The sequence below is a fragment of the Poecile atricapillus genome, chromosome 1 (genome assembly GCF_030490865.1).
Source record: "Poecile atricapillus isolate bPoeAtr1 chromosome 1, bPoeAtr1.hap1, whole genome shotgun sequence".
NCBI lineage: Eukaryota > Metazoa > Chordata > Aves > Passeriformes > Paridae > Poecile > Poecile atricapillus.
This window is the reverse complement of record NC_081249.1, coordinates 88,046,912-88,288,644: the sequence shown is the minus strand read 5'-3', so window position 1 is coordinate 88,288,644 and position 241,733 is coordinate 88,046,912. Positions and strand designations below refer to the sequence as shown.

The following is a 241,733-nucleotide window of genomic DNA, read 5'->3' as shown; positions in this document are numbered from 1 at the left end:
AGCTGCCATGTCCACATTCCAAGGCATCCTTACCATTTCCTCAGCTGTATGCCCCACCCCTTGCCACCAGCAAGACAAGCCCTGACGTATTTGGCTGTTCTGTGGCAAATATTACTGCTTGTCAGAACTGTCAAAGAAACATATCTGTGTCAGGCTGTTAATTAAAGAGTTCCTGTGTGTGCTGCGAGCCTCTTTCCACCCAAGTATCACGCTGCCATGGCAGAAGTCTCCTTTCTTCACTTATGTAGAGCTGTGAGCATGGCACAAACAAGCCATGCTCCTTCCTACAAACGTGTTTAATCAGATGTAGGTACTTCTGGGTGTTGCATCCTGGTGGATTTAGACAAAAAGTCCCAGGAATAATTCTAGTGTGTGTCTGCATCAGGGGGAGGGTGCTGTTTCCTGGGAAAAGGGTTCTTCTCCCCCATCCTCCCTATGACAAAGCTGCAACACAAAAGCAAGCTCCCATGTTCTCATCCTGAGCCTCCTCCTGTGTGGTACAGGACAAGTTCTGTTGTGGTTTCCCAGGGAAGCATCTGTTGCTGCTGCTTGGTACGGGAGGGAGAGAGATGCCGAGCTACAGACCCAGTAATATTAACCAGGGACAGGATCCTGGTCACTCCAGTAGCCACATGGCACGTGCCTGTCCCAGTGCTACTGCTTTCTTGCATAAGAACTGAGGTAGCCAGGTAAGCAGGGACAGGAGACTGTTAACTCTGTGTTTCATAGTGTGCCTACAAAGACGTGCCATGCGTATGCCAGGGCATGCTGGACTTGTGGATTGTTAGGAATACACAGAGGCAGATTGCTCTTGTGAGGAAGAATGAAGCCTGCTATATAGTCCATGCCTGCATTATCTACAGGGTGTGGATCCTGCAGCAAGCCAGCCTCTCATAAAACCGAGTAATTATTTAACTCCATTCTGGAGTCCTGGCAAAACCTAGTATGTACACAGTGTAGATGATCACAGAACCAAGGCCCTGGAGCAAAGCAACAGACCAACCAAACAGACAATACAGGCATATGGTCCCACAGTCTGCTTGCAAAAAAGAAAGAAAAAAAAAGGCCAAGGCCAAATGTTATCCATGAGCTGCACAGTAAAACACCATATGAGTACAGCTTTAAGAGGTGCAGTCCCTCAAGCCCTTGCCTGCCAGTCATCCAAAAGCAAAAGGTGTGAGGCTATGTGAAGTTTCCTGCAGCTCCCAGGTTTAGTGCATGTGGCTACAAGTACCTTTGCCAGTTAATTTACTGATGGTATAAATAAAAGGATGACCAGAGAAAAATCTCTGACTGTTTCATGGTGTTTTCAGGAAAACTAGCAGAGCCTTGCAGTGGAGCTACCATCCTTCCAGGGGCAGCTAGGAGTCTGTGACAAGTGACAACTTAAGGGAGAGAGCTGGTCTTCAAGCAGAATATGGTTTTCAGTAGGTTGAAAATATAAGGTGTAAGAGGCTTTACTACAGATCTGTGCCAAGTTCCTTCCATATCCAGCAGCGTGATCGAGCACTGTGTGAAAGCCACTGCCTGGAGGATAGGGTAGTAGTGGTTACAGGCCACCATTGCCAGTGCTTTGTATCTAATCCAAGTGATATTGAGAGATCAGCAGCCACAGCTATCACTCAAAAGGCAGGAGAGATCCTCAAAAAGCATTCCATCTTGTATTACTGAGTCACTGACTATCTGCACATTTGTGGAGGTGCATTTCCTTCAATGAAGGCATTCTTCAGTTGCCTTGATGAAGGTCAGTATGATGACCACGGTACTTGGCAAACCTGACCCTTTGCTTTCGTGGCTCATGAAAAAAGTTGTTTGGAACCTATAACCATACCCAAAACACTGCAGTTCCCCTATGGACCACTTTAAATATGCATTTGGCCAGATGCAATCAACATGAAGGTCATCTGTGTTTAGGTTTCATCTGCAAATATACTTCTTCCCTGGGATTCTTGAGTGCCAGGTAATGTCTGACACTGCTGGCTAAAGGTTGGGAGCAACAAGTAGTGAAAGATGCCTGGAAACTAAGCCAGCAGAATCTCACCAAGTTGCTAATGAAAAGAGGCTCAGGTTATCAGGAGAGTCCTATCAAACCATTTTCTGCAGAGTGACTGATGGTTTCAGAGACAGTGTTAGACTTGCTGCTGCCAAAGGAAATGAATGGGATGTTTACAAAGCTATTTCAGTGTTGCTTGTTGCTTTTCTTGGGCGTCCACCAGCAGCTTTCTCTCCAACACCTTGGTACATAGTGTTCAATGCCATGAGAAGGATTACTGAGTCCTACCAGCACTAATCCTTTTGCTTCCTGTTTATTTAGCCTTTGTGGCCATGCTTTCCAAAACCTCTGTCCTCCCAAGATGGTAATCAAGCCTCTATTTTTAAGAATACAAAAAAAATAAAAAAAAAGAGACAGATCTGGTGAAAAGAAGGGCTATATTTGGTTTTGAAGTAAACGAGAAAATATTGTGGATTTGTGTAAGAGTGTGTCAAATTTGAAACAGTGCAAGAGCCACATATTACATCCAGTCAATGTACAGACAAGCACAGATATAACACCCTGAAAGGGAAGGAGCTTAGTTCCACTTGTCACTTGCTTTGGACACATTGGACAGCCTGCATTTCTCCAATGCAGTAAAACAGCTCCTATTTTCTCCTGATTCAAGAAAGAGGAAATCTGCAGAGAGGTCCAAATTTAAACGCACATATGGGATACTGTCTGTATCCACTCCCTCTGAAGTTTCAGAAGGAGGCATTCCACAGGGGCTAGACTACACACTGCCAGTGAGCCTTCTTGAGGAAGGAGACTGGGAAAAGTTCATAATTGAAGAATATGATGAGGATCTGGTTGATACTGTTCATTGCCTCTAACTTCTTAGATGATATCACTGCAGACAGATATCAGCCCTTTGGTGCCAAAAGCCTAAATTCAACTTAATGACCTTAGCTTGCAGTCAAGATTAGAGGGACACTAAATTGTAGACATTTTTGCTCTTTAATGTTTCATATTCTCAGGCCCCTGGCTTGGTTTTGAGGCTGGAATGACTCTTTCATTACACTCAGAATTCATTTTGTCTTTCAGTCTACACTGATGAGAAGCCTACAATATGCTCCATCCTGCTTTGCTGTCTTAGCAGATTATACCAGAGTCCCAGAGTCTCCACTTGTGTTTGCTTTTGACTCAGAAATTGTTGTTCTCCAAATCCCTGCACCTCCAAGCAAGGAATGGAATTTCAAGTTACATAGTTGGTGCCTGAAGAATTCCACTCTCCTAAACAAAGCAATTATTTATGGGACTCCAGGGACCATGAGAACAGAACTCTCCTCATCTACAATCATTTCAACTCTTTCTCCCAGCTGACAGTAAACTGAGGCAGAAGCGGTAAATATGAAAATATGATGTTATCTTACCTGTTGTGGATTAAAACAAATTTTGGGGTGATAGAAAGGAAATGCAGCCTTCTGTGAGAGCAGCTGAAAGCTGAGGCTTTGCCTTAGCCCAGTATTGATACACAGCACCTGCACAGACCATGTGGTGCAACAATAAACATTATTATTCCAATATTTTCTAGTAGCCATCTCTTCAATTGGATTGGTGGATTTCTTTCAAGATTCAGCTATGATCCCAACAAATCTGACGATGGGGTGCTCCTTCCTGAGCTGCTTCTGATAGGTGATGCCTCCTAGGCAGAAGTGCCATCAGGATGTCAAGTGTTGCAAGACAGTAAGAAGAAAAAGCAGTGAGGCAGCCTCTTCTGAGACCCTCCTCCTCAAATTTCAGTGGAGAACACAGAATGCAGCAAGGTCCAAATGTGCTTATCAAGGTGGTTGCCAGCAGGTAAAAACATTAGACCTCAGAAGACTTGTAAACAGATGGGAATGGAAAGGTCACCTCCAAATAAGCACAGAGGGAAGCATCCTGGATCCCACCATATTCCTTATGGACTGCAGCAGAGCAGAGCAGAGCAGGTAGATGCATTCACATCTTCCAGAAACAGCAGCAGGCCTGACTTGTTTCCAAAAATAGTTTGAGTCAATGTTGATTTGCCAGAGCCTACTCACAACAGCTGTGTGCTCTATGCTAGAGAGTAATTTCTGGAGATTTTTTTAAAATAGGAGGGCCATTCTGTCAGTGCATGAGTGAACAGTTTAAGTCGATATTTTGCTTCAGGATACATAATACTGTCATTATTCCAGATATTAAAATTCGGTAGCGAGGACAGAATCGGTAGCTTTTAAAATAAGAAGTACTTTTCTTTGTTCAGGCTTGCTTTTAAGGTTTGGGTTATTTTGGTATGTTTTTATTAAGATCTGTAAAACTACAAAACCACATTGCAGAAAAAGCCTCACCACCTTATTTTTAAAACAGTTAGTATCCACAGTTTCTCTGAGTTTGTAGGCCCCCATCTCCAATATATCAAAGGGAGAGAGTGAGGAGATGACAACTGATACTTTGTAAGGCTAAAAATATTGTGCCTTTTTACATAACACTGGGAATTTAAAAAGCACATTAACTGCTTGCAGATTATTTTTAAAAATGCAGTTTGAGCAACACCACTAGTATACATTCAACTGACATTTAGGAGAAGGAGTATGCTGTGTGCTTCACTGCTGGGAAATGAGACATTCAGTAGAGGATGAAGTAAATGTTTAAAAAAAGGCAAAGTAAGACTCAGACTGCACCAAAGATATTTTCACCCTAATATACATTTCACAGTTATGTCACTGGGGGTGTCTTTTTTTTGAATGCATATCAAGTAGCCTTTTTGACCTTCCACAGCAACCTCCTCAGACCTCCCCTCCTGTCACTACCTACCTGATGATGAGGAACCTTCACGTTCTCAGTGTCATTGCCAGAGGTTCAACAAATTCTTTTTTTACTCCAGGAAGTTCCTTTCTTTTTTCCTCCCCACTCATTGGCATCTGCTGAGCCCTTCCCAGCAGGGAGGGAGTGGGAAAGAGTCCCTTATCTGAACTCACTGATCTTCCCATTTCACTTGCTGCTGGAAAAGCCCCAGGCCATGGCAGAAGAAACTGGAATTTCAGAGCATGGCCCAGCCTACCTCCAGTCTCACTCTGTGTGAACAGGCATTTAGCTGTCTCAGACACAAGCAAGGACATATGAGGATGCAGAATGGATTTATGAAAGATGCATTTCAGGAGGGTGTCGCTGAGTGGGTGAAGTTTGTGACAGATGAGGCAGCCTAGACTTGCTAATTCTTTGGTGCTAAGCTGCAGTTCCAGAGAGTGCCGGGTCTCCTGCTCGAGTGGCAGGTGATGCCTGGTCACATGCTCTAGGTCACTGTGCTACAAAGGCATGGGGGAGATGCTACCAGAGCATCACCACAGCTCCAGATGGCAAATTCCTTTCCTGTGTCTTCTAAAAAGTCCTGAAATGGGAACTATAAAAAAACGAGATCTTATTATGTCTGGAACTCAGCATGACACTTCTGCATGACTCTGGATAAAAATCAAACACGGATGAAGATGCTGAGAGAATATTACAACCTATATTAGAACCTGCAAACCAGTATTGTTCTGAAAAACCAGGAAGCTACAAATTCTTAAGAAAAACTAATGGAAGGCATATATCAAGGTAAGGTGAGAAAAGAATGGTGAACACTGAGTATTGAACATTTATTTCTGTACCAATACTTCAAACCCAGGTGTTATACAGAAAGCTGATTGCATTTTAATAAAATACTGCCAAATTAAGCAAGGTCACACAACAGGGATCTTGCAGCAAAGCATGCATGTGAGGCCTGTCTGTTGTTAAGTTACAGGTGGCCCACTCCTTGCCAAGGCTTTGTGTTGGGAAGACATGCCTCCCCACTGTACAAATTCTAATTTGTTTCAGAAAAATTTTCTAAATTTCATCTTGCATTGAAATAAGTGTGGTTTTAAGGCATCTGGCAAACATCAAAGTATTTAATTCCTCTGAGTAAGATTGTCCTTAATTTGGGACACTGTCAAATGTTCAGTTTCCAGTAGATGATGCCAGCATGTCCCAAGCATGTCTTTCTACTCTAGCAGCAAAGGCCACTTTGAGAATTCATCACGAAGAGGAGAAAATATTTCGGTGCTCACCATTATGTTTCTTCAGCAATATGGGACAAAATACCCAGGAGGCTGTGGATTGATTAATTCTATCTCAGCACTGAACCAATATGCTGCCTTGAAGTTTTTTATGGTCTCTGGGTGCAGGAAGAACAAGATCAAGTTTGCTGGAGTGTGAGTGGAGGTAAGCATGAGCTTATATCACAGCATATAATGCAAACATATCCTACCTCTCCCCACCTGTTGTCTCTTCGGTTGATTCACACAGTCTCAAATATTTTTCCAGCTTGAAAGGACCCATTTCTGTGAGATGAGTTGCACCACTTTCAGGATCTGAACTACATTGGCACTGCTTTTTTTCATTCTTTAAAACCTCATAAAAAAACCTTTCTGTTTGTCTTCTGCAGCAAAGGAGCTCTGAAGAAAGAAGAACTGCATGAGTCATTTTGCTATCTCATTTCCTTTTCGGTCCACACGAAAATCCTATCAGTAGCTAATACAGCTTGATGTAGAATTAACTCTTATGGCATCTAGTACATTACTTCTATGAAGCAATTACTGAGATTTCTGCCAGAAGTAGCTTTTACTGGGGAATCCAAACTGCCAGTGGCAGGAGGCCAGCAGTGAAGCATATTGGAGCGACCGTCCCTGGAGGACGATTCCTGCCTCTAGAGATCTGATAGAGATACTATTTTTGTAAACATCTCCTACTCATGAACTTCATAGGCCTTTGCATATTTTCCACAGAAGACACATCTTGCAAGAAGCATGTAGGAAGTTTCTCCATGTCTTCTGTGATAGTAGCTGGTCACAAGATATTACATAACGATTTTAAAAAGGATCGCAGAAGGTGGACATTCATTTTCCAGAGTACATGGGACAATTGACATGGTTGCCAATGACACCTCTGAGGACAGAACAGACAAAAGCAAGACATTTTGCATTATTTGGTGCTTGGTGATGTTTACTTGAAAGTGGGACATTAGTTGGCAAGATTTATATTGTTTTTTCTTTTTGTTTTAGCTGGTTCTAGTGGTAGCTTCGGAAGATGACAGGGGCACATTACCTACTGTGATATAATCTGCATCCGTGATAATTAATTGATGAAAAGAATAAATTTACTCAGCAGGTAAGACAGTGACAATAGCTTTGTGTTTTATAAGCAGTGTTTCTTTGGAAGATGCTGTTCCAGTATGTATAAATCATAAGATCTTTATATTTATATAGAGATACAGGGAACATCTGGTAAAATAGATTTAATAGATTCATCAGTGGCTTATAGAAAAGATGAGCACTGTTGAACAGCTGTCTCTTAAAACACAAATAGTTAACAATTTACAGCATAAGCTGGTCTACAGGGTTATGATGCAAGCCTCAGGGAAGGTTGCTAAGAACTAGACTAGTTCTAAAACTGCTTTGCTCTGTGCTGTTATCAACCCCTCTATCACGGGAGTGACTATCAGTCACAAGGTGACTGTCTTTAGATTTGCTGGAATTATGTTTTACTCCCCACCCATCCCTGCCAAGACTTCCAGTGACTGCTCTGTGTGCAGGCCATGGTGGGGAAGAGACCATTGGAGGCATGGATCCTTGTCGGTTCCCGTTTCACCTTGGCATACAACCGCAGAAATAGGTGGTCCTCACCTAGGAGCTTACTGATTATGGTATTTCAATTCCTCTGTTGCATTCATGGCAAAACTGAAGGAATGAAGGAAGAGGAAAGTCAGGGGATCTTTATGCTGCACCTCCTCCAGCAGCATCCTTGACCTAGTTTGGGCAGCACTGAAGCTCTGTTTTGCAAACAGAAGTTGCTAATGGCAGTGACCTACAGAACACAACAGGTCGAACATTCCTTCCCTTCTGCCAGCACGCCCCTCACAACAGGGGCTGTGGAAAGGGAGGTTTTCAGATCTGCAGTAAACAGAGGGGCACATAATTTCACCCATCAAACAAATAAATTAGGAGGTTTCAAGGGGCTATTTCCTACTGCTCCTTCCCTCTGAGACACCCAGCTATGTAAAAGATCTATCCGTGTTTCTCTCTAGATATTTAAATACCTCCCTCTCCCAAACCTGTTCGCAAACTTACATTTACAAAGATCTTTCAGACCAGCATGTAAATCAGCATTTACCAAACAAATTTTGTACACAATTTCCTACATGAAATTGTAGCCTCATTGTTTAAGAACGAACCCACAATGCTCAGAGAAAATATCCAGAGCCTGTCAGAAAGTGTATTTCAAAGAAAACAAAACCCTTTATGTTCTGTCATTTAACTCCAGTTCCTTGCAGCAGAAGTGGGAATACTGTTGCTCAGGAACTGCAAGGACAAAAACGGTGGGGGACAGTCAGATTTATGCTCTGTTTCAGTCCCTTGTTCAGAGATTCAGTCCTGTCACCTCCCTCCTACGAGAAAATTCTTATGAAATCATATTCTTATTAAACCATGTATTTCTTCAAAATGTAAAATATCTACTTTTCTTATGGTACTACATGATAACATTTTAACTGAGTTTAGAAAGTATGTTATTGGCTTGATGAAAACTAGAAACTGCTCACTGATGATGAATTGCATAAAACCTACTGTATAGAAGAGCTGAGCAACTGGGTGAAAGCTCAGCTCTTAACAAAATCTTCTCAACTTCTAATGAGAACGAAATTAACTTTAAATATGGAGATTTATGTAAATATAAATAACACATAATATTATGTAAACATAATAAATAAAGGTGTGATTAAGAACCAAAAGATGGGGAAGAGTCTATCCTTTCATTAAACTGGCTATATTAGAAATGAGAGATGAAGCACGGCTGTAGGTGCCAAGACAGGTATTGCTTCCAGCAGCTAAGTGATATTGATTTCAAATTAAAAAAATGAGGGAGCTGGTGGCATCAGGACATGCGAGACAGCCACAAGACAGACCAATAGTTCTGTGGAGTGAATGAATGGACACTTGGGTATAATCCTTCTTTCCAGTTCTTTTTTTCTGCTGTGCTTGTCTGGCAGCAGCATGGGTGCTTGCCAGATCCTGTGTAAACTACTACCTCACTAAAGCAGCAGCAGACAAACCCATGAAGACCTGGAAAGCAGCTTTTCAGGCAAGGTAAGTGCTAGGACTTGCTCACCTGCCTGTGGAATCACACCCTGAGGCAGAAGTCAGAGCAGGTTGATGTAGATGATATTGTATCTTGATGAAAGGAAAGACAAATGTGCGTTTGCTAGGATTTGGGATGTGACTTTGAGGTTGAGGTAAAGTGATGGACAAGCTCAGGGGGAATAAAGAAAGAAAAGTCAGTGACTTGTTTGAAATCTTCACTGAAAAGGAAACCACAGCAGAGTTCACTCAGTGCAGAAAAAAGGTTCACAGAGGAACAGATTTAGATTTGGTGGGTGGGTGAGAGGGAGAAGGGGATTAAAATGAAACCAGACTCTCTGAACAGAGGAAAAGAAATTGCCCACAGCTGTGTCAGTAATACATCTTCTCAAGCCAGGGTGAGGTGCAAATGCTGTTTGGTGGGGTTTGGTGAAACTGCTGAGGACAGCTGCCCTGATCGATCAGTCCACAGGAGACTGTGGGTGACAACAGTTGTCTGGGCTGCCACCAACTTACAAAACATTTACCCAGAACAGGACTTGTGTCTTAATATACCACTCTTCCCATTGTAATCTGCTTTTGTTTCCCTTTTCCTCACATTTTCAGCCCTAGAGATCTGCTTTTTAGAGATGGCGAAACACCTCTGGTTAACATACTACCAGACCTATTCTTTCCCAGTATTTTTACAACCTAGGTTAGAAGGGTGTAGACATGTCAGGAAAAGTATCTCTAGTAAGTCATTCAGAAAAACGAGATGAAAACTGATAGGTTTGGAAATATATGGGGGAGGTGGAAGGACTGAAATAGGGAAAGAATTCTAACTGTGGAAAAACTTCATCCTCAGCAGAGATCTAATGCATTGTACCCAGTGATAAGCATTGTAGCACCAGAGCCGACTGGCCTCGGGCACTAGAGACGAGGGGACTGTGATCTCTTACACTTCAGCAGCGTCATGTTCACCATACATAGTAATACCTCCAATGTCATGAAGAAGGAAAAAGATAAAATAGCTGCATATATTCAGACAGTGTTTTGGGGATTTTTTTCTGCCTTTGTCTTTCCTACGTAGATTTTATTTTGTAAATTGACTTTATCTGAGTAGACTTCCTGCTTGTTGTTTCAGAGGGTCAAACAAAATAAGTTCTGCCTGAAGTATTTTTTTTTCTCCTTATTTTTTTCCTTCTCTAGGCTGACTGTAAGTTGTGAATGGAAAAATGAATTAACTTACCTATTCTTTGGTACTGCTGTTAATGAAGACTGATCAGCTGTCTTGAGTGACTTCTCAGCAATGCTGACAAAAACTGAATTTTCCAAGCACGAGGATGAGACCAAAATGGCTCATATGGGATGAGCAAAATTCAACTTGCCGTTACTAGAGATGGGTGGAAGGATGCTGATGAGATCAGAGAGGCTTTTTTTGGGCAAAGGAGGCAGAAAGGGCCAGGGAGAAATTGTGAGCATTTCAGAGAGTGGAGGTGGAAGAAGCAGACCGGGGAGAGTCCGTGGTGCTGGGGAAGCAGGCCAGGAGGACACATGCCACAAATGCCACAACTGCCTGTTGCTGGTACCATCAGGTGAGAAGAATTTGGGCTGTGAAAGGAGCTGACCTAACCACACCTTCTCCATCTGCAGAGATTCCTCCTCACTGCCACGTTAGCGGGGAGGACGTGGGAAAGGCCTCAGCGATCATCCTTAATGCTGGGTTTGTTTCCTTCCCCGTTATGCGGTGCCAGGGGCAGAGGCCGGGCTGCGCCGCTCGCCTGATCCCCGCGGCCCGGAGCCCCGGGGGCGGATCGGACCGCGGGGAACCTCCGTTCTCCCGCCGGATCGCTGCCGGGGCCGCTCCGCGGGCCGCCTGCCCCTCGGCAGCTCCCGCAGTCGCTGCGGGCATGGCTGCGACTGCACCGGCACCGCGCCGGAATCGGCACCAGCACCGGCACCAGCACCGCGCCGGAATCGGCACCGGCACCGCGCCGGGCCGGCTCAGCCGCGCGGGAGCGCGCCCCGGGGAGGCGCGGCGCGGCCGCTGGGGGGCTGCCGGTAACTGAGTCGGGTCCGCAAGTGTAGTTACCGGGAAACCGCGCCCGCCCCGCCTCCATCCATCCATCCATCCTTCCATCCATCCATCTATTTATCCATCCGTTCGTCCATCCATACATACATCTGTCATCAGCCTCTCGATGTTACTGCTTCTTCTTACGGAGACGCACCCGCCGCTCACCCACCTCCCCCCCTGCCCACCTGCTTTACTCTTACGGGGACGCGCCCGCTGCCCACCCGCCTCCCCCTCCGCTCCCGGCCTGCGGCACCGCCCGCCGCTCACCTGTGCCCGCCCCGCCCCGCTCCCCCGGCGGGCGGGAGGGGCTTCGGGCCGCCCCCCGCTCCGAGCGCATCCCGCGCTGTCCCGTCCTGCCCGCCCGCCCGCCGGGGCCCCTCGCCGCCGCCCCGCCGCCGGCCCGTCCCGCGCTCCCCGCGGGCAGAGGGGCGGCCCGGCCCGCCCGGCGCTGCCTCCCCTCCCCGGGCCGCGGAGGGCGGCAGCCAATCGGCGCGGCGCTGCCGGCCGAGCTGTTTACCCAATCTCAGCCCGCCCCCCGTCGGGGAGCCGGCAGCGGGGGGCGGGCGGGCAGCGGGGGCTCGGCGGCGGCACCGGCGGGGCCGCGGCAGCGCACGGGGAGCCGCGCGGGGCGCGGAACAAAGCGCGGAGGCGCGGCGGGGGCAGATGACAGCCTGGCCCGCGGGCTCCCCGCCTCGCCCCGGCGGGGGCACCCCGCGCTCCTACCTGACCATGACCCCGCGCCGCTCCCCGCTGGGCCACCCCGGCGTTTCCCACTGAAGGGACCGGCTCCTTTCCGACCTCCGCCGCTGCCTGCCTTCTCCGCCTACTCGCTGCTGAGGCTGCCGCCTCTCCCCGGAGCCCCGCCGGAGTGATGGGCTGCATCGGATCCCGCACCGTGGGTAAGGCGTTGGCGGGGACGGCGCCAGAGGATGCTCGGGCAGCCGCGGCCCCCGCCCGGGTAGCGGCACGGCAGCCCCCGGCAGGGCGGGCGGCGGGTCGCCCCTCGCAGCCCCCTCCCGGCTGCCCGTGCAGCGCCATTAGCTGCGTGCGACCCTTCCCCACCTCGCTCTCCCGTGGCGTGACGGGGCTCTGTGGCGGAGCCGCTGGCCTAGGTGCTGGAAGCGGGGCGGCGGGACGTGCCCGGGGCCGGGGGTCGTCTGCCCGTGTCACCCGTGACGAAAGGTCGCCGAACATGTGGGTCAGTGCGGCGCCTCCGGAGAAGGGGGTGGGTGCGGGGCGTGCCGTGCCGTGCCTCCCGAAGCGGGATCAGGCGGCCGGCGCTGCCTCCTTTGCTCGGTAAGGGTTTATTGTTATCCGAGGATACATAACGCTGCATGATCTGCACGTCTTCTTGTCTCCCCCTTCCCCCTGCGTAGACTTCAATGGAGAAGAGCAAACAAAACTGAATCCCTTCCCTCTCGCAGAGCTATTGCGAGGGGACACGGGGAGGGATCGCATCCTTCCACTGGGCCATGCCATGCACATTTTTAACCAAAAGATCCCGAGCCTTCAGGCTATGTAACCCAGCTCTCCTCTCCTACACGCATGCAGATACCGAGAGGTCTCTTGATCTTTAAGCACAGGTATCTACAGGTAAACACAGCATCCTGGGCACACTTTCTTCCCTTCAGGAATTTTCTTTTTCTGTGCAAACCACAGGTACAGCTCCATCAGTTACAGGGGGATATAAAATTCAATATGCCAAAAGAATCTCTAAGAGCAAAACAGACTTCATTTGGCAGTACATCGCTCTCCCAAGCCGCTCCACTCTGTCTCTCCCAAGAGTACGCAGGCATCTGTGGGAAAAGGAGATCTCTGAGGACATCAGAATTGCACCACTGCTCCAGATGGAGGGACTGTGTCACCCCAGAGTAAATCTGAGGGACTATGTCAAAGCCTGGTGCTGTGACACTTCTTGTCTCAGTGGGAAAGCCCTTTGTGAGCACTTGCAGGGAACCATCTACTCCTGCAGCAGCAAACTTTAAACTACAGAATCCAGTTTCTACTTTGGGAATTAATTCCTGTATCTAGCCAGTCTCTTAGCGGTCTCAAATGTCCTTATGACCTAGAGAAATCTCTTACGTGTCCACATGGCAAAGATCATTGCAATATTTCCCTTGAGATTCTTCAAGCTCACCTGGACCACTGTCTCTGTAGCGTATCAGGACACGTATTGCCTCCATCTCCTGCCTTACCCTTATCCTGCACACACCCACACTGCCAAGGACATTATTGTCCTGTTAGCCGGGTAATTATTGATACACCTTTTATCGATGTGTGTCTGAACTGACAGCGTTAATTCTTGGTCTCTCTTCCCACAATGCTGTTGAAATAAAGAGCAAACATGCATTTAGTAGCATCCACTCTCCACTCCAAAATGTGGTTAGGATGTAGTACAAACTACAGGTGTTTGTTCCTATGCATGGCAGCGTTTTTATGATCTGTGACTTGGAATCTGTGTTACAAAGAAACCGCTGGTATAACTGAGCTGTTGCAAGTGTCATTCTCATATGAGATTATATGTATGTTTATATATATATTTATAAATGTCATACAGTTGTGTGGGCATAGATGAAATCAGAAAATAGCATCTATGCTGTGTCGATGGGATAATGACAGCTGAAAATTCACTTTGCAAATTGCAGTCCTTCAAGACAGACCTTAACGGTACAGATGTTTGAATTCTCATACAATAGAGATTTTTGGTTGGTGTGATACACGTTCATTCTTGATGGTGATAGCTCAGTGGACTTTAGGGACCTGTTTATACAGTTAACTGAGGAGTTTTTCTTGCCCTGGTGTTATGAAGGTGTGGGCTAAGGGGGAATTGCACAACTAAGATTATGGTCTCTGTGGGAGTCAGATATGAATGTAGTAATACTGCCTGATGCCTGAAACTTTCACACTGCTTTGCTTTAGAAGGGGCTTATTCTCTTGTCAGTCCTAGAGGCTGGATTTAGTGAAGGTGGGATCCTTGGGTTTTATTTGGACTACTCCACCTAAGGAATTTTGTTCAGAACAATTCTTACTTGGCAACCTAGATTTTTGGCTCCAGCCTTCCTGGAGTTATCGAGAGGATTCTTCAGACGTATTTTGGGAAATCAGTGCTTTGAAGTACTAGGTCTGAGCAGTAGGATGTGGTTGGAAACTAACATCCTAGCGTGAGCAGAGCTTTGTGTTCTCCCAAGTGTATCTGGTTAGATTTGTGCAGAATTAGTTCAGTATACAGGCTCTGTATTGCCTTGCCAAGACCAGGTAGGTCCTAGAGAAAGGAATGCTATGCTTGTATTGGTTTTACCTTGGAATTTGCATGGAGCAGATTTTGAACTCAGAATTCAAGAGGTTTTAATTAGTGATAGAAAGCTCATAATCAGTCACATTTAGTTTATTCACCACACAAGGGCTAGTGCAGGATTGTGCCCTGAGCTTGCTCCAGGCCTTTTTCCATTCCAATTTTAAGCAAGCCACATGATTTCTTCATCTCCCGCAGGGATGTTTTACTATGATCTAGTTAGATGTCATAGTTTGCACATGTTTAGTGATGTGCAACTTTACATTTTCTTTCCTAAATATGAGTTTTCTGGTCATTTCTCCCTGGGGAAAAGTAATTGAGAGGGTCATAACAGAGCAGCTCCATATGTGATAATTGGAAGTAGAGTCATAGACAATCTTTAAATTTTATAGAGGACAACAGAATGGCAATGATCACATTATGATTTCCTAAGGTATGAAAAAAGCTGAAAAGTGATCTTAAAAGGCTAACCTGATATCCAATCACCTTCAAGTCACTTCTCAATGTCATACATGTGCTTTGTGTAACATGGCATAACAGCAATTACTCAGTGAGAGCTGGAGGTGGCTTCTTCCTCTGGTAATGGCTACAAGTCACGTCTGTGTGTTATCCCATTATGGTTCCTAGAGAGCTGCCTAGAAACTCTCATCACAGCTGAGTCTCAGTTTCAGGGAATGTACAGAAGAATTTCCACTGAGGTTGCTGGACAGTTAAGGCTGTAAAATCCAGCTGGGAACTTTGTAGACACTTGAGTGCCAACCAACTAAATGCCAAAGATCAGCTTGATTGTTGTCAGTAACTGAGTTAACCAAGTTTAGGGTTTCAGGTCTGCATAGGTGTCTGAATGCAAGTGTACCTTTGACTACAGCTTAGACATCTCCTCACACTGGCTGTTCTGATTAGTGTGACAAGGTTTCTCTTAATTCCTTGAATGGATTTAAATTAAGAGAAAGCTTAAGCCTGTTAAGCTCAAGATTGCTGTCTCTTTTTTCCCAGTGGTTTCTCTGATTTCTCTCATGTCTTTGCACAGAAGCCTGTAGCAAACATGTTTTGTGAATGTGATGTAAAATGGTGAGAGAATATTCCAAGACATTACAAACTAATAGTACTTTCGGGGTGTGAGAGAAGAGAAACTAGAGTTTCTCACACTAAGTGTCAGGAAAAACTTTGTAACTGTGAGAACTGTCAAGCACTGTAAGGGGATTCCCAGGGAGGCTGTTCAGTATCCATTCTTTGAGGTTTTCAAGACCAGACTGGATAAAGCCCTGAGTAATCTGATCTAACCTTATGGCTGACTCTGCTTTGAACTGGAATTTGCACCTCAGGAGGTACCTTCCATTCCAATTATCCTGCGATCCAATGCTTAGGAACTAAACCCTGGAGTGGTTGCCTCTCTGAGTCAGGTTGGACCCACTGCTTTAGTCTTGCTCTGCCAGAGGACCCCAAGTCTATTACATGTCATTAATACACTCCTACATGTTGTCCCCATCACCACTTTCCTTTACTGAGAGTGCCTTGTGTCACAGAATTGCTCACCATGATAACCCCAGCTGCCAGCTGAAGTCCTCTCCGTGTGTTTTTGGTCTGGCAGTTTTGCAAGAACCAGCCCAAGTGACAGCTAGGCTTGTGCACCGAGCATCAGTCACTGCAGACTCTTAACTGTTCAGGCTCTGTCTCAGATGTGACCTGCCAAAGCCAGGTGCCTGGCTTGCTGGGCTCCCCTTCACAAGGAATGGTCAGTGTCCTGCCAGAGGCAGGACTACGTACATCGTATGTTGCTTTCCCACTGGATGGTCTATGCTAAGTGTAAATGAGTGGCCCAGAGCACCCACGGCAGGAGAGATGGAGCAAAAGACTACCCACTCCTAATCCAGCCACTTTAGATTCAGCAGAGTGGGAGCAGGGGTAGGAGGCTGACAGCAGAGGGGTAAAGCAGCTGGAGCAAGCAGTGCACATCCCCTGCATTTTTCTCCTTAGTCATCCCCCCCACTGATCTGTAGGTGTGTGAGGTGAGATCTGTGTTCTACACACTTGGAGCATGAAAAAGTGAGACATCCACTCTGCATACATACCTCACACATATCAAGTATGTATCGAGGTGTCCGATTCCTTCCTCCTTCGCCTTCAACATCTCAGTGAGTCGGTGAAAAGGAATAGAGGGAGGGAGAAGCCTCAGAAAGGAGATGGTAATGCAGAAGGAAACTGAGTCATGAAAGTAGGGATATTTTCATTTAGTTGCATGCACACAGGTGGAAGGGGAAGGAGCACAGAGCTCTCTGTAGAAACTGTAGGTAATGTGAGTAAAAGAGTGGGAATACATAAAAAGGGGTATCTGGGTTCCTCTTGTTCCTCTCTTACTTGGGATAGAGACAAACAAACAGAGGGACAAAGGGACACCTTCCAGATCAGATTGCTTAGAGGTTGGTTTCACTTCACTGCTTGTATTTCTTCTCAGTCTGGCTTTTCCTCTTTTGAGCAATTCTCAATCTGATCACTTTTAGAAACTCAAGTAAAGAGCTCAGGGATGAGCGTGTTTCTGCCAGTAAGATTCTGAGCAGAGACCATCTCCCAGACCTAGCAGCCAGTTGTCCTGAAGGGACAAACACCTGTACACCTGTACAAACGGGTGATCTCTGAGACCTCCCTCTCTCGTCAGGGTTTCTGAAATACAAGTGAGTGGTTTCAAAGTTGTAGTGGGGAGAGGCTAGCAAAGAAGAATGATTGATTGCATAAGCCTGGCTTTATAAGGAAACAGTCCTAAAAACAGTGTGCAAGGTATGTATGTGTCAGAAACAGTCATTGATAACAGAAAACAGTCTTTGGCATGTTGCTGATTGGAGTAAGACTTAAGTGTGTGTACAGTGCAGGAGATGTGATTTGAGGAACAGAACTGAGGAAGAGCATACTAACTTTGTGAACTCCTATGGACAGTAATATTGAAGGAATTATGAAAGAAATGACAAAGGAGCTGATGAAAAAATGGAAGTAATGAATTCATTGGCATGATACAGCTGGGAGTGTTAATTCTATAGACTGCTGTGTATTGAAGCAGAAGTGAACTAATCAATAAATGCTTTAGGCCTGCTTTCTTGGGGGAAAGTAGAAAAAATAGTTTCCAGCTTATTTAATAGGGTTATGCTCTCCATCAGCAAACAACTGTAATTTTAGACTGATACTTAAAACAACCAATTGAAGGTAATTCACAATCATGAGTTTTTAAGCGCCTGGATAAAAAGTCAAAGCTTTATTTTACAAGGTCTTGAAATAGTGAAGAAAGTCTCAAGTGAAAAGCTGGGGCGTTAGCACAACTTTAAAGGTTTTGTGAGATGACATATGTATTTAATTTTATCAATTCATTAAGATTTCCAATAAAATATTAGGACAATATATCAGTGAGAATGGGCTTATACAAAACAGAGCCTGTCAAGCTAATTTAATTTCATTACTTTATGACACTCCTTGCAGCCAAGTACTTCTCTGCTAGAAGTACCTTTACCTACAATCGTGGTAACGGAGGTAAAATATGAGATTGGTAAAAGGTATAACCTTTAATAAGCTAGCAATCAGCTTAGCACCACAAGATTCTTAATTAATATATGAGTACAATACATTTTAAATGCATTTAAATTCAATAGATAGCAAAATAGTAACAAGGAAAGAATCACTGTTGAAAAACTGTGGCTCTAATTTTGCCAAGTACTGTTTGATTTTAACATACTGCTCAAAATCCTGAGGGAGATCTAAAATACTGATAAACTTGATAGGATCTGGAGTGACTGGAAGAACTGCTAAAAATGAAAGTAACAAATGAAAGGGATAAATCACTGATACAGAACAGTTTGATTCATTTTAAGTACTGACAGACTGTGTGTGTGTGTGTGTTTCATTCTAACCAAATATGAGTTCATATATCTAATGGCAGACTGTAGATAGTATTTATGGGACCAGAACTCTAGGTTATAAAGCACTAAACACTAAATAAACTTATAGATACTGGAACTGGTAATCAGTAAATCAACAGCTACTACTGAGATGCTGCAGCCAAGGAAGCTGATGTGGTTCTTTGATCTTGAATATTGAACAGGAGGAGAGAAAAGCATATTTTCCTCTGCATTTGGCACTTGTGAAAAAACTTATTTTTCATCTGCTTTGTCTAATTCTATTATTATCCTTTTGAGAAATACTGAAAAACTGAAGTATGACAAGAAAATAAACACAGAACCGTGAATAAAAACTTACAGAAGTGAATTGATTACAGTCTTTAAGTGTTTGACTGAAGAAAAAAAGCCACCTCAAAGTCATCTGACTCTTCAACCTAGTAGAAAACTGTTAAAATGTGATAGGAGGATGGCAGATACATTCAGATTGGAAATGAGGCAAAAATCAAAAAGTAAAAATACTGAACTATAGGGATAATTTACTGAGAGTTGTACTGAGCCCTCTTTCACATGAACACAATAAAATCAAGATTTTGAAAAATGCTCTAGTTCAAGCACAGCAACTGAAATTAACAAGGGAAGACATTTAGCCTCTATTATTTTAAGGAGGTTAGATTAGATGATCAGGATGTTTCTCTGTGAGTGTGACATGTTCTTGAGTCCAGGAGTATACCAGACTTTTAAATGAAACATATTTTTTATATCCCAGAATGAATGTGGTTGTATTTGCAGATGCTGATCAGACATGGCTCATGGGGAAAGTTTCAGTTCCAAATTTCTAAAGTGTGCTGGAGAAAACAGTTTGGTGACCCAAATGGTGAGCATATGGATTGACATTCCACATGGGAAAAGGAGTTTTAGGGTTTGTACTACTGGCCATTTATGTTTGCTGGCCAGGATGGTGACAGAAAGCTGTGGCAGCCAGAGGAAGATCAAAGAGGCTGTGAAGGCAGGAAGCTCGGCAGGCTGCAGATTAAATGTTTACTTCAGCAGCTATTCAAAGAGCCTGTAAAAGGCAAATAACTTGCCTTTTGCAATGGCTAGGAGGACTTAGTGCATGGTGTTACTACTAAAGAGGCTTCAGCTGACTCAGATTAAGACCGTAGCAGAACATCACAGCCCTCCGCCCCCAGCCTCAAAAGCCCAACAATTTTTTATCGGTTCATTGTGGAAGAAGTTGTGGAATTTTATCCTATGGAACTTTTCCTTGTTGGAGATGCATCACATCAGTTTCAAATCAAAGCCTCAGTGAGGCTCTCAGTGAGAGCAGGTAGACAAAAGAGTGGTCAGATGAGGTTCATTGAAGACTTCTGGAGAAGTTTGAGGCTGAAAGAGCTGAACTGCAGATTGTTATCTGTAATGCCTTCCAGTTGTTTTGGTACAAGAAGATTGGAAGGTAGATGGTGTGATGCCAGTTTTTTAAATGATTTTGAGATCTGGAAAACTACAAGCTAGTAAACAAGATATGTCTAGGTGGCAAGCTGATAAACTTTACTCTGAAAAACAGAATTGGTGCATGCATGGACACACAGGATGTACTGAGAAAGAGTTAACCCTGCTGTTGTTAGTGGATATCACAATTTATAAGTCTGAGAAGAGGTCAACAGGCAATATTAACAGAGGAGGTCCAGTGGCAATAGTCCACTTGGATTTGCAAAACACATTTGTAAAGGTCACTCACCCCAGGCTGTAAAAAGACATGAATCTGCTGTTGAATCAGAGAAGTTGCTTAAGTAGCTGGGTAAAGACAGGAAACAAGGATTAGCATGAAATGTCAGCTTTTCACAGGGATATTTTTTCAAGATTTGTGCATATCCATAAACGATATGAAAAAGGGGGAGGGATACATAATGAGGTAACAAAGTACGACAATAAAGTAATCATTTGGGGCAGAAGGCAGAAAACTGCATGGAGTGATTTGAAAAAGGATTTCACAATATCGAATTATTAGGTCATTTGGTTTCACAGTATCGAATGACATAAATTATGGGTGAAATTTGATGTGGATAAATGTAAGAGGATGCACACAGGCAAAGCAATTCTAGAGTTACATTTGCAATGATGGAGGTTCTGAGTTTACTATTACCATGCAGGAACGAGATCTTGTGGTTATAATGTGCGGCTTAATGCTTAGTACCACTAAAAATGCCAATCAAATGTTAGCAATTAGGAGAAGATTAGGAGAAAAAAATGAGAAACAGCATTATACTATGCATCTATCCATATGGTTCCATCATTTTGATATTTTATAATGCGTTGACCCTAATGGTCTATTCCCATTTCAAGAAGGCCATAATCAAACTAGAAAAGATTCAGAAAAGGGCAGGAAAGACAATCAAAGGTATAGTGTGGATAATATGAAAGGAGCCATTTAAATAAGGATTTCTTAAGTATGGAAATGAGATGGTTAAGGATATGACAGATATCTATAAAATCATTAATTTTCTCTGGGATAGGAACAGCATGGAGAAAATGGTGAGGGAAGACTATTTCAGTATCAATTTTAAAACAGAGTCTAAACATCAAATGAAACTAGCAAGTGGCAAGTTTAAAGCAAATAAAAGTCAGCACTTCCTCATGTAACAGAGAATTCAATTGTGGAAGTACTTGACATAGGATGCTAGGGGTACTAAAAGTCTTTTTTTATCTTAGAAGTGAACAGATGAATCCTTTAAAGATGACTAAATACAGAGGCAATGTCTGTCTTGGGACCTGCTTGAGGTGTAAATTGTGACAGATCAGGACAAATATTCTGGGGAAATATCGCTGCTGTTTCCCCTTTTTGAATTGTTTCCTGTCTTTCTTACACATCCACTTCCACTTTAAGGACAAACTTATAGCCATCCCAAACTAATACTAAATTCCTCCTTTCCCACCAGTTGTCAAAAGAAGAAGAGAATGAAGAAAAGAAACCAGAGAGGAAAAAAAAGCCCAATCACTGAGGAGTCAGGGGTGGGAAAAAGAAAACAATAAGAAAAAAGAGCAAACTTACAGGCTAAAATCTGGAAAAAGGGGAACAGAGAGCAGAGAGCACCTCTGTATTTACAGGATATCCAGGAACTGGTAGATACTGCCTAGTGATGCTCTGCCCAGAGCACAGGAATAGAAATAGCACTGTTAGTTGCTGTGGTCTTGAGATTTCCTCCTCCTGGAGCTGGGCATATCCAGCTTGGTGAGGAACAGGATAGTTGGTAAAGAGGACCCAGAATTTTGTGGAAACTGTGCAAGTTAAGATGTGAGAAGTGCAGCCAGAATAAAAATTGTAAGTTCTGGAGGAGACAGAGGATTGGTGTGTGTAGTGTGCCAGTCTCCCTCTGACTTCAGAAAACACATGGCTTGGGGAGTCCTCTGAAGAAACTTGTACCTTTTGCTTGATGAAGGATTTTTCCAGCTGATACTCCAAGTAGTCCATTGAATTAGCTGGAAGTAGAAACTGGCACTGGGGTTCTCCATTCTCTTCTGACAAAGAGTGGTCCTACAACCATGTGTCAGGGGTCTAAGGGGTTGTTAACCCCATGTTTGGGTTTAAGGGAGAGGTTGAACAAATGATACCTATATAGCTGGCAGAGAGTGGTGACTGTTCCCTTGATGTGGCATAGCCCTTGGAGATCAGAGGGGCCTCTTGAGCAGTAAGTACCCCCTGTGTGGGTGTGGATGCCCTCAGGGACAGCAGGGAAAATCATGGGGTGGGTTAGGGGTTGGTGTGATGGTGTTTGTGATGGTGAGGTGTGGCCTCACCTGAGCAGGTGCAGGGCTGGGCATTCAGTGCCTGCAGCTCTGCCTGGTGAGCTCAGCCCCTGCAGTCCCAGTGCCAGCAGCTTTTTGTCATTTTCCCCAGTGGCTTAGGGAGCTGTGGAACTCTGACTGGTGAGGACACCTGAAGCCCTGGTGGTGGCTTTCTAGGATTGGGAATTTTCTCTTACTAGATGTCTGCTGGAAATACAATACAGCAGAGAGGAAACAGACTAGGAGTTTTCTGGAGTGTGTGTAAGAATTTTCAGACATAGCTGGTGAATGTGCCAGCTAGGGAAGGCACCCACTGGACCTGTTGTTTGTGAACAGAGAAGGACTTGTGGGTGATGTGGTATTTGGAGGCTGTCTTGGGCATAGCCATCACAAAATGAGAGAGCTTTTGATTCTCAGAGCAGTAAGGAGCAGGGTCAGCAGAACTGCCACCTTGGACTTACGGAGGTCAGACTTAAACTTGTTTAGGAGACTTTCCCTTAAGAGGCAGTCCTGAAGGGCAGAGGAGCCCAGGAAGGCTGGACATTCTTCAAGAGGATATCCTAAAGGTGCAGAAGCAGGCTATCCCTGTGTGCTGAAAGATGAGCTGGTGGGGAAAAAGACCAGCCTGGCTGGACAGAGAGCTTAGTGTGAAACTCAGGAAATAAAGAGTGTTTTACCTTTGGAAGAAGGGCAGGTCATTCAGGAAGATTACAAGGATGTTGTGAGGTAGTGCAGAGAGAAAATTAGAAAGACCAAAGACCAACCAGAATTTAGTCTGACCACTGCCATAAAAGACAATAAAAATGTTTCTCTAAATGCATAATCTGCCAAAGGAGGGCTGATAAGAATCTTCATCCTTTATTGGATGTGGAGAAAAACACAGGGACAAAAGATGAGGAAAGGGCTGAGGTATAGACTTTGTTTTTTGGGGGAGAGTGGTGACAAGGAGCCAGCAGCCTCAGTGCTTCCTGTCTGGCTCTGACCACTGCTGCTGCCCCAAAACCAGATGCTACTTTGTGAGGCCTGTGACCAAGTGTGTGATGGCTGTGGTGGAGAAAGGTGTAGCCACCTGGTTGTAAACTCTGGGGCTGCCAGGGTGATACCCCACAGGCAGGTAAGGAGGTGAGGCAGGGCAGGTGAGTGGAGGTGGAAACCTACAGGCTGCCACTGCCCCCGTGTGCTGGTGTTTGGAGCAGGCGCTTGTTTTGTCCATTGCACAAAGAGGGACCAGGAGCATCCCTGAGGTGAGAAAGGTTCATTGTGTTCTGCTGGTTGAGGACAACTGGGGTGGTTCTTCTTCCCCACTGTTAAGGATGAAACTACAGCATGAAGATGACATGTCTAATAGTATTCCTGTGCTCCAGGACAGTGCCCACGTGACATGCTGGCTACAGAGGGATTAAAATTTAAACACCTATGGAGAGCAACGTATGAAACTGCCTGCTGCATATTACTTCTGTAACACTGGCCACAGGCCAGCCAGAGAGGGCTGCTACCTTGCTTCATATTGACATTTTCATACTTACTGTGCTGAGTGAGGCCCCTGGGGACACATTCTCTGCACTTCAGAGAAGCAGTGAAGAATGAGGATAAACCCGTCGCTGCTGTTCATGCTGGCTGATACTTGTTCTGCAAATGAGACGGTGCTCTGAGGTTTGGGGTTTTTTTGAGTTTGTGTTAATTGGATGTGTTTCATTTCGCAGTACCTGCTTAGCCCAAATGACATGATGGCTTCTCAGAGCAGAGCTGCTTGTGTCTGGCATTGGGCTCTCTGCTCATTGCCTTTTGCTTGAAAATGTGCAGTAGCCTTTAGTATTGGTTTGACAGTGTTTCCAGTCAAGAAGAAAAATGTAGGTGCTGTAGCTTTGTTCATTAATTCCATCTCCTAAACAGCTCTGGAAAGGGACCTACATGCAGGGAGAGGTTACTCAAATTATCCAAATTCAAAGCAAAGATCCTGAGAACTGCCCATCTGATTCCTAACCTTACAGACATGTCAGAGCTATAGGTGCTTCCATTTTCTATCAGAAATTTGAAAGATACCTTGTTTGTGGAGACCAAGACATTTCTGTGCCTTGATGAGCACCAAACTGTTCAACTCTGTCTCCTCCACAAAAATAGGGTTTTTTTCTGTTTTTCTTCCACAATTGACCCTGTTGGTAGGTGCCAGCAGCAGAGAACTAGTTATGCTTCCTTATGCAGTATGAGCTAGAATTATTACAGAGTTAGGTGAATAACTTGGGTTGATGGATTTCTCAGCTTTACCTGAGAGAATTTGAATGCTTCTTTCAGAGGTTCACCTCAGGGCCAGCTCCAGTGACAAGAGGTTTATTCCTTTCCTTGATGACCTTTTAGATAGCTTTGATGGGCTCTGTGTAAAGCAGGCAGGGAGCGAGAAGATTTCTATGGTTATTCTAGCCACCCATCTGTCAGTCCTTCCCAGTAGCTTCAATTGCTTTAATTTCAACCACATTTGACAAGACATGATGATGCTGTGTTTGACAAAGATACACACTCCCACGAGTATTGTGAAAATTGGTATCAGAGAAAGAACAATTTAAAGACTGATCATAATTACTGCAATTACATTTGTTGTTTTCTTAGTTGTTCGGGGGGAAAAAAAAAGGGAATGGAAAAGAATAATTGAACCATTTGATCTAAATATTCATCTTTACCAACATTAGCGTTGGTTACCAATATCAAATGACAAGGTTTCTACTCTCTGCTGGAAAGTAGCATTTGAGAAACAGAAGAAAGTGTGCTAACGGGGGATAATAGCAGTGCTGGAAAGTCATTGCTTAATTAAAATGTTTCTTGTGTTAATTGGCATGACACATCAGAAAGCAAATAACGCAAATACTTATTTGGTATGTGGTGTAGGTCTTCACCAGCAGGATGTTTGGAAGGGAGAAGCAAAATGTAAGACTCTCAAACTCTATTCATCTATTTGGTGTGGCACAAAATAGAGAAGACAAAGTGGAGATGATGTTTAACATCCAGCACAGAAGTTACAACACAATAGATTATTAATGGCTGTAGATGCAGATTAAAGTCATAGATGCAGAAGCCTGATTCAAGTATGGACCTTGGTAAATGAACAAAGTGCAGGCACAGGTACCAAATATAGAATCAATTAATGCACAGTGGAAATGGCAATCGAGAAAATGTCAGGAGGAGACCCAAGGAGACTGGGCTTGTTTAGATTAAGTTTTGAGTAATTCAAAACAAGGTGAATTTCTTAAGATCATGGAAATGCAAGGAAAATGAAAATACGTCCAAACAGGAAACTCGGTGTCTCCATGGTAAATTAAGGTATGTGGCAAAATGAGCTACAGAAATAGTAAAAAAGTAGTAATAATAGATCAGCAAGGTGAGGTGAAGTCATCCAGGTGTTTTTTGTTGTTTTTTTTTTCCAGTGCATTCATCAAAATGATCACTTTACTTGGGAATGCTTACTACACACATTCCCTAATTCCTGAGAGTCCAAAGTTATTATGCTCAAAAAACCCAAAATAAAGCAAGAAGTGGGGAAAAGGATATTTTCTTTCCCCCACGTTTTTCCATTTTAAGTGTTTTTCATCTTTATTATTTAGAAACTTGACTTAAAAATAAATCTTGTGTTTTACCTTAACAATACTGTGAGACAAAAAGGGATGATATTTTCTCCCAAAGGCTTAAATTACTTGAGTTGCAATGTTGCTTCAATTGTAATGGAGACATATTTTTCTTTTGAGTGTTTTTGCAGACTTTGTTTTTATCTAATTTGTGTTAAAAAATACAAAGCAGCCATGATCTGAAATAATGTGGCTTAATGTATTTTGACAGCTTTCATTTTCCCTCTCTGCTTCACGTAATCAGCTTACTACTTTTTCTTCAGCCATCTACTGAATTTTCCAAAACAAGTATGAAATCTATGATGTTAAGAAAGCTCAAACCAAAAAATAAATTTTTAAATGAAATGAAGACATCTTTTAAAAGTTCAATGAAAATCAATACCCTCTATATTCTTTCTATACACACCATACAGAAACAATGTCAAATCAGAAACCAGTTATCTTTCAACTTTCATCACCTCATTTCAGAACATCTAAATGAGAAATTTGATAGCATGTTTGTAAAAATTCCGCTTTAAAATTAGTTTTATGACCCACTCATTTTAAAATTCTTATCAGCTCTATATGAAGAAGAGCAAATACTATTCTGTAAGAGGCGATTGATCATAGAATTACAAATGCAATAATCATGATGATTATCAGAAGCTGGAATGGAAGCTGGATGAGAGAAATTATATTGGAGAAGAAACATACCATTACAAAAGAAAAAAACTCTGTACTAATTGCAGGGAGAAAGAGGTTGACAAGAGACCGGGTAAAAAGAATACTAATTTACAAAGTACTGCTTTCAGTTTCTGTTTCCACACTTCACTCTCCATATTTTTTTCTGATTTTCCATGTTTCCTTCCATCTGTCAGGGCAGAACTTGTTTTTTCATGTCTGGTCTAACATGGGTTAATGTTGCTCTTGCTATTTCTAGCAGGAGAGAAAAAAACCCCACTAACCTTTATCCAGCTTTCAATAAGAGAAAGTAATGTTGCCCCAACATCACTTAGAACACAGACATTTTCTTTTCAACCAGTGTGTGATGCTGTAACTTTTCAGCAGAAATGACTGCATTTAAAACAATTTAACAGATGTTAAAGAGTTATTTTCTCTCAATATATTTCTCTCTTAGTACCTGTGAAACTGTTTGGACCAAGAATTTATTTTCAAAAATTATTCAGTCCTTACAGAGCATGCAAAATCACATATTACTCATTCTTTTTCCCTGAGCTAGATAGATGAGCTGTTTCAACTGGAAAGAAACATTAGTAAATAAATTCTGTAGTTCTTTAGTTTTGCTATTACAGAATAGGTGTGGACTTTGAGACAAATAATTGTTTGATGTTCTTCATTTGATGCTGCCAGAATAGTATTAATATTCAGTCTGGACAAGAGAAAACTCCTGGGAGACCTTTTAGCACCTTCCAGTACATAAAGGGGGCCTGAAACTGGGGAGGGACAATTTACATGGGGATGATAGCACCAGGGGAGGTGGCTTCAGAATGGAAGAGGGTTGGTTTAAATTCGACAATAAGAAAAAATTCTCTCCTGTGAGGATGGTGAGGCACTGGCACAGGTTGCCCAGAGAAGCTGTGGGTGCTCCATCCCTGGGAGTGTTCAAGGCCAGGTTGGACAGGGCTCTGAGTACCCTGGTCTAGAGAAAGGTGTCCTTGTCCGTGGCAGGGGGGTGAAACTGGATGTTATTTAAGGTCCCTTCCAACCCAAACCATCCTGTGGTTCTATGACTGTTTTCCACATTCTAACACTTGGAGAAAACAATCAGTGGGCTTGCAGCATTGAGAACAAAGACTGAGTGTCATTTGCTGAACTTGGGGGCTGTGGAGTCACCTGTGCTAAGCAAGAAGCTCCTCTTTCTTTGGCTGGGGTGGAGGTGTCTTTGCAGGGCGTGCCCAGGATGGTGCTGCAGCCTTCTTGCAGTGTGTGCCTTCCTTGTAGTGCTCCCTCCTCCTTCCCTTTACCCCTTCCCTGTCCAGGGGGGCTGAGTACAAGTGTGTTCCATTCTAAGCCACAGCCACACCCTACAGCTGATGCACCTGGGACTGTCAGCTGGGCTTTCACTGCTCTGCCTGGAACTTGCCTTTGCCACAGAGGCTTCTAGCCCTGGAAGCTTCACTTGGATGCCTATAATATAAGATAGAAGAGGTTTCCAGCCATGGTGGTATCAGGCAACTCACAAGTGGCCTATAAAGCCTTGCTGCTCTTGCTTGAGTACAGAAATCCCCAGATGTGCCTCTGTTGCTTTGCTGGACTCCAGGTTGCCAGTCCAGTCGGTGGCAGTGCAGCTTGCAAGAGCTCAGTGGGGCCCAAAACATGCATGTGCTTGTCAGGAAAACCAGCTAAGAGGATCACAGCCCTCAAAGGTAGTGTTTGTCATGCTTGTCATAGCCATGTCCTGCCTTCTCCTGAGGTCTGGCTGTGTATGACCTCAGTGCTTTGTAGCATGCAGGAATTCTTTTTCTTTTGAGTTCCTTGAGTTTTGCAAGGAGCTGCAACTCAGAGAACAGCAGCTTTACTCAGCCTAATTAGAAACATATGGGGGATGCTATTAAAGCACTTGGTTCTAATGATCCTGATTTGGATGTGAAGGAAAAAATATCCCTTAGTTCTCTCAGAAATGGATCTTCCTGCACAGCAGAAATTTGAGATGTGAAGCTGTGGTGGACACCCCAATATGCAAATAGCATTGTCTTTCTGATGTTTTTCATATTGCCATGTTTAGCCTTTTTAGGGGACAAAATCAGGTTTCTTGCATTTTGAATTCTAGCTGATGAATGCCTTAAGTGCCTCCTTGGCTCCTGCAGACCTGTGTGGGGTGGAGTGCAGCATCTCTCACCTGTCAGAAGATTTGTGCTGGGGAAGTGCAGTGATGAGCACTCCGTAAATGTGCCAGGGCTGCTAGAATGAGCAAGGAGCTTTGCATATGTGGAGGAGAAATTTGCTATAAAGAGTAAAAAATAAGTTAGAAGACCATGAAAGTAGAACCATTCATATTCAATCGAAACAGACTAGACCTTGCTGAATTGATCCCAGGAAGAGATGATTATTTTGACAGCTACATTTCTTGACAGATTCTAGGAGGCTCAGGTTTAAGGACAGTACAATTGTTCGTTCTTGACATGGGAGCAAGTAACTTTAACCAGAGTTTGAGGATGGCACACAGGCTGAAGACACAGTAAATTGCTGACTGCACAGAGCAGTCCTGGTTACCTGTCTGACTACTAACATGTGCTTTTCAGCATTTAGTTTCACTTTCTAAATTTAATAATTATTTAATAATTATTTCTAAATTTAATAATTATTTAATATTTATTTTTTAAATCTTAATAAAATTTTGTTAATTATATTTTATATTATTGTTATTTAAAATTTGAAATGTAATGGCAGGTATGAAAAAGGTCTTTTATCTTGCTGAGGATGACAAAGCAAAGGCTCCAGCAGCTCTAAGCTGATGTCCAACCATAATGGTGAAACGCCTTTTTAAGGGATGATGGTTTAATATGAAAGGGAATATTAAAGAAATTGTTTTTTTCCCAGTCACACATCATTACTGGATGAATATGTACTTTAGCCAAGCATACATCATGCTTGAGAGAAACACAAGTGACTAGTTTTCATATGGAGATAGAAATATAGTAGTTGGTGATCAGGTACATGTGGTCTGATTAAAAGTGGAATATCTGATTTAAGTCTGTTCTGGCCATAAACTCAATGATTCTCCTGCTTGCTTAGTTGAGTTGGCTTAAGACTGATAGAACAAATTGTAGTGGCATTCAGAAGCCTGACCAGATGTGTTCCCACAGGAAACGAGGTGATTGCAGTAGACTGGAAGGGACTGAAAGATGTGGACCAAATCAATATGGACAGCACGAGTTCTCTGCATGGCAGCAGCTTCCATCGACCTTCCACTGAGGTGAGTGCCTGGCCCAGAGCTATTTAGCCAAGGGGATGAGGGAGTTTGAATTCTGAGTTCAGAAGTGGGTGTTGTGGATCACCGAGACAGCATCTGTGAGAGGACCGGAATGCCAGTGAGCTCCTGGGGATCATACCTGGGTAGTTTGGCTTGCCCTGAATAGAACTGAGTCACTCCCTTCACAAGATCCATAGTGAGTAAGAATCTGCAAATGAAAGTGCTTTTTAACCAGTCATGATGGGAGTGGAGCACAACACGAAAACAACAGTGACAGTTCTGACAAGCCTGTAGGTCTGCATTCCTTGAATAAGGGGTTCACATTGGAATGTCCAGCACTGTGTCTGTCCCAGCTTCTGCAGCACAGACATGAAATCTTTTGAAGAAACACATTTGTCTGTGTTTTGAATTATAGAGGTGCATTTACTAGCAACTCACCAACAGCTGACTTATCATGCCGTATTTTAAGGGCTGGCTCACTGAATTATTGCAGCTTCTGCATTCCTAGATGCCTGAATTTTCAGCTTTGTAAGGTTCAGAGTATGCAATAATGATTAATAGAAAGATAAAATCTATTTTAAGTGCATAATATTTGAAGAATCATAAATAATGTACACAAATAAGCTTAACAAATAACATACGGTTTGCAAAACCTAAAAAAATGTTAATAGGTGTGTGTATATATATATATATATTTATTTATATTTATATTTATATTTGTTTTGTTGGGTTTTTTTTGTGTACCTTGTTGGCTTGGAAAGTAACTTCAAGACATTTAGTTTCATGGAGTCCTGGCAGAAATTGTTGGGCCCAATCTTGTATGGAGAATTCAGTCAAATCAAAGCAGATCTAAAAGTCAATGAGCATAAACCACACCTCAGTGAACATTTTGATTTATATGAATGGATACCATAGGTGTAACATGAGTCATCTAAATTTTCCTGAATGTCTCCATCCCCAAACCCAAGTTGCTGAGGTATGAGTCCTCCCAGCTGGAGGGAACACACTCTGGTACTGTGATGGCTGATGTGGGAAATGTTTCTGGTTGGCAAGGGTTGAGTGAGTCAGGGTGGACAAACTGAAACACTGCAGGAGAAAATAATTCCAGCAGAATTGAGTTGCTTGCCGTAGGACTCTCAAAATACCAAGGTGGTGTAGCTCCTCCTTGTGTTAACCTCAAAGTGGTGCATCCCACACTTAGGAGGGGAGCCTTGTAAAAAGGTGCTTTTCTCTTTCCTACTCCGTCACCCTGTTCACTATTTCACCTTCAAACACCGTGACACTTACAGGCACCATAATCACCAGCAGGGAATGAAACCATCTTGAAAGGCACAAGTTTTTTATAACACACCAGATAAAGCAGTGCCTGTTGATTTTGGCAAATTATTGGAGTTGCATGGTTGCTTGCAAGTTGTTTGTTACACTGACGTGGTGCCATTCTTTGCTTTCTTTAGCAAACACGGACAGATTTCTCCTGGGATGGTATCAATGTGAGTATGCACTGTGTCACTGTTCAAATTTCTAGTCATAGGAGGACCAGGATTTGTCTGACATTGGATACAGTGGAGGCCAGAATGGGAGCATGACTAAAAGTCCTTAGTGCTGCTGAAATTCTGGGAGTTGTCTACGATTCAGAGGATGGTGATAGATTTTTGTTTGCTTCTGAGTCTTTTGCTGTCTGGCAGGTATTTCTATTTGTAGGTGGCTATTGAATTGCTTTCATCCTTTTGGGGACAAATGTGTGCCATTTCTTATGTTCTGTTTTTGAGGTTTCTGGGCACTGCTACATAGGAAAAGTGTCTGTCCAGCATATTTTAAAAAATAGTAGTCCTTGATTAGAGCATCATTTGATCTTCTCTAGGAGTTTGGGAGAAATGTTTCTCTCATTTTCAGTTGCACACAGTTTTTTATGTCTCCTAGGGTGGATGGTAAGTACCAGTTAACTTCAGTTAAAAAGCAGATGAGAAACAAGCAAACATTATAGTTACACATGTTCCTTTCGCTCTTAATACCTGTGCCATGAAAAAAAATTTTTTTTCTTTTTCATTAATGCAGAAAAAGCATCCTGAAAAAGGAATAAAGCATATTTGTTCTACTGAACTTTTTTAAGGGGTACTTATAAAATATTTTCGCATAAGTTAACTTCATAGTTTTGCACACATGGAAGGCCAGGACTAGCAGCTCCATTTTGAGTAGTATAAGTATTTTCAAATTCCAGATTCTTTCAAAACTTTCAAAATACCTGCAGCTTTCTTCTTTACTGTGATTTGAAAACACTTGGAGCACTGAATATAATTTTTAACTATTTCTCACAGTGCTGATGCCTCTTTCATTATGGCACTTATGGCTTGGGATCTTTTGCCTAGGGTCGCTTACAGTAACAAATAGTGCTGGAAAATAATGATGCATGCAGCAACTGTCTAGAAGACATTTGTCATTTTTTTTTTCCTCACTGCACTTATGTGTAGCTGAAAGCAAAGTACACAAGGTTGTGTTTCCTTAAAGAAAGTAGAAGACAGTTTCCTTACTTGCAGTTTCCCATTTTCTGACCCATACAGAATCCATGGAGCTCTTCCATGAGGTAGCTCTTACCCAGTGTAATTCCATAGATCTTCTTCGGTACTGAAGCTGGATCGTGAATTTCCTTCCCTTCCCATTCATTCCTGCCTTCATGTCACAGCTCTTCAACCTTGCAGTCGTAGGAGCCCTCTGCAGTTTACTTTCTTTTTTTGATGGGTTCCATGAGGCAGCTCACAGCTCAGCCCCCAGGCTGTCTTGGAACAAGTGGGAGGAGAGTTGGAACTGAGCAGGAGCACCCAGGCAGGAATGACCAGTGGAGGCATAGATGGACTTTCTCCAACAAGCTTCTTCACCAAAGGAAAGGCATCATGGAACAAGGACTGGGCTCTCACTTTTTACTGTTCTTCCTCTGCTTTCTGATTGCTTCAGCTCACATTACACATGGCATGTTCCTGGCTCCACAGTTACAGGATGTCTTAGTTGCTGCATTTACACTCAGTTTCCAGAAAAACTCACCTCTCATATTTTGGCGACTGACTGGAATTATACACAGTACGAGATCTTTACAATGCCTTCCTTTGCCTCCAATTATTTCACTGCCCAGTTATTGCTCCACTCACTTTTTGTGAGGTCTGTGCCTATGACCAAGTGCTTGTTTTGTGTCAGAATTTAAAATTTCCAGTGTCATAGTCACTTTTGAATATCCTTGTGTTTGAAACATTCTGGCCTTGATTTTCAGAGAGGTTGAAATGAAGAGCAGAAGCAATGTTTATTTAGCCCTTGTGAAAGTTAAGCTTCATATGCAATACCTGGCATCTCTGAAGAAGCCTGATGAATTCATCTTGAGAGATTATTTTTGTGATGATGTTTGTGACGGCTGCCTGTCCCAATAGTGCCCTGTCCTTGTTGTTCAGGGACTGAGGATAAACATAGAAAAGAAAATTAAGTCAATAAAATTAAGCAGAGTGTAGACTGAATTTCTTTAGAGATGTAGGCGCTTGAAACAGGACCCATCACTGATATAGCCGTGATTATTTAATTAAGACCATATAAGAAGAAATAAAAACCCCAAAGTGACATTAAAAAATCGGTAGTATGATGCATGTATGATACATTAGTGTGGCTTGCCTATTGCACTGACACCTCCCCACTGCAAGATCCCTGAATTGTCCCATCAGTCATGTCTTGCATCTCTAACAGAGTTGGGAATGGTGCAGCATGTCTGTAGAGGACTGGCAGCTGCCAACGGGGGGCTTCTCACAGCCTCTTTCTGCCTCTCCTTCTGGCCTTGCCTCAGTCAGTCCCAGTACTGTGCAATATCCAGTCCTGGTTAAATAGCCTCTAATTTTCCTTTCCTTCTTTTGTTCTTACTGCTTGCTTCTGCTCCTCATCTTCCAACTACCTACTGTTTTCTCACTTCAGTTCACTTCCTTTTCTCCTTCCTGTATATCATTTCTTCATATTCTCTCTCTTTTCAGCTCTCCATGGAAGATACGACCTCCATCCTCCCCAAGCTGAAACGCAACTCCAATGCTTATGGGATTGGGGCTTTGGCTAAATCATCTTTCTCTGGTGAGGTCCTCAAAATTTGTCTTTAGCCTTGGCAGCTTCTCTCCACAGGCCTTTGTGCCTCTTCCCATATTTCTCTGTCGCTCTCACAACTGCTCCTTTCTGGCTTTCACCTTTTTATGGCCTTAGAGGAGTCTCCATCACCGTGGTTCTAAATACAGAAGTCTCACAGTTGTTGCCCTTTTAAAGAACAGATTTGTCTTACTCCTGTTGGCTTCTCACCGTGCACCCCTGCTCAGACATCTTCAATTGCTTTCCCTCAGTCTTGGGTTTAACCCCATTTTCTGTTTCTTAGTTTGTTCACTTCCAGGCTTCATCCTTCATGCCCAACTCTATCCTAAATGGATTCTAGGCAAGGAAGGAAATGGTCTTTCATATTTGAGGTTCCCCTTTTTCCCCCCTTCTGAGAGTTTGTCCAAGGAAAGATGGAGAAACTCTCCTGAAGAGTGATGCAGTGAGAGGTGGGAGATACCCAGTCCTAGTGGGAGACACCCAGTCCTGCATCCTGTCAGGAGAGGAGGGGAGAAGCTCCACTCCTAAGAGCGGTAAAAAGCACGGCCGAAAACGCTGGAGCTGTGTAATAGCCCTCCCTTGTTTTCCAATGTCTGGCCCCTTAGGGATATCTCGCAGCATGAAGGACCACGTCACGAAGCCGACGGCGATGGGCCAGGGCCGCGTGGCTCACATGATCGAGTGGCAGGGCTGGGGCAAAGCCCACAGCCAGCAGCAGCAGCACACGCACGAGAGCGCGCGCAAGGATGCCGACGCCTACTCGGACCTCAGCGACGGCGAGAAGGAGGCCCGGTTCCTTGCAGGTAGCGATGCCTTTTCTTCTGGCACGGGGGTTGGATTGGGTGGGGTGCCCCAGAGCAGAATCCCCGAGAGACCAAAACAGAGAAAAACACTTGGGAGAGGCTGCGGGTGGTTCAGGTAGCTGAAGTAGAGAGAGACTTTGATGGCTGGGATATTGCCAGTGGGATGCAAGGTGGAGAGGGTGAGGGCCAGTTGTGGGTGGTGGGTGTTGCTGAGATAGGATCAGAGTGAGACAGTGTGACCAAAAGATGGGGTAAAGGATGATGGTGAGAAGTGGAGATGCACATTTGCTTCCCTTCCCTGTCTCCTTTGGCACAGGAGTGATGGAGCAATTTGCTATTTCTGAAGCGACTCTCATGGCCTGGTCCTCCATGGATGGTGAGGATGTGAGTGTAAACTCAAACCAGGACAACCCAGCAGGCAACTACTCTGAGAACTATCAGGAGCTGATGGAGAGCCAAGGTGAGCTCCAGTCGTTCATGCTAATGTAAGACACCCCCTTCCAGCTCTGGTTGTCATGTTGCTCTCTTTTGCTCTATTTTATTCTGTAGCCCCAGTCAGATCTGCTAGAGTCATCCTTGTTCATGGAGCTGTCCAAGGAATCTAATCTTAACAGGGAGTTTCCAAAAGCCCAGTTCCTTTTGCCTTTTTAGAGCACAGCTGTGGAAAGCAACCAGCTCTTACTGACAGCTGTGGGTATAATCAAGGCCACCTGCCAACTGCCCAGAACTGTTTTCTCTTTGCCCTCCTTCCTCTGAAGGGTTCATCCGCCCTGTGCAGTACAGTGCACGGGCACACAGGCTACCTGGATGAGCCAGCTTGGCCTAGGGAGAGTGTCTAACTGTGTGTTGTTTGCCTCCTTTGCTTGCAGAGCATATGGCCCAGACGCAGTATGATAGCTGGCCTCATTCCTACGTCTCGCAGGGCATGTATTGCTTAGGTTCATCCGACGCCTGGGAGGCCAGTGACCAGTCCCTCATCGCCTCCCCAGCAACTGGCTCCTACCTAGGCCAGAATTTTGATGAGTCCCAGACAAACCTTCAGGAAAGCATTTTGCTTCAGAGCAGCTTTCTCCAGCAGCAGCAGCTGCAGCAACAGCGGCAGGAGCAGAACTTCATCCAGAGCACGGGGCTGGTCCACGTGTGGCCCCTGCAGACTGCTCAGAGTGGGGGTGGAGCTGAGTCCAGCACGTACATGGAGGACCACATTGAGGATGAAGGGAACCCACGGCTGGAGAAGGCTCCTCTCCTAAACAAGAAGCCCTCTCCAGAGGAGGATGATGCAGTGTGCCGGGACCTGGAATCTTTGTCTCCTCGAGAGGAGATGGAACATGCTGCACTGAGCCGCAAAGTCTCAGATGTCACCTCCTCTGGGGTGCAGTCCTTTGATGAGGAAGAGGGAGAAACAAACAACTGATGCTTTCTGTGAAGTTCTCATCATTGCTGAAAAAAAAGAGAGGGATGGCAAGGAATGCAATTACAGGGATTCTTCTCTCCAGCTCCCCATATTTCCAAGCAGACATACCTTCCATTCCTGACATTTAATTATTTTTTTAAACAAGGAAAGTCTCAAAGTGATTGACACATAAAAACCTTTTCTTCCCCTCCCCCATGGACATATATTTTGGATTTTCATTGCTCTGGGCAACATGTGATGTGCTTGGAGAGATCTGGATTGGTAAATAATTTCTAAATCTTTTTAATACAAAGTCTTGGCTGTGGATACAAACTCTTCTGGTACTGGGGATGTAGCTGATGAGACAGGCTTGGTGTAGGGAGCAGCTTTGTGGCTAGAATTCATCTTAGCAGAATGGATGTTGCTCTGTGGACACGGCCCCCTTTGATAGAATATATGAATATAAACTGGTTGAAAATGAAGATGTGGCTTTGCAGATCTAGATTGCGCTAGCGTTGCCGTTGTGGCTGATGCAGAGGATCAGGCCGTGTTCGATACAGACACCAGAGAGATGAAAGATGTGCTGTGTAACCAGATCCTCAGTAGCACCTTGATACAAAGCTGTAGGTTTGATGGATACAAACGGCGCTCCCTGGGCCCGGGCTGTGCTGCCAGTGTGCTCTGTGGGCATGGCTCTGCTGTGGCGTGGAAGAATGGATGCAGATACGAATCTAACCCTGCTCTCAGATATTCATGCTTTGGTCTCTTTCATTTGTTTCTCTCTTTGACATTTCTGCCTTCCCAGGAGCTGGCAAGAGTGGTGTGTCCTTTTGGCAGTGGGCACTGGAAGCCAGTGGAAAGAACATTTTCAGCTACGGAGACAGTCATAAAAAGCTGACTCTTGCAGTGGGCTTGAGGACATGTCCATCTTGGTGCTGCTGCTGTGTCCTTCTGTCTTTTCCTTGCCAGCAGAATGGGGAGACCCAGAGAGTAGGCAGCAGGTCCAGGAACAGCGTGTACAGCTATGAGATCACAGATACCTAGTTTACATTAGAGTTTTCAGTTTTTGCGCTTTTTTTTTACCTTTTTATATGCTGGATAAGTGTTCATAACAAAGCAGTTAGTAATGGGAAAAGCCTGTACTCCAGTCATGACTTAACAGAAATACTGCACCTTTCCCATTTCTGCCACTCCTGCAGTGCCAAATATAGCTGGAGGAAAAGGGGTGAGAGGAAGCTTTTTCTGCCTATTTGTCTTCTTTTTCTTCCTGCCTATGTTTTCTTCTTTTGTTTTCCTACCCCCAAGCAGTGTAAATAATGCTCAGCACTTGGTCTGTTTGTTTTTCCCTCCCATCTCTTTTTTAGGTGTGGAGAAAGCTGATTTCAGGAGTTTTCCCTATTTGTACGGGTTATATATTTTTTGTTTAAAAAGACATGATTCTCTGATTAGGGGGAATTTGGTCTCTTGCAATTCTTTGACATTTTTTTACAGACCTCCTTTTGGGAGGGAGAGGTTTTGAAAGGAAATTGTTTCTTTTCAGCTCTCACCCGAAAATTAACAGAGACAAAAGCAAAAATTGTATAAGATTATTGATTTTGCTGGAGGACTGAACAGAACCAGCAGAGATTACCCAAGTGCTGGGTTTTAATTGCAAGACCTCTTGCAAGGAGGCATCGGCAGAGCATGGGTGTAGACCAGATGCTGGATCTGATGAGCTAGAGAAAGGAATTTGCCTGGACACTGCCATACTGTTCCAGGAGCAACTCTTTCTCACTCTGACTCATATTTGCTCTGTTTAATTCATGATACATTTGTCTCTTCTTTGCCTCCTCTTCAGGCTTGGGGTGTTTTTTTGGATGACAGGAGAGTGATACATGCTTCTTTCCTGCTTCAGGTTTAGCTCCTGCATATTTTCAGGGAAGAATGTCTAAGGCGAATAAAATGTGACTGAAGGAGTATCATCAAGTCTCAGAGTTTAGACAGCTCCTGGCAAGCAAAGCAAATGAAGTCCAGGAATTGTGAAAACTAGGAACGGGACTCTCAGGAAGAACTTTACCCCACTCAGCTTTTTCCCACTGACACAGGCAGCTGCAAAAAGAGGGACTCCTTTTTCAATACCCAGGACTTTCCCGCCAAGTCCACTTCAAGCAGATCTGTCCTCCCTCTCCATTGCACCTATAAATGAAAGACCTCTGGGGTGTTTAAGTAAGACTGGTAATTTGGTGTAGGTAAGAGAGAAAAGTTTTGATGACCCGTCTTTTTTTATGTATTTGCTTGGTCTTGCTTCCATCTTTCTAAGGAGGTCGCTCTTCTCCTGAAGGATGACCTTTCAATATCTCTTCAAAGATGTTTACACATACAGGTACTAACCACCCCTGGGCAGCAAGGCTTGATAAAAATGGTCTGCTATAGTTCTTGCAGGGCCAGTGGTAGCTCATTATCTTGAGCTGGCTTGGGTCCAGCTGTGGAGCAGGGCCTGGGAAATCCACACTAGGCAGAAGAGGGAGCTGGCAAGTGCCAAGAGCACCTCAGCAGATGAGTAAATGAGTAAGTTTAAAGCTGTTTTTATTTATTTTTTAAAAGGTCTTCAGGGAAACAGAAATGGTTGGGTGTGTACCTTTGTGGGAGATTTGGGTGGCTTGTTCCTTTCTCCAAACCATTTTGTTCCCATGTGCCTCTCCAGGACCAATCTGGATGTTTACAGTAACTTTCAGAGTAGCTTCTAAATATCCCTCTATGTTGTTTACAGGACTGGGACAAGTGGGTCAACTTGTCCAGGGCTTCTTTTCTCTTTTTTTTTGATATGGACATGTGGTACATTTACGAAGATGTCTGATTGATGTCTAAAAGATACACCTTATCTCCATGGAAGGCAGTGAGAGGGAGTTATCTACATAGGGAAAAGTATGAAAAAAATTGAACTTAAAGAAAACTCTGTGGAGTCCAATAGGAGGAGAAAATCTGTAGATTCTTCTAGCCTCTGTGGAGTTGGGGTAGAGAATTATACCCTGCTGTATAGTTCCATAACCTGCTGTCTAGAAACCTGTAGATAGCCTTATTCTCTGTGAATGCAGACTGGTTTCAACACCACTCTTTGTAAAAGTTTTCCAGCTTACTAAATTCTGTAATTTTTTTTCATAAATGTCTTAACATTCTGTGAATAATAAACTTTCAGCCTTTTCTTGAAAGAAAGAAAAAGGCTATTTTCCATACCTCTCCACAATCCAAAAGAGCTAATTGCTAGGAGTTTGACTACAGAACGCAGATCTTCCTGTCCACACTTGCCACCCAAGTGAGAAGCCTGAGCTGGACTGGAAAGGCAGTTTGAATCTCTTTGAAAGTGGAAAATTGTTTGTATAATCCGACCTTTTCTTATGTAACAGGCCCACTGCCTGTGTGTATCCAATATCAGAGAGAGAGAGACCTGGAACCTACTGTACATTTCCCAGAAAAGCTGTTATTATATAGATACACCTATTCAAGCATATGGGAGGCACAGGTGCTCTGTGAGCGAAATTTGGCCTGCAGTCCCTTTATCCTGGTGAGGAGGGATGAGTTGGAGAGAGTCCAGCCACATAGTCAGAGCCCAAATTGTGTTTGTGAGGCTGTAAATAAGAGGGGAAGGTAAGCTCAGTATCCCTAATCTGCAGTTACTAAGAAACTGAGCTCTGCTGTTTGTTTCCACAAGCCCATTATAAGGCAAAGCTGCACTACAGAAAATTTTTGGATATTCTTGAAGTAGTGGAGGTAGAAGATTCCCATCTTTCTGCCAAGCCTTTGTCTTCAGTAGGAACTTGTTGAAATTACTATGCTAAACATGAAAGAAGGCTTAAACAGAAGTGACCCTAATTTAAAATCTTCTACTGCAAGAAAATTCTCTCTTGTTCCTTCTCCTATGATTGCTCATATCTGATTAGTTATACTATTTCATAAGTTTTTCTTTTATATAAATCTGAAGCTTTCTTTACAAGCCATTCAGTTCTTCAATTCCATTAGCTCAGGGTCTGGGACAGACAAGTTAATCTGCTTCTTTCAGTTTCTGTGCCTCTAAATCACCATCTTCTTTTGGAAAGCTGCTGGCAAGTCATCCATTTGCTTTCCCCCTTAAAAACATTAACATCACCTTTCAGGACAGGCTTGCTGCAGGGAACAGAGTTTAAGATCAGCTTCTAAGCTGATCCAGTGGTGAGCTGCTTTGAAGGAGGAGGAACTCTGCTCTGGCCATGCTCACCTCCCACAACCCTTGGGTAGGTGCTGATGCACAGCTGGCCCACACCAAGCTGGGGACTTTTATCCTGCTTTAAAAGTGAAGATGGAAGAGCTGTGAGCAGAGGGAGAGAGGGTTCTGTTCTCAGCAGCTGGCCTTCCTTTATTTCAGGTTAGAGAAACTGGGAAAGTGCACTTTGAAATGGCATCTTCGTGATGAGCGTAAGCTGCTCAAAGGAGCTGTCCTGCCTCCTCTCTTCCACCACCACCAGCTCTGTACTTCTACTGCCTAAAAAGCACCAGCACTAACACTCATTTGGTTGCTCAGGAACTGGCCCCATTGAAAACCAGCCCAGTCCCCTACCCAAATAAAGGTTCCAGTGGGATGAACACTTCATATTGCTTCTCTTGGTGAGGCAGGGATTACTGAGGGCTGGTGATACGTGTAGATGGTCATGTGGAAGACTGGTTGCAGATGCAACTTAAATTGGCTTAAGCTGATTGTGATATGTCAAAAGAATAAGCCCCACGGGGGTACCAGGAAAAACATTATTCCCCATTTTCTTCCTTAGTGTTTTCCTTGGAATTTTTAGTATGCTCTTGTTCGATTTGGTCTTTGTTATTTATGCTCTGTTGTTTCCCTCACTGTTCTCTCCCTCAGGCCACTTTGAGGTAAAACCTGGAAATTGGGCAGGAGGACATGACTAACTTGATATATGCATGAAATTAATAAAATTAACATGCACAAATCGTGTATGCACTCAGTGATTACACTCCATGGCAGCTAAAGACACTGATAAGTCTTACCCTGTAATTGCAAGAGGGGAGACTTGTTTAAGAGTGAAGCATAGCTGTTGGAAAGGGTATTTATCCCTATGTCCAGTCTAGTGTGAGATCTGGAAGAGGAGTACTTCACTCCTAGGCAGAGCCTGCGTGTGCTGTACCGTGTACAGCAGCAATGAAAAATGTTAGTTGTAGCCTCGGAGAAGAGAACTGGAGAAGGAAAGTCATCTCTTCGTTTGACACAGGAAGGAGGTACTGTGGTGAGGCAAGGTGGTGTGCAACAGTACAGGCTTGTGCACCGCTGTGTGTGTGTGGCAGAGGGGGAAACACATGGAGAGAAAAGCTTGGAAAAAAGTCAAGAAAAGCTTGATGTCTTTCGTTTACACTACACGGGTAAGAAGCTTCATGGCAGACTCCTGGCAGGGTGGACTGAGGTATAGAATTGCTATACAAGCTGTGGGTCCAGGATTGTTGCAGCTTATGGTGCTCCTTAGTCCAAGCCACGCTTTTTTAAGACGGTGATAGGAAAGAGACCTCCCTGAATTTGGGTGCCTGCTAGCTTCTTTTTCATTTTCTTCATAAAACAGTTCACAGTGCCCTTGGTTCTTCAGGGAAATCGCATGAGAAATACACCAAATAAGAACTTACTCCTTGCCCAAATGAAGTTAGTGTGAGTTCTGATCTCACTGGGAACTCGAAATACCTAAATTCAGCTTAGTTTGCCTTAACTTTTATATTGATAATTGCCTAGAAGGAGAGGCAAACTCAGATAATCTGCCTCTAAATGCTATAAAAAGCAGAGCAACATTGGCAAAGTCTAAGCTCTTCTTTCTAATTACTTCCAGGTGGATTTTCCAGTGTTCCTTGTTCAGACAACTCTGGCATATCTTTTTAACTAACTGTTTGACTTTTTCTGAAAGAAAAAAAAAGAAAAGAAAGGAAAGAAAAAAAAATTAATTCCAATACAGAGATTATCAGCAGTTTACAACTAGAAACATGTAAATAAGTAATGCTTTCACCTTTGATTTTCCTCCCCTGTAGCAATCTGACAGGGAAAGATTTCTATGCCATGGCTCAGGGAAAGGAAAAATAAACAGGGAAAATGTGAGTAAAATGGTGCCTATTAGAACTAAATGTATGTGTAGGACAGCCTACAGTCATTAAAGCACAGTCTCAAATATGATTGCAAGCTGTAAAGTCAATGTCAGGTGCCTCTTTTGTGCCATAGGCTTTTCCCAGGCTAAGCAGTGGTGAACCTGTGCAGAAGAGCTGGACTTCTGTGCCAGATCCGTGTCTCTCTCTGTCTCAGAATATGTCATGGAGCCTGAGGACATTGTGCTCCCTCAGCAGCACAACCAGCTCCATGGATTGACTGGGCTAAGGCATGAGGGTTATTATGTTAACAAATGGACATGGAAGATCTGCACCTGGAACATCAGGGTCTATTTACATCCTTGCACTGACATTTTTCCCCAGCACAGGCAGATCAAAGTGTTATTTTTTTCCTTGGAAATGAAGAGAAGCTCTATGATTGTCAGTGTTGGTCTGCACAAAAGAAAAGAAGTATGTGATGTATTTTTCCAGTGCAGATACACATTGTTGGAACAGGAAAAATTTAGTCAGGCTGTGATTCTGAGAAGGAGCATGTTTACTAAAACTGTAAAGACTTGTTCAAGAATGTTCTTAGTGCAGATACCACAGAATTACACAATGATTGGAAGGGACCTTAAAGATCATCAAGTCCAACCCCGCTGCCATGGGCAGGACTTACCTACTGATGTGTAGTAGCTGCTGTCTTCTGGGAAGAGAGGGGTTGCAGTGTTCTGTGGAAAGAATGCTCCTGCTAGGGTCTTCCTCATCTCCTAAAGCTGGGGACATTTTAAATGCCCTCTGAAAACTAGTCTTGTTTTTGCTTTCCCATAAGGGATCAAATGTCCATGCTTGCAAGACAAAAACATCTAAAAGGCTTTTCTCCATTACGGAAACAAGATTGTGCATCAAGATTTGCTTCTGATAAGATAAAGGCATGCAGTCCAGATTCATTGGCCTTTTGGATTCATTTTCATTTGGCATGGAAATCCAGTCATGATTGGATTGGAGGCCACAAGGTTAAGAACCTTCTTCCAGAGCTCTGCCATGTTCCCATGAGGCAAGTGTAGGCACACTTCCCTTCTTTTCAGATAACTGCATGCTTGAGCAACGTAGCAAGCCAAAAGCTCTTTTGCAGATAAATATTCTTGTTTGGCTTTAACTTTTCTTTTCTGATTTGTGGATGTTGTGCATGATTGGAGGTCTCTGGGAATCCTTACACCATAAAATTGGAACTCAAACGTAATTTTACAGGGAGCAAGATTTCTCTTGTTTCAGCTCTTTTCAGATGTGGGTGGGTACAGGCAGAAGATTTGGGAGGTACAAGGGTGGTGGATGGGAGTCTCAGGGGTGGCATGCGGGGTGGATTCCTGAAGCATGTGTAAAAATAACTGAAGGCTTAGGTCTTCACATGTTGTATTCTCAGTATCTGAAACTACTTTAGCATAAGCGTGTGGGACCATGGAGGTTGCTGCAAAGCACTTTTCAAGGGCTTCCCTGAGCCTGCACGTGTTTTCTGTAGCGGGGAGGCTGCATGGTGGTTGTATATATCCTTTTAAGCTAGTGTTTACAGAGGTGCATCGATGTCTGGGGAGAAAGTACTGAATGGAAGTAAAACCAAAAGGGAAAGGGACCCACTACTGAAAACTTTCGTCCTTACATTGTCCCACACTAGCCCTTAAAAACTAAAACGAGTCTGATTTGCCTTTGGTCTTCCAGCTCCAAAACATGTTTGCCTGAAAACTTTTGTTGGATATACTTCGCATGTTTTGATAATGTGACTTACGAGATAAACACTTCTACAAAGCTATATATAAATACATCCATGTGCAACCACCTGCATACATGTGCACACATCACATATAGACTTAGAGAACTGTATGGCACTACACACCTCCATGCCTGTACGTGGCAGCAACCACAGTAAAGGAGGGGAGGTAGCTCAAAATAGCATGTACAGTCCTTTATGGAGTTGTTATTAAACAGAATGTGGTCTTGCCCTCCTGGCTGGTGGAAGTGTTTTATTTCTGTGGGATTGGCTCCAGGGGAGTTGCGTCTGAGGAAGGAGGATCCTAGGAAGAGGGGGTGGGTTTCAAGGAGATAGTCTGATGGAGCACATTGAAAAGGATCCATGGTGGCTTGGAGAAGGACCCCAGAGTAGGAAATACCTGATTTCTCATTAAGAAAGAACATCACGTGTTTGACTGTACAGGGCTAAAATCTGATGTATGTCTGTGACTACCAGGCCATGAATCTGAGGACAGAAAGCATCACATCAACAAAATCCTCTAATTTAGCACAGAGTGAGTTTTCCTGTTCTACTGAATAAACATTTTCCAGGTGATACATACAAGTTTTGTCATAGTACTGGTGAGATGCAGACACATCTGACTCAGAGTTGGACAGAAATTTCACAACAGCCCATTAGGACAGGACACAGGAAGACTTCTGATGCTTAGGTTGTAATAGGCACTGACATTGGGTAGCATGACTCTGGGTTCACATTTCAGTTTTAAATGCTTCTCAGCCTGCTGTCCTCATAGCAGATTGGGGAATTGGTCAACTTAGGTTGTAATAGGCACTGACATTGGGTAGCATGACTCTGGGTTCACATTTCAGTTTTAAATGCTTCTCAGCCTGCTGTCCTCATAGCAGATTGGGGAATTGGTCAACCCAGAGGGAAAGAAAACATCTCTGCACTTCCAGCATTGTTGTGTCATCTGCTTCTGATGCAAGACATTAGGCAGATCCAGTAGCTGTTCGTTTGCCATATGAGACTTTTAAATTCTACCCATAAAAGGTATTATTTCCTTTCCAAGTCAAGATACTTGTGCTTTTCAAACTCTGGTTCTTCCAGGAGCTAAGAAGTGTCTCTTGCCCTGTTTAAGGCACAGAGTATTTTACAGCCAGGGCTACTGGACTGATCTCTGCTTTCTGTGTTCTAATTTAATTTGCTTCTTTCCAGTTTACCTGCTTTTGCTACTGAATAGGTTGCTATCCACCACTTGATATGTATGTCTACGTAGCTATGTTCATAGAATTGAATGTGACTTGCCTAAGACACAGTTAACTGCATTAGGTTTTTGTTCATTGTTTTTTGAAGTTTTTTTTTTTTTAAATTTTATTTTTGTCAGTCCTTGGTTGTCTGATGGTTTTTGTTTGTTTGGGCTTTTTTGGTGTGTGGGGTTTTTTTTTGTTTTGGGTTTTTGGGGTTTATTTGGCTGGTTGGTTTTTTGTTTGGTTTTATTGTTTGTTTTTGTTTTTTGTTGTTGATGTGTTTGTTTTTTTTCCAAATGGCCTCTAAACTACTTTCTTTTTGAAATGAAGTGTGTCAAATTAAATCAGTTATTCCACATATGTTTAAGACTTGAGTGCCTGGGAAAACAAAATGTCTCTGATCCTAGAAGTCATACACAGGAAAAATGTCTTTTTTTCTTCATTTCAAATTATGCTGCAAAGATGGTGTCCAGCTGCTGAATGCTTCACCTGAAAGAACTCTTTTGTCATCAAACTAAGTTAGACTTACCCCTCAGTTAAGTTCATCTTCTCTGGATTTAGCTGCTTAGCCCCAGCATGACCCTCATTCTATGGTATCTACCTGAGGCTCTCATCTCCCCTTTCTGCTTATTTCTCTGTTTAGACTAGATGGCAAACCTGCCATATGTTTCTCTCATGTTGCTGTTTTACAATACTTCATATGTTACTTCTAAGTGATTAATGAAAACTAAAAAGGTAACTAAAAAGGGCCTAAGAGCATTTTTGCTGCACACCTCACTGGATCTGCACTTTGCCAACTGCAAGGGTGCTTTCTACACAGTTTCTCAGACAGATCCTATCTTCTGTGCCAGAGAAATTGTGAATTTGAGTTAAGCATAGGATTCTGTGACATGTTTCGTCACAATTCAGCCATCTCAGCTCTCATTTCTTTTCTCAGCCTGTTTAAGTGTGCTATAGAAGTTTGAGGGGGGAGAGAAAAGCAGATTTTTTTTTTTCTTTCAAATGTTCATAAACCTTCCATTATTGTCTTTTGCATTTGTTTCTGTGTGGGAAAAAAAAAATTGAAAAGCTTCTAACTTGACTTTATGTGACTTTAATTCTGAATATATCTCAGTATGCCTTGTAGCTTTACCTTCTGTTCTTCAAACTGAGTAGCCATTCAGTAAACAGTCAGATACTAGTAGTACTTAGGTGGTTGTTCCTCTAAAGCAGGCAATTCACCTTTTCATTTCTCTGCATTCTGTTTCCTTTATGAATTTGCTACTGGACTTTTCCTCAGTTGGACATTGTCCTCTGTATCAGGTGCAATTCTTCAGATTGGCTAGATATGTTTCTGTAACTGGTTTTACTACACAGCACAAGACGTTTACATTAGCAGCACACTAAAAAGGCTGGGATGGGAGCAAATGCTTCTTTGAAAGTCCAGTGCTTGAACTACTAATAGGTTTGGGTGAGACTCTACCTCATTTGGCCATCACACTGATCCCAGCAGTGTCCACAGCAGTGTCTTGTTTGTCTTACGATGAGGCTGCACTGGGACTTGGTGACATCCAGCAAGCTGAGGGAAGGAGAGATGTGGCTTAAGGCACAGGAAGCTGATTTGGAGAGTTTTCTGCTCCTGCACAGCCATGATTTGACAGAGGTGAAGTTTGTGTGTGTGCCTGAGTGCACATGCACAGGGTTGTCTGTCCAGTGGCAGGGGGGGGACACAAAAGAACAGCCTGTGGCTCACTGTCAGGAGCAATTTAAGCTTGTCTCCCACAAACACAGCATTAAAAAGTTTTGCATCATGTCTTAAGACCCTAACCCTAATGCTCAGGCACAGCTTTAATGTGTAAATTTTAATTATTGGTTTCCAGTGTTGATTAAATTTTTATGAGCGCTGTGCCCGGATATCTGCTTATGTGGCCATGAACAACTTAGTGCTTGCTGCGGCTGTATTTTTAATAGTGTGTTTTTAATTACACCCTTCCTGGGTTTGGACTAAATTGGCAAAGAGGGAATCTTCACTTGCTCAGCTGGTTATTGCTGGTCTTATACTCTTTGGCTACAAAACAGACACTTCTATACAGTATTTGCAACACTGGGCAGAAGGGGGATGTTATTTTTATAGATGCTATCTGTCTCCCTGTTTCTGCCTGTACTAATTGTTTTTGTCCATAGGCTTAGAAAATGAGAATTTTTTTAGTCTCAAATAATTTTGCAACCAAAAATGTTACTTTGTTGAGGCAAATCTTTCTTGATGTTCAGCAGTTAATCTCCATGTGTTTTCTCCTTTATTCAGCTCATTGCCAAGTCTCTTAGCCTTGTCATACCTACCTAAAGTCTCCCTTGTCAACCTTAAGTCTTCCCTATTTTTTCAGTTCTTTATATTGATGCATTTAAAAACAAGACTCTGCTTTCACCTTTAAGTGCCATGTGAAAGGAAGAGTTCATTTTTTTGCTAGATGTGAATTTCTATCTGGATGGGAAGGCCTCACAGCTGATAAAAATTCTGGGGATATTTTGGGTTGAGAAAAAACTGTTTTTCCCACATCTCATTAAGCCTGTGCTATCTGGATAGGATGGGAGATGCAGGTTTTAGAGTGACAGATTAGTGTGACTTTGCTGGACAAAGGTTTCAAGTTTAAACTTTGAGGGGGTGTAATGGGATAGCCTGAGAGGGTACGACGTTAAAGTTCCCTTGACAAAGGTAGGTTTAGTATTATTTTCCTGCACATTTTAAACCTATTAATGTACTTGGTGTCAGCTCAGTGAAGATTTTATTGATAAGATGGAAGTGGAAACAACTTCGACCTTTGCAAACCATATTTGCAGAGTGTTTTTTGTCCCATCCTGGCTCCTTATGCTTTTCCACGTATGAATAAAGGTGAGAAAATGGTGCAGATGAATGCTGCTTCTGTTCCATAGCTGGAGACAATACCTGGAATGGATCTTTAGTAGTGTCTACAAAGAGCAGCAGTTAACATCCACCTTTCAGCTGCCCCCCAGAGAGCAATCTCACTGCTCACAGTAACCCAGGGACAGCTAAAGGCAACAGGAATGGAGAGGTGCCTGTGTGTCCATGTGTGTTCTCTTGCAATCTCAAGTGATGAGCCCCAAGAAGCTTTCCAGGTTAGCCAGTGCTTCACTCCGAGCTCCCCAGACCTCTCTCCATGTGCATCATTTTTGTTCCAGCTTCATCTCCCCCAGCTCACAATCTGTCTGTCATGACTCACACACTCACTGGCTTTGATTTAGACTCCCATCTGCTTTCTCAGCCAGTCACATCCCAGTTCTTCTGTAACACACTGTAGGAGAAGTGTGGGACTGGAGCAGAGCATATATCTGTATTCAGGAGAGAGGAGGGGAAGGTGTACTGACTCCAGCCTCAAAGTTTCTCCTTGTCTCATCTGTCTCAGTGGAAGCATGTGGTTAAGCTGTAAAATACAAGTCTGCACAGTAAGGCCGGGGATGACTTGGAGAAACTCATCCTTCTTTGGGTGTGCTCGGACCCTCAGACCAGATTTAGCCTCAGTGCTGTCACTCACTGAATATTTATGTTTTTGCAAAAGGAATGTCCTTTCTCCTCTGCTTATATAAGGAACTACCACAATTCCCTGAGGGAAAAAAAAAAAAAAAAAAGAAGCAGTTATTTTGCCTTTTCCCTGCAGGCAGCAGAAGGTGACACAAAGGTAGTGGGGAGGCTGTGCTGATGCCTGGCAGACACAAAATTTCCCCTCTGGTGGAGGCAAGCAGCTGTTGTGGGCAAGAGACTTGCCCTCAGATCACCACTGTCTCCTCACAAGGACTGGATGGCTCCTGGAGGACAGACAATCATTAAGGCAGGGAAAGGCTGTCCCCAGTTAGCTTATAAATGGTGATCTGGTGCCAGAACCAGAACAGACCTGGTGGGTTCTGAAGTCCAGACAGCAAAAATAAATTTCTCTCTGTTTGAGAGACTAACAGGGCAGATTTCCTCCTACTGTAAGCTTGTCACAGACTCTCCCACCTATAAGCATCATCAGAGAGGAATTGGTGCAAGGTCAATACTTGGAATTAAAGCCAGAAGGGAATTTTCCTTTGGTGACTGGGTTAGAGGTAATTATTTTTTTGACTTGCTCCTGAGACAGCTTATGGAAAATCACATGTTAAAGTAGGAGTGGTGACTCTTAAGTTAGATAATGTTTTCAGGAAGGGATAATGCTATCAGGAAGGGGAATGAGAATACCCTCAAGAACGTATTTTCAGAGCCTGGATTTCTTCTCTGTTTCTGATCAGTGGAAACACATCTAATAGGCTGCTTGGGACTGCATCTAAGTGCTATGAGACACCAAAAATACGGTAGAAAGAGATGTAGACTGTTAGAAGAAGCTGCAGAATACACAGAATTTGGTTTTGCCTGTTTACTGCGAAAACCTCACAAGAGCGGTGAAGCAGCATCTTATCTTTGGATGCCAAGGTTTTGCATGCATGACACGAACTGACAAGACATCTTTTTGCAAGATGCAGATCTGCTCCAGATTTAGAACTGGAATAGAGGGATGCTGCAGACAAGGGTTGAGGTCTTTGCTGTTAGCCACAACAGAGACAAGCTGGCAAAAGTGAGAGCTGGAATTCTCGCATCTGAGGTATGCAGAAATATGTGGAAAGTAGGCAGGGTAGAATTACCAAGAACGAGAGCAGGAGTTTTCAGAAAGAAACCTGTTTTCAAAGTGTAGAAAATGTGTCTTCCCTCTGCTGTATTTCTTGGCAGCCTGCTAACACTCCGTAATTATTTTTTTTTTCTTGAGTTCTTACATTTTAAGACTATAACTGTGGAAAATTGTGAACAGTGATTCAGAGAGACAAACACATCTATTTGAAATACAGGTACATATATGCTATTTTACTCCCCTTCCCCCAGCACTGAGGATGCCCTCAACGAAGATTTTCCCATTCTGTTTTAAAATTCCAGAGATGATGGGAAAACAAAGAAGCTTTTCTCTCTTCCAGTGTTTTCTAAAGCCTTGGCTGAATTCAAGACACGAGGCATATAGCAAATATTTTCCTCCTATCTGTTTTTAGGGCATGGCATGGCTCAGCTATAGGATAGAGGAGAAGCTCCTAACTGCATCCCCATCCAGGAAAATCCCAGAGTAAAAATTGAGAAAGAATAAAAACGTTCTGTGTGGGAATGTTTGGGGGAGGGGTGCAAGATAAGAGCCAGTAAAAAGGAGCTGCAGCAACATGGACAGGGTGGCAGTCAGAAGCAGCAGTGTGCTTCTAGGCTGGAGGTTTGGCTGCGTTACTCTGCTGCATGCAGGTCTGGGGCCACTGGAAGGATGGCACTGGTGGTGAGTGAGAACTGATCCTCCTGCACTTTCCACATGGCAGATTGACCCCGAGCACCCTGACTGTGTCCAGCAGTATCCAGGTCCTGTTACAGTGTGCTCTGCCATGGCAGGAGCCTGGGCATTGTAAGCCTGCACTCAGGCACCTCGCGGTCCACATCCAACACCTGCACGCGCCCAAATAGTCCAGCAGCCTAACAGTCTGCACAGAGGGAAAGCGTCAGGAGAGAGGGTCAGCCCGATGTCCCTCCTCCCAGCTGAATCACCCCTCTGTGGGGATTGCAAGGAACATCCAAAAGCTTCTCTTTGAGGAGCAAACGCAAGAAGACTGGCTCACTGAAGAGTGTGATGGACTGCTTCCCTCACACCAGCTATATGGCAACATCCTCATCCTCGTCTTCATCTTCATCCAGGTCAGTGGTGCGTAGGTTTATGTCCTTGAGGATATCTGAGATGTTTTCAGCAACTGGCCCTGTCAGCTCCATCTCTTCCAGCTCAGTATCCGTGGCATAAGCGGAGCTGGGGACTTCCCCCTCTTCCTGTGAGTGTGAGGGCTGGGGGGAGTGCGAGCAGGGAGGCAGAGGGCTCTCAGTGCCCAGGTTTGCTGCTTGCTGTGCTGCCATCGTGCCGTTGTCTTCCCGGCTCCACGCCTGAGCGCCCTGCCCGACCTTAGTGTTGGTGGAAGTCCGGTTGATGTCACGGAAACTGGCAAGGGGTGGTCGGAGACGAACCCCAGAGCGGGTGGAACCCTCTATTGCCTTCTGGAGCTGAAAAAAAGAGAAAAATTTCAGGATGAGGCTGGCCCAGCCCTACCCGGCAGAAGTTCATCTACTCCCCAGGGTAAGGGGATCACAAATAGAGTCACAGCTCTACCTCTGGGGCCTGTGGAGATCTTTTACACTGGTGGTGTAGTGAAAAATTCCATGGTAAACAACAAATTCCACACCTCTTTCAGAAACAGTAATAGCCACTCAGTTAAGAGTGGCTATTAAGCCTCAGTGAAAAGCCCTACACTTCTGAAAAAGATGAACCTTCTAACATCCCTGGAAAGAGCACCTGCTGCCTCCACCGAAATGCAGTCATCCATTCCCTTACACGGATTCCAAAGAGCTGACTCAGAATTCAACACTGGGTTGAAAATGTAGCACTTGCAGTTATATATATTCCCAGCTGGAACTTGCAGCACCTGTGAGTTACTGCAGTGATCCACAGGACACTTGCAGTTATTTAAGAGGATGGCAGAGGATCTGTACTCACCTCTTCCAAAGCCAACACTCCCCTCAGCTTCCCCATGCTGGTTACGTAGGCGTGGCTGAGGCCCAGCAGGGAGAACAAGGTGTGCGTCTAGGAGCAAAACCGCAAGAAGACCATTTCAGGGATTTAGGAAATGGGTAGCACAGAACTTGGTGCTAGGGCTGGGACTCAGGATTTAGAAATGGAAGTCACAAAGAGACAAAATTGTGCAGTTATCCCAGAAATGATGTCTTCCCTTCTTCCCCTTTTGTATCTGCCAAATACTACTCCCTGCTCCTTCTGCTGTGCAGCTGTAGTTGGGACTGCGCTGATGACAGAGAGCACATTCTCAAGGTTATTCTCATCCTGCATCTGGTGGAGATTCACATACAACACCCTGTGTTGTGCATTTAGAGACCTATGCAGATCCTGTTTCATTTTGGTGCTGGAAGATGTACTACCGTATATGTAGAGTCAAAAACTGCTTAGGTTATTTATTCCAGTGCTTTCCTTAACAATAGAGGATTTATTTTTTTCCAGTCCCAGAATGTTTTCTGTGAAAACTTAAGCTTGTTGCTTATCCAGTGCAGTGAGAACACTGAGAACAAGTTATTTCCTTTTTCTTACAAAGTCTCCTTGAAAGGACAGATATCACACTGCTATCAGTCTTCTTTTCTTCAGCCTAAATATACCCCATTATTTTACTATTATTCACAGATCTTTCTGGCTTTCTAAAACTTTCCACATTCTCAGTGCTCATCTCTGGTATATTTCCAGCCTCCAGGTTCTTGAAGCTGAGCTCTAGCTGGACTTTACCTATGGTCTTACATTAAATCATTCTGTCACAGCTAGTGTTTTACTGTTGGCTTTTTTTTTTAGCATCATATGAGATACTGAATGTCATGTTCTAGTCAAAACTAGGAAAAATCTGATTTCTCAAGAAAAAGACATTTTACTCTGATGTAAAAGAAAACCACACTGGTTAAATATAGTTTGATCACGATAAACTGTGATATTATTTTCTTTGTCAGTAGTCTCACATTTAGCTCTAACTGTGGATACTTCATATAGTTTGATTATTTATTCCTGTTTGGTTTTTGTTGTTTTGTTGGGGTTTTTTTGTTCATCCAAGTTAAGTTGATTTGTCTGTTATTTTAGAGTTTCTCACTTGCTCTTTTGATTAACACTTTCCCCATAATTTTTTGTGAGCCTATATTCTCAAAGATAAATGCTAGTAGTTTTCAGATGACTTCACCCAGCCCTTCATAAAACTCATCTGAACTACATGCTAGCATATTCTTGTTTTTCTCAAGGCTGACATCTTAACAGTAATTGATTAATTTAGTACAAGGTTTATGCTGACCATTCACATTAAATGAGTATTGATAAAAGCATGCACTGTGCACTTTTGCTTCAGTAGACTGCTTTCCCTTTCCACTGAGTAAAAGCCCCATCTTGTCTTCCTCCTGGCATACAATGACTGCTTTAATCCCCAGTTATCCTATGCTGACTCTAGGTGTTGCATGATCCAGCTTCCTCTTTCCTTGTGCTTCAGTTCAATGAAGGGCCTATGACACCACAGGCAGACTTTACACCCTGACAGAAACACCCTGAGAAATCCAGGAGTGCTCATTCCAGTGCTGCACACTGACAGGGCAGAGTCTAAATCTCAGTGCAATGCCCCTGCAGCAAGGCACACAATGCTACTGTTCATGTAGCAGATTTTTGTTTGTTTGGTTTTTTTTTTTTGTCCAAAAGCTTTTTTAATAAATGGACTCAGACTTCTTATCACAAAGCCTTTCATTTTGCAGGAGATTGGAGGTGTACACAGAAGATTACAGGAACAAGCTCGATGTTGCTCGATGTGAAAGTGGCTGGTGATAGTAGTTGTAGGTGAAGACAGGGGGAATAAATAAGTGATAGACTGGACCTGGAGTGAGTGGAGAAAAATGATGTATGCCTCAAGAAGACATCTGCACTCACCTTGTGCAGGGAAGTTCTCTCCACCAGTTGGAAAGGGGAGGGATCTACGCGGCAGCTGTCAAAGCACACATTCTTGTTCAGCTCCTCCTGTTCCCAAGCATCTATCTGACACAGGAAAGAAGAGGAGTCACTCTTACAGCTACCTGCAGCATTGCTGTCTTGTGTACCCAAGCTAGCCTCCTCCTCCTGTTAATGCTTCTTCCTTCCTACATACATCATTCATCTTGTCCATTGTATCTCATCCCTCAGGCTTCCCACCCCTTTCTTGCCAGATGTCAAGTCCCTGTGGAAACAGGGCAATTCAGAGATTTTCTGAGAAGATGGGGTTTTGTTTTTTCCTTCTTAAGGAGGGAGTGAACATCTTTAGCTTTTCTTTCTGAGTGCATCTTCCCCTTGTTGTTGCAAGATAATCAATCCACTATGTAAGAAATGATGGAACAACATGGGGCCACAGAAAGATTTAGATGAGGGGACACCCGTGGAGGCCTCTAGTCCAAAACCCTGCTGCAGCAGGGCTGACTTCAAAGCTAGATCAGATTAGTCAGAGATTTACCGACACATCTAGCCAATCTCTTCTCCTATGGGTGAGACTTGCCCACTGTGCCACTCCAACAAGAAAGTGACTTTGGCTATGGCTTTATGTGGCAATCACTGAGGTTCCTGGAGCATTGCAAGTGATAGGAAATGGGTAAAAGAAGCACTCACATGACCTCACTCTGTTTTTGCATCTGGTCTTACCTCTTCTGGTGTCATTGTCTCAATGACTTCCACTGGCTCCTGTAGGAGAAAACACTGTTCAGGACAGCCAAAGAACCCACAGTTTCACAGAGTACAGAAAGGGAAAATCTGCACAGCCTCCTCACCCCATGTGGTCCCCTTTTTGTTCCAAATAGTGTCTTTCCAAGTGCTCAGATTTTCTTTATACTCATCCATTATACAGTGTACTCTGCCCTTGCTGTGCTTCCCTTGCCAATGACAATTCGCCATGGAGTTCTGGTGGAGCAATTCAGGTGCCTAAACATGGCCATCTAATACTGATTTAGATGCTCTCAGGACATCCCACATGGGGTCCAACCACTGCCCTGCAGTGGATGGGTGTCCCATAAGCTCTGTTATCCCCAAGTCCTGTGCAGATGTGTCAAATAACCAAGGGCGTTTAACATGGCAAGAGCCAAATGCATTTTTTTCATTTTTCTCCATCTGTCCAGAACTGTTTGCCAAATGGAATAGAACTGCTCTTTATGGCAGGTTAGCCAAAATATCATTAATTTTTTTTTTCACTGAGAAAAGATGCCCAAACTCAATCACGATGGTAGCCTGACACCTGAGCACAGGTGACTCTTTAGGAAGATGCACACTCCTTTACAGTAATCACACCCTTTCTCATTGGAGGGAGTTCCCCATTGATGCTGTCAGAGTTCAAGACCATAATTGTGTCTATGCTCTAGCCAAATGCTGAATATCTCAAGTAGTAGTCTCTAGTTCCATTGCATTTCCTTCCTTCATCTGGGTACTACCAGGCTCTCTGTAGCCCTAACCTGGATGGTGCTCTCTGTTTCATGTGGACGGCTGCAGTGGCACAAGAGCTGCTGGATCAGTTGCCTCAGACTCCTGAAACTGCCTGAAGGATGAGAACAAACATGTGGATAAGAGAGAAGAACAAGTGAGAGACAAAAATACAAAGCCCCACACCTATCACATCCTCTTAGCCAAGGTAGGCTGGGAAATAACTACAAGGGACGTGATAGAGCTGAGCCAGTCACAATCTGGCATTCAGTTTCTAAGATGGTGTCTGGGACATTCCAGAATGAATATTCCCATGCAACAAAATGTATCATCAAACTGGATGTGACAGGTGCCAAGGGGTGAGGAGTCCATGGGTTCTGCCAGCAGTGGAATGATGGGAATAGAAAAGACCAGAATTATACTCCCAAGCAGAGGAGTTAGCAAAGAGGAGGAGATGGGGCCTGGTGCTGTTCTGAACAAGGCTGTGGAGGAAGTTTGGTCAGAAGCAAAGATACCAGTGAGCCAAACTAAAAAAAGAAAAAGAAGGTCTTATTAATTCACTCCTGTTCCACTTCCTCTTGTCATTCCTGGATCACTCAGTTCTAGCTTCACATAAAATGTTTCACACACTGTCCTTGTTTTATATGTGATTCTTTTTCTGCTTGGGTAAGATAGGTGGATGGTTGTCCCACCACTCCACTGCTCTGGAAACATAAAGTGGATTTTTCTATGTCTTAAAGTTTTAGCCATACATGAGGGGTGTTAATGAACCAGAATGTGCTATATGCTCTATTACATGTAACCTTTGGGTACCTAAAAGCACGAGCTCAAGTCTTGTCCTCTGTACTCATTCTCAAGACTGGGATACATCGCTGTGCTTACTCACTCCCTGCATATTTCAGGATGCATAAAGGATAAAAAAAACAACCCACCATCCTGCATCAAATATACATGATAAATGAATCAGAAATGAGATATGAGTACAGTCTTGAAAGCACAGCTAATACAGGCTGGGGTGTGACACAAAAGAACACAATACATCAGTGTTGTCCATGTTAATGCAGCTGAATCAAAGAGATGCGTGTCCAAGGGAGGAGTCTTTCAATTTTGGAGATGGCTGAGCAACAGCCTAAGCTACTCAAAAACTTTGTGCAGATGTTCAGCTCTCAGGCTGCTTTCCCCAGGGAGATTCATTCACATGGTGAAGGAGCCAAGAGATGGGGACCCTTCCATCTAGACTCTACAGAAAACGTCCAAAGAATTGTTATTGCAAAGAATGGAGTGGGGAGACCAAGAGAGTCCATCCTCAGTGGGACTACCTATGCCATGCTCTCTGAGGGGTCATAACAGAAGGTATTTCCAGGTACATTACACTGATGTTGAGATGCACTAACAAAGTGGCTTTGATTCAGGAGCAGCAGAGAAAGCTCCTTCTGTCAGTCTCTGGAAAACCAGCACCTCACACAGGCAGGTACACACAGTTAGCATGAAAGCTTCCCCAGGCTTGTGGGGGATTGTTTCAGGATGTGGTTGAGCCATGAAAGAAGTTACCATACCTGAGTGTTGCTGGGGCTCCAAGGTTTCAGGCATTTGTTTAAGAGCACTTGTTGGGCCATTTGGCTCCTCTGGGTAGCTGGGAGTGGGACTTGGAGGCCGAGGCAGCTGTTATGGAAAGGAGAGAAAATAAAGTCCACCTTGTGCCATTTATTCCTCAGCCTCCTCAAATGCCTGACTGCTTCTAAGCAGTCTGTATGCTGCAGTCTGTCCACTTCTCTCCCTCACCTCTCCCTTCTCATCTGTATCCTCATCCTCATCGACATAAGCAAAAGATTCATGCTTCAGCTTTGGCAGGTTTGCCCAGGGTCCATCATAGGGTGCCTCATTCAGCTTCTGCTGCATTTCTCTGTTGAGGAGCCGCCGCCGCTCTGGGCTGAGCTGTGTCTGGAGGAGAGCCTGCAGTTCTGATCGCTCCACAGACCCCAGGAGGATCATGGACTCTGCACAGCACAGAGCAGGGAAGCCATTAAGCCACCTCAAGGTTTTGAAGGTCCCCTTCCACATATCACCCCTTTCTCCTACCAGCCTCTTCCAGGTGCTCAGGCTCATACTATCTAGAGCTGTGCAGGAGTCATTGACCAGCCCTGTGGCAGCTCCTAGGCTGTGGGGCAGGACCTCCCTGTCCTGAGCTGTGCCACCCCATCCATGCTCTTGGCTCATGCAGGATCCCAGGAAGGCCCTGTTGTCACAGTTCAGTCTACAGACGTCCCACACACCTCCCTTAGGTGCTGGATCTGCTTTACTGCCCACACTCCAGCTTACCTGTCTGCCATACATCATCCACAGTGGGAGATTTTTCAGGATTTATTTTTCTGTGTGGTAGGTCACACTGCCTGCTTCACACCCTGTAATTTGAAAGCTATTTTCTCCAAGCTGAGACAGTCTTCAGGAAGGACCAGTTTCTCCACATTGCTTACCTGGCGAGTCCACCAAAGGCAAAGATTTCACTGTGGTGCTTTGGAGTACTGCTTGCAAGTCTCTGTATTTACAGTTGGAGGAAACAAATTTCACATCTTGGACCATAATGTCCTCAACAAAGATATTGTATTTGCTGTGAATTTATGGATGATAAGAGGAAGAATTAGCATATCAAAAATGTCAAGTACATAAATTCTCTAAAGAAATACCTAAATGACCACTTTTTAAAATGTGCTCAAAATGCAGCTGCCAAATGATTGTCTGTGACTGTAACCAGAGGATTTTCCAAGAGGATAAGCACAGATTAACTGGATTTCCATTACAGTTGTATTCCACTGTGTTACCCCTCACCATAAAATACACACATGTATACATATATGTTTAGATGGTTTTTATATACATACATATGTGTATGATGCATACTAGAGAGAGGAAGACATTTATAGGAATAACTGAGTTTTGCTTCAAGTAAAATATCCAAATAAAGCATTTCAAACATTTTCTGGGGAAAAAATATCCAAGCCCCACTGAATTTAGATAAATGAGACTCCTGGTTTTTAAATTGTTAAGCTGAAGCAATTTGGAAATATTAATACACATTCAGTAACATTGCAGATCATTCAAACTTGTTCTTTCAGTGAAAAGAAGAAGAGGACTTTTCTCCATTTTTGTGTATGGAACCTAATTCTTCAACTTCAACACTTGTTTTTTCTTACTGCGGACCTATTCTGCCTTCTTAATTCCTTTGTAGAACTGAACCCTTTTCATAACTTTTTATTCCCCTGTGGTCTTAACCCTCTCCTGCTTTATTTCTTTGCCACTCCATGTTTCCACCTGTTTTGCTACTATACCTTATGTGATTCCAGCCCAGGTCTGGCAGGTAGGGCAACTTCTTCACCTGGATGATGCTGTCATAGAGGCTGGGCTGCAAACTCTGGGCCACCATGTTGGCAAGAATGACAGCCACCATCATGGGCAGGATGTGAGAGATCTGACCTGTCAGCTCGAAGCAGATGACAGCGGTGGAGACGGTGTGGCTCACCGCTCCTGTCAATGCTGCTGCACCTTTCCCAGGTAGGAGAAGAAATAGGGAGAGGAGAAGCGTGTCACAGAGAAAGAGCATGTCATGTCAACCAGGAAAATTACAGCAGTGGGAGCAGGTGAGGGAAAAGGAAGACGTGGAGGCTCACCAATGACAGCATACCCTCCAGGTAAGATTTGATAAAGAATGTCATCAAAGAGGATCCCGTTGGGAAAAAGTGATGCCATGATTTCCCCAATGAGACGTCCAAATGCAGCACCTGAAAAATATCACTGACAGTTATGTAATTAACATATAAGGAACATCCAATCTGTGCTGTGCTGCTTTGCTGGGTAATCTCTTGGATATTTTCTAACAGAAATGAAGCAAAAAATGACATTGAAATGACACTGGTAACTAAAGAGTAGTTCTAAGTTACAAAATACAGAAGTTAGACTCCAAGAGGAAAAAAGGGCACTAAGATGGGTAAATACAGTTGATCCCTCATTCATTCATTTGGGCACACCAGGCACAACAGTAGCTGTGATTCCCAGGCTGGGGGACATATTTTCAGACTGAGTAAAATCTCAATCCAGATCAGACTTGAGGCCCTTTAGACACTCATTCTGTGGATGTCTGAATACTGGAATCACAGCTTACAGAAAAGTTTTTGTGGGAAGAGACTTCTGGAGGTCTTGTTCTCACCCCTGCTCAGAAAAGGGCCAATTTCAAAGTGAGGTGGAGTCACCCATGTCTTGTTCAGACAGGTTTTACAAGTCTGCAAGGATCTCTTGGATTGGTAGACACAAAATGGCACAATGTTCCAGAATTGTATCCAAAATGCTGAATGCATAAAAACACACAATTTCTTGCATTTCTGTCTAAGTCTTTTCCTAATACAGCCTTGATGTTGGTTAGCCTTCATCACTGCAAGGGCATGGTACTGCCTCATGTTCAGCTGCTGCCTGTGAGAACTCAGAGATCCTTAGAGCACCCTATTTCATTTGAGAGTTGTGGGTACTTAATGCTGTACATCATGAGCTTGTACAGTTCAGTCTAACACAGCCTCTTTCTTAACATTAGCATCATATTCTTTTAATTTTTTTTATTGGAATTAAAACCAGTTAAAAGCCAATAAACTTTTTATGTTACCACATTTCAGTCAGAAGAAAGGAGTAAGTGGTAGATCATGTTGTGGGTACTAGTTTGGAGGTTACCTCTTCTGTCTGGCTTTCAGGGGTGAAAGGAACAACTACTATTAATTGTAGGATGGAAGTTACTCTGTAAGTGAAGAGGCACAGAGATTAGAAGGCCATGGCTCAGCATGTTTCCCCAGGTGTGGCTTTCCTTATGTAAAAGGGAATTACCTACTTGGAATTTAGTTTCGGGGGGTTGAGGAAAAGTCAAAAGCAGAGACCCAGAGGCTGGTCTATGGGCTTCTAATCAGGTTGTCACAGACATCAAGTGATGACTGCTCTTATACCAGATGCACCCTGCTGGGTGTGTAGGCAGTGCCTCTCCTATTCTCTCCACCTGTCAGATGAATATGCTGCAAAACAAAATTGAAACTCACCTAATACGAAAACAGGCATGAAACCTCCACAGGGGATTGGCATCGTGGTGGCAATAACAGCCATGCAGAACTAGAACAGAGGCAGAGGGTGCAGCTGTTACGGGGCAGCAGTAGCATTTCCTGCTGCCCCACTCTGTGCCCAGCCTGTCTACAGAGACCAGAAAGCTGCTGAGGTGTCGTACTGCTAACTGAGCTCTGTCTTTGCAGTACCAAATCTGACCAAATAAAGCTGAAATCTGACTATACTGCAATGGAGAATCAGGCCAGGCCTTTGCCCAGATTCAAAATAGCAGTTTCTTGTTAATGTGGTCTATCCCAAGGCTGAAAACATCCAGAAGAAAATCAAGAGCAGTTATCTAGTGAATAGAGAAAGCCTTTAGTTAGTAGGACAGTGCCAATGAATCCAGTGTCTGAGGGTACAGCTCTTCCAAAGGCAAGCAGATAGACTCAGGACAGACACACCCTGTAGTCCACTCCTCCTTTCCTCAAGTAAACAAGACCTTTTCTGCTTGGTACACTGTAGTAAGAATTATCACAGAAGGAGAACCCTTAACTACTTGTCAGAAATTTGATAGAGTGTTTTACTTTAGGTGGAAACAGTTGTATCGATCAGTCATTGGTAGCTGTTCTTGATCTACTGAAATTTTCAACTGACATTGCAAGGTGGCCTCAGCTCTTCTGTCCCTTTGGAATAAGTAAATACTAAAAGAATTAGCACTTATTCTGTAATATTTTTATCCTTTCATATATATATATATATTTCATCTTAGGAAAACCTCCTTATTGCTACTTTTATTTTGAACATTGGAATATGATGTTTTCTTCTTTCAAATGTGTTTGATTTTTTTGTTGTTTTTTTTTTTCTCTGTCCTATGTCAAGCTGATCCTTTCAGAGGCTGAACAGTTGCAACTTCCACAGACCATATCAGAATTTTTAATCTGCTGTTGCTTTTGGGGAAGTGATCAAAACTGTTTCTAGCTGCATTTCTCCATCAAGTTTTGATGGACTGCTAACAAATCCTTGAGCCTCACACAGCCATAGATTGTGCTTGCATATTCCTATTTGTCTCCTATCTGAAGTCAGGAATATCAAATAGGCTGTATCAGACTTCATTTAGATCAAACATAAATTATCTGAGAACTTTTTAGGCAAATATTTATTTTTGTGGAACTTGAGAAATCTTTCCTGGTTTAGTCCTCCAGCTACCAGCTACTATACAGTGGATACCGAAGGTCATTCAGCAGGATGCATGAGGAGGATGACCTGGGGAGCAGAAAAGGCCACAAAATTACTAAAACTATTCCCTAATAATTTTGGTCATTCAAGGTGGACAAACATCGCATCAGAAGATGTAGGAATCCACTGCAGCTGTAGTGCTTCATTCAGTACCCAGCAGCTCCTCACTGGCACTTCACAAACTGCTTTACAAAAGGGAAGAACATTCAGTCTGAGTGGAGAAGGGTTATGATGAGCTGGGCTTCCTACCTTAACGAGGAAGAAGAGCAGGATGATGACAAAGACACTGACTTTTGGATGGATCCAGGCAGCAGATTTCCCTAGGATCTGGGTGTCTCCAGAGTGCTTGATCCAGGTATAGTTATCAAAAAGAGTGCTGATGGCTTCCCGTGGCATCAACTAAACAGCAAAAAAACCAGGTATGAGTCATGAGATTATATGGAGTAAATGTTCTATATCTGTTACAAAGAAGCGGAGGAGATTTTTACTGTGGTAATTCATGACTATGAGACTTAATTCACAGTTTTAATCTTCAGGAAGAGAGACAGAACTTTACTCAAACAGGTGAAAAGATAACTACTTTTACACATGGGGTAACATCTTCCTTATTATTTGCTTAGAAGAGTGGACCTTTTTCAAGTTTTCTATGAAGGAGATAGCAGAGATCATATAGTGCCTCCTCAGTCAAAACGTCTCCCCTATCATTCTTCCCTTTTCCCTGACACAAGGTTATTGGGGCAGAGGACAAGGAGGTAACATACCAAAGAACTGCACAGAACTGGTAATATACTTTCCAGTCTCACCTCTCCTGCCATGAACTGCCCAAATCCATGAGGAAATGTCACAGACGCTATACAGAAGGTTATAACCGTGGGGTATATCAGTCGGCTGTAAAGAAAGAAACTTATTACAACATGGCCTCACATTCTGTTCCTGTAGCACCATCACTTCAGGACTAGGAATCCCTTTTCTGTGAAGCCTCTCTGTATTTGTATGCATTGCTTTGGAGTGCTGTTACTGGCAGTTTAATGCCCGGCTCCACTGATCATCATAACTCATGGAGTTTACCTGTTAGCAAAACCCTTTTTCCCCATCAGAATTAGTGTAATAGGAAGGATGGAAGAAGAGAGGGGTGTACAACATGCACAAACTTGAACATGTAGGAGGAATGAGTGTTTGCAGTGATGTGTTGACGTATTGTCAAAAGCCATTACTTTTCTCATTTGTCCTGATGATGACAGCCTTGCTTCTTCACCCCCCCCCACACAATGTATCCTGTCCTAGTGGATTTAAATGTAGGGGGTTTTCAAACATTTCTGCAGGCACCTCTGCATAAGTTTTCTTATGGGGAAAACTGCTTCTCTTTCCACTGAATTGCTGACTGTCACAGTTTTGTGGAAGGTGTCCTTGGCAGCCAGTGGGTCTAGCAGTGCCAGGCCAGTGGGACACAGTGGGACAGAGGCTGAAGCCATCTGTGTTTTCCTGCTGCTGTGTCCAGAACCAGGGTGGGTATCTGGGTAAAACTGTGACACTTGACAAGCACTGAGACAGAATGAACCCAAACTGCTTCCACATGCTGGACTAATCCTGTCATGTGGCCCATGGCAAGTTACTGTTTTCTACAGGAAGTGTTGGCTGAGATTTAGGAAGACAAAATATAACCTTTAATTTGTTTCGGTCTAAGGACCTAAAAAATTCTGGGAAATCAGTGAAAAGTGAATTCCCACTTTTCAGGCTTTGCTCTACTCCTCTATTAACTTGACTTGGTAGCCCTGCTGCTGCTTATGGGTAAGGTTACACGATGAAGAAAGACAATTTTTCTTCCACATAAGAAAGTAAGTAAATTTGAGCTTCTGTTTATCTAATGATTTTCTTCTGGCCAGGCCTGCAACTTGATAAGAAATAAAGTCCTCCGTGCCTTTCAACTTCAAAAATTCTCATAATATCAGATCTTTTTCTGTAAAGAGGCTGAAGACATTTACAGCTAGCCAGCATTTCTTGTTCAAGTTATAAACTTTGGAGGCTAGAACTTTATTAGAGAGGGTAAAACAGTATCTTCAAGTGTCCTGTAAAACCTCTGTTGTCAAGACTTTTATTTTGCATTTCTCTTCCATGCTGCATTTCACACCATTTGGTTACTATCAGTTTCAGCTTTTGGTTCATAAGAATGGAGCACATTCCTCACATTTTTGCCAATACTATGATTAAAAACCAAATATATATTTTAAAAACATAGTTAGATTTCAGCTGCATTTAATTTTCCTGAAATATAAATAATGTTGAATTTTTCACAGATCCTAAAAAACCCAAACAAACCAGAAACAGCCTGATTTTAAGAAGCATGATAATTGACTTTCTAATTAAAAATATTTTCTGTCCAATGAATAGTTTGCCTTATCCTCTTAACAAATATTGCAGAGTCTCCCTTTCAAATCAAGAAGCTATTTGAAATTATGGAGGCTGACCAAAAAGAAAATCCAGTGCAGGAAAAATTCTCTTGATGGTTGCAGAGATCTTACTCTCATATAGGAGCAGTTTCTCACATTTTTATTATTTTACACATGAAATAGGTCTACTGTCTTCCAGAAAGCAATTGTTGTTATCCAATACCAGTAGGGTGTAAGAGTCTGGTCCCTAAAGAGAATATCTTGACAAGCACTCACTATTTGGTGAGAAACTGGCTCAGAGCTTTATGACGTCGGATGCCCAGGACCACTTGGCGGTTGAGATAAACAAAAAAGGCTCCAAGGAATCCAGAACATATGCTAAAATGGAGAAAAATAAATAAAATCATGCCAAACAATAGATAATACACAAAGCATCAAACAAGGAAATGAGTTTAAGTGGCTTAATCTTGAGCTGCTTGTGAAGTCTTTGGAATGTCACCAAGAGGGTTACTCCTATAGTAGCTCATTTGAAGATATTGACTCCCTGATGAAAGGGGAGAAATTATCTTGGACCTCTGTCATTCACACTACCATTTACCAATTTTCTCTTGATGAGATGGAAAAATCTATAAAATAATCTATAAAAATCTATAAAAAGAGGCTGACAGTTCTCAGCGAGGGCTCATGAAGAGCAACCAAAGACCAGTATTGTCAGATACCAGTATTGTAAAAATGAAGGGAGTTTTAAGTCTGATCCAGTAAAATTATGTGCCTACAAGAATTACCAATAGTAATAGGAACTCTTGTGCCTAAAGCAAAGTATATCATCTCTATGATCCTAATCACTTAGGCTTATGCTCCTGATCTTAATAAAGTAAGAAAAAAAGTGGAGTTGTCTAAGAATTTGTGTGATCCTTAGGCTCTGTAGCTTAATGAGACTTGGATAAATAGAGCCTAATACTTGAACATGAAAAAAAAAAAGGAAGAGTGGAAAAAGACTGCATTTAGAATTGGTAAGGGGAAGCCTTATTTTATGTGGCAAGTAATTAACCTACATAATACTGAGGAGAAACACTTAATATTTTCATCCTATTCATTTCTAAAATTAATGGACTTTTGCTTTGCTATATGTTATGCATGCTTTTGCCAAATCTCATTCAATGATTAATTTAATTTAATTTAATTATACTTAAAGTATACTAAATATACTTAATATAAAGTATAAAGTATGTACATTAAAAGTAATACTGCTTCATCATTTAAAAATTGCAGAAACACGTTTAAACTGAGTATAAAGCTTTTCACAGACAATCATGTTCAATGAATTACTCTTAAATATTTTAAGCCAGCACTGATTAGAACAGTGTTTAGAATAGACTAGTTCCTTAGGCAAGATAAGCCTAAAGACTGCACAGTCAACTGAATTGCTCTATAATGCTTTATTTTAAAATATAGATCTCTCAATTCATGTCTATCAATTTATCAATAAACTGGAAATGCTCCTTTTGTATAGATTATGCAAACTAACATTTGCTGACACAGAAAAGCAAGATCTACCCATTGATACTGCTTGTCCTACATGAAAGTGAAGAAATATATTGGGTAGAAAGAAAGTTCAACTTTGAGACTTAATGTTAAGAGAATTTGGAGCATTCCAAGTTGGCATCAGGACTTTATCCAAGACTATCCAAGTCTTTGGGATTGTTTTTTTATTTTAAAGACCACGTTGGACACCCAGGCATTTGAAAGCACTTTGCAGTTGTCATATATTTCTTTCCTAGCCTACGTGCAATGCTGAAAAAAGCCAGCTCTGTCAACTCTGTCCAAAACATAGTGACAAGAAGTTTTGCATTCTAACAGCTAGCTGTAGAATCACAAGGATTACATTTTTCTTGCCAATCTAAACCAATAGATTCCTCCAAGTTCATTAGGCAAGTTTGTTTAAGGGGAGGAACAAAGTGAATACTTGTTACTAGCAAAAAGTTCCTGTGTATTCACAGATTTTTCAATATATCTGATGTCTTAAAAAGCCCCACTTGATTTCATATTCAAGTAAATTAGTAGGAAGGCAGCCAACTGAAATAGGCTGGAAACCCTCAAATATATTTCTGGTCTTGGATGGAGATCTTGCAACAGAGTATGTTCACAACACCAGCACTGGTTTTCCTACAGTGTATTCCTTTTGTTACTGCTCTGCAGTGATTTCCCTGGAGCCTCCCTCAAGCTCTAACCACAGTAACCACTGTGTTTCCCCACAGTAATTCCAAACTCATCTTTTCTCTAGTATTTCCCAATTTTCATTTTTCTCAAGTTAATTCTTTCATTTCCTCCAAGTTAACCATTATTGTCACTGAATCCAATTACAGTTGGTTACCCTTCTCACCATGTTGAGTGCACCAACCTCTCTCAAAAAAGGATAATCATTCTGAGTTTTGAAAAGGAAAGTTCAGGTTAAACCTTTTGTTCCATCTTTGTCATGTGAAAAGGCCACACTTGCTAGATCAGTTGATCTGGGGACAATGTCAAAACAGTTAAAGGGCCATTCAGTACATCTGTTCCCAGAACTTTGGCCAAGTTAGATTTACTTTTTTTTTTTTTTTTTTGACTCCAAGCTTAATTTCTGAAAAAGATATATGGGAAGCAAGTAACAAACACCTTAATAATACCCATATTTCTTTCCTTAGCCATTGTGATACGCGGGCACCATTTCTGAAGGAAGAATTCCAACAAATAGAAGCTTTATTTGCAACAACCAAAGTGACTGAAAGTGATGTATGTAACTTTTTGGCAGAAGAATTCCTAACACAGATCATGTTATAACCTTTGTAGAGCAAGGTATCGGTGTCCTGGGAACTTACCCTATTATAGCAAATGCTGGCAGCTCTTGCAGATCAAAGGGGAAATCCATACGGAAGTTTGTTCTGAACAGGGCTGTGATGGTAACTGTGAGGTAGAGGAGGAAAGAAAATAATGAGGTGAGAAATTAGATGCAATAAAAGCTAGGGGTAGGGACAAAGAAACTGGTTTATACATGTTCCTGTGTAGTTTGACATTTATATATTTATTTTTATTATATATATTATTACAGATTGGCAGACAGCTCTGATTTAGTAGGTTCTATTTTTGAGCACTTGCAACCCTAGCAATCTAGATGGTCTAGGTTTGCTTTCAGAGAATGTATGCATTATTTTTAGCTACAATTCCTGATTTTTTAAAGGCTTTTCTTTTTCTTTTCTTTTTTTTTCTTTGCTTTGCTTTGCTTTGCTTCTACAACCCATTAATTATAAAAAAAGCTCTTCCTGGTATTCTTACTGGCCGAGAGGTCTGTTTGCTGAGGCAGGCAGTGCCTGCATATCTGAAGAAGCTGTGTCACTTCTGGATTGCCTTCCAGAAACAAAACTCGGATCCTCACTGATGTTACAGCTTCAAAATTTTTGACGGGTACCAAAGCAATGAAAGGCTTTGTAATCAGAGATGGAAAAGATCAGATAATCCCCATTTTCTCCAGCTCACCCCTCCTGGTAGTGCTGCTCTGCTACAATGAAATGTTGAAACTTGAGCTGCTTTTGTCTGGAGGTGTGTTACTGTGTGGAAACAGTAAACATCTGTATGCCAACAGGTGAAGGATAAATTAGCAATTTAATACAGAGTGGAAATGTAACTGAATGAGGATGGATATAAATCCCAATTTGCCCTGGATGAAGGGATTATTTGTTCAATGAGGAGATAAAAGAAGCAGTGAAAATCTAGCATATGATAATAGCAGGAAGAATTAAGTACTTGTTATTTGGTCAGACAGAACTAGGTTTAGGGTAATAATTTAATGAGGTCTCAGTGGGTCACATTACCTAAGATAGCTAAGCTTAAAACTGCATTCTGCTATCCAAATTGAGAAGATCTTCCTCCCTGTCTCTTCCCCCTGTTCCCTCCCTCCCAGCTGCACTATTGTTCTCCTCTCCTGTCAGGCCCACTCTGACACATCACAGCCTCCTCTGAGTTCCTTTGCCTCATTAGAACCTGCCAGAAAACCTATCTGCTCTTTCCCCGGATCACTCCTCTGCTGGGGAGGTGAGTTGAATTGAGGGGAACAGCAAACACAGAGATGGCACCAGGGAGGATTAGAAGAGCAGTCAGGGATGGAAGATGGTGAAAAGCAGGGTGTCCTCTTTTTCGTTAGATCAGCCCAAAAAAGGGATCATTGCAATTCAGTTTTAGGAAATGGATACTCCGAGACGCTAAATGGCAGAACATTAAAAACTACATTTGAAAACTATCATTTTCAAAGAGTTTTGATACAGGGTGGCAAAGATGACCAGAGGAAAGGGAAACAGTCGCAGCATTTAGTCTGGGTCTCTCTTGGTTCTGCCTCTACTCCCACAGGACAGAAAGAGATTTCCACAAAGAGACTCATCCCACCTGTCTACATCCTCTTTCCTGAGCGACTAAGTCATCCTGAAACTGAATGTCTAAGCCCTTTTCTCTGCATTGGCTACAAACTGTACTAGTTTCAAATATTTGCCCAGTTCTTACAAAGTTAGAAGTAAAAAGGAATGGGAAAGTAGCTAATGTGAAAGTCTGCTTAAAAATAGATTTGAACTTTAGGGTAACACTGAGCCATGTGCAGAAGGAACCAGAAGGAGCAGGAGGAAAGCAAGGCACAAAATCCTATGGCAAAGAAGAGGAAAAGTCTGGGACGTGGTAAAACAGAAATCCTGCAAATTGCAGAATTCCAGCCTTCCTTGACTGGCAAAGAGGGGCTCAAGCTGCAGCAGCCTACCAGCGTGGTTGGCAAATAACCAGATGTTAATTGGAAAGTACAGATAACAGTGTAAACTCAGCCAACAAAGCTATGAGTATCAAGAAGCCAGCAAAGATTCTGTGGGTCTAAGAAATAAAAAAAAATTGGTGAAATGCTACACAACTTATTTGCATCTGTCATTCTGATGTGATCACTTCCCTACCTGCTTCTTCCTGGTAGCAGGCATAATAGAAAAATCTTGCATGAACAGAGACTGAAAAGACTGGGTATGTAACTTTTGAAAGGAAATAAATGAGCAAGAAAAGACATGAAAGACAAGTTAGAGCAGACATGATAAGAGATCACAAAATAATGAATGACTTTAGCTAGAGAGAAGTTCCTAGTTCCTTAATACAAGGACAAGGAGACTGACAACACAAAGAAAATACAGCACTGTGAAAATGAATGATTTTTCTTAGCCAGTTGAATCATGGAACTTTTTAACCTAGACAGCCAATGAAGAAGAACTTAAGGAGCCATTAATATGAGTATTAAAGCTGTCTGGATGATTTTCAAGAAGGGATAGGAGTCAAGACGTTTCAGGATTAAGCTAATTTCTAGTGATTTCTAGTGATTTGAGAGACCAGCATACGAGACAGAAAAGACAAAGTGAAGGACAGGAAATTTTCTCCTGTTATCTGTCTTTGAGTTTCTTATATTTTTTTTCTGGAAAGAACAGAAAGGTATGGGCTTTGGGGTTTTTTGTGACAGACCCAATGATTAAATACTCCTCACTTTTAGGCAGTGCTACACAAAGGAAGATTGAGTCACTTTCTACATTCAAGCAGAAAGTGTAGTCATTTTCTATATTCCAGAGAATATTCAACCCACCCAAAAAAATCCAGCCCTCTGAAGTCAAGAGAGACATGTTATATGAGTTTTAAGTAAGTAAACTGCCAACATGGAGCTCAGTAAAATAGATGTAATTGTAAGAATAAAAGACAAAGGTATTATAAGGAAGAAGTTTACATAGAAATGGCAGCCTTCTGTTCCAAAACTCTATTCCTGCAGTGGCTGAGATGCTCTCCTGAACAAGCCTGACTTATGCAATTTCTGTCTGCAACAAATGTCACTCTCATGCTTTTCAGTTACTTGAGACACTTTATTTTTTCAGGACCTTCAGTCAGATCCTACCAATCCTGTACTCTCCTAATCATTTAGTCATCTCAATTTTCTCGCCTATCTGTTTTTAGTCAAGAGATGACCAAAGTAGGCCATGAGTTTTCCAGAAAGGATTACATACATCCTCTGTGATGGGATATCTCTGTGATTGCAGCCTGGATGCTGTTCTGAGTAGAGGCAAAAGAATCCCACCTCAGGGGGCACTTTTGCTTGCTGAGGATTCATATTCTGTCATTTATCAGTTAGATACACCCCGGCTCTCCTAGGAATAGGTTGGGCTAGATAACTGACAGGACGACAAGACACTTCCTTTTTCCTTCCCTCCGTGCTGCTGGAAGCTGCGTGTTGTGGCAGAACTCCCAAACGTCATAAAAACCTCACAGTTTTGAGAAAGATGGAAAATAATGCATTAACAGAGCAACTTTGGTACAAAGAGAGTAGGAGTGGCTCTTAGCTTACCTGCATCCTTGTTCCAGACGGCAAGGACTCGGAAGACGAAGGCGCTAAAGGTAGCTGCAAAGAAGCCTCTCCAATAATTGCGCACAGCAAAGTAAGTGGAGGTGACCTCAATGCTGAAAAGAACCCCTAGAAAGAGTTGGAAAGGGAGCAAAGTTAAAGTAACAAGTGTCATGTTGGAAACATGAGAGAGGATTCTAAATAGCTTTCTAGAGCAGTGGTCTCCACACTTTTTCGATCATGCACTCCAACCAATAAAAGGTTTCTGAGCATGTACCCTGCCCCCATTTGTGTATTTACTTAAAAATAATATGCATGTACTACTGTACTAAAACATTGTGTACACTATCCAACATGCGAAAAAAAAATGGATATTAAACAAGGATGAGATAAAGATGAAATAAACATACTTTAAAAATAATCTGTTTTATTTATTAATGGAACAAAAAAAAATTGTTCTCACTAAAATAGTAATATTCTTTACTTTTTAAAATCTGTGTTTTATGCTTTGTGACACAGGGATTCAAAGGACTGGTTCTATGTCCATTTATTTTGATACTTGGTCTGAGAAAAATATCTCACAAAGACACATAGATCCAAATGCAAGAAATGTATCATTGGCTGTGCTGGCTAAATCATGATACTAATTTTTCAATCCCACGCACCACCTATACAAAGATTTTTGTTAAAATTTGGATAGTAAATGTTCATCCTCCCTGATGTCAATCAGTTGTTCTTGCAAAATAATCAGAAGTTGAATTTTTATATTTTTAACAAAATATAAAAACAAAACCCACTGAAAATCATAATTTTGAAGATATTTTTAAAAGGTATGTATTTATTTTTCCAAGTTTTTTGAGTACATAATGAGAGTTTTTGTAGCTAAGACACATTGTATTTGGCAACAGATTCACAAAACCTCCACAGTTTCTTTTGAAAAGCAGTTTCTCACCCACTGTTAGAACATCACTTTCACCTTGAAGTACATCAAATATGTTTACTTTTACAAAAATAACTGCTAGGTAGCAATCTACTGACAGACACTTGTCATCACAGAAAAGATCACCAAATTCAGAACACTTGTCTTTTTGTAAAAGAAAAAGGAGCAACTGGACTTTAAATTCTATTCTTCTTTAAAGTAGCTGTCAGATAATCAGCAAATGCCTGTAGGATTTTTGTGCTCATGTCCCATCTCGTTATGAAGTATTGTAAAGATTCTACTCTTTCAGGGTCTTGTTTTTATGAAATGAACCACATCAACAACATCCTGTAGCACTTTGTGCATGTCTGGCTCCCATTTCTTTGCTGCAATAGCTCATCTGTGAACACTGCAGTGCATGAATTCCAGGTGTAATGGTGTCTAGGTAACCTTACCCCCCAGTTCTTCTCTTACTCTGCTCCAACAGTTGTTCATGCTTGCAGAACTCTTCCATAAAACATTTTTTATTAAGGAAGTAATTTACTGTTGAGAATACAGCTTCTGTGTTCCTTTCAGTGTCTCACAGAAAGAGGTCCTGCATTTCACTATTGAAACAGAATCTGGAAAATACCATCATCTGAGGCATTTTAGAAACATCTGCACTCTAATCCAGCTGCACAGGAAACCTCTCCCACTGTGTAATTTGTAGACTCTTGCTTCTTCAAACCCTAAGCAATATCTGCTATGCATCTCCCAGCAGTGTTTACTGATGAAGAAACATATTCTACTTTGCTGCTCTATTGTTTTCTGTGTATTATCACAGTCATTTCTACCTTTTATGGCAGCAAGAACAAGTGTTTCCCCTGTGGTATGTGGTATTTTCTCTTTTTGCTGTGAAGCAAGAAACCTCAAAGGAGGCTTCTCTACACATTTGTCTTTAGGTTCAGTGAAATTTTGTCAAGTATTGGATTGAATGTCACAAGGCTTGAAACATCACTGAAACAATTGTAGAGGTTTGTCTTCATGTTCTGGATGCTTAGATTTTAAGTGTCTTGCTAATTCTGATGGCTTCATACCCTCATTAGTTAACTTCTCAAAGCACAATACACATGTAGGGTAAGCTTCATTGTTAACAATAGCAGATGTAAATTCATATTTAAAATAACCTTTGATCATTTTAATCTTTTTTTTGTCCGACTTCCTCTCAGATCTGATTAGCTGGCCATTGTTTGTACCTCATAATGGGACTGAGTAAGGGCCTGTACTGGAAGTGTCAGTTCTGCCACTTTTCTGTCATTTCTCTATGCTCACATTATTAGTATTATCTTCAATCCATTTGCAGGAACCCTTTAAAGCCACTTTTCCAATTTGTGAGGATTAGTTTGGTGAACACAAGATAATATAATCCATAAATCCACTTAATCCAGTGTGGGCACACATCGATTGCAATTCATTGCAATATGCTGAAAGAGAGTAAATGATTGAGGGCACCACAGTCAACCCTCCGTGCTGGGAGCAACTCTACACCTCATGCACTGTATCAGACAAGTGGCCATCTGACATATTAGGGCACCAAATATCAGTGAAGTTTAATCTATTTACTTTTTTATATTAAAAAAAGGAAATTCTGCTATTTGCTTCCCACACCAAACAGATCACCTTGTGCATCCCCTGGGGTACACACACCCCAATCTGGAGACCACTGCTCTAGACAGCCTTCTCCTCCTGCCTCCAGGAAGTGGACAACATGTGGAAAAAAGACTGTCAGCGATGCTGGGGAGGTTGAAAACGCTAAAGATAAGTGTCTTTGTCCAGAGAAAATGTCACATCAAAAATGTGGTGCAGGAGAGGGGAGAGGATTTAGGTACCTGAAGAAAAGGAAACAGAACAGCCACTTGCCTCCAAGTGGTGTCCCAAAGCAGCAGCCAACACCCACAGCACACCCCACAGTCAGGACATCTGTGTAATAATAGGGCTGCTACTGGTGAAAGAGACAAAGAGAGACAGACAAACAGAAGAAAGAAGGAAAGAAAACAGAGAGTGAGTAACAAAATTGGCAGGTATGACTGCATGGTGTCACCCAGCTCTGTTGCCAGTCTCAGAGTTATAGCTATGTTTGTCTTACTTCTCCCTTCTGGACAGCTTCAAAATAATGAAAGGGCAACACCTGGCACAGGACAGGCATGTACCTGGAATCACACATTCAAGAAACGTGAAGAAGGCAGCATCTTGTTTCCTTTGAAACATACACATTTCTCTCACTGTGGAAGAAATGTCTCATGGAAAATCCTGCAGAGGGTGGAAGGAGCATAAGTAGGTTTTGCTCCATCTCTTTTACTTTGGCAGGGAATCTCAAGATGCACATGTCTCACAGAATGCCTCAAAAAGCATACCCTGTGACTCAATGTGCACAAGGCACATGCATGTCCAGAGCAGGATGTGGACTGATGCTGAAGGTTCTTCCATGCTGGATGGGTGAGTGTGTGACAGATCACCCTGAAAAGCATGGTGCTGTCTGGTGAAAATGCCCATAATAATAAAAAATGTAACTGGAAGGTATAAAAGGGAGAGTCTGTCTAAGAGACTGGATACCATTTGCTTGTCAAGGGCTAAACTGGCTTTTCAAATCCATCCTCCTTAATATGCAGGGAGGTATTTACCTGCAACAACACCGAGAAGTTACACACCAGGGCAATATGAAGTGAAACTGCAAGTTATATCCTGGACCAAGGTCAGCTGAAGATGACATGACTCCCAGGTAATGGAAATCACATTAGGCAATTTGGCATAAGTCCAAAAGAGGAACTAGGGCTACAGAAACTATGACAACTTTCTGTTTGTTCCCACACTGGAGTGTTATCAGAGACTCACAGCAAGTTTTAGTCCTGTGTTTCTGAATGCCTCTCTGTCTCTGTTCAGAGCTGGGCTAACTGCAAGGTTAGATCAAAGGTAATAGGATCAGGTGCTCAGGATCAGGCTGCTAGGGCAGCTCTGAACACCTTCAAGGGCACCAATTCCCCAGCATCTCTTGACACCTGTGCCACCCTGAACCACCTTTGGGACCAGGGAGAAATTATTTTCATGCATAGATGGAATTTCCCTTGTTGCAAGTTGTGCCTGTAGGCTCTTTGTCCTTTCACTGTCCTCTGCGAAGATTTTGGATATTTTTTCTGACATCTCCTTTAGCTACCAAAGGCAGCAGTTAGATCAGTCCCTCTTTAGCCTTGTTTCTTCTCTAGCATCTCCCAGTCATCTATGTATGATGCATCCTGGAGTCTCCAAGACTATGTTAATTCCAGGTATAGGGAAAGAAACAAGAGTAGACTTCTACAGAGAATTTTTTTGTTTGGTTAAGTTTTTTTGCTTTATTTTTTTACCATTAGCACAGATATTCTTCTGTATACTTCCAATGATTCCACCTGTGGTCTGATCCTTGGTTCTGAAACTGCTTTCTCTCAAGGCTTTTGGCAGGCTGACAAATTTTGCCTTGAAGCCCCAGGCTTCAGCTCAGGCTGTCTGCATCTTGCTAGACTGCCCACATATGCACAGTTCTCAGCCTCTCTCTTGCTTAGCCTGATTTTCTTTCTGGCATCTTTTCTCAAGTTATCAACTGAACAACCTCTAATCTGTAGCTGACAAACTATGTTCCTTCCCTGATTTTTTTTTTTTGATAGCTAACTAGAGTAAAGATCAATATTACTGTTGATACAAGACCATGTTGCATTTGTCAGCTAACTCATCCATTTGAAGACTTAAACTAAAGTAGTACATGGAAGAACTAAAGCCAACTTAGAAAAATCCCAAGCATTTAAAAACTCCTTACACTTCTGGGCACTTCTGGTCCTGCAAAGAGGTTCAGAGAAGCACATGGGGAGAGTGGGAAGTGAAAGGAAAGACAAGTTATTTATGAGTATATTTCCAATGCTTTAGGAAGAAGTTATCACATGCCTCTGTTTAAAGAAATTCAATAAATCAGAAGACTACTACAAATGCATGGGGGAGACATAAATTTCCAAATTTCTCCTCCAAGTGGGATCATGGAAAGTTGTGAAGGGACCACTGGAGTTGTTTCCCTGCTCAGAGCGCTGTTAGTTCTGTAAATTCCAATGTTAGATCAGCTTCTTGCCCAGGTGAGTCTTGCACATTTCCAAGGGTGGGAATTCCCTGGACACTCTGAGCACCTATGCCAGTGCTGGACCACCCTTGGGAGAGAAGAACATAATTTCCTTCAGCAGAGTCAAAATTTCCCTCGTTGCCCATTTGCCTCTCGCAAGGTATTTTTTTGCTTCTGTTGTCTATTTGATCTTTATTGAGTTTCTGGACAGCCCTTGGTACTGTGTTCATGGCTGGCAGGGACTGAACAAGCTGCATCATTAGAAATCAGGACTTAAACTTTTCCCTTCCTTTCGCTGCCACCAGCTACACATGAAAAGAAATAACTCGTGTTGCTGAAGTGGAGAGGGATCTGTGGAGAAACTTTCATGAGAGCAGGAAGTCTGACAGCAAGAGGAACTGTACATTAAATGTCATGTATAGGAAGACACTTGCCTCCAAGAGGAGCCTTGAAGCAACATCCGACTCCAACTGAGCAAGCCAGCACCAGGAGGTCGAGCTGCCGATGCGCATTCTGGAACAGGGAGTGCAGCCAGAGACGGGCATGCTGGGGTTAGAGGGAGCAAAGCCACGGGGTTAGGACCCAGAACAGTGAAAATAAGCAACAGCCAGCAGCACAGTCAGCCATTGCTATTACAAATGGCAGGCTCTACACACTTTAGTGCAGTCTTCAGTACTGGCAGCTGGTCTCCAGCAGAGACATCTGGTCCTTGTGCACAGACAGGATCTACTCAAGTCAAACAGCACCTCCAGTTGTATTGCAGACTCGTGTTCTGCTAAGAGCCTGCACATAAAGGAGCTCCTACATTTATCTACTTGTGCAGTTAACAGATTTTTTTATACAACCAGTCAATACGGTGATCAGCCCGCAGAGGCTGTTCTGCGATAGCAAAAGCATAGAGACGGTGTCAGTGTCTATAATTAGCAATGCTGTATAAATTTGGCTTAAAGACAAATTGAGCTTTGTCTGCAGCTACTTTTTTATACAGTCAATGATCACAGTGCAAAGGCATCAATCACAAGATTGAAAACTTGTCAAACACATACTCCTAACCAGTCTGTGTGTAATTTCTGGGTAACACTGGTGGTCCTGCACAGTTATTTGGACTGTATATCTGGCCTTGCAATACTTTTGTTCAGCTTGTGTTTTACTGCTCTACAGCAGTACACTAAACATCAATCTCTGTGTTTCCTCTGTGTTCCCTGGCCTACCCATACTATCCTGGGAGCTCAGCCAGTGGAAGAACTGTGTGCAGAGATATGTGCCTTACCTCATACACCCCACAGAAGATCGACATGAACTTGCTGAGTACCACAGCACAGATACTGGCAATATGCACAAAAGGACCCTGCAAGAGAAGAGGGGGAGAAAATCAGTGAGGGTTGCCCTCTGCTCACTGATAACCATTCAGCTACTGCAGGCCTCATAACTTCTCTTTGGCCATCTCTGCCGGTAATAGAGCCATTAAGGTTGGAAAAGACCTCTGAGGTCATTGAGCCAAACCTTTTATGCAGCATCACTCTGTTCACCACTAAACCATGTCTCCGGGTGCCATAACCACCTTTTGAACCCTTAACACCGTTTGAACCCTTCCAGGGATACTGATTCCACCACTTGCCTGTTTCAATGCCTGACCACCATCTCATTGAAGACATTTTTCCTAATATCCAATCTAAACCTTGCCTGGTGCAACTTGAAACCATTTCCTCTTGTCTTGGCACTGTTTACCTGGGAGAACTGACTGATTCCCACCTGGCTACAACCTCCTGTTAGGGAGTTGTAGAGAGTGAGAAGGTCTCCCCTGAGCCTCTTTTTCTCCAGACAAAGCAACCCCATTTCCCTCAGCCACTCCTCAAAAGATTTGTGCTCTACACCCTCCAATCTTCCTCTGTTCTCCCATCTCCATTTAATTTTTTTCCCTGTCAAAGACTGCCTGACTTGAGTTCTTTGATGCTTCCTATATCACGTCTCTGAAAGTAGAATGAAAATGGCCAGTGAAAGATAGGTGTTGCTGGAAAGAGCAGAGCTTTGAGAAGAGGAAATGGTGGTGAAAGAAAACATTTAAGTTCTTCTTTCACAGACATCTCCCACCTTCCAGACCCTGGTCACTACTGCACACAGAATCAGCAATATTTACCTCTTTCCCCACAGGCATGCCACTTCCAAGCCCAGCTGTGAGGGCCACAACTTTGGCCACAAAAGCTTTGAGAGTGAGATACTCCTTGAGGACCACTCCCCTCATAATGGTCTTGAGCTCTGGGATCCCAGACCCTGAAAACAGCAGCAGAGCCGAGGATGAACAAAACCCACGGGCAAATGGAACAAGAAAAACAAGACAGACAGAAACAGATCCTTCCATGCCTTCTGCCCTCACCAACAGCCTGTGGAGAGACGAAGTGGCAGAAACTGGCCGCAAACAGAATAAGGCCAAGTGGGAACGCAACCCACACCGCGTACTGCAGAGGGACATTCGGGTGCAGCGCTCTGTATGTCCACTTGTAGGCTGTAGACACACAAACAGAGAGCTTGTCAGTAACCACAGCTGCTCCAAACAAGCTGGAGGACATCAGAGAATCACACACTAGCTACATGTGCCCATGCTAAATCTCCTTCAGAAATGGTACCCTAATGCTCCTTTTCTAAGACAAGCCTCATTATGAGTGTGAGTTTCTCAATAAAGAAGGCATTCTGCAGGAATGGATAGAGGACACTGTTAGTTCCTGTGTAAAACTGTAGCATAAAAAGGTGTATTACATGCAGGTGTGAAGACAAATCACTGTGCAGTGTCTTCATTTGGCAGTGTGAGGGTCTTGTGTAGGTTCTGAAGGACAATAAAGTGGTCCACCAATCATTCCTTCATAAAAGATTAGTTTAAGAGCTCTGATTGTGATTTCCCTTCTAGAGCAGCAGAATGGAAGCTGTGCCAGCAGCTATTAAAACAGCAGTAGTACTCAGCCAGGTACAACAGCATGAGCTGTTGAGAATCCAAACTGGACTGCAGCTCCTCTGCAACTCCATCTTCCCTGCCTGGGCTGGCTCCCCACACAGCCTCAGCAGAGGCTGAGACTTGGCAAGGGAAAAGGAAAAAGAACCCCAAGCTGCAGGGAGTATAAAGGACAGGAACCCCCAGTCACCTGGTAAATGGGGAAGCTCTGGAGGGAGGAACACTGTGCTGGAAAGAATGTTGGGAACTTTGAGGAATTGCAGCAGCCCAGAGGAAAAGGCTGGTGTCTGTGTGTGCCAGTCAGGGTTGGGACACAGAGGATAAGGGCCAAGGAACAGTGCAGTTAGCAGGATGTGGCAGTGGGCAGTGTGTGTGTGTCCACACTGAGATGGGGGCTGAAAGATCTTGTGACTTTGTAGCTGGCAAAGGGAGGCAGACCACAGGAAAAATACAGGGAAGGGATATAAGGGGAGATCTTTGTGAAAATGGCAAAAGGAGAGGGCACTATAGGCCCAGATGGTAGAAAAATTCAGGGCACTGTGTAAGTAAAAAATGGAAAGAACAGAAATGAGGCAAAAAGCAGAAACAGTGTCAGGAGGGCATCTAAGAGCCCCTTCCCTCCCACTGCCCATGTTCTTAATGTTCCTGTGAAGAAAGGGAAGCAGTATAACAGGAAAGGCCACAGCAACACTTCCCTGTGCTCCTGCATATTCAAGGCAGCAGAAAGAAAAGGGATTCAAAATAATTGTCTTTGACTCATCATAAACATATTCCTTGTTTCTGCCCACTGACTTCCAAATTTCCCCCTGCCATCCATTTAAAGAACCTCTCCCTAGCTAACCTTTACTATGTTTCCAGAACTTCAGACTTCCCAAGCAGCAAGGGTTGAGGATGGGACTGTGATGTTAAAGGAGGAGCAACACTGGTCACTGGGTTTTGTAAAACATTCCTATCATTTACTGTCTGCTTTTTGCAACACCTGAATGGGACCCACCCTGTACGGTCTTTGCACTGGCATAATCCACTCCCCAGCTCACCAACGCCATGACCAGACCCAAGAGAACCAAGAAAATCCAGTCCTCTCCGAGCTTCTTGGTAACATATTTCTGGATGCGTTTAGCACAGTCTGTGGAGGGAAGAGTGAACCAGAAAAACTGAGTGAACATAGATGAAGCTGTGTCTGTCTCTCCTGTGCTGAGAGCTTACTAAAACAAGGATTTATTTGGAGGAATCATGGGCTTTGTGTTGAAGGACTGATACCCATCCCTCTCTCTCACAGTTCTGCAAAATCTTATGTAGTTTAAAAGACATTTAAAAAAGGGGGTGGGGGTGTACAGGATGGAATTTACCATCTTGTACACTAGCAGCTAAAGTCTGATACAAGGAGGTCCTTTTCCTCCCATTACAGAACTCTGTTGTGGAAAAAAAAAATTTACTTGGGACTGTTTTTTTATTCCAAACATATCTTTCTCTTTCTAGGATGAAAGCTCATATAGAAAAGGTTTTTCAGCCAAATGAAGTTTGATTCCTTTTCCTTCCCTCTCTGCTTCTCCCCAGTCACAACTGCTTAAATCCCATCTCTCTTGCTGGCCTACCCCACTGGTAGTAAGTACCCACTTACTGGTAGTAAGGTAATGTAACGTGAATTGTCCCTACCTTGACATTTGGAATAGTGCTCTTCTTTGATCTGTACTTGACTGTCACGTTTCAGGGGTCTTCCATGGTTCCTTTGGGCCTGTTTCTTCAGGAGTTTTGCTGCTTCCTTGTCTGAAATGTTATCTGTTATCTGGTCTGTGTATCGGCCATAAAGCTAGAGGAGCAGAAAACAAGAGGGATCACAAGGAAAGGTAAGGCAAATGCTCCTGCACAAGCAGCATTAAGGATGACAAGGCAGATCTACCAACAGATCCAAAGGTACCAAGCAGGGAGATGGAGACACAGAAACTCTCAGACAGATGCAGCTCATTTATTATTTGGTTTTTTTTTCTTTCTAGTTTTCTCTTTCCAATCTCTCCAAAACCTTTTCACCTCCTTTTTGGGAGTACAAGGCATGATAACAGAATATTCATTATTTTCTAATGTCCTGGGGAAAAAAATGACTGAGGGATTGAACATTAAGAGACAGCATTTGAACATTAAGAAACATCTTTCTGGAGGTACAAAAGAAGGTCAAAGTAGTTCACATGAGGCCGCCATCCTCAGGGCTGTCTCATAGATTTCAGCAGCACTGTAAAACATCTCTGAAGATTTTGAGAGGCATTACACTCTCAAACAGGCTGCAGGAATGTCCTGCATCTGTTCCTCCTGCTGCCAAGGAATGCTTAACAGGGCACACAGCCACCGATAGTGCTCGTGGAGGAAAAGAAGCAGCATCATCTCAAAAATATCACAGGCTGCTCCAATCATTATTTACCCAAACCAGCATTTTAAGTCCTCCTGTATCTCCAATCCCTCTGAAATTCCTAATTGCTTAATCTAGTCTTTTTCTTCAGATACTAATCTTGAAGTGCAGTTGGTTATATGCAATTCACAAGCAGCTACACATGCTTACCAAGGACATTTCTTACAGGGGTCTACAGTAAACTGGGAAGTTGTGCTGTCTCCTCAACATCTTAAGAGGGTTGGAAGAACCCTGACTGTGCCCTGTGTTTGTTTACCAGATTCCCTGAAGAGCAGCTATCCCACCTCACTCCTTCAGAGCATAGGTGGGGAAGGTGTGCATTTGAGAAGCAGAGAATAAGCCTCTTCTCCTTGCATGTCCTTCACTGAACCAGGTTTGACTTTACTGCAGACCAGGTTACCACCTGATGCGCTTCCCACCTGCGACAAGGTGACTCCTTTACTCCCTCCCCAGCACAACATCTGCTTCTCTGAGATTTTCTGAGTGGCAGGAGGAGAATGAGCCATGTTTTCATCAGCAAAATCAGACACTTAAGCAGGAGAATGACAGGATTATGGCAGAGATAAAGCACTACCACACACTTAGGAGACATTTCTATTTGACAGTTCCTGCCTCCCCCTTTCAAAGTAACAAAAGAGATGTTCCTGTTCCCTTGAGATAGAATAGATACAGAGACTCACAGAAAGATTTACACTGGAAGGCACCTCTGGAGATTTCTAGTCCAAGCCTCTGCCCACAACCTGCAAACTCCAAAGCCAGGTAAGCCAGGGTAGGCTGCTCAAGACCTTATCCAGGCAACTCCTAAACATCTCCGGGAGCAGGAATTACCCAGCTTCTCTGAGCACCTGTTTCACTGCTCTACCAATTAGTATTTCAACATAACAAATAGGACTAAAGGTCCTAAGTATTTTATTTGTTTGCACATATTCCTCAAGAGACACTTGAACCATGTACCATAGCTCCCTCTGGAAATCCTAGTGGATTTTTTTTTTCTTCACAGAACCCATATCTATACTTTTTTAGATCATCCTGTTCTAAAGATGGCTCACCTTCATCTGAAAAGCTGAAAGTACTCTTCCATTCATCACCGTATTGGAAGCTACACAAATTTAATGCAATTATTACCCACATGATTACCAACACATTCTAAGCAGATTAAGCAGACTCTTTGCAGAGAATAATGGCCATGCTCTGACCCCCTTAAAACAGACAAGACAGTGAAACATCAGGCTGAAGTATTTGATCTACAATGCAGTCCTACCTAGCAAACTGCTCCTTTTTTCTTTTACTGTGTCTTTCACTCAGAAATGGCACATACTAGCAGATTTTAGACAAATGCATCTTCACATCACCTCAGCCAGTGTTTCATTGCTGTTAAATGGTCATGAGAGATGGCTTTATGTCAAATGCAACTTAAACCCATGTCAAGTATGAGATTCAAATTAGAATCTTCCATCTGCCAGATAGAACAGCGTGACAGTATAATAGTATGAATGTTGAAAGTCCTCATATGGTATCCTAGTTCACTGCTTCTGCCTGGCTGTAAAATGGTGCACTCAGGGTATGGGAAAAAAAAGCAGTTAGTCCACAGACATAAAAAAGAAGTTGCTGTCCTGGCAAACCAGGTAGTCTCAATACATTTAAAGAATGCTTCACACATGTGCTTTGCTTCTCCAGGATTCTGGAAGTAGCTAAAATGGGAGAAGACTGTAGGACAGAGAAAGAATCCAGAAATCAGAGGATGACCTTACAGCAAAATTGGGTTAGGCAAGAAATATCCACTCCACTAGAAGATGTAGAACTAAAAATATAACACAGTACGACTCTGACTGTTCCTTCTTCTGTTGCTCTCTCTCTAACACAAGGAACACAGGGCTTCTGAGCACAGAAAAAATGAAGACAATTTTGTAAGTTCTCAGTTACCACCTAAGTGTTGAACTAGCAATGGTATTACCATGCCTACTTGGCTAAATGCTGAGAGAGACTACTAAAATGGTGCAAAAACAGCTGAAGGTATAAAATACCAGTCAGGATAGATAGGAGGAATGTAAACCACCCTTCTCCCCCCCAAAAAAAGCCCCCAAACCCCCCCCAAAAAAACGCAAACCAAAAAAAGAAAACAAAAAAAACCCAACCAAACCATCCAGGGAGAAAGCACAACCAGGTAAAGTTTATTTTCAGAGATGAAGTATTTATCTATGCAAATAATCTTTTGTCTTTCCAAGAACTGGGGAAATTTCATTGTTTGAGTAACAGAGGAAAAGCTGCACAGAATCTCAGGGGAAGAAATACGTCACAGTCTCAAGACTTTTTCTGGGAGCTGTTCTCTGAGGGGTCAGCAGCTGTATGAAGCTGCCCTCCTCCCACAGTGCAAAGCCCTTTGGCTGTTTCTCATGCCATTCAGACTGAACAATACATTCCCCACACAATACTCCAGTGCTGAAATCCCTTTCCCCAGCTCTGCCAGTGCATCCTGTTTATGATCTGCTGCTCCCAGCCACTGAGGCAGCCTTAGCCTGTACTTCCTTTCCCTCTCACTCCTTGTAGCCATCCTGCTATTCCTAAAATTATCTTCCTCAGGTGATTTTTTTTCCTGATGCATCACCAAAGAGAAGCCATACCTGACCTCAAAGGTGAAACCTCCCCAAATGCACCGCATACGTTAATTTAAATGTCAGTAAAATATCTCAGTCCACTATTTAGACATAGAGCCAATGAGGCACATGTAAGGGACAGGGGACAGGAACAAAATAATAGTTGTTCCTGAAGAAAAGGTGGCAAAGGGGAAATCTAATAGCAATGCCACTACCTAAAGGGAGAGAGGGGTTGGAGGGAAACATCAGAGCAAGATATCTCAGAGGGGCACAGTGATGGACAAAAGGGAAAAAGCACAACTTGAAGGAAAGGAAAGCCCATGCAAAGGAACACGTGTCCCCATCCAGCCCCTCTTGAGGGTAGTTCAGCACAGGAGCAGGTGCCCAGTGGGGCTGGGGAATCTTCAGTCTTGCAGATGTTCAGAACTTGCCTGGAAAAGGCTCTGGAAAGTGTGAGCTACCTTTGGAGTCAGCCCTGCTGTGAGTAGGGGCTTGGGCTGGAGAGCTCCAGAGGCCCTCCCACATACCTCTCTCTGTGAGCCTGTTATTCTGTATTACTGCATTGCCTGATTTCTTATTGCACATCCCTCCCACTACAGCCATCTGTGTATTGCTGAGTGAGCTCCCTGCCAGGAGCACCCTTTCTATAGTCACAAATAGCACAGCTTTTAAATACTTCACCGGCTCTAACTGCTTTCTCATGCAGAAATAAAACAATACAAAACCCTAGAGTGTAGGATAATGTATATTTTTATCAAGGTATATTACATCATCTGTCATATATCTACTATCTGTTATATTAATTGTAAAAATGAATAATAATAATAATAATAATAATTATTATTATTATTATTATTATTATTATTATTATTATGTTATTATCTATTAACCATTACATATTTTTTGATTATCAATTATCTGAAGGTCCAAGGCAAAAGATCAAGATTTCACTATTCTGGGGCCTGTGTAAACCAAACCAAATCACAGAAGGCAACAGCTAGCAAAAAAAGAGCACAACAGAATCAAAATCTCTGTCAAATATTTTTTCACATGACAGTGGGAAAAGAAATCTTACTGATTACTTTGTGTGGAAATGGATGAAAATGTGTGCAACTGGTTGTTTTTCATGCTAATTACATGATAATAATTGTGCATGCTTGTACAAAGTACACATGCATATTTATAATTTATCTGCATGTGCAGGAACCACCAGGAAGATATACACATCCACAGAAAGCCTGGCTTAGCCAGAATATGTTTGCCTGCAAAATCCCACAATGAATGTACATGCACACGTGTACATGACTGCTTATATAAAATATTTCTAGAACATATTTTTCAGAAAGCTATAAAAACAACTGTCTGGTTTTCAGATTGCAAATTGCCTTCACAAATGCATGCTTGCTTGGGGATGTTTCTGCCTGAAGATATGCATGGGAATGGGTTTGATGGCCTTGTTGTTTGTACATGAGATCATCTATCTACACGCACTGACCATCACGCCTCTGGAACTGCGCACAGAGACATGCTGGTGTCAGGGAGCAAGAGCACAGAGCTGGTGGTGTTGCCTCATCTGTGCCTACTGAGAGTGGTTTTAGGTGTGTGGGACTGGCAAATCTGCTGGATATCTGTGAACTGGGATGTTTCTGTGCATGGACGTGCTTTACTGGAGAAAGGGTTTGCACCTCACAGCTCCCCACACCCCAATAATGGACTCACTATTGGTCCATGACACACTCACAAATGTGTGTTTCCTTCACCCAGCGCAGCTCCCCAGCCCTATTTGCAGCCCATGGTGCAGGCATGACCCTGTGGAACTCAGCTCCAGGTGGGCACATGCATTTCTCCTCCCCATCCCACCCCCCGTGCTCACCCTTTCAGCGTGGCTGCTGCAGCCAAAGCACTGCCTTGCCTTAGTGCAGATAAAGCCTAAACTGCTCCTGACAGACCTCTGTCCATCTGGGATGCTGCTCTCAAATAAACCAGTGGTGTGGTTTTGGAAGACTTTAGTGCAGGACACATGCAAACTCTCAGATGCTGTAGGCAGTTCCAGAAGAGAAATCCCTGAATATGGCCTTGGAACTGATTCTCTGATCTTTGGCAATGTGACATATAACTATGCTCATTGGGATGCTTATCTACTGGAAGAGATTTTCTTGGTTGCAAATATGCCTGTTTTCCTATCACTAAATCATGTAAGTCTTTAGAAGATAATTAATGCAATCTCCAATCATTCACCATCATGTAAGAGGATTTGTATTCATTTAAGGAGAAACATCCACTTTACGAATGTCACATTCACACGCTCTCTTCCTCATAATTTGACTGGATCCTTCATTACACTGAAGCTCTCTTAGATCAGCTTAATCAGAACAGAGTGGTAGGAAATAAGACACCAGGACTCTGCTGTAAACCCTCCCCTTTGCAGGAGGCTGTTCCAAAAGTAGAGGTAAGGGAGATACAGAGCATAATGGAACAAAAAGCCATAACCAGAGTACACCTATGTCCAGGCATTCTTCTGAACCAGTGCTTGTACAAACCAGAGCAAGAGTCAGGTCAAGATTAAGGGTTAGAAAATCCCTCAACAGCTCCACTGAGAGTTATCAAAAATACCAATATACATGTATGGGTCTATGACCATGGAGGGCTTTATAAGAAAAGTCACAAGAGAGCTTTACTTCTTCTACACAGCTCTGCAGACAGATACCCATCTATATACACCACTGTTCTCTTTGGTTTCACTCACTCTCATGCTTTACTTAATATCACTATGCAGCTGAAGGCAGCTGCAGTTTCTCTTTGCAGTTACAAACACATTAATACTCTGGTTAATTTTCCCCATCCCAGCTTGCCCATCCCAAGTCTCGTTGCACCCATGGCAGGTGACAATGACCTCTGACTTGAATTACTGGTAGGATCCTTGGTGTAAGCACAGCCATGAATGTCAAAGCCTGACCTGGAGTCAGCAAGCGAAGGGGAAAGCTGGTGGGAGTGGGGATGGACAGGGATGTTTGCTCTGCCAGCGCTGTTCTGAGAGCCCCAGAGCCGGCGTGGTCCCAGGGAGACCTGTGCTGCCACAAACCTCCTGTTGTCCAGCCCTACCTGTGGGTAGCTGAGGGAGTTCTCCGGGGAGCGCAGGTCGTCCCCTGTCGCCCCGGCCTCGTGTCCTGCCTCCACAGGTATCCCGTAAGGGGTGCATTTCTCAAAGCAGACATAGTCGTACTGCGGTGTGCCCCCCCACAAAGCTGGCTTCGAGCTGGGCTCCTGCGTCCTGCGCTCCGAGCTCTCCATACCGCTCCTCACACTCATCCCTAACTGAGTTGCTGCTCTGGGCCTTACCTAGAACCACCTGGTGTTCTGGCAGAGAGCATGGCCTCCGCATTCTCTGCTGATCCTTCCTTTCTCTCTCTCCTCAGACCACTCCAACTTGTCCTGCTCCTGCACTCTCTTTCTCTCTGCCCCTCCTCCTCCTCCTCCTTGTGCCTCTCTCACTTTCTTCCCTTCCTGCCCAAAGGGTTCAACTATATTTATAGCAACCTTCCTCTGCCATGTGATTCCCCAGTGCCGTGTCTGATCTCAGCAAAAGGCAATAACTCTGCTGGGATTGAATATCAGGTGTGAGCAAGAGGGGAACTCCTGAAGGAGAGGGAGGGGGTGGGAGGTGGTGTGACAGACAAACCTACAAAGTACAGAGACTGAAAGCAGACAGGAGGAAGCAGAAATTATCCAGGATATCTCTTCTTTCACAGCTCCCCATCCCATGCACTCCCTGTTTGGAATGAGAACAAAGGTCAGTGGGTTTCCTCATTTTCTCCCCACATACCAGGTGTCCTAAAGACTGGGCAACGATCATAAGGATGCCAGCAACTCTGGTGGAATGGAATGAGATGGGTGTTCACTCGGTGTCCCAAGACAATTTTTCTAAGTCCGCAGTTCACAGCAGCAAGCGCTAACGGAGAAGTCAGGCATCCCTGTAAACTGCTGAACATTACAGCCTAATCTCAGCCTTCCCAGGTGTTCTTATGGGGAATACTTTGCACTTCAAAGCACGTCACCAAACTGCTCTGTGAGTACTCAATTATAGGTTTATGCAGAAATTTAATTCTTCTTGATGCTCACTTTTTCAGAGACTAGAGCATTCAACAGCTTCTCCTCTTCGCTCTGCCACTTGTTTCTCAGCCAGGGAGAGAAGCAATGAGCTCAGCCAACAGCAGTGAGCTACCAGCCAGCAACAGGAATGAGAAGCATGTTACAGCAACTTGGCCTTGAGACACCTCCCAGTACTGTCAGAGTGCTGCCTGTAACCATATTTCTTCTGAGGGCTAATAATTAAGGAGGAGCAGAGAGTTCAAGATCCCAGAAACTGTATACAAGAAAAAAAGACCTCACATGCCAAGCTACTCACAGTAAGAGATTTGCAAGCACAATGGGGTGAAGGGAAGGCTAAAACTCCCTTTTTGGGTCCAGAACAGTGGTCTCATTATTTAATTTTGAAGACTCCTGTGAAACATTTCTTTTGCTTTTTTTCAGTCTGAATTGTCCTTGAGAGTAAGGTGGAAAGAAAGCCTCCGAGAGGAAGACACTCTTAATTTCTTGTACAAATCACCTTCGCCATGTTCCTGCTAAGAAATGGATATCCATTAGCTGTAATATCTCTGTGGATAAGGTTAGTGTGTACAATCTACAGCTGGTATCAGGCTGAATATTTACAAAAACAGCATCAGTGCTGCCCCAAAATTTACAGGCTCACCTGTTTAATTCTCACCAGCACTCACTGTACTGCAAACAAGCACTATTTTCTGGAGGAAGACTGAGCCCCATAGGTAGGATAAAACTCGAAATTAATCATCTTAAAGAAGAGTTTCTAAGTGACTGTATCTGAGAAATCAGAGAAAATAATTTGATTACCCTCACAGGTTACCATCAGAAAGGCATTAATTGCTCCCAGCCTATTGAGATGCTTTTGGAAGACCATTGTCATTATGGCTTATATAAAAATGAGGCATAGAGTATACTATATCATGTATAAAATATAAAAAACCTGTCTAAAATATAAGGTACATCATGTATAGGAAGCCTAAAAACTGAACACACAACGTCCCAGCAAACATCAAAGCTGTAATACAGCACTGGATCTTCAGTCACTATTATATGTACTGGGGAAGAGCACTCATCAGAGCCACTGCAGAAAACTAATGAGAACCTTTAGCTGAAAAGTGCACTCTTCTAGCTCTTGTTTTTCAAGAGGCACAAGAATGGCACATTAGAAATTGCTGCAGTATAAAAATGAACCCTCTACTGCCAGCTTATCAAACTCTGCTGTCTGTCTTGCATGATACCGTTCCACAAAATTTCCACAGGAAATAACGATATAATAATAGCCTAAAACAAGACGATTCTACCCTGAAAGGTGTTTTCCAAAAACTGTTCCTCTCAGCTTCCAAACTGGCCCCAGCCTCACTCACCTTACCAATAAAAGCATGAAGAACCCCAAAGCCAACCAAGTGACTCCAGATGCTACTTGAACAGGAAACCTTTACTATCCTCATTACAAGACATCCTGCAAACCCCCTGAGCCCTCACCTGTGCTTCCCACAGCACAATCCTCAGCCAGTGCATGGCAGTGCTGCAACGATGCAGCTGATCCTGAACAATCCCTGTATGCATGGAAATCACCTGTGCAATAGGAAGGACCTAGCTCATCTGTAGCTAAGGACCTCATATTCAACTAATTCCCACTTCTCATCAAACAGTATCTCTGCCTCTAATCTCTGTACCGAGATATTGTCTAACAAGGAAACAACTGAGAACTGAAATGCATCATTTCAGTGCATCACAAAATATATGCAATCTGTAGAGATACTGGATTTATGTCACAATATTTCCTGTGTCCTGAACACTAATCTTACCATGCTACTGAGCTTATAAATCAACCGTCTCCCTCTTTCCCCTAGGAGGTGAAAGTGCTTTGTCAGCTCTCTGGAAATTATTAACAATCCTTGCTATTTCACAAGGTACCAGCAATCTCTGTCACAGCCTCCAGCCTCACGAATGCTACCCTAGTTAAATTCAAAGCAGCTACTCTCAACTTGTATTTGCTCTGAGGTCTGCGGCTTCTATTTCACACTCTCAGAAGAACTTGCAGACCCAACAGCTTGTCCATTTTTTCCAGCTGGCACAGCTGACCTAATGAAAAGTAAATTTCCGGCTTTACTCATCATCTTTTCTGTGTTTTCAGATCTACAGATATAAACATAAACACAGAATACAGAGAACACCCCGAAAAAGAATCTGCCTTTCTGCAAACTGCTGCTGTCCAGCAACTGCTGTCAAATCTCCCCATCACTCTTCCTGTAATCTCCTGCCACGGCTCTTCTTTCTATATTTTCTTTATTGCCTCTCTGTCTTGCTTTCTATTTCCCAGGCCTTGCTCTGCATTTCCACCAGGACTCACTAACTCAATTGCTGTTCTTCAGAGGTTACCAGCAGACACAGGAGATTAGCACATAGCTGGAGCAAGACATAAAAATAAGAGGAAGGTATCAAAACCATCTTCCACTAGCCACAAACACAGATGACCCATACACATGGTTTGACTCCTCAGGTACACCAAAGCCTCTTGAAAAGGCTCATAAAAGTTTCTAGACTTCCCCATGGCATGCAGGAGGAAAATGACACAACCTGCTCATATACCTTTTTTTCCCTCCCCTTTGCATATTACAGGCCCTAGTGGGACTCCAAAGTGTGATTCAAGAAGGACAGGTTTGTGATAGATGAAAATACAGCTGCACTCCAAATTAGGGTATTAAGTGACAATAAAGGAAAGAACAGAAGTTGGAAGAACTGTCAACCAAGATGGATCTTTTGTATAGTCAGGCTTCTATTTTTCTCCCTCCTCAGTTTTCTCTCAGGTCTCCCTTTCTCTGTGTTTATTTATTTCCCCTGAATGCTTTTCAGGATGCAGAAATACAATTCCAAGCCTTCCCATACTACTGCCTGGATAGAGAAAGCTATGAGAACCTGGTGGGGAGGGGGGTAAGGATGACTGAAGACACATTTCCCCCATGGTCTGGTCCCAGGAGATTTATATCCTGAAATAATCCAAGTGCTATTTATCAACAGTATCAATCCTAATGTTCCCTGTGCCCTGCCCACACAATTATCAGACATCATAGTGATTTCTGAGACTTCTGCTTATGCTAGAGTTGTTTGGGCTTTTGTTTTGGTTTTGTTCTGCAGCAGGTTCATCCTGAAAGATTTAGACCACTTCATGACCTCACTGTACACAAGCCTTACGGCCCACCAGCAGATTGCAGCCTCCTCTGGAGCAAAACACCATGTCTATTTTTCAGCTGCCAACAACACTGCATACACAGACATTATAGCAGATGGTGATGCAGAGCCCTCTGCCACCCCAGACTGACAGGACTGGAATTTGCTGAGGCAGAGTTATTGTTACTTAGAACCCTGCATGCAGAATAGAGAAACAGTCATTTAAGAACAAAGCAAAAATAATACTCTGTGCTTGAGAAAACCCAGCCCAAGAGGTCCACAAGTCTGTAAAGAAGGTAATATAAAGGATAGTCCACAGGACAAAAGAAACTGTAAAGGTGAAAAGTGGAATTTTAAAGGAGGCAGAGGAGAAAGGTGACAAAAGGATGACTACTTAACACTAACACAGTCTCTAAGAGAGAAACATGGAGGCAATCAGAGACAAAGCACCGAAGGGCATGAGGGAATGAGAATCTGGACAGGAAGAAGATACAGCAAGCATATTTTGCTTCAAGCAATACCTTTAGATGGAGCAAAAAAGAATGAAAAGGCAGGAAAAATACTTCAGTAGATGTCAGATAAGGCAACAGCTTCTAGATGAGAACAAAGCTCTTGACTGGGACATTTTATTAGACAAGATACCCATGGAGGCTTCAAAGAACTACAGGAGGCAATTAGAGCTTTGGGAGAGAAAGAATGCTGTGATAAGGGCTAGGACGAGGGAGGGAGACTGGAAGAAAAGACAGCTTTTATAGTAAAAGAAAGAAATAGATCATGGACCAAGGCTTGAACATCAGCAAAAGACAGAAATTTAAGCTGTGCAGGGGCACATAGTAAGCCAGGCTGAATATGGAGAGACAATAACAGAGAACTCTCAGAGGACACTTGAAAGAAGGGTAGAGTTCACAGCAAAAAGTAAAAAGACCAGAAAATTTAAGGGCTTTCATCATGGAGGAATAACAAGATAATATGATGATATTCAAGTGGACATGTACTGACTAATACTAGACTGAGTAGAGCAGAATTGACAGAAACAGGGCAGATTTTGAGAATCATCAGCTTTTGATAACTCAAGAAGAAAGAGGCAGAATGGGGGGAAAAAATCTCAAAACTGGCGTCAGATAAATAATTACAGGAACACAAGGACATGAAGGAGCCATTGAAGTAGATGTTGTAATAGAAGATTTTGGAAGGAGACTTGAACAGATCAGGATAGGGCAGGATGGCAGTGCAGTATGACATGATATGACAGTACGATATGCCATGACTTGGCAAAAATCAAATGAGCTTTAAAGGGGCAGGGTTATGTCCCAGTTCCAGAAACAACCCAACTGTGACTGACAGTCTGCACAGAGCATCATGTCCATGTCAATGATGCCATCTAAGATAAATTATTTGTTAACTCGAGGTTGTCTTGCCCTACATCACAATATGGTCACAGGTTGGAACTGAGAGCATAACAAGCAGAGATACTTAAACAAACCCAGCAACAAGAGCAAGAAACAGAAAATCAGATGAAAGAGAAGACAGCAGAATTAGCTTCTATAAATGGATCCGAACTCATTCAGAACTTTAAAGTGAATTTGACTGTCCTGGTGAACTCTCAGGTAAAGACCATAAGGCTTCAAAACTCAAAACAGAACAGCCTTTAGTAGAATAAAAATTATTTAATTGTTTTAAATAGAAAACTTCAAGCATGGAAGTCAGGAAGCGTGGAAATAAATATATAGTCTATACACAACCGTCCCTCACCCACTGTGACCTTGGTTGCAATTAAGTTGATGACCTTCTGAGCTGCTAAAATTTTATGCTTACACTCTATTGCCTAGGAGATTGTTTCCATATCTCCACAGCTTGGATGCCTCCTCCCTTACAGCTGCCCCCTTCTTAAATTGCAGGCCTCAATTCCCTTGGTGATTCTCTACCCTACAGCACCCCGTAGCTTCTATTAAATAATTTCTTCTTTTCATCTGCCAAAAGGCTTTCCAAATGAAGAGGTGTATTACTGGGGGCGTAGAAAAGTGAATGTCTTGTCTTAGGATAAACCAAGAACAAATCAAATAGGCACAGTGTGTACATAAGTACCACAAGAAGAAAAAAAGTAATAACGAAAAAGTAATATTAGGCTGCTGAAAAGGAGAAAACTTTCTAACTGGAGTGTGCATCCAAAAGCAGCTAAAGTCAGTGAGAACTAGCAAACACTCAATTAACTGACTGAAGAAGATTCAGTGGATTTCTTATTTTCTAGGAGAGCAATTTTTCACCACAAACATTCTCTGATGTAGTCAGCTTGAAGACATTTTTTAGCAGAAAGGACCAAGGAACATCTAGAAAACACAGACTTGTCTTCAATGATCAAAACTTATTAAGGATACCTCTAAGCTAGTGAATTTGTTATTATTCCAGCACAGAGAATCTGCAGCTTGTGTCTTTCTTCCCCTTCTCCCTGTAGATTTCTTGTTGCACAGGTGAAATGAATAATTGCCCATTAGATCTGCCAATCATGCCATGACACACAGCCTGACTGACACCACGAGGGTGGAAAGAAAGTGCAGTGATGAGCTGTGCAGAGCTGGCCTGCCACAGGCTCCTGGGTTTGAAATGGATTTGCCTAATTTCAAGGGGAGAACAATGATTCTTATGTAAAATGTGGCCAGCTATGAAGGTCGTAGTTGAAAGGTTTAGGAGCAGGAACTGGCTTGTGAACGGAAAAATTTGGGAAAGTTTCAAGGACATGTTTGTGGTGTGCATGAGCTGGGGTTGGTCCAGAAGGAACCATGAATATGAACAGAGTATCTCCAGGAGGCCAAGGCTAGGACTAGAGGTATGCAAGAAAGATTGTTTCATTTTTCTGATATATGTTCCACTCTCAAATACGTGAAAATTTTGCTGAAGCTCTATGATCTATAGATCTCTATAAGAGTGATCACACTGCCTAATTGAGGGCACTTGAGGAGAAGATTGGTTGAAGAGGACAGTCCTAATTTTTTTCGTGTACTGGACCTAGTGATGAAAAAGCTTGGTGCAAGGAAAAAATTGATTTTCAGCCAACTCAGCTCTCCATTTCTGCAGATAATGTGAATGTCAGTAAAGAAGGGACCAGGAACACCTAGAAATGAGGAAAGGGTCTGTCTTTTCTGATTGCAACAGAGCCGTAATCCACCATAAAAATTTTCTCAGTAACGCTTGGCTCTTGCTTATATTTCAGACTCTTGACATGGTTAGAGCAAATGCTATGAACTACTTGCATGAACCATGGTTGCTAAGTACTAGTTGTTGGCAGCACTGATTGTCCTGTCCCATCTCAGATAACTGAGATACAGGATGTCAACAGAAGGGTTGTAGCACAGATGTGTTATCACTACCACTGAAGATTTTTTTTATATACCTTATTTACTAGGACAGTTGTAAATCCTGCAAAATTTTGACAAAGCTTCCTGTTTTCCTTCTCTTTTTCCCATCTAAATTCAGATACCCATACAAAAACACCTAACCCTCCAGCATACAGGGGTCATGCCTGTTTTCCATAAAACAATCCCTGGTGGTAATATGAGATAAAGACTAAGGTAAACAGAGGGAAGATAGTATTTCTCTTGGCAGCCCGAATAATAAATCCATCACAAATGAGGGCAAAGAAATTCCCCTGAAGCAATAACCTTTGCTGTTATCACTGTCTGCTGATACAGGGATGACAGTGAGAGTCAGCATGACATTCACTGGACTCTCTCCCTCTTCTGTCAGACCCTTGCTTTGACTTGTAGGAAGGTGCTGGGGGAAGGCAACAAGAACTGCATCATGCACGTGCATCCATGTTGAAGAACTGGGGCACTCTTCAGCATGAAGGCTGCAAAAAGTCTTTTCTCAGAAAAGTCAAGCTTTTTAAATGAGAGCTGCTGCACACTTATTAGCAAGAGCCAATTTAGGTTGTCACAAGGGGAGAAACAGTGCAAGAAGTACACCAGGGCCAAGAGGGGGTACAATCTCCAGATGTCAATGAGACAGGTAGCTTAGTATATTAAGCCCAGGACAAGATAAATCAGCAGAAGAATTTGCAGCAAGTTCCTCATAAATGGCATTGTGTCCTGGGGCTGGTGCTTAGTGTCCATGCCATCCAATAAAAATATTAAACCTGGAACAGGAGTCCAGGAAGAGGCTGTAGGCTGGCACTGGAAACTATCGACCAAGGTCAGGAATGGTGGAGACATAATGGGCCAATGAAGAAGAAGGTGCTGAGAATATTGGAACATTGGAAACTATTCTGAGTTTCACTTATGTTGGGAGCTGAAATTAGTTCTGTGAGCTGCTAAACTCAGACTGTTTATGAGAAATTACAGATATTTGGATGTTCAGATGTTGTGTTTGTTCAAGACCATTGCTCACAATCCGGCTCTTGCATTATTAGGTGTTCAGAGTCAGCAACAATGCCTAAGAGTATGTGTGGTATCTTGTTCAAGCACTGCCCTTGTTCTCAACTCTTTTCTGTCTAATCAGAGCCAGATTCTATTCCACAGTATGTCTATAGCATATCTTTAAAGAAATTAGTCAGTAAGCAAAAAACAAAAAGTAGAGATGAACTTTGTGAAATGTTTCAAATCCCACTTGCTCTGTTGGGTTTGCTTGCATTAGGAAGAGAGTTGTTGCTCTCTGTCAGGTGCACTGGCAGGGCTGGGGACATTTACTTAGGAGGAGAAGGACAGAAATGCCCCAGACCACTGGGTTTTGGGCACCATGAGGACCACGAGCTCACACAAGTCTGCAGGCTCCTCAGACCCATCATGTTGGCAGACAAGCTATGCCACTTGCTGAAGATGCATTGCTCTGGGAAGAGCTGATCCTTGCCATGGCAGCTTTCAACCTCATCTTCATCAAAGAGGGAAGGGATGCAGAGGGTATTGCTGTGGTGCTTCCCTGTACCACAGGGACCACAGTTCTGGCCACAGAACTTGCTGATAAAGAGCACAGCTGGTACCAGTGGCACCACCACTGCCAGCCAAGAGCTTCCTTACCCCCTTCCTTCTCCCTCCAAATAAAACTGCTCCAAATGCCATCATTAAGTCCCATGGGATGGAGGTGAGGTCTCTGTAGGGGCAGGGTATTCTCCTTGCTTTGGGCAGGAGGGTTGTCTATCGTCTTTCTGCAGGAGATCTTCACCAATCTAACTGTGGTAGGACCGCTTGAACAGACAAGTCTGTCTATACAATTCCATATTGAGTTTTGGCACACTGATCATTACAGTCCTGTCCTCTCTTGACCTATAGTCTTGTACGCTGGGGAACATGATCATTGCCCTGAATCAGCTGCTGAGCATTCAGATCTGCTCAGGAATGCATTAACGTCTTCGATATCTGTGTTCTGATACCAGCTCTGAAATGTCATTTTTATCAAGATGCCTTCCTCTGCAGTCCACAGTCCATCCATAGGAGGGTCTGGACCCAGCTTTTTCTTACAGAGCTGCATTGGAAATTAGAGGCAGATATCACTGAGAAGGCAGGAGGTCAGCACTCACTTAAGGATTCCTAGTACACCCTCCAACCAAACAATAAGCATATCACCTGCATCCTGGAAGGGGACAGCACTCATGTCAAGGATCTGAAGCAGACTAAGGAAGGACTGAGACCTTTTTGTGTGGACCTGTTCTCTTTAGATTCCAATCTGGTGTCCTTCAGTAACCTTCATGTCTTCTGGAAATGTTTCACTTTTTTGAGCACTTCTCTTAAAGATTAAAAAGCTTCTTTGTTTTTATGTGGTTTTCCATTTGATCCATAATGTTTTGACCCTTGTGGTTTCCACAGGGTTATTGACTCCAAGTGCATTGTGGTCACCATGAAGTAGTGGTTTCAGCTCAGAAGCTGAATTGTTTAGTGTGGCATATCAGGTTCAGCCGAAATACTGTTATGGAATCAGTTGTGTCAGTCCTCCATATTCAGTAGCAAAACATCATCAGCTGATGACTGTTCATTCTCTTTAGAGAAGATCCATGTACTACAGAACCAAACACATTGATCTGGAAAAGTGGAAAGAAGAGAGAAGCCTACACATAAAAAAAGTGTTGGGTTGGAAGCGGAAACTACTAGAGGTTCTGAGAGTGAAAAATCTTTGCAAAGGGATTTGGAAAGGGTGTTCCAGAGTATTTTAGCATATTCTGTTAATCCACCAGACTATTATTACACTGCTTATTTGCTACATAACATTCAAGTGGTTTCCCCCAGTGATGGAACAGTGAAAGATAATAAAAAAGAATAAAGGCAGCATAAAGAATATGGCAGGGCTAGAACTAATGGGGAGTGAGAAGTGCCATGGGGAAGGACTACTTCTTGTAGATATTCTGACTCTTTCTGAGGGCTTGCATTGAGTGGCTACTAGTCAGGGTGCTGTACCTGAGCTCTGCACAGAAAAGGCTGCCTGTCACACTGTGCACCTGTCTAATCAAAAGCCAGTGATGCATCAGGCCCTGACCTTCTTAGTCTCCCTTGTTCCACATTTCCAGACAAAGTGTCAAGTCTAGTCTTTTATCTTTTGGTATGAGGCAGTTATAAGGAAAAAAAAAAAAAGAACTTTTCTGGGGTCACGGCATAAGAGTAGTTGGTACTGCTTTTGAAATATAGCTGGGTTAAAGAAGAGAGAGCACACAGAAAGTTAAGATTTTTCAGCATTGGCCTGAACCGTTACAAAATAGTTCCAAAATAGTGAGTGGCATAAAGAAAGGATGGTCATATTCCCTTCCTTGTACCAGCTCTGGTATGTCTGCCTGAGCATTGTGAAAGGTAAACTGAAAGGAAAACACTCATGTCTTCATGCAGTTAATTTCTCAGAGTCATGCTCTGGGTGAGTTCACCGCAGGTCAGGGAAGCAGCATTTAAGAACAAAGCTGTTCTTGTGGCCATCAATAGATCATGTCAGCCACCATCTACATGCTCACATGCAGCACTGAAACGCATGTGTAGGCAACAGAACTTTACTTAGCCCTTGCTTCATCTTCCCACAAGTAAAATTTCCATGATTTCCATGTCTGGAATAAAGAGCCTACACCATCCTGTTTGTTCTGTCACTACCCTGTTGCATAGCTGCCATGCATTTAATCCTGCTTTTGCCTTTACCATTCCTGGAAAGCTTAGGTGAACCTGCAGCTCTTTTGCCCTTTGAGCCTGGAGCACTATGGACTTCAAACGAATTGAAATGAGGTTTCCAACATGCCCTGTTTCTATATGGAATTGGAACTAAAAGCAGCCTGCCCTCAGTACCATGTCCCCTACAGTTGATAACAAACTTGATGCCAAGCAGAATTAATATCAAATACCTCTCTGGTCTGGATAAGGGCTCAGAGGCTGCTAGTAAGTTATTCAGAGGAATAAAAACTGTCTGACTGAAGAATTGTACAGGATTTAACAGGATGATTGAGCAATAAAATTACAGATGAAAAGTCACAATAAATCTGAAGTGATTAAGGAGAAACAGACATTCTAGCTTTGCATACACAGGAACTGTTCAACTGTGTAAGCTCTTCATATGTAAGAATGAGATCTTGGGGTTACACAGAATGATCATAATGACCTCTTTAGCATTTGTTTAGAACTATGGTTAAGAAGAAGGAAATTAATACCTAATTAAATACAGTGTGCAAGTACGTCTGAGTGATGTTTGTTTTCTGTTTCCCCTAGTCTCAAAAAGAATATAGTAGAACTGGGAGAGGTTTCCGAGGATGGTCAAATTATGGAATAGCTGCCATATGAGGAACACTTAAGTGGACTGGAACCTCCCAGTCTGGAAAGGACAATGAGGTCTGGAAAATATTGAGCGGTATGAAGAAAATTAACTGAGAAAGTTAATTTGGCTGTATCTCAGGAGGTAGGGTCTTGTTCTATTGAAGTCACAACTCCTTGGAATTTAGATGCAGGCAAACAGTTTTAATTTGCTTTTCCATAATAGAAGGAAATGACAGGTTTGTGTGAGTCATTTAAAAACAAGGGTAGATAAGAGAGTTCATTACAGACAAGGAATTAAAAATACATTCTGTGCCATATTTAGAAGACAATAATCTTGTAGACTAGTAGGTAATTTGCACTGCTGTTCCTCTGAGTACTTTAGTTAATTACTGAATTAGAGAATATTTGAGCTTTGGATAGGACACCTGCTGTCTTGTCCAATACCATGTTCAAGCAGTGTCAGCAGGAGAAAGTTGCCTTGGGCTGTGTCCGGACAGCTTTTGGATGTCTCCAAGGATGCAACAATCGCTCCAGGTAAACCTGTGGCAGTGCTCAGTCATGCAAAATCCTCTTTCTTTATGTTCAGACAGAAATTCCTGTGTTTCAATTTGTGCCCATTCCATCTTGTCCTGTGACCGGGCTCTACTGAGAAGAGAATGACTTCACCATCTTCAGTTGTCCATCAGATAATAAGACCTCCCCTGAGCCTTTGCTGAACAATCCCAGTTATTTCAGCCGTTCCTCAGATGTGAGATGCTCCTGTCCTTTCATCATCTTTGTGGCCTTTTGCAGAACCCTCTCCAGTAGCTTCACAGGTTTTATGAGCTGGGGAGCCCAGTCCTGGACACAAGTCCAGGTTTAGCCTCATCACAGCTAAACAGAAGGACGTGCTGCTGATCATAACCTTTGGAGCCCTGTAGTTCAGCCAGTTTTCAATTCACCCCGAGGTCCACTTGTCCAGCCTGTACTTAATCAGCTTGCTGTGAGGATATGGTGGGAGACAAAAGCATTGCTAAAGTAAAGATAAACATAATCCACTGCTCTTCCCTCATCTGTTCTCTGAGCTGTCTCATCTGATCACTGAACTGTGTTGGTTAAGTGTGATTTTCCCTTCACAGTTCCATACTGGCCACTCCCAATCATCTTTCTGTCCTTCATGGGTCTGGAAATGGTCCCCAAAATGAGTTGTTCTACCACCTTTATGGGGATTGAGCTGAAGTGGGTCAGCATGTGGTTTGCTGGACTTCTTACTCCTTTTGAAGATAGGAGTGGCATTTGTTTTCTTCCTGTCCTCAGTTACCACTCTGAATCCCTGTGACCTTTGAAAGATTAAATAGAAAGTGGCCTTGCAAGGAGATTGACCAACTCCCTCACGCTGGTGAGTGCATCCCATCAGGCTCCATGGATTTGTGCATGCCCAGTTTGTTTAAATGTTCTCTGACCTCATCCTCCTCCAATGAGGGTCCTTGCTCTTCATTATTTTCTTTAGAATCAATTTGCCTTGATTCTCTAGAAGAGGGCCCATGTTTTCCATTGCCTTAATTTTGCTGCTGATACACCTGTAGAAGCCTTTCTTGTTGTCCTTCATGTCCCTCACCAGATTCAACTCCAGATGAGTTTCAGTTTTCTTAACCTCATCCTTTAAAACGTGGCTGGTGTCCCTAGATTCCCACCAGGTCACCTGTCAGAGTTTAGTCAGGACCTCCTTCCTAATTCATGCAGGCCTCCTGCTGCCTTTGCTTGATTTCCTGCTCATAAGGATGGATCATTCCTGAGCTTGGAGGAGATGATTCCTGTACAAAAACCAGCTCTCTTGGACCCCTCTTCCCTGCAGGGCCGTTCCCCATGTGATTCTTCCAAGAAGATCACTGAAGTGTCAAAGACTTCTCTCCTGAACTCAAGGATTGAGACCTTATTTTGAGCCCTTCTCCCTCCTCAAATCCAGAAGCTGTCCTGGATATTCACATCCCTAACCCATCCTTCCTTTTCTGGTCCAGCAGAACACCTCCTCTTGCTGTCTCTTTTATTATCTTGTTATGAACTTGTTGGCAATGCGCTGCAGAAACCTCCTGGATTGCTTGTGCCCTGCTCTTGCTGCTGCAGCAGGTTGCTTCCAGGGACTATGAACATGACCTCTTCCAATGGTCTGAAGAAAGCATCATCTAATTCTGAAATCTGCTTGCAGGACTGTGGTCAGTCCTGGGCTGACCACATACTCAAAAATAGATAGTTATTTTTCTATACCTGCTAAAAGGAATGTGTTCCTCCTCACAGTTAAATAATTTGTCAACCTCTGTGACTGGTCTTCAGGCAAATTCTCTTCTCTTCAGTGTCCCAGTAGAGATACGGTAACGCCAAGTCTCAGGATATGGACATCCATAGTCACTATAGTAGTTTACACGTAATCAAAGGATGAGTATGCTAGACTATGTACAGGTAAGACTAGATGGACAAACTTACATCTGAAACAAACTTGGGGGGCACAAAGTAATGTTTCCTCACAGCACCAAAACAGAAAACTACATACTGCATGTATTTTGTCAGTTTTTAAAGCTACAGGTATTTGACTTCCTTTGAAAAACTGTACGTGGCACACTTGCAATAGCACTGTGCAATAGATGAATGTGCTTTTTGTTTTTATGTGCTTCTGGAATCCACTTTCAGTGCTGATAGATGATAGGCAAACATTCCTGATCCATGACCTTTTACAAATATGTTGTGGAAATGGATGACTGTCAATCCCAACAGCCACTTAGCTCCCTTAAGAACAAGTAAGAATCAATTCCTTTACCAAGAGGCAGGAATTTGTTGTAGAGATAAATGGCTGAGTTTTAAAAACACGAGCAAATCCTTTAACCCTGACTATGTCCTTACCAAGGTCCAAAGACCGAAGTGTTTGTTGTAGTCACAACATGTGGAGGATCTCTCTGCTGCCTCTTTGTTCAGTGCTGAGAATTGTATGATTAACGAATACAAGAACATTATATGTCTTCCCATGCAAAGAAACAGCAATGAAATCTGGTTCTGCCAAGAAGTTCTGTGTCACTTCATAGTAAATATGATAATTTAAAATAAGCAGGTTCCAATGAGGTAGTGTCCAGCTTTATTAAATTTTTGTCTGTCCTGCCTCTGCACAAACAAGTTAACAGTGATCATTGTATCATACAGGTACGTGGAAGCTGTTCCACCAATACTGACAACAGCAACATCCTCCTACTTTTCCAAAGTAAACATTAACAAAATAACTTATTTTTATGTTGTGTTTACTGCCAGCTTCTCTTCTGCATGCCCAGATTCTCTGCTGTGTTTTTGTGGAGATTCACAACTGAAGATAGTTGACTTTACCCTGAAGACTTTTATTCACCATAGATTTCTGAACTATTGATGAATTATTTCTCATCTACCATACTTTGTATGCCACCTGCTGTACAGCTGGGGCAGTAATCTCTGTATTCCAGTTGCACCTCTACTGCCATTGTTGAGAATTATACTAGCAACAAGTTGTCTTTTTCTAATGTCAGGAATTCTAGTACATGGTTCTTCTACACATATACCCCCTACCCCAAACTTGCCTGAAATAATTTAATTTGCTGTATTGCCAAAGTAGCACACACCAGATGTCAAAGCAATAATGTATTTTCTATGTCCATATACAAAAAAGCTTATAGCATGCAGCTACCCTATTAGGTTTCATACAATTGTGGGATACCCCCATATGCCATTTACACATGAGCAAATTTTTGTACCTTTTACAGCACAAGGTCAGAGGCAACATTTAGACTGACTGGCATGCTGCCAGCCCTTGGAATTTATTTCTTTGGGCAGGAGGCCTGTACAATTCATGGAAATGTAATTATGGACACCTTCACAACAGGGCCCAATAGCTGAATGATGTGGGGAATGGATCAAAAAAAATACTTTTCTGCAAGTAGCAGATGATGGGATGATGGTATCCAGGGTATGGTGTCTGCAGGCAACCTGCTCTTGTGGGGTTGTAACTGCTCCCATAGTTCAGTACAAGGACAACGTGGGCAGCAGCCAGGCAAGGCAAAGCCTTTGGTGTCATTTCTGTTGCACGTGCTGCTGTAAAACCAGACTTTCTCCATGGGAAAGGTCTTTAAGTCAGGAATATACAGCACAGGTGTGCAGCTGTGGGTGTCACCTCAGGAAGTCCTGCCTGGATGGTTGACTGGAGAAGCTGAAGGAGCAGGGATTATTCATCCCAGAGAAGAGACTAATTTGCCAACAGCAAATGCAAATACACCCAGAGGGAGGGTATAGACAAGACAGCACCAGGCTCTCCTCAGAGAGGCACGAGGAAGATGCAAGAGGCAGCAGCCATGACTTGGAACAAGGGAAATTTATAACCAAGCAGGGGGCTGGATACTGCCAATGTTCTCTTCCATTCTAGATCCTTCTGTAATTCTTGGTTTTTTGCTTTGATGGTGACAAAACCAAAATACTGGCAGGCAAACGTCAATTATTAGTAGAACGATGGAGACCAGGCATGCTAGCAATACAGACTGGAAATGATAAAATTTCCTCAAGAAGCTGCTAGCTCTAATAGCAGAGCTTAAGATCACAGCAAAATATAGCAAAAATTCCTATCCCCATCTCTTAAACACATAGGGTAGCCGTGAACATCTCTCCCATGCAGAGATGGACTGAAGAAATAATTCCTTTTTATTTTTTCCATTGTCACTGTCAGAAGCCTACATTTTGCCATGAACAACTTGGCCCCATGTTCATCTGCATCTTTTGTCCTCTCCAGCTTTGGAACTGGCAATACAAATCTGCACAAGTGATCTTTCTCATGACCTCAGTTTCCCAGGTCTCTTCTGCCTTCTAACATTCCTTTCTGTATGATTGACAACACTTTCAAAAATAAAAAGAGGAGAGGGGAGCTGGGGAGAATCCCCTCTCTGCCTTGGGACAGCACAGGGAAAGGGTCACATGGGATATTTTTAGAACAGAATCCAATGGCAGTGATGTGAGGAAGGCACAGAGAAAAACACAGCTGTGAAACCTAACACTTGGCCTCGTATACTGAGAGCAAGAGCAGCAGAGAAACAAATCGAGGAGACGCAGCAGAACACAAGAGTGAGGAGAAGGTATGTGAGGGTAGCAAAGGAATGGTAAAAGGGCAAGTGACAAACAGGCAATGAACACCTGGGAAACAAATAGCTAAAAGAGATTATTGGAAATGGCAAAAAAGAAAAAAAAAAGAAAGAAAAAGAGAAGAGCCAGGAGCAGAAAAAATTAATAAAGTGGCCACAGTATATAAACACACACAGATACTTCAGTCATAGAAGGGACTTAAGGACAAGAAATGGCCAGTTGACACATCAGCAGTCTCATGTAGATGGTTTGTGACCTTGAAGGCTAACCAGCAGCTTTTCATCTCAAGATACAGAGACTTCTTAAGTGACTTCGCCCATGGATTGTGACACTGCAATAGATTTTCTGAATCAGAGGAAAATAGCAGCCATTCCTACAGTCTTTGGAACCAAGCAACGACCTACTGTATGTCTTTTACGACCAACCAGCATGCTTTATGTGGTAGCTTTATGTCTGAAAACTGATGTGTGCAGCATTAGTTGAGAAGTGCTCTCTGCTTCTGTTCGCTCACTAAACAAGAACGAACTAACATGATTGGGTACATGGAGTGAACAGATGTAATGCTGACACTTGAGAGGAGCCTGCTCCTAAAGATAGCATTTTAAGGTGTAAATTGCTAAGATTCTCAAGTCCTGAGAGCGTCTGGCAACAACACTTGAGGCAACAACATCCAGAATTACAGTCCTCTTTTCACTTGCTGCATTATTCTTATAAATGTTCTTAATTTGCTTGTTTTGAGAAATAATTCATATTCAGTTGAAATTAGTGATTCGGTGCCTTCTTAGCACTAATTCCTGGATTAGAGCCAGCAAATACCTGCTCCAGTAACTAGCTGCTACTCTGCCTGTGATCCCTAAGGACTCGAGTATATATGGTCATTGTCAAAGAATTCCTAACTTTAGAGTCATCTCTAATGAAATGGGTCATAGCATGGCTGCCACCTTATCATAATGCTTATCAGGGATGGGGATGACTTGAATTCAACAAAGAACTAGTCATTTGGGGTTTACCTATGCAGGTACTCAAGGAATCAAACAGATACAATTTATTACACAATCCTCTTCTGCCCAGAAGCCTAGAAGAACTCTCAGTGGCAAATATTTAGGTTAAATTTATGAATAAATTAATATAATGCAATACATTGTATTTCTTTCTCTCACAAATAGCTATTTAGTAATGGACAAATATTTTGTCAAAGATTTGCCTTAGCTCAGGTTATACAAATCATGCTCTTTGAACTCAAGAAATCTGGTGCTTAGCTGTGCCTTCCCACAAGTATTCAAGAAAACTCTTATTAGTCTATTTTCTCTGACTAGTCTAGTTCTACACTAAGAACCTAAAACTGAAAATTGTAGCAATCCATGTGTTTGTTATAGCTGAAGAAGAAATATAGCCATTTTATCCAAGTAGCATACTCACTACTGCATCTTGTTCTGGTTCATGCTTTCTTACCACTGCTTTTATTTGGGTTTGTAGTATTTCCTTACAGTTCAGTACCTCATGCAATCACTACTTGTTTGTTTATAGTTCAAACAGGTCATGACAATCCATTTATGTCCTATAGGCTCAGTCTCGATGCTTTACTGTTGATGCTACTCAATTCTGACACTAAGGATGCCTCTTTTTTATATTTGAATGCAGAAAGTCAGGCCAAGAAATGAAATTCATCCTAATCCTTCCACTGTACTGATTGGCTCCTTTGGCAACGTTAATACTTCATATGTGATAAATAGCATTTTTAATAAACCACTGTTGAGAGTGTGTGCTTGTGATGTGCCTGCGTAGATCACTAAGAAATTTATATTCATTCTGTAAGTCTGGGTTTGAAATGAAGATTTTAGTCATAAAGGTCTATATGGTCACACTGAAGATCACAGTGTCTTCATTCATCTGTAAAGTGCTCTGTCATATGCATGAGCAGTGCTCAGCAGCAGAATATTTTTGACTGAAAGCCACTCTCCAGTTCTTCACCTCAGCCTCCTGCTCCCAAAGACAACCATACCTTCTCCTTCCTAAACCAGGGGCTCTAGAAACAGAAACCAGAAAGTACAGTAGCAGCCTGTATCCAAAGACCTATAAAACAAAGCAGTGCCAAGACCCTACTCAGATGTGCTCAATAGAGGCCAGGGAGCAACATGTAAAAAAGTGCCCATCTTTCTTTGCAGTAGCTCTAAGAAAATGAGTTTCATTTTTTCCTCAGCCCCAACAGAGTCTTACTTCTTTCTAAACACTGCTACCAGAACTTTGCATGCTCAGGTACAAACAGGCCACTATTCATTTTTAAAGGCCAGGATTTCATTCATGCTGTTCCTTAGGCAATCTGGATTGTATGAGGATAATTCACACTTCAGGGACCAAAGCAAGAGGCTTTTTAGGCACAGGACAAACTGCTACCTCCACTTGTCCAGTAAAGTGTGAGGACTCACAGACATGCAATGAATCTCATTTCTGCTAGTTGGCAGGAACTCCTTAAAGTAGCTAAAGCAGAAGGAGGCTCAAGAGTCTGCATCCAAATACCTATAAAACAAAGCAATGCAAGATCCCACTGGGATGTTCCCAAAGGATGCCATAGAGCAACATATTCCATGTTCTCACAACACCTGTAGGCACCACTATGGCAGAATCCTAACCACTTCCTGTGGGAGCTGTAACAAAGGGCAGGGAATGGTTTCAGTGCCTTATCCGTTGTTGTCTTGGAAAGAGAAACCCATTCACAGCCTGCAGTTGCATTTCTGTGTAGCTCTGCAGACTCAGCTCTGACTCATGCCAGCATTTTTTAACCTGCCTGGTGATGTAAATTTTTCACCCATGGGGATTAGGAATTCAAGGAGAACATGGCCATGTTCTCTTATGAAGGAAGCCACTATTGGAACACGTGCTCAGGCAGAGGTCTCACGGAGTTTGTCTAATGCAAACAGGGAAGGATATTGTAGGCAAAGAAAGCATTCAGCCCCTTAAGCAGAGGAGGGAAGCCAGCTCTCATGTAGGAAACATTCTGTACTGCTGCAGGTATCCTACTCACCAGAGTTTCTTGGTATCGGAACGCTTTCGTTGGAGAGGCATCCCCAGTCATATCCCCAGAGACAATGTCCTGTGGAGCAGGGGTTGTTCAGGGCAATGTCTTCCTGTCTGCCCTCCCGAGCAAAATCATGGAGTGAAACAGGCACAAGGCTTCAGCTAAAATCCCTCAGAGCACCCTGAGAGAGAAGGTTGCCGGTGAGGGAAAGACACAGAGGGAGAGTGTAACCAGAGACTCCCTGCCCCCTCCTGTTCTGTCTGCTTCCCTGCTTTAATCTCTCTCTGCTGGGCTGGCAATGGGACAGCTCAGAAAATTAACAGGAGGTAACGTTTCCTCCTCCTCTCTCAGGCAGGGTCACTCTTCGCTCCATTTGGAAAGGGCGGGGAACCACAGAAAGAATGGGTACTGATGGCAGAGAGAAACTAAGGAAGAAAAGGATGGAAATGACAAATTACCAGAATTAGAGACAAGGGAACCATCCTGTAGCTTGAAGAATATTATTCCCACAGCCTGTTTCATGGACAATTTTGTGAAGCATCAGCATCTGAGAGGGGAAGTTCTCTAGCAGGCCTTGGAAGACTATTCCTCATATGAATTACTATTATGCTTGCTGTCCTCACATTTAACAATTTTTCTTCAAGCATACCCATTGTTGCACTCACCACAAATGAACAGCTGTCCTTGCATTCTTCATACCTTTGTGAACCTTCATCCCCTGGCATAACTAACACTCAGTATCTTTTATACCCAGAATCACAGAATGGCTGCTGTTGGAAGGGAGCTCTGGAAGACATCTGGCCCAATTTCCCAGCTCAGCCAGGGCCTTCTAGAGCCAGCTGCTCAGGACTATATTCGGATGGCTTTTGAGTACCTCCAAGTGTGGAGACTGCAGCCTCTGGGCAACTTCCTCCAGTTCTCAGGCACCCTCATGGTATGAAAGTGTTTCCTGATGTTCAGACAGAGCCTCCTGGGTTTCCGTTCAAATTTCAAATTCAGTTTCAAATTCAAATATCAGTTTCAAATTTCTTATACATAAAACCAATTAAAGCAGCTCAACAGCATAGTCAGGAAAGGTTTGTGGGCTGTTGAAGATCCTGGAACATCTTAGGGGTGCCAAGTAGAGAGGACCTGCCCTTTGTCCTTCTGTGTGTCCTGGGCCTTTGCCACAAGAAAAGCAAGGAGGAGATAATAGTGTAGAAAGGACAAAATCAGGTTGCTGCTGTGAGTTACTGCCTTGAGAAACAGAGCACTGAGCAGCTGTGGCAACAGCTACGTCCTCAGCTGAGTCACAGCTACTGTCTGCTGTACCCTGAGGCGGCAGCAAGCACAGAAGTTTGTGGGGAATGGAGCAGATAATATAGGCCACAGTTCTTTTCATAGAAATCTGCTTTATTTATTTTTTTTTTAATTTTTTTTTTCCTATCATCTGCTATTTGTAAAGCTTTTCATTGAAGGAGAAAGAAAAATGAGCAACATCATCACTTTCTAAGCTGTTTCTCCCACAAAATAAATATGAGTTATGTAAGAGCACGTGAAAGGTGAAAGTGTCGCCTTTATTAAAGTTATCCAGTCAAGGAGCTTTTCAATGCAGAAGATGGGAAGCCAGAAATAAAAATACCCAGAACCCAGAAACAATGAGGAGCAGAGATCATGCAAAGGACCAAATGTCTAGAGTCCCTATTTGACAGGCCATTAAGAAGGTACATTCACAGCTTTGGAAAGGACCAGCTTAGAGTTTGTAACTATTGCAAAGGAGGAAATGAGGAACATAAGGGTTTGAACTAGGACTGTGAAGGAAGATGGCAGGGGAGGAAAAATGAGGGGAATAGATGGAAAAGGACAGCTTTCATGAAAAGCAAGGCTGGTCAGTGTCTATCTTCATATTAAATGCATTCTTAACTAGCTTTCCTTGAAATCTCATTATCCCACGTACATGAGTGCTGTGAGTTTGAGGTGCCAGCAGCTGGTGAGAGTGGCATGAGAGAATTTGGCCAAATTACTGCAGTCAGATTGGGGTGCTGGGGACAAGAGCTGAAGCAAGTGTGGTCTCAGCAACAGTAGCTGGAGCAGCCATAGCTCTCTGGACCAACTCAATGAGCTCAGACCTGTGTGAGGGGACTTGGTGCTAGGAACTGGTCACACCATGGGGGTTGGCATCCTGGTCTTAAAAACAGGAGTGGAGGAGTGTCTGCTCCTGCCCAGCCTCTAGGATTGGACTAGCATCTGTCCTGGGTACAGCTGCTAAGGCATGGAGCCCAGGGTTTCCGGGCTGGGCAGGAGGAATAACCAAGCCAGACTTGCAAGAGTAAGTGGCAGTTTATAGAATTCCTTAAGTGTTTATTTTTGTGTGAATCCATTTAGAAAATTTAAGCCTATGCTCAGTGTGTCCTTTTCCTTTCAACCTTTGCAAGTGACTGAATACCAACAGCCATTAAGTTTGTGTTCTTCTTTACCACCTGTACCTAACAAATCCAAATCCAAGTATTTTATCAATACAATGTGAACTTTACCTTTGTCGAAGCATGGTTTCTATGGCAGGCATTACTGTTGCTTCTATTTTTTGCAGCTGCAAATAAAAACTTTTAGGAGAGCCAAAAGGAAAATTAAAATTAAAAAAAAAAAACAGACTAAACCACAGCAGTTCCATCTACTTTTCTAAGTCAGAGAAATATGAGTGCAACTCTGAGCTCTTTGAAAGATGTAGTAAATTACACAGATGTCATCTTCAGAATTTGTGCATGCAGGCAAAACAGTTTGTGCAAAAATATGGTCTGAAGACCAAGTTATACATAGCAGTTCCCATACACAAATATCAAATGCAGATGAATGGAAACAAAAGAATATCAAACTTCAACAGAAAAGATTTCAATGAGAAGTGGCAAAGTCAGCAGCAGCAGGCCAAATGGCACTGAGTAGGACATAGCATTCATTCCTAGTGCAAAAGACTCACCAAGGCTGATGATCCTGTGACAAGTTGATTGTAACTTCTCTGGAGATTTCCATTTCATTCCCTTCCTTTTAAAGAAACTGTTCTCTGTATGCATATGCCGATGACATAACCTATTACATAACAGTATCTTCTTGCATTTCCTTCTCCTAACTTAATCATTTACTGTTGTGATATAGTGAAGAATTCTCATACCCTGAGGGGTAAGAACAAATTATACAACAGTATAACAGGTACAGTGCATGTTAGAAGTCTCAGCTTGGCATAAATTTTGTAAGATGTTTTATAGATGTTTAGCCAAACCTTTTAATGTTTTGGAAGCATATGCTCTCTTTTAATACCATTCTGTACCTCCTAATTTTTAAGGGGACCAGCAACTACTTTTACAAAATGAAATCCTTTGGCTATCTATTAGTAATCACAAATAGGGAGACAAAATCAGTTTAGAATTAAAATTGTATTTATTTACTGAATTGTTCTGTTAATAAATGTTATTCTCATGCAACTCAAGATTTTTCAAATACATTGTTCTACACTGGGTTCACTGTTTTCACTCCCCATCTCAAATAAAATCCTTGACCTTATTCTTCTGGTTTCCAGACAAAATGTGAACCTGTTAACATTGCCCTGCTATCCCAGCTATTAAAAGTAATTCCCTAAATTATGCTAGTATCTCAGAACTTACCTAATACAAACATCTTGTTTACTTCATCTTCTGGCCTACTAGAATCACTTTCTGCATAGGTAGATGTTGGTAATTTCAGTGCTAAAATCAGTACTAGATTTCCCATATCAGAATTCGGTATTTTTAATAAACCAATGTACTTTTTCACTAAAAAGAGATCATGGAACACAGGAAAAAACTCTTCAAGGTGTCATGGATGAAACAGGGTAAATTGCAACCTCTAGTGGATGTGGAGGCTGTGGATTATTTTTAGAGCTTACAAGAACAGAGCTTCTACCTTATTTCACACTTATTGAGTTTCTCCCAGGTGCATTCCTTTGATCTCAGCTTCCCTGCCCAGCAGTAAGATCATGGCTCACTTGTGAAGGTGGAACAGAAAGTTCTGTGTTGTACAGCTGCTCCCAGTTACAAGTCTTGGGCTTTATGCATCAAGCCTCTACGCATTCCCTGGCATCCCTTCCCATGCAGCTCTCTGATCCCCTGGACCTTCCTCCACTTCCAGAATCACTCTGACAGATGGTATCTTCACTTTCTTTTCAGTCTCTTCCCCCCTCCAAGACTTTTTTTTTTTTTCCCCAGGAACCCTTCATTTTGACACCAACTTTTCCTTCAAAAACATCAAGCTCAAAATTTTCCCAAGGTCAGTATTTTGTGTGCTGAAGCACAATATCAGCTCCTACTTGGTGGTTCTGCCTCATATCTCTTTATTAATGTATCAGTCTTTGTTTGGCCCAGGTGTTACCAAAATTTACAAGCAGCTCAGAGTGTTTGCAGCTGTAAGTAGCAGGCTTCAAAACCCCCTCTGGGATGTGCTATTTCAAGAAATCACACAAGACTCTCTTTACGTAGAACCTCCATTTCTGCAGAGGTGTAATTCTCCTAATGGAAGACACTGCACAGATTAATCAAACAAAAATTCTTTATTTTGACACCTCAAGGCAGTAAAATACAATTATACAAAAAGATATACAAAAGTGGCAGTGATTATGCAACTTGATGCAATCCTACAGAAATTTAATCCATCAGAATGGACTGCTTCATCAATAAACCTATCTGTAAAATATTGCACCATTTCATAAAGGGAGCGCTCAGGAAGAGTGTTTATACTCCAGGGAGGTACAGGAGCCCCTAAACTGGTATATTAGACTTCAGAGTAAGGCACCAATTGGCAAGTATGATTCTTGTTCTGTTCATCACATTGTGTGTAGGATAAATGCAGGATACATGTTAATGCTGCACCTCTGCCAGCTGGAGGAAACACAGCCTTCATTTCCTAGGCAGAATAATAGAAAGAGCACATGCCTAGTTTTCCAGCCTCCCTCCATATATCTTTGTGCTTCCTATTCATAATTCTATCCTGAAAAATATACTTTAAAAACTATATACTTTAAAAACTATACTTACATTTAAAAAAAGCCAGGAACTCTGCCAACTTAGTGCTACAAAATGGACTGAAGTGAGCTACCTGTAGTCCGTATGTAATCCAGTATCTCAGGATTTAGGGTCTACCACAAAAAGAGAACAATGCTCATCTCCCACATCCTATGGAGTGGGAGAAACTGCAGTTGGACACAGCAGGACACAAATTACAACACGATAAGACTGTGGCAGGAATTTCCAAAAGAAGTGACAGATTACGCTCTTAAATGATCATGGATTAAGAAAAAAAACTCACAGAACTGGATAATCATGTAAAACTCTTCCCTCTCATTTAAAAGGGAAGAAAACTGCAGTGATAAATACTCCAAGCAACACGCTTAGACTGTGAAGAGCTGCCTTGAATATTTTTGTTAATTAAAAAGAAAAAAGATCCTCTTGTACAAGACTGTAGTTTCAGGGCTTCAGTTGTACAGTGCAATTTATAGACTCCTGAGAAGTTGGTGGACTGAATGTCTATTGTGACACGCAAGTACTATGGCAAACAAATTCCTCAAAAGGAATAGTCCATGCAGTTTCTCACTCTTGGGACCAAGGGGAGTTAATCTAGAATTTCTAAATTCAAAACTATTTCTGGAGTCTCTTATGCAGGCACATTTGTTTAAGTGTCTTTATGTGTCTGGTCACTTATATGCCAGGCATATATGCCTGGGTTTTGCTGATAATCTGGGATATCTTGTAGTTTTCTTGATGATTTGGCTATGGAAGACATGTAGAAAAATAGACTTTTAAGTGATCAAAATGTAAAGTGTTACTTACTGAGAACAATAACTTTCCATTTTAGAGAGGGGGAGGATTCTCCTTCATAAGGAGCCCTTTTCTAATGTGCACAGGTGTCGACTGTCCTGTATGAAGAATCATGCAGAAAGTATTTAAAATCGTTAGAGTTCAAGCATAATAGCATCTTTTGACTGATTTTCCTTTCAGAAAGGCTTAACTTAAAAACTGTACTAGTAGTCCATTTCCATTTTCACATTCACTTTGTTTACAAATGTCCTTACATCTCCTTCCAAAGGATGTTCCCACTTCTTTCCAGTTCCAATGCTGATCTTCTTTCCATCACTTTCTATACATACAGAGCCAATTGGGATATTAGAATTTTAAACCCTAAACTGAGTCAGATTACAAGGAGAGTTGCCAGTTGATTTTTGAAAAAGACAAAGAATTATACTGGCACTGCTTGCTTGCACATCTTATGTCACAGCTTGTAAGAGTGAAAACAGATATCCATGGTCAAAGTTCAGCTTTGGCAGTGTCTCTTTTCAAACAGAGCTGGCAAGGTTATTTTCCTGGTAGATAGCCAGGAAACAGGTAAAGGTCCCGACAGAGTGTGCTACAATATTCTGACATTTCCTTGCAGCGGTGAAATTCAGTGCCTGGTGCATAACCTTCTCGTTGCTTGATTTGCCTATTCACCTAGGTGTGAGATTAAAAAAAAATAAATTTAAGTAACTGGAAGGATTAAAAAGACGGAAGAAAAATGTCATTTCTTTCTGTACTCACAGATAATTATGTTTAATGTATTAAGTAGCCCCTTAACTATAAGAAGGATAAAGAACTAGGGTGCAGTTCCACAGCAGCTCAAGTTGCTGTGGTCACACTGCTTTTTTCACTACTCCTTCCTCCACTTCTCAGTCTTTACCTTATATGAGTACTGGTGCTTTTGCAGCTATGTTGTCTACATGTTCAGGGAATTAATTCACCTGAAAACAAAAGCTATTTCTATAGAAGAAAAGGAATTCTTGGCAAGCAATATGAACTCTACTTGCAAGTTCACTATGCAACCACACAAATGAAACAGAAGGAGTCAAGGAAACAGCATCTTTACTTGGGTTAAACTGCTGTGGAACTGTATATAAATAAATAAATAAGAACGAAGAAAGCATTCTAATTTTGCTACAAACCAGGCAAGAATAAGTGCTTTAATAGCACTAGATTAATCCTAGCATTTTGAAGCAATGGAAAGCCCTTCAAAAACCAGGTAGGAGTGGGAGAGTAAATGCCCTTGTGCTTTACCTTCACCAGCATGTCAGCCACATGAGTGTGTTGGGAGTCCTCTGCAAACACTGAGGTGAGAGCCTCGACGTACCAGGACCCACGCTTGGTGTTTCGCATGGCTGCAGTGCCTGGTGAGAAAGTGTCCACCATGAAGACTTTTGGGGAACACAGACACATGAAACCTCCTTATGCCCAACACTTAGAGGCCAAGTACCTTTCAGGCAAGCGTATCCACAGATCATATCTGAGCATGTCGGCAGCCGCAGCTTCAGACTTTCTTCCTTGTTCGCATCACTTTCCTCACAGCCTGGAGAATCTGACCATCCTTTGCCATCTCGTTGATCCACTCCCCGGTCTACCTCATCTGTGGTGCCAATAAACAAGGAGAAGGACAAGGGGAGAAGAAATTATCCTGAATTACGGGATGTAGCTTTCCTGGAGCTCCTTAGTTTTGTGGTCAGCAACACCACAACTACTGTCAAGCAGAAAGTTTTTGCATTAGCCCTAGGCTTTCTCATCTGTTTTAAACTCATCTGAAAGTTCTTCTGCACAAACTAATGCAGATACCAACAATCGCTTCATCTGCTTAACCTAACCTGACTTGATCTGCAGGCTGATTTCTGCTCCCACCTCTTTCTGTGCAGATCATGGGATAACCATGAAAGCAGGGATGTACCTGGCAGTTCTTCACCATTAATGGAAGGATTTGATGCCTAGTCACAAAGATTTTTTTTTCCACTCATACCTGCCTCAGAAATATCCAAACATGTCTAGTGCACTTTGCAATGCTAACTATCTATTTACTGCAGAATTCAAACAAGAGCTGTGATTTTGGTTGCTAAGATCTACACCCAGGACATGCAGAAAACCTGGACCAAGTATCTCACCTAGTTCTAAAACCTGATTACAATACTGCTTGTTTCAACTAAAAGCATAAATTGTGCAGCAGAAAAATGCAAAATAATCTGACCCCAAACATGAGAGAGAACGCCAGTCCATGGAGATTAGTTCAAAACCTGGAGAGCATTTAATGTCCTTTCCAGGATTCATTAGTATGTATTATGCAAGTGTAGATATTCTCAGTTGGTCTTCTACATGATGCAGAGTTTCCATTACAATCTCAACTAATTGCTTAGTGGTGGTAACTTTGATAGTCCAGCTGTGTTGCAAGAAAATTAAAATTACATTTTACGTTTTTTCCACATAATTTTGCCTTTTTGTTTTCTTTTGTTCTAAGATGAGAATCTATTATTGTTACTTCATAACAGCAGAATCAGAGTCTAGTGTTACAAGGTTTAAGTGTCCACTTCAGAGGCCTTCCTCCTAAGATGTTTCTCAATTTTTATTGTTAGCTCATGCTTAAATAATACTTTTATACTTCTAACCCTTTAACAGGCAGTGGCACAGGTGCCATCCCAATTTTGCACAGAAAGTGGTCAGTTCCTAAGTCAGCAACATTGTTCTTTTCCTCTAAAAAAAAAAAACGTGGGAGGGGTGTGATTGTCTGAAACAGCCTAGAATTAAAGCATCCATAGCTCAGAATTTCATAATGGCTTCAATTAAGTTCCTTTCCTCATCTCTTCAGGGTAGCAATGCAAATTTTTTTTCATTTTTAACCACACTTTTTTCATGTCTTTTATCACATTTCTCCAAATTCTTCCAGTTATCTGTCTTTTTAAAAATTTAGTGTACTGTTCACTGTGCATTTTATTTCAGAAGACTCAGGTAATTTTACAGTCAAACTCTATTATTCACACTGTCATCACCCCATTATGTATAAAATCAAAACTTTTTTTTGATTAAAGCTTCAAAATTACACTTCAGAATTACACATTTTCCTCATGCATGTCTTCAAACACCACTCAGTCAACTTAACTAAAATGTGTAAAAGCACTAACCTCTAACTCACAGAGCCACTGCCAGAGATTCATCTAGTCTGTTTAAATTGTATTGAAGCTCTCAGATAGCTGTTCTGCCAACTAATTTAAATAACTGCTAACTACCCAGTTATTTGAATAATTGTTCACTCTTTAGAATCTACTGCATCAAACACAGATACAAAGCAACTTCAAAGTTTCATTTTACACCACATTGAAACTCTTCCCATTGTTTTCTGTTGCCACTGGCTTTTAATCCATGACTGTAGGTGGACTACTTAACTTTAGTACACTCCTGCCAAAAGCTCTTTGGGAATTAGGACTGTACCATCAGTTCTTTATCTACCTTCTAAAAATGCATCATTAACAGAAGATAGAGCAGGCCTACAAAGTAAGGTCAGAGAAGAAGAATAAGTTATGCACTTCTCATCTTTTTTCAACTAGCTCCAGCTAACTTGTATGGCACAAATAGATAGATTACTATTTGAAATTTGACAATACTATTCACACAGTCCTTTGAATGCTGTCTAAAGGATACACATCTTTTGTCGGCAATTCAATTACTTTCTAACTGGCTTTCCCCTTCAACTATTAATCAAGGTTTAAAAGAGGTTAGACAAGGCAGGGATTTGCCTTCTTTGCTGGTTTTTTATTAAACTGAGTTTTTCCTTCCAGATTTTCAAGTATCTTAATCCTTTGTCTATTGCAACATCCTAGTTCTAAAGCATCCTAAATAGCAAGATTTACCACTTTTCCTTAACTGCAACTTTTTTTGGAATACAAAGGCCAAGCTTGATTTTTTAGTCTTAACAGGTAACATTACAGTCAAATAAACATAATTACCTAATGAGGCCAGCTGAAAATTCTGGCTTATTACACTTACTTCCACTCTGCACATTCACATTTGTTCAAGAGTATCTAAACTTTCAATCCCATATGGAAAGCAATCAGATTCAATTCATATTGCAAACATGCATGTTACAATATTCCCAAATGCTTAAAAGGATGAAATATTTCTGATCACCAAAACACTTCATGTAGACTTTGGGCTTTTCCCTGCATTGGGATTAAACAAGAGTAGAGACTAGAGGACAAACCATAAAGCTTGCTAAAAATGAGAAAGAAGGGAGACAACTGTGAGGAACAAGGGAAAAGCAGGGGGAAAAGCATACACACCAGGAAAACTCCTCTATCACAATGGAAAAAAAGAAACTGTTAAGACAGAGCTTCACTTTGGAATACCTGCAATTTCAGAGTCCAAAAATACTTGAGGGAAAAAATTTGGTTATTAGCAGATATGAAAAATAGTTACAGAGGTGCTTGTTTAGTTAGAAAAGGAAGGAAAAGGAATAGCAGAATTAAAAAAAAAGGTACACAAAGCACAGAAAAGAAGTCTGTAAGAATCATGAAAAGAGTTCTGTACAACAGCACGTAAGAATTCAACAGCAGTATGTGGACAAGGGGCAAAGGAAGGTCATTTGAGGCTGAGAACAGGCTAAGGTAAAGAAAAAAGACAACCCCAAAAATAATTGGAAGGATCGGACAGCTCAAGAGACAGCCACAAGAGACACAACACATGGAAGACCAAGAGAAAGACAGGACCTCAGCAAGGCTCCAGTGCTAGTGTACTGCTCCATGCTGTGCTGCTATTCGTGCATCATGTGCCCCACTCCCCCTACTGCAGGCACAGCATGAGGAAGCCTCAAGGGATGAGTGGGATATGGCAGAGCTTTATGTCACTAAAGTGCTCTGGGGTCTGCAAGTCAATGCACACACCTCATGCAGAGCTAAAGACACTTACAGAGCAACAGATGCAGTGGCAGCAGCAGGGCAGAGGGAGGTGAATATGGGTCCCACTTACACCTGAGAGAAGCAAAGAGGAAAGTTGACAGCAAGTTGAATGTGAGGGTGTGCATGTGTGCAAAATGAGCCTTTAATGGCATGCCAAGTACATGGCTTTTAGTGTTTGGGCACTCACCTCCCCGGCAGGCCTGAATAAAGAACATTTTGGGCTTATTCTGGAGATTTGGGCAGTTTGCATTATCAAAGAGCCGGAAAACCTCCTGCAACTGAGAGAAGAAAGAGGAAATTTCTTCACTGTAGTCTTCTGTTGCCAACCCAGTCTCATCTTGCTTCCCTGTATTTTATTACCTCATCAGTCTTGGTATCTTCTCCTTTATCTGCAAACTCAGTGTGTGACAAACACATCCCTTCTCCACCCTCTCCCCAGATCCATACTTGCTTGGGTTCATGCACTCTACCTAGCATTTATACAGAGAGATGATTTCTCCTACTTGCCATTTTTCATTTTCTCACAGACCTCCCACAGACAGCCCCCTGCCCTTTCCTTCCCTCCAGCCCTTATTTTTTCCTGTTTTAAGAAACGTGAATCCTCAGTCTTGCATAATTTCTTGGTTTTTTTTAACATTGTAAATTTCCTAGAGATAACCTACAACACAAGATCAGGACTCAGCAATATACCTCTAGCAGTTTGCCATCACTGCCATAAACCCCACCCTCCACACCATGGGAAGCCAGAGCTATAATGCAGGAATCCACATCTCGATGTTCTCGTAGCTTGGAGAATCTCTCCAATGAATTCTGCATCTCCTAGAACAGGGAAATAAAAGAAAAGTTCAATGCTTTCCAGACTTCCACAGGGAAAGTGAATCAATTTTCTGGGAAGAACACAAATGGCCCTCCTCTTACAAAGAAAACCCTTACACACATCAAATATACATGAAAAAGACATATTCTATTTAAAAAAAAAGGCAAAATATTCTTGTTCTTTTATGCAATATTCAGTCCTAAGTGTAACAGTGTGAAGCAGGAATCACTTAGGCCAACAGAGGAAACCAATTTTGCAGAGGTTTTACTCTGACACTGGAATCTGGCCTGGATATTGGAGCAACTTAACAGATACATACTCTGGGACTTCAGACCTTAGTTTTCAATTCAAAATTTAAACTGGAAGACTTTGGGAACTCTGACAACACGGCAGGTGCGAATATCTTATATCAATGTTGGAAAAGCTCTGTTCTTGAATAAAACACTCTTTAACAGGTCCTGTATCACTTGAATTCATAGGGATTTAAAAGGACTAAGATCAAATGATACTGGAGAGGACAGCAACTGCATTCCTAAGGAGAATGGCTTGATTATGTTAGTCATGGAACACAACCAATTTACCTAAGTGAAGCACATACACATTTTTAGCGAAGACTGGAAGAGCTGAACTGAACTACATGGATATTGGAAAACTGATAAATAGGATCCTAGCTGACATCATCAGTGACAAGAAAACATCACAATAGCAAAGACTACATTAAATATTTGCAAAGTTTAACTTTTAGGAGAGTAGGACACTGGAAAAGTCTATCTAAAGTAAACTGAAGACTTTATTTATTTGTGCTTTTAACACACATGCCAGGTGTGGTCTCAAAATTCCTGCCCTTTGCACTAGGATCAGACAAGAGTAATACCTCTTGTAGTCCTTTGTGATACTACTATGCACTGGAAGAGAGAGCTAAGCCTTCCAAGCTTTCTCATGTTGATCAGTATGAGAGCAGACATCATCATGTTTAGCCTTATTTTCTGTCCTTAAGTGATAATTCGTATCGTCAAAGCTTAGCTAGGAACCAAAGGGAACCTCTTGAGACAATTATGAAACAAACTCTCAGCCACACCAGTTGTGAAGTACTGGGATCAGCCCCTTACCTGTGCAGTTTGATCACAAAAAACAGTGACTTGATACCCGAGATGCTTGAAAAGCATCTCCAGGGAAGCACAGTCCACGTCTCCCCCTGTGCGATATTCCAGGTCGCTCTCGCTGCTGAAACGGACATTGCTGAGGATCAGTGCTAAGCCTCGGGGCTCTGATGTCAGCTTGTATGCCTGAAAGGAAGATTAAAAATGGGTAAATTTAGACTACACAAGGAAATAATGGTGTGTTAGAATAGAACAGCTATCATTCCACACCAACTTGATATGCCTGTGCTTGCCAGCCTCCACAACTGACAATGCTACAATACTACTATTAATAAGTTAGACTGGCTTGCCTTATTTCTCATTTTAAAAGAAACATAGCTTACCCATTTCAAATTGTGAATTAGATATTGCTAACTTTTTCCCCTTTCCTCACCCCAACAGGGCCCCATATAATTGTGTCACCCCCATCAAAGGACAACACAATGTAAAATCTAGCTAACATTTTTAACTGCTGTTGGGAGCAGTGAGAGATGTAAAACAGCAATGAGTGTAATTGTAACAGAAAGGGACCATCAGCCACTGATCTTTAAAGTTATGCAACTGGCAAAAGAGGTTAACAGGAAAAGAACTAATTTAAGAGGGGTGCCTTCAGATTAAGCTCTCTCTCTGTCCCTACCACTCTAACAAACCAACAGTAATTCACTTACTAACACTCCCGTAAACTGGAAGTAAAATTTAATAGCAAAGGACAATATCAAATAAGCACAGATGTAAAAGGAGCTCAGTCAAGTTCACACTGGCACTGCTTATTAATCACGTCACGCCCACAGGCAGTTCCAAAAAAACCAACAATAACAGCCCCCAAAAAACCAAACCCAACCCAAACAAAAAACAACACACAAACAAAAACTGTTTTGTTATATACAGAGCCTCTGACATTGCATAACCTTAATGAAATATTTATCCCACAACATAAAGTAATTTTTCCTTAAGGCCACCCCACCACAATCTATGCTTTACAGACAGAATCAACAAAAAGTAATTAGAGTACACGTATAACTTCAAACACTGCAGCAGAAAGATTAGAAATTTAGATTGTTCTACCCACATGTAGAATTCTAGCACAGAATCCTGATCTGGTTATTAAGCCTAAGAACTCTACTGGGTACAGTTGGCAATTAAAACAGCCAACTTACTAGTTTAAAGCAGTTCTACTATCTTAAAGTAATTTACAGGGTTTGTCATCTTACAGAAGATGAGGACATAGACAAATAAGCTTAGACAATAATACTGACAGCTCACAGAGAGCAATAGTAGAGAAGTCATTTCACCAGGCTCTTCACAATCAAAAAAAGAGGCAAAGATTTGTTAAGAGTTACAGAACTTCGCAGTATTTCGTGACACTTGTAAATGAGAACCACATCAAATGGAGCATGACTGGTAACACCTTTCAGTAACACAAATAGCACAACCCTGATCTGCATCCCAGTGAAGCATTTCAACTCAATTTTAAGTGGTACATGTTCAACTGATAGATCCAAACATCTCATATGTCTCACATCTTAAGACTTCCTCTGCCAACAACTTACCAAGTGCTGATGATTGTGATAAAATTCAGGAGTGCAATACTTCACTGGAGGAACTGAGGGACCATCTCCATTATCCAAGGAATGTTCTATTGGTTCTGTGCAAAACCAAATATATCAATAAAAACAAAAAAATTCAGACACAAAGCTTCTGCATTAAGGTGGTAACTTGCAAATTCTGAGCTATATTCATTTATGCATATTTCATACCTCCAAAAATTTTGTTTGATCAGGGACTACTGACACAAAATGAAACACAGAAGAGAAAAAAAAAGTATTATAATGGTATACTTATTTTATTTAACTGACAGCTTTTATTTTTGCTTGTATATGGGTTAGCCTTATCTAAGGCCTAGTCTAGAGTATGAAAACAGAATTCTCATCTAATTTAAGATCCTTGTGCTTTTTGCTGTTTTGCACAGTATGTTCTTACTTTCAGAGTTTGGCTGAAGAAATGTTGAAGAAATTTCAAACAGAATAGTTCTTTCCTTTCATAAAAGGCCTCCCATCCTGAACACATGCATAAGTGATCAAACGAGACAATTTTAACTTTCATGAAGTGCAAAGCCCTTTTCTTTTTTTCTCTGCCTCTGAACACCTTGCTCTGGATAACAGCAGATGAGGGGAATGATAATCAACTATCTGCCATTTGCAGACAAACACTCACTCCTCTGTACCGAAGAAACTGAGCTAATGGCATTCACGATCTCTTCTGACATCCTCTTTCAGCCTTTTGAGGCATGGCTTTCCTGGTTGGAGGAACATATGCTCTAAAAAAATCAAAACAACCCAACCTAAAACCCTTGCACATAAATAAAAAAGTTTCCAAAAAGTAGGCACTTTTTCTTTAACACCTAGGAGCAAGAGCTCCTAGGAACCAGCATAAAGGTAAACCTGCAGTTAGGGAAAAAGTACTCCAGGCATTACCAGAGGCAACATAAAAACTAGCAAGAAGATTAATTCCAACAGTTCTTTATTAGACCAGTCCCCTGGTCTAAGTTGCAAATGCATGTTAATGAAAAGCTGATTTGCTGCACTTGACAGAAGATACAGAAAAGCAAACTGGACCCACATAACACATATAAGGCCTTAAACTAAATTTTTAAGAAGGAACTCTTGGTTAAGGAATACTGCCTGAAGTCAGTATATTATCAGAGCGCTAGCTCAATGAAATTATATTAAAAAATCTTCATGAAAACCTTTGCAAAATCTATAATTTTACTGACGTACTGTTTTATGCAACTAAGTGTCCCATAAGAATAAATTAAGCTAACAAGAAATATGTATTGGCTGTCTCTTCCCAAATGCTATAAAGCACCCTCCTTGATCATAATACAGTCAGTTTACTGTCAAGTTTGTATTCCTGGGATGAGCCAAGTGGTGGCAAGCTTATTTCTAGAATTGAATTAAGACAGTCTTAAGAAATTGGCAAGAGCCAACCAGGTAGCAAATCATGCACAACTCACCAAGCCAACGGGCTCTCTTTGAATTACAGGACTCTCTGGCAGGGTATGGGAGATCTGACTCATGACAGTGTTCAAGCTAAAAGACATCAATAAATCCATGAAAAAAAGTAGCATAAAATAGCTATTTTTTTTCTCTATAGTACAAAGCTGAAGATATCATGGAAGAAAAGATACATGCATTTATATACACATAAAAATGACTGAAATATAGTATTATGGTCCACTTCCAAAAGAAACATCATGACAAGACAGCAGCAGCACTTTCTCTCAATGCAGGACTCCTCTCCTTTGATCATCTCCACTTCTACCCAAATCCTCAGTTTAGAATCTATCAGCTGGGGTCATCTTAGCTTCCTTGGTTTTAACAAAAAATTGATTTGTCTGGTGATTCCTCTATTTTTGCTGGCAAGATTTCATTGTTTGTATAGTAAAGTAAAATTGAAACCAAAAAGTTAAAAGGGTAGTCTGATAAATTTTACATTTTAGTAAGGGAATATTTGTTTAGAAGTATTTACTCTCCCTTCCTTTGGATAAAATATGTTAACTGAGAGTTTCCAACCTTGCCAATGCACAAAGAACATGGAATCTTTGCAAAATTCTTCCTTTAGTACAACACTAACTACACATAGTGAAAAGGAAAAAAAAATTATAAAATATTAAAATAAAAGTATTTGTTTCCTTAAGAGCTTACTCAGACAATCACTGAACATTAAACTGAAAAAAGTTCAGAGAAAAAATTACTTTTCTTCCAATTTTTGGATCACTGATTACACATCCATTAAGAACTTGCTGGATGTAAAAATGCTGCAGGAACCTTGTACAGTTCAACAAAAAGAAGTGCAGAATCCTGTGCCTGGGACAGATCACTCCCATCACCAATACATCTGGGGGGGAAAACCAGCTGGGAAGGACTTGGTGTTGCCAAATCAAACAGGAGCTACCAGTGTACCCTGGGCTGCACTGGAAGGAGTGATGCCAGCAGAAGAGATGAAGGGAGGTGATCCCTCATCCCTCAAGGCGAGCTCATCAATGTGTATGAATACCTGCAAGGAGGGCACAAGGAGGACAGAGCCAGGCTCTTTTCATTGGTGCCCAGTGACAGACCCAGAGGCACAAACTGACACACAGGAGACTCCCTTTTAAACATCAGGAAATGCTTGTTTATTGTGAGGTGCCTGAGCACTGGAGGAGGCTGCCCAGAGAGGCTGCAGTCTCCATCCCTGCAGATATTCAGAAACTGCCTGGATGTGATCCGGGAAGCCTACTGAAGGTAATACTTGCGCAGGGAAGTTGGAAGAGATGACTTCCAGAAGCCCTTTACAACCTCTACCACCTTGTGATTCTTTATAAAAATTCTCTTCTTCCCAAATTTCTTCCTCTCTGCTTTTACTAAAGCTAATACAAGTTTCAACTTGCAACAAAACCATTCTATCCTTTGTAAACAATTGAGTTTTTCCCATTTGATAAAGCTGCTTTTGTGCCCAAATCCATCTTATTTTTTTAAAACTGTTGTACCCTTGCAATCTCATGGCTCAGGTTGGACATTGTCTTCAGGATCACTGCCTCCAGATGCTGTTGTTGGGTTTCTCGCAGAGCTTCACAGAAGGCTGAGAAGGCTTTGGGGCCTCTCTTGGGCAGCAAATTGAGGAATTCCACATTTCGGTCAAAGCTCCCAGACTTGGCCTGAACCCAGAGGAAAAAAAAAATTAAATCCATATTCAAGTAACACCTGACATAATTAACTTTAAATGAATCATCAGAACAACTTTTTCCTTTTTTTTTTAATTTCAGAAAAACATTCCACCACTGTGCTTAGCTGTGCTAGATCCACCATACTCTTCCTAGCTGACTTCATTCACACTCCTCTGCTCCTATTTGCACAAGAGTGGGAGTACATGACAACAAGCCAACAATTCATACATGACCACACACAGTAATAAACCATATTCTCTCTAAAATTTTACTTCCAGTTTCCATTGGAATAGTATCTACTTCTCTGAATACACAAAATTGAAAATAATGCTTCTACTACTATTCAGTAGTTTATGTTGTCATGCAGATAGTCAAATCCTCCAGAAAACATTAAGTAAAATACATACTGTATGCTGTCAATTCTAGAATGGTATTTCCTATGTAGAGATGAACACTTGTTCATGGTTTACCAATGAAGCAGTATATATTAGTACATGTGGAAAATTAACCATCAAAAAGCGAAACAGTGCCAAGAAGTTCTAATTGTTAGAATATGAACAGATATTTGCCAACAAAATGTATAATTTACACAATTATACCGTTCCCTGTCAAATCTAAACCACACCAAGAATCACATAACAAAATACTGAGTATCAGAAATAAATTTTATTTATTTGGAATTCATCCTATTTTTTAAATTTTCACTTAGATCCAAGATCTCTCCTTTTGGTGGACGATTGGGAATAGCTGATAAGTTGCACAGAATTAAGGCCTAATAACACAGCAATCACAGAAAAATCAGAAAACAAAAGAGCCTTGGGGTGCATGTGTAGGTCTTCTGCTACAGAAGATATCACAGCATCTGGTTTCATTCATAATTATCAAGCTCAATGTCAAAAATAGTTTGGTTTTGGCCCCGATGCATTGTTTGGGAGGATATTGCAAAATTGAGTTGATCCAGTGTTTATGAACCTATTTATAATTTTAGATCTATATTCATTCATGACTGACTAAGAGCATTTATTTTTATCAACAGTGCTCCTTGACTTCAGTGTTCTGTCCTTTCCCTTATTTATCAAACTTCTTTCTATAAATTTGTCTTGATTTGCTACAGGAAATAAGTTACTTTCTTTCATAAATGGCCTCTTAACACTGTAAGTACCTTTTCCTATTCCCACAGGATCCTGAATTTTCTGAGTACTATTGACTAGAAGTACTGATAATAATGTCTTACTTGTGTCTTCCCAGAAATATGAAAGTACCTTTCTCCTGGTAACACTGCTTCATTAGTCCATTGAAAATAACCAGCTCCATGTATTTGTATCTTGCTGTAAACTCATTGAATTTTATTGTAACTAATAAAGTAAATTGAGACTTGATTTCTAAAGTATCTTTTTCTTTCTTTCTAGTAGACCTGCAGCTGTTTTGGAACAAGCTAAAGGTAATTCATCTTTTTCACAGTCTATGACTCTAAGCCATAAATGATAGTTAAGAATACAAGCTGACCTCAAGGACCAGAATATTAGTTTTATTGAAAAATTTAAGCAATTTCCATAATGTTCATATTCTGCACTGCACAGCAGTCAGCTTTTGGCAGACTTCTTCCTTAATGCTTCCTTAAACACTCAAAGGGCTGTGCCTCCTGATATGACTTCATCTTCAACATCACATTTAGGTTATTCTAAATAATGTTCAGCAAGCATTCAGAATAAGATGCTTCTTTCATTTTATTTCCCAATACATCCTTAATTTATTTCTTTACCCTCACAGATGGGTTTGATAATCTGCATAACAGAAACTAGTTGTAAATAAATTCTGAATTAGTCCTATTACACACCTGCAGAATCCATAGAAAAAGCATATATAATTGACAAACATCCTAATCAAATTTACATCACTTGTCAAAAACCAGTGATCCCTTCATTACAGTCTAGTGACCAACAGAGTATTATTTATACAATCTCAGTCTTTGATTACAGTACAGAGTACTCGTTTAAAAAGCAAGAAAGCTCCTGCTACCATATCTGCAATTTTAGAAGTCCATCCCAGAGCTCTGGAAGAACATCTGAGGCTCCAACAAGAAGGCAAGTAGATGTTTGAGCTTGCCTTAAAAACAGCTGTTTCCACTGTCCCACTTCATTTCCACCATAATTTTTCCCTTGTGTTTGAAATCCCCCTCTTCTGGGTTTTCACCTAGATAATTATAGCATCATTTTCACTACAAAGTAAACACAATTTTTTTCTTTACTCTTTATTGAAAGTGTATACAGTAGAAAAACTCCCATGGTTTAGTATCTTTCTGAATGACCCAATTTAAATTCAATACTGTCAGATCCTACTATCTCCCCACATTTCAGACATTAAAGGAAGCAGATTCTATTTACTGATTCTTCTCCAGTGTTGCACACCTATAGACCCTCTACTTTTCATATTCCTTGTGAGCTCTTCATCCAGTTCAACTACCTTTGTCTTCAGTGGCTCTTTGTGCAACACACTCCCTCTTCCATCTTTTTCTTACTTGTGGTAAAGTTTCAGTACTGGTTTGACACCTCACACTTGGAAAAAATGTCATGCTTCATCTCCCTGAGCTCCTTGATTTATTTCACTTCTCTTAGATTACAGAAATTTATTTAAGTTCTCTATTTCCAGAACCATTTTCTTCTTTTGTTTAGCTTAAATCAAGCCATCAGGACCAGTGTAACTGTTGTGTTTTTAAGAAAAGATGATTGAGAACATAACTATTTATCCAGATCTTGATTTCCTGACTTATTGGGGGTGCAGGAAGATATATATAGAACCAGTCAGTTATAATATCCAGGACAATCTATTCTCTTTCATCAGAAAATGGCATTTAGCTCCTCCTGTTTCCATTAAGGTACTGATGATCAGCATCACAATCCATTTTCAATAACAGGCTACTTAACAGCACTTCTAAGACCTGTGCTCACATTTGCCAGAGACAGGAAGAATATTAAAAATTCACAGACCTACTACAAGAAAATGAAAGACAAAGTGTTTTCCACTTGAACAATTTTTTTTTAAAATGCACTTTATTTTTTCTCCAGAGCACTCCTACCCCTAGGACTATCCAGTAAATGTTCCCTTCATTTCTATCCTTCTAGTACAATGCATATTTTGCAGTTGCAGCTTTCCCTTTACCTCTGCCATATTTTAATTTTTGTTGCAATTTCCGGATCAATACCCTGCAACAGTAGTTCAAGTCATTCTTGTTCTGTTGCTCAGGCTGCTACTTCTATTTATACATATTTAAGCTCTTAGTTAGGTGTGTTTATTGTATTAGGCATAGTTTTCCCACTAAGCTATTACTCTTTACCTGACTTATCCATCATAACACCTTTCTCCTTACTGATAATCCATTACTAAGTATTGTTGCATTTCCTTTTACTCACATCTGAAGCGGAAAGTTCCTTTAGGCTTCTTCCCTTCTGTCTCAGTTTAATACTTTTTAACTATAACAGCACCTTGCCAAAAAGAGTACTTCCCCTGTCATTACCTTACATTTGAGAGGATTTTGTTTTTCCTTTTCTTCCCTTATCCCTGCTCCCCCTTTGGTGACAAACTGCAAGCCACCAAAAGCCCAGCCCAACTCACCATCCACACTTCAGCGATGCTGTTGCTTAACGCCTGTGGGCTGCTAAGCATCAGATGCTCAGTTACTTCCTCCCCAAGTGGAACAGTGGGGAGAATCCAAAGAATTAAAGTGAGAAAAGTAGAGACAAAGATGGTTTAAGAGGTAAAGTAAAAGCCACCCACACAAAGCAAAACAAAGAATTCATCCACTACTTCCTGTTGGCAGGCAGTGTTCAGCCATTCCACAGATACCCAAGGACAGCAGGGCTCCATCACTCACAGTGGTGACTTAGAATCACAGAATATTCTGAGTGGGAAGGGGGCCACAAGGATCATTGAGTCAAACATTTAAGTGAATGGCCAATACAGGGATCACACACAAGACATTGGCATCATTAGCACCATGGTCTGCCACTCAGTTTCCCCTTCCTTCCTTCTTCTTCCCCTACCTTTACATGCTGACCATGACACCAAATGGAGTGGAACATCCCTTGGGACATTTGGGGTCAGCTGTCTCAGATATGTGTCACCCCCCACTTTCCCCAATTTCTTGTGCGCCTCCAGCATTGCTGGTGGGGTGGGGTGAGAAGAAAAGGCCTTGGCTCTGGGTCAGCACCGCTCACAATAACTAAAATACCTCTACATTAACAACACTGTTTCCTGCACAAATCCAAAACACAGCCCCATACCAGCTACCATGAAGAAATCAACTACTTCAGCCCAAACCTGGAGAAGTCCTTGATTCATTCTCTGGCTTGCACTATTTCACGGTATCTTTGTTCTCTTCCACTAGGGATTGGAGCTATTTCAGGTGAGACTGCCTGGAGCACCCACAATTCAGCACTAATATCCTTGACAGGCCCCATGAGGCATCCAATATTATCTTTGCATCACAGTAAGCAAAGTGATTCACATTATCTTTGACAGTGACTCAAAATTAATCAGGAAGTTATTTCTTTGCTGCTATCAAAACCTTAGCAGTAAGACCTGACATGCACCTGACGTGCAGCTTCAACCACTTCGTTTCCAGTCTGCTTTCTTTGGAAATCCTGCATGTACATCCTGCACAGTGTTCTGTGCATTACCACCTCTCTGGGAAAAATCCCAAGCTATTTCCAATAACTTTTCTCCATGCTTCTTTCCCACTGCACAGAGAAAGTAAACACGAGCCTACAAACAAAGAGCATTTGCTATTTGACAGTGAACCATGAACCTTGCAATGTGCTCCACGCCATTTACAAAAACATAATGAAGCACAAATTACTTATAAGGAGGATGCCACTAACTGGTATATAACTGGTATATAACTGGTATATAACATACTCATTCGCTTATTTTTACAGTATCGTTTGGAAACACATATTATTCCTGCTTCTTCATGTGAAAGAAAAAAGATAAGGGCAAAATTACAATAAAGGACTGGAAGCCACCATCCGATCCAGAGAGCGCAGCCTGCTGCAGCTGCACACCAGAACACAAGGAATCTTAGAGGAAATGCGCTTTTTCTTCCTAAAAAAGCACCTTGCAGCTCTCCTGCACGCTGCAACCAAAGCCCTGCAGGTCCTCTGAGCGCAATCGCACTGAAACCTGCAGGTAACAGGTGAGTTTCTTCCACGCTGCCTCTGCAAGGAAAGACACCGAGCTCAGCCGGAAATAACGCTCAACGCGCGATAATACCTGTATCATTTCCACCATCTCCGCGGTGATGATGTCCTTCTCCACCATGTGCTGCACCAGCACATTCAACACCAGCTGCTTGGCCAGCATCACCCGATTCTTCTTCAGCGCTTCTTGGTGGCACCGCTGCATGCCGCACGCCGCCAGCATCCTGGGAGGAGCGGGGACACCAGGGGCGAGCGCCGCGGCAAGGAGCCACCCGCGTCCCCGTTGCGGCTTTCGGCTCGGGGGGAAGCGGCGGGACCCCGCGGGCCGCGGCCGCCGCCTGACGACGGGCGGGCGGGCGGGCGGAAAGAATGGCCGTCCCTCCCGCCTTTTCCCGGCGGCCCCCGCGATTCAAACGGCGGGACGCCCTTCCCGCCGTCACGTGACGGCCGCGCGCGGGCCGCGCTTTCCCGCCTCTTCCTGGCCCGCGCTGGGGAGCGGCCCCTCAGGGGGTGCGGAGCCGGGGCAGGGGCTGGGCCTGCCGGGAGGAGTAGCGGGGGTGCGGCTTTCCTGAGAAGCCTTCTTCTTTTCGTGTTTTTTGTTTTTGTGGGGTTTTTTTTGTTTGTTTTTTTTTGGTTTTTTTTTGTTTTTTTTAACCAATTTTAGTTTCTTTGCTTTTTTACTATTTTAGTTTTAGTTTCTTTTGCCTCTGCTGAGATGGGTTTCTGCGGAAATCAGCTGCAGTCAGAAATGATAACGTGCTTGTAATTAAGAGGGAGGGAGTAATGGAGCACAGGGGATGTGTAGAGAAATAGGAGGGGAAAATCAAGTGAGCATCCTAGCGAAAGCAAATTCACGGTTCTCATTACAGAATCAGTTGGAAAGGACCTCTGAGATCACCGACCTTTGATCAAACACCACCATGACAAGTAGACCACAGTGCTGAGTGCCATGTCCAGTCTTTCCTTAAACACCTCCAGGGATGGTGACTCCATCACCTCTTGTGCAGCCCCAATGTTCGACAACCCTCCTGAGATGAAATTCCTCCTGATGTCCAGCCTGAACCTCCCCTGGCACAGCTTGAGGCCGAGACCTCTGGCCGTGCCTCTGGTTGCCTGGGAGAAGAGACCAAACCCCACCTGGCTGCAGCCTCCTTTCAGGGAGCTGTAGAGAGCGATAAAGTCTCCCCTGAGCCTTCTCCAGGCTAAACAATCCCAGCTCCCACAGCTGCTCCTCATACAACTTACAAAAAAAAGTCACTTAAAGCTTCAGATGGCTTCTGCACATTCTTTAGCTCATAGATTTCCTGTGTCCTGGCACACAGGAATTCTATCTGCTAAAGATTAACACAAGTGCAAAGACTTGACAACCTTTACAAATGTTGAAGACAAAACTGTACTGATTGTAACTGGTGACATTTTTGGTCTTTGTTTTGGCTAGTGTTTAGTCTGTTCTGGTCACCTGAATTTCTTCCTGACTCCTGGCAATTTGGTGCACTCAGGAATGTCCTGAGTTGCCCAGTTTAAGACTCAAAGTTTCTGCACCTGTGTCACATACCTGTGACACCCTTTGGTGAGGTTTTTTTCTTTTCTGTTAACAGATACAGGAGGGAAATGCAAGTAGTGATTGAATTAAAGAAACCACATTGCCTTGATCAGCAAATTTGTCTCTCCTAATACTTCCATGATAGAGGTATCATAATTGCTTCATCAATGATGATAATAAAGTGTTTCAGCTGTCGATTCAGAAATGGAACTCCTCTCTTTTTTCTTAGCCAAGATTATCAAACAAGCAGAATGCAAGCAAAAGCATGGCTTTGTGGAGTGTTTCTTTTGGGTGGAAAAATTAATGATGCTACCAGGAATCTTAAATGCAGTCCTGTTTATTTATAAACAACATAAAAGATCTTTTTTTTTTTTTCCCTTTGGACTATAAAGAATCAAACAATAAGAAATAATTTATTTGCTTCTAGCCTATGGTTCCTCATATGAATTAAAGATGCAGTCATGAGCAAGGCTGTGATTGCTGCTCTCCTTCACAGGAGAATCAGACCACCATTTTTATTTTTTAATTTGGACATTCACCAGACGCAAATGCATCTCTTTGCAGACTGCAGATCACTTTGACTCTGCAGAGCCGATCAGTTTAACTCACCCATTTAAGAAGGCACAGCATCACTGATCAGTGAGAGCTAGAACCTAGGCCTACAGCCTAGAACCATCATGATGAAGGCCAAATGTATCCTGGGACTTTTGTCCTCAGGTGCTCCGCTGCCTTGGTAGGCAGACTGGACGTTTCCAGAGCCCACAGAGAGCTGGAGGAGCTTTGGCCTTTCTGTGCATGAGAACAATAAAGTGTCTCAGGCCATCTGTTAGAGTCCATCTGTAATACAGCAGACGTACACCCTGTTGTAGAGCCACTAAGTCCAAGCAGAGGATGCTTACATGTGCATGTATCCCATCACTGCCCTCTCTTGCAGTGGGTCTCTTGTCCACCACTGGCTGTGTGAGATGAGAAGTTTGTGAGCAACAGAAGTCATTTGATGCATACTATCAGCTTTTCAACCCTATGTGACAGGTGTCAGGTGGTACCACCTTCCACATGCAGTCAGACACTCTCCCCTCAGTCACACTCCCATGTAGCCCAGCTGAGGATGTGGAGCAGGTGTGGCAGCGGGACAGTAAAAAACAGACCAAAAATTTATATTGCTGCAAAACATTAACATGGGGAGCGCATGCTTGTTCTCTCTGTAGGGACTTCAGGGTGGCTGATGACCCCACAGCACTCAGCAATATTCCTGTTTGCAGTGCACAGGCAGAATGTGCTTAGTGTTGTTTCTATTCCTCCCCTTTCTCAGGCAGATTCTTCTGGCTGCATCCTACAGTCCTTCTTCAGTCCTTCTTTTGGCAAGTTCTCTTGTCTCCTCTCAGGATTTACTTCTCCTCTTCCATAAAGGTGTATCTCCAGTTTGAGAATGTTGCCATACATAACACAGCTTTCCTCATAGTGGTTTTATGCCAAGACAAAGCAGTGTGGTATTGCATTGATTTCTGTTTTGTGCAAAAAGATTATAGTAACATCAGAAGCTGTGTCTGTAGTTCAATTCTGGTTCAAAGAATGTTGAGACAAACGTTTAGGCAAAACATTATCAGCCATTTTACCATCCCTCTAGGAGCATCCTGTATTGGGGTGAGGGTTTGGTTCTGTATTCATGGAAGGTGAGATCAGTCCTAACCCGGAGGGCTGGTGAGCATCTTCAAAGACCTCATCACTGATGGCAGTCTCGTAAGCAGGTGGTGGAGTGAGTGGCTCCAGTGGTTCAAACCTTTCTTCAACATCTTTCTCCTCATGGATGTCCGAAACAAACCGCTGCAGTCTTGGGGGCAGCACCAGCTGCAGGTGCGTCCTGGAGCCCGTGTCTGTCTCAGAGGTGTGCATTGTGTCTGCTGGCACTGGGCCCTGGAGAGTCTCCACCATCATCTCTTGCTGGGCAGAGGATTCAATAACGACGTTGTACGGGGGAGGCTCGCTCAGCGGCGAGGGCACAGAGCCTGGGTTGGATGTAATTGTCCATATTGCTGGAGCTGACATGGTCATCACCTCCTCATAGGTGGGCGCTTCGTAGGCAGCATTCACCCTGTGCCAGGAGCAATGCAAGATACTCTCATTATTTTACTGCATAGTTTATAGTACAGATCATGGAGTATAGGGACCATGCCACAATCAACAAATGGGACTGAGACAGTGTATCTCACATGGAATTGCTGTGTAGGATATTCTGGATCAGCTCACCTCTCCAGCCAACTGAATGTCTTTCTTACTGGTAAAGAAAACAGCTCATCTGGCCATTTTCCCACACTCCCCAGCGTTAGTGAAGCTACCCACACCGCTCAGTTCAGTGTTCTAGGCTTAACCTAGTGTTCTACAGTTAAAATTTATCACTAAGGATTGATAACTACTAGTTATCTCATGGAATAAAACAGGACCTATTTTTTTTAATATATTAGCTCAATGTCCATCCATTTTTTAAGAAGAGAAAATTAGGTACTTTTATTTAGTTTAAACAAGGGCTAATTATTCTGTGTTTAAAAGAACTATCTGCAAAGAAAAAATGTTACTTTGGAGACATTTTCTTTTTCAGGTCGTATTTTTAAATAAAAGGATACTAGTTTTCTTCAAGTATGCCTCCAAATTAGCAGGGCCAAATTTAGACTTCTTTTTTTATATAGTCTTTCTGAAAATACACACTGTATTTAGGAACATCAAGTCTTTTATGCACGTGGATAATGATCATTTGGATTATACAAGGAGGCAAGGCTACAAATAAAGTTAACGTCTTCAGTGACAGTAGGAAAACTGGGGTTAAATTAGATGAAGCTGAGAACCTGCAAATGAACCTGAAGCCAAAAAGAGGTGGTAGTGCTCAGTCTCTAAAAATCAGGGGGTTTTATTAGTGTCAAGTAGGAATTTTAAGAGCGAAACACACCCAGTTACAGGTTTCTCTTAAAGTTTGCCAAGAAACAGTTGCTCTAGAGATAAGGTTTATAGAGCTAAACCCAAATAACATTTGGTATTGCTTCAACATTTTTTCTTTTTCCTTGTCTGACTCATTGTTTGGCAAGCCTCGATTACTCAAAGAAAAATAAAATGGGCCTGGATCGGTTTAACATTGGCAAGTTTTAGTGGATCAGTTCCCAGGGAGAAGAAAATTCATATTATAAAAGGTACAGGACATGCGTGGCATTGACATTTGCGACCTCCACGTCAATAATGAGGGAAAAAGATCTGAAAATAACTTTTGTCCTTAGGAATGGAGTCTGCATTTGCTGCCTCAGGGGAAGGGCAGCAGAAGAGTGTTTAGAATGGCCATGAGTGAAGTGAGAGAGTTAAAGAGGAGTAACCAGGTTGCTGCTTACCCTGCTTGGCTTTGCCTGTTTGGAGGTATTTCATTTGTGTCATGCCGGTGTTGATTCCTCAGGTAACACTCAACAAACACACTCAGCAAATAGCCGACCAGGCACACTCCCCCTACCCCGAGGAAGAAGTAGCCTACTGGGTTGATGTTAGAGGAGATGGCCAGCATGGTGACCCCGATGAGAAGAGCAGCGGTGAACAGGAGCAGCAAGGTTTGGCGGATGTTCTTCCAGCGTGTCTCTAACCACATGGCAGAAGGGATGGCGGTAGCAGGCACTTGAGAACGGATGGGCACTTAAAGGGACAGACATCTGTGGAAGATGGAACAGTTTTTTCAACATGAAACATGAGAATATGAACACATTCCTAAATATTGTGACCGAAGTAGAACCATACACACTCGAGTACATGCATGTACATCATAAGCCTGGGAAATCTGTGCACACCAATGTAAACATATTAGAATTTCCTGTCAGCATGCATATTGAATAGTTGGAATACTTGGACGCAGTTGCAAAACATAAAATGCATAAATAGACCATCAACACTTATTACCAGACATATCTAAAAAGGTCTGGCTTAACAGGGAGGCAGATTGGGGCTACTGCGAAAGCAAGACACGGAATAACCATAAGGATTAATTCTAGGACATTTGTGCCTTGCATAATCAACATTTAAATACTAATTCAAATCCCAAAAGAAAAGCAGCACTATTTAATAGGCCTGTCTGCCGTGGTCAATCAAGCATCTTACTTCAGTGTAGTACTAGAGCAGTAATTTAACTTTAGGTTCTGGGTGTAGCTAGGGTATGTGTGTTTTTGTAAAATGTAGGCATTTATTTCAGTATTTGCCTGTGTTCTCAGTTCTTTCTCTGTTGATATGCCTGGTTTTTTGCTCTGTCTCAGACACAAGAGCCCCTCCTGTCCCCCATTCCAAACCCCATTTCTGTGAAAGGACAGCAGTTGTCACTGTGCGCAGTCAATATGAAATGAATAGCAGGGATCTGTAGCATTCAAGAATACCATAATTAAGGAGCTGTCTTGCACTTGTGTTATACTAACCTACATCTATCCCACTGTTTTGGTGAAGACCTCTTTGAAGGAAAAAAGCATGAAACAATGGGCATACTTTTTATGAATATACATCTCCAAACAAATAAACAGTTTCATATAGCTCCATGTTACATTGTGTGCTTTCCCCTTATTACAGCAAAAATAATTAAATGCATATAAGCAAAAGAAACACTTTTTTTTTTAGCATGTACTTACCAGAAAGAGGTTTTGGAAGGTACGAGCAGTCATGTTTTAACTTCTCTCTTCATCACAAGGAAAAATGTGAGCTGCTGCTTCCCGTTCTGACCCGAGGATAAAACACAAGTTAAAACTCTCCCTTCCTCCTTTCGAGTTTTTTGGTAGGGAAACTATTCAAAAATAAAAGTCGGAAACTAGTGAATATGGCAAGATAGCAACTGATGGGAAGATCCCATTGTACGAGTTTTGCATGGGAAAGTAGAATCTCTGTTTTCCAGGTTCTGAATCCACAGCAGTTTCTAGACGATCACACACTTTCGACTCCTGTGCAGCTCTTCTCGGTCTGTCCCACAAAAGCAGGAAACTCATTAGGAAAGAGGGCGGAGTGAGCAGTGGGGGAGTGCTTACCTGTGTCGTATCTCTTTGGTCTGCTTCACTTCAGTGAGAAAGTTCCCTGAAAATTCTGGGGTTTTCCCCACATAGCAAAGGAATCTTGATCTCTGCCTCACAAAGCAGGAACAACTGCCTGCCCAGCCCACATCACGTGGGGAACACATCACACATAAATCTGTTTATGACTTCTGTAAAATGCAAATTCATACATTTGTCCTGATCCAGTCCTGTTTGTCAAATGTTGTTTTATGCCCTCTTTGATAAAAAACAAAAGGAGGAAAAAGGGGGCAAGAGGTTATTATTTCACAGAGGGCTGAGTAAAAAAAAAAATTTTACTCCCTGTTGTATCTGGGAATGCAATGAGAGGCAATGATAAGCAACAGAACTGAATTAGGTACTTAATTACTTCTGGTATCTGAACCTTTGGTGTGTGTCTGCAAACTGGAGTGGAAGGGAAGGGAAGGGAAGGGAAGGGAAGGGAAGGGAAGGGAAGGGAAGGGAAGGGAAGGGAAGGGAAGGGAAGGGAAGGGAAGGGAAGGGAAGGGAAGGGAAGGGAAGGGAAGGGAAGGGAAGGGAAGGGAAGGGAAGGGAAGGGAATGGAATGGAATAGAATAGAATAGAATAGAATAGAATAGAATAGAATAGAATAGAATAGAATAGAATAGAATAGAATAGAATAGAATAGAATAGAATAGAATAGAATAGAATAGAATAGAATAGAATAGAATAGAATAGAATAATTTCAGTTGGAAGGAATCTACACTCCAACTCCCCACCTGCTTCAGGGCTGACTAGAAGTTGAAGCATGTTATTAAGGACTTTGTCCAAATGTCTCTTACACACTGACAGGCTTGGGGTATTGACCACCTCTCTATGAAGCCTGTTCCAGTGTCTGACCACCTTCTGGGTAAAGAAATGCTTCCTGATGTCCCATGACACAGCTTTGAACCATCTCCACGGGATCCCCAGGAAGAAGGATCAAAACCTCTATCTCCCCTTCCCCTCCTCAGCAAGCTGCAGAAAGCAAGGGGGTCACTCCTCCGCCTCTCTTTTTTCCAGGCTGGATAAACCCAGAGCCCTCAACTGCTCCTCCCAGGACACACCTTCCAGCCCCTTCACCAGCTTTGTTGCCCTCCTCTGCCCACATTCAAAGACTTTCCCACCCCTCTGAAATGGTGGGGCCCAGAAGTGCTGCCAGCACTCTGGGTGAGGCAGCACCAACACTCTCACGAGGCCTTCTCTCTTCACAAATAGCAAGTCTAGGAGGGCACCTTTCTTAGCTGTCTCACTGAGTATCTGTGACAAGAAGTTATTGCCTACAAACTCCAGGAATTTCCTAGATGTGTTCATCTAAGCAATTTGTTATTCCCAGGTGATACCTGGGAAACTGGAATCTTCCATAAGGGTAAGGGCTGCTGATTCAGAGATTTCTCTTAAATGCCTATAGAAGAACTCATCAGTGCTTACATCATTGCAAGTTCTTGAGTACTATAGGATGAATTATCTCCAGGAGCAGGGTGCAGTTCATGGTGGTCTGTAACAAGAAGATGCCCTTGTGCTAAATATTTATTAATAGCACTTAGTTTGGAAGTTTGGGCCAACAAGAATTGCATGAGGTTCAACAAAGATAAAAGTGAAGTCTTGCAGGGATTCAATAATCCCAAACAGCAGGGATTGGACTATTTTATTCTATTATTATTATTATTATTATTATTATTATTATTATTATTATTATTATTATTATCCCAACCCGCAGGGATTATTGGAATAATCCCCAGCACAGTCTGGGGCCAGACTGACTGGGATGCAGCTCTGCTGAAATAAACTCGTTGGACATGATGAAAGGGAAACTCAACAGGAGTCAGCAGTGTTCCCTTGAAGCACTGAAGGCAAGCTGTGTCCTGGGCTGCATCTGTAAGAGGGTAGTGATCAGATCAAGGGGTGGGATTATTCTGAGCAGCATTTGTTAGGACACACATGAAATACTGTGTATTTGTCCCCCCAGTTTGGATGTGGTCTGAAAAATTTGGCATGGTCTGGGGAATGACTTGAGGGTTGAAGAACTTTGACAGCTTAAGAGGCTGGATTTGTACAGCTGAGAGGAGAGAAGGCTTGGGCAGGTGATAAGTGTCTACTCACAGTTTTCCAATAGTAGTAGGTAGTTACAGAGAAGAGGGAGGGTGTTTTCATGAGGGTACATGGTGACAGGATAAGAGGCAACAGGAAAAAGGTTAAGTCCCTCTATATATAAGAAAAACAGCCTTTAATGTGAAAACAGCAAAATGCTATTTCTAGCCCAGAGAAATGGAAGAATCCTCTTGGCTGGAAATATTCAAGACACAGCTGAGTTCAGGGCTCAGCTTTCAGTAAGAGGTTGGACCAGATCATCTGCCCTTCCAGTCTGGACTTGTCAATGTTTCTGTGTTTTGAATATTTTCTCCTTATAATTCCCTTTCTGGCTGCTGACAGATAAAGAAACTTCAGCTTTGATTGTTATCCGTTCTTTGCTTTCATCTTTTGAAGATGTCAGACTTAACACCCACATAAAGGGGAGAAAGTCAGGATTCTGGCGTGCAGCATGCCATTTTGCAAGGCTATTATTTAGATGAAAAATATGATTTTCATTTTGGGGCTGCCTGGTGTTGAGAACACCTTAACTGCTAAGGAAGATTTGAGAAAACTGTTTTGACAGCCTCTTTACACAGGCATCATCTTGACTGACCCATGGTGGAATCTGCACGTGTCAGTACAAACAGCAACTACTTTCTAACCAGTGTAGCTGGTGGTTGTTAGAATAATTCCTCAGAGATAAAAGATTTATATCCTACTGATTTGAGGAGGTAATTAAAATTATCTCCCTGCCTGTTCTCCATTTTTTCCTGTCTTCCTTGCAGTGACTCAGTGTTCAGGTGATCTCTTGCTGAACCAGCCCAGCCATCTCAGTGGGAAAGTATTTATATTTTTCCTGAGTGAATTTGGTGGGCTTAATCTAGTCCCTAACATATCATCTAACCACTAGCTCCCCACTAAAGTGAAGAAATAGGAATGCATAGCCAGAGTGGTGGAGGAGAAGGGAGGAAGAGTGGGAATAATTTCCAGGGCTGTAGTGGCTGTCATTTGATTGACTGGGCCCAAACCATTGGAGCAGAAGGAAATTCTTCCTTCTTTGATGGAGTAAGCCTCATAGAAAGGTGTAGAAAGAATCTAAGACCCATTTTTAACTCAGCAAAGCCTGTTAGATATATCATGGATTACCAGCTCAGCCTGATGACTTTAGCCAACTCCCAGCTCTGGTATGCACACTGTCTACTGTCCAATGACCTCAACAATTTGACCATTGTTGAATCCCCCTTGTGGGTTCCTACAGAAGGTACTTCAGCTGTGTGGAGGGAGCTGATGCATTTTGCTTATCTGCACATTCTCCTGTGGGGAGCAGGCACTCTCCTAGTGGATAGTAGAAAGTCAGAAATGTGAAAAAATCCTTCATTATTTTCTGGAGAGCTACTTTTGTGATTGGAAATGCTGTATTTGATTTGTGGATAGATAGAAAGATGTTGGTTTTGCTGAAAATCTGTATTGTAGTTTTGATTGGTGCACCATTTTGAAAAATAGTCTTGGACACAGTTATGAAATATTGGGATGAAAAAGGCTAAAAATGGTAGGTCTGTATTGAATTGGTTGTTGATTGCATTGATTGTATAAGTTTATTTCTGTTAAAGTTCAGAGTTCAGTAACTCCTGTGGATTTTACCCGTGCAATTCATGGATGACAGTGCTGAATCTTTAGGAATTATTTTTATTCATTTACAAGCACGCATAAAACAACAATACTTTATGATGCAGCTTTGAGTGCATTAGTTGAACATGTTTATGAATGTGATACATACTGCTTTGTGAGTCTAAGGCTACGAAGCAGGATGAATTTCTATGAACTAACCTCTGCAGTATGTTTTCTAGCAGAAAAGTGCTTCTACATGAGGCCTTTCAGCATTTCTGAAGGACTTCTGAAATTTTTGTCTGTTTGTTGTTTTGGTTCTTTCCACAGTCTGGTTAAGACTGTCACTGGGATCCATAACAAAGAATAATTGATCACACAGCTACATCAAGAAGATTTTGGTGATTAAGAGAAACAGAAAATGCAGTGGGGCTTGGGTAAAGCCTGAGAGATATTTCTCTGCAAGGTTTGTTAAACAAGGTGTTGAAGCCTGGGAGAGTAAACAAGGATATTTATCCTGCTGTGCAAAACTGTCTCACTTTCATGTGCAGTAGAGATTTTTTTATTTTCTACAGAAAGCTTTCTGTTCTCTGTTGTTCAGTCATACTGTGGGAACCTTCATTTAACAGCATATTTCTTTAGTCAGGACTGCGAATTTCCTTTTTTTTTTAATTCTTTCTTTGTTTTTCCCCATATCTTGTTGTCAGCCTCAAAGAAGCATTTCACCTTTCCCCTGTTTCATCTCACTATCTACTCAACCTTCTGCCCCGACTGCTACTAATTAACTTAGTACCTACAGTAAGCTCAGTTATCAGCTCGGTATGCAGAGAAGCTTGCTTTATTCCCAAGGGCTTGTGACGTGCACACCATGGCACGATTAATCTGACCGTAATCGCTATGTCTATTCTTCCCCATAACCTCATCCTGAAGCAATTTCTGAGAACCTGAGCAGGTATTGGGGACAAAGTGTTATTGAATCACCTTTTCCAGTCTTGTCTGCCTCTCCTTTTGTCCCCTGGGTTTTGCATAGTCACTTTTGTGACTAAGCAAATTGCATCACTGCATTTTATCTAGAGATCATGGGGCAGTCATGAGCTCTGGTTGATGTTTCTGGTCAGTATAATGTTTTAGGCAGAAAAAAGCAAAACTACAAGGAAAGCAGAATGCCTGTGGTTGGATATTCAAAATATGTGTGTAACTTTGGGAAAAATATTCGCGTTTGACCTGCCAGAGCTTAATGGTCATGCATTTCTTGAGAACTGGAAATCTCTGTTTCCTTCCAGCTTACTCCAGTTCTTACAGGACAATGGTGACGTGTAGTCACTGTGTGCTGGATTTTTTTGGCATGGCTGTCTTCTACCTGCAGTGGCTTTTCTCTGTAGATCAGGGCTGAAATGCGGTCACAGAAGGACTGATATTACACAAAAAGCTTCTACTAATACTCTTAATTCCTCAGCTGTCCGCAGGATGCTTGAAAAGCATAAATGTACAGAGATTGAGTCAGAGACACTTGTTAAGTTGTGCAGAACTAAAGGATCTCTCTTTTCTGAAAGTGGAGAGTCACATTCAAGATGTGTTTTCAGGGCTGTCTGCACACCTAATGTTCATAAGTATTTAAAATTAACAAAGCATCACCTCCTTTTCCTGCCAGGAGAGGAACAGAAAAATAGCAAGCATTTACCAAGATCATATGAGGGGTTTTATATCCTCTTACAGACTTTTAAATTCACATATATAATATTTTACATTTTGTCAGGGAAAAAAAAAAAGAAAAAAAAAAGTGAAGGCTAGAAGCTTCCTCACTTTTTAATTCTGAGTTGCCCTTAGGGCAAGAACTTTAAATTTGTTAAGTTTCATTAGTACTGGTGAAAGTTTCTGTAGCTGATTTAGTTTAATGATAGAGTCCAGCTTGGTCTAAATTATTTACTTTTTGCTGGAAGACTTTCTTCACTTGTGTAGAATCTCTGCATACTGCAGTACTTTTACTGAGATGTTACTGTATGTGTGATGTAAATTAGCAGTATGCACTTCTCTGAAGTAACCCACCCTGGTGACTGAAATGCTACTAAATGAGACACTACAGTGACCCCTCCTCTTTTGCTAATTTAGAGCTCTTAATGTGGATTAGACAGAGGAGGAGATGGCCGTGACTAAATGTGAAGAAGGAGGGCAGTTAAGATCCTACTGCCAGAATATGGTGAAAGAATCACATGGAATACTGTGGAAATTTCCACAGTGTGGAAAGAGCAAATGAGCAGAAGGAAATAGTTGTAAAATGAAACTAAGGACTTAACTGAGAATATTAAAAGAACACAGGAAGATAATTTGCTGTCATTCTAGACTGTACTAGGTGTCTCTGGAAAGAAGAGAAAATCAGACCTGTGTATGCTGAGCAGTTTTACTACGGAACATTCCTTTTCTCCAGACATAATTTCACCATTCTAAAATAGAAAACTTTTCAGCCAAAGGACATGAGATGCAGTGAGAAAAGTTAATGTGTAATTGCCACAGTTTCTGTTCCTTATCTTCCTCCCTGGTCCTAGCGACATATTCTTGCTGCTTATGTTGCCAAACCTGTTATGTACTGGAGCCCTCCCTGACATGTTCTGAATGGCTAGCAGGGCATAAACAAGTAAAAAGGAAAAAAAAAGTGCTATTTTCTCTCATGTTAATACACTAACAGTCACAGAAACATGCAGGAAATGCCAGTATGGCCATGGGAGAGGAGAAAGAACGTCATAGCCTATTTCAGTGTTGAAGAAAGGGGGATGCCCTTTTCTTTTCCACAGCACTAGATGGTTTTTCTAGGGAACCACACCTGAAATATTTGGGAATTACCACCCAACAGTAAAAATACCCAACAGGCTACTTGGGTTGGAATTTAGCAACTGTGCAACTTGCTGTGGGCTAAAATGTAATAAATGTGAGAAAATGAGAGAGGTTGAAGTGCCTGTTCCATCATGTAGATTCCTGAGCAGAAATCTGGCATTGTTTCCTGTCACTGGTGGGACATACAGTGACTCTCCATGAGATGCTCCTACATTCCTATTGAATAACATTGCACTTTCTTCAAATTCTTTCAGTGAACAGTGGGGTGGGAGAATGGGGAAAGTGTTGCCAGACAGAGAAATCCTAACTTAAGTATTTTATTAATGAGTTTTAGTAACTATTTTATTTACGAGTTTTTCCCTGGAGAAGAAGAGGACACTGCTGTTACTGGTACTGGTTCCTCTCTGAGTGCTGTGCTTTGTAGCCAGTCAAGCACAGAAAACCACATGTTCCTTGATGCCTCTTCTTAGCCTAAGGTGCTCATAGTCTAAAGCAAATGTGACAAAGCCACAGAGTATTTTAGTTATAGGAGACCAGAGATAGATAACTTAGTATGAAAAGAAATTCTGAGAAATAAAAGAAAAATTAGTAAAATCTATCTTAGTAAAGATAGGTTTTGCCTGAAAACTAGATCTGTAACTGGGATCCTTTTTTTCCCTCATTAGATATTCTCCACTCAAAGGCAACACTTTCAGCCTAGTTTTACTACTAGTTTTCACTGCACTTTGCTCCAGCCGCCTGCCATAAAGGCAGCGCGCCTCAGAAGGAGGAAACTCAGTCTGGTTCCTTTTTCTGCCTCAGGAAAAATGGGTATTATATTTCAGTTACATCCCTGCAAACAGGCATTCACAGGGGTCAGTGAAAGAGCAAATATGTTATTTTATGAACGCATATAGTCACATGAGCTGAAAAGAACGTAGTTTTTATCTTGGCATGGTTCCTCAGCCTGAGCTGTCAGTCTATTTAGTGATACAGACAGACTTTGGCCAGCTCTGGCATGGATTTGCATTCCTACTGGACCCTGCCAAATTAACAAGAGCACATCATAATGCATTTCTGGTATGTGCCGTTCTCATGCCTTGTAGTGTTGCAGTTTGTACGGCATCTGCATTGTCATTCTGGTACATTCTAGAATGTCATTCTGACGATGTTTCGGATGTTTGCTCCTGTGGGGACAAACGACTGTTTCCAAGGTCAGCCATCAGCTGCAGGGACAGTCTGATTAAAGTACCACACCACATCACTGCCAGTCCAGCCTGCTCCTTGTAAATGAGCACTGTGAGAGCAATACACCACCTTTTGCTTTCTCCTGAGGCGGCAGCAGTAGTGATACGGCAACTCCTATTGTTTGTGAAGGGGAACTCTGCGTTATCAGGGCTTCTGTTGCTGAGAGATAGCTTTCTTGTTCACTGTAGGCAACAAAAAACCAGGACACTCAATATGTGGAATTAACTGTATATCTGGTTGAACTGATGGCTTTGAGAATTTATTAATGGTGATGACTGTGCAAGTTTGCTTCTTCCACATTGTACCTGTTTCATGAGAAAGTGTTGACTGGTTGTAAAGAGTCTTTCTGTGAAAATGAGAAGAATGAGTGCCATTGAAGGGAGAATTTCAGGGTTGAGTGGTCATAGTTTGTGGACATTTGTGTTGAAGTGAAGACGTATTTGATGCAAAAGATGATCCTTGTGATAGTGCATCTGTTTCTTGAGAAGAGTTAAGCTTACTGGCTATTGGCAACCTCTGTTTCATAGAACTGTTCTGTGAAATCCCTTGCAGATGATGGAAGATGTCAGAGTGATTCATGAGAAGGTGTTAACTATTTGACAAGCTCTTGTTAACACTTGAGGCATGGGAGATCATAGTCTTCGCTGAAGAGATTTCTTTGACTATATTGGAAGCACTCATGATGTATATATTATTGTCCACTGCCTCCTCCGTTCCTCCCTGCTTCCTCCAAATATTGCCTTGCTTGATTAAAAAAGGAGAAAATAGTCTTTTATCAGAATCACCATTATATGACCCTTTACTTCTCACACCTGAGTGTGTGGCAGTATACGACACCCAGAGCTCTCACAAGTTTCCAGTCGACACCTGTGTAAGATCCACTGATATTGACAAAATTCCTGGGTCCCATTAATATTGATGAAGTTTCCAAATCTCTGATATATGGTGGTGCTCCTTTAACCAAATTCTCCTGCCCATGAAGCTACTCAGCAGCAACTTTGACCATCACCAAGACTTCCTAAATTTGTACTTCAGGTACTGTTATGGCATGAATATTTGGCCATCTGAAGAAAAGATAAAGGGCTTCCACGATGGAGCTGACTGCTCTGCTTCCTTGGCAATATTATGTTCACCTGAGGTTTTTAAATGAAATTTGCAGAGTAGGGCTCAGGGCAGAATGTGGATTGTATGGAGATGAATTTATTTTCAACTTCCTATGAGCACTGTAAAGGCCAGATGATTTTTACATATGCAAAATCCCAATTGTTTGCTTGTATTGAGGACTACAGCTTTCTGCATGTCTTGCTTCTGCTTGCTGCTTTCCTCTTGCAATCCTACCCTGAAGTGTCATTCCATGGCAGCCCAGCTATGGTGAGCTTTGCCTGTCTCGCAATTTCTGAAATTCTGAACCTCAAGTACACAAAACTGGCACTACAGTATCTACCATGTCAGTACACTTCATTACGGAGTTGGAGAAGGCAGAGATATGTTCATTTCCATGCAAAGGCTTGTTTCAGAGATTATTTTTATGCTCCTATTTTATATTTTATTAATTTGGAGGCTGAATATTTTTTCTTACAAGTTGTGTTGAAACTGATAGGTCAAATAAGCAATGTGGAATTTGGCTGTAAACATACCTCCAAACAAAAAAATAGACTAAATCAAGGCTTCTTGTGAATTGTGGCTCTTTAAATGGAAGTTTTGGATAGAAATTGCCACAGTATGAGGTTTTTGTGGTAGGTCAGTAAGAGATAATGAATGTGATACAGCTTGAAGAACATACACAAAATGGTGAAAAAAACCAAACCTGACATTCTCCAGCTTAATACTGAATGTATGCTCTTGAATGAGTCAAAGGGAAAAGAAATTACAATTTTGGGATCATAGATGAGATACTGGTATTATAAATAACAAGGCTGTGGTTAGGTGATTCTCCACATTTTACATGCTTTGCAAAACTCTTCAGGATGAGAGAGTTGTTGTTGCTGATCCTAAACTCTTTGCTTTAACTGTTGACCCTTCCGAGTTATCTCCATAGCATTCACACCAAGCCAGCTGGGCTGGTTATTTGAGCACTAACAAAGAGTAAATATTTACTACTTAACAAATCTAACTTTTCTCGTTTTGGTAGAGTCCCATGATTGATTATAGCTCTGCCTTTCATTCCACAAATATATTTACAGCAGTTATATAAATACATTTATCAATTCTTAATATTCCTTGAGAAGGAAGTAAACATCTTGCCCTCCTTTCATTACATTTTATTTTATGCAGCTCTACTTGCTGTTAAAAGATTGCTAGATTTTCCCTGTTCCCAGTTTTATGTCACCAAAGCAGTGCTGGCATTCTTTATTTCAGGTCTACAGTTTATTTAAGACTGCTTGCTTCCTGAGAATGCCTGGGTGCTTTTTATCCCATGCCATGCTGGTTTTGGCTGTGGTAGAGTTAATTTTCTTCAAAGTAACCATGACACATGATGGAGCCCTGCTGTCCTGGGAATGGCTGAACACCTGCTTGCCCATGGAAAGTGGTGAATGATTCCTTGTTTTGCTTTGCTTGCATATGCAGACTCTTCTTTACATATTAACTGTCTTTATCTCAACCCATGTGTTTTCTCACTCTAACCCTTTTGATTCTTCCCCCCACCCTACCACAGGGAAGTAAGTGTGCCAATTTCACTGCAATTGAATAGAAGTTTTTATTTTACTGTAGCAGTTCAGCTCCCTGCAGTCTGGGAATTATACTGGATTCTTACTTACCAAGGTGCTCTATGCAAGCTGATTTTCCAGTGGTGCTTGTCCTCTTAGTGGTGTCCAGGCCATTGAGGTTAACAAACTGGCCAGAGAATAATTTTATTTTTTTTTTTAAGTTTGAAGTGGAAACACTATTTTGTGAGACATATTGTTTGATAGTACTCAAAAACATTTAGGGGGCACTTCTCTGTAACAAGTAAACTTGAAGCCATTCCATTTTTACTGCATGTCTGATACACAGAATATATGTATTCGATAAATGTATGGGTACCTATAATGCACAGCCCACACATGCCACGTAAAACTGTATGTAGTATATAATGTGCAAACACATCAGGACACATATTTAACCATTCACAGAAGCAAATGTTCCCCACATTCTTCATGAATGGATTTTCTAGATATTTAGGATTAGTTTATGGTTCTTAAGTGGTAGACACCTTCTTACTGAATGTCATGAAGTGATTCTTTTAAAGTTTTTATATATGCCAAGTATTTGTCAAAGCAAGTATCAGCTGTTCTCTGCTGTTGTACATGCTTCCATTACTGAACCCTCCTTATTCTCTATGTGTCCTTATTGATTAATAAATAAATGATCCATTATTTTGTCTCCTAATGCTCTGCATAAACCACCCTTACTGTTTTCCAGATGGCCTGTTGATGTGGAATAATTGCTAGGTTCTTTCCAGTGAAATTCTATTGAGTAATTAATTGTGAACAGTCTGCACGTTGTTTGTTTACTGTCCTGATTCCTTAAGAAACAACGCCTTTCTCTTGCCCTGACTGAAGAAAGGTGCTGTATCGCAGGTGGGAAGGAAGAGGGAAACAAGGAGAGTGTTCCTGTAATTAGCACTGACTTCTGATTCGGGTAATCTCAGATCAAATTCCAGTTACAGCCTTCAGCTCTGACTTTAACCAAGTCCTTTCGTTCACTGCATGTCTCTCAGAGAATGTACTCTTTTAGAATGGGGTCCGACTCTTATTTCGTGCCTTGGAAACAGGGCCGAGATTTTCCTGAGCTAGCTCGCATCCTCCTTCAATGAAAATTAAAAAAAAAAAAAAAAAAATAGAAATGTTTCACTGAAGTACAAATGTTTCACTAAAACAGATAATTTCACGGTATTTCAGGTGTTTATCATGCCTAAGAAATTGTCAGCACGACCTCCCGCCTGTGTGGATTCGCCGGGGGCGTAAGCCCCGTTGAGCATCCCTAAGATGCTCCGGGCACAGCAGCCTGTGGGTGGGCTGCCCGCTCCCTGCTCCCGCTCCCTTCTCCTTTCTCCCTGCTCCCGCTCCCTTCTCCTTTCTCCCTGCTCCCGCTCCCTTCTCCTTTCTCCCTTCTCCCGCTCCCTTCCCTTTTCTCCCTTCTCCCGCTCCCAGCTCCCGCTCCGCAGTGGATCGTGCCGTCCACACTAATCAGCACCGGCTCCCGTTATTAAAGGGGCCGCCGCACCGTTCTCATTTCCCAGAGGAGGGGGCCCGGGTGTTCCGTCCCCGGGAATTCCGCAGCCCGACGTGGTCTGACAGAAGCCGCTCCCGCCACCCTTTGTGCTGCGGGCTGCTTTAACCCCTTCTGCGCCCTTCAGAGTTGCAGGAGATGTTTGTGGGGAATAATCCCTGCTGGTCCAGATTATCTGGACAGAAGGAAATTGAGAGCACCTTTACCCCTAATTCTGCAAAAGAAATTTACTTCTCCGATTGCCTTTTCATTCACACATTCCTCTGTTGTCCTCATCTGCACCGCATCCAGTTCTGACCTCTCTTCCTTCTCATCCTATGTCTATTTCTGGCAGCCATTGCCACAAAAAAATCTTTGCCTGTACTTCCTGTCTTTTTGTTTAGATTAAGCAGCTATTATTCCCCTTGTCTGAATACCACTTCATTACTGCAAATTGTTAAACTTGTTGATCCAACCTAGGCAAGGCCCATATCTTCACCCTTGTGCTTTTCAGCCTTTCCTCAGTCTTATGACTTCCCTCTCTGTTGTCCATCTGTTTTAACATGACCCTGGCAATCCTTTCACTTCTTTGCCTTGATTTCACTTGTAATTCACAGATGTGAACTGGCTATATTCATATATCAGTGCTTTTAAAGGACTAGGCTTACTGAGAGTTTTCCTTTGTTAAAATTATTAGTTAAAGCCAATTATGAAGTTAATGGTGCTGTAAAGCCTAGAACCTAAATCCTTTCTCTTAAGCATGATTATTATATAGATAATGCAGTACTGTTTGCAAAATATGGTCTTTAATTAGAGGGCCTTCCTCTGCTAGAGCTGTCCTCACATCTCGTGTTTTCCATCGTCCTGAGTCATCCTCTCCCTGAGCCCCTGTGATATATGTCCAGGGCAAGACTTCCTGGATGATACAAACTCTGATTATCTAAGTTCCTTCACATATGGCAAGAAATTTTTTATCTGCTGAATGATTAGAGAATTTGATTTCTGTGTGGAAACTATTGGTGAAGAATTTTGACTTGGTTATGATCTGATACACTGCACAACTTGAAACTCTTACATATTATGCTGAAATGATGAACTTTGAGTTTTTGAACATTTCATGCCATGGATTTTCTAGCATGCAGGAATAAAACCATAGAATAAGTCAGTATGAAAAAGTCTCATTTAAGTCAACTACTGTGCACTAAATGGTCAACTTCAAAGCTAGAAGGGCTTTGTATATACATTTTTTGTAGATCTCCGATATTACTCAGTCTCTCTTGGCAATTCCCAGTACTGAATCACCCTCATAGGAAGAACAAATTCTTCCTTGAACATAGATGAAATTTTCCTTGGTGCAACCTGAATGTTGTCACTTGTCCTTTTGCTGTGCCTATAGTGATGAACCTAGATGTCATTTCTGTGGAGGAGCTGCTTCATCTTTTCTGAATCATGGCCATTCCAGTCATCTCTGAAATTAGCAGGCAATCCCATAATTTCCTTCCTAATGAATTTTCCCTGTTGACAAATATCCAAAGTTATACTGTCAAAATCCCCCCAATTCATACAGTACTGACAGACAGATAAATTGATAAATATTTCTCATATAATTAAGTTTTGCTAGCAGGCAACTTTGCTCAAAGCTTGAAAATCAACTGAATTGTTATCTAAGGGCTCTGCTGAGAGATGCTGCACTGTCATTGGCCCGTTTAAAATTCAGCTGCTTGCAAAGGAGTTCTGCCATATCCCTTTTCCATCACTGGCCACTTATTCCAGCCCCCTTCATTGTACCAGCATTGGCATTAAGGATGTCACCTGGACCCACTGGCTGATCCGACACTGGCTGTGTCAGCATGGCATGGAGGCATCTGAAGCTGTTTATACAACTGTGCTGATGGACTCTGAGCTCTGTTTCCTTTTTCTGGCCCTGCGTGATAGTGAGGGTTAGTATCTCTGTGCCAGTTTATCCTTATGTGGAGCAGTGGTTGTAACAGGAACCAATATCAGTAATGCACTGTGAGATATGCAAATAAAGGTGGCAAGGAAATGGGAAGTATTTGTATTTATATGTAAACAATTTCTTCCACAGTCTTTACAGACATACGGGAAGACCCAGTCAGTTTATAATCTAAGGATTATTTAGACTTAAGGATTTAAAGACTTGTATAAATGGCAGGATGTTATAACTGCATTGATCAGGTTATGAATAATAATAATTTTTAGTATATAATACTAACTTGTATACGGTATATAAATTGTATATATAGTATATATGAATAATACTAAATCGTAAGATACCAAAATAGTCATACAACTAGTCCAGTATGAGTCTAATGTTCAGAAAAAAAAGCATAAATCTATGCTCCTATATCTGTAGTATCTGTAGGTAGATATCAAGTACTGATATTTGCTGCTTACTGAAAAACCAAAAATGACTGCTTCTCTAATTACAATGTTGATTTTCTTACTTTTATTGAGTTTTACCATGTTTTGTTCTCAGTCTACTTTTCTGGAAATAAAACTTACTTTAGACACTCTGTGCTTGTATACCATTATCCCTTTGTAACTTTCAGAATAGTTATCTTCTACCAAAATTAGGGTATCAACATCTCAAAGATAATTTGTTGATTTGGTAATTTTCTTAAAAATATGTTCTGATAACTTGATAATTATCCCTTTGATAATTATCTCAAAGAGATTTTTTTTTGTGTTATCTCAGAGAAAAGGTTCCTGTAAATTTAATTAAAATGGTCAACTGGGAAAAAAGATCCAAAGGAGGGAAAGGTTTCAAAGTGAACCTCATCAAAGATCCAGCACAAGAAAAGGGTCTTGTAAGTGCTCCAGCAGACTCAATTATCTTGGACCTGGAACAACTGCACAAAACAAATCTTTGGGAAATTTGTTGTTGTTCCATCTATAAAACTTGGTGGTTCCAATGCTCACATGAAAACAAAAAGGTGATGACTTTTTCTTTATTTAAAATACAACATTTCCAGCCTGCAGAATTGTGGAGAAATGCTTGACAAAACTTGATCTGTAAAGTTTTGAAAACAAGAAGATACTTAAAAACAATCACAGTTCCCTCTTAAAAAAGAGTTGCTGGTTTTCAGGAGTTTTACTCATAATTGTAGTTGCAATACCAAGGTTTTCTATTAGGCATTTTATTTTTAATGTAATTTCAGGAAACTCTTCACTACTTCTGGTAAAATTCCTGCAGGCACTTTTTTCAAAAGATGGGAAAAGTTAACTAGGGCAGAAAAGCCATGATAACCTACTGTTTGAGCGTTTTTGTACGGTGGGGTTTTTTATTTGTCTCTGTGGTGACTCTGCCACAGCTATGGTCATGGGAAGAATTAACAGAACAAATTACTGTGATAACACAGCAGGAGGGTCCCCAGCAAACTGATGGGACTGGAATGATTCAGGGTGAGTTACTCCAGTGCAAAATGGAGCAGTTAATTTGTCCTGGGATTTCAACCTAATTTTGCTGTGAGGCAGATCTAGAACACTCACTTGTGGGTAGTAGCCCTCTATAAAGGCAAAGTGTTTTGAACGCCTTGATCTAGGTCTGCCAGAACTCATTTTACCTTTGCCTATGACTGGTACCACGTAAAAATCTTTTAATTATCTACAAAAATTGCAACTGAAGAATCATTCCAACCCACAGGTCAGTCTCCTGCCTCATGATTACCAAAAATCATTTACAGAAAGTACCACGTCATCCTGTCCCCTTAAATTATCCTCTCCCAGTGCCTTTGCTATGGGACTAAATCAGTACTACGTAATCATGTTTCAGATTTTTCCAGTCTTATACTTTCCCTTCCTACTCTGACCTGTACACATGAATTCGCATGACCCACTTCACTGTCACCAAATAACTGTCATTATACTTGAGAGAACTAGAAAAATGTGCTTTTATGTGGAAAAAAAACAAAACCAAAACCAAAAACCAACCAAACAACCCTGTTTCATTTTTAAAGGTCATCCCTGCAGTTCTGGGATTAGAAGCGCAGGGAGCAGGATGTGGATGTACAGAGCTGCCTGTCTTCCACCTCTGGAGCTGCCAGTCTGTCCCCTTCTGCCAGGGCAAATCTCTGCTTAAGAGCACAGCTGCTCCACGGGCTGGCTGTTCAATCGGCAATGATCTCTAGTTTCAAGTGTGACAGCACCGACCTGCTCCATCTCCATTCAGCTGCAGGTGGGGGCAGCGGAAGAGAAAGGGAGGGAGGGAGAGGGAGGACACTGCAACCTACGTGAATAATTGATAGTGCAAGGAAAGGAGAGCAGCTGGGTTCCCTGTCTCCATCTGCTCACCAGCTGGGGATGAGAGATCCTTGCTCAGGTAGGGGATGAACAGCTTAGCTGCTTTTATTCTCGTCTTGCTTGCAATGCCAATTAAAAATACTTTGCATCTAGAAGGAATGGGAGCAAAGATAGGTGGGGGAGGGTTGATCCGGATCTTCTCTGCTGCTTGCATGGCGTTGTGTAATGGATAGAGTTTGGGGCAGTTTTAGCCTCATCAGGGAAAGTGTGTGTGCTTTTTAAAAGACATTGTGCTATTCTGCATTGTGTAGAGAAGCAGTTGCAGAGAGAGAAAGGGAGAGTGGAGGTGGGGAGAGCAGATGTCTGTGTAGGAAATGAAGCAAACTGAAGGGATGGAGGGGCATGAGAGAGGGTCTGCCCACACTCAAAGGAATCCCACCCTGATTATGTCAGTCCTGGACAGAAAATGAGGAGTCCAAGTGCGCTGCGGGAGGTGCTGTCTGTGCACACCCGGTGCTATATTTAGAAGCTGTGTGCATAGATCTTATGGAAACAGCTGATGTGAAAACATGTATGTTTCTGTCTGTGGATGCAGCTATGAGTTTGTGTAATATTGTGGTAAAACTTAAAAAAATACAGGTTTTGCCCTGAAGAGTTTACCCTTGAAGGATATACTGCTGTGTTTATGTGGTACTGCGCAGCTTCCGTGGAGCTGCTGATGTTCCTACAATGACTCAATTAACAGAATTGCAGGGACCAGTTTCTGTGTTACAGCTAATACAGAATGTTCCTATGTGAGCAAGATAAAATGCTGATGAATTTAAACACATGGGAAAAATCTGCTAACAAAAACTGGGAAAATATATAGCAAAAGGTATAGACACCAATTACTACATATATTAACGTGCCTACAAAGATGCCTAAAAGAACAAAAACTTGTATGCCAGTCCCTAAACCACGCAATAACTATAAAATGCATAATGATCCATGCAAGTAAGGACACGTATAGGGATTAAAATCTGAGACTGTAAGTGCACTCAATTAGTCATATAAGAATGCAAGTATCATTAGGAGCTGAATCTACTTACTACAACTGAAGGACTATAATAGGTAATATTTTTTCATCAGCACGGTAAATAGTAACAATTGTTAGCTTGATTGTAAGTTGAGGAGCAGAAAGTGGTCCTGTGATTTGCTTACATGTGATTTATTCATATTGCTATTGCTAAAGGAGGCTAATTAGAACAGTAATTAGGGTATTTAATAATTGTTTGCTGTTTTGCTTATGCATGTTGAGGGCTTTGTACACAACTGGAGTGGCACAGAAGTTTAGGTAAAGCTGTGAGGCAGTTAAATGAAAGCTGAGCTCAGTGTGATTTTGTATGTGAATAAAGTTGGTTCTTGTCTGTAGTGGCAAGGTGCTGAAGAACAAGAATGGCAGAAGGACCTGAGCCTCTCTGTAAGCTTTGCTTTCACCATGGCCAGGCTTGATAGCGCTGCTGATAATGACCCTGAGATGGGGGAGGGCAGTAGTTACTGCTGGCAGCTCTCTCTAACAGCAAAAAATAATGTCTCTTCCTCCTTCCTAGATGCAGCAGAAATGGCAAGCTTGGCTCTTTGCCTTGGTCCAGTCACATCTCTGCTCAGAGATTCAGGTGAATGAGTAAGACTTGCTTGTGAAGAGAGCAGCTGTTCTATTCAGTGCCCTGGGCTCATTTGGGAGGCATTTGAGTTGGAGTGAGGATGTATGAATTGACCCATGCTCCAGCATCATATCTTCTGGGGAATTACAAGAGGTAGACAAGAGGAAATTGAGTCGCCTGGGCTCCATGCAAGTCACTAAAACCAGCAAGTGGACCCTTTCTTTGTCCATTCAAAGTTGTCACCTATCTTGATTCCTTACTTCTTACAGTCTTTTTGCCCACCCACAGACCCTTGAAGTCCCCATAATCATTTCTATCCAGGTCTTTCAAGAGTAGAATTTATAGGAAGCATTAGGATGAAAATGCTGCATCCATCCCCAAAATTTTGATATAATTCCTTGCTCTCTGCATCTTTCTTTTATCTCTATCTGCTAGCTCATATTTTCTGTTTGGTCTGTCTGCATACTCTTTGCACTCTTCCTTTACATCTTTTCCTAGCTCTCTGGCAAATTCTGTCTCTTGTTCTGTTTCCTTATGTCCCCTTCATTAGTTAGAACAAACCCAGTGTGAGGCTGACATTTGACATAAGGTTGTAGCTGCTGCTTTTATAGGTCTTGATGTAAAGAGAAAACATGACATCATCCTGTGGAATGAAACTGAGAAGCACAGGAGAAAATATGTGTCCAGAAGAACTCTGTGTTCTCGTTTAAACACAGGTATATGCATATTCCTGCTATAGCAGACCATGTTCTCATGCTCAGTTTTTTATCTGGAATGACAATCTGTTGATGAGTGAATGGAAATACATGTGGTTAAGGCACTTGTGATCCCTGTAAATTTGAGCTTCCCTAGTTTACACATTGCATCAATGAGCTATTTCATAAGGGGTGCAGAGCCAAATCTCTGCGGTACTTGATGTATGTCAGGTCCAAATGACAAGGATTTGGATTTAGTGGATTTTCTATCTTCCTAGCCTTCCCTTTAAAAGAACGGGGATTTGTGGAGATCCGCTTTGATGCTCACTTTCCTCACTGGATACTGAGAGCCCGGAGATGTGATCTTTTTCTACAGCAGAGTTGAATAAGTGAAACCCCTCTGCCGTCCCTGTCTAACCCTGTGCTTGTGTTACCCTCACGCATGACCTGGAGAGCAGCGTCCTCGCCTCGGCTGTCCCAGCAGCTGCTCCTGCACGCTGTGCTCCATCCGTGGGCTCCCACAACGGGGGGCTCCAGGGGGACCGCTCTGACACAGCGGAGGAGGGGCAGAAGTCATCACCCCATCCCCCCTTGTCTCCTCGTCCTCTATCCCTCCTCCTCCTCCTCCCCTCCTCTGTCTTCTCCGGGGCCGCTGCCCGCCGGGCCCGGACCCGGCCGTGCGGGTCCCTTCCCGCTCTACCCGGTGAACCCCGGCCCGAGAGGAAGAGGAGGGGTGGGGGCGGGAGCCGCGGCTTCGCAGGGGGCCGGGAGGGAGCCTGAGCCCTTCTTCATGGCGAGGCCGGGGGAGAGCAGGCTCCCGAGGAGGGAACCCGGGAGCTGACTCAGCGGAGCAGTGCAGCATGTTTTCCCGGGAGCACGGCTTCCCTGCCGGAGCCAGCGGAGGGTAGGTACCGGCACCGCCACCGGGACCGGTGCCGGCGGCCGCGGGGCCTGGGGCCCTGCCTTTCCTGAGCAGCCCGGGGATGGGGCAGGGCAGCGGCTGCCGGCGTCGGGATGGCAGTGCTGGAGCAGCGGGAAGAGCCCTGGCGGGTTGGCTGGAAGGGCGGAGAGCCGCGGAGGGGGAAGGCGATGGCCGTGCCCAGCCCGGCAGGTCCGGGTCTGGCTGAGGGCCCGGCCCCGCTCTGGCCGGGGGAGGCGGGCCCTGGGGCGGCCGCGGGGGCCCTTCCCCTGGAGGGAAAGGGAGAGGCTCGGCCCGCTTTCGCCTGCCATCCTGCGAGTGGGGGTCCTCTCCTATTGGGACTTTACAGGAGGTGGGAGTGCGGGTTGGATAGCAAGATGAATTTACCCCTGGAGTTCTCCTTTCTCATGCCCCGCAAGGAGAGCTGGCGGGGTTCTCCGGGCCCTGCCCACTTCTTTGTGGGTGCACGAAGTCCTGAGCACCGGCTGCTGCCCACGAGTGGGAGCGGTGGCTTCCACGGGAGCTGCACAGCAGCCAGAGGGGAGTGCGGGTGGGAGAGAGGCTCCTTACTGTAAATCAGAGTCTGTGGGCAGAAAGTTTGTGACCAGCTGAAAGCAAGCCGCCTCTCATCTGTAGTGGTTGCTTCCTTTTGCTAGTTCTGCTTCAGTAATTCCTTCTCTTGAGCTCTAGGAATCCATGTGTAAGCACATTTTAAAGCTGTACAGGTGTTCTGAGAGTAGGGCTATTCGTGTCATGTGTTCAGTGTCTCCACCGAATAGCTAACAATTGTATTTGGTAAAGCAGATGCATCTCTCTAAGGCAGAAACAAGGGAGCAGAAGCTGTTGCTCAAGAGATGTGGTTGCCCAGAATTTTCCTTATGAGCATTTCAGACCTGTTCTTGTCTCACATTACCTTCAGTTCTTCTACATTGCCTGTCCCTTCTAGTGAGAGATTAAAAAAACATATTAGTGTCTCCCTGCAAGAAACTCTTATCAGGCTGGGACACCAGTTATTATATTGACTGTTGTTCCGTAGATAGCTGCAAATCATGCTGTGGTGTTTCTCCTACTGGAAGGCTTCCCGATTAGCGGAAGTATTTACAACAGCTGTACACCTGCTTCCCAGTAAATTTTCAGGAAAACAGTTATCTGAGGATTTGGGGCACTTGCCTTTTAGAGTGCAACAAACCCCATTTGCTTTGGAATATTTATGAAAGGGTGTATGAAGTTCTGTGAAATCTCTGTTTTTCTTAGAGCAAATACTTGAATTGACTTGTTTATTGAACTGGCTCAGCTACAGCAGATAGCAATGATTTTGAAAGCTGGGTAGAAAGATCCCATGACTGAAATAGCAGAGGATGCTGCAAGACAGGAATATAAGGCATGAGCTGAGTTGTAGTGCTTAGAGATCTTCAAAGGTTCTTGTTCTTTTTCAGAATTGAGAGTGGAATTTATCAGTGGATCAGCAGCACCTACATTTAATTTGACTGCCTGCTTGAAATTAGTGCACTGGTTACCGTCACTAGCAAAATCCCAATGTTGTCTCCAGCATTTTCTAGGCCCTATGCTTCCCCTTATTGCTATTTCCTAAGAACAAAGCTTCAGCAAGTATACCTTTGCACATAAATATTCCTCTCCCAATCTGCAGAATTGCTTTCCTTTTTCTGAAGAATGATATTCTTCTTTTCTGTGGTCAAAGAGTTTGAAGTTCCAATTTGAAAATAAGTATGTTCCCTTTTTATAATACAGTCTAGTGCTTTTCACTCCAGAAGTTCAAAGTTCCAGAAATTGAATGTGGACTTTAAAGCAATAATTATAATAATCCCAAATTATTGTGATATTTTGTAGAAGATAATGTAAAATCTAAAGCATTCTCTAGGATTTTCAAAGGCTCCTGGTGTATTCCTAATTTGGGATAATTACAAAAATGTGAACATCTCTAAATGTACAGTAAGACCTATGATTTTAGCATCTGCTAGACTCATTTGGATAATAGAACTGTACTAGGATTCAACAGTAAAGAACAGTGTCTACCCAAAGTTTTCTGGTCTCAAGTGTTGAGATGAATTCATAGTGAGAGGATGGGGGCAGGACTGGCCATGTTGACCTCATGTAGGAGCTGCCAGATTTCCATGATGCAGGTGTGTATTTAACTCCTCTGAATGATACAGGATTCACCTCAGTGACATGCCAAAGAAAACACTAGCATTCAACAAGGCCCCAGGACATTCAGTTGCACAAAAGGTTCTATTGTTACACTTCTTTCTGAAAACGAGAATTTGTCAAATTAAGTTCTTGTCTTTTTAGGGCTCACAGAACAGAAACTTCAGACTTTTAAGGGACAGTGAAAATGTTTCATGCGCTGCCTTGAACAGAAATTTTGTTCATCCCAAACATTCTTCAAGTAAATGAATAAGATGATAAATAAAGCATGTATTAGTATAGTATTAATATTAATTTAAAATACATTTGCCATCAAACTGCTTCAATATTTATTTGAGGCTGTCAAGACTAACTCCTTCCCAGACATGTTATGGCATTAATTTCTAGATGCATTATACAGATCTCTCTCATTTGAATTTCAGGAGAAAATTGTGGGATGGAAGCATTGTGTTACTTTGTGTAGATGAGCCTATATGCAAGTTACATGATGCCACTGGGCCACTAAAATGAATTGTGAATTGTCAGAGAACTGGTGAGCGTTACGATTTTTGGAACTTGTGGTAGAGCAGTTTCAAGATCACAGAAATACGCTGTACCTCCATACAAGAGGGAATGTAGTCACTGCTTTCAAAGCGAAGGTCTGCATGACCACTCTCTTAGCTTGGAAGCAGCAGCAGTCATGCATCTCAAAGCTACAGGACAGCAACTCTTGATTGCCTTGTAGGATTATTCTCTGCATTGTATGATGATTGTATGGCCAGTGACAAGTGGTGTCTCTCAGGCTCTTTCTTGGGACTGGTGATCTTTAATATCTTTATCAATGACATAGTGGGACTGAGTGCACCCTCTCAGCAAGTTTGCAGATGACACAGAGCTGAGGGGTGTGGTTGGCACAGCAGAAGAGGGGACCATCCAGGGAGACCTGGACAAGCTTGACGAGTGGTGGTCCCATGAGAATGTTGTGAAGTTCAATGTGTCCAAGTGCAGTGTGCTGCACCTGGTTTGGGGCAATCCCAGACATGGGCTCAGACTGGGAGATGATCTCATTGAGAGCAGCCCTGTGGAGAAGGACTTGGGGATTCTGGTAGAGGAAAAGCCGGACATGAGCCTGCAGTACTCGTTTACAGCCCAGAAAGCCAAATATACCCTGGGCTGCATCACAAGAGGGGTGGCCAGCAGGTTGAGAGAGGTGATTTTCCCTCTCTGCTTTGCTCTTGGTGAGACCTCATGTGGAATACTGCGTCCAGCTCTGGGGTCCCCAGGAGAAGAGAGATGTGAACCAGCTAGAGTAGGTCTAGAGGAGGCCAGCCACAAAGATGTTCCGAGAGCTGGAGCTCCTCTCCTACAAATACAAGCTGAGAGAGCTGGGGCTGTTCAGCATGGAGAAAAGAATGGCCAAGGGAGACCTTACTGAAGCCTTCTAGTACTTAGAAGGGGCTTATTAAAAAGGGAGAGTGACTTTTTACAGGGCAGGTAGTGACAGGATGACGGGGAATGGTTTTAAACTAAAAGAGAAGAGATTTATATTATATGTTAGGAAGAAATTCTTTACTCAGAGGATAGCAAGGCACTGGAACAAGTTGCCCAGATAAACTGTGGATGGCACATCCCTGGAAGTGTTCAAGGCCAGGCTGGATGTGGCCCTGAAATCTGATGTAGTAGGTGACATCTGGCAGAGGGGTTTGGACTAGATGATCTTTAAAGTTGCTTCCAACCCAAACCCTTCTGTGATTCTATGACCACCTAACAATCATATTCATGATTGCATTACAGAGTGGATGAGCCCTGTCTCCTGCAAATCTGTGCTTAGTTCCCAGCCCCACCTAAGTGGCCTTCATCATGACTTAAGCCCAGCTGTGACTGCTAGTAAATACTGAGAGGCATGGAATGCTTATTAAGTAATAGTAGGAAAGGTGCAGCTGGCAGTGAGACTGTCTGTAGTGCCATGGGCAATGCTAAATATGTCTTCTAAACTACAATGTAGTGTTTGTGTTGCTTTTTATTTTCTCTTCTATGAAATCAAATAAAGTCCTGCTGCTGTTTGGACACACTGCTGCTCCAGCGGGGACCATAGTAATAATATATTTTCCATAGCAGATGTGCAGACAAAAGCTCACCTAATCTTCATGCTGGCTGTACCAGCAGTGGTAACACAAAACTGTGCCTGCATCTCTGCAGGGTGTTATCAGTTCTGTTCTAGTGCCATCTCTGTTATGCTCCTGTCTTTGAGATTAATACCTGGGCTGTGGCAGCTGGGGCTGTCCTTTTGGTGCAGATTTCAGTGATGGTTCAGAACTACTTTCATCCTTTTTAATATGGTTCTGTTTTGAGAGCTGATTACAAAGCTACTTGTGAGACATGTCTTAATTCTGCTCCAAATCCATGATGGAAGAGGAACTTGGCAAAGAAAAATCATTCAGCACTTCCATGACAGTTGTGAGGTAAATATTGTATGTGAGCAGAGACAGAGCAGTCAGAAGCCAGAAAATTGTTGCTGTTACATCCAGGATGTTTGCAAATGGTAAGTGGTAAGTTCAGCCACCTCAGGGATTCTCACAGGGAATGACAGCTTCCTTATAGGCAAGACATGGCCTGGGGAGAGGAATAGTAAGCAGAAGGCAGAAGAGACACTGCAGGCAAGCACTGACATCTTGAATTCTCTTGAGTTAACTTTTTCCATTTTTTTTTTTTCTTCTGCCTCTGTCTGTTGCAGGAGATCTGAGGAGGCTGTGCAGGGTTTTAGTGATGTTATAGACTCTCCCACTGAAGGCTTTCCATGTGTCCTCACTCCTGCTGTCCCCAACAAGGTAAGAGCAGTCCATGTTTGGCTCAGGGTTGGTGCATACTTTGAGTTATGTGTGCAGAAGTATTGACTGAAATCAAGCTCATGTGCATGTATGTTTTACAGCTATAGTGGCCTCCTTCTGTGAGAATCCTGAACTTGCTAATTTGACCAGTTCTTATGCCATATTATCTCAAGTCAATCTGACCCATTGAAAGAGAGGAATTCCTGATACCTGACTGACCAGGGTTCAGGTCAAACTTTTGCAACACAAGGCAGAAGACAATTTGGCCAGTTGTTTTGTCCATGCTATCAATTAAGGAAGAACAATTTCATTGTGTCTTCAGCAAGCAAGTAGTTTCTTTGCCAAAATATGGTAGGAGCTGTTTGCTCCTTCCATATCTGGGTTTCCACAGAAGATAATGTTACCTTCTGCAAATGTCAAATTATTTTTCTCTGTTGTCTTTTCCTTTTCACAGACTGTGGACTTGTTTGAAATGATTGAAAAAATGCAGGTAAGGAGAAATAATCCTGTCAAACTTTGTCATCTCTTAATTTTTTGCAGCAAACAAATAATCAGCTACTATTTGTCCTATTGCTTCACTCACAATATCCTTTAATGTGGGCTTGCAGAATTTTTAGGTCTTCTAGGCTCAATCTCTTACTCCTTAATGGGATTTCAAAAGCATTTTTCTGTGTTCATTTTTCCAGTCAGCATGATGGAAGCAACAGACACAGGTTATAATTCTGCCTGTTCTTTGCAGAAGTGTGATTTTGAGAGAAAATCAAAGTTGCAATAAGTTATCTCTGGCATTTTCTTCATGAAACTGTTCTGCTGGGTAACAGGTATAATGACAGATGATTAATGGGATGTTAACCTAACTGCATTTAGCAAGGTCAGGTAGTTTAATAAATAACTACTGTAGGTCCTGTCTTGTGTGAGAAAGAAGGACTCTGGCTTAATTCTTACACAGAAATACATGCATTTTGCTGCATATATTATGTTATAAACTTAAAATAGGGAAGAGTTGGGTTTTTTTCCCTTTTTATTGTATCAGATAAAGAAATAGTAATATGTTATATGTGTTAAATATCTAACAATGAAGTTAGGTTATGTTTTCAGATTATGTGTTCTCAGAGCATCCTAGCAGGTTACCAATATTTTCCCTGAGTGGTGCACCTTCTTTAAAGTGCTGTGGTTAACTCTGACCTAACATAACACATAGCACTGCACATAACTCCTGGCTTTCATTATGTGCAGGAATTACACTTGGTAAAACCAATTAACTTATTTTCTGCAATTTGAGTGATCAAATTATGAATATGAGGAAAGTGCCTGACTTCAGTGAGATGACAAAGGCGAGGAAGTGGAAGGTAGCAGCAAAATACTCAGTTTAGAGTGATGAGGCTGAAGTAGTTTTTGGCAGACTAGAGAGGAGGAGTGTGGGAGGGAGGGGCTGAAGGTGTATCTGCCATGTATTCATGAGCAGACAGACACAGACCTTGCAACCACTATACTGACATCCACACTACGTTTGGGCTGTGTTCTAAATGCTTTAGAATAGCAAGATCTGTAAGTGCCCCTAGCTCATTTACCTCTGTGCAGGAAAATAAACTTGAGATGCAGTGCTGCTTCAGTTCAAGCACATGCTCAAATGTTGTGACCATCCTTCCCAGGCCTTTTGAAATACAGATAAGGAAGAGTCACTACCAGGTGTCCCTCTGTGGAAGACTGGTCCTTAAGACTGCCAGTGTTTCTCATTTCCCAGTTTACTCATTTCCCAGTTACATGGGAAGTCTGACTGGATTTGCACCTCTTTAGTTAGAGAGATAACAAGGAGTGGATGGGAACTTCCAAGGCATGCAGACTGCCTAATTTTGCATCTATGATGTTTTCTCAACTGCCCGTTATTGAGACTTTATGGCATTTATTTTTTATTTTTTTTTGTTTAAGCTTGTTTTGTCACCTGACTTGCACTAGGAGAATCAATAACTGCTGTTAAGTAGAACAGATTTTTTTTGAAAGTTAAGCGTTTTCCAAAAGAAAAAAAATTTCTAATACTTTTTATGCTCTTTGTTTAGATTTTTAGTAATTCTTTAGTCTCTTTTGTTTGTTCTTGCTTTCCCATTTCCTTACTTTTCCTTCCATTTGACTGTGACTATCCTTCAGATTTGTTGAATCATTCTTGAAAACAAAATCTAGGATTTTCATTAGCAATCAAAGTGTGTGAAAACCAAAGCAGGAGGCTTGAACATTACTCCTGTAAAATAACAACAAAAAAGTCTCAGGATAGAATTGATTGTTGAGTACTTTAACAATTGGACTGGAATATAGTTGTTGGACTGAAAATTAGGATAGCCATTTCACATTCTTTATGATGAATTAACAGGTAAAGTTGTACTCTCATTTTTCACTGAAACTAATCCCAAGATCTGAGAAAGAAGTTTACCTTTTTTGTTTCTTTTTCTTTTTTCTTTTTTCTTTTCAAATTTAGTTATCATTTCTTGGAAATAAGTGGGCTGTTGGCCACCTTGTTCTGTGCTTACAGATCTAGTGAAGTCACAGTATATACTCTGTTAAGAATGCTTAATAATATGTTGTTCCTAGATTGCTTTGCAGTGCAGGCAATTGAAAAACAAGGAAATTTTATTTCATCCAATAAGGTCAGATGTTTCAGGTCTTTGTATGTTTCTATAGCCAATCCCTCTTCACTTGACTACTTTTGTTCACTCCCTCTGTTCTGCAGTCCTACAGTTTCTGCACATTGTTCAGTCTCATTTTCTCACAACTACTTTTTGTCCTGTATCCCCTTTTGTGTCCAAGTTGTCTGTTTTGAACAGTGCCCTCCAGGCACTGCTCTTTCCCCATAAAATACGTGTATTACCATAGCATTGTTATGCCACGTTGGACCCTGACTCTGGGTCTGGACACCTCTTCCTCTGTCATTCATTCTTTCATCCTGCTCAGGCCGGGTGCTTCCTCTGTACAAGACCTTGGGCATATCATATCCCCAGACTGATGCTGTCTGCAGTAAGCTACCCAGGGAAGCTGGCAGTGTTGCAAGCCAAACCAGATAAAACCAGAAGGATCTCTCAAGGGGTGGCTGAGACTGCTGCAGTTTATTCCTCTCCGTTTTGAGGAATGACAGTGGTCATCAAGCAGTTGTTCTGCCCATGTTTTGACACTTCAACAACTTATGCTGGAAGTTTTCTGTGGTCCTGGTTACCCTTTGAAATAAACTTTGGACTGTACAGCCCAGGGCTGCATTATTCTTATCTTAAGCTTCACTCTAGAGGAGAGGTTGGTAGATTTAAACCTATGTCTTCTGCTTCCAGGCTACCAGGAGCTTCCTTAACTGTGCAGTCATGGAATGTGCTGATACATTCCTTCACTCTCTGTAGAGGCTCTGATACAGAGATCTTTACAGCAGCCCAGAAAGTTTTCCCTCCGGCCTTGCTGAGATACTGGTCCAGGACCTCCTTTGAAACTGGAAAATTCTTGCATTATCAGATCTGCCAAAAATGCCAACGAAGGAGAGAGAAATATTACAAGATTGCAGTTTCCCAATCTCCATTTCTGCCCCAGTACTTCCCACAGTTTGTTGCGGAAGGCTGTGGCTGCTGCGTACCTCTGCGTCCGTCCTGCCTCAGTCCTGTTTTGATAGTGCACAGGACTTTCTGTTTCTTTTCCAAATCTATTTCAGAACCTGGTCTTTCTTGTGAGCCTCAGCTCAATGGGTTGACAATTGAAACACAGCAACAAAACACATTTTAGCACTTACATTCCATGAACTCAACTTTTTCACCTTTACAACTTCCCTAAATGCAAAATGGCTATTAACTGCCTCTGCAAAAGATAAAGATCACTTGTCAACCTGTGTTCCATCTTAATTTCACAACTCACCACTTCCTGGTAATTGGTTGTTCATTTTGTCAATGCTGTGTATTGACAGCACAATTCAGATCATATATTCTAAAGTTTTCCTATGAAGAATATTTCCAGGCTGGTATTTGTTTAGTATCCATTGGTTGAAAGTACAAAAGGAAAACAGTTGCTTTGGGGAGGGTGTGTAACTGCCTCGAATCTCAGCTTTTGTAGTTTGATCTTGTGTCACCCTGTAGATAACATGTGAAGCTTCTTTCTCCTAGTAGAGCTAAGGAAAATAGTTTGTTTTTTTTGTTATCTGCTCATTGTTTCTTGCTTGCTTTACTGTGTTTCTATATTTAACCAATTAAATTTTGTTGTTACTGCTACTTTTTGTGATTGAACTCAACCTCAGACTTCTGAAAAATGACCTCATGCATCTGCTACTAGTCTTCCTTATCCTGGAGTGTGGCCATACTGGTTTACTTACGATGTTTCTAAGAGATTTTTTTAAGGTGTTAGGCATTTCTTGTGTACTCAAGGTCTGGCTCTTCATGATTTCATGCAGGTTTAGGGGTTTTTATGGCTCCTTGTTAGGTTCTTTTAATAAAACTTCTCATTTTCCTAAAACCTTGTTTTTATGTGAAGTAGATGTGCTGGGCTTTTTCTTTCCTTTTTTTTTTTCCTTTTGTTGCTCCTGCAAAGAGCATCCTGATTACTTTGAATCCTCAGCTGTTAAGGCTGATGTTGCTCAGTGTTGCTGGTACTACACTAGCAATTTTTGCACCTTGTACAGCTGGAGCATTGTCCAAAACTTTTGTTCCTGAGCCTCCTAAGTCTCCACTGTAGAGCTCCTCTGAGATTTACCTATTTCTACCAGAACCTAGTTGACCAACCAGTTCCACTGTAGAATATGTGCACAGACACGGCTGTTTTAAATCCAATCCTGCTTATTTTCACAATCAAGTCAAGAGCTGCTTATCCTGTCTGGAATCCCTGATTAGCCACACCATTAAGCTGTCACTGATGGTATATAAAAATGTAGTCTCAGCATCACGTTTCAGTATGAGAGTTACAAGATTTAGGTGACAATAGTTGAATATTCAAGTACTGTGTGTAAGAGAAATCTACATTTTAAATCCTGGTCCTCACCTTCCTATATGATGATACAAGTTCTGCTTCTTACTCTTCTGTCTGTGATGCCCACTTGGACTATGGCCTGTTGACCCTCATATTTTCTTGTCTGGGCCTCTGTTCAGTCTGTGTTTGGGCTCTCCTCACTAAAATTGTCCTATTCTTGTGCACTTCTGCTGCAGAGGTGTGGTGGAAGTGAGCTACTTTGCTGTGGTAAGGCAGAGGATGGAACAGCCTTAAGGGGGAGATTCAAGTCTGGATGCCAGCTCCTGATTCAGGAAGAGACTAGGCAGCCAGTAGGCTTTTGCCATTCCAACCCATCTTGTAGTCATTCTTTTTTTTTTTTTTTTTTTTTTATTGCTTAGGCTATGAAGGAAAGGTGCTAGAAGAGATTAGAGAATCAAATAAGAAAAGCAGTTTGGGATATTATTTTTAATATCTGCCAGTTGTCTACTTTTTAAGAGGTGTAAGCTTGGGGGTAGCTTTTCAGTTTTAATGCCAAATTAGAGGACTGGCTATTTTCTAGCTTCACTATTCCTTTTTATTCCAGTCTTCCAAACTTGCTTAAAATGGGAGATTTTATAGAGGGACAAAATATGTATGTTGAGGGTATGAAGAAGGACACATGAAACAGACATGCTAAAATACAAGATTCACTGTCTGTGACTTTGTATTTCCAGGGGAGTCGTCTGGATGAACAAAGATGTTCCCTTCCAGCTCCTCTCAAGGTCAGGCCAAGTTGTTGTTGCCTCCTAAATTGCTGAGAATGGCAGATAATTACTGACCTGGCTTGCAGTGTACTTTCCTACTGGAATGGACAGGGAGTCTGCAAACATCCCAAAAACACTTACATGCTTGCCTTTTTACTTCTCTTTTTTTTTTTCCCTAGTTGCTGCACAAGAGGGTGAAACTATGTAGCTGAAATAGAATTAACATTTCCCTTTTTCTAATTTAAGTGGTTTTATTGTTATTAAAAGTGTTAGTTTTGACTGAGTAATTTCTTAAATTTATTCGATTTAAGAGCTGTAATAATATTTATGAAACCACATAGCATTTATTTCAGTAGTCTGCTTGATGACTCATAGAGATGCTACTAGAAAGTTGATCTATTTTGCCCAATATTAAGGCAATAAGAACAGCTTCCTATCTTTAAATCCTCAAGTTGCGGATTAAACTCCATTTTTTCAGTCTCAGCTCAGGCCTACTAACCTTAAAATCAAACTTGACCTTGACTTTTATCTTGGGATGACCTATAAAAAAAGCCACATTGAGAACTGACATAGCTTTATTCAGTCAGTGCTCTTCGTGGTGATGGAGGGGGCATCCAACTCGCATAAATTTGCTCAGATACTGCTTCTGTTCTCTGAGTCACACCTTGGCATTGCTCAGATGCATACCACAGATCAGCCATGGATATGACACAGCCTCAATCTCATAACGGCACTTTTTCTGCCATTCCTACTGTCATCCCTGCCGGCAGAAGGACAGCAGCTGTCTAACACTGTGTGGAAGGAAAGGAGAGAGGCTGCCACTGCTAACCACATCAAGTTTACCTATAGTTTGGCTACTTCCTCGTTTTGCATGCCTATACTTCCTGTGGTTTGGTGGAGGAGGGTGGGTGGAATCTGACTTGGAAGTTTATTGTTCTAAAAGTTCTTTGTTACAATGCTGAGACCTTGGAAATGGAGTCTAACCTTAAGTCCTGAAATAAAACTCTAAGGATGACCTAGGGCAGAATAGAAGCTGAGGGCGCAGCTTGCACAGTCATGAGAGCATAATACTTTAAAAGATGTCACATGATTTTGCTAATGGGCTGTTCTGATTTCAGACAGAAGAGGAGTATATTCCTTATCCCAGCATCCATGAGGTGAGTTACTATTGCTCTCCTCTCTCTGTTTGTCCTTGGCTTTCATTGGTTTTTCAGCTTATTGGCCTTCCAGCTTACAGATCTGTCAGCTTTAATGCTCTCTGTCCTTCTGAATAGGTATTACAGAAAGGGTGGCCATATCCTCTCATTATCCTACCCCAGTTTGGGGGCTACTGGATTGAAGGGACCAGCCACAACCTCTCCAGCTTGAGTCCAACTCTGTCTGATGTACCCTTTTCCTGGAGTGGTAAAGTGAAACTGGAAAGTGACCCTACAGCCAAGCTGTACCGCAAACATTTTCTGGGAAAGGTAAGGGTGACCTTCAGAGCCTTTTTTGCCCACTCAGCCACAAGGCTGAAATGTTTCTCAGACTTTTTCTGGTGGACTTAAAAATGTCTGCATTGCTACTGCATTTCAGTTCCTTATGATGCCTTGAAGTGATGTAAATGAGGTAGATACTATGATGTGTATGTATGTAGTGTTTTAAATTGGTCATGTCCCCTTGTGAAATGTGCATAATCCTGTGTATTAGTAGAAAGATTTGCACAGGAAATGCTTTTATTTAGTTAAGAAGGTCTTTTGAGGCTCCTGTACAGATACCAACCTTGGAACAGAAGTGTAATAGTATTGGAAGTGGAAATGGCATTATTTTCAGAGGTGACTTCAGCACTGACAGTGCAAGCTCCTCAGTAGGAAGCAGAACAATCCATTTTCCTCAATGTATGGTCTTTACAGAATGTATATGATGAAACCAGACGATGTGTTTTATAATTGTTGATTGAAGTAAGTTCGGTGCTAAATGTTCCATGAATATAAAAATTCCAGTTTGACACATAGGGAAACAGAGCTAGGCCTCATAAAGTGAATGTTTGCTGGTCAGCCATTAAGGTCCATCTGGGTGAGCCCTGGGTGTTTAGGGAATTGGCTGATTACCAGACTGAATCTCAAGATGATATTAGCCATAAAGAACAAGTGAGAAAAACCCATGATCTTTTCTGAGATTTAGTTCATGGTATAAGGACATAAGAAAGTCTGACAAGTGTGCTCACACTGCATCTTATTCAGTGATCTCCCTCAGTGACTGCTGAACGAGTTCAAAACCAGAAATAGGTGGTGCTTTGCACAGTGCTGGGGACCTGTTTTGCAGTAATTTGGCTTGTCAGACTGATCTTCTGTAGGAATCTTGTTCCACAACACTGGAAAATTACATTAATGTGATTTATAAATAAGGAAAAAAAGGAAGCCTTCCTGGAGGCTTCCCTTCAAGACTAACAGGTCTGCTGAGCAATCTGTTAATGGACATTTATCCTGTAACCTTCTGGAAGCTTTTAGTATGCTAACTGTAATTATTTTTCTGTCATGGTAAATTTAGGGTTGTGCTTTAAAGCTTCCAGAGCCAATAGGACAAGAGGAAAATTTGGATAGGATTTTTTCAGTCTGATCATAGGATTCACTGCTGACCTGATAGCACAAAATAGTTGAGGTTGAAAGGGGCCTCTAGGGCTCATCTTGTTCATTCTCCTGCTCAAGCAAGGCCATATCGTCATCATTCCTTCCAAGTGAGATCCAGGACTTCCTCTTTTGCAAAGCTTCACATTTGCAAAGTGCCCAGCCATCAGTGCCTCAGTACTACAGACAAACTCTCTCCTGTATTCTTCCCTTTCTGGTGCCCAGTGTTTTATTCTTTGCCTTAACTGATGTGAATGTGTGTCCAGGCTCAGTTAAACATGCAAGTTTTTGGGCAAGCCAGTGTCAGAAAAGAATAAGTTGAACAGGACTCTTGTGTCACAGAAAACTCTACCCATGGCTAGAAAACTTTCCCTATGGTTTAAAAGCTTAATTAAGGAGAGACGTCAGAGCTTTTCCACTAGAAGAGTATTTTTTTCAGTGCAAAGTTAGCAGTGGTTTTGAAGCTGTGTTGGATCTTTTTCTTGTTGGTAACATGGGAAGGTTATTTCAGCAATGTCAGGAAAGATCTCTTTCATGCTTTGAATAATACTAAACAGTTCTTAGCTGAAGAAGAGTCTGAAAGCATCACATGGTGGGAGAGGCATAGCCAGTGGTTTAGGGAATATCCTTTAAGCAAGACAGGTGATCAAAGTATTGTGTGGTACTACAGACTTAATATGCATGTCTGTGTTTGTACATATGGATGTGCATATGTAGATTGCTCAAACTTGCACAATTCTGTGGTACTTTTTACAGAACTTTCACTTTTTACAGAACATCTTACAGCAGACCCTATAAAACAACCACCAAAAAAATATCTATAACATTCAAGCCGTAGCTCAGTTCCTTTTCCTTGCCTCGTGACCTGTATTTTATATGACGATTACACAGTAAGATTTATTTAGCCTTCAGGAAGAAGGCTGAAAAACCTTATGTCTTATCCTGTGGGAATTATTCAATGTCTATGTTGTTTCTCAAGGCTGTAATAAAGAGAAGTAGCCTGAAGCCAGGAAGGATTTAATAAAGGTATACATTGTAACTGCCAGTCAAATAAACTTAGGGTCCATTTTCTCAAGCACTTGAAGCTCGCAGTGCTGAGAGAGAAGCTTTCTTGCTATGCATTCGTATGTGATCATGTATTTCTCCTTTTTGCTGTCCTTTCTTTGTGCTGGTTAAAGTTGCTGCAGATGGCAGATGTCTTAGTAGCTTTATAACTTCTTTGGCAAACTGTCAGCTTTCCTTGTATTTTCTATTAGTCTTCTCCCTTGGCCCATGGAAGATACTTAATTGTTTTTACGGAGATCTATTTGAAATCCAGAACTATATTTCAGACTATATTAAATGTTACAGAAACTGCATCTGTGGCTGAACAAATTTGTACTTAATACATACGTCACTCAGCTCCAGGGTATCTTGTCATCACTGACTTCAATCTTCAGTGTCAACTGTAAAGCCTTTTGAGCATTCATCTCTAACTTCAGGACAGCTAACAATAAAGGCTGCTGTCTATTGAAGTAATATGAGTCTGACTTATGTTGCCTGTATGTTTTTATAGAGAAAGAAAATCATAAGAAGTAAATTATAGGTTTATTCATGCATACGATTGCTCAGATCTCAGCTTAAACCCTGGACTTACATTCAGGACCAAGCTACATAGCAACAGTGGCTTTGTCAAAAATTCAGTTCTTTTAAGACCTCCACTAATTCTGGTACCCATTCCCTTGTGAGGATTGCACCCATTTGTGCAGCTCTGCCTAGCTATCAGCTGCAGAGCTGACAGCCCAGTCTCCAGAGCAACTGAGATCCTCCTGTCGGATCTGCTGGGGTCTGGCTAAGAAGTCTCATCAAAAGGCATCTTAATTCCTGGTCTTTGCAACTCAGTGTTACTTTTAGCTGCAGCTAACCTCAGGCTTTGGCTCCTTTTCTTTTGATTTGCCTTTTAGTTTGATTTTTGTTAGCATTATGCCGTCTTTTTCCTTAACAGCTTATCTTGGGCATCCAGCCTGGAATTTGGCTTCTTGGTTTAAGGATTTTGATTCTAGACTTCAACTGACTATGGAGAATGGTCTTGCTTTGCTCCTTGAATGTCTGTTCCTCAGCTGCTCTGTCTTTCTGCCCTTGGTCACAGTGACTTACAGCACCTGATTCTTGTTCACATCCCAAAAATCCATTAGTATCCTGAAAGTCATGGTCAGGAGAAATAAACTGTCCTTTGTGGCTTCCTTTGATTTCAGCTTTTTTTCCCTTCTAGTACCACTGACCAATGTGACAGATCACACTGGACTTCTGTGATTTGAGCACTGCAGCTAGAGGCCATATTATTCTATATGCCTCTTGTCTGCTCTTAGACCATAACTTTTTCAGACTGCCTCATTTGATCAGCGATGGAACCTTTTGCCCATAAGTCAGTATCAGGGCAGTTCTGGCTATTGGGTATTTTCTGTCTCAAAGAGGAGGTGAGGACATTGACATCTTTAATACTTAAAAAAGTTAGATAGCTACATCTTCACATTTTGGTTTATGGTAGTGACTGTAGTCTTACTTATTCCTATATTTTCTTTGAAAGAGAGGATTGGTTTATGTCTGTTAACTTCAAGTTGATTGTGTCCACATAGATATCAGAGTATTTCACTAGATGTATCTTTATTTCTGACAGTGAGTCAGAACTATGACTAATACATAAGATTTAGACAGCAAAAGACAATCTTACCAGTGTTTTGAGAGAGGTTGCAATCAATCAGAGCCAGAGCAGACCTTCTAGGCATATATATTTTCTATATATTCTAGGCAAAAGACTGAGGAAGGAACTGACAGACCACAGCCGTTTTTTATCAAATTATACTTTGCTCCCACTGGGTTCTTCACTAATTTATTGTGCCTGGAGTATTCCTTTCACAGAACATATTCCAAATTGTTCAAGTTTTGCCTGTACAGCTGACCACAACTTGCTGTCCCACTTCTGTGTCATGCATGAGGACGCTTTTCCACTAGGATATTGGGAGTGAACAAGGCATTTCTGCATGATTTCACCTAAATAGTATTTTCTTTGTGCTGGAGGTTTCCATTCCCATCCTGTGTCAAAGGGCTTTAACCTTTTGTGGTTAGAGATTGTATAGCAATATATATGGTATAGCAACATAGAAAACATACATTGCTATACCTAGGCACTGGAACATGGCTGTATACCCAGGAAGAATGTATGGCTACAGCCAATTACGTATAGAGACTGTGAAAATGTTTGCAGTATCTTTAGTTGTTTGACTGCATGACTCTGTTGCAGGTGCACTCCAGTAAAGCTCAGGCTGTGTTAGTGGCACTGCTGTGTCCAGTCTTCATCTGTAAAACCTCTTTGCTTACTGTATCCTTCCTGAGATGTGAGCACTCTTGGAGTTCAGCCATTTACCATAACCCTGCCATTGCTCTTGAGATAGAAAATACCCACAAGCAAGTCCAGTTGAATGTATGGAAGATACTGCTTAGTCAGTCAGAATCTGAATGGATACAGGGAAAGTTCATTAAAGATATGATTTTATTTACTAGAAACTCAATTTCTTCAAATCGTGTTGCTGAATGTTCTAATACTATTCCTTCTCAGGAGCCCTTCTGATGTTGGACAGGTGAGGAGGAACTGAACTGACTGGAAGCACTTAGATATGCTCATGCACTTATGATCAAGTGGGCTGGAAGACAGCATACACACATCTGGAAGCATGCTATTCCTAGTTAAATTAAACATTAGTTTATCTTGGTTGTATGCAAAAAAAAAAGAAAACCTGATAAACTTCTCCAGGAAGTGTGTTAGGGATAATGCATTTTGGTTTCCTGTTTGCAGGAGCACCAGAACTTTTATTCCAGTGACATGTCCTTGGGCTACTTAGTACTTTCTGTGAAGTATGAACAGATTGAGAAACAGGAAAATCTACGCCTGTTGCTGAGGTAACAGTGCCTGTTATTGAAGTGTATGCTACTGTGCTGTGTATCCTTGCACTCCCTCTGTGAAGATGTGGATGGGAATTTTGTGTCTTTCTTTTGGAGAGAAAGAAAACTGCAAACAAACCTTTGAGCCTTTTTTTTCTTCCCTTCTGCTCTTGAGTTGGTCTCAGCAGTTTCCGTAAAGAAGATGGTGTGGTGCTTACAGGTGCATCTTTGTAGTACCTGTGTGGAAAATACCTGTTCTTCCCTCAAATAGAAAGCTTTTCTGTTTATTCTGTCTACTTAGAGGGATGTGAGTACTCTCTAGGAGAATATGGATTCCCTAATTAGAGGACAGGCTAGCCCAGGCTTTGTATTTGAGACTAAGGCTCCCTTGGAGGTGATCTAGAACATTACGTAGGTTCCTGGGGCAGTCTATGAAGTCATAACCCTTAGAGAGGGTTATGAAGAGATATATTACCTAGAGAGAGCTGCTGAATGAGCTGCAGGAAGAACAGAGAAGGATCTTGTGTAGGTGAGAGGCCACTGCAGAGAAGCTTTTTACCACACTGTGGGCTGGGTGCACTCCCAGTAGGCAGTGCTACTGGAACCCCGTGATGGACAGTTGCTGCTGACAAGGATTTGTCCAGGACTGAGTGAAAAATACGGTTACATAGGAATTAGCTACAAGAAAATCACTGTTGAGTTTCCTCCAGTGTCTGAAGAGAATCCTTCAGATTGCCAGCAATAATCTGGGAATAAAGAAAGAGCCGGTTTGTGAGCTGTGCCTGGGAGTGTTTATCTTCCTATGTGGAAGAGACCAGTGAAGAGCAAAAGGGTAGTTATTCCTCTAGTAAGATATTTTGTTATACGCAGTACTTCTTGCTCAATGGCTTGTTTATAATGGTTTGAAGAGGCTTTTGACAGCCCAATATTTCTTTTTCCTTAGAAAGGTATCTCCTTAAATACACATATAAAGAGGAAGGCAGCTTTCCTTTGTCAGTTTTCTGGAGCAATGCTACACCTGTTTCTACCTCCTTTGCATAGATCTGCTTTCCTAGGCTGTTTCTTACAGATCTTTAAACAATCTTTCAAGCCCTCACTGATCATGGGAATCCCTTATTATTCTGTGTCTGTGAATTGTATTTTGACATTTAGATTTCTGTGAAAGAAAACAGTGGTGGGGGGGAAGCAAAATACTTCCTCAAGGCAGGCAAGAGTGCAAAGGAGCAGAGAGACTAAGGCTCCTGTTTTGTCTTCCTCTGCTCACCACAATACTGGGCAATAAGAAGAGAAAATGCCTTGCTTTTCCAGTGATTCTATGCACCACAGTTAAAATTAACCCTCTGGAATTAATACTTTAACAGTACTCTGAAGAAATGGCTACTCTTTCTTTAAAGAGCCAGTGTTGCTTGTGTCTCCCTTTAGCCTTGTCTCTAATGCCTTTTTTGTTTTGTGTCAGGACTCGTACTGGCACCAAACATGATCTAATTCCCATTTCCTGTCTGAATGAGTTTCCCAATGCTGTTCAGATGGCAAAGGTGAGATTCATGCTTTCCTGTTTTTCTTAAGGCTTCATTCTTCAAGTTGTTTTCACCTCTGTCCTCCCATTTCCCTCTTTTTCTACTATTCCACAGTAGAACTGTCATGTAGTTCCCTTTTACCCTTCCATTTGCCTTCTCTTCCTTCTCTTCTAATTTTACCTCAGAATTTTTGCCTGAAGGGGCTCCTGTCAGATAATTATAAACAGTGCCTACACTCTCATGCCCGCAGCAAGCCAGGGCACATGATAATCACACTTCTGTTTCTGTCTCTCTCACTCAACAGCTACTTTGTGAGGATGTGAATGTTGAACGCTTCTTTCCTGTCCTCTATCCCAAGGTACAGTGTTCTGATATATCTGTATATCACTTTTCCACCAAGGTCTGGCTAATGACATCCAATTGATAATTTCTGTTTTCATTACCTCAGGCCTCGCAGCTTATTGTTGCATTTGATGAGCATGTCATAAGCAATAACTTCAAGTTTGGGGTCATCTACCAAAAACCTGGACAGGTAAGATTCATCAGATCCCATGGTACTTTGGACAAAATGCAAAGAATCAGTTTTCTTAGCTTAAGGGATGTAATAGCATGGTCTGCACTGTCCAGAAGCAGTGGCATAGAGGCAGCAGTGTTTCTGTAGTGCCGTGGTTCCTTTGGCTTGCCTCTTCCACCTGCAGTACCTCTGGCAGTATAGGCTTTGTGGATCTCTGAACCCTAGCTCTATCCCTCATGGTAGCTTGGGGCTGAGGCACAGGACTCCAGCACCATGAGGGGCCCATATCAGAAATGTATTCAAGGAGAGATGATTCTTGGTTGAAATGTCTATAGAAATTACTGCCTGCTTTTTGTACTCCTTGTGCTTCTTACTACATCTGCTTTCCTTCTGTAGACAACTGAAGAAGAAGTCTTCAGTAACACTGTAGAGAGTCAGGGTTTCCTGGAGTTCTTGGATTTCCTTGGTGACAAGATTCAGCTGCAGGATTTCCGTGGGTAGGTACCCAGTGCAGCTGGAAAACCAGATTAAGTTAGGGAACATCATGTGTTCAGAGGCTGTGACTCTGTTACAGCCCAGCTTCCAGAGAAGTGCTGTGTCTTCTGAATCCCAGTGCAAGTGAAGAAGCCCTGGATGCTTTTGTCAGCCATCATGTCTGGGAACTAATTGGAGCTTAGGTCTCTGCTGGTATTTTGATTTAAACATCACCTTGTATCTCAATCTGACCTGCAGTATCAGCAAAGAATAATAGTATTTGGCAGTGGAAATAAAAGTTTGTTTCACAGTGGTATGAGTGGTATTGTTTCAGACTCTTTCTCTGAGGCATCTCATCCCTTCTGTAGTTCTAAGATATGGAGTGTGTTTCTTATAAGAGTGCCAAAGAACTACTTTGAGGATCCCTGGTTTAACTTCGTAGCTTTTAGCAAGCTGGCATGTTCACACAGCACAAACATGGTGCAGCTTCAGTCAGTGCATTGGTTTGGGGAAGATTTGGTGCCTCATTGTCACTGATTTCCTAAAAATTACCTTTGATGGTCCTTTGATGTACCACTGTTACTGATACCATCTGTCTTCTCTCTGCTCTCTCATTTCTGTTCTGCCTGACCTATGGCATGGCGTGGATTTGCTCAGGTTCCGGGGAGGCTTGGATGTTACCAGAGGCCAAACAGGCACAGAGTCAGTCTATACAAATTTCCGGGGGAAGGAGATCATGTTTCACGTGTCCACAAAGCTGCCCTTCACAGAGGGAGATTCCCAGCAGGTATCAGAAGGAGGAATAAGAATTACAACAGTGTGGCTGGGAAAGGAAGGGTATTTGAAGGACTGCATAGAGGGGAGACTGACTGACTGTATAATGTTGGGAATTATGTCTGGAATAATGGCAAAAGTAGTGGTTTGGTGAAGAGATGGGTTTGAGATGTTAGGCAGACTGGTGTTTGAGGTCCCATCATACTGTTCTGCTCTTTTTCACCTGCCTTCTCTCTTCATTATTTCTTTCCTCTCCAGCTTCAGCGGAAGCGTCACATTGGGAATGATATTGTAGCCATCATTTTCCAAGATGAAAGCACACCTTTTGTCCCTGATATGATTGCTTCTAATTTCCTACATGCTTATGTGGTAGTTCAGCTCACTCATAGCACCACTGGGGACACTCTCTACAAGGTAACCAGGATCAATAGATTAACCTGTACTAATTTTGATCCTTGAAGTGAAAACGGGTTATTCGGCCTTTGGGAGAGGTGCAGGTTCAGCCAGATGTCCTGATTTCTTGAGTATCTACACCTGAAAGCAGAGTTAAGTTGTATACTTTTCAAAATAGCTGATTAATTTCTGAAGCTTACAGCTTTGGAATTGAAGCAGAAAGAATTCAGGTAAAAAAAAATTGTTTACATCGAAGAGCATGAGCTACAATTGATCCCACTTTGGGGGTTGTCTCACTTACATTGTACAAGTCAGGTAAAATTCATGTCCGCATTGCTGGTGCTGCACAGCACAGTGCTTGCAGCTTGCACCTGCCTGAGGCTGCAGGTCAGGTACAGCTGGTTGACCTAACTATGGAATCCAAGCCAGCTACACCTGCTTCTGGGGATTCCAGAACTGATTCCCATCTGGCAGGAAAGTGTTACCTGTCAGGTAACTTTCAGTGTCACTTTCAGTGATGCTGAGAGAGCAGAAAATATAAAGAAACTTGGATCTGAGATGGATTTTTCATTGTAGAAACATTTTAATCCTAGCACCATATGTTGTATTATGGAGGGATTTTGATTATATGGTGGTGATGAATCCTTATGCCTTGGAGGTCTACAGGAACACCAAGAATATCAAAATTAGGACAGTATCCCCATCTCTCCTCTTCCATCAAGAGGGTGTCAGTGGTGGAGCAACCTTCTCTTGTTCCCTATGCTGTGGGCAGCTGGTTTGTAGTGAAGGCCATGGGTTGACAAGGCCATGGAGTTCCAGTTCTTCTCTTGCTCTCTGTTTTGTAGGGCACAAAAATTCACTGGACTTTTTAATGACAAGGAAAGAGCTGGGAAAGTTTGCTATTTGTTGTGTGGCTTCCTGCCATTGTTTTTATCTTAGTCTGTCCACAGTACTGGTTTTCTTTGTTAGTGTAATAGGGCTACTTCATTCCATGATGAAGAAATCATCCCAGTAATCACCCTAGAGCCAATGCAGAGTTTTCTGTAAAGGCCTTTCTAAAGGGGCTTTAACTGATGCTGCCTTGAGAGCATAGTAGTACACAAAAGACTGCCATTTGAAAGATTTCTTTGCCGTTTCTTGTTGCATTTACTTAAGCTTTAGTGCCTACTATTAAATTGGATTATTAATAGAATTTATTTCACAGAATCAATTTTTGCAATCAGAAAGCTAAAAATGCAAAGCAGGATTTTAATTGGTAGATATCCATTAGGAGAGAGATGGAGGCTTTATAATTAGGGGAGGTGGCCTAAATGTGAGAAATACTAATTAAATCAAGAGCCCATTTCCTTCTTCTTCTCATTAAATTCAGTCCTCTCAGTGTCTCTGTGACATTTATATTTTGTTGTTTTGAGGCAGTTGTGGTTGTTATGACATTGTTCCCTCTTGTATGAAAGGACAAATAATGGTCTTGCTTCATCTCAAACATGACAGTAAAACCCCCTGTGAAATAGTATGAGGTACTATATGTATTTGGTAAGATAGCTACATATAATTATGGGTAAGTTCTGTGAAGAAACAGGTGACCATGTGAAAACTGGACTGCCTTACAGTTACTTCTTTAGACATTGGTATGTCAGGTAGGAGCATGCTAGAAATAAAACAAATGAAACCTATCTCTTACTGGGAGAACATTTGCATGTTACTACCTGTGACTCACAGAGGCAGTGGCACTGAAATACTCCCCTCAGTGTGCAGTGTATCTCCACCAAGTATTCTCTGCAAAAAAAAATTAGGTCAGTACAACCACACTGACAAAAGTTCTTTAGTGGAAGTTAATCTTGCAGGCTGAATAGGAGCTTTTTTTTTTCCTAAATATACTGGTTATACTAGTTATTATTTAAAAGAATTTTTAAAAAAGCCATCAGTTTAGCTTTTTTTATTACTCTTACTGTGTGCACATCTAGCTGACTGAGTTTCTGGGAGATAAATGAACACATTCATCCACTGAGTTCAGAAACAGAGGGATGAACAGGACACTGTATTACATCTCTTTTGTATAGGTAAATTTTTTAGGAGGAATCATATCTATCATAGTAGTTTGATGGTCTCACTTGTGTTCTGATACTCATTTTTTTCCCCTTATATTATTTCAGGTTTCAGTCACAGCCCGAGATGATGTCCCCTTCTTTGGACCACCTCTGCCAAATCCAGCCATATTTAAAAAGGTTTGTTTCTCTGGTCCTGTGTTAGTTGGCTTGGGACGTGGTACACACACTTGTGTTCTGAGTAGGTATTGTCAGTCTGGCTAGAGCACTTTGGAGGTCCAAAGACTAGTAAGCAGAGCTTTTATAATGTGATATTTTTACTAGTGTTTTTGTCTCCAGTTTAGACTAGTCTTCATCTTGTCTTCTAGAGTGCAGAGTTTCGTGAATTCCTTCTGGTCAAGCTCATCAATGCTGAGTACAGCTGCTATCGAGCTGAGAAATTTGCTAAATTAGAGGTGGGTCTGTTACCAGGCTGCTTCAATTGAAAATTTTAATTATATATATACAATAAATATATTATTATCAGATAAAGAAAATAAAGTAAAATTCCTGACTTCTAATTTTGTGTTGCTTAAGAAAGGAAGATGAAATGTGATTTTGTACTTTTATGGGATTATGGTTAGATTATTGGATATAGTTATGGGATATTTCCTTCTTATTTTTTAGCAGGTGTGATAGAATATGAACAGGTACATTTTGATCTAAAGATCTAATCCTCAAGTAAGGGTGGGAATATGATGCATATATTTTGCTGGAGGAAATTCTGTATTAGCTGAAATTCAGTATTATGTTACAGGATGTATGCTGATATCACTGATTTTTGGTTCAAGGTACCAAAATTCTGTTCCAGACTCTGCTGTTGGGGTTTTGTTTTTGTCGTTGTTGGTCTTTTGGGGTTTTTTATTTGTTTATTTGGGGTTTTTTATGAGGAGGATGTAAGACATTGGAAAAACAGGAAAAAATCTCTGCTCCCAATAAAAGCTGTTCTCATGTCCAATGTTGATGCAGGAAAGAACACGGAGTGCCCTCTTGGAGAGCCTTTTTGAGGAGTTGCAACTTCGCAGCCGCAGCATGATGGGATTACCTGTAGGGGAGGATGACAAGATGGAGAATGGCAGTGGGGGCTTCCTCGAGAACTTCAAGGTGAGCCTTTCTACAAACCTAGTGTGGTCTAGAATTCCATACTGGCCCTCAGAAGTCAAACTCTTTACACTTTGTGGTGGTGTCAAATGTCAGATGTGGTTTTATTCCATGACTTGCAGAAGGAGGAGTCAGTGTTTGCAAGAGGAATTGTAATAACTAGGAGCAAAGGGCTTCCAGTTCCTACAGCAAATCTCCTTGAATTAATTTTCATTATAACAGAAAGAATTGCAGGAGCCGCTGCAGGAGTTTCTAACTTATCTTTGAGTGTACTGTCTAGAAAAACTGTGTTGCTTTACTTACCCTCTAAAAGCCAAAGTTAATTTACCTTATTCAGTGTAAATGGCATGTTAGGGGGTTTTTATTGTTGATTTTTTTTTAACAAACCAGGTGACAGAACTTTCTTTTAGAGGTGATAAAGATAATTTATATGAGAAAGCAAAGGTTTTGTATGAATGGGCAAACTGACTTTTGAGCAGGTTATATAGAGAGAATCTTTATTGCTTTCTTATTTTATCTACTTGCCCTTTCCCACTCACATGGGAAGTGCCTTCCCACTTCTTTTATATAATATGCTGTATCTCTGGAAAGAGAGATGTGTTATAAATAGCATTTCTTCAGATGACTTTATGGCTTTGTATGGTGGGTCAATTAGAATTATTAAGGTCTGTAAAACTAACCTGTTCACAAATAGGTTTGGTAGCTGTGTGCATAGCTTTGGTCAGGTCTGGGATGCTTTGGTGAGGTGTATTTTTACATACAAACTGCCTTTGCTGTTAGCCATGAATTTTAACCCATCCATGTCTTACACTAATTTTCCAAAAATGTCCATTTATGACTTCTGGCAGATGCTGTGATTTGCATGTCATGTACACAGATGACATTTGTAAAAGGCTGGAAAAGTCTGAGTTAAGCCAGAAAATGGCTTTTTCAAATGCTGCGGATTTTGATATGACTGCTTTCCTATTGAAACCAGAACTCAAGTTCATTTGAGACTGAGCCTTACAGCCTTGAACAAAAGTTTGATTTTGTGTTTTATAGCCTGTACTGGATAGGACTATTCCAGGTGATGCTGTTTAATCCAGTGTGCTGGGATACTTGTAGGAAATCTCTATTCATTGCAGTAGGAGAAGGGAAGTGAAACTAGAGAATATATTTGAGGAAGAGCTCTTCCCAGAGCTCCATGAATCAGCTAGGACCAAAACAGGGCAGTGTCTAAGGTGCTGCCTTCCAGGAGTTAGGATCTGTGTGGTTCTGGTGTCGGTCTGTCACAACTTCCCACTCAATCTGTGGTGCTTCTCACACTACCCTACCGTGTGCATGTCTATATGTGTATATCTGTGTTTGTCTGTTTCCCTGCCTCCCTCCTGTTCAGCGGGTGATCAGAGGCCGCAGCCAGAGCCTGGATACCATGGGGATATCCATGAGAAAGCAGCAGCCAGCCACCCTGCCCAGCCGCCCAGCTACAGCTGGCCTTGCCCTCAGCCAGAGTGTCGCCGAGGGCCCTAAGGCCATTGCTGCGGTAAGGTATTCGGGTGGGCTGTAAGAAGAGAACCCGGCATACCTTTGTAACCACTCGTATATTTCCTTTCCCTATTAGTTTGTCCTCTTGTCCCACTGTGAATCTTTTTGTTGTATCATCCCATTTCACGAGTGGTGACAGCATGTGTTGCAGTCCGTTTTGTCTGTGCCCACCTCTAGCCCCAGTTCACGTGTAAACTAGAGCTGAGATTGATGCAGACTGGGAGAAGAAAGACAAACATGATTCTACATCAGACATCTATCTCTGCTGTCCTGGATTAGATCCTGTATGGTGCCATGTGTTAAAAAATGCATGCACTGTGGTTTGGCTGAAATGGTACTGTATTGTCATATGGCAAGACCTGAGAACATAAGGACACTAGAACTGTTCTGTTTTCTTTGATTTCACCAATGAGACTATTTTCTTTAATATAAGCAGGTGCACAAGATATTCAAGGTGCTGTTATGATGTAAAAAGAATTTACATGTTGGGAACAAACAGGAGAATGAATAAAGTTTGGGGTGGGAAAAAGAATGAGTATTTCTAGTCACTATCAAAGCCTTTCCTCTTTGATAGGGATACTAAACATATGTGACTAATGAATTAAAAATCTATCACAAATTTTTCCAGAAAATGATCCATGTTTCTGATATTGAAAGTATGGTTACCTTGGCCAAAGTGCATCCAGCTGGTTATGGTCTCTGCACTAGTGATGTCAATACAGGCAAACTACAAAAAAAACATCTCTGAGTAAGCCAAGAATGTGCCCTTCAGTGTGAAGATTTCTTGGTGACAGTTTACTTGGTTGTATGCATTCTTTATGTCAATACAACAAAGTCACAGCGTACTAATGACTTGGGTTTGCTGCCTCCTTTGCTCCTTTAACTTCTGGTTTTCTTTGCCTTTCTGGTTTTGCCTCTTCTCTCACCATATGGGGACACCTCCCTTCCCAAGCCTGTTTCTCTGTATACTGGCTGTATTCTGCCTTTGTTTCTTTATATCTCTGTCCCTTCCTCACACCACCTTTGTAAGCCCTGGCTGCTCTTGCTCGCTGACAGAAAGCACTCCTTGCACAGGTGGAGCTGAGCTCTTGTATTGCAGTAAAAGAGAGGATTTGGATCCATGTTGCAAACTCTTCTCCTATGCTTTCAGCTCTGCACAGCTTTTCCTGTCTTGTTCCTCTCCTTTCTGTCATGCTTTCCTTTTTTCTAGTCTTTTGCCTTGCCTGGTAGGAGCCCATCACGTACTCGAGCCAGCCGCTTCCACGGGCGACGGAGTAGTGCCATTGGCATTGAAAACATACAGGAGGAAAAGAGGTATGAGCTGTGGGGAGACAAGACAAAAAGGGTAAAAAAATCAAGAGGAGATGACAAAAGGAACATAGGAAGGTACATATAGGCAGAGGGGGAACCAACAGGAATGAGAACTAAAATGGAAGTGGTTGGAATGGGAAGAAAAGGAACTGATTGTCAACCGATGGAGAAATGGACAAATAACAGAAACAGAAAAAAATTAGAAGAGGACTAATTGGAATTGGAGAGAATCAGTATTTGAAGAAGAATGGAGGAAATGGGTGGAGGAACATTATAAATCATTCTTAGATATTGTGCAGGACTCTTCAGTTTCCTGTTCTTCACTCACCACTTTTCAAAGACAGTCAGATGAAAGGCTGGTATTTGGGAAGGGGATGCTTGATTGTTTGTTTTCATGTTAAAATATTCAAATAGGCAAAATTTCTGGTAACTTAAAGGATTTATTTTAAAAAGCTTTAAGTTCAAATGACTAGTGCTTAAGTTAGATGGTCTGAGAAATAATTATAATTAATGGATAATAGATAATATGCTGCTCCAAGGAGTGATTTGGCATATTCGACATTATAACCATTATAACATTATAACAATTATAACCATTCAAAAGTTGTCTACTGGTCACGAGAGATTATTTAGTTAAATTATAAATTTCCCTCAGCTCTAGCTGAGACATCTTTTTAAGATTATGTACTCTCAAAAGTTGCATGAATGCTCTGCATCTAATATGCAATTTTCCCAGTTGCAAGAATCCCAGGAAACATCTTGAAAACTGGGTGCAAAAGGGGGAAAGTCATCTCTAATATAGAAACTACTTATTTTAGGAGGAAATTACTGTATTTTCCCTTCTTTCTTAATGAGGTGCTTATGACCTAATCTGAATAAAAACAGAACTTCTTTTGAGAAAAGTTAAATTGTAAGGGACAACTGCCCTGTAACAATCTAAGCTGTCACAGTAGCCACAGCTTCTCACTCCTTTAAATACTTTTATACCTTACGTGGCTGTGTTCTTCAATCCATTACTTGTGTACAACAACCATTTCAAATGTTTGAAAAAAACCTGTAGAACTTTACTAATACAGGGAAAAACCCTGGATTTATTTTCCTTTTTTTCCCCTGCTCTTTGCCTGGAGAGACCTGATGAACTAATTGCTTATTTAGCCTTCCTTTTGCTTACTTGTAAACTCAGATGTGAGGAACAGGGAGCTTGTATTTTCTGAAAAACTTTTTGGGTCATTCTTGAAGGCGCAGTTTCACTAGCAACTGCTCTAACGGTTCATTGTTACTGAAAGCAGATGTGATACTTCCCCTCTGTCCCTTTCATCTACCCAATCCTGACTATTCCTTGTGATGATTGCTCAGATCCCTAGTGGGCCTTTCATGTAACTGATTCTGCCCATTAATCAAATAGAAAAAGTATCAACTTTCTTTCACTGGATTAATTGTCTGCCAGGTTCTGCCATGAACTGGCTCGTGGAGAAGCCTGATGGGTACGAGGACTGATGGAAAGTGCACTCAGCAAGAATGAAGGAGGCTAGAGCATGCTCTCTTTCTGGGACCAGTGAGCTCAAAGTGTCACGTGTGACTTCACCCTGGAGCTGTAATTCAGTGATATGCAGGCTTTGCTGACCCAGTCCATCCTGCTTGTTAGTGTGTTGTAGGAATTTCAGGGTTGTTTTAATTTTAGAACTACTTTTTGTCAGGGTAATTTCCAGTCTCACAAACAATTCTATTAGCTTAAGTGAGGGTCATCATCAGAAACTTGGATATGAGGGCCACAGGTAGGGTCAACTGACCAAGAGAGCAGAGGAAGAACTTTGTGACAAGCTCCATCACTGAAGCCCTAAAAACCCACCCAAAATCCCTTAGTTTACCTTGCTTTAATTAAATGTACCTCTCATTTCAGTTACTCGCACAGACAACTTTCTTTAGAGGTACCTTGAAAAGTCCTAGTAGCAATTACACTTTTGTAACCATCGTATTTACACTCTCTATTAAATTCTATAGCTTCTTAGCACCAACGGAATGGGGAGGATAGAGGAAAAAGTTAAAAAATTAAAGGTGAATACTGAAATTAATTCAGGCTTTTATATCAATTCAAAAGGAGCTTAAAGTTGGCCATTTCCAGATGTCACATGTCACATCTAAGGAGTCTGCCCTTTTCAGCACAACTGTGTTTGCTTCCCTTTTACATGTATACAGGAGATACAGCTTTGTAGCGTGTCATGTAAGGGAATGTTAGAATAGATGGTAGTTAACCCTGGCCCTGGGGTATAGCTGGTTTCTCTTTTCTCCCAGCAGAGACACCACAGAGAGGATACAGAGGGTGTTGGACAGTCCAGGAACTTTCTTTGACCTCAAGTCTGATGGATCATCCAGTCCCAGCTCTCCAGAGTTCCCCAGCAGGAAGAGCAAGTGAGTTGAAAATAAATTTTAGTATTTGAAAGATGCTCACTGTCTCTGGTATTGGCTTAAGTGTGGTGCATGTCTTGCTCTGTTGGAGGCTTTACTGAAATTGTCCACATCAGGCATTGTAGCACCTCAAAAGTTGGATGTCTGGCTGTGGCACGGTAGTTCAGAGCCTGTCAGGAACTTGGCTTTCTTAAACAGACCATGATGAAAGATTGGATCACTTGATTTTGGTTATATCTTTACTGTAATGTGAGCTTGCATCCAACAGGAGACGCAAAATCCTAGCTGTCCAATTATCCATGTTTACTCATGTGTATGTTTCCTCTATAGTTTGCTCTGGAGTGATTTTGGAGCTTCATGGAGAAGCTTGGACAAGGGTATGTTGGGATGTTGGGTTGTACTCACATTCTGCCCCTTTAAGCAGGATTCATGCCGCTGCTCCCAGCCAGCGTGAACTAACCTGTCTCCAGTCTCCCCAAAGTGTTACAGCAGGATTCCAGCACGGTCCCATGTGTTGCACCTATGTTTCATTGCTAAAGCATGCCATACCACACCCAGTGGTATGTGAAAACACTTCATGCAGTAGTCTGCAAGTTAATTCTCCAGTTTCTGTTTGTCAAAAACTGGAAAAATGCAATTTCCTGGTAATGGAGCTTTGCTGCTGCTAAGCTGTATTATACTGGGATGTGATCCTACCTAGAACACTTCAGGGAAACCACCCATTTACATTTCCAAGACTCCAGAACAGCCTGTCTCTAAATCAAAGGCTGCAGCTGACTTTCTGGAACATTTTGCCACACCTAATTTTTTTCAAGAGGCTTAGGATGAGACCTGTGGCAAGAAAGGTAGCAAGTACTTTGTATTAGGGTATTTCCCTTTCTCAGGACTGTGGAGACTCTTAAGAAAATTTCAGGAGGTGCCCTAGAACCAGGCGTCTATGGTTATAGTTGCTTCAGGTGCCAAATTTGACAAAGGAAGGGCCTTCCTTACAACTACACCCGATGCTCCCTAAGAATTACAAGCTGGTGACTATCTGCAGTAGTTTAGCTACCCAGTTGTATGCTGTAGGACTGCTCTTCATTTTGTCCCAGCCAAGTTGCAGTATTCTGGCATGGTTTTGTGTTTGTACTAGTTTTTTGGTTGTATGAGTGCCCAGAATTTTGGTGTGGAGGAGGATGGGAGCACATCTAGGAGATACAGACCATTTAAGGTGCTAGCTCTGGCAGCTAAGGACTAGAGGGAATGCAGAACATGGAACTGCTGATTGGTCAGCAGCCCCCATCTTCCAGCATTACCACATCATTCCACCTTCCCTTCCTCATCCTGCCTGGGACCTTGTTAGTGAACTAGAAGTTCCTGACAGGCATGTGTGAGGGACTCTTGTTCTGATTAGACCGCTGATTACCTTGCATAATCACCAAGAATTCTGCTTCCCCCACTTCCCAACCCCCATTCTCCATCAGCTAAGGAGGTGAGCCAGCTGCAATGGCTGTTTCAAGTTGGTATCCACATGCTTTCAGAGAGCAAACACAGCATGGGATTTTACTAACAATACTTGCATGAATATTGTTTATGCACATTAGGCATGAACTGTATGATTTGTCAGTCTGTCTAGTTCTGTTCCCAGGGTTCTTTTTCCAGTCATGGACTCAAAACCACTTAGGATCACCAGAAAAAAAAAAAGAAGTATTTTCATATCTGTGGTGGTTTAGCCCATTCCTGGACAGTTCATTTACAAGGTGGGATGCAGCATGGAGTTTTGCACAATTAGTGATTAGTCAGAGTTAGTGTTGTGATCTCAAAGTTAGGGACTAGCCCATGTGCAGCCATACTTCTTGCGTGACATCAGAGACAGGGAGTTAAGAACTTGTAATTCCACCATGTAAAACACACCATTTTCAGCAAGACAGTATTAGCACAATATTGCAGGAAAAGGCTGGGAGCGTAAAGTCTGTCTTGGAGACGGTTTACTGGCATTCTGCTGAGGTAGCCTACCTGTTTTCCGTCAGCTGTGAAACCAGGATCAAGATGTAGGCATACTTGCAATGCAAAAGAGTTCTACCTTGTTCTGGAATAACTTATGTAGTCCCTATTAGATAATAGAATGGGCTATCATTGGTAGTATGTCATCAGTCCAGTCCTGGTTCTATCCATAGAGTCACAAGTAATTTCTGTTACCTCAGAAATGTCCAACGTGATGTTACTGGTCTTACATAATCATTTCAGATTCAAAACTTGGAATGATCAACCTCTTCACCTGTGTTCTACTAAAACCAGCCTGGCAATAAGTACAAAGGGAACACATAGGTAATAGATTAACTATTTTACAGTAGAGGCAAAGCAGCAGTTATGTTCGCTCGCATGCTGAGTTTAACACACGTTTATGCAGTGATCAGCCAGCAATCCATGAAACTGCATTGTTCACTTGAGCTAACGATGTCTTCTCTCCCACATACAGGGACAATTGTCCTTAGTTTTTCTGCTTTACTGTCCAGGTAGTCTTCCAAATAATCCTTCTTCCCAAGGGACAGACTCAAAAGAATGAAGCCAGTCTATGTAACCAAGTAGTAGAGCTCCTGAGGATCAGACGACTCTCTGGGTTGCATCTGAAAAATCAAGCACTGTACTGTGTATGTCCATATCCTAGGAAAAGTACATGGGTTTTTTGTATGTGTGTTTTCCCTCGTCAGACACATCTGAGTGGGGACATCAAGCCAAACAGGAGTGGACCGGATGCTACTCAGTCATTGGGTACCTCACTGAAGACACTTGCAAGACTTTTGGGGTGAAATCAGAGTCCTGGCTAAGAGGAGCATGAACGTACTTAGAGGACCTCAAGGACTGTGGAGAGACCGAGTGGCACCAAGTAACGCTCCACTGGCAGTTCCTGGAGCAGGAATTCTGTGAGAGTGATAGATGGAGAGATGGACAGATAGCTCCTGGTGGAGCATTTTGGCTCTGTGCCCTTCCCATTGCCAAATCAGCAGCCACTGAACCAGCCTCTATTAATGATGGGGAACAGAGGCCACCTTCTGTGCAATCCCTTCTCTTCCCTTCCTCTCCCGTCAGATGAGGGAGAATAGTTTGGCCTGCAGAAGGCAAGAGCAGAAGAACACAACTCCACCTCTGTCTCTAGTGCCCTGACACAGGTCAAGAAATGCAGTGCAGAGAACAAGGATGGAGAAACCTGCTGAGGAAGGGTGCTGAGAAGGAGATACTTTATGGAAATCTAGATCTCACTTCACTTAGATTCATGTTATTGATTTGCTCTGCTAAGGGAGAAGCATGTTGGCCTTCATTTCCTCCAAAATATATTTCCTAATCTCTTGAGGAAATATCTTTGGCCTTTATTGGCCCTGTCTTTACTGTTCTCCCTGTTGCATGCTGGCATGTAATATGCCTGGGACTTTAGGTTTCATTACTGCTTGTAGGTCAAGACTGGCCACATTTTGCAGTGTTTCTGAAGGAATAAATATATTTAGTATGTTAAAGGTGTCTGATCTTTCTTGCCTCTCTTGACATTTTTTTTTTGTTCCTTAACATTTTTAAGCACTTCATCTCTCTCTTACTTACTGGTCTCTTATGCAGACAGTATTTCACCATAAATTTGGGGCTTATATGCACAGTTCACTTTCTACTATGTAGGCGTGTCAGCCTCATGGACTGAATGACTATATCTCCTGAATGAAGCTAAGCAGTGGATCCCAAATTCTCAGCTGGGAAGAGCTGACCTTAAGGGTCTTCTTTGATAGATCTGAGACATGCTGCACCAGGCTACCTCAATGTCTGTTCCATTTGATAGAGTGGTGGTAAAAGGATCCAATACAGTTTGCTTTGAATTTCCCCTTCGAATGGCCTTGTGGGAGCTAAATTTTAGTGGGACAGACCTACAGGAGTCAGTTTATTGGCAACTGTGCATATGGAAAATCACCAGGATGGGGATCCTGACCTAGGTGTGTTCCTGTCTGTAAGCAGGAGGAAGGCTCTGACGTGTCCATGCAAGAGCTTGGCACTTGATCCTACATAGTTTGACACTGAGACATCCTGCAATAATGCAGAACTCAGTAATGTGTTTCTACCTCCCCATTGCTTCCTTAAACTTTCTTAGTTAACTGTTCTGTAATACTGGTTAATGTCTGTCTGCTTTCCTGCCTCCTCCTGCTACACCTACCTGTACAGAAAACAGCAGTAACAATTTATAAGCTCTGTGACATGCAAAGTATGCTTTTTATGGTCCCTTTGTTCTGCCTGGAATTGCACGTAAGACAAAACGTGATAGTCTGAGAGTGGCTGTGGGAATGGGCGGCCCAGACTGGGTTGCACCTGCCCTTTATACTGAGTTTAACACTTCATCCTGTATTTAGGCTCTTAAAATCTCTGGTCTCCAAAATAAAATCTGTTGGTTTTAATGAATGTCTAGATATATTTAATACTTAAATGCAGGTGGTTTGAGTCACTCTGCTTTATTACACTTAGGTCTGTGACTTAAAAATTTGTTCAGACTTGTCCTTCCACACAGTTATCCAGAATGGAGACAGAATTGGTGTTTCTCCTAAATGATGTAGCAACTAGAAATTAAGGTATGCATGCCAGTTCACCTGAATTCTGTTCCTAGGTGGAAAAACTAGCTGTGGATGAATAATATATTCTTACTGTTTCTGACTGCTACGTAATAAAGCTATGCCTCAAAAAATTCAGTCTGCGTGTAACAATAAGCATGATGATGTTGAATGCTTGCATTTCACAGAATGCTCAGGAGTCAAACTTCAGGATACTGTGTGATGCAGCCACTCTCACGTTCATCATCCAGTGTAAGCAGTTGTTGTAGTGGATTGAGGGAAAATGGAACATCTGAGGAAGAGGAGAATGACAGGGTGGGTGTATGATCTCTAACAAACAGAGGCTACCCTCCCTGATTTTACCAGGTGCATTATTAAAACACATCTTCTTTGCCCTCTCTAGGAGCTGATGTGCTCACTTAAGGGCCCTCCAAAACAAGATTCAGTGATTCAGAGTATATGGCTGGATGACAGTGACTGCACACCCAGTACTTCTAGCTCACCAGGTAAAAAAGAAAAATAGAAAAAACCCTCTACTTATGCTTCTAGAAGTGTATGAGAGGTTAAGGCAAATCTTCTGTATGCTGTACTTACTATTTTAGAAGCACAGGTAGATGATAGCCGAGGAAATGGGGAGAGAAGCTGCCATACAAAGTTTAATGGGGAAAGAATGTTTCAGTGGCATGAATAAATAGTGCTGTACATACTGCAAAAGGAGTTACAGACTGCAAAGAATTAAAGTGTTTATGTTTTTTCTGTGTAGAGCTATGGTTGCATTTCTGAATGCAGTCCCCATATAGACTAGATAGTTTGGACATGGGATTATAGGAACTGCTTCCTGAACAAAGCAGTATGCTCCTGAGAAGGTGGGTAATCAGGAAGCTAACCTGCACTGAGAGGTTTTTGCCAAGGCTGGGCTCTTAGTCTAGTACTTGATTAAAGCTAACATAGTCGATTAAAATCAGCTTGGATCCATTCACAATGCGGAGATTATTATAGTTTTTAGCAGTTCTCTCCAGTCCTGTGGCAGGGACAACTGTTGTGTTTCCTGCTAGTGGAGCTGGATCACCTGCCCTGATCTCAGACCCTGTTTACAGCTGTGTTTCACTTTGTTAAAATGAACTGGTTGGGACTGAAGCATTTCTTCTTGAGCATCAGCCTTAAGCTAAAATTGGGAAAGTTTAAATCAGTTTCAGTCTGTTTCTGAGAATGAGGCTGTTTAAGATTTTGGGAAAGTATGATTGAAAAGACTCTTGAGTTTGGGGAGTCATTAGAAACTGTGAAAGGCAAAACATTTAATGTTTCTTGCTGGAAGATGGGAATAGGAGCATGTTGAGGTGGTAAGAGATACTAGGGATTATGTGTATGGCAAGGAAGAGAGTTGGTTGGAAGGAACCATGAAATCTTTATAAGCATTGTGTGAAAAAGGACTGTTTGTAAAGATTACAAGGGTCAGAAAGTGGAGCTAACTTTGATGATAGTCTCCACAGCTGCTGTATATGAGATACCAAGAGTGACCATCAGACAGATCCCTGCTTAAAATTGTCTGTATCTTAGCAACAGCATTGAAGATGAGATACTGTCAGATATTCTGCAGAGACCTCTGTTCTGTGAGATGTTCCTCTTTTGTTGTGGATGCTGGAGGCAGAGATCCTTTCCATTGGCCTCTGCTGCTCTTCACAGATAGTTTCTCTATCTGCTGACTTTTTATTGTCTCACAGTATATAAATCATTAATATGCATCACTGGGAATAATCATTACAGAGAAGACAATGTAATTTTTTTAGGTTTTACAAACACGAGGACAGAGAGCAGTATCCTGGTAGTTTAGTTTTGCCTAATTATTGAGTTATCCAGTAAGTATTCAGCCACAGTTAATGCACTGTAAAATCAGAATGAATGGATTTTTTTTTTTTTAATGGAGAAACCTAAGACAAGCCCACTGTGAGTCTATATCCTATGCTGAATAAATCCAGCATTCCTAACCCATGCACACATTCTTGGCTTCTCCAATTTGCCTTTCAGATTGAGAGAGCAAAGTTACAGGGAAAAAAGTCAGCAGTCTGTGGTCATTGTGTTCCCAGATCATGATATAAAGAAGTGCCATTGCCAAAATATTTTCTGAGTTGGCTTTAAAGCACCAACATGTCTCATGTGCCAGTGCATGTCACATGAGGCAGAGGTGACTTTCCCCCTAGCCTCAAGGGCAGGATAAAAATTCAGTTATAACTCTCCTTAACACTTAGACACTACCAGTTGTGTTAGCTATGTTTTATTTAGTTACTTGGTCTATTACTTCCTGCAAAAAATACATCATAATTAAATTTCAGCACAGTGGAAGTGGGATATATACAAAATAGAGAAGAACCCTCATATTATAAATTCATGTTTAAAACGACTATTTAGCAGCATTTGGCAGGGATTTACCAGTTTTGTTTTTAAGTCTCATTTTAAAATTACATAATGACATGACACGGGGAAAGGGGAGGAAAAAATGCTGAAAATTGGAAAAATTTCTGATTTGGAAAAAATGCTAAAAAAATAGTTGCATCTCATCTGTTTCCTAGAAAATACTGGTGTGATCACATATAAGAAAAAAAAAAAAAAAAAAGTGTTCCTCAGAAAATCATCTTAGCTTACCATCTTACTGCAAGAATCCCTCATTAGCTTTCTTCACTTTCCTGACTGAATGGTGGTTAGATATGCCATCAGAAGTATTCACTTTCCCATTCTACCCCTTAGCACATTCCACACTAACATCAACTCTTTAATTCAAACTCTTTCCATTTTCCTCTGATTTAAAGAAGAGTTATAATACAGATTTATGTTGTGATGCAGCTATGCATAAATTCCCACAAACTATACTGGTTAGGAAATGACCATATTTAGTAATTTTAACCATAGGATGGATAGAAGGGAGGATCACCTAAGAATAAATGTAGAATGGTTTAAGAAGGCTATTGTGTTAAAGACATCTTACTCATTTCTTAAGAAATGTGTATGGTGAATATAAGCTGATTACAGAAAGCAAAAAAATGCTTTTAATTTGTGAATTTTTCAAGTATTTAATCCCTGGTTTTGCCATGGTGTTGATATGTGATGAGGCAAATTCCTTAAACCCTGAGATGTGGGAATCTCAAGGGAAGGGTGAGAGGGAGAAGGAAGGGAAACACTGTGAGGATAAGATTAGAGTCTGCTTCACAAATGTGTATCCTTGGGAATAAGGCACTCAGATTGTCTGGAACCAGTGGCTGATTGTTTTTTAAATGAAATGAAAGCAGTCAGTTTCCTCGTGTTTTGAGCTGGAATGAGAAATAGGTGAAAATAACACTAGTCAGTTTGGGCATAGGTACACTCCTTTCACTCTTAGCTGTGGATGAGCCACAGATCTGTGAAAACTTTGGAGTAAAACCAGCTATGTGTGCAGCTTCTGGGATACACTCTTGATTATTTCTGTATTGTTCTGTGCTTGGTTCCCTTCTAGGAAGCAGGTTGCTTCCTTCCAGCAGTGTTGCTGGCTCCACTGGAAAAGGAAAAGGCAGCAAAGCAGAGGCTCAGCACCATAATCCAGTAAGTGTTTTAATAAAATGTTTCCTTCTCACTTGCACAGAGGTAAGGATGGGAGAAAAGAGAGAGGCTTGATTTAGGAGGCATTGCTTGCTGAGGGTTGAAAGGGCAGCAGGAAGGTGCTTGCAGGGGGAGGTTAAAGCGGTGCCTTGTTCTGCAGGCCTCCATTTTGTGCTGTGTGTGATGTCAGCGCTGGAGCACTGTCTGCTGCACGCAGGGTGAGGAGCACAGGTAATGGACATGGTGGGAGGAGAGCCATGGGCCCCTGGCCATCCCTGCCTCACTGAGACAGTGCAGCAAGGGCTGTACAGCTTCTCAGCAAGCAGACTTAGTCCTTTACCTTTCTCCCCAGGCGATCTTCCACAGCCAGCAGCTCTGGCCTGTCTGATTTACCTAAGTGCTCCCTTTCTCAGTTGCCTCTTCCCTCTCAGGGAGCAGCATTTCCCACTGAGATTCTGCTCTCTGCCCTAATCTAGGCAGTTTCTTTCTCTTTGTCTTTTGATTGTTCAGTTCCTTTGCTCAGATGCAACCTACCTTTCTCTGTGCCTAACCTCTGCTTTTTATAGTTTCCTTACTTTACAGAACCCCTTTCTGTTGCTCATTTTCTGATGTGCCTATCTGTACACTTGCTTATTTGCTTTCAGCCTAGCATTACTGGGACCTACTTGTCCATGCCAGTTTCACAGCTTTTCTAGACATGGGAAGTGGGACTTAATTTCATGGTGAGGTCTGTAATAGAGCAAAGGGGAACACAACTTCAGGTTTGTTCCCTAGAATTCATAGTCCAGTTTTGTTGAGTCTCTCTTTTTGCTCAGTATCCCTTTCTTTGCCCTGTATCTTCCCTGGCCTGACGGCTAAACAGCTGCCTTGAAAGTAGTGAGGATGTGAGGCTCTCAGGAACTAGTTTAGTATATAGCTGAGTAGATGTATCATCTTCACGGAAGAAAATTCTTCCAGCTATTCCTAAATATTCCTAAAGAGCTGGTAGTTCTTATTGTTGGTGTTTAGATCTTCAGTGCTCAAGTTGTAGCTGCCCTGCCACCTTGTGGCATTCAGAGCAGTCAGGTGAACAGTCCAGCTCCACGTGGTGGTGGCCACTGGTGCCGCAGCAGATCCGAGAGGGGAGCTGGTAGCACCAGACTGTTTCAGTGTGTGCTATGACAGAGATCAGAACTGAGCATCACAGTTCAGCAGCTAGCTGCTGTTTACTGGGGTCATCCCCAGAGTGTCTGCCAAGAGCTTGTGCTCACATCACAGCTCTGTAACACAGGAGCAAGGTTGTTTAAACGAGGGGCAGAACTCCCACAAAGTTCTGCTCCCAAACAGGCAAATTTTGCTCAAAATAGGTACAGAGTCGGAATTGCAATAATCTGCAAACTCACTGATGCAAAGGCTGTGGTTTTGCATTTACTGGTGGCTATTACAGGCAATAAGCAATGTATCTCGGTAGTGCTTAAGTATGATTTTAGTACCTAAGGCTTTGAGCATTTAATGTCCACTGATTTGAAGTAGGTCAAGGAGCATTTAAGATAATTTTGTGAAATATATTGCAGTCTGTAGGATCCATGTCTTTCAGTCCATCTGCCAAATCAACAACATTCTGCCACAAAGGCTGGCTATTTTTCAATTGATCTGGTTCAAAGAACAAAGTCATGAGACCCTGCTTTTCACTGTGAGATTATTTCCAGATGTTCCTTGAATTCTCACCAGCTCCTTACCAAAGTTCATTATTTCCACAGAAGGGCATTTTACCCACTCCTGAGACAGAACTACTGGATTAAAGTGATGTTTTAAGTAATTCCATTTTATCACTATCTCTGAATCAGTTTGATAGCACAGATTGGAGACTAGCAAGTTTCAGGGAAGAAATGGCAAAAAATCTCTTTAACATGACTTCAGGTGACTCAAAGAAACCTATGGCACCCACATACTGGTAACTTCCTTGTCATTCTAACTTCTCTTATCTCTCATAAAGATTTCCTTAAGTTCCAGGCTGGATTTGCCCAAAGACTAATGGGTGCACTGGTAGAAAGGAGGAAGGACTCTTCCAATCCTAGGGTATTTCCTGAAGAAATGAAAGAAGTAAAAATTGTGGATGGAGGAACAAATGATACTGCCACAACACTTACAGCTGTAACAACATGAAGGATGCAGATTTTTTTTCTGATGCTTTGTTCCAGGATTTGCTGTTCAAGTGGAAATACATGAATATGCTTTACCTTAAAGTTCAGAAAAAGACGAAACAGGGAATTCCAGCTGCTGCTGTTTCATTCAGTGATGCATCAGAGTGTGGAATCATTGAGAAATCAAACTTCATATAAATCAAATTTCCATGTGTTATTCCAATTCACCTGATACAGGGCCAGGCTCAAACTGTTTCCATGTGAATTTTCTTTGTTTTATTGTTTGCAACCTTTCCCACTGCAGACTACATGATTGGAAGTCCTTCACAGCCATATCCAAATCACCTTTGGGTAGGCAGCAATTAGGGCATCCTTGAAGAAGCAAAACAGAGTTTTCTTCAGTTACCAGCTGAACCTACAATGGCGTTCACCACCATCCTCCAAAGACCTTACTGTAAAACTTGGATTCATTAAAAACCCCTGCTGCAAAGTTTGGGGTTGGTGCCATGTGTGTGGTGGTTTCCTCAAATACCAGTCACTGCAGAGCAAGGTGTATCAAATATTGTCCGGGATGTGGACAGTTCCTTTTAAAATTCTTGATGGGCTCCCTAGACTCTTCTTTGGGCTTGAATTGTGTCCTTTCCAGCTGCCATGATGCAAAGTAAAAGGAAGCATTAATATCTTAGCCTGTGCTTCTTATGTCTGTGTAGTACACTGGACTTAAAATAAAAGGAGAATGTGGCCAGCTTCTCTTAGGTTGTGTGTGTGTGTGTGTGTGTGTGTGTGTGTGTGTGTGTGTGTGTGTTTATAAAGGACAAGCAGGAAGACATGAGAAACGCAGAGATTGCAGTCCAGTAACTACGTAATCCTCATGTTTTTAGGGTAAAGGAAAGAAAACCAACCAGGAAAGAAGAATGTTCACTCTGCAAGAAGTTAAATCTTTAATGCTAATCTCTGATATGTTGAAAGAAAAGAAACACATTTGTGTTGGTAAACACCTCACCAGGCTGGCAAACCTTGAAATTCTTCAAAATTAGAGATGAGACCAAGCAGTAAAGTGAACTGTTAAGGGTGAGAAAGGCATCTCTCCATAAAATTTAATACATTCAGATAATCACTGAAGATTGACATATATATTTTCTTTCTTATATATTTCCCTGTGACTTTTTACAGCTTGGGACTTGGAACTGGTCCCAGCCATTTTTCACCTGTAAAACAAACCAACACAAAAGAGACAGTTAAAATGTAATCCATACAAGTGATTGGCTAGTCATTTTTCTGCAGGATTACTGTTCCTACTCTCATGAAGGGTAATTGCTGGTGATGGAATACAGATTTATATCTTGTTTGGTGTGCTTCAGCCAGCTCCATAAATCTTTCACTGTCTAGTCACAAGTGGAACTATGCAGAAGAATTATTTTCCTCCATTACAGATGAGACCTTCTGCACGTCAGGGGTACTCCACATGAGGGAGAAATCAGTTCTGTTTAGGACTCATTTTGGGGGGACTGGGAGTTAAAAAAAAAAGAATGCAAGGCTGGGGAGTCAGACAATCAAAAAGAAAATCTGAATAAATCCTTGGAGCTGAGACTAGAAACCAGGCTACAACATCCAAATCAGTGACTAGTGTAGTGGGTGTTGGGTACTCTTCTTCCTCACTCTCATGTTCATCAAGAATATTTTATAGAATCAGAAACTCATCCAAAAGACTGAAAAAAAAACTCTCAAAAAATTTCCCTTTTGCTAAAGCCTGTGACTAATACTAATTTGCATTAATTAATACTTTCTGCTGAATGTTTTCCACAAATGTGTGAGCTAATTATGTGCATAACTCTTTCTAGAGACACTCTCTCAAGTGCCAAATCTTGAGATGAATAGTCAAATGCCTTCTAACTCATAAAAACAGGTGACTTTAGTTTTATTATTTATCACAATCTACTTCAATCTCTTAAAGCATTTAAAGTGTGTGTTCTGTTAATAAAAAAATGAAAAGAAGGATGGTCAATATATGAACAGCTGTGTAGGTATACACAAGTTATGGACTGGGGAATTGTAATAATGTACTTTCACTAAGAAGGAAGCAATATGAAATGAAAATGTTAGAATGACAAAAAAAAAAAAAAAAAGAAAGAAGCAGTACCCGCCATAATCATAATCTTAGCCAAGGCCTACTGTCTAGTAGCAAAAGGTTACACATGAGTATTTTGAGAACTAAAGAGTTTCAGTAGTGTTTTGAGAATGGCACATGGAGCACAAAGCCTTGAAACACACCAAGAGAGGATGGAGAACTCAAGTTACTTCTGGTCTCGAAAAGGATCATTTGGTCATTTTAAGTATACTGAGACAGATTTCAGTCAGCAGTTTCATTCCAGGAGGATAACCAACATTATTTAACATTTAAAAGCCCTTAAGAGTGTTTTACTCAGCTGCATTCTGTATTTTGTTCCAAGAGGGTGAAAGCATGAAACCAAAGTGATGCAATGAGGTAGACTCACCTATAATGCTGCCCAGCAGCTCTAAACGGTCAGAGCCAAAAAACAGATGAGGTTTCCCATCATAATGTGCCACAACAGCAGGCATCCCAAATGCCTATTGATACCATGGAGATGAAACAGAGAATGTTATAATGGGAGGGTTTCTTGAGACATATCATCAATCTTCAGGAATAAATCCCAATAACTTTTTTTCCTCCCCTTCTTTTTACCTTCTTCATTCTTAAAGATAAGCCTAATGAAGCCATCTGAAAGTAGATGACTCTCTAGAGCCCATGTACCCCTTCTGAAGGTGCATGAAAAACAACCTGATTAATCCACAGTTCTATTCCAAGTAGCAATAAATGGTATCTCTTAGTACTGATCCTGTTCTTGCTGTCCAGCTGGAATGAGCTGAGTGGGTCACCCTTGCTTTCCCAGATGACAGCGAGATAAATTACCAACAACAGTGAGGTGGCTTTCACACACTGGAAAACAAGGAGTCTATATAGTGCTTTCTAATCATCATCCTCCTTGTTCCTTGCTTCTCTGTATTCTTAAGAGGGAAGGAATACATATCTGTGAAGCCCAGTGCCATTGGAAGTATCTCACCCCATATTTCAGTGCTTCAGCTGTTGTCTCCTTCAGTCGGTCCTTCACTGTAGGGGTTGAAATCATTTCAAGTGCCTTCTGGGAGAGCTCTGCTGAAAGCCCAGCCTGTTGGGCAGCCTGTGAAAAGACGATACAATTAAGAATACTCTAAAAGTAAATACTCTAATTCCTTCCCTGGTCTAATTACTTGAATCTTCAGTATTATCACCTAAAGTCTATTGACAAAAAATTTCAAAATACTCTTGAAGCCCTTTTTGCACAGCTGTCTTGCTGTATTCCCAACCTATTAATCAATAGGTTTAATCAATTTAATAACTCTCAGATACAAAGTAGAAGAGACATTTTAAATCTTCTGAGCCCCAAATCTGCACTTTTTTTCCCAGGAGTTCCTAAGCCGAAGGAAAAAAAAAGAAAAAAAGAACCTTTGATACAATGACTCATTAGCTACCTTATAAGAAAACTCGAACTGGTGTTATGAAAAATAAAATCTCACTGTACGAGCCTACCAAGACAGAAACAGTTTGTATGACAAGTGTGGCCACATGGGATCTATAAGTGACACTGCATGAAAGACACTAAATCACAGAGGTTAAACAGTTGCTGGTGTTACTGCTGTATCTTTTTCACTTCTCCCAAGCCTCTGCTACACAGCAGTGAGACAAAGTAGCCAAATTTAAAGGCCCAGTGTTTATCTGGGAACAGTGAAGTACAAATGCCCTTTGAATAAAGTATTTCACAAAAAGAACACAAAAACCAACCCCCCCCCCCAAAAAAAACACAACAAAAAAACCCCAAAAAACCACAATATTGCATATGGACAAGTAATCCTGCACATGCAGGTGTTAATGACTCTTTCTTTCAATTATTTTTTTTTCATGTACCTTCTCCTGCTAACACATCAGGGAGATGAGGGGCTCTTTTTGACTGTGCTTGAACAGGAGGTTAAACAAGTGTACCACTGGACTAGAACAGAATGCTTGGTAGCCACAGTGTATAGACTGCAATATTTACACAGTGATGTATTATCTGTCCTCACCATTTCAGGGCAGGAAGAGGATTTAAGTGGACTGGGGCAGAATTCAGACCATGCATCGCTGCTATAGCAATTTATGTGAAGCTACTGCTGACCAAATAAAGAAGTAAAAAAATACTAAGACAATAAGTCAAGTAAAAAACGTTCCGTTTTTCTGACTGATGTATAAAATAAATTCACCTATAAAGAATCGGATTATCGGTTGGAATCTCTGACCCACCTTTGGATAACAAATTCCCAGAAGAGAGGAAAGTCTAGTACTTGTTGCAGGAGTGAATGAAGACAGACACAAGCAGACAAGAGGACACCTCCCTCTCTGCCTTGATGAACAGGGGAGATACTCATCAACTGCCAAGCTGTGACTAAATTAGAGGTCATTCTGAGTATGAAGTTTGGCACTGAAGTTCTGCTGTCCTTGCTTTATTTAAGTAATGATGGATTCAGAGGCTATGTGATAATGTTCTGTATGTATTTATTCATTGGTTCTAGCTGAAATGGAACTACTTTTCACAGCAGCTCCTGCAGTTTTGAGTTTCAGATCTGTGACCAAAACAATGCTGATAACATCCTAATTATTTTAGCTATTGATGAATGGTGTCTGCACAGTGTCAAGGCAGTATCTCGTTTTCACTCTTCCCACCACAGTGAATAAACTGGGGCTTCACCAGAGGCTGGGAGATGACCTGAACTAACCCAAGAGACAGACCATGCCACATGCCATGCTCAACAGTAATTGGTGAGGAGGGGGTTTAGGCATGTTACCTTTTTCTTAGGAACTGGCTGAGCATCAGTCTACATGTAGGTGGTTCTTTATTTTCTTTCACTCTGCTTCCACTTTTCCTTTGCTTATTAAGTAATTTTATCTCAACCCACAAGTTTTCTGGCTTTTATTCTTCTTTTCCTCTTCCCCTGTCTTCCTGGGCAGTGGGAGGAAGCAAGTGAGCACCTGTGTGGTGCTTGGCTGCCTACCATGGTGAAAGTACCACACTTATATCCTTCAAATCTTGCTTCTTAAAAAGGAAAAATGCAAACCTTTGCTGAAATTCTGGTAAAAAAGCTATGCTAAGATTAAGCTGAAGTGCAAGGACTGGACTTGGGAGGGAATAGCAAGACAAAGTTTCAGATTTCAGCAAGGGATGTTGGATAGGAGAGACTAGTCAAGGACAACTCCTCTCTTCATATTCCAAGAACTTATAAAATAATGAAGAAAGGAGAGACCTTCAAGAGTATCTCCTAGTATACTAACTTACATGCCATTACAGCTTTTACTGTAATAAACAAAATCAAAAAGGAAAAAGAAGTACATCAAGAGTATAATTTCCAGGTATGTAAAAGGGCACTTTTACATAATACAAAAATAATACATAATACAAAATAATACATAATACAAAATATAGCACTGAGCTTAATAGAAAATCTGACTCCATCACTCTAAGGAAAGTCACCTTCGCCAGGTGTTGCATTCCACCTGAACATTTCATATAGTAGGAACACCTCAATGCATTCTGGTGAAACTATTTCAACTTTAATGGCTGTTAATAAAACAGTATCAGAAGATAACTCATTGTCTAGCCTGGGTAACTTGCCACATGAACTAAAAAAAAAAAAAATAAGTGTATTCTGGTTCTGAGTGTTATGTAAAATATGACAAGGGAAAAACCCCCAAAATTCCAAACTGTCGGGGTGCGATGCTGGTGGCTCGGAACAGAGCTGCAAGTGAATTTAAATCCATTTTTTTCATTTGACAAAGATGTCTTTATTACTGATCAAAGTCATCAGTAAGAATCTCTGTGAGAAATGCAGAAGCACCAAGAAAAAGGAGACACTTACAGCCAATATGTTCTCTGGCTGGCTGATATCTTCATGCTGGTAAAAGAATAAAATAAGTAAATCAGTATCTAAGGAACAAAAGCTCAGCTCTGGATTTAAAAGTAAGTTTTCTAAGAAAACAAAAATAGTCGTAATACTAGTTGCTGGAGAAACTACCTCAGAAAAAATCTTAAGTCACCTAATCTAGGAATGTATTAAAGTATTTTCTGATATGAACCACTGACCCACTGGTCCAGCCCGTAAGACCCACCATATATACCTAAAAGAAGGCAAATTAACTGATTATAAGCTAGTTCTTTTCATAGCGGCTTCTGAACCACTGTGACCTTAAGTTCCTGCCATGACTTTTCATTAAAAGACATTTTCTTCCTCTTGCTGGAATTCCACATTAGAATGATGTGGGACAGGAAGGGTGACAGAAAGGGTCAAGAAGCTGGCTGCATCAAATACTGACCTGTGACCAAAACCGCATCCAGAACTCCCTAGATAAGGGTTCCAGGTACTGTGGGTTTGTCATGTCCGTGGCTGTGATAAAGCGCATGGCCGTCAGACTGCCTGGATTCGTGGGGAGACAGAGAAACACTCAGACAAGGCACAGCATCAGGAGCAGTGTGGTCTGCACAACTGCTACCTAAGCACAGTGTGATCTCCCCTGTAACAGCCCACAGTCAGTACAGCAAAGCTCATGTGGATTCAGTTATCTCCCATACTAGTAACATCCACAGCCATATTTCTCCAGAAATTTCTTTCATGGCTATGAATTCACAGCCTTCGTACTGCTCACAGGTTCAGGAAAAGGCTGCACACAGGGAATTCATCTTCACCTTTACTGGTAGGGAGAACTGGAACCAGAAGTGCCAGCTAAGACTCTTACTTGTGCCCAGGATACGCTGGAAGTCATCTGCAGACGTGTGTACAGGCACCTGGTAGTATTTTGCCATCCTTTTCATATCCTTCAGGATGTATTCACCTCTCTTTGGTAACATTGCTGGTGGCTTGTTACCTTTTAGGAAAAAGTTCTGTTGAGATTTCCAGCTGTATTGTAATAACACTGAACAAAGTGGATGAATTATGCCTCACATGTACATACACCAAAAGAAGAGTATAATTTCATACTGGCTTACTGAAAGATACTTGGCTTTTCCAAAGATAATGCTATGATTTATGGTTTATTTCAGTTTTTTACATATCAAAGCTTTAAAAAGCTGAATCAGTTTTAAACCAAGGTACAAATGTCCTAGCAGGGATTTATGTTGATTCAGACAGATGACTTTAAGCTAAACAACTCGTAATGCATGGGTAAACCGATGTAAAGGCTTGTTAATTCATGATTTATAAGTCTTGGTAATGTAATTAAGGTCATGAATACTGTTTCAGGACATACTTGTATCCTTCCTGCATATCACAAAGTGCAAGTGTTCCACAAATTAATTCTGGTTTAAAATCTAACTCTAGGAAAACACTCCATATCAAGTTATTATTATTTATTTTACTGTATTTTAGAACTGATGAACTTTGGTATAGACTTTCTGTGTAGTTGCAACAGTGTAAAATCCCTTATGACTGATTTCTCAATCCCCTTGGAGCTCCACAGCCCTCTAGTTAATCTGTTACTGGTGCCAGAACTTAGTTTCAGAGCTGTCTCTGCGTGGGCTCTGCACACACCAAGGGCCTGCACACTAGTGCTGTGCACTAGTGAAGGAGGTGTCTCCCTACAGAGCTCATCTCCCTGTACTCCATACCAGTTTGTTGCATTATGCCACCAAGGAAAGCTGGACGGAAGCGCAGGTCAATATTCCAGATGTGCCGGTACCGGCAGAGAACCTGCAATGTGAAAGAGTCATGAGGGATTCACAGTCTATAGATGTCTATAGAGCTGTGTGCAGCTAAGGCAGTAAATACTACAGATAAATCCTTTCCTACTGTATTAGGGTTAGTTCTAAAGCCTTTCTTGGATGCTGCCAGAGAACTCTGATCTCAGAAAAACCGAGGGGGTCTCTATTTATGTCAAGACTATCCAAGCCTAAGCAGGGGTAAGTAAGGGAAAGATCAGGCTCATGTCATGATCAGGACACTCGCACTTGTTGAATATGAAAACTATCCCCTAAGCAAAATGTTCAGCACTAACTCCTGCACTTGGCGTTTGGCTCGGACACGCTTCCCTGTTGTCCCTGGATTTCAACACGCGAGAGAGAAACCCAGGCACCCCTCGGGGGTGAGAGAAAAAGTAACTACGGGGCGCAAAGGGCGCTGCCAGCAGCCAGCGGCCGAGCTGCCCTTGAGCAGCCCTTCCGAGGGGGAGGCGGCGGCGGGACCGGCCGGGCGCCAGAGCCGCTCGGGCACAGCGGAGAGCCGGCAAGGGCCTCCCTTCCTCCCTTCCTCCCTCTGCCGACCCCTCACCTCAAACGCCAGCCAGGAGTACGGGGAGATCACATCGTAAAACAGCTCCACGACCGTCCGGCCCATCCTGGCCCCGTGCCGTGCCGTGCCGGAGCAGCAGCAGCCCTGGGCAGGCAGCGGGAGCGGGCGGCGCTTCCGCCGCGGCGGGACGGAGCCTCCCCCGCCGCCCCTCCGGCTGCGGCTCCGGCTCCGCCTCCCCGCGGCTGCTGCTCGCTCGGCCCGGCCCCCCGCCTCGCCTCGCCTCGCCGGCTCTCCGGCGAGTCCCGGGGTGGGATGGCAGGGCTCCGGGACGGAGCCAGTGTCCTTGTGCTTCTAGAGGCCGGGGGAGAGCAGGCTCCCGAGGAGGAACCCGGGAGCTGACTCAGCGGAGCAGTCCAGCATGTTTTCCCGGGAGCACGGCTTCCCTGCCGGATCAGCAAGCGGTTTTATCCCCTTACCCTCCATTTTCCCCACACTTGTTCCTCCTCCATTCATGTAAGCCCTTCTCTTTCCCCGCTTTTGGTTCCTCCCCTGCCCATCCCACAGGAAGTCCTTATGCAGTCCCCAGACGCTCTAGTTCTGCCACGGCTCCTTCCCCGGTGCAGTGGAACCCTTTAGTGTTGGATGTGATCTGGAACGTGCTCCTGGACCCCTCCTTTGGCTGTAATCTTGATTTATTTTATTTTTTTTTTTAGCAAAGCAGCTTTCTGAATTACGAGTAAGTTTAACTCAAGAATGAAAAACCTGAAAGGTCAACAACAGTTTGTGACCCCTCACTGGAGTATTTTTTTAACACCTGAGCAGCGGGCAGTGAGTCAATCATTAAGAAAGTATTTGGGAGAGAGGAGGAAACTTAAGTGCGAAGTCCTTACCAAGCATATTGGTGGCAAAAAAGAACAAATGAGTGACTGAATAAAAATTCTAGTTAGGAGAATTGGTAGGGCTTCTCCAAAGGGAAATCCTGCCTTACATTTTTCTCAAAGGGTCAAAAGTAGTGCAGAGTGTGACTTCAAAGAGTTGCAATAAGTCACGGCCTCCGGCATCCTCTGGGGTCTGTGGGTTCCTCTCTTCAGGACACTGGAGCCTGTGGATGTGACTGCTGCTTTCCCAAGTGCTGGTTCAGCCAGTAGAGAGGCTGAGTGTGTGTCCCAGAGAGATACACATGTACACACAGAGGTGACTGCAACACAGCTGGCTACACAGTCTGCAACAAGCACTGTTGCCTGTAACCCCACTCACAAACAAGTTCCTTTCATACCTGTTTTTTTCCAAAAGTTTGAAAGATGGATTTGTAATGAGCTCAGCTGTAACCTGATTCTCTTGGGTTTCATCCTGTATGCATCTATTTTCATGCCTTAGAAGAGAAACTTTTCCTGATAGATCCCACAGTTAAGCCATTTTACATCTTTTATTAATCTTGTACTGTTAATATGCTTTTAATCCAATTACTCCAATTATCCTAAAAATTTCCTTGTGCAGGTGCCATTCAGGTGCAGGCAGAATTATGTAGGAGTTTGGCTACAAATTTTAACACATTTCCAGTATCCCACCTACTCAATCACATTGAGGATTATATACCCCAGTCACCTGGGGAGCACTCAGTTTAACTGGATCATGCCTATGGCATCAGTTGTTGCCATCTCTGAGTCCCTACGGATTCCTTCTTCCTGGTCACTACCTGGTGCACCTGGAGAGGAGAAGTTCTGTCCTGTGTAGATAGTTCTGACGGGGATGAATAGCTTGCTACACCTTTTTCTGGCACAGAATTGGTTGCCCCTGTTGGTTTCTGCTGTCTTTTCCTATTCTTTGCAAGAACTTTCTGTTTCCTGAGTTTTCCTGTTAGTGAGCCAGGAAAAGTAGATCACATGATGCAGTTAAATCCCCTGGGTGTATGTGTTTCCCTCCTTCTGCCTGCAGCATGCCTGCAGCACACCTGTCAGATCTTGTTGATGTTGCTGCAGAAGCAATCAGCAAGAATTTCTTTCTGAAAGTCTTGGCTTAAACAGAATTTTGATGATTTTCTGGCAGTTCAGTCTCCATTCTGAATAATTCCCAAAAGCTGTCCCCATATATCCAGAAGGAAAAGCATAATTTGAGATCTTTGGAGCAGTTTCTAATAAAAAACGTAAATAATAATTTTAAAAATTAACTCAGAAAAAAAAAATGAAGGTATTTGAACATAAAAGCAAAAAGTGTCCACTAAGTCTTAGCAACAACAAATTATAAGAGAAATTTGAAATATTTTCTTAACAGCCATTCTTGTTTATTTTTTATGTATGTAATCTCTTCTCTGGAAATAGCCCAAACTTATGCAAACTAATCCTAAATGTTCTGGTTCTGCTAGTACAGGATTAGCATTTTATGAACAGTGGTGTATTTCCAGAAGAAGTCATCACAGTTCAGCAGTCTCTATCAGGGCCCCAGATCTTCAATGTCATCATAGCTCGTATCTTCAAGAGCAGGGGATGAGGGTCTCTCAGCCTCAGAGGTCCTGTTTCTGGGAATCCAGTCTGAAAGCATGAAGGGAAGAACACTAAGATAGATAAATGGACATCCTGTACATGTTACCTCTGTGTGGTTGTGCAGCTGCCAGTTGTCTCCTCCAGCAATTAGAACCTTAGATAGGAGTGGCTGTGAAAGACCTGAGAAATGCCTATGTCACTCTGACTTCTGCTGCTTGTATACATATCCAAGGATCAAGCTTTATACACAGTGTTAAAAGGAATATATTCATGGGCTGTTTAAAAAAAAAAAAAAAATCTCTAATGTCTCTCAAGTTACTTTGAGTCCTATGTTTTGATTATTTTTCCACGTCTCAATTTGGCCAGAAATATTTATCACTACCCCAAAAAGTAGAGTTCAGATCAGGTGTTCCATAGTAATATTAAGTGCACTGATAAAGAGGTCTGTCTTAAATATTTATTGTTAATTCTTACTGAATTATATGGGCCTGACAAACTTTAATGCCTGGTTAAAAACCTAGCTGAATCCATCCTCCATGGACATAGAATGATATCTAATAAGGATATTTAAGAGACTACAGATGAAGGGAGAAACAGTCAATTGCATCATTTGAAAAATCCATGTCTAATGATACGTAGTATTTTACAGAGCACAGTTTGAAGCTGCGTCAGATATTGAGCCCTTTCAAGCCTGCCATGTTGTTGGAAAAAGGGAAGTATCACACTGGCATCCATAAACAGAAGGATATGTAAGAAATAAGAGCTGGTCCTTCTGCTCTACCTGACACTAGTAAGATCTCAGCACGATAATGCTGTAAAGAAATACTGGAAAATTTTGGGTTTGAAACAATTTTGAAAGATGCAGACCTACTGACACAGACTGATTAGAGACACATCATGAGTAGACTGTAGTCTACAAGGCCTAAGTAGAAAGTTGACTAATTGAGGTTGTGGCTGTGTAGAGAAACAAAATACAAAACAGGACTGGGGACAGATATGTGAACAAACTGTTATCAGTCTTCAGGTACTTAAAAGGCTGTTACAAAGATGACTGCTACCCTCTGTCCCCATGGTCATGCTAATAAGAAGTAACAATTCACAGCAGTGGAAACTTAGGCTAGGTTGGCCACAGACAGGAATTTTATGGATGTAAGGAAAGCAGAGCATGGGTATAGATTAGCTGGCTGTAAGAACAGAACAGCACTACTCTTCTAGTCTCACCTGTCTGTGAATCCTTGTTTCTGTTACCAATGATTTCCTGTTCATTCTGCCCAGAAAGAGAAGCATCTCTAGGTCCAGGAGCTTCTGTTGCATCATCATAAGCATCTTCCAGGGCTTTTTCAGGCAGTGAAGGGGTCTCTGGAACAGTACAGGTATTAACTTCCACTAGGGAAAGCAGTAGCTGATGATCCAGCAACACAGGGCTGTAATACTGACATGTCTGTACTTAGCTGGAATCCATCCCTCAGCAGTGTTAGTGTGCACAGTTTTATTGTTTATACATATGCTTACCAATAATACATGTATAAACATAAAAGTTAATCAAAACATTCCTGTTTCACCTTTTACCAAGAAATCAATATTCAATCTGAATAAGAGAAAGAGAAATTATTTAGAATTGTCTTCTGTGTAAGCACTTCAAAGCAAGTAAGGAAAAGCTTTTTTAACTAAAAAAAGTCCTTAATATAAGAAAAGAAGTAGAAAATAAAGACATGGTGCAGCAGAGTCTGGGATATGGGCAACTGGGGTCCAAAACTTCTTGTGCCTTTGGCAGTTGATCTCTTGGGCATGAGGTAATAGTTAACAGAGCTTTTTGATCAGCTCTAGGAAAATGCAGTTCTTCTCCAAACACTTGCTCTCCCTTACCTATTTCAAGGTACAAAAAAAAACCAAACCAGCCAACACACCAAATGTACTCCCCAGGCAAACCCCACAGCTAGGAATCTGTATTTTTTTCAGATCACTTGGATTAAGATCCCTTGATCAGCTCAAATTGCACCACTAGAGTTCTTATTTGGAATATGTCTTTCCTCTGTTTTAATTCTCCCCGTTTGACTTGGAAATAAGGCAACAATTTACAAGCTATTATGGTTGCAATGTCTGGGAGAAGCAGTTGGATTGTTGGATTTATGTGACTGGATCCTGTGAGGTGTGTGCAGAACTACCAGCAAACATTTATTTTGAATTTCTCATATAGAAGAGAAAACTATCACTTGTATATGAGATTGTATGACACTCTTCCACCACAAGAGTTACACAGAAGATACTGGATCACAAGGAAACATCACTAGGACATGAAATGAAAGTCTTAATCACTCATAATGCTTTGGATATTAAAAGTTACCCTGATTTGGGATCTCTTTCTCTGTACAAACCCTTCCTCACATTACCTTGAGTTGCTTCAGGACCATTTTCTTCATCACTGTCTGCTCTATAAAACTGTTCCTTTGATTTTGAGCTCTCTGAATAAGAATCTAGGCAAATGAGAAAGAGCATGACACCAGATTAAATTCTCCTTAAGTGCTAAGACTGCACCATGAGAAAAAGAGCAGGCTACAGTAATAGCATCCAAGCCCAGCATATTCTTTTGCAGTCAGTATTACTTCTGCAAGGATACAATGGAATAACCTTCAGGGGCCCTATAACACCTCTCATGGATCATAGGGGAGACAAACCACAAAGGGAGAAAGGTAGTCCATGGAAGGAAATCTACAGGGACCCAGCTGCTGTGAGGGAGATGCAAATTATTCCTTTATTTGTCTCTGCTTTAAATAACTGCAGCAAAAGGCTTTTGTTTGTTTGACCTATACTGATCTATGGTCTGTGGCTGCAGTGAGGACTCCACAAAACAAATTGTCCCTAGGAAAGGAATTGGCAGACTCTACTGGGCAGGAAACTCCTCTCCTCAAATCCAGGAATTTTAAATTTCCCAGTAGATTTGAGAGCTGCAAAGAATCAGATCGGGATCAGAAAGGAGGAGCTTTCCCTTGAGAAAAGCAAGACACACACACACAGACCTGAGAGGAAAGTCACACCCTGCTTTTCCTTCATCAGGTTGTAATCAATCTCTTCATAGACAGCCTCGGAGAAGGGGTCATAGGATAGTCTGGAGCCTGAAAGTAAAAGGTAAAATGATCACTTTAACGGTCTCTGATCATACTCAGGCTGGGGCCATGAAAAGAAGTGCCCTACCGGGGTCTGCATAGCCTGGTTGATACCTAGAAAGGCACTCAGAGGTGCTGACTGAGGATAAGCACTGCTGGGCTCTTTCACTGCCAGAAAGTAAGTGAAAAATCTCAGTGTGGCAGAAGATGCAGTTCATCTCAGTTACCCATCCCCACTGCCTCTCCAGCCAATTAAACATTTGGGCCCTATAAAGGAGTCATTTCATAGCAGTCCTGCTGAGAGACCCACCTCTCTGCTGTGCCCTGGCACGTCGGATCTGCCCAGCAAGAATGGCAAGGACCAGGCAGAGAAGGGTCCCCAGGATAATGCAGAGGATGACAGGCGCTGAAAGTCTCGTACTGCCCGTGGCAGGGCGGCGGGGACGATCTGAATGGAAACAAAGAGGAAACAGGTAAAGAATCACGTGTCCCAAAGTGAAGCCCCTTGCTGTGCCCATGCTAGCAGGGTGAGGCTCTGTTACGGGTCCTGCTCAAGCAGATAAAATCCAGCAGCTAGGGGTGGTGCCACTCAGTGTTCCTTTATGAAAGGCTGAGGGAAGTGCTTTCGGATGAGCCAAAATAAGCTGCTGTTTCATCTGATAACTATTAGGGACATTAAATTGTCATTTGATGGGAGAAAGAAGAGAGATAAAGAATTTACCTGCTCTTGTGGGTGGTGCTGTTGTTTTTGTCACACCTGAAAAAGGAAGGTGAGTCCAGATTAAGGAAAAGGCAAGTGTGAAAAATATATTTTCATATAATTTGTGATGTTTTTGCAGTCAAAATTATGAAAGGGCTAGTCACCGGGAAGCACAGCTGGCATAATGTTCCCCTGCCCACCTCCTTCCCAGACCTGTGTAATAAAGAACCAGTCACTAACCAGAGCAATTCACAGCAGCATCTTCCTTATGACCACAGTTTTTACCAAACAAAGGCTTGGCAGGACAGTCCCAAAGAGACAGCTCTGTTCCTTTACAGTGCACCTTCTCCAACCAGATGGGACCAGTCCCTTCCCCAAAGGCAGCCTCACTCAGAGCAGATACACCAGATCCACAGCCCAGCTGCCTGCATACAACATGGGCATCTGCCACGTCCCAGGTGTCATCACAGATGGTTCCCCAGGATCCTTGGTGCCACATCTCCACTCTGCCTGAACATTCATCCTCCCCTCCCACGACTCGTAACTTCTCCCTGTCTGCAAAAGACAGAAACCTTCTATTTTACTGAAACAGCAGAAAGTTCCACAGAGGCCAATAAGGAAAAACGAAGAGGTGGAGGTACCTGAACAACTTGTAGAGTTTGGACACTCAGCAAATGCAGGTGGAGATATTGCCTCCTTTCTTCCTGTAGAATTTAAATAATGAAGTAATTTAATTATTTTCTGAAAAAAAAAATGAGGGAGAATAAGATACCTGAAAATTAACCATCAGGTTAATTATTTCCCGAAATATGTGTATGGCCTGTTTAGTTCTTGGTGGATGTCTGTTTGATGTTGCTGTGAGTAATAATCTTCCTGATGGTTATGCTTTCCTTCTTCTCATAAGGCAGCTGCAATCACTTTCAGGATATCTGAATGTCATGTAGAAATAATTTTTATTATAGTGAATATATATATGACTACAGATATTGATATCCATAGGTGTGAAATACTGTCAAAAGGGCAGGCATTAGAAATGGACCTTTAGAACCAAACTGATTTGTACACTTGTCCATGGCTATGTGTATAAACTAGAAATCATACACACCAAATAACAAGTGAACACGAAGTAATTGCTGTGACGTCCTTATGTGTATGCATAGGTTAAGGTACATGTCTGGTCATACACAAATGCATTTCTGATTACCAGTGCAAGTGATGTGGGTCTCTTCAGCTCGGTTACTGCACGACTGAGGATCCCAGGGGTCTGACTGACATTGCCAGAGCGAGCTGTGCTGCTCAGTGCACTCAATGTGGTCCAGCCACGTGGGCCCAGACCCTCTGCCGTATTTGAAGTCCGTGGCTATTGCTCCTCCATCTCCGCATCCCAGGTGTTTGCACATGGTTACTGCGGTGAGCTGGGACATGCTATTGGAACAAACGCTCCCCCACGTCCCGTTGTAGAAAACTTCTACACGTCCAGCACAGTCATTGCCATTCACCAGCCTCAGAGCCAGGAAATCTGAAAGTGAAAACATAAAAATGGCCACAAACTTCTTGTGATATGTTGCTTTCCTGCCTGTGTAATAACACTTTTTTTTTTTTTTTTACAGTGCTATCTACCTGTACTGGTTCTACCTGTATTGTGGAGCATGGACACTCCAGAGGCTGCAGTCCTTTCAGGGCTTCTACTGGCTCCAACATGGGCCCTAACAGGCTGCACTTCCCTCAGGGGTCATCAGTATTTTTTTTCACTTCTCTTTCATTTCTCCTCTCTCTTGCTGCTGTCATTCTGTCTTAAATATGTGAGCAGAGCCACCATAAGCTACTTGGATTGTCTGACGCTGTGGTGCACAGTGGGTTGCTCCCATTGGTTTCAGAGCCAGTTGTAACTGACTGTAACAAGCACACAGCCCCTTGCTGTGGAAATCTTTACAAACTCCTCAAATTTATCCCTCAAATATTCTACCACACCACACACTTTTGTGTGTGTGCGTGTGTGTTGGTGCATAATATGGGCTTCTGTAGGTCCTGTGCATCTTGGTAGGCCCAAGAAGATGTGCTGACCAGCTGCTTGTCATCAAGACAGGAAGAGGCTGTCCAAGCAAGTCCCCACTATTCTTGGCTTCCCTTTTATACAACCCTCCTGTTTGAACCCAAAGGATTAGAAAAGTGTTTTCCAAACACACCTGAGCACAGGACTCCAGCATCCTCTTTGTGTTGGCAGTTGTGCTGGCCCCATGATCTAGAGGGGCATGCCCAGAGATCAGATTCAGCCCCAATGCAATTCACATCATCCATCCAGATCTGCCCTGACCCTTCACCATAATGAGCAGAGACAAATGCCTCAATGGCATGCCCACATCCAAGCTGTTTGCAAACAACATTGGCATCTGATAGATCCCAGTTATCATCACAGATGGTGCCCCAGATGCCATGATAATAAAGCTCTACTCTCCCAGCACAGCGGTTTGTTCCATTCACCAACCTCATCTGTCTGCTGCCTGTGGGAAGAAAATCCAGCTGTCAACATGCAACACAATTATAATGCACAGGTCAACAATAATAATAATTGCATAATAATAAGCATAATAATGGCAATATTTTTAAAGCACTTTTAAGACATCATGTTCTTGTTATATCCCAATTCTACTGCTATGGTTGCTTGGGCAGAAGTCCTCTGAGGCTAAAACTGCATCAAGGGAAAGGCCTACTCCTGCACCAGGTGAATGTTTGAATAATTCCCGTGAGATACTGCAAACAAGAAGTGTCATACTAAGCATATGCAGAGGTCGCCTTATCTTAGAAAGCCAGACAACCTGTTTTCTTTCTCTGCTCATTTAGTTAGACACAAATACTGTTCCTGTTACAGATGGGTTACAAAATCAGAGAAGAGTCAAAACTGTTGTAATATTTTGTAGAATAGCTGCAAGTATCTATAAATATAGAAACGTCACAAGATAAAAACTATTTAATTCTTAAGTGGCAGTAAGAATGCTTGGCAATCATAGTGAAATTAGTGTTCTTATGGCTTCTGTGTTCTAATAGTTCTTTTTTACTCTGGAAGATAATTCTGTAAGAAATTCAGATGAAGAAAGCATTATGTAAATTACACTTGCTTCCTTAACTATCATCAAGGTCACACTCATGCCGACTTAAGATCTGTGATGCCACAGCACAATGTGGGCTGGATAAACACTAGGAAATATTCTGTATCTTTCACACAGCAACTCACCTGAACAAATCACACCAACATCTTCAGAAACTCCCATTGGCCCTGTCTGATAATGGGAGGTGTTGCAGAGCATCAGCTGAGTCTCGTTTCCAGTACACTGGACACTCCTTAGGCCGACAACACCCATACCTCGCTCAGACTTTGGAAGGTAATAGGCTTTCTCAGCAGTTCCACACTGGAGCTGTCTGCACACCACATGGGCATCCTTAATGTCCCAGTCATCATCCAGGACTCTGCTCCACACACCATGGAGGGAGATCTCAACTCGCCCATCACAGCGGCTCTCACCCCCTGAGAGTCTGAGTGATTCAGCAAGACCTGGGCTCAAGAGAGTTGGGAAATATATTGAGTAACATCTACTGATCTCACTGCAATAAAAATAACCTTCAGGAAAGTTATGGAAGACAAATTTCTGTGCTGGTGAAATATTCTCACCACTGATAAAGGAGAATGTCTCTGTTAAGGCTTTGTTTGCTTTTGTGCACACAAGGGCCTGCAATGGGAAGCGAGAAATGCTTCTCCACCTCAAAGACTAGATCCTATCAGTGAGGTCACCAGAACTGCTTTGGTCTGAAGTTGCACCACCCATAAAAGGCCACTTCTGACTTACCTGAGCAAGTTACAGTGGCTGCCTCTTTGGCTGAACAGGTCGGATTGCCCAAAGTCACTTGAGTACAATCCCACAGGCAGGACTCTGTCCCTTCACAGTGAAAAGCATCTCTCCATATAGTCCCATTTCCTTCCACAAAACCATCTTCCATCTGGATTGACTTTGCATATCCACAGTTCAGCTGATGGCAGAGAACACTGGCAGCTTGCAAATTCCAGTGGGAGTGGCAGAGTCTTCCCCATGTGTCTCCATGGCGGATCTCCACTATGCCAGAGCATGTGGTGCCATTCACCAACCTGCCCCCTGGACACCCTGAATGTAAGAGAAAGGAAATATTGGATTGTTACATTTGCAGCTGCTCATGGGGAGGACTTAGAAGTGACTGTGAAATGGGAATGAGTTTTCCTTATCATTCAGTAGTAAAATGGCTTAACTGGGCCATACTCATAACAAGAAACTTCCATACTCATAACTAGATGTCAGTCCAGCCTATTTTACTGAGAAGTATTACTAGAACTCAGAATCAGGTCCCATTTACAATTTTTAAAATTAGGGCACTAGGTTTTGGGGCTTAGGGTCAACCAATAGACCTTAATTTTTCAGATCAATATGACTGAGGGCCTACAGCTCTGCATCCTTCAACTGCTGCTCCAAGCCCTCACTTAAATCTGGACCGGGGATTCAGTCCTTGTCTCAAGTACACAACAGGAATAACCATCTCCAGTCTTGTCTCATGCTATGCCTGGCTGCTCCCTCCAGCCAGACCCTGCATCTCTTTGTTTTCTTTGACTTTTCTGGGACTGCTCATAGACCTTACCACCAGTACCTTCCTCTGTCCTCTGTGCAGATGCTTTGGATTGTGTCCTGGCAGCAAGGACTCTGCCTGTGTTGTGCTCAGCCTCTGTGCCCAGCTCATCCTGGCTTGTGCAGCAGCCCTGCTCTTGCTGTCACCTGACACTAGGAGCATTTCAGAGACAGCAGCCTTGTAGTACCGCTGAAGTGCAGCCTTGACTCCTGTTGCAGCAGTCAAAGGACAGAGCCTGACTCCACATATGCCCTCTGAATTTTGAGTCCATATTTTTCCTCAAGGAAGGAGTTTTTCAGTTCCCTTCTTAGTCCTTTCCACTGCTCACCTGAACATACAACATGAGCCTCTTTTCCAGCAGGACATTCATCATGACCTAGAGCACGCACGGGACAGTCTCTCAGGAGCGAGCCATTCTCCTGGCAGCTGAATGTGCCATTCCAGACAGATCCATTTCCTTCCCCAAAGGACTGTCCAGTTGGTATCAGTAGTGCAACTCCACAGTCTAGATGCTGGCAGAGGATATTGGCAGCTGGTAAATCCCACGTGTAGTCACACAGCGTTCCCCATGTGCCTCCGTGAAGAAGCTCTACTCTCCCTGAGCATGTGGTACTGCCATTTGCCAGCCTGTACCCACCGTAGCCTGCAGAAAGAATAAAAGAGCTTAGCAGTTACTTTTGGGGTTTATGCTATTGCACTAAAAACTGTAAGAGCTCTCTCTATCTGCAAGAAACTAGCACTGAGTGTCAGCTTACTGGAAGGCATCTTAGAACAGGATGCTGAGAAGCCAGCTCTGAAAAAGTCTCTTGTCCATGTTGTAGCCTGCACTGTATGACTAAAAGTCTTTTGTCTCTTTAAATTCAGTGTCTCCTCTTTGCTCTGTTCTCTCCTCCTCTCACAATACTGCTGCCACTTTCAACATCTCTTGCAGAGACAGTTTCTGCACTGCCTTGCATATGAGGAACTCAGAGTTAGAGCAAGTGGTATCACTCTCTCTCCCAGTAGTTAGTCATGTCACATTTCCTGGTAAACAGAAATTGCAGTGAGGAATTCTCAGCTTTCATCCATGCCCCAGAGCAAGGTTCTGAACACCACAGGCCATAACCATCAGCATTGATAATAAATTCAGGGTGGAATGGATGGCACTGTGGTGTCCCACGGCCAGCCCCATGCAGTCCCTGTCTTCTCATACTGTTACTTTCTACCCTTACCTTGCCCTTGCATTGTACCTCAAACGAGCCCAGGATTTCAGCTCTGAGCAAAGACTCTTGCAAGACAGAGGCAGGAGCCAAGGCCTGTTAGATGCCTAAACTGAGGTATTTGGCTGCCACTGGTCACAGTGTCCAAGGCAGTCTTGAAACAGACTGAAGCCCTTTGGACATGAACTCAAACACATTTCCAGACTTGTTTTGTGTCAGACTGTTGCCAGCAGCTCTGACCCATATTTAGTTTACTCCTTTAGAACTGTGGCCTCAGGAAAAAAGTTATGTTTGTTAGGCCTAGGATTCACCTTTTCAGTGGATGGCAATACATAGTTGTATTCAGAGCCCCCAGCAACCATGACTGTATAGAATTCTTAAGTAATGCTACATTCCAGTCACAATGGAAGTCATCTAGGCCTCTGGCAACCTTTTTTTACTTTTTAATTACTTACATTTGTAACTTGTGCCTCCTTCAACCTTTTGGAGATATGGTACATCTTCCAGTTTTATAATTAACTGAAGTGCCAGGTATTAACATACACACTGGCACCACAGGAAATAAATTAACGTCTCAATATTCCTGCTTGTCTCCTCTGACCATTTTTCCTTTTATTTATAAGAGAAGGATGTGTAAAGCATTCTTAGGTCTGCTGGGTTCATATTTCTAATAGCAGAAAAGAAATAACAGCCCTTTTGAAATCTCTGTGTGGTAGTGAAGTGATTATATTGATACATTTTAGATGCAGACTCTCAGTAGAGTGAATGAGACATTGTGGGACTACTCTGTTATTTTCTGTTCCCCCTTGAATGGCTCAAGGCATGGTAGGGGAAGCATCCAAGGATCCTGAGGACCACAGAAATGTACAGATGCTCTGAACTGTGGGTTAACAGGAAGAAGGCATATAGGACACGGGTGAATTATGTCTGTCAGTCCAAAGTCTCACCTGAACACACAATAGTGGCATCATGAGAGCATGTTTTAGTATGGTGTATGTTCCTGGGACAGTCTGCAAGGTGAGTCTCATTCCCTTCACAGTGAAACTCTTCTTGCCAGATCAGTTCATGTCTGTCTCCAAAGTGAGTTCCTCTCAAGGTATCCACAGCCTGGCCACACTCTAACTCATTACATATAACAGAGGCAGTTTTGAAATTAATGTGTGAGAAACAGACAGTGGCCCAAGTTTCCTCTTGCTTTACTTTCAGATGTCCTGAGCAGGCAGTGCCCCCTCCAGTCAGACGCAGATCAGAGAAGCCTAGAAAAAACCCAAAAAACAAGAAGTCTGGCATCAAGGGTTGGTTGTACTGGTCTATTTTCACAGCTCCTGTACCTTAATGGGCAAGACACATTTCACTTTTCTGAGGACCACTGATACTTCTGAATTGTGAGTGGGGAAATTCCTGTATAACACTGATAAAAAAGAAAATGGTGTATGAAATTGCTTACTTCTCAGTAACTGAAAATACTAAATCCTTGGGAAAGAAGGAAGGAAGCTTTGAGCATCTGCCAATGACTGAGAAGTAGCAATCCCCAAACAGATAAATAGGCAAATAGCCATTTACTAATGTATGTCCTTGAGACTTCATTATTTCAATGGATAGGAAGCTGAAGCACCCTAGGAAGAGGACACAGGAAATGTTGCACCCAGTTTCAGAAATTGCTAAAAAGACAGTCTGGAGATCTACAGGCTGGCCAGCCTCACTTTGGTACTTGTGAAAAATAGAGTGAGATTTCTAGGAACTCATTTGCAAGCACAAGGAGATGAATGGGAAGAGTCAGCATGGTTATATCAAGCGTATATCATGCCTGTGGGACTGTATTGTTTTCTCTGATTAAAATAGATTTATGGATGAGGGGGCAGAAGCACGTTCTCACATTTACCTCACATTTACCTCATATTTAGCACTGACATTAACACTGTCTTGCACGATATTCTTATGTCCAAAAACTAGGATGTTCTTGGCTGGAAGGACAACATGGTTAAGCAGCTGATTGAATGGTCAGGCTCAGTCATTAGTGAGTTTCACTCTACTTGAAGACCGTCAGCAAGTGGAATATCACTTTTTGGGGGGGCCGGGGAGATAACCACGAGGGCAGAACTGCCATTCAGAGAGATCTAGACAGGCTAGATCAACGGGCTCATAGGAACCTTACAAAAATCTAAAAAGGGCAAATGTAAAGTCCTGAAGCTGGGAAGGAAAAACTTCTTTCAGTGGTTCTTTTTCCAAAGTGTAAAACCATGAACATTATGCACAGGAAGCAGCCAAACAGATATTGGACTTTTTTTTGCCATTGCAGACTGTCTTGTCTTAGCTTACCTGAAGATCTGGAGAAGAAGGGCAGTTGTATGACATAACATTGCATTTTCATGCTTCTCTACCTACACCTGCTTTTTTATCCCTGATTTCTGGTCAAAGACAAGTTCAGTACTGCTCTCCTGTTGCCTGGGAGAGCTGTGGTAGAAATAAATAGTGCTTTTTATTTTTCTGTTATATGTTATTTAATATGCTCATTCTGTGTCATTGCTGTGCCCAGGCAAAGTCAGCTTGCATAGTCAGCAGAAGACTTAATGCTGGGGCAACTTGCTTTGGATGAGTAGAGGGAGTACTTGGCTTTATCCAACTAGGATAAAGTTTGATCCCAGGCTCTTATCTTTTCTTCTGTTATACAAGGTTGGATCACTTCTTACCTGAGCAGATCACTCCAATATCAAAGTAATGAGGGCAGGTAAAAGCACCCCATCCTGTATGTGTGCAGTTCCAGAGAGCAGATTCATCACCATGGCAATCAACTCGGTACAACCACGTTGGTCCAGTTCCTTCTCCAAAAGGAGCTCGATTAAGGGCCTTAACAGCAAATCCACATTGTAGCTGCTTACACACAACCTCAGCATCCTTTATGGTCCAGTCACCATCGCAAACAGTTCCCCATTGCTCCTCATGTTTTACTTCCACTCTCCCAGAGCAGGGGCCAGTTCCGTTTGACAGCCTCAATTCATCAGCGCCTTCAGACAGAGCAAGGTTATAGAAAGGACAGAGCTTAATCATGATTATTTATTGCAGATGTTAATGAGATCCATTATTGCTCTTAATTTACTCTTACATCAGACTTATTTGGTTCACCTTTCTAAATAGTCCAACTTAAAGAGCATTTTTTTGCAAGTAGTTATATCTGTATTTACAAGTTTGAGCTAACTGCGCTGCTAAAATGTAAATTATTTCTAATGACAGGCAAACTTTCTCTTTTACTGACTTATCAGGGCTGGGAAGCGCTGAGTAATGTCCCTGCTTTGTGATTCACAAAGCCTGCCACAATAAACATTGGAAACTGGAGTGGGTGAGGGGACTGCCTGTCAGTGTGTGATTGCTACAGTAGATCAACCTTCATTATCCTGTGAGTTAATTGGCCTGGAAGCCAAGTCTGTGTGTGTGTCTTTGGGAATGAAGTAACTGGAGGAGCTGGCTACCAGAGGGATAAGAGGGGCCAGGCCAGCTGCTGGAGAGGTGGAAAGGTCAGGGGGTCTATTTGAAGACTCAACTCGAAGTTAGCGTTTTCGGCTTCAAGGGCACATTGCTGGCCCATATCCAATTTGTCCCCTCCAGTATCCCCAAGTCTTTCTCCATAGGGCAGCTCCCAAAAGCTATGCACCCTCCAGTCTGTGCTGACTCTGATGGCTGTCCTAAGCCAGGTACAGCACCTTGTACTTGACCTTGTTGAACTTCATGGGGTGAGGTTCATTTTTCAAACCTGTCAAAATTCCTCTGGATAGCATTTCTTCCCTCAGTGGCTGCACCACTGAGCCTGGTATCTTCTTGAAACTTGCCAAGGGTGAACTCAATCCCACTACCAATGTCAATAATAAGGATTTTGAACAGTTCCCATCCCCTGAGGGACACCACTTGTTACTGATCTCTATTTAGACACTGAGCCATTGACTGTAAGTCTTTGGATGCATCTATCCAGCCAATTTCTTATCCATTGAATATCCATCCATCAAACCCACGTATGTCCAATTTAATGACAAGACTGTTGTGTAGGACTGTGTCAAAGGCCTTACAGAAGTTAAGATAGATCACTGTAAGGCCACTGGTGCTGTTTATGTTTCTCTCACATGTTACACGTCACGTGTTTCCACCTGTGTGGGCAGCCATGTACAGCTGTGGTGTGTGTGGGTGTGTATTAGTATGAGTATTACATACGTGTGACTGGACTAAAAGTTTGCCTCACTACCAGCTGGATCAAAGTCACTGCTGTTTGAAGCATGAAAGAGGATACTCATGAAATGGGTGGAAAATCAAACAGTAGAAAACCACATGCAGGACAGTTGTATTCTCAGGTTAAGGACAAACTACAAGCTAAATGTGAAAAGGAAACAGGAAGAAGTTGGCCACATCTGACTTTTGTCTTCAGTTTGATCAGGTTTGCATTTCAGCATGTTATGAAACAGGTAAATCCCTGCAGAGGGCTGGCAACTTCTTTTGGGCCTGGGGGATTATTCGGATTGACTACATGGCTAAAGGAGGTTTACAAGACAGTCACATAAGAAGCCTAATAACTTTGGTCACAATTTTTTACCGTTTCAAGACCTGACACACAATGGAATATTAAAGCAAACATTTACAGGACAGTCTGGATCCAATTGTCAATGTCCTGAGTGCACTAAGAATCCTTAATGGCCTTGGCCTTCCCCACCTGGGTTTTCCACACATGTGCTCTGCCCATGGGCCCATTTAAGCACAGACCTGCACCTTCTCTCACTACCTGTGCAAAGTGGGAGGTGCATCTCTGTTCCACTCTGGCACAGCCATGCCTGGCCTTGGGCCCTGTTGATCTGCACTCACAGCCACAGTGACCAGGTGCCAAGAGAAACCTGCAGTACTCATCCAGACCCAGCACTGGGCACTGACGTGGATAGAAAGCAGTGCAGCTGTGAAAATCTTGCAAATAGTCCAGGAAGATAATCTCCTATCAATGAAGGTGTTTGATAAACAACAAAAGATAATTTGCACTAAGAGCCTTGGGTTTTCCTATAAGATTTCTTTAAAATAATCCTTTATGTAAAATATCACCTTCTCTCTCTTCTTCAAAAGAGAGAAGTATTTCTACATACCACACATCTTGCTGTCATCTGACACTGTGAAATGAGAATATTTAATTTTTCTTTGCACTTGGAAACAAATTAATTCTTCTCTTTACTCACTGCAAGTGTGTCAGTCTTAACCCATGAGCTGGTGCTAATGAAGCCATTTCTTTCCAAAACTAACCATTGTTTCATTTCTTATTGCAGAGTAAACTGCTGGCAGTAGTCAACTGGAAGGCAATTTTGCCTCCATCTTCATGTGGTCTGTTTCATCAGACACAATTTGGCTTTGAGACATGATCACCTCTCATACACAGGCAAAGGCTTTACCTCTTTGCTAACACTGCTGGATTTCATCACAATTTCCTGCCTATCAATATTTGCTTATTTACTAATAAGCAAACAAACAAACAAACAAAAAAAAAGCAGCTATTCAATATAGGTAACTTCCAAAACCTATTTCTTTCTGCAAAATATCCTCTCTCCTCAAGTCTCCTGAGTAAGAAAGTCACACACATAGCACAATCCTCAGGTAACTACAAAACCACTTTGTGCCTGCAACAAGTTGTCTCAGAGGGAGCATAATCTTTCTGTAATAAGTCTTATAAGCCTCTAGAAAGATATTCTGGAGAACAACCCCCAGGCTATTTGAAGAACATAGTCCAAAAAAAGAGTTTTCTCAGCTGTAACATTTATACACTTAAAAGAGAAATGAGTTCTAAGAAAAGTTGAATTCCTAATACATTTTTAAAGGAACCATATAGTCAATTTCTATTAGCCATATCCAGGAGCAAAACAAACAGCTCTTCAGTCAACTCTATGACCTCTGTGCACTTGAATTTTTGAATAATTGTACATCTGACATTTTCAGCATGTAACAACATGGAAGACTGGATGCAGAGGTAGGCATAATCCAACTGACAGATTTAAACACTTCCTAATAAAAGCTGTCATTTGCTGTAATCACTCTTCTGTTAATTTTTTATGATATGTACAGGTACAATTTTGTATTTCCTCACACTCCACATCATGTCCCACAAGTACCTTCATTGAATTCAGTGGTTTGGTGTTCTGCTTGGTTGAGAAGGCATGAGATTGTTGCTTGATCCAGATGAAAACCCAATTCTTCTCACAGAAAAAGGATGAGAGTGTATCATGCATTCCTGTCCCCAGGCCCTAAGAGGAGGTTTCCAGCCCGAGCCTGCTGCCTCAGGAGCAGATTGCCAGCTCACTCCCAGAGAGCTGTGACTCCTGCAGTGCTCTGCAAAGTGCTCTGTGCCTGGGGAACATCAAAACTCCTGTAGGAGCATGGAGAGTGCAAGTGCTGCCAGAGCAGAGATGAGGGTGGTAGGTGCTGATGATGGTGTCACTGTAAAGCTACTCTTGTCTGCATTTTCCAGTCAGTCTCTTACTGCTCCCCGAAGTTAACAAGGAGTTGGCAGAAAACTCACTCTCGTTTCTGCAGTACAGCCCAGTTGACACTAAAACATCACTACAAAAGCGTCAAAATAAAAAATGTTTCATATTGTGAAAATGTACGTTAGGAGTGCCTCCTGTTCCTTGCCATGTGAGCTCTGACTGCATCCACACAACTGGTGAGAACCTTCAAGACTAGGGCCATGCTCTAGCAAAACATCAACCGTGAAGTCCTGTTCTCATCATAGGGGGGGGATGCGACCACCACCGCAATACCATAATGTCACCTCTGTGTGTAGAGAGAAAAAATGAGGTTTCCAAAGTCTGCCTCTCATCACCAGCATCAAGCATGTACACATAGCTCCAGAAGAGCAGAGAGACAAATAGTGATAAGCTTCCAATATACAGAAAAAACTGAGGAGTTGTTGTGTTACCCAAACTCTGCTGGACACACAGGGTAGAGCTACATCACTTTAACTAGTATTGAACAAAGACCTGGAATTATTAATTCCAGCTACAAAGAGCTCGCCAGGAGAGACAAGACAGTAGTAAGAATACCCACCTGTTTTTTAGTACAGCTAAACTGTTTACAAAATTTGGACTTGAACTCTTTTGAGAGTGGCCAGTCACTGATATCTGAGTAAAACACAAAACTTTTAAAAAAGGCTTACCCTTCCTTATCTCAGGATTACCAAGGAGATTGAATCAAAACCAGAAACATATTTAAACACCTTTTTGTCACTTTGCTTTAGAGGTTGGTAGAATAACAACCTATTTATATGAAATTTGCATACTTTTTTTTATCTCACTGCCTTATGCGAAATAAAGTATGTACTTACCCAGGGAGAGCTGAATGGAGAGGGGAATCAACCACAGCACTGGAGCTGAAAGATGTCGTTTTGCTGCCATCCTGACCGCAGATGGATGAAACTTCACTTTCCAGGCACTGCCTAGATAAAACTCTGGCTGGGAATTCCTGTATCTCACAAATGACTGCAAAGGAGGAAATATATAGATTCACGTGCTAGCATGAGCTACCTGAAGGAACCAATAGAAATATTCTTCACCTTTTTAGACATTATCAGAAGATTCATCTCCAATCTGAAGGAACCAAAACGTCCAATAAAATTCAAAAAGTGTACTTGTGACCTTATATGAAGAATGATTATGTACCTGATGTCATCATCGGAATTGTTTTACTGAGGGAGCAACACTGGTGGCACAGGCAGAGCTGTTATTTCCCACCCGACAAAGGAATATTAAAGTGCAGAACACTGGTCATTTATTAATTACTTCAGAAGAAAAAAGGCTAAGAAAATTCCTTTAATCTGTAGCTTATCGGTCTCATTGGGATAAATTGTACTCCAGTCAACAGAAATGGTGTTTATAACTAGAGGTGGTTCGGTAAGTAAAAAATTATACCCTCTCTCTCTTTGGGGTAGGCTTAAGGCTTCCTTATTTGGTCAAAACTTTTTGGGCAGAAGCTCTTAAGAAAAATCTTCCTTAGGGTTTGAACTACAGGCCTTCATGTTTCCTCTGCTGTGTTTCTTTTTGTTTTAGGGGACCATGGCTGGTAGTTCTACTCCCTCTCTCATTTACTGTAGAATGGCAACTTCAGGGAAATAAAAGCTGCTGTTAATTAAACAGTGGCTACTTGGCTCATTCTGACAACTGGAACAAGTTGCAGAATGCTGTTCACACCAGTCTAGACGTACTTTTATGAGTGATGGGATGAGAATGACAGCATCCTCCTTTTGTCTGGTGACATCTATCTGTTCTTTATCCAGAATCCTGAGTTCAGTAACATCCATGCTGTTGGGTCCTTAGAACACCAATCTTTGCAATCTCTTCCCCTTCTCATTGGGCTTTGCTTGTTCAAGTTCTGTGTAACTTTGCAGCAGGACAGCCTCGGGTCAGACTGCTGCAGAAAGAGCTGAGAGGAAGAGCAAAGGGTCGGGCCGGAGGATGCCTGTTCTTTGCTCAGGAGCTCAGACACTCGCCTATGGTCTCTGCTAGAGCTATAGGGCAGCCAGGCTGAGGTCTGGCCATGAACTATGCTGATATCTGACCCTGATCTGCTGACTTGATTTTATGGCTTGATCTTGGTTTTGTCTGGATTGCCTGGACTACTGCCTTAACATTGCTGCTGGTGCTGACCTATTCAGGAGGGTTTTTTTTTTTCAGGTACTATGGAACTGCAACTCTTGTGAGGACCTTGCTTCATCCCTAGTTCATTGTCAGCTTCAGTTACTGGCTGACCTTCCCTTGCAGAGCATCCTGCTTCTGCTATGTGATACAGACCTCTGAAAACCAGGAACTCCATTGGAAATGTGGTCAAAGTAGGGAAAATCCCACTACAGATGTGCTAATGAGAGATAGGTAAGGTATGCATTATCATGCTGGCTCCTATACTGAAGTTCAGTGGTTTCACTTAGCACTAGTCTTTGCTGATTGGTGTCCACCAACTGAATTCTCACTGATGTTTTAAACCCACTCCAGGAAGCTGTAGAGTAAGATCTGTTTCTCAGTGTACAAGCCTTTGATGACCAGCACCTCTTCTATGGGCACTGTGTCTATGTAGACAGGTATGTGCCAGTGCCCATGGGTTTTAGAAGAGACAGCATGAAAGAAAATCACCTCACATTGTGCTTGAGGAGGCTCAGGTGAGATATTGGGAAAAAATTCTTCACTGACAGAGTTGTCAAGCACTGGGACAGACTCCCCAGGGAAGTGACTGAGTTGCCACCCACAGATTTATTTCAAAGATATGTAGATGACAAACATAGGGTTTCACAGGCCCTTAGGTTTTGTGCTAGGTTAATGGTTGGACTTGATGATATTAACATCTTTGCTAACTAAAGTGGTTTTATCATTCTGGGAAAATCAAGCAGGAAACAGCAGAACAACTGAGATATTTTGCTTAAGAAACTGAACACAACACTTTGCTTACCAGAATGATGTGCTAGAATTGGAACAATACAAAGAATGTCTTCAGGGATGATCAGATAAATACAAAGTCCATTTTACAGTCAAAGGGTAATGAAGAGACTTCAAAAAGTTGTCAGCCTAACAAAAAACAAACTTTTGCTTCTAAGTATTTTGAGACAGCGTAACACAAACTGGAACAAAGACTATATAATGTAAAGAAAAGCATAAAGTTGTTATGAGACATTTAAGACTGAATATCACAAGGAATGAGAAAAATAAGGCCCTGGAATTAGCTCTGAGTAAAAATGGTGACAGAAAACTTCTGCAGTAATGACCAAGGCCACTGAAAGGAACTATTGGGCATGTTTCATTCAGTTAACACAAGTGTGGATTTGATGACTCCAATGGTCCCCTTAAATCCCTTTTCCATTGTTCAGGAATTACCACAACAGTTCCTCTGAATAAATCATCCTTTTGTTGCAGATACAAGAGAAGATTGCTGTAGAGCAGACAGAAAGGGCTTATTTCATAGTGACCACAGAGCATTTTAATCTGGTACTTGACAACAAACTCTGCCCTGAGGATATGCAACATCTCAGACTTCCCTATACTATTATCAACACAATGCAAAGTAGGCAGTTCAGTGAAGGGACAATGAGCAGGATTAGTGGAATATTTATTGGTCAGTGAGGTACAGATGGGACTCAGGCAGGCAACCACTAATGAACCTGTACTAGTCCTAGAGAGTCAAGCAAGGATGTGATGGTTTCATGAGTAAATTTGTAAATTTTACTGGTTTGTATTCAAGTCAGGAGAGAAAAAGATCACAATTAAGGTCTATTAGGTCTCTTCTTACTAGGTAGACTATTAGTAGAATCAAGCTGTTATTATTAATAGCAGATAACAATTCACACATTACATTCAGTTATTGCCTCACACTCAGACACTCACTGACTCTTACCTGGTATCATGATCTGCTTGTGGCCTTGAGGGACTTGAGAGTCTTGATGTTCTGAGTTTTTCTGTTCTTGTGAATCTGCAGGACTGAGTCTTCTCTTATGTATTCTTAGGAGAGTTTCACTTGCCTCTCGGCACCTACCCATTCTTTCTTTGATCTGGTTTCTGGTATCACACACACAGGCCCTGCTCATTCATGCAAAATGAAAAGGCCGTGTGGTCTTTTATGACAGAAATGCAGAACCAGAGTTGATCCAAAAGCCATCATGTGTCCCACAGAAGACTCTCCTGTCCCATGATTTCAGCTTGCAGCAGTAATCTTTATTTCCAATCCCTCTGAACACGGTTCTTTTGTATCTGTGGGAAATTTATACCTTTACTGCTGCACGTTGCAACACAGAATTTCAAAGTACATCACTCACTGCAAGATAACAAGAGACAAACCACTCTTGCCTGATTGTTTCAGTTCAGAGTATGAACCCCTTTTGTACAGAAGGCTGTACACATTTCTAAAGGCTTCTTCTAGGTCTTATGACTGTCAGTCCCATGTGCCTGTGAAAGATAAGCACACCAAATATATGTCTTGTGGTCTGAAGTTAATACAGACTGCTTCAAAACTTGTTTTGGGCTGTGTAAGTATATGTACCTTTGAACTGCCATTATCTTTAAACAAAACATAGATGGAGTTAAGAGATGAGGATAATACACTAAGTTTTAAGGTAACAACGGGGCTGTCTGAAGGAAAACAAGCAGTTAGGAAGGAAACCACTTTCTTCCTTACTCAGGCTGTGCTGGAGGGATTTTGAGTTTCAGAGAAATGAGATGTATCCTGTGGTTAAGACAAACCTGAGCTTTGAGATTAATTAGTCTTGGTATCTCAAACTGACAATGGTTTAAACAGACATCTTAAATGAAGTTATCTGGAGTGGTATTTATCTTTGTGTTATCTTTATGAATGTATTTGTCAAAACCTTCCAAAAGCTAGTCATATATTTACTGTCTTGTGAGCCAAATGCTTTTGGAGAAGTGTCAGTCAGAAATTTTTCAGCAAAAGTATTACTTGAAGAAAGTAGACTCTAGAGAAATATTAATATTTGACAAAATTTGGTTTCAGGGAGACTTCAAGTGCAAACCAATATGATTTTTATTGTAAGAAAAGATAAGATATTATTCAGTTTCAGAATAAACTGTGTTTTGATCTTATAACCCATTGGATGAAGAGTCAAACAAACTGAAAGTAAAGTTTTAATGACATCTTTCAGTTGTAGTCTGAGGCAGATGTTTTCAGTACACTTCCTCTGAGACATTTTCCTTTATACATACATCTGTACAGGGTTTTTCTTTGTGACTATTGTTGCTTTCTGTACCATTTTTCCTTAATAATTAAAAAAAATCATTTTATATGATTCTCTGTTACTTTTTTTCCCCCTCAAGTTTATTTCCAAATAATCATGAAATCACTATTTATTCAAACCTTGTGTATTAAAATTCACCTGAGGTCACTGTTCAGGATTTCATGGTAAGTGTGCAGTCAGCTAACTGTGGAACAACTGATCCAGTGGACGCTAAAATTTGCATAAATTATGGCAGATTATGCTCTGACCTTTACTTGAGAGACTTGTGAGGACACATCTAGTTTTTAATTTTTTTCCAGCATCTCAATTCTCAAGATCAAAATGATTCAAGTTTCAGTAGGAACCAGGTGATGTGTATGTCCATGTTTATCCTTTTTTGTAAGATAAGATTTCTAAACGTTTCCTCTGAATATTTAAATCTTTCATTCCTGAATTTGAAGGCACAAATTAAAAACAGTGGACCAGGTCTCTCTGGTAGCTGTTCTCCAGACCCACAATTTCTCCTGACCAAACCAGCATAACACTACAGTTCTAGCTTAAGAAAGGGATTTCAAATGTGATCTGAGCGATGCAAATCACTCATTAGTCAACATTCTACTGCTGCTTGCAATGTTTGCATATTTTCTTCCTTCAGCACTAGTGATTGTTTATTGCTAATAATTTAAAACTGCTTTCCTTTTGTGATTCAATTATAGGTTACTATGAGCATGTGTGTGTGCATATGAGATAGAAAGAGAGAGAGAGGGAACTATGCAAGCTAAGTGTATTTTCTCTGTGAATAGCTATTTATTAATTTAAAATGTGTGGTAAAAAATAGCCTCTCAATAAAAGACATTGAAGTAAGTATTTTTTGTGCTCTTTCTGCATGGCAGAATCTTCTGTCAAGGAAAATGGAATTTGTGGTAAACATTATGTCTCATGTCTTGATACATAAAGGAGAAAATCTGTTCAAGAGTTGCTAGGTCTGCTATTATGTATGGCTGATTGAATCCTTACATTTTCATTTTTGGAAAACAGAAGAATGACTATATCTTTGCAAGGCAATAATTTTAGCACTGAAAATTTAGGCATCAGATGTGATTAGTCACTTATTACTAATGTTTGGAGGGTTTTATAATTTTTTATTTTATAAAAAAGTATTAGTCATATTTTCAAGATGCTGTCTTAAAGTTGTACATCACATTTCACAAGTATCATCTGTGTATAGGCACAAATAAAACTAAAATCAGGATGATAGTATTGCTCTTAAGGTATATACTCAGAAAAAGACAAAGTTGTGGGTGTCCAGGAAAGCCTCAAAAATGCAATAGGATTTTCCATTTCTCTTAGCTGAGGATAGAATGCTTTGATTGTAGAAGCCCAACCAGTAATCACAAGGATGCAAACTACAGTGAATAGCTGTTTGCATATTCTGTCAGTTGCTGCATTTAACTCTTTCTATGTTAAATGAATGGAATCTGTGGATCATCCTCCTTTACATTTCCATATTGTGCCCAGAAAGAACAGGCAATAAAAAAAATCATTAATTCAGTGCAAGCTGTGTCAATTAAACTGCATCAGCTTTGTGACTGATGTCTGAAGAGATTTCAAAAGAAAAACTTTGCATCATACACATAGAATAAGGTTAGCCTAGGTATTATCGAAAACCAAGGCTATGGAGGTTGTATGAAATTGATTTGGTAAAGCAAAGTGATTGGATGCTTTTAGGGACACATAATGTGTCCCTATGCTCCTGCCTCTGATTGGAAGGAATGTATCAAACACTGAAGACTCTGATGATCTTGCCTGTTTAGGAGTTGAAAATTATGGTGTTGTCCAGCATAAATGATGAAGAATCACGTAGTTGCATCCTGAGATAAAGCAACAGATAATTAAGGAAAGCTACACCAATTAATTAGTTCATTAATTCCCTTTGTAGTGCTGGTCTCTTGTACTTGTGCACAGTTATACAATAGTCTGTCTTCTTCCCTTTATTTTTCCTCTGACCCTTTTGTTCCCTTGGCTCTGTACCAAGGCTGTGTGTCACGTTCACCTGCCCTTTCAACTCTCTTCCCACTACTGAGGGTGCAAGTTATTTCAAGCCTTATTCTTACACAGTGGGATCTTAGAATTTGTTCAGACAAGACTGGAAAAGGATTTGGTAGCTCTTTCCTCTTAGACCATTGAGGCTGATTTTTACTGGCTGTGGTGGTTTATCCACCACCCCCTCCCTTTCCAGGCCTCACTGTGATCTGAGAAATGCTCGTAGGCCTCGGCCTTGACGAGCAGCACCTGGGCCCAGTTCCTCCTGCGCTAATCAGAAACAGAGCGCTCCCAGAAACTTGTGCTGCCTAACAAGCTCCTGGATGTTTTGTGAACAGCCTTGGAAACTATTTTTCTGGCCTGAATGGTATAGCATCCTTATTCTCACACCTTCAAAGAAAGGGTGCTGATGTGAAGTGTGGCCAGGACGGAACATTGGATGAAGGCCCCTTCAATTGCAGCCGATAAACAGCGGTCCAAAATGAGAGCCTTGGAGCTCTCCTGGGGTGCAGCAGCTGTGACCAGCACCCTCCCTCTGAGAGGGACCTCTCAGAGCCAGCAAACTTTCGTTTTGCTGCACTCAGAGATCACCTAACAATGATGGATCCTGGGCTGATAACCCCACTCCTCCAGACCCCTTTGCTCAGTGCGGAGATGCAAAGGCATTCAAAGTGAGTATGTTGTTACCTTCGAGGGGACCTTTTCACAGGTACCTTGCACTGACTCTTTGTGTGCATACAAGTGTGCATATGCTATGGCAAAATGGGAGAAAAGGTGATGTCTTAGGTGTTTAAGTACCTTCGATGTCTAAATAAGTTAGGTCTGTAAATAACTTTAATTTAAATCATAAGATGAGTTAAATGCTGCCATAGGGGAACTGAAATTTCTGCCCATCCTGCATTTTAGATTAATTCAACACACACTTACATATGTGTGCAATTACTAGGAGATAATAGAATTTTCATTTTTCAACTTAGGGCTGTGTTCCTTTCCATTTCACAGGATTGATGAAAATAATTCAAAAGCTCAGAGCAGCTATCATAGTTTTAACATCCCTTCATAAAAAAAGATACTGTTCTAAGAGATTTCAGAGCATAAATGAAAGGTGAAAAAAGAGCTCAGTGAATTGGCCTGAACAAACAACAAAATTTGGCTTGTGTAAGACTCTTGCAGTCTGAAGACATGCATAACATTTACATTTCCATATCTCAACAAGCTAAGCCCCTTTGAGACAAAAAAAGGAGGAATTTTGGTGAAGAAACTGTACATTTAATAGATGTGTATTTTGGTGTAAGACACTATCCATTTAAATGTTCCATTCCTGCCTGACACTTCAATATGCACATTCAAAGCTAATAAAGGACCATCATATAATGTGCCCAGTGGCAAATTGTACATGTGCTCCAAATTCTTAAATCATGTTCTGATGGGCATTGAAAACAGAGTCCATCTGATGTCTTCCCGAATTTCCATCATGAAAATTCCAGCTGTGCTTATGGGAATGCAAATCAGAGAAGGACTTTGTAGTCATCTCTTATGTATATATTTACATTTCTTGCCTTGAGCTAAGAACTCTAATAAAATTACTGGTTTGTTACTTGGAAAAGACTGTGCTTTAGAAAAGAAATGGGGACTACTGTCTTTCTTTGAATTGCTCACTGATTACTTTTTTCATCATTAAATTATAGTAATATGGAAAAGTGCTTTTAATGGGAAAAGGCTTTGTTTCAAATGCTGGTCTCATTATTTTATGTTAAATGTAAGCAGTTTCCTAGAAAATCTTGTGAGCTTTTTCCTGAATGCTCAATGGAAAGAGGTACAAGAAAACATGATTTACATGACATCCTTCTGGCAGTATTAGAGCAGGGTGAGCTTTGAATTGTATTTGTTTTCTGATCTGATTCACTGTACCACATTTGAATCGAGCTGCCATTGAAGCATTAGTGTGTATGTGGAAATAGTTCAGATGTTTTAGAAGGGTCTGATTCCATGACTTTCAAACCTTCTTCAGGTTGCAAACTGGTAGGTTTAAGGTAGGGGGAAGCAATCCACCTTTGGATTACAAACAGAAGAGCAAAAGAGAAGATACTAAACTCAGAAGACTCTCCTCTCAGAAAAGATGCATGTCTTGAGAGGATCCTAATCCCAGAAACTGTCATTCTCTTACTGATGCAGGGGTTGTTATTTTCTTTCCCAGAACAAATCCTTATCAAACTCATCATGTATCTAGTAGAACACAGGGATTTAGTACATGGTGTATATAATGCATGTTGAAGATAATTTGTATTCATACGACAATAGTTAGTTAGCTTGAGAGTCACAGACAGAAAGGACTTCCAGAAGACTGATCTTACAAGGTGTCTTCCAATATTTTTGTTGACTTTTCCTCTTAGATTTTCAAATTCATGTTAATGAGCAGGTAACTATTTGATTTAATTACACAGAAAGGGAGCTTTGGAGGGAAGATGTACTCAAAGAGGCAGGAAAATAGCACAGGAACCACTTTTGCATCTCCTGTGTGTGAGGAATGTGCAATAATGGAACCTGACCCAAAGAGTGTGAGAGCAGCTGTGCAGGGTGTCCCTGCTGAGCAGCCGTGAGCCTCAGGGCTCAGCCAGGAGCAGGACAGCACACAGGGCTTGTGGGCTGAGCACAGCCCGCGTGTTTTGCTTGTTGGTGTGGTCAGAGAGCTCTGAGGTTTGTTCCTGAGGGCCGGTGAGGGGACAGCAGGGAAGGGCAGAGGATGGCCCAAGCCTCCCCACACGGGTGTCTCATGGTGCTGAGCTGGGAACCAGCACCTTTCACTGGTGCTGACAATGCCACTCCAGCGTCATTGCCATGTGCTGAACTTTCTGCATGTCTTTGAAATGGTTTGGAAAATGTTCCTGCAAGCCACTGCTGGCACCTGTGAAAACAGTTTCTGTCATGAGGGAAATGAAGACTCAAGACAAGTTATCCTTTTAACTTGTATTTTTTAAAGTTTGAAATGAAACAATTCAGGCACAGACTCAGATGAATTACAGGTGCATTGGTTCAGATTGACAACATCCAAACCAGATACATTGAATCAGGATGGGCTTAGTGAACACAAGGCTTAAGGCATGAATGTTTATGTGAGAGATGCTTTAAAAGGAAAAAAAAAATTCACTGCAGGTGAAAAGGATTTGAAACTCAAGTCATAATGTACCAATAATGTAACAAAATTTTTCCTATTAGCTCTAATTACAGATGAGTCCTCCAATGCATCAGTTCACTGGGAGCACAGACACTGCTCACTATTTCAGCAAAAGCAAGGAAGCACAAAAGGCTGTATCATTTTTTTACTGAACCATACTGGAATTTCATAGACACTTTTAGAATCAACAATGGTTTTCCCAGAATTCAACAGTAAAATATTCCCATATCATTGTGAATTCCTTCCCATCCTCATTAAGAGCTTGTAGTAACCAGAAACAGCATTCTAGCATCATGTTCTCAAATTAAATATGAATACCCTTATGATCAAGCCTGATACATTTGTATCATGAATTAGTAACTTAACACATTTCAAGAGAGATTACATCCTGGTCTGAGTCTTGGACTTGTTTTTCTGCTGTTTTAGAGAAACTGTGGTTTTCAAGGAAAGAAGAGTAAATAGGCATAGAGACAATTTCCACCTTCTTCATAATTCCAGATTAGTGGTCTAATCTACCTATTTCAGCTTCTATTACTTCATAACTCTTATGGTTTCTAATTAGTTCTTTTTTAACTAAACAAGAAAGTCCAGGATGAAACATGATCTTTTACATGCATCTAGTTCTGACAGGACAGTTTGTGAGGTGCCAAATCCTAGCTGGCAGCTCTTGAAATTTTGGATTGCTCCAAATTAAGACTATGGAGTGTCCTGTAGGACAGGCAGCTAATACAGCAATACATATGGATTTTGGGATGCTGAAACGTAAAAAAATATTATATAAAAGAAAAGTGAAACCTATAAAATATGCAACATAAAGGATAAGTAAAGAAAAGACTGACTTGATGGCACTGATATGTGCCTCTGAGCTGGGATCCCTGAAGCCACTTGCATTATTTTGCATCCGTCTCCTGTGTATCCACAGAGACCGAATCAGCAGGACACTAGAAACAACAGACAGTATAAAAGGCAAAGCTGTACTTGCATTACAGAGAAGGATTAATAAACCAAATCTATCTTTCTTTGTGGTTCTCACTGCTGAAGAGTTTGTCATAGGTTGAGGAGTAGTGAAGTTCCTATGCGCACTGGAGTCATCCCAGATGAAGGGAATTGCAGCTATGATGGAGCAGAGCCATGATGTGAGCAGCATCCAGGGCATCAGCCTGGCAATTCTTTGCTTCAGCCAGATGAAGAAAGACTGTGTAAAACTGGCAACCTTGATGCAATAGAAGACACTAAGCCAGGCTCCAAACCAGAGGCTGGAGTAGTTCAGAAACATATAGACTGTCCCGATAACTGCAAGTATATTTTCTTCATAATAATAGGGTTCATAAAATATAGTTAAGAATAAATCCAGTATAATCCAGCATTGCAATGTAATTCTGGATGAACTCATTGAGATCATGATCAAATCATAGGTGGACCGTGTTTTGCTCCTAATGCAGCTCAATAAACTGGCAGCCCAGATAATTCCAGTTCCTAGAATTCCTGCCATGGATTCAATTATAGCAATTGATAGAAAAAAGAGAGCAAAAGGTGTCATCATTGAAACCCAAGAGCTCAGAGTTATTACTCAGCTTCACCTGGGCCCCTGAAAACCTCAAATCTGTCAGGCACTGCCAATCTCAAGGAGCTGTTGTGGGAAATGATCACCTATTTATCTCAGGGTCAGCAGTATCCTAATGTAATTTAATATTTCTGCTATTTTTGCATGTTGTTTTGGGCTTGATGTGTCAGCTGATTTGTTTAAGCATGCAAATTGGGTCAAGATTCAATTACATAGTTTTCATTTTTGGTGAAGGGATTTGCTTTGGAAGGGTTATGGAGCAGGTGAACTGTGGTGCTTACCAATGTGGGTTTCCTCTTCAGTGTCTGCTGTCCTGCTTTACATGTGTAGATTTGTTTTTTATACCTGAGGCCTTAATCTGTCCCTGTCTTGCAGTGTTATGGCTTCTGACATATGAGTATGACAAATACTTGCCATTGCATCTTCTTATCTACGGGCAGGTCCTTTGCTTCATCAGGTATATTCAAATTTCTGCTGCAAGAAGGATTTTCACACTTTTCTTTTTACATATGGAAATTTTTAAGCATTATACTAATCTCTGCATGCTTGCTTGGAGTGTCCCAAATAAGGTCAGAAAAGTCTCTGGGAAGATAAGCACAAGAGAAATGGAAAATAATTTCACCAGAGTACTTCACTTGCCCATTTCTCACAAGCCTCCTGGAAAAATGCAGAAATTGCCTACAGAATTTAAGATCTGACAATATACAACAAAGAAGCTGGGGGCAGTGATCAAATGAGAAATTTTGAGATATTTTCAAGGTTGTTTCTTTGGGTAGTCTGAATTTCCCACTGCTTAAAGTAATCTGTGACTGCCTAGGGCTGTGATCAAACCTTTTTGATTAGGCACCTGTAGAAGTCAAATTTTGTGAAAACTTTTTCACCTCAGATATATGTATATTTATTTCTATATTCCATATATATACCACTGTATGAGTTATGTGCATGTTATATACATATACTGATTATTATAAAGCACATCAAAATAAAGAATTCAATAATTCAAGATAAAATAAAAAATATTTTAAAATTTAATTTATTTTTGTATAGGTACAAGCTCCTTTTCTGTTCTCATTAAAAATATTAGTAGTTTTTTTTAGTGAGAACAATGTGATCTGATATGTTTTATTACTTTCTTAGACTCTGTGTCACTTTGTGACACAGTGATGTAAAGGTCTGGCTCTGCATTCAGTTTCTTTTGCTACATGCTCTGAATGGCTTTCCTACTACCACATCTGTAAAGACCTTTGTTGAAATTCAGCTGTAAATATTCAAATTCCTTGGTGTCAAACTTGCAAACAAATCAAATATTGTTCTCATTTTATATGTTTAACAAGTGGGTTCAAAACTAAGAAACTCTGCCTTTTTAAGTTTTTTTAATTGATTAGAACTTAGGTTATGCTTTCAAATTTTGCACACATACGCGTATGAGAGATTTTGTAGTTGTTGCACTTATACAATTTTTACCACAAAAATCTTCAGAAAAGCATTTAAATTCTCAGCCACAATTAGAATTTCACTTTCACCTAAAAGAGAAAAAGCGTGTTTGGTTTTTGACAAGAACAGCTTTGTAACTTGCTATTGACAGACACTTCCAATAGAAAAAACTCAGTGAATACAGAGCATGTGCCTTTGACTCAAAGAAAACTGTTGAGCTGCTCTTGAATTCAACAGCTCTTTTAAGCTCATTTGTAGAATCACAGGATGGTTTGGGTTGAAAGGGACCTTAAAGACCATCCTGTTCTAAGCCCCTGCCATAGGCTGGCACACCTTGCAGGAGACCAGGTGGTCCAAAGCCCCATTCAGCACTGAGTCTCTTACCACAAGATAAGCAGCAAATGTCTGTGTGATATGTGTGGGATTTATGGGCAAGGTTTTGGTAGTGGGAAGGCTGCAGAGTGGTTTGTGTGAGAAGGGACCAGGAGTTGCCCCTGTGTCACACAGAACCAGTCCCAGTTCCCAAAGGGGACCCACCACTGGCCAAGGCTCTTGGCACAGTGATGCTGGTGACATCTTTGTGACAACTCGTTTAAGGAAGGCTAAAGACCAGTGCATGGCAATTGTGAGAGAGAGGACAGAGAGACAAGATGAGGGAGAGTCTTGCAGACAGCCAGGTCAGTGAAGAGGGAGGGGGACAAGATGCTCCAGGCACCAGAGTGACATTGCTGTGCTTTCCCTGGAGGGGACCCCACTGATGTAGACTGTGACCCTGTAGGCCCTGGCAGACCTCAGTGCAGCAGATATCCACACTGCAGTGTGAGCAGAGCCCCGCCTGGCAGCAGGTGGTTGTGCCCTGAAGGAATCTGCATCCTGTGGAGATCCCACCATGGAGAAAATTCCTGTCAGGAGCTGCAGCCTGTTGGGATCCCATGCTGCAGCAGTTTGTTCCTGGAAGATTGCACCCAGTGGAGAGGATCCCCTCTGCAGTCTCCATTCCCTGTTCCCCTGCCCTGCTCATGGAGGGAGGAGATGGAAGTGTGAAGAGGATGGGATGGGGGGAAAAGGTTTCACTTTTCCCCTTTTTCCCCCCTTTTTCCCCCCGTTTTTTTCCCCCCTTTTTTCCTCCCCCCCTTTTTTCCTCCCCCCCTTTTTTCCTCCCCCCCTTTTTTCCTCCCCCCCTTTTTTCCTCCCCCGCTTTTTTCCTCCACCTTTTTTCCCCCCCTTTTTTCCTCCCCCCCTTTTTTCCTCCCCTCCTTTTTTCCTCCCCCCCTTTTCCCCCCCCTTTTTTCCTCCCCCCCTTTTTTCCTCCCCCCCTTTTTTCCTCCCCCCCTTTTTTCCTCCCCCCCTTTTTTCCTCCCCCACTTTTTTCCTCCACCTTTTTCCCCCCCTTTTTTTCCTCCCCCCCTTTTTTCCTCCCCCCCTTTTTTCCTCCCCCCTTTTTTCCTCCCCCCTTTTTTCCTCCCCCCCTTTTTTCCTCCCCCCCTTTTTTCCTCCCCCGCTTTTTTCCTCCACCTTTTTTCCCCTCCTTTTTCCCCCCCCTTTTTTCCCCCCTTTTTCCCCCCCCCCCCTTTTTCCCCCCACCTTTTTTTCCTCCTTTTTTTCCCCCCTTTTTTCTTTGACTCCCCTACTCTGTTATTAATTGGCAAAAAATTAAATTATTGTTCCCATGTTGAAAGAATCCCCACAAGGCAGAAAAGGACAGTGAGGGCGCTTTCAGGCCTGCAGTCCCCCCACATATGTGCAAGGATAAGCTCTGTTAGAACAATTAGGGACAGACACAAGTGTAGGGTTGCCAGTCACATGCTGAATGATAAGACATATCCAAGACCAAGACTGTAATTCCAGTCTGCAGGCCAGAATCAGTATCCAGGTGAGCTAGGCAGGTGGAAAGGCCCAGGCAAAGCTGCAGCACAGCTCAGGGAGAGCTCAAGAGTAAACACCCAGCTTAGAAGCAGCTCGTGAATGTAGTGGGGTCTATAACCCCACTGAGGTTTGCCCCAATAATTTTCTAAAATCTCAGTGAATTGTGCTGTGGAAGTTGGATCTGAATCCAGGCAGCTGCAAACTCCCAAAAGCAAGGCCTTAATTTCACCAGAAAGTCTGTTCATATCTTTTTGTCTTCCCCTGTCCCAACACAGAGAAAAGCAGTACAGCCTGGCACACAGGCTTTCTCATTCTCAAAATCATATTTGATTGGCACTGTAAGTTGAGTCCATTGCATGTTGTCCAGAATTTCAAGGGTGAAAATTCCAGGCGTGCTTATGGGAATGCAAAGCAGAGAAGAATCCTGTAGGGATCTCTCATGTAGATATTTGCATGTCTTTTCTTAAGGACTCTAATCAAATTACTGATTTGTTACTTGGAAAAGATTGTGCTTTAGAAAAAATTGTGGGGATTACTGTTTTTCTTTCTCTGAATTATGCACTGATGATTTTTTTCATTATTAAATTCTAGAAATACAGTAAGGTGTTTTTAATGAGAAAAAGTTTTGTTGGCCTCACTGTTTTACGCTACGTGTGAGCATCTTAGAAGTTCCTGTGAGCTCTCCTGGATGCTCAATGAAAAGAGCTACAGGACAAGAGGACTTGCATGATGTCCTTCCACAAGTATTAGAGCAGGGTGAGCTTTGAACTGTATTTGTTTCCTGATCTGATTCACTGTACCACATTTGAATCCAGCTGCCATTGAAGCATGTGTGAAGTGTGCATGTGGAAATAGTTCAGATGTTTTGGAAGAGTCTAATTCCATGACTTTCAAACCTTCTTCAGGTTGCAAACTGGTAGGTTTAAGGTAGGGGGAAGCAATCCACCTTTGGATTGCAAACAGAAGAGCAAAAGAAAAGATACTAAACTCAGAAGACTCTCCTCTCAGAAAAGATGCATGTCTTGAGAGGATCCTAATCCCAGAAACTGTCATTCTCTTACTGATGCAGGGGTTGTTATTTTCTTTCCCAGAACAAATCCTTATCAAACTCATCATGTATCTAGTAGAACACAGGGATTTAGTACATGGCATATATAATGCATATTGAAGATAATTTGTATTCATACGACAATAGTTAGTTAGCTTGAGAGTCACAGACAGAAAGGACTTCCAGAAGACTGATCTTACAAAGTGTCTTCCAATATTTTTGTTGACTTTTCCTCTTAGATTTTCAAATTCATGTTAATGAGCAGGTAACTATTTGATTTAATTACACAGAAAGGGAGCTTTGGAGGGAAGATGTACTCAAAGAGGCAGGAAAATAGCACAGGAACCACTTTTGCATCTCCTGTGTGTGAGGAATGTGCAATAATGGAACCTGACCCAAAGAGTGTGAGAGCAGCTGTGCAGGGTGTCCCTGCTGAGCAGCCGTGAGCCTCAGGGCTCAGCCAGGAGCAGGACAGCACACAGGGCTTGTGGGCTGAGCACAGCCCGCGTGTTTTGCTTGTTGGTGTGGTCAGAGAGCTCTGAGGTTTGTTCCTGAGGGCCGGTGAGGGGACAGCAGGGAAGGGCAGAGGATGGCCCAAGCCTCCCCACACGGGTGTCTCATGGTGCTGAGCTGGGAACCAGCACCTTTCACTGGTGCTGACAATGCCACTCCAGCGTCATTGCCATGTGCTGAACTTTCTGCATGTCTTTGAAATGGTTTGGAAAATGTTCCTGCAAGCCACTGCTGGCACCTGTGAAAATAGTTTCTGTCATGAGAGGAAGGAAGACTCAAGACAAGTTATCCTTTGACTTGGTATTTTTTAAAGTTTGAAATGAAACAATTCAGGCACAGACTCAGATGAATTACAGGTACATTGCTTCAAACAGATTGACAACATCCAAACCAGATACATTGAATCAGGATGGGCTTAGTGAACACAAGGCTTAAGGCATGAATGTTTATGTGAGAGATGCTTTAAGAGTATGTAAAATCCCACTGCAGCTGAAAAGGGTCATGCAGCTCCAGTTCTGATGGAACAATAATGCAGTGACACAGATCACTATTTTAGCAAGAGTGGGAAACTCAAACAGCCATGTCATTCTTTCCTGAGCCCTACTGCAGTCTTACAGACACCTTTAGAATCAACAACTATTTTGAAGGAGCTCAACCAGACTTGAAAATGATCAATAAGATATTCTGAAAATATTGGGAATTCCTTAACATCCTCCATAGGAACTTTTAATAACGAGAAGCAGCATTCAAGCCTTATATTCCAAGGATGTGACCATGCCTGTGCTTCACCTGGTCTGTTCCATTGGTATCGTGACTTGTTACTCACAGCATTGCAGGTGATTACATTCTAGTCTGAGTCTTGGCCCTGGTTTTGTGCTGTGTCAGAGAGAGACTGGGGTGATTTCCCAGGAAAGCAGAGCAGATAGCAGACAACTTACACTTATTTGTAACAAGATTCACATCCAAGTGAAGCAAATTCCCACCTTCTTCATGATTGCAGATCAAGGCCCTCATCTACTCATTGCAACATCTATTATTTATACCTCTGATGATTTCAATTGATTCACTTGGATCTAAACTAGAAAGACCAGGCAGAGCCACTGTCTTTTAAGCAGATGCAGTTCTGCCATGACAGATAATGTGGTGCCAAATCCTAGCTGGCTGCTCTCGAAATTTTGGATTGCTCCAAATTAAGACCAATGTGTGTCCAGTAGGACAGGCAGCCATTACCACTACGCAGATAAATTCTCCATTGCTTAATGGTGAAAAAACATTGGCAAGGATGATAAGCACACAAATAAAATATATAATGTAAATAATAAGGAAGGAACAGATTGACTTGATGGCACTGATGTGTGCCTCTGAGCTGGGATCCCTGAAGCCACTTGCATTATTTTGCATCCGTCTCCTGTGTATCCACAGAGACCGAATCAGCAGGACACTAGAAACAACAGACAGTATAAAAGGCATACCTATACCGACATTACAGAGAAGAATTACTAAACCCAAACTGTCTTTCCTTGTGGTTCTCATTGCTGAAGTGTTTGTCACAGATAGGGGGGCAGTGAAGTTCCTGTGCACACTGTAGTCATCCCAGATGAAGGGAATTGCAGCTGTGAAGGAGCAGAGCCATGATGTGAGCAGCATCCAGGGCACCAGCCTGGCAATTCTTTGCTTCAGCCAGATGAAGAAAGACTGTGTAAAAGTAGCAACCTTGATGCAATAGAAGACACTAAGCCAGGCTCCAAACCAGAGGCTGGAGTAGTTCAGAAATGCAAAAATTATCTTGGTCACTGTGTACACATTTTCTTTATAATATGAGTGGTCAAAAAATATGCACATTAAGGAATCCATTGTAGTCCATGACTGCAAAATTAGTCCAGATGAACTCAGAGAGATCACGATTGTATCATATGGGGACCGTGTTTTGCACCTAATGCAGCTCCGTGAACTGGCAGCCAAGATAATTCCATTTCCTAGAATTCCTGCCATGGATCCAATTATAGCAATTGATAGACAAAGGAGAGCAAAATACGTGACCATTGCAACTCAAGATCTTGCAATTATTACTCAGTTTCCTCTGGGTTCCTGAAAGCCTCAGATTTACAAGACACGGCCAAACCCAAGGAGCTGTTGTGGGCAATGATCACCTTTTTATCACAGTGTTAGAGGTATCCTAATGTCATTTAATATTTCTGATATTTTACCTGTTGGTTTTGAGCTTGATGTCTCAGCTGATTTGTCTAAGCATGCAAATTGGGTCAAGATTCAATTACATAGTTTTCATTTTTGGCGAAGGGATTTGCTTTGGAAGGGTTATGGAGCAGGTGAACTGTGGGGTTTACCAATGTGGGTTTCCTCTTCAGAGTCTGATGTCCTCCTTTACATGTGTAGATTTGCATTTTCTCTCTCATGCTTTAATGTCTCCCTTTCTTGCACTGTCATCTCGTCAGAGTTGAAGAGACATACTTGTCATGACCTCTTCTAATGCTGGGTAGCTCTTTTCCTTATCATATATTGTCCTATTTCTCCTGAAAAGAAGATTATCATGTTTTTCTTTAGTGTATAGAGAGTTTTAAGCACTATAATTATCCCTGTATTCCTGCTCTGAGTTTCCCAAAGAAGAACTATTAATTTCTGTAGGAAGAGAAGAATAGAGCAAAGGAAAATAATTTTACAGAGTACCTCAGTGGTCCATTTTTCACAAGCCTCCTGAACAGATGCAGAATTTACCTAATGAGTTTTAGATCTGGCAATATACAGTGTTACATACAGGAGCAATGGCACAAGTGTTAATTGAGGCAGTTTTACTGCCATATGGAATATGCATGCTTTTGAAATTCAGTTATATGCACTAAAAGAAGTGAATTCAAGCACTTTCCACATCCTAGAAGATACAGGTCTTCTAAGTAAGTGGAGAGGCTTGGGTTCATTGAAAAGCTTTGCGACTCATGTTTTATCCGTAGCCCAGAACACAGAAGGAAACACACAAAGTTTCTTCAGAAATGCAGTGACACAAGTAGCTGTCATTAGCACAGTAGGAAGGTGTGGACAGTGAGCTGGGGAAAAACTCTGAGATGTTTTCAAAGTTGTTTCTTTGAGTAGTTTGAAATTTCTTAGTGCTTGATGTAATCTGTGATTGCCTAGGAGAGTGTTCAAACCTATTTGATCATCCTATTTTACTCATAGGAGTAAAACTTTGTGAGTGTTCACCTCAGATTTATGTACATTTGTTTATATATTTGATACATGTACTACTGTGGGTATTTTGTACATATAAGGTCCACATACTTATGATTTGAAAGCATACACCAAGAAAAAGATTTAAATAATTCAAGACCAAATTAAAAATACTATAATTTTTTATTATTTTAGTATTGCTACAAACTCTTCCTTTGGAAGTTTTTTTAAAGAGTTTAGAACATTCTGCTTCCAAGTTTTGCAAGTGTATGTGCATGAGAATTATTGGATGTGTCAAACTCATATAACTTTTTGGATTGAAAATCTTTGGGAAAGTGTGGAGGAAGCCCACTCCTCCAACAGGCT

At 42.0% G+C, this 241,733-nt stretch overlaps 9 protein-coding genes and 1 long non-coding RNA gene across 28 annotated transcripts; 3 read left to right on the top strand and 7 right to left on the bottom strand.

Moving 5' to 3' along the window:
- The first annotated feature begins 11,778 nt into the window (after nt 1-11,778).
- On the top strand, nt 11,779-44,616 carry FAM131B (family with sequence similarity 131 member B). 3 transcript variants are annotated; one of them, XR_009280755.1, is made up of 8 exons: nt 11,779-12,099; nt 29,577-29,686; nt 31,138-31,173; nt 33,682-33,775; nt 34,390-34,587; nt 34,904-35,047; nt 35,457-36,262; nt 37,875-44,616. XR_009280755.1 is itself a non-coding variant. In XM_058865212.1 (7 exons), the coding sequence occupies exons 1-7, from the start codon at nt 12,072-12,074 to the stop codon at nt 35,999-36,001; spliced, it is 1,155 nt and encodes a 384-aa protein (XP_058721195.1). In that variant the 5' UTR covers nt 11,779-12,071; the 3' UTR covers nt 36,002-36,310. The 3 variants fall into 3 exon arrangements, 1 of the variants encoding a protein (XP_058721195.1); XR_009280754.1 differs by having other exon boundaries at nt 37,818-44,616; XM_058865212.1 differs by lacking the exon at nt 37,875-44,616 and having other exon boundaries at nt 35,457-36,310.
- Nucleotides 44,617-46,142: 1,526 nt separating this feature from the next.
- On the bottom strand, nt 46,143-106,507 carry CLCN1 (chloride voltage-gated channel 1). Of its 4 annotated transcripts, none has more exons than XM_058864743.1 (23): nt 86,470-86,619; nt 79,792-79,945; nt 79,130-79,261; nt 77,566-77,694; nt 77,329-77,462; nt 76,462-76,539; nt 72,977-73,055; nt 70,162-70,287; nt 66,641-66,725; nt 64,059-64,160; nt 62,199-62,283; nt 61,645-61,794; nt 60,159-60,228; nt 58,755-58,865; nt 58,416-58,629; nt 57,564-57,697; nt 56,872-57,086; nt 56,646-56,751; nt 55,122-55,204; nt 54,322-54,360; nt 53,584-53,688; nt 51,625-51,711; nt 46,143-51,134 (listed from the first exon to the last, which is right to left on the bottom strand). In XM_058864743.1, the coding sequence occupies exons 3-23, from the start codon at nt 79,179-79,181 to the stop codon at nt 50,739-50,741; spliced, it is 2,580 nt and encodes an 859-aa protein (XP_058720726.1). In that variant the 5' UTR covers nt 79,182-79,261; nt 79,792-79,945; nt 86,470-86,619; the 3' UTR covers nt 46,143-50,738. The 4 variants fall into 4 exon arrangements, with proteins under 4 accessions (XP_058720726.1, XP_058720707.1, XP_058720716.1 ...); XM_058864733.1 differs by lacking the exon at nt 86,470-86,619 and adding an exon at nt 106,246-106,507 and having other exon boundaries at nt 46,144-51,134; XM_058864715.1 differs by having other exon boundaries at nt 46,144-51,134; nt 86,233-86,619.
- On the top strand, nt 86,789-87,939 carry LOC131572563 (uncharacterized). Its single transcript, XR_009276033.1, has 3 exons — nt 86,789-87,196; nt 87,310-87,536; nt 87,661-87,939. It is a non-coding gene; the product is annotated as an uncharacterized LOC131572563 (long non-coding RNA).
- Nucleotides 106,508-110,779: 4,272 nt separating the features above from the next.
- Nucleotides 110,780-129,222, bottom strand: CASP2 (caspase 2). The gene is made up of 10 exons (XM_058865199.1): nt 128,907-129,222; nt 123,462-123,629; nt 121,947-122,022; nt 120,484-120,578; nt 118,904-119,080; nt 117,668-117,796; nt 117,165-117,255; nt 113,524-113,673; nt 113,328-113,437; nt 110,780-112,727 (listed from the first exon to the last, which is right to left on the bottom strand). The coding sequence occupies exons 1-10, from the start codon at nt 129,054-129,056 to the stop codon at nt 112,593-112,595; spliced, it is 1,281 nt and encodes a 426-aa protein (XP_058721182.1). The 5' UTR covers nt 129,057-129,222; the 3' UTR covers nt 110,780-112,592.
- Nucleotides 129,223-130,057: 835 nt separating this feature from the next.
- Nucleotides 130,058-135,522, bottom strand: TMEM139 (transmembrane protein 139). 3 transcript variants are annotated; one of them, XM_058865331.1, is made up of 4 exons: nt 135,404-135,522; nt 135,014-135,165; nt 133,748-134,056; nt 130,058-132,468 (listed from the first exon to the last, which is right to left on the bottom strand). In XM_058865331.1, exons 3-4 carry the CDS (start codon nt 133,993-133,995, stop codon nt 132,000-132,002), a joined length of 717 nt encoding a protein of 238 aa, XP_058721314.1. In that variant the 5' UTR covers nt 133,996-134,056; nt 135,014-135,165; nt 135,404-135,522; the 3' UTR covers nt 130,058-131,999. The 3 variants fall into 3 exon arrangements, with proteins under 3 accessions (XP_058721314.1, XP_058721324.1, XP_058721304.1); XM_058865341.1 differs by lacking the exon at nt 135,404-135,522 and adding an exon at nt 135,311-135,345; XM_058865321.1 differs by lacking the exon at nt 135,404-135,522 and having other exon boundaries at nt 135,014-135,361.
- Nucleotides 135,523-151,674: 16,152 nt separating this feature from the next.
- On the top strand, nt 151,675-199,777 carry LOC131592961 (rap1 GTPase-activating protein 1-like). Of its 12 annotated transcripts, none has more exons than XM_058865048.1 (24): nt 151,675-151,688; nt 153,199-153,264; nt 159,743-159,836; nt 160,291-160,326; nt 165,491-165,538; nt 166,639-166,677; nt 166,795-166,986; nt 171,959-172,062; nt 173,501-173,579; nt 173,866-173,919; nt 174,010-174,093; nt 174,472-174,572; nt 175,207-175,336; nt 175,582-175,737; nt 177,870-177,941; nt 178,130-178,216; nt 178,770-178,904; nt 180,277-180,423; nt 181,636-181,739; nt 184,029-184,145; nt 188,890-189,016; nt 189,105-189,207; nt 192,186-192,271; nt 192,429-195,515. In XM_058865048.1, exons 4-24 carry the CDS (start codon nt 160,309-160,311, stop codon nt 192,450-192,452), a joined length of 2,007 nt encoding a protein of 668 aa, XP_058721031.1. In that variant the 5' UTR covers nt 151,675-151,688; nt 153,199-153,264; nt 159,743-159,836; nt 160,291-160,308; the 3' UTR covers nt 192,453-195,515. The 12 variants fall into 12 exon arrangements, 9 of the variants coding, with proteins under 9 accessions (XP_058721031.1, XP_058720963.1, XP_058720953.1 ...); XM_058864980.1 differs by lacking the exons at nt 151,675-151,688; nt 153,199-153,264 and adding exons at nt 154,711-154,851; nt 198,519-199,777 and having other exon boundaries at nt 192,429-192,499; XM_058864970.1 differs by lacking the exons at nt 151,675-151,688; nt 153,199-153,264 and adding an exon at nt 154,711-154,851 and having other exon boundaries at nt 192,429-192,499; nt 194,449-195,515.
- Nucleotides 195,309-202,906, bottom strand: GSTK1 (glutathione S-transferase kappa 1). Its single transcript, XM_058865369.1, has 8 exons — nt 202,738-202,906; nt 202,080-202,161; nt 201,212-201,340; nt 200,792-200,892; nt 200,338-200,373; nt 197,475-197,591; nt 196,887-196,980; nt 195,309-195,599 (listed from the first exon to the last, which is right to left on the bottom strand). Exons 1-8 carry the CDS (start codon nt 202,801-202,803, stop codon nt 195,559-195,561), a joined length of 666 nt encoding a protein of 221 aa, XP_058721352.1. The 5' UTR covers nt 202,804-202,906; the 3' UTR covers nt 195,309-195,558.
- A 2,147-nt stretch (nt 202,907-205,053) lies between these two features.
- LOC131592861 (antigen WC1.1-like) lies at nt 205,054-222,254 on the bottom strand. The gene is made up of 16 exons (XM_058864703.1): nt 222,165-222,254; nt 217,519-217,833; nt 215,776-216,084; nt 213,958-214,272; nt 212,825-213,136; nt 212,215-212,532; nt 211,169-211,483; nt 210,187-210,501; nt 209,624-209,686; nt 209,223-209,537; nt 209,004-209,039; nt 208,589-208,730; nt 208,186-208,284; nt 207,569-207,636; nt 206,400-206,537; nt 205,054-205,226 (listed from the first exon to the last, which is right to left on the bottom strand). The coding sequence occupies exons 1-16, from the start codon at nt 222,232-222,234 to the stop codon at nt 205,129-205,131; spliced, it is 3,228 nt and encodes a 1,075-aa protein (XP_058720686.1). The 5' UTR covers nt 222,235-222,254; the 3' UTR covers nt 205,054-205,128.
- A 10,115-nt stretch (nt 222,255-232,369) lies between these two features.
- Nucleotides 232,370-233,305, bottom strand: LOC131593067 (taste receptor type 2 member 40-like). The gene has a single exon (XM_058865266.1). The coding sequence runs from the start codon at nt 233,303-233,305 to the stop codon at nt 232,370-232,372; it is 936 nt and encodes a 311-aa protein (XP_058721249.1).
- A 5,989-nt stretch (nt 233,306-239,294) lies between these two features.
- Nucleotides 239,295-240,230, bottom strand: LOC131579497 (taste receptor type 2 member 40-like). The gene has a single exon (XM_058839551.1). The coding sequence runs from the start codon at nt 240,228-240,230 to the stop codon at nt 239,295-239,297; it is 936 nt and encodes a 311-aa protein (XP_058695534.1).
- Nucleotides 240,231-241,733: the final 1,503 nt, after the last annotated feature.

What these genes read in the sequence shown, in the direction of transcription:
- LOC131593067 (XM_058865266.1), bottom strand. Translation starts at nt 233,305, where the DNA reads ATGATGACACCTTTTGCTCTCTTTTTTCTATCAATTGCTATAATTGAA.
- CLCN1 (XM_058864715.1), bottom strand. Translation starts at nt 86,439, where the DNA reads ATGAGTGTGAGGAGCGGTATGGAGAGCTCGGAGCGCAGGACGCAGGAG. An exon ending in CAGTGCAAAGACCGTACAGG is followed by an intron (nt 77,695 to 79,129) that starts GTGGGTCCCATT and finishes GTGTGTCTACAG; the next exon opens with CCTACAAGTGGACATACAGA. An exon ending in CTGGGCTGGAATCACATAAG is followed by an intron (nt 57,698 to 58,415) that starts GTATAGTAGCAA and finishes ATAAATTCACAG; the next exon opens with CAAATACAATATCTTTGTTG.
- LOC131579497 (XM_058839551.1), bottom strand. Translation starts at nt 240,230, where the DNA reads ATGGTCACGTATTTTGCTCTCCTTTGTCTATCAATTGCTATAATTGGA.
- FAM131B (XM_058865212.1), top strand. Translation starts at nt 12,072, where the DNA reads ATGGGCTGCATCGGATCCCGCACCGTGG. An exon ending in TCCATCGACCTTCCACTGAG is followed by an intron (nt 29,687 to 31,137) that starts GTGAGTGCCTGG and finishes TGCTTTCTTTAG; the next exon opens with CAAACACGGACAGATTTCTC. An exon ending in GGCTAAATCATCTTTCTCTG is followed by an intron (nt 33,776 to 34,389) that starts GTGAGGTCCTCA and finishes CTGGCCCCTTAG; the next exon opens with GGATATCTCGCAGCATGAAG.
- GSTK1 (XM_058865369.1), bottom strand. Translation starts at nt 202,803, where the DNA reads ATGGGCCGGACGGTCGTGGAGCTGTTTTACGATGTGATCTCCCCGTAC. An exon ending in TGGCATAATGCAACAAACTG is followed by an intron (nt 201,341 to 202,079) that starts GTATGGAGTACA and finishes TTTTCCTAAAAG; the next exon opens with GTAACAAGCCACCAGCAATG. An exon ending in GCTGCTGGGCAGCATTATAG is followed by an intron (nt 195,600 to 196,886) that starts GTGAGTCTACCT and finishes TTTGTTTTACAG; the next exon opens with GTGAAAAATGGCTGGGACCA.
- LOC131592861 (XM_058864703.1), bottom strand. Translation starts at nt 222,234, where the DNA reads ATGGCAGCAAAACGACATCTTTCAGCTCCAGTGCTGTGGTTGATTCCC. An exon ending in AGCACCACCCACAAGAGCAG is followed by an intron (nt 208,731 to 209,003) that starts GTAAATTCTTTA and finishes GTTTCCATTCAG; the next exon opens with ATCGTCCCCGCCGCCCTGCC. An exon ending in AGGGCACAGCAGAGAGGTGG is followed by an intron (nt 208,285 to 208,588) that starts GTCTCTCAGCAG and finishes TTCAGGCTCCAG; the next exon opens with ACTATCCTATGACCCCTTCT.
- CASP2 (XM_058865199.1), bottom strand. Translation starts at nt 129,056, where the DNA reads ATGCTGGCGGCGTGCGGCATGCAGCGGTGCCACCAAGAAGCGCTGAAG. An exon ending in ATCACAATCATCAGCACTTG is followed by an intron (nt 119,081 to 120,483) that starts GTAAGTTGTTGG and finishes TCTTCCTTTCAG; the next exon opens with GCATACAAGCTGACATCAGA. An exon ending in TGGCTGACATGCTGGTGAAG is followed by an intron (nt 112,728 to 113,327) that starts GTAAAGCACAAG and finishes TCTCACACCTAG; the next exon opens with GTGAATAGGCAAATCAAGCA.
- TMEM139 (XM_058865331.1), bottom strand. Translation starts at nt 133,995, where the DNA reads ATGTGGTTAGAGACACGCTGGAAGAACATCCGCCAAACCTTGCTGCTC. An exon ending in AACAGGCAAAGCCAAGCAGG is followed by an intron (nt 132,469 to 133,747) that starts GTAAGCAGCAAC and finishes CTCCTGGCACAG; the next exon opens with GGTGAATGCTGCCTACGAAG.
- LOC131592961 (XM_058864980.1), top strand. Translation starts at nt 154,808, where the DNA reads ATGTTTTCCCGGGAGCACGGCTTCCCTGCCGGAGCCAGCGGAGG. An exon ending in TCTACCAAAAACCTGGACAG is followed by an intron (nt 174,094 to 174,471) that starts GTAAGATTCATC and finishes TTCCTTCTGTAG; the next exon opens with ACAACTGAAGAAGAAGTCTT. An exon ending in CAGCTGCAGGATTTCCGTGG is followed by an intron (nt 174,573 to 175,206) that starts GTAGGTACCCAG and finishes GGATTTGCTCAG; the next exon opens with GTTCCGGGGAGGCTTGGATG.